The sequence below is a fragment of the Mobula birostris genome, chromosome 2 (assembly GCF_030028105.1).
Source record: "Mobula birostris isolate sMobBir1 chromosome 2, sMobBir1.hap1, whole genome shotgun sequence".
Lineage (NCBI taxonomy): Eukaryota > Metazoa > Chordata > Chondrichthyes > Myliobatiformes > Myliobatidae > Mobula > Mobula birostris.
Window position 1 is genome coordinate 116286824 of NC_092371.1, and position 288358 is coordinate 116575181.

Sequence of the window (288358 nt, forward strand, 5' to 3'; positions counted from 1 at the left end):
GCACGTCCAGAACATCCAACTGTGCACTGCCTGCAGGATGACTGCAATGAAGAAAAGATAACAGCTCAGCTCTTTGAGAGCAGTGGGTTAGTGAAGGGAGTGTGGAGAAAGATACAAGGATTGTGTTGCGGTTCGTCCTGAGCAGTGCTCTGATCTATGGGCTGTTCCCAGGGACACATATGGAGATGAAAAACACATGCTGCTGGCAAATCAACTCAGTAAAAGATGCCTTTTGGACAGTCTGAAACTTGTTAGTCTGCTAGCACATCAAGATGTCCATAGAGGAATGCTATCCACTGGCATGTTTAAAGCTACAGGAATACATACTGAGGAATGGATGTACTGAAGCTTGGAGGAGAATGAGCACAGTGTTGGGTCCTCCTGCTTCTGGAGAGGGAGGAAGCCCCTTAATTATTGTAGTATACCACCCCAAGGAGCTACAAGTGGCACCAGTGCTATGGCTGTGTAAGAATGTAATACAGTACTACTGAAAGTAAAGAATGAAAAGGCATCAGTTTATTCTGTAAATATTTTATTATAAAATTTATTTTGTTCAAAAAAGTTCTTCTGCATACCCCTCTCTGCCCCCACTCCAGCAAAATGGTGCTTTTGAAGGGACGATTTCAACAGTAGATTCAACACAACTACAAATCCAGAGCAGGACACTTACTAAATTTGCTACAGCCACTCTGACAGCCATTGGCAATGAACATGCACAATTTTGGTTGCTAAGCTGAAGCTGGTGATATTTATAATTTTTCCCAGTTCTGTTACTTTAGGTAGGTTTTGAAGAGCCAGCCTCAATGACCTAAGTGCATTTTATTCTTTTGTCAAAGATTTGCAGGTGGAAAGAACATGGGATCTGCTGGCATTGGACTGGTGCAGGACGAGGTGCTCACTGCCCTGAATGCTGCTGATTCCTATACCATTTGTATCCTGTGAACCAGTGTGGGCTGAGTGGGCAGTATGGAATAAATATTCTGAAAGTGCTGGATAAGATAGATACTGAAACAACATTTTCTCCACCGTGTAGAACAAAGGAGCACTGGCTCAGAGCAAGGGCTCAGCCATTTTCAACCAAAACAGGAAAGAAACTAAGTGAATTGCAAAACTGGCTGTTTTCTATCTCCAGAGAGTGTAATCCTCAAGCTTTTATATCGAAGAAATCCAAAATTCTGTTAATCAAATTATTGGAATCAGGCAGCTGAGAAGCCTGATCTCACCAAATGGCAGAACAGGTACAAGCAGATGCATAGCCTTCTGTTCGAATATTCCTATAGCCAGTGTTAATTACAAGGGAATTGGGGCATGTAGGATTATTTTCAACCCTTTCCTGCCTCAATATTTACTTTTTGCCGTGATGCAGTAGCTATATGCTACCTAATTAGAGGGAATATAACCTATTGGAATGTTACATTATTTATCTGGTAGCTGCGAAATGTATTCAAGCCAGGTGAAGCAGATGCATGGTAGCTTATGATTTACAGATTCGTGATGAAGACTGGATTCCTGGCCTATATACTTTTGCTATTTACTTACACCATCTTAGTCCGAGCTGCTTCTTCCTTTCTGCTTCTTCATCAAGGTCTCCTGTGCAGCACACAAAACCCTTTTCAGCTGCTAATTCCACCAGCTGTGCCATTCCTTAATGTTTAATCTATTTACGTTGAGTTAAAGCAATTTTTTAAAGCAGGCTATGTTTAACCCTCAGAAAAACAGTGACCTGCTGATGTATCCCAGCCATCGAGCAGCATGGACATCAATGGCCGGACTTTGTAGTCATTGCTAGTGACCAGGGAACAAAAAGTTGGCCTCCTCTCTACAGTAATACACAGGTCAATGTACAATGCATTCTTTGTTTAATTCAACAGCTATTGAATGAGGACCCATACGACTCAAATTATTGCTTATCAATGTAGGAACATTTCTCTATAATCTGATGCACACCTGAAAAATTTCACAAGTGCAGAGAATTACAAGTGAAGACAAAAACACAAGACTAAACAACTTTAAGAGGTGAACTAGTAACAAATGTCATTTCATTCTTAAAATATCCTTTCCCCACATAGAATGCGTTTTAGTGATAACATTTAGCAGATGCTTGAATGCTCCAAACACGGACAAGGATGGGTATCACATTTAACATGAATAGAAGCCATACTTCATAGCCTGTGTTTCAAATTATGGTAAATACGTGCCTGACATTAAAATTACATTACTGCTTTTGTTAGAATTTTTAAGGATTGTAACTTTAAAAGCTCGATATTTTCACAACCAAATTCAAGTTCAAGATCGAAGGTATTCTATTGTATTGCAGTAGGTTAATAAATTTATTTACATGTGTAAAACAGCTATGATTTAATTACCAATGACAAGCTTGGAATAACAGTGAAATTTACAACACAGTATTGTATGAAATGCCTGTTGGACTTGATATTATTAAGACACGCAGAATGAACGAGAAATTATGGAGAATTTACAAACATCTATATTTAATGTGTTAGGAAATATGGCAAGAGAGGAAACAGCTTATGACATTGATTTATACAAAGCCATTCAGATCGAGCAATGAGAGATACACACCACAGTTTTACAAGATTAGAGGTTCCTTACGAAGTACAGAAATGACAGACAAATCAAGCTGAGTAATATGACATAAAACAGCATAAAGTCCACACATTTGTGATTTTCAGACCAGCTCTGGATAATGTACTAATGAATGTTTGCATAAGGCATTTTAGTCACTGATAATTCTTCTCAAGTCACAACATATGCAACATGCAATCATTTCCTCCGGAACTGCAAAATTTGCAGAAAAATTTCCATTGGCAATGTGTTGTAAAGTTAAAAAAATTAGTTATTATTTTCATATTCTTTACATTTACAAATTATGCAATTTTTAAATTTTAAACTAAAACTTTTTGACAAATACAACACAGAGCGAACTGAAAAGCTACGCAAACAATTTTTGACAGTGGAGTTGTATCAAGTTGTGTGTGTACACCTTTCAATTCAGGCAAGAGCCTTAAATTCTTTTGTCTCTTAATCTTCATTGTTCTATAATTATCAGATGTACGACCAAATTAATTGGCAGAACCACTGTCACAACATAATTAATCCATACTAGCTTCTAATGTTGCTCTGAGTAATACTGTATTGCATATCCAATTCATGCCAATAGAAATATAAATTCACTTCTGTTTACATACCAAGGACATCATGGCTGTACAAAAATGATCACCATGTTATTTCATGCACTATTAAACATCAAACCAAAAGTGGGAGAGACATTGGGGAAGCTTAAACATTGTCCAAGATGCTAGCTCCTTCAAACTTCTAAACATGCTCAGGTCTTTTTTTTTTTAAAAATCACAATGCTTCCTTTCCAAATTACTGTGACATTACCACTAATAAGGTGAGAATGAAATGTTAGTGTGTTTGTATTTAAACGGTGCTCTCAAACTGTAACTCCGAGGCATTAATGATTCAGATCAGGAGGTAGAAAGGTTACTCTTTACCAGCTGTATAGACAGCCTACACAGCCCATTCCAATGGTCTATATTAAATGCTGTAGCTGAAATTATAATGATTGTGCTACCAATTTCAATCCATTTGTTCTCAGTGGTGGTGCTGAGCAAAATCAAGCAGCAAATCGTTATGTTATCAGAAATACATTCTGGCACAATTTTCATATGTGAAGGATGGAGCAAATATTTGCCATCAGGAAATGTTAGCTAATATTAGCTATCTTGGTGGGCCCCTGATATACGTACAAGACCATTTTAACCAACTAAAGGAAATCCTCAGGTAGGGGGATTTAAAGTAGAGTAGGATACCCATACCTTGGGGGAATTCTCTTCCCCAAAGCTCTTTTTCTAGGGACCATTACCAAAGGTCTGGCATTATCTCTTGCTGCTGAATTTTAAATAGGCAGGGAAGCTGTTCACTTCATCATAATGTGGACATAGTGATTATTGGTGAGGTTTAGTTGAGGAGTCTTCCTTTTGCTGCCTACTCTCAACCCCAAAAAACACTGCAACCCATGCCATCCTCATGCACTAGTCTCTTTACTATACTAAGTTTCCCTACAACCAAACTTGGATTCCTGGGCTCCATAATTTGCTTAGAACTTAGAGCTAAGCACAGTGAATCAGTTCAGAAATAATTGTTCACTATATCATAATTATATAAGGTACTTGTGTCCACATGGGGTCATTCTTTATATTTTGAAGGGCTCAACACTTTTGTTAAAATGATAGATGGGGAAAGAGTGCATGGAGATCAGAATGTAAAGTAACATACCATCACTGAATATGTTATGGTGTGCAATGCTTGACGCACTTGTATTAACCGAAGGAAAAAGTATCTGATCCAGTTTCTCTTTTCTCAAAGCCACTATTTCCTTTATCCTCTATTAGCATTTTATTATCAAAGTTCGTACATTTAAAATATGACCTCTATAAATCAAATCAAGGGACTGTATGAAGTATTATATCACAGTTAAGTGGGTAAATGCCAAATACTTCTATCTGCATTTGTATAACTGCAAGAGTGTGGTTTAATTTTCCTAGCTGTTTTAGGCATTTAAAAAAAGAGACAAATCAATTACACTTTGGTTCAAGTAGGAACAATCTAGCACTAAAGTTACATGCATCAAAACACACCCATTCATTATCAAATCTACCTGAAAGGCTGCCACAATTTCTCTTAATTCACATGCTCTGCTACAACAGGCTAATGACCATCTATGAGTAAAGCACTCATTTGGGCACAACAGTTGAATTACAAATTGATATTCTGCATGAGATACTACGCACACAAGGTCACAAACCAACTGCCTTAGGGTGCTTTCATCTTATGTAATACTAATGATTATTTAAACCACTAAACATATTTTGGAAAACCCACACAAATTGATACAGCCACTACTGAAACAGCAGCAAAATGTTCGTTTAAGTGCTAGATGTTAACACTGATCAGAATGGTGGATCGATCTGATATTGTAATTACCACATACTATTAAATTTGGATGTCTGAAAGTACTTATATTATCTTCTTTGAGGTTTTAACTAGAAAAATAGAAAATTAGTTTCTATAAAACAGCAGAGCTGCTCTACTTAGCAGCTGATTTAATTTGATGCCAGATGGATAAGTTGTTGTACGACCTCTACAGTTTTAAAGGACTCCTTTTGTGGGTAAATGCAAGAGGTTATTATATAGTAAGTTGATGGTAATTCTGCCCAAAAGAATTATTTCTAACTTTAATTTAACTGAGATTATATCTAATGATCATTTTCAATCTGGGAGATGAAACCTCATACTGATGTAAAAGTAGTAAGTATTGAGAATGGTGTGAATAGAAGCACCAGAAATGACTTCCTTGAGAAACTAATGGTTAAGCTGCTGAGATGTCAGTACCTCATCTAACCCATCGTCATACGAAGAAATCACATTTGTAGTAGTCTGTCACTGGACCACGGTTCACTCAGGAGTCATTTAATACGCTTATGGTAACACCAATGATTAGATTCTTACTTTACAGTTGGCTGAAAATTCAATACATTCTGGAAAAGTAAATAAAATTAAGACAAATATTAACTGAAATAATTGTGCGCCTCTGGGACTTCATTATGATTTCTGTTTGAAATGTACTTCCATAACTATTTAACATTAGTCTCTCTAAACAGCTGCAGTGGCAGAGTAAAAGTTTTGCTCTACCACTGTGTAGTATGGAGAGCAGGAAAGCAGACTGGCAATTATCTATGAATTCCATGTGGTCAGTGCCTACTTTAAGCTTCATGGTTAAGAGGGATGCTTGCTGAGCACTGGTGGCAATCACTTCCTCACTGAGAATGGGGGAGAGTTGGGAGTGCTTCCTCTCCAGGTCACATCTTCTTGGGCTCCGGTTACACAACCGGAGGGAAGGATCTGGCAGCTTCTGGTGTCTTAGTTAAGGTGCCCATCCTTCATGTTCTGTGTCTGAATGAACAAAAAGCCTCAACAAAAATATCAGCAAATTTAGTTGCAAAGTAAAACAACAATCCATTAACAAACATGTGAGTACTGTTTTCCCCCGAAAATATTAGTATTTGCCCTTAATCAGGCTAATTATTTTACACCACCGGAAGTGACACTTACACCCTCTATTTGATGAAGCTACGAGAAGTTCACTGTCAACATGATGCAGCGAATAACCAAGGAGGTTTAAGACCGGGTAAATGCAAATTTAACAGATTAAAATTACAAGTGTTGTCAGTAATAGTGTCTTTATATTTAAAGAACTGCAGAGCAGAATGCAAAGTAACATACTGTCACTGAAATAAATAGCTCCCCTTTTAAAACTTCATTCTCAAAACAGAACCATTCATTTCCCGTACTAAAAAGAAATAAACATCTTGTACTGCTCATAAAACTAATCAGCTGCAAAATGTTTTAAGCAGATTTGCATTGCTTGCAATTTTCAACAGCCTATTGTGATGCATGTCAGACCCTGGGATGAGAACAGATATCTTGAGTGACATTGCTTTGTGCATTAATACTGGTGATCAAGGCCACTGGTTTACAATTGCACTAAAAAATGGATGGAGGCCTGGAATGTGATCCCCAGAACTTATTCAGCTGTCGTAAGTCAGTGGTTGGTTGTCAAATGAACCTAGTCATCAGATGGCTGAAGTGACTTGTACTTCATACAAGCTTGAATAGTAATAAAACACTATTATTCTTTCTTCATCATCCAAGATGGATTTGACACATTTTGACCGAGCTCTAGACTGAAAATCAACTCCATTGTGGCACCATGGCTTCTTTAATATGCAAAAACTATTAATTTTGTGTGAGTGTGTGTGTGTGTGCGTGTGTGTGGTGGGGGGCATTTGATTTAAAAAAAAGTGGAAAATTGAGTATCGCTGTAACAAAGAGAACAGCATTCTTTCCAAGGGAATTTCTCATTTATGTTCTATAGCTAATCTTAAGGGGGGGATAATTGAGCAGGGGAAGATAGTGAAGTGGTCATTTGAAAAGCAAAACCACAGCACACAGTCTTATAAAGGGTTATGTACCATTTGCATACATATACAATCCATTATAAACGTTATATTGCAGTCTGCCTACTTGTTTCTATGATGAGATTAAACCAATACTGCAAGTTGGGTTTACTTGTAGAGACAAAGTGTTTCCTGGCTCTCAGTGAGTTCAAACTGGAACCAAATGCAAATCTTTGTCTTTCTATTATAATTGTTAGTGTTGATCAAGGAAAACACTTATTGCACTTAACTCTTCATTAATTCAACTACACGAGCTTCTGTTGTGATCACAACTCATGGTTCACAAGAACGATTTTGTTTTTGCTTCAATAGATTCTTTTTCAATTCTACCTTACATATTTTATTGGTTCTAAACACAGCATCTGCAATTTTTCAATCAAGAGCTCCACTGGAGTTTATTTGTAAAACCTAATGCCACATAATGTGACTAAGATCTTGAAACATGCCTTTCTTCTAATAGAGGTTCTAGTACAAGATTGTGAATTGGCATATGAGAGTTCGGACTGTATTTGCAAGAATACACAACATTGAAATGACTCCAAAAGCTGGCAATAATAATGAGCTGTTGATTGCTACAGCAATATCCTCATTGCCTACTTAACGACATTTAACATAAACAATTGTCATCTTTCTGCTTGGGTTAATTTACATGCACCATCCCAATTACACTGTCTTACTGTTTTATTGTGCCACAATGCTGACAGCAACAAAAGCAACCAGACAACAGAAATAACTATACTGACGTTCTAAAACAAAAAAAAATGACCCTGAATAGTTTTAATATATCATTCAACTTCTAAGTTTAACAAAAATTCTGTCTTATTTATAGATCAAGTACGTCTTTGTGAATGTGCTAGTTCCAACAGTACCACTTATTTCTGTAAACGTGGCAAATTTCAGTTAAAAGCTACAGCCTTTCCCCCTCAGCATATCCAATCAAGCAATTCCTGATAATAAACAATGCACGGTAGATCTTGAGATTGGTGACGTATTTATATTACATATAGGACAAATGCCTTAACCATGCACAGCATTACAGTATCACATTTAACATTATTGTACAAAAATAACAATGACACGGTGTATGGGCAAATGTCTAGCAGTTACGCATATTCTGTGCATTTTTACTAAGGAACCCAAATTAAATTAAATCAAAACTCCAAATGTTGACACTGAATTTTTAATTGGGAGTTGTCAGCACGCAGTATGTTAAATGAAGTGTAGGGCACGCAGATCCAAAACAAAACTAATTAACGGGTCGAGTCATTTTTCTGTGTAAGCAACTTGATCTCAGTCAGTCAGTCACATTAGCACAGAGGCATCATTCCATGAATGGATGAGGGCATGCTACTGAGGATACAAGTGCCATAAATATTACTTCAGGCTCTCTTGTCTCAATAAAAAATATTTTACCATTTGGTACAACTGATCTGCACAGCAGCAGACCAAGCCCTACATTCATAGCTTTTATTGTTATGATGCCCCTGCAGAATGAACACTAAGATCCACTTCTACCTAGTAAAAAGAATGCTCTCAGAAGTTAGCATTCCATCATCAGGTGAGTGAAATACTAAATGTCCACTTTGTTCATGTTCTGCTGATTCATTTTTAGAAGCCCGTTATGTAACAATAGGCCTCCAGAGATGAGCAAAAGATGTATAATAACCAAAGCAAAGTGAACACTGCTGTGGTTAGAAGCTTGGCAGTCCGTGGTCCACCCAACTCACCACCAACTTCAGGCTTCCTTCGGTACAGTAGCACACCAAAGTTTATAAAAGCAAATATGGTATAGAGAGTGACCGAAAAGGCCAGGTTTCCTGGGTGCACCTCAAAATCCTTTCCCTGAGCATTCCAATAGACTGCTGCAACTGTCCAGGCTACACCTATTCCTAAGAAAATATTCACAGCATTGCTCCCGGTCACATTACCAATAGAAGCATCAGCATACTGATCTTGAATTGCAGCTACTTTGCTGGCAAAGGTATCTGTAAAAGAAAACAAAATATTCTCTTTAGTTGTATTATCCATGGCTCAAATAAAATCTATTAAAAACAACTGTATACTGAAAGATTTAGATCATACAATGGCGTTACCAATTTCTAGGTTGCTGATCTAACAGGTTTTTATTGTAGAAAATCATAATGGAGAATTAATTACTACATTCCAGAGTGAGAGCAGCTATGATTTTATTGGGTTTATGAACACCAATTAACTGACATTATAAACTTTCCAGGAGAAAGTGTGGCATTTCAATATGCAAATTAAAAAGTTTGGAATTTTTTTCAATTCAAAAATAATCAGGTAAATTGAGGTTGCAGAAACTGGCACAGGAGAGTCAATTTGTGGCCAGATCAACCATGAACATATTGGATGGTGAGGCAGGGTTGAGGGGCTAGAACACTCCAAATTCTGCCACAACTTCTAAAAAAGGTCTTGCTGCTTAAAACAGTGGAGACCAACTTTTATCCCAATCTGTTTAAGCAAAAAAAAGGGAGGACTTGATGAGAAGAAACACCTAACAGGAGGGAGAGATCAAAAGAGACAATTACCAGTGAATTTACAATGCAAAAACTGAGATTCAAGAAGGGAAACTAAAAGGAATTTGAAAAATAAATCCACATTTAAGGTGTATTATTTTGCAATTAGTCACTTCTGTGTAGGACTATAATATTTAATCCTTTGTGTACTTGATCACAGTATCACTGAACTAATTCCATAAAAGATTTTCAATTAAGCACTGAATTTGTCATAAAATTATTTTACACTTCCAATTATTTATGCAGAAACATGAGGAGCCCATTTAGCAAGATTACAGAAAAAAAGATAAATGGTCAACAAGTTCATTTTGTATGTTGACCAAAGAAGAAATGCTAATTTATGGTTCTACAAATAGCATTGTTGGAACACTAATACCCACTTAGAAATCCCCTTAAGCATTAACGTATTCTGATACCAGCATACCATGATTCAATATGCATCAATAAATTGAACTGCATTAAATGAACAAAGCAAATTGGACAGGATTTCCCAAACCTGTCGCACTCATCATTGAGGCACTGAAGACCAGTGGGAACCTGAAAATGCAGAAACCTGCAGACCCTACATCTCATACACTGACCTGATCTTTCTTATTCCTCAGCTCTGCTATTCTGCCTCACTGGATGAGTCCTGCAGGATGTCCTCACTAAGTACCACTGCAACATTCTTTCTGATCAGCAACATGACTTCCTCACCTCTTTCACACCTCCCTCAATCATATCTGAATCCTGCCATTCCACTTCTTCCCTCAACCAAGGCTACGTCCACACTAGGTGTTTTAAAAAATACCTCTGTCCACATTAAAACAGATATTTGGGCGAATCTCCTCCTACTGGGCATGTGCAGGACACACAGAAAACAAGTGAAGAGGAAACGGTGTACTTGCTGCACGTCCGTCCAGTTACAGACTAGAAAAACTTAAAATTGCCAAATGAAAGACTTGGTGCACGTTTGTTCAGAAACATTTCCTAGTCTCTTCACCGATGAAAGGGACGACAGCTACAACTAAATGCAATAAGGCTTGTTACTGGGCAAAAGTGAAATCTGCTGTTACCTCATTTGTTTGCCTTTACTTTTGCCATATCTTTGTGTATTGTTTTGCTGTATTTAACATGTGCAATAAAACGAGTTACTGGGCAAAAGTGACAATTGCATCAATTGAATGTTTGCACAAACAATATATTAATAAAGCACCTTGTTAAATGTATAAAACATGTCTGCATCAGTGTTATCTTGTATTTCCATACAATGTTACATTAGGATATTACACATCTATTGTCAGATATTGTTGTGGTGTTGGAGGTTGCGTTCAAGAAAACAATGAAATGCCGTGCTGCCACCACCATTTGTTCCGGCACGTTATGACAGCGGTTTTATGAATTGCCAGTTACCCCGTACACACTACCACAGATATTAGGCGTTTTCAGATTTATTCACTCTAGAGAGCGTTTCTGAAAATCTCTATTTTCGGGGGAGGAAAACACCGTTTCAGTGTGGACGGAGGGTCAAAACGAAGAGAAATAGCTTCGGTTATGGGTTTATCCAGTCTAGTGTGGACGTAGCCCAAGTCTGTGTAATGGCATCATCATATAGTTTACGTACTAATCCAGGCATTAAGTTCATCTGCATTACATGTAAAACTTCTATTAGGTCACCGCTCAGCCTGACATTCCAAAGAAAACAATTCACATTCATGCAACCTCTCTTTATATGTAATACACTGCAATCCAGGCAACAACCTAGTGGACCTCTTCTGCACTTTTTTCCAAAGTCTTCGCCTCTTTCCTATGGGTATGACTAGAAATGTACAATACTCCAAATGTGGCCTAACTGAAGTTTTACACAACTGCAAGGTAATTTGATACCTCTTGTACTCACTGCCATATATTCAGGCAAACATTCTTTTTGCTTCCTTTACAAACCCATCAATGTTCAGGGAGCTAAGCACTTGCAATGCAAGATCTCTTGGTACATCAATCTCTTAAGGGTCCTGCTATTTATTGTATACTTTGCACTTACATTTAACCTCCCAAACTGCATCACCTCACAATTGTCTTCATTAAACTCCACCTTACATTTCTCCACCCAAATTTTCAACTGATCTATATCCTACTGTATGCGTTGACAATCTTTCTTGCTATTCCTGACTCTAGTTTGCATGTCATCTGCAAATTTACTTATTGGTCCACTTATATTTTCATCCAAATCATTAAAATATATTACAAACAACAGGTCCCATCACTGGTTTTTGAGGAACACCACTTGTCACAGACCAGTCAGGCAAACAGCCCTCTACTAACCCCAAGTCACTCATCTGTGAAGAAGTCAGTTCTGAACCTAACCTACCAATGTACCCTTGCAAGTCAATCTTCTGGACCAGCCTACCGTAAGGAATCTTGTTAAATGTTCAAAATGCAGCATCTATAAATGGGAATAAAGAGCTGACATCTTGGGCTGAAACCTTCACCAGGACTGGAAAGGAAGGGGGAAGAAGTCAGACTAAGAATGTGGGGAAAATCATGGAGAATTTTGGAGGAACTTGGCATTTTCCCCAAACTTACTCTGGCTACTTCCCACTGCCTTTCCAGTCCTTATGAAAAATCTCAGCCCAAAATGTTGACTGTTTACTCCCCTCATAGATGCTGCCTGACCTGAGTTCTTCCAACACTTTGTGTGCTGCTCAAAACTTCCAATATCTGCTGAATCTCATGATTTTTAAAATGCTGTCTATACTTCACTGCCTCTGAAAAGCAGCCAGCATAAGATGACACCTCTTGCCACAGACATTTTCTTTTCTTGATTCAAAAGCTTGATAACACACACAACCAAGTTCAAGGAAAGCTTTTATCCTGCTCTTAAACACTGAAGAACTCTTGACCTCACAATCTATCTAATAATCTAACTACACTGAACTTCCTTGAACTGTAACACTATATTCTGCATTTTGTTACTGCTTTTCCTTGTAGTACCTCAAAATACACAAGTTTTTAAAAATACAATCTGCATGGATATATGGTTCCATAAGGTTGTCATAGCCTATTGAGGATAGAGTGGGGATAAGCTCCCACTATTTATCACATGTTCCCAATGGCATACATCTTAAATAGCATCTAACAACCTGATCTTCACGCGTGGCTTAGCTACTAAGCCCGGTGGAACCGTCCCTACTGACAGGAGAAGAGGCAAAAGCAGTTCACTGGTGCCTTAAAACCAATTGCTTTGGGCAGATAGGGCTCGTCAGCCATGGTTGGCAGCTCATCTACCAGAATCTCTGATCTCAAACCCCCACTGCCTTGCGGCTATACCCACTCATGGGGAAGGCTTCTGGAGCAAGCCCTGAGGAAAAATCCAGAGCTAGGGGTCCCCAAGGCAGTCCTACGTTGAGTTTAACGCTGACTTGCAACTCCAGCAATACCGCTGGTGCCAAACAGTATCGGTCTCTGCCATTCCTTTGGATTCATCAACTGCATGGAGAGAGGAAGCCTGCTACATGGGCAACAGTTTGCTCTCCATATCATACAGCCTTGGCTTGTGTTTCACAGACAGCTATGATGCAAAATCCATAGAGGGCCTCACTATATGGATGACTTTCAAAATTCAATTTTTTCTACTGTATCTCAGAACATGTGACAATAATACATCAATGTCAATAGTAAGTGGACAACATCAACTGACCTATCCTCATCATTTATGTTAATTCAAAAAAATTCAAATCAAATTTATGAGATGGGTCCTCCCCATGCAGAAAACAAAGCTGACTATCCCTAACAATTCCATGCTTTTTCCATTTGTAAGATTAAGACTACACGGGTGCTTGAGCCTACTCCAGCAGTAACCTCCATCCTACTCCTACATTCTGATAAAACTGTCTAATGCTTCCATTTTTCAAATACAAAGCCATATTTATCACTGAACCCCATATTTTAAGTGGAAGTGTGCTCCCATAGAATAGTTTTCTTTCTGTCAACAGTAACGATAGTATTGCGGCTGCTGGCTCATGGCTTATGGCTTTGGAGAGGGGTGTGGTGTAGGAGAAATAAGAGATAGCCTTTTCAGTTTCTAACACAAAAATCTTAAGTATCTAGCAGCTACATTAGGAGATACAAGTTGACTGCAAATGTTGTAGTAAATCCCAAACCTTAGCTATGGCAGATTTTCCTACAGCATCAAACCTTTGTAAAATAGAGTTTTACATTCAGTGAAATTCCTTTGTCTGGTCATTAAGGTTTACAGTTTACACCACATTAGATGGACCTCTGCTGTGCTTCAGAGAACAAGTGGCATCTAGGAAAAGGAGAGACTAAACAACCAAGATCCAACCGCTGACTACATCTACCACTTACTTGTGTCCATACTGCATATGTGGATCCTGGACTGGCCTCTATAGCCACCTTAGAACCCACCAATAGAGAACCCCTTAGGAGAGCAACATACTCAACTTGACGTGATTGCACTACTACAACTTACACTTAAGCTTGCTGACCATTTTACTCGAGGATATCTCAAGGATAATCTGGAAAATGCCGAGCAGTGGTGGAAGAAAAACTGTGAGGCAACAAAACAAGCCCAGTGTGCTAAAAAGGTACATCATCTGTTCAAATGTGAAGACATTAGACAATTTATTTCTTGGGCATTTTGTAATAATCCTGTTAATGTCAATCTCTTCCGACAATTCTGGAAGAGCAAATTTTGTTAATGGATGGCTATAATGTAGGCGTTGCCTAGACTGAAAAGGGGCAGTTCTGAAGAATGAATATATTTGTAATGTCTTCAGATGACCTGTGGATTGGGGGGGGGGCTCAGAATAAAATATGGAGATAATACTCATTCAAAACAAAACAATCACAGCTGTGAGAAAGCACAATGTCAGAAGAATTGTCAGATGAGGCTAGATGACTGAACTAATACAGAGACAATTATACTACAGGAGATTTTACTACAAACTTTCAAACAGTCTGAAGATGAGAACAAATATAGATAAATATACAAGTTGAAAAGCAGTAGAAAAAATAAAAAGGTGCTTCCATTACCCTAATATCTGTTAGCATAGTTGATGTAAAAAGGTACAGAGGAATTCTGAGTCAGTGCAAAAAGCATAGAGGGAGTGCAGGAACTTTGGATTTAGCTTTAGGGAATGAAGCTGGGCATGCAGTTGTGTAGAGGTGATCATAATTTAATTAGATTTAACTGTTACTGAAAAAGAAAAATAGGGTAAAGGTTACAAATTAGGCTAACATCAATTTTATACAGAGCCAGAGCGGATAAGGTGCAGATAACTGAAGGTGACTCAGTCCTACAGATAAGGGAGGTATTGAAAGAAGTTAAAAGCCAATGAGGAATAATTGACGGCTTTCGTCTTTTACTCGGTGGAATTTAAAAGAATGAGAGAGCATCTCATTGAAACTTATCAAATGTAGAAAGACCTTGATAGAGTGAATGTTTCTTATATTGGGGGGAGCATAGCCTCAGAATAGAGGAATATCCACTTAGAACAGATGAGGAATAATTCCTATAGCTAGAGGGTGGTAAATCTGTGGAATTCGTTGCCATAGGTGGCTGTGGAGGCCAGGTCATTGAGTGTATTTAAGGCAGAGGTTGATTGGTTTTTGATTAGTCAGGGCATAAAAGGTGATGGGGAGAAGGCAGGAGAATGGGGTTGAAAGGGAAATAGATCAGCCATGGTGAAACAGCAGAGCAGACTCAATGGACTGAATGGTGTAATTCTGCTCCCTATGTCTTATGGACAAATCATAAGCTCCTAAATGAGCAATTGCACAGAGGGGAAAATAAATAAAAGTCCTGAGAGAACAGAAAAATCTGGGAAAATATACATACAGGAGAACGATTTAGAGAAAAATTAGGACATCGAAAAAGGTATGAAGAAAGTAGCAACTAAAATTAAAGAAAATTCAATAATGCTTTATAAAAACAGTAAGAAAAAGACATAGTAAAATTAAAAACTGCAGATACCAGAAATGAGTAAAATAATAACTGTTGCTGGAAATATGAGGAAGCTTTATATTCATAAAAAGAATTAATGTTGCATTATTAGTAAAGAGAGTGCAACATGTTTGATGGGATAAACAGAAAATAAGAGGATGTACAAAGCAAAAATTGCTAGATAGAATATCAAGCTGCTAGGAAGGACCTTGCAGCATAATTTTTTTATTCAATGTTATTTTTCATTCCTTCCATTCACATCTTCTCTGCACAGTTCATCTGATTAATAAGCTTTCATTACTCTCACAGCCAGCATCACGTCAGTCAGTCTGTCTGTCTCCAGCCAATCACAGACATTCCTTAGTTACAATTTGCAAGCAAGAGGAGAGGTGAAGTGAACAAATTTTATTTCCACCAATTTTCAATTCTGATCAAAGGTCATTGGTTCTAGATGTCAACTTTCTGTAGGTGTTGCCTGACCCAAGTATACCCTGAATTGTGATATTTTAATATTTCCAGCTTTACTGCTTTTCAACTCACCTTTACATAACTGTAGGGTCTGAACAGCAATGACTTAGCACTATTGATTAAAAAGGAATAAACTGAATACTGTAATTACAGGAGAGTTAGCTTAATGTAAGTGGGAAAATTAATGGAATCAATTTTGAGCCACAATACACGCCTTCATTAAAAGACACATTGTAAGTATACTTTTCAGGGGAAACTGTCTAATTTGATAAAATTGAAGTAACAACGGAGAACTGATGAGTTCAGCAGACACAAAGTCATCTGCAAGGGTATTACCAAAGATTTTATTAAGATTCCACATGACAGTGTCATCAAAAAAAAAGCAAAAGCCCATTAGATACAAGGGAAAGTGGAAATCTGGTCCAGTGGCAGGCAACAATGGGTAATGGATTTATGGATGACTATAAGTTTCTTTCCATTAATTTGGACTTAAATATAGGGGCATGATAAAGAAATTTGCAAATAATGCAAATGTCTGTGGCACAACTGACAGTAATAAGGAAAGCTAAGGTTAAAGAGCAGCAAGTATAAAACACTCAACTTGTTTTCCAGAACATTTTCTATGTAGAAAAGCTGTTCTTCATGAATACAGTAAATATGTTTCTTCAGGATGTAGCCCTTATTAGATGCAAATATGAAACCGATATAGACTCCTTTTAACTGATGGCCAATGCTTGCACTGACTATAAGGTGCCCACTTACACCAATCCAGTTTTATTCTCCCCTATTCACTAAGCTCAAGTGACAACCTGCATTTCTCTTTAGGAAGTGGGAGGACAGGCATGTGGTCATAAGGAGAAAGCATAAACTTCACACATACAATCTCAGAAGTCAGGATCAAAATTATATCACCAGAGCTGTGGATTCCACTTAATTGCTACAAACTGTAGAACTACAAAGAATTTGAAGGCATCGACAATCATCTTGAATGTTACAATTGAAATGAAGATTTGGAGAATGCAATCGTTGAAATCACTGCCTGAAGGCAGTCCACTATCTGCACTAGGTGTCGGCATTGATTTTATTCATTTACAGTCAACGAAACGTACATGTCAGCGTACATTGAATGAACTCCAGATAACAATGAGCAACTAGAGTTTTATAGTCAGGTAGTAGTTTTGGTAGTGTTCTAATTTATTCTATATTTCATTTAAATACACAATTTGTTACTCAGTTAAACAGTCTTATTTTATTCCTTATTAATTATTTCATGATGATTCAGTTAATTGGGGCAGTTGCTTAATTGAGCCAAAATGTACTGATTCCAATGTGTCCCAATTGACCAGAATCCACTGTATTTAAAACCCAGTAAGAATGAGACAGATCAAACACTTAGCTATGTTAGAATATTAAAAGCTTAATCACAGCACAGGAACAGAAGTTTCAGCCAGCACCTAAAATAACCATGATACAAATCTAAACAACAGGAATTCTGCAGATGCTGGAAATTCAAGCAACACACATCAAAGTTGCTGGTGAACGCAGCAGGCCAGGCAGCATCTGTAGGAAGAGGTGCAGTCGACATTTCAGGCCGAGACCCTTCGTCAGGACTAACTGAAGGAAGAGTGAGTAAGGGATTTGAAAGTTGGAGGGGGAGGGGGAGATCCAAAATGATAGGAGAAGACAGGAGGGGGAGGGATGGAGCCAAGAGCTGGACAGGTGATTGACAAAAGGGGATACGAGAGGATCATGGGACAGGAGGTCCGGGAAGAAAGACAAGGAGTGGGGGGGGGGGGGAACCCAGAGGATGGGCAAGAGGTATATTCAGAGGGACAGAGGGAGAAAAAGGAGAGTGAGAGAAAGAATCTGTTACTTATTTTTATGCACACATTCTTTCTCTCACTCTCCTTTTTCTCCCTCTGTCCCTCTGAATATACCTCTTGCCCATCCTCTGGGTTCCCCCCCCTTGTCTTTCTTCCCAGACCTCCTGTCCCCTAATCCTCTCGTATCCCCTTTTGCCAATCACCTGTCCAGCTCTTGGCTCCATCCCTCCCCCTCCTGTCTTCTCCTATCATTTTGGATCTTCCCCTCCCCCTCCAACTTTCAAATCCCTTACTCACTCTTCCTTCAGTTAGTCCTGACGAAGGGTCTCGGCCTGAAACGTCGACTGCACCTCTTCCTACAGATGCTGCCTGGCCTGCTGCGTTCACCAGCAATTTTGATGTGTGTTGCATGATACAAATCTAATGAATCTACTCTATTTATTTAATGATAGAGTACAGAGTTGACCCCTTGCATTAGGGTCTCACTGCCCCAACAACTTTGATTTAACCTTAATCTAATCATGGGACAATTTACAAAGACCAATTAAGCTACACAGTATGTCTTTGGACTGTGGAAGGAGAGTGTAGCACTCGGGGAAAACTAGATTCAGTGGAAAGGACATAGAGAAATTTACAGATGATGCCGGAAATGAATTTCAAACTCCAACTCCCCAACCTATAAGAGCGTCTGTTAACCGCTATACTACTGTGGTGCCCAATCTGTTTGCACAGGCCTCATGAATTTATAGTCCTTGCCTACTCACTTGGCTGTCTAAATATCTCTTAAACGTTGTATTGCATTTGCTTCAATTACTTCCCCTGGAAGAATGGTCCAGCCACTTACCACAGTAAAAGCAAAGTTTGCTTTATGCATCTCCTTAAAACTCTCTCTCTTAATTTAAACCCTATACCCTCTGGATTTTCACTGGGAGGAAGGGAAGGTTAGAAAGGGAGACCATCTACACCATGACTCACAATCTTTTAAACATCCTCCTATCAGGTCTTCTTTCAGCTAGCAACAATTCAAAGGAAACAATATAACATTGTCTAACCTGCCCTTCCATCTAATACACTCCATTTCAAGCGATATCCTGCTGAACCTCTTCTGCACCTTCTCCAAAAGCTCCACATCATTCCTATAGCATGGTAAGCAGAAATGCATGCAGTACTCCAAATGTGGCCTAACTGAAGTTTTATACAGCTGCAACATGATTTGTCCAATTTATAATCAACGCACTGGCCAATGAAGGCAGCACATATTATGTATTCTTTACCACCCTTATCCACTTGTATTGCCACTGTCAAAGAGTTGTAAACTTGCACTCCAAGGTCCCTTTGCATATCAGAGCTCTTAACGGTCTGGCCATTTACCATATATTTTCCTCTAGCATTTGACTTCCCAAAATGTCAAATGTCACTTGTCCAGATTAAACTCCATCTGCCATTTCCCCATCAATATCTGCAACTGATCTGTATCCTGCTGTATCTTGTACAATTATGAATTTATTATGAAGTTTCAGTATTGATTTTTGAAGACTACTGGTCAGTTCTCACGTCAGAAAATCACTCCTCTACTGTTACCCTTCTTCATCAATGACCAAGCCAAGTTTGCATCTATAATCAACACACCATGGACCCCACGTGACAACCTTCTGAAGCAACCAACCATGAGGACCCTATCAAATTTATGCAAGCACCAACTTCTCTATCCTCAAGCTCATTCTCACTTCCTCATAAAATTTATCTGAGACAGGACCACTCCCCTAGTGCCATGCTGGCAATCCCTATAAATCCATGTTTTTCCAAATGCACAGAATTTCTACCCCCAAGAAACTTCTCCAGTAATTTTCCTAAGACTGCTGGAAGGGTCACCAGCCTATTATTTCCTAGATTACCTCTGTTACCTTTCCTCCAATCTTCTGGGACCTTGCCTGTAGCTAAGAGGATGCAAAGATCTCCGTCAAGGCCTTGGCAATCTCCTTCCTTGCCTCCCTCAGTATTCTTGAGCACTTGTAAAGAGGCATTTGTTAAGGGCAACTGAAGTGCAAATCAGGGTACAATGCAGTGCAGATGGGTGAAGCTGATACAGAAAGAGCAAGCTGTTGTTAATAGCAGGGTCAGGAGATACACACTTTAGAAGAGCTTTAAAACCCAGATTTTGGGGACACCTGCAGAGTGAAATGTATTTGTAGCTTTCAGAATGAACATGGGCAGGTGCTGCCTCAAGAGGTTGCCTAAAAGTAGGAAATTAATTTTCCATATTTGCTTCTCAAATGGGAAATACAGACAAATTTGGATTGCAGAATGCATCAACTTCTTAGTTTGGGAGTAATAGCAAAAGAAAAACTCCCTAATACCACAGACAAAAATGAAAAATGACCAGTGCTATAACACATGTGAAAATCATTATTTATCTTAAAATTTAAATATAATTTGAATATATGCACCTTTCACTTTGAACTTCTGATAAATGCATCTGAATATAGTCCAAATTATTTTCCTTTGAGTGACAGATGTTGATTAACACGATCTATAATTTGGAGATTATTGATGATACATTTACTGTAATTTCAATAACATACATCTATTGAAATTCCAAGAGAACCAAAACTAGAGAAATTCAACTTGTGTGCTGTTAGACACTACACCATGCTCAGAGCAAACAACTTTTAAATTGCATCAGGTTTGTGCACTTTGTTCAAAAAGCAGTGATTTTTGTTACTGATAGTTGGCGAGAAATAAGCAATAAGATAATTCAGACTGTTTTGCTCACTGTGGTTTCAAGCATTCATGCCTGGAGATGGCAGAAACAACCGGGAGTGAAAATGAAATGATTTCACTACTTCAACAAGCTAGGACCTACTAAGAATTTGAAGCTATCGAAAATCATTTAGAATGTACAATGAAAATAAAGATTTGGAGAATGTAATCAGCAAAAGCATTGTATGAAGACAGTCTATCATCTGCATTAGGTCTCTGCGCTGATTTTGTTCATTTACAGTCAATCAAAAGAACATGGCACTACACTAGATTAATTCCTCTGTATTTCATTTAAATACATAATTTATTTCTCAGTTAAACAGTAATTCATTTTTTAATACCTTTTTAAACTGTTTACATGAAACTTTGGCTAATTGGGGCAGCCAACTAATTGGACCAATCTGTACTGGTCCAATTAACTGGCTGCCCCAATTAACAGGAATTCACTGTACTTGATTTCACAGGAGTGTGGGGCTATAGGAATAATCCGGTGCAAAAGGGAAGAGGTGGAGCATTGTAGAGGATAACTTTGAGGAATGAGTCAATGAATTATAATGATCCAGCACAGAAGACGGCCATTAGATTTATTATTTCAGCTCCGTTAAACATCTAATTAGTCCTGATTCCCTGTTCTTTCTACCCTGTGTATTAATCTTATTCCCGTTTGAAAACTATTATTCAATCTGCTATCACCATCCATTCAGACTATAATTTATGTTATTGTCTTGTCATCTTGCTGCCATTTTTCTGACAGTTACTTAAAACGTATCCTTTGGTAACCAATTTTTGTCACCGATAATGGAGCCCCTTTCTTTACTCTTCCCAAAAATCAGAATTAAATCTCCTGTTATTAACTTCCTGCCCAAAACAAACCCAGTTCATCTCACCTCAACTTGTAAGCAGCACATTCTTAATGCTATTCTTTTAAATGTAGTCTTTAACATCTTCAAAGCTTTGACAATTTTCCTGAAGTATAATCCCCAGATTTAGTTACACCACACAGATTAGGGCCTATCCAGCCATTTACAAAGATTTACCATAATTTACTTGTATTTTTAAACTATGCCATTTAAAAGTATCCGCAACATCTTCTGTGGAAAGTTGGAAAACATAGTGGATTCAACCAATTTTGCGCAATTTCTAGCATCTTACCACCGTATGCTTAATTTTGATTAAGAGGTGTTTGCTAAATCTCTCCCAAATGATATCAACTGTGATGCAGTACCCAGAATTGATCACCAGTAAGATCAACCACAATGGTCTGTAAACCATCACTGTTTATTCAAGAAACACCAGATTTACTAATACAAAAGGCTCAAAATCAATGTTATGTGAAAGGGTTGATCATAAAATCTATTCATACTCAGACTGCTACACAAGACCATACAGTGCAGCCATGGGCACTCGCATGGGTCCCAGCTATGCCTGCCTTTTTGTTGGATACATTGAACAGTATGTTCCAAGCTTACACCAGTGGCTGACCCCACTTCTCCTACATCGACGACTGCTTTGGTGTTGCTTCCTGCACCCATGTGGTGTTCGTCGACTTCATCAACTTTGCCTCCAACTTCGACCCTGCCCTCAAATTTATCTGGTCTATTTCCAACACATCCTTCCCCTTTCTGAATCTCTGTCTCCATTTCAGCTTATCCACTGATGTTTATTATAAACCCACAGACTCTTTCAGGTACCTGGACTATACCTCTTCCCACTGTTACCTGTAAAAACACCATCCCCTTCTTTCAATTCCTCCATCTCCACCACATCTGCTCTCAGCATGAGGCCTTTTATTCCAGAATGAAGGAGATTTCCTCCTTCAAAAATAGCGGCTTTCCTTCTTCCACCATCAACGCTGCCCTCAACCGCAACTCTTCCACTTCATGCACGTCTGCTCTCACCCCATCTTCCCGCCACCCTACCAGGGATAGAGCTCCTCTTGTCCTCACTTACCACCCCACCAGCCCGCACCTCCAGAACATAATTCTCCACAACTTCCGCCATCTCCAACGGGATTCCACCACTATCTTTCCTCCTCCCCCCCCCCCAACTTCCTGCTTTCCACAGGGATCGCTCCCTACGCAACTCCCATGTCCACTCATTCCTTCCCACTGATCTCCCTCCTGGCACTTAACCTTGCAAGCGGAACAAGTGCTACACCTGCCCCTGCACCTCCTACCTTCACCACCATTCAGGGCATAAACAATCCTTCCAGGTGAGGTGACACTACACCTGTGAGTCTGTTGGGGTCAATAACTGTGTCTGGAGCTCCCGATGTGGCCTCCTGTATATCAGTGAGACCCGATGCAAATTGGGAGATCACTTCACCGAGCACTTTGGCTCCTTCCGCCAGAAGCTGGATCTCCCAGTGGCCTGCCATTTTAATTCCACTTCCCATTCATATTCCGATATGTCAATCCATGCCCTCTTCTACTGTTGTATTGAGGCCACACTCAGGTTGGAAGAACAACAACTTATATTCTTGATGGTATGAACATCAATTTCTCAAACTTCCAGTAAAGGCCCCCAGCCCTCCTTCACCATTCCCCATCCCCTTTTCCCTCTGTCACTTTATCTCCTTGCGTGCCCGTCACCTCCCTCTGGTGCTCCTCGCTCCTTTTCTTTCTTCCATGGCCTTCGGTCCTCTCCTATTAGATTCCCCCTTCTCCAGCACTGTACATCTTTCACCAATCAACTTCCCAGCTCTTTATTTCACACCTCCCCTTCCCAGCTTGTTTCTTCTTCCCCCCACCTTTTAACTCTACTACTAATTCTGTGCATTACCATACAGTCACACATTAATTCTTCATAGTACCCACAATGAACCCCAATTCTCTCTTGCAGCTTTGATTATTTTGCTGCAAGCAAAATTGGCCTCAAATGCCTGGAGATAAACATAACAACAGTAGATGCTAGGCATCAAAAGTAAAAAACTTCGAACAAGATTCCTGCACCAGACAAATCCCAATCCCTTCCTTTTGAAAGGGATCCCAGGTCTGCTCTGTGATCTCCATCTACCATTTCTTGACCTATGACATTTTCCCATGCAACTCTCAAACCAAACCAAAATCCTGAGTATGATCAACACACACAAAAAATGCTGGTGAACGCAGCAGGCCAGGCAGCATCTCTAGGAAGAGGTACAGTCGACGTTTCGGGCTGGGACCCTTCGTCAGGACTAACTGAAAGAAGAGATAGTAAGAGATTTGAAAGTGGGAGGGAGAGGGGGAGATCCAAAATGATAGCAGAAGACAGGAGGGGAGGGGTGGATCTAAGCACTGAAAAGTTGATTGGCAAAAGGGATACCACGCTGGGAAGGGAGAGGAACCTTACTATAAAACCCACCGATAAGGGGGGTGCTGTTGTAGTCTGGCGTACTGACCTCTACTTTGTCGAGGCAAAGTGTCAACTTGTGGATACCTCCTCTTATTTACCCCTCGATCATGACCCCACTAAGGAGCACCAAGCCATTGACTCCGACCCCATCACCAATTTTGCTCAGGGGATCTCCCATCCACTGCTACCAACCTTATAGTTCCCACACCTCGCACTTCCTGTTTCTACTTCCTACCCAAGATCCACAAACCTGCCTGCCCAGATAGGCCCATTGTCTCAGCTTGCTCCTGCCCCACCGAACTTATTTCTGCATACCTCGACACTGTTTTATCCCCCCTTGTTCAATCCCTTCCCACCTATGTTCGTGACACTTCTCACGCTCTCAATCTTTTCAATGGTTTTAAGTTCTCTGGCCCCTATTGCTTTATCTTCACCATGGATGTTCAGTCCTTATATACCTCCATCCCCCACCAAGAAGGTCTCAAAGCTCTCCACTTCTTTTTGGATTCCAGACCTAACCAGTTCCCCTCTACCACCACTCTCCTCCGTCTAGCGGAATTAGTCCTTACTCTTAACAATTTCTCCTTTGGCTCCTCCCACTTCCTCCAAACTAAAGGTGTAGCCATGGGCACCCGTATGGGTCCCAGCTATGCCTGCCTTTTTGTTGCCTTTGTGGAACAATCCATGGTCCAAGCCTATACTGGTATCTGTCCCCCTCTTTTCCTTCGCTACATCGACGACTGCATTGACGCTGTTTCCTGCACGCATACTGAGCTCGTTGACTTCATTGAGGCAACTTTCACCCTGCCCTCAAGTTTACCTGGTCCGTTTTCAACACCTTTCTCCCCTTTCTAGATCTTTCTGTCTCTATCTCTGGAGACAGCTTATCTACTGATGTCTACTATAAGCCTACGGACTCTCACAGCTGCCTGGACTACTCCTCTTCCTACCCTGTCTCCTGCAAAAATGCCATCCCCTTCTCGCTATTCCTCCGTCTCCGCCGCATCTGCTCTCAGGATGAGGCTTTTCATTCCAGGATGAAAGAGATGTCTTCCTTTTTTAAAGAAAGAGGCTTCCCTTCCTCCACCATCAACTCTGCTCTCAAACGCATCTCTCCCATTTCACGCACATTGGCTCTCACCCCATCCTCCCACCACCCCACTAGGAATAGGGTTCCCCTTGTCCTCACCTACCACCCCACCAGCCTCCGGGTACAACATATAATTCTCTGTAACTTTCGCCACCTCCAACAGGATCCCACCACCAAGCACATCTTTCCCTTCCCCTCTCTTTCTGCAGGGATCACTCCCTACGCGACTCCCTTGTCCATTCGTTCTCCCCCATCTCTTCCCACCAATCTCCCTCCCAGCACTTATCCTTGTAAGCGGAACAAATGCCACACATGCCCTTACACTTCCTCCCTCACCACCATTCAGGGCCCCAGACAGTCCTTCCAGGTGAGGCGACACTTCACCTGTGGGTCGGTTGGGGTGATATACTGCGTCCGGTGCTCCCAGTGCGGCCTTCTATATATTGGCGAGACCCAACGCAGACTGGGAGACCGTTTCACTGAACACCTACACTCTATCCGCCAGAGAAAGCAAAATCTCCCAGTGGCCACAGATTTTAATTCCACGTCCCATTCCCATTCTGATATGTCCATCCATGGCCTCCTCTACTGTCAAGGTGAAGCCACACTCAGGTTGGAGGAACAACACCTTATATTCCGTCTGGGTAGCCTCCAACCTGATGGTGTGAATATTGACTTCTCTAACTTCTGTTAATGCCCCTCCTCCCCTTCACACCCCATCCCTTATTTATTTATTAAATATATGTTTTATTTTTCCCCCTTTTTTACTCTCTCTGTCCCTTTCATTCTAATTCCTTGCCTGCTCTCCACCCTCCGGGCTCCCCTCCCCCCTTCTCTTTCTCCCCAGGCTTCCCGTCCCATGATCCTCTCCCTTCTCCAGCTCTTAGATCTCCCCCTCCCACTTTCAAATCTCTTACTATCTCTTCTTTCAGTTAGTCCTGACGAAGGGTCCCAGCCTGAAATGTCAACTGTACCTCTTCCTATAGATACTTCCTGGCCTGCTGCATTCACCTGCATTTTTTGTGTGTGTTGCTTGAATTTCCAGCATCTGCAGATTTCCTCGTGTCTGCGTCCTTAGTATGATAATTGTTCTTTAATTTTTCAGCTAATCAATTTGCACTATCCAAGTCTTTTCAGGCAAATTAGCCTTTGACTAGCATTTGTTCCAATCTAGTGCACTACATGTGGTAATTACCATGTTGATCTCCTCTACAACGGTGAAACCAAATGCAAATTGAGTTATTTTGTCACAAAGCACTTGCACTCTGTCCATAGGAACAACCTCAATCTTCTGGTTGCCTACCATTAATTCTTCCTTCCACTCCCACTATCCTGCATGTGGCCTCCTGAGCCATTACAATAAGGCCTAGCGCAAGCTTAAAAAGTAGCATCCTTTCAGTCAGGGGACACTGTGGCCTGCAGAACTTGATATAGGCAAAAAAAAAAATCAATTTCTGCCCATCATTTTAACTGTTCCACAGTCTTACCATTAGACACAATGTTGCACACACAAAAGCTTTTGATCCCAGCCACACCATTAGATCACCTGTCTCACTCTCATATTCTTGTTCCACTCATTTGCCTCTCCCACCTTCTCTGCTTCCTAAAACTATTTTCTTTTCTATTTGTCTTTCTATGGATGTTGCCTGACCTAAGTATTTCCAGCTATTTTTAGACAGACATGACAGGGACCAAAGCCTGAGAATGCTGGAAGTGTACAGCCATCGAAAGAAGCAGAGTCAAATTGTCAGACCAAGGACCCTTCCTCAGAAATAGGAAAAGTAAGTGTGATTCAAGCAGAGGCAAGGGAGGTGAAGAGGATGAAGGGAATGGGTATTAGAGAGTGTAGAGTAAAGCTGTCATGGTAATTTAAAAGTGTCATACCAAACAAATTGATCAAGGCAAATTGAGCCCTTACAAATTGAGATAAAGGCACAGCCATGTGTGAAGAGAATGGAGCTTATCCGCAATTGTTAAGCTTAGTGTTAAGCCATGGGAGCCATTATGCACTAGTCAAACGAGGAGATGCTGTTCCTTAAGTCTGCACTGGGCATTACTAAAGACAGATCCACTGAGGAAAGTGATGTGATCTACCAATTTCTCCAGGCTGGTCTCTGTAAACCTGGGCTTATTCTTAATTATCCTTGAGATTCACTGATATTACAAATTAGTAGCATAGTAGCTAGAAGACTGCTACTGGCGGTGTGCCCATGGGTCCTTAAGGGTTGGCTGATAAGCTTTTTAGATATACATCTAAGTGCTGGCAATTGCAGGAAATTCAACTCTACAGCTTTACTGCAATACTAATTATTTGTTGTCTAATTTGTTAACTTAGCAGCAGCAGTTCAATGCAATACATACAGCAGAAAAAATAAATAATAAATCAATTACAGTATACATATATTGACTAGATTAAAAATTGTGCTAAAAAGATATATATATATATATTTAAAAAGTGAGGTCGTGTTCACGGGTTCAATGTCCATTTAGGAATCAGATGGCAGAGGGGAAGAAGCTGTTCCTGAATCGCTGAGTGTGCGCCTTCAGGCTTCTGTATCTCCTACCTGATGGTAACAGTGAGAAAACGGTATGCCCTGGGGTGCTAGAGGTCCTTAATAATGGACGCTGCCTTTCTGATACACCGCTCCCTAAAGATATCCTGGGTACTTTGTAGGCTAGTACTCAAGATGGAGCCGACTAAATTTACAACCCTCTGCAACTTCTTTCAGTCCTGTGCAGTAGCCCCTCCCCATACCAGACAGTGATGCAGCCTGTCAGAATGCTCTCCATGGTACATCTATAGAAATTTTTGAATGTATTTGTTGACATACCAAATTCCTTCAAACTCCTAATGAAGTACAGCTATCTTGCCTTCCTTATAACTGCATTGAAATGCTGGGACCAAGTTACTCTCTCCACTTCTGATCCCTCTGTGTGGATTGGCACGTGTCCCTTTGTCTTACCCTTCCTGAAGTCCACAATCAACTCTTTTGTCTTATTGACGTTGTTGCTGCGACACCACTCCACTAGTTGACATATCTTGCTCCTGTACGCCCCCTCGTCTCCATCTGAGATTCTACCAACAATGATTGTATCATCAGCAAATTTATAGATGGTATTTGAGCTATGCCTAGCCACACATTCATGGGAACAGAGAGAGTAGAGCAGTGAACTAAGCACACACCCGAGATGCACCAGTGTTGATTCGACAGCGAGGAGATGTTATCACCAATCCGCACAGATTGTGCTCCTTTGGTTAGGAAGTCGAGGATCCAATTGTAGAGCAGGGGGTACAGAGGCCCAGGTTCTGTAACTTCTCAATCAAGATTGTGGAAATGATGGTGTTAAACGCTGAGCTACAGTTGGTGAACAACATCCTGACATAGGTGTTTGTGTTGTCCAGATGGTCTAAGGCTATGTAACGAGCCATTGAGATTGCATCTGCCATTGACCTATTGTGGTAATGGGCAAATTGCAATGGATCCAGCCAGGTCCTTGCTGAGGCAGGAGTTCAGACTAGTCATGACCAACCTTTCAAAGCATTTCATCACTGAAGATGTGAGTGTCACCGGGCGATATTCATTAAGGCAGCTCACATTATTCTTAGGCACTGGCATAATTGTTGCTCTTTTGAAGCAAGTGGAAACTTCCGCCCATAGTAATGAGAGGTTGAGAATGTCCTTGAATACTCCCGCCAGTTGGTTGGCACAAGTTTTCAGAGCCTTACCAGATACTCCATTGGGACCTTCCACCTTGCGAGGGTTCACCCTCTTCAAAGACAGCCCAGCATCAGCCTCTGAGACAGAGATCACATGGTCACCATGTGCAGCTGCGATCTTCACAGCTGTAGTTATATTCTCCTTTTCAAAGTGGGCATAGAAGGCATTGAGTTCATCTGGTAGTGAAGCATCGCTGCCATTCATGCTATTGGGTTTGTAGGAAGTAATGTCATGCAAACCCTGCCAGAATTGTCGTACATCTGCTTGGGCTTGAGACTTCCTCTGTAGTTAGTACAAAATTACCCTAACGTAACATTACCACAACTAGATTCTACCTCCTTAACGTGAACAGTTTTAAGTAGTTTTGGGCATTTACATACTTCAAGAGCAGTTGTCCTAGAATGGCATCGTAGCAATTTCTGTTGTATATCTCTCTAATCTTAAAGTGTTCACCACTCTCATTGCTTTTAACCAATTTTCTTTTAATTAAATCATATTAATATCAATTATGAAGTTGCTCATTAAGTGTCTCAAAATCCATATACAAAAAAATCTGGTGCAGCAACATTCTCATAATTTCATGTGAACCTAATCTAGTCATACTGGCCATCAATTATTGACACAAACACGAGGAATTCTGTAGATGCTGGAAATTCAAGCAACACACATCAAAGTTGCTGGTGAACGCAGCAGGCCAGGCAGCATCTCTGGGAAGAGGTACAGTCGACGTTTCAGGCTGAGACCCTTCGTCAGGACTAACTGAAGAAAGAGCTAGTAAGAGATTTAAAAGTGGGAGGGGGAAGGGATATGATAGGAGAAGACAGGAGGGGGAGGGATGGAGCCAAGAGCTGGACAGGTGATTGGCAAAAGGAGTATGAGAGGATCATGGGACAGGAGGCCCAGGGAGAGGGAAAAGGGGGGAGGGGAGGTTGGAGGAACAACACCTTATATTCCGTCTGGGTAGCCTCCAACCTGATGGCATGAACATCGACTTCTCAAACTTCCACTAATGTCCCACCTCCCCCTTGTACCCCACCCATTATTTATATGCACACATTCTTTCTCTCCCTCTCTCCTTTTTCTCCCTCTGTCCCTCTCACTATACCCCTTGCCCATCCTCTGGGCTTTTCCCCCCCCCTCCCTCTTTTCCTTCTCCCTGGGCCTCCTGTCCCATGATTATATCCCTTTTGCCAAACACTTGACAAGCTCTTGGCTCCATCCCTCCCCCTCCTGTCTTCTTCTATCATTTTGGATCTCCCCCTCCCCCTCTCAAATCTCTTACTAGCTCTTTCTTCAGTTAGTCCTGACGAAGGGTCTCAGCCTGAAACGTCGACTGTACCTCTTCCTAGAGATGCTGCCTGGCCTGCTGCGTTCACCAGCAACTTTGATGTGTGTTGCATCAATTATTGACACTTTTTTCCCCAACTGTATTAAGACTAGATTAACTACCCCAAAAGTTGTCAAGTTTATGATATCTCATCACTTGAGCAATGGTCTACCCCTTCCACCCGATTAATTTTCTGTAGTAGTGGAATATTCTCAAGGACTCAACCATGAAGACTTGAAGGTCCTCCCACAACTCCCACTCTATTTTCCTCAACACTGGGTGACATTGATAGTGGGACTTGTTTATTGCAACCTCATTATTTTTCTATCACCTTTTCTTTTGTAACTAGATCATTGTTTCACCAAGCAACATGTGTGACAAGTCAAATGGTTCTCTCTGAATATTCAACCTACCATATTCTATGTATTCATGTCAATTTCTACAATCATATACATTGGACAGAAACTTAACCACATCACCGACTTTCAAATACAAAGATAGCTTCTATGATTAAAATATTATGACTCTTGATAAAAAGCAACACTTTTGGTACCCAAAAGGCAAATCCATGCACAGCACCATTTACAATAAGTTCTCTTTGAAGGAAGCAAATGTAGTAGTGATGGAAATACAGAATTAAACACATTTCTTTAAAAGAAACCTGCATGGTTCATCAATCAAGCACCTCAAGCAGATTACAATTTATGCCTTCAACTATTTTCTTTCCTGGAGGGTGTCTGCAAAGTTACCCACTTCCTACAATCCTGGTGAGATCCTGTCAATTTCACTCAAGACTGACAATACAGGGAACTCAAAAATAAATCCCATATCTGATTTTTCTTATATACAGCTTATCATAGCCTGTTTGGCTCAGAATTTCTTGAGCTAATATTTGTCTTTCAAAAGTGAATGGATTAACAGACTTATTATTGAGACTGAATTTTTAGCAACCTGTTAAGCCTCATGACTATAGTTTGGAATGAGGATGCACCTGGCTCTGTAACTGATATCTATTCCAGGATATCATGCTTTCACCTATTTAATAAAATGGGCATTGGTTAATCACCATCTTCATGTCTGATTTTGAAACTACTAGAGTTATCTTTTTAACTGTACAGAACAACTCGTTATGGAAAAACAGATCTTGGGTGGTATTCAACCCAACTAATCAAAAGAAAAAAAAATGCCAGGAGTAGTACCGGCTGCTACTGATTATCTTTTTTAAACATTGGAAAGGAAGAACTGGTCAGATTCATCTCCATTACACACTTACTCCATGATGGCTACAAATCATACTAAATGATGGGATTACAACAGAAGCAATGTCAATGAAGAATAGTATTAAACAAGGCTGTATTTGATCCAAACTTCCTTGCTGCAATGTTGCACCTCGCCTCTAGTGACCTTTCTCATGCTAGTGCGGCTAATCTTCAGAACTAATGGGGAGCTAGTCAACCTACAACAACCACAGGCCAGAACTAGGATTACATTAACCTCTGATTACATACTGCAGTTCAGACAAGATTGAGGCTAATCTGTAGATCTCACCCTGGTCTCATTGATAACGGGAATAAATTTATATACATTAGTCTACTGAAAATAAGACAAACACTGGGGAGGAACTTCCTTACAGATTTAGATATGACCACAGGCACACTAGTTTGATATTCAGAATCACAAATCTGAGTGAAAAGGGAACCAAATCCTCACTTCAACTATTCAAAGGGCCAATTCTTTCCTGTCCCTTACTATTTGTCCTCCATTTAGCCAAGTTGCAATGAATTCCTTAATCAATCATGAGAAAATGAAACCTGCATTTCAACCAGCTGCAACTTGTCTGCTAATGTCCATTCTAATATCATTTTCTCTTCCCTGCTTCTTGCCTTTGACCTCAGTAACCCAACTTTTCTTGTTTCCATTAGTTCAAACTTAATATTTCTCATTAGTCCTTCCACTTTGCTCAAATTACTCCCAGATGGGTGTGCCACCTTCACTAGCAACGTCAAGTTACTGCTGCCCTGCAAATCCAATGAAAATACTGACCTGTAACTCTAACTGACCCTGTCCATATATAAAGAGATTACCAATAGCATAAGAAAGTTGTGAGTGGATATCAGATCACTGAAAAATGACAATGGAGAGGTAATAATGGGGGACAAAGAAATGACAAACTGAATAAGTGTTTTGTGTCAGTCTTCACTGTGGCAAACACTAGCAGCATGCCAGAAATTTGAGAGTGTCAAGATGGCATAAGTGAGTCACCATCACTAAGGCAAAAGTGCTTGAGAAGCTGAAAGGTATGAAAGATCTGGGCCAGATGAACTACAACCCTGAGTTCTGAAAGAGAAAGGTAAAGAAATTGTGGAAGAATTGGTAGTGATCAAGAATCTCTATGTTCTGGAAGACTGGAGAATCATGAGCATCCCACCTCTCCCGGAAGTTCCGGGAATCTCCCGCATCTCGGTAGTGGCTCCCTGACGCCCGGAAATTATATACAATATCCTGGAAATAGATTTTTTTGAGGGGGAGAGGGAAAGCGAGCATCCTGATTGGTCTCTCTTCATGCTAAGAGTGGTCCCCAACCACCGGGCTGCGAGGAAACAATATGATTTGGCGATATGAAACAATATGAGTCAGCTGCACCTTTCCTCATTCCCTGTCACGCAGTGTTGAATTTTAACGCACGCGAGGTCATCAGTGACCCAAGATGAGCAAAGGAATGGGTCCGTGACCTATTTGTGAATGTCCCCGGTGAATCATCCATGTCAGTGTGGGAAAAAGATCAACTTCTCGAGCTTGCAAATGATGGTGGACTGAAAAGTATGTTTGACATAACATCTCTGCCGGCATTCTGGATCAAAGACAAGGCTAAATATCCTGAGATAGCCACGAAAGCACTGAAAACGTTGCTTCCATTTCCAACATATCTCTGCAATGAATGCAACGAAAACTAAATTGCGGAATAAACTGGACATAAGGAACCCCCTTCGAGTATTGCTGTCTCCCATCACCCCTCGATAGAACCGTGTTGTTGCAGGAAAACAAGCCCAGGGCTCCCAAGGATTCAGCGATATTGGTGTGTTGCAATGACTTTATATGGTCATACGGGGAAAATATGCGCTATGTGTTTAATATCTAAACGTTACTTAAAACGTTATGATGCGATTGACTTATCACCTATATTCCGGTTGTGATTAACACCCCCGCCCCCCCGTCGGCCGGTCCGCAAGAATATTGTCAATATTAAACCAGTCTGCGGTGCAAAAACGATTGTGGCCCTCTGCTAAGTAGACCTGTAAGTTTTCTCTGTGGGCGGGCTTTACAGTCGACCTCAAAAATAATGACAGTGTTGCTTGCTGCACTATTTGTAACAGTGACTTTTCTATTGCCCATGGTGAGTTAAAATGTAAAAGACATGTTGAGGTGAGTTTAACAGGTGTCATTCGTTCATTAGCATAGCTAACATTATTTAAACTAGCTGGCTGGCTGCTAAGGAGCTATGCTATTGATGTCCTATTTGATGAGGCCAAACTCCCTGCAGACTTGCTTAAAGTTGTAATAAAACAAACATGATAATATAAGTACATATTTTAATGTTACATTTTCTGCATATACCCAACTTGGTTTACATATTAGACAAAATCACTAAACAAAGTATTACATACACCCTTAGAGGTCGACCGTAGGGGGCGGGAGGAGATATGGGGTTGCGGAGGGCGGGGGTGCTACCTCCCTAAAATGAGTTTTTGCAGGGTGGGATGTCTGGTATCATTTCAACCTTTAAGGAGGGAGGCAAAAAGCAGGAAAGTATAGGCCAGTTAGCCCGAGTTAGTGGTTGGCAAGATGTTAGAGTCCATTATTAAGGATTAAGTTTCAGGGTACTTGGAAACACACAACAAAGTAGGCCAAAGTCAGCATAGTTTCCTCAAGGGGAAGTCTTGCTTGACAGATATACTGGAATTATTTAAGGAAGTAACAGGCAGGATTGATAAAGGAGTGTTAATGATGGTTGTTTACTTGGATTTTCAGGAGGTCTTGAACAAGGTGCCACACATGAGGTTGCTAAACAAGGTAAGAGACCATGGTATTACAGAATATATACCAGCATGGACAGAGGACTGGCTGACTGGTAGAAAACAGAGTGGGAATAAAGGGGGCCATTTCTGGTTGACTGCTGGTGTCTAGTGGTGTTCTCCAGGGGTCAGTGTTAGGTCTACTTCTCACATTATACTCTATGTTAATATTCTGGATGACTAAACTGATGGCTTTGTGATACAAAGATAGGTGGAAGAGCAAGTAGTGTTGAGGAAGTAGAGCGCTTGCAGAAAGATCTGGACAGATTTGGAGAATGGGCAATTAAGTGGAAGATGGAATACAGGGCAGGGAAGTGTATGGTCATACACTTCGGTAGAATGAACAAAGGTATGGACTACTTTCTAAATGGATGGAATTCAGAATTTGAAAGTGCAAAGGGACTTGGGATTTCTAGTGCAGGATTCACTAAAGGTTAAATTGCAGGTTGAGTCAGTAGTAAAGAAGGCAAATGCAATGTTAGCATTCATTTAAAGAGTAGAATACAAAAGCAATGATGTAATGCTGAGATTTTATAACGTATTGGTCAGCCCACATTTGGAATATTGTAAAAAACGCAAAAAACAGGAATTCTGCAGATGCTGGAAATTCAAGCAACACACATAAAAGTTGCTGGTGAACGCAGCAGGCCAGGCAGCATCTCTAGGAAGAGGTGTAGTCGACGTTTCAGGCCGAGACCCTTCGTCCTTCCTTCAGTTAGTCCTGACGAAGGGTCTCGGCCTGAAACGTCGACTGCAACTCTTCCTAGAGATGCTGCCTGGCCTGCTGCGTTCACCAGCAACTTTTATGTGTGTTGTTTGGAATATTGTGAGCAGTTTTGAGCTCTTTATCTAAGGAAGGATGTGCTGTCTTTAGAAAGGGTCCAGAGAAAATTTATGAGAATGATCCCAGGAATTAAAGGGTTAATGCATGAAAAATTCTTCTGTACTCACTGGAGTTCAGAAGAATGAGTGGAGATCTCAGAAACATACTGAATACTGAAAGTATTATTGAATTCTAGAAGAGTGGGTTTGGAGAGGATTTTTCAGATAGGACCACAGAGCACCACCTCAAAACAGAAATATGTTCCTTTAGAACAGAGATGAGGAGTAATTTAGTTAGCCAGAGGGTGATGAATCTGTGGAATTCATTGCCACAGAGAACTGTGGAGGCCAAGCCATTGGGTACATTTACAATGGATGTTGATAGGTCCTTGTGTGATATTGATCTAGCGGTTCAAAGTTCAATGTAAATTTCTTATCAAAGTACATATACGTCACCATATGCAACCTTGACATTTGTTTTCTTGTGCGCGTACACAGTTCATCCAAGAAACACAGTAGAATTAATGAAAGACAGCACATAACAGACCACAAACAATAAGCAAAGGATAACAAACTCTGCACACACAAAAGAATAATAATAATAATAAATAAGCAATAAGTATCAAGGACTTCAAATGAAGAGTCCTTGAAAGTGAGTCCATAGGTTGTGGGAGCAGTTCAGTGATGGGGTGTGAAGTTCAGTGAAGTTATACCCTTTGGTTCAACAGCCTGATGGTTGCGGGGTAATATCTGGTCTTGGGTCTGGTTGTTTGGGTCCTGAGGCTGCTGTGCCTTCTTCCTGATAGCAGCAGGAAGAAGAGAGCATGGTCTGGTTGGTGGGGGTCCTTGATGATGGATGCTGTTTTCCAGTAACAATGTTCCATGTAGATGGGCTCAATGGTGGGCTTTACCTGTGAAGGACTGGGCCATATCCACTACCTTCTGTAAGATTTTCTATTCAAGAGCATTGATTTTCCATACCAGGCTGTAAAATCTCCGCTACACATTTATAGATGCTTGTCAGTTTTAAAGGTCACGTTGAACAATTGCAAAATTCTAAGGAAGTAGAGGAGCTGCTGTGCTTTCTTTATAATGGTAGTTGTGTGCTTGGCCGAGGACAGATCCTCTGAAATGATAATACCAAGGAATTTATAGTTGCTGACCCTCCCCGCCTCTATATCCCCAGTGAGGGCTGGCTCATGGACATCCAGTTTTTTTTTCTCCCAAGTCAATAATCAGCTCCTTGCTAACATTGAGTGAGAGGTTGTTTTGGCACCACTCAGCCAGATTTTTAACCTTCCTCCTATATGCTGATTTGTCACCACCTTTGTTTGGGCCAATGACAGCGGTGTCCTTAGCAAAATTAGATATGGCATTGAAGATATGACCGTGAGGCTAAGCACAAGTATAAAGCAAGTGGGGGGGGCTAAGCACATAGCCTTATGGTGCACCTGTGCTGTTGGAGATTTTGGAGGAGATGTTTTTGCCAATCCAAACTGACTGGGGTCTACAAGTGAGGAAATAGAGCATCCAAATGCACAGGTGGTATTCAAGCCAAGGTCTTGAAGCTTATTGATTTGTTTCGAGGGGATAGTATTGAATGCCTATCTGTAATCGATAAAAGCTTCCTGATGTATGCATCTTCACTGAATAGATGTTCCAGGGTCGAGTGAAGAGCCAACGAAATGGCATCTGTTGTGACAGCAGGTAAACTGGAGCAGATCCAAGTCTCTTTTCAGGCAGGAGTTGATATGTTGCATCACCAATCTCTCAAAGCACTTCATCACAGAGGATGAAAATGCTACTGGACAATAATCATTGAGGAAGCTGTATAATTGAAGCCTGCTTGAAGCAGGTGGGTACCTCAGACTAACTCAGCAAGAGGTTAAAGATATCAGTGAACACTTATGCCAGATGATCAGCACAAGTCTTTAGTAATTGGCCAGCCCCCCATCTAGGCCAGATACTTTCTATGGGTTCACCCACCTGAAGGATGCTGTTATGTTGGCCTCAGAGACTTAAATCACGGGGTCATCTGGGACTGCGTGTGTCGTGATGGTTCCTCCATGTTTTTACGGCCAAAGCAAACATAGAAGGCATTGAGTTCATCTGAGTATGAGGCTTTATTGTCACATATGTCGCTTGGTTTCACTTTGTAAGAGGCAATAGCATTTGAGCCCTGCCACAGGTGTCGAGCATCATTCAGTGATTCAAGTTTGGTCCAGAATTGCCAACTCACATGTGAGATGGCTTTCTGGAGATCGCACCCAGACCTCTTGTATTTTACTTGATTGCCACACCTGAATGCCACTGACCTGGCACTCAGTGGATTGTGGATCTCATGGTTTATCCAGGGGTTCTGGTTGGGGAAGACTCTGAATGATTTTGTGTGGACATATTTCTCTACAACTGTTTTTATTAAGTCTGTGACAACCATGATGGATTTATTCAGATCCTCTTATGAGTCCTTGAACACAGACATCCCACCTCTCCCGGAAGTTGTGGGAGTCTCCCACATATTAATAGTGGCTCCCTGATCCCCGCAAATTATATATAATATCCCGGAAATCAACTTTTTTGAGAGTGAGAGAGAGGTTCTTCGGACGTCAAGACTGAGGTATAAATTATGTTGATTATTGCCATTTCATGAGGTGTTACAAGGACTAGAAAAAAAAATAAAGAAAGAAAGACAAAGAAAGAAATCATATTCGTCTCAAGCTCAAGACATTCCAGTGTTAATTAATGTATTAAATAGCCACATTCCAGTGGTGTGACACCAATTAAAAAAAAGCAACTTCTAGATAATACAAAAGCTACAGACCACTAGAAAATTTACTGAACAATTACATGTATATAGGTGATTACATAAAATTATAATCAACCATAGGGAAGTTAAACTACAGGAAAAATAACATGTCAACAACAACCCAACATTAGTAGAGGTGCTAAAGGCGATGGGGAGAAAGCAAATGAATGGGGTTGAGAGGGAAAAGCAATTAGCCATGAACGAATGTTGGAGCAAACTTGATGAGCTGAAAGGCCTAATTCCGCTCCTATGTCTTACTATTGTCCCAAAACAAATCTGCAGTAGGCATACAGTATAATTAAAAACAGAGATAAGCCATTTAGAATTTCAACAGGGATGCATCTCTTACATGGTAACCAGAAGATCTGATGCTTGCTCTTCAACCTTACAAATGCTCAGTCAAGCAACACACATCAAAGTTGCTGGTGAACGCAGCAGGCCAAGCAGCATCTGTAGGAAGAGGTGCAGTCGACGTTTCAGGTCGAGACCCTTCGTCAGGACTGACTGAAGGACGAGTGAGTAAGGGATTTGAAAGTTGGAGGGGGAGGGGAGAGATCTAAAATGATAGGAGAAGACAGGAGGGGGAGGGATAGAGCCAAGAGCTGGACAGGTGATAGGCAAAAGGGGATACGAGAGGATCATGGGACAGGAGGTCCGGGTAGATCCTCTCGTATCCCCTTTTGCCTATCACCTGTCCAGCTCTTGGCTCCATCCCTCCCCCTCCTGTCTTCTCCTATCATTTTGGATCTCCCCCTCCCCCTCCAACTTTCAAATCCCTTACTCACTCTTCCTTCAGTCAGTCCTGACGAAGGGTCTCGGCCTGAAACGTCGACTGCACCTCTTCCTACAGATGCTGCGCTCACCAGCAACTTTGATGTGTGTTGCTTGAATTTCCAGCATCTGCAGAATTCCTGTTAAATGCTCAGTCAAATGCAGTTTTCAGGACTGAAATTGATTATCTTCAAAATAAAAATTGAAGCTGTAAAATATTGAAAAAAGGCAATTGCCTACTCCTACATTCCTTGCCCGTAACTGGAGGTCAAAAACTGATCTGTTGTCAACTGCTCTTTGGTCACAACTTGAAATAGTTTCCAAATTGCTTGTGTCACAAAATATTATCAGAGAATAGACAAAGAACCAAAAATTGGGAGAAACCACAAAGCATAAGCAGGAAATAACAGTGTGAAGCAGCACCGCAAAAACAAAAATCTCTAGTCAGCAGCATTAATTGCTACAGTTTTAACTTCCAAACAGAGAAGGGTCTAGACAAACATTTGTCAACATACTGCAGAAAACATCCCAGAAATCCAGATGCATATTCTGTAGATTCTGTCATAAAGATGCAATAATAGAATAGATAGCATTCATTGAATTTCTACTTGCTGGTGTTAAACAATTAGACCATTTTCTAAAATATTCATCTGTATCAAGTTATTTGAAATCATGCCCAATCAGTACATAATTGCTCCATGCAGCATATTGATCATAGTACAGAAAAACTCACCTGTTGCATACTTCAATGAATTTTTCTCATTTTGAATTGCCACCATTGTAAATTTAAGGTACTAGCATTCTAACACCTTCATTGCAATTTCAGTTTCAATCTCCAACTGTATTTCCTTAATTTTAAATTTATACTTGTGTAGAGAAAGGTCAGGGGCCAAAAGCCACAGATTAGCAGGTATAACTCTTAAATACCACAGTTGCAAGAATGGTAAAGGTATAGAAAGTGCTTAAAAATCCAATATTATTTTTATAAAAATTAGGGTGATCTAATATGTTTTTTTTTACCTGGAACCGAAGTCCCCAGTGCAACAAACACTACTGCAGTAACCGAATCCTTCAGTCCAATGGTACAGCCAAAATGCGAAGCCAAGTCACCAATAATAGCAGTTAGGACGCCAATCATTATAATGGACACCACAAAGCAGGCCCAGCCGTTCCAGTACTCCGTAGGAGGTACAATTGCAAAAAGAACTTTCCAGAAGACAGTCAGAAAGTGCATTACATAATCAAAACATGAAGGAAGTTTTTCCTCAGCACATTCATCGTCATCATCATCTTCCCCTGCAGAAAATGGCAGAATATTATTAAAAATAGACTAATGCTCCTGTTAACACTGTGAATGCTGTATCATTCAGTATGTTAATATTTACATATTAATTCTGGATTTAAATTTAGAGCTTTGCGGGGAAAGGGTAGTGATTATCCCTCCCCCCCCACTGCGCTTTTTTTAATTTCAGTATCATTCTATCAAAATATATAATATTTGTTTTTACAACACATTTACAATTTCTTTGTAAGTATAAATTTTTACGACAGGCGTGATGCATCTGAACATGTAATTTACCTATCACAATTTTCAAAAATCATTGTCCAAAGTACATGTTATTGATAAGGTTTACTGAATGAACAAGGACTTCACTACACCATGTTCAAGTCTTTTTTTTATACAATCAAATAGATATAAATGAGCTAGAGTGTAGGAAATTCAGATTTTCAATGGTTGTCATAAAAGATAGTGGGAATTAAGTACCAAAGAGCAGCATAAACAAAGCACTACAGATTATGTCATTAATTTGATTATGAATAGTCTAATCAGTATTAGCACAAACACAAAGGAATTAGTTAGTCATCATAAAGGAATTAATTCACATTTCCACAGATCAAAACACTACAAATTTAACATACAAGCTGCAACACAAAGAAATAAAAGTAATCTAGGATTTCTCAAAACCAGAAGCTGTAATGATAAACCTGATGATTAGTTTGAATTATACAGGGAACAATTCTGTAAAATTTTACACTAAATACAAGTTAAGAATCTAACCATGAATTAACATGCAAACAAGCTTATGAATTAATATTCAAAGTTAATTCCGTGGCCCTCAGCCCAAACAAACAACAGTAGTTGTTCTAGGATGCCTTAAAAATTTAGCTATGGGTGAAATTGTAATAGTAGAAAGCTTTTCATAATTCACATGATGGAAAACATAGTATTAATGAAATATGAGACAGACTGAATTTCTAATTGAGATTCAGTATTTACAATGGATCAGAGTTGCTAGAAACATTTGACAATTCATGGATGATTTTAAAGGTAAGCCTGATGTAAAAGAAGGAGGACAAATTTAAAGTTAATTTGGTATCAAAGTACATAGATGTCACCATATGCAACCCTAAGATTCATCTTCTTGCAAGCATGCTCAATTAATCCATAATAGGATCAATGAAAGACTACACCAAGTTAAAGTGGGAGTTGGGCAGACAACAATCATATGGATCCTAATGTACTATTTTATGCAGACAAATATTGGGAAGACTACATAAGTACTGAGGATGTATTGATAAAGTTAAATCAGTGAACTAGTAATCAATATCACATGATTGAGCAAATGTTTAGTATTTATACAGCATCTTTCACAAGTATAGATGACCTGAAAAAGACAAAAACCATTGAAGTATCATTGAAATTTAGTCAATATTGTAATTTCACCTGCCAACTTAAACACAGAGATCCAAGAAAGAGCAAAATGGCAATAGTGAAATAATCTGCTTTAATGATGCGGCTCAAGGAATAAATGTTGGCCAGGATACTAGGGGATCTTACTATTCTTTGAAATTGTGATAAGTAGGACCTTTGTTTAGTGATCAGTCTGAAATACAGTATCCATAATCAATGTAGCCAATGGCATATCAGCAAATATTGTGATTAAGTCTGAATGGATTTTTAACTTTGGGGCAAGTGCTTTCAAATGAGCCAGACAAAGGCAAGTATGGAAAAAGAAATTAAGATCTTCTGATGGTGGAATAGTTCACTGGTAGCAATCTGCCATTTTATAGAGAACAGTGGCTAGGTTACACTTTTCAGTAATTAGAAAAGTTCCAAAATATATTTGAACTGTAAAACAAAATTCAATGTAAAGCTACAAAAATGATAGTTAATTCATTTAAATTCAATCATGAGGAAAGACATATGGTTGAGGTTTCCATTTTAATAAACCTCTGCCCTTTTTCCCCAGTAAAACTGGGACCAGATATAAATTGAGAATCCCACTTAAAATAAATATAAAGGTACAAATAATTAATGGCAATGTCAATTTTCTGAATAAATACTTCTGGATTGTTAAGTAATCTGCAAGTCAATGTGTCCAAGGACAGAGATCTAAAAATGATCAATTTTATTATTTATCCTCTTTCAGCCTGTTTCACTTTACAGAGAGTAAATTAAGCCCCAATTCCCAACCACCTTCAGTTTCCTAGTTACAACACATGCCAGGCTAATGATATCCAAGGCATTGTGAACAATAGAACAGACTCCACAGGTTCGGTACACTTAAGTCTTTCCTTCGCTACTTGTGACATTGGGAAAATCAATCTTCAGATGGGTGTGGGGGCGTCAGAATGCGAAAGCATAGTTTTGATACGCCAGCATAATTTCAAATCAACCATCCGTTTGAGAAGGCGTGAGGCAGATGTTGGAGGAAGAGCATCATGTGTGGGATGTTTTTAAAAACTTAGGGTAACCCATCAATAGCCAGATCCCTGGCTGGGAAGCTGGTAAAAAGGACCTTTAATTCATTATCATTACAATAATTTTAACAGCTTCCAGTCTACTTGCTAGGTTGATACCACTAAAAGGCAAGGCAGAAGTTCTTATTAAGTGAAGCAAAGGGAAAAGGAACTTGATAAAAACCTGATAAGCAATACAATAGCACCTCCACATGCCAAAAATAAATTAACTAAATGGATGATATCAGAAAGGTAATTTGTTTTAAAAAAACACAATATTCTGACTTTGCCAATTGCCACATGAGTAAAACACGATAATCTAATCCTCCATCTGCCCATTCACCTTCTTGCCTACCTCCATTCAGGGCCCAAACTGTCCTTCCAGGTGAAGCAACACTTCACCTGCAAACCTGTTGGGGTCATCTATTGTATCCAGTGCTCTCGATGTAGCCTCCTCTACAATGGTGAGGCCCGGCGCAAGTTGGGGTCTGCTTTGTCCAGCAGCTCTACTCCATCTGCCTAAAAGTGGAATTTCCCAAGTGGCTAACCTTTTTAATTCCTACCCCCATTCCTATTCTGACCTGTCAGTTTTAGTCCTCTTTTGCCACAATGAGGCCAGCCTCAGGGTGGAGGAACAACACCTCAAATTTTTTTCCATCCATTCCCCTTCCTTCTTGTTCTATTTTCCACACTGGCCTCTTACCTCTTCTCCTCAACTGTCTATCACCCGCTGTGGTACCCCTCCTCTTCCCTTTCTCCCACGGTCCACTATCTTCTATCAGGTTCCTTCTTCTCCTGTCCTTTCCCTTACCCACCTATGGCTTCACCTATCACCTTCTATCTAGTCCCCCTTCCCCTCCCCCACGTTTTTATTCTGGCACCTTCCTCCTTCATTTCCTCCTTCATTTCCAGTCCTGAAGGGTCTCAGCCTGAAATGTTGATTGTGTATTCATTTTCATAGATGCTGTCTGACCTGCTGAGTTCCTCCAGCATTTTGTGAGTGTTGTTTTGGGTTTCCAGTACCTCTAAAATCCCTCGTGTTTATGATAATCTAATCAATCATGAGGCTCATATTAATTGAAGTATTACATAATTAGAACTATTTCTGGTATTTGCTATGATTTACTTCTGCATGGAAATCATAGATTGTAAAACACATTGAAAAATTAACCTACTATTGGAAAACTTGTCTCAATTTAGCACTGAAAATACTATATCCAAGATGAAGTTCTTTATCTGAATTACTAAGGCATGGATTTAAAATGAATGTCCATTATAGTTACATGAAAGGATTGATGATTTTAATAATATTAACAATGTAGTTTAGGGAAACTGCATTGCATATTATTCATTATATATCAAATGACATACAAATTTATTGGCATCAAAGATAACAAAGTTTGCCTGAAGCCATGATAAATTAAAATCTGGATTTATAAAATTGTACTAACCGTTTTGTGATACACAAAATTACTTTTTATCACTTTGAGCAGAAGTATTTTACAGTTTTGTACAAACTAATTAATAAATCAGCTGATTGCAGTATGACAGTGGTACACTATAATTAGCCATAACACCTCTAGTCTAAGGTTATTCATTGTAATCAAACTGGTCTTAATGTTCTTGAACATCATGTTGTAAATATCATGCAAGTAGACACAAGACGACAAGACTTTTTCAAAAGCTGTGCAAAACTTTGTGATACTATACCTTCAACAAACTTATACAAAATGATTCAAACGACCATTGCACATAAAGACCACCCATTCAAAACAAACTATTTCTGTCCAAAACTTCTGTCTGAACCAAGCCTGAGTAATTTTGTTTTTTGCTGTGGGTAATACAGTGTTCACTTACTGATTTGTTTACAACACTTTTCTCCCAATCTTAGTTTTTATCCACAGGTCCAACTCTGAAGAACTAAATATAAACGTAAAGCATGATACTTCAGTACGATGCTGAATAAAGTGTCTAGTGCCAGAAATGTAACCTTTCAGAGAAACGAATTGCAATTACTCACCCATCCTTCTCTGACAGCACTTCCCAAATGTGTAACTTTACTGAGGATTACAGGTGCATAGAAACATCAACAAGTGCAAGTCCACCGGACTCTCACACCATCCAGATTTGTAAACTTCACTGGTTATTCATTATCACCATACTGAAACTCTGATACTCGCTCCTCAATAGTACCGTGGCTGTACCTTCAGAAGGTATGCAGAGGTTCAAGGCAGGAGCTCACCAACAAATCCTCAAGGGCAATTAGAGATGGGCAATAAAAGCTGGCTTCAGCAAGGCCCAAATATTACAAAAATACAATAAAAACAAAAACGTAAAGGCTAACATGCAGTATCGAACATGTTAATATTTTGTGAAAGCTTTTAAAATTTAGCTACCTATGGTGTCAAAATGAATAACCTTTGTTACACCATCAGTTACATCAAACAAATTTCTCCATTATGCCGTTCTTTCCACACAATGATACAGCGTACAGAATAATATTACATTCTGGTAGTTAACTAGAGTTTCACATTTAACCTAGTATAATGATTCTATTGAATTCCTCAGAAATGGACTGTGATGTCCACTAACACTAGCAAGAGTGCTAAACTGAAAAATTACACAGTAAAACTCCAAGGTATTCCATAGTGACTTAGCACCTACAAGATATATGATTTAGAAATGCAAAGGAACCACAAACTCTTTAATTGTAACATTACTAAAATCTTTCAAAAGATATTGCAACCAATATTCTTTCTATCTTGTGTATAAATTTTCAATCTGACAACAAAATAAATCTGTACCTCTGCCTATGTTCATATAATGGCTGTACTCCTGTTACAAATTTTAACAACAATTCTTGGATCTATATGCTTGATTTTATGTTTCTGATTAAACAGAAATAAGAAGAGTATATCTCCTCGATACTCCATCTCATCATTGTTGTTAATAAGGCAAGCCACTGTTGTGTCACCTCCAAACCTGATGACACGGTTTGAGCAGGATCCTGCAACAGAGTCATGTGTCAGCAGTGTGAACAGCAGCGGGCTGAGCACACAGCTTTGGGGAGTGCCAGTGCTCAGCATAATGGGATGAGAGACATTGCTGCCAACATGGTCTGACTGTGGACTTGGTGGTAACAAGTCCAGTATCTAATTGCAGAGGGAGCAGTTGAGCGTTGAACTGGAAGTCCCTACAAAGTACGGTGAAAAGAGCTGAGAGGATCATTGGGGTCTCCCTACCATCGATTCATCAGGGACATTTATCAGGAGTGCTGCATATGTAGGGCCTTTAGTATTACTAAGGAGCATACCCATCCGTCCAGCATCCTCTTTGACCTTCTACTATCAGGCAGGAGACTACGATGCATAAAATAGGAACGGTCAGGTTGAGAAACAGGCCTTTAGGCTTCTGAACTCCCAGCCACATCATATGCGAACTATTAATCTGTTCAGTAGCTTACAATATTTTAAAATAACGTGCTTTAGTTTGTTATATATGTGTGATTCATCTGTAGATTTTATCCATACCTTCTTAAAGTTATTGTGTGTTATGTGTATTATTGTGCTTTACACCCTGGTTTGGAAAAACATTGTCTCATTTCTATAAACATTATATAGTTATGTATGTTTTATACATGTATATAGTTAAATGACAATAAACTTGACTTGACATCAGTTAGCTAAATCTTGGAAATAACAATATTGAGTTCCTTCACAGATGTTGTCTTCTATGAGAATGCTGATAACTGGAGGAAGGAAGACACAAGAAAGTGTGGATGTTGGAACTAACTCAGCAGGTTAGCATACGTAGAGGGAAATGGGTAGTCGATGTTTCGGATATAGACCCTTCCATAAGACTGGAAACAGGGACACAGCCAGTATAATAATGTGGGATGGGGGGGCAGAGTGGTGGAGTAACAGCTGGTAAGTGATAGATGAATCCAAGTTGGGGGGGGGGGAGAGGAAAAGAGTGGAAATAATGCAAGGTGCTAGAAGGAAGTGATAAGGGGATGAACAAGTTGGAATCTGATAGGACAGGACAGTGGACCATGATATAAAGGGAAGGAGGTGATAGAAGAATATGTGTGGTAATAAGGGACTCAAGAAGGTGGGGAAAGAGAAAGGATGGAGCCAGTAGGGTTAAGGAAAGCAGAGGAGAGTAGTCAACAGAAGTTTAAAAAAAAAAAAAATCGATGTTCATGCAATCTGGTGGAATTTGAGGTGCTATTCTTCTAAACTGTGTCTTGCCTCAATCTGGCAATAGAGAAGGCTGTGGGCAGACATGTCAATGTGAATGGGAAGTGGAATTAAAGTGGCTGTGGCCACTAGGAAATCCTAGCTATTATGGTGAATGGTGACTAGGATTAAGTAGAGCAAACAAATTAAAAAAAAAAATAATTCCCCTAATAGAGTAAAAGAGCCAAAGGATTTCATGAGAAGACAAGCATATACCAATGCCAAATTGCACAAGTTGATAGGCGAGATACATTTTTGGAGCAACATCAAGAAACATTGTCGAGTGTGAATTACACAAATAGGTAGAAGTTATTATTATCCCTCCTCAATCTTTATCTCTTCCTCCATTGCCTTCTGCAGCAAATTAATGGCAATATTTGATAGCATCTTGGTTGCAGGTGTGGTTTAGTAGGCAAAGTTGATAGTGTGAATTATTGTGAAGTTCCCACAGTAGGTTTTGCTTCAAGATAAATTAACTTGATGTTCAAGATCAGAGGCACAGCAACACTGCTTGCCCATTACTGAAAAACCTGAGACATGATTGATTTTGGGTGAGTTTAGGACTCACAATTATTCAGCATGAGATCAGCCAAAGGACATTGTCTGGTCAGGAAAGGAAATGTGAAAAAAGGTGGCAAGATTAACTGATACCAAGGTGCTGAATGTATTTCTTGAAATTATCTTTGTACATTTCACTCCAAACAAAAATCGATTTTCAGTTGCTTTAATGCTAAACAGAAACAGTATTATGCAACTCAATTTGTTGACATATTGAGACATAAGAGACTGCAAATGCTGGAAATCTTGAACAACATACTTAAGGAACTGGAGGAACTCAGCAGGTCAGGTAGCACGTATGGAAGGAAATGTACAGTCTACGGTGCAGGTAAGAACTTTTCATGTTTCCTCTGCAACCTTGTGACTCCACCTCAAACTGCACCCCACCCCCATGCACACTTTTCATTACTTTAGTGAGGTCACTGTGAAATAATAGTCTTTAAACTTAGTAACTTTAATCAATAATTAAGCTTGGAGACAGAATTATCAGTCCTGAAATCATACTAATGACTTTATTCTCCTGTTGCTGTTGGTAATAAGCTTCTGAGAACAAATGAAACATTTTTTCCAGACTTTGTGGCAATGGCTATTGTTTACAGAGGCTCTCTCCAATTACTGTCTACTCGGTGTATGGATAGAAGATCTAGCGCTCCATCTACAATATACAGAACTGACTTGGCAGAACCCTTTGTCTGAATCTGTCAAGTGGAATTAGGAAATTTAATGCAAAAGGTAAAATTATCTACTCTGAAAAAGTTGCCTACAAAGAACCACAAAAACAGTTGCATCATCCCTGTTGAAAGAAAGTTAAATTGCAGTGTACAAAGGGACAAAGATGTCTTTTGCCTAAATCAAGCTGCTTTATTCATACAGAGCCTCCAGCTACAATAGAAAGAATTAGCTTTTGCATCAGAGAAGCCTTTAATTAGCTGAAGTAATTTTTCTAAGTTAGAAGTAGGCATCATGAACAACAAATAACTGAAGTGAATAGGAGGTGAAAAGCAGAGTTTGTGCACATAATTGAAAACACTGCTATGGTCAAGCCATTTAGGTTTGCCAAGATTATTAGCTGGAAAATTATCTTTAAGTTATTAGCGGAGGGCAACATACTTCAATAATTATATATTCATCTTTGAAAAATATGCATTAAGTTATTATAGTACTTTTGTGGTTTAAAACAACTTGATGGCAGTTTACGCAAGTTAAGTACCTATAGTTAGAATGTAGGCAATTAAGGACAGCCCAAATGCGTAACAAGGTGGTTAGATGGTGCAGAAATATTTCGGCTTGGGTGGAAAGACAAATGGGCATTAAAGTTAAAGCGAGATCACAAGATCACAAGACAAAGGAACAGAAGTAGGCCATTCGGCCCATCAAGTCTGCTCCGCAGCTCCCCCATGAGCTAAACTATTCACCCATCTAGTTCTAATTTCCCGCTTTTTCCCCATATCCCTTGATACCCTGACTAATTAGATACCTGTCAATCTCCTCCTTAAACATCCTCAATGATCGGGCCTCCACAGCCATATGTGGCAACGAATTCCACAAATCCACAACCCTCTGGCTAAAAAAATTTCTCCTCATCTCTGTTTTAACTGGGTACCCTCTAATTCTAAGACTATGGCCTCTTGTCCTGGACTCACCCACCAAGGGAAACAGCCTTTCCACATCTACTCTGTCCAACCCTTTCAACATTCGAAATGTTTCTATGAGATCCCCTCTCATTCTTCTATACTCTAATGAATACAATCGCCAACAAATGCTCCTCATATGTTAGCCCCTGCATTCCAGGAATCATCCTCGTAAATCTTCTCTGAACTCTCTCCAACATCAGTATATCCTTTCTAAGATAGGGGGCCCAAAACTGCACACAGTATTCCAAATGAGGTCTCACTAATGCCCCACAGAGCCTCATCAACACCTTCTTACTCTTATACACTATTCCTCTTGAAATGAATGCCAACATAGCATTCGCTTTCCTCACCGCCAATCCAACTGGTGGTTAACCTTTAGGGTATCCTGCACGAGGACCCCCAAGTCCCTTTGCACTTCCGATTTTTGAATTTTCTCCCCATCTAAATAATAATCTGCCCGATTATTTCTTCTTCCGAAATGTACAACCGTACATTTGTCAGCGTTGTATCTCATCTGCCATTTCTTTGCCCACTCTCCTAAACTGACTAAGTCTCTCTGCAACCTTTCCGTTTCTTCAACATTTCCTGCTCCTCCACCTATCTTGGTATCATCCGCAAACTTGGCCACAAACCCATTTAATCCATAATCCAAATCATTGATATACATCGTAAAAAGCGGCCCCAACACCGACCGCTGCGGAACACCACTAGTAACCGGCAACCAATCAGAATAGGATCCCTTTATTCCCACCCTTTGCTTTCTGCCTATCAGCCAATGCTCCACCCATTTCAATAGCTTTCCTATAATTCCATGGGCTCTCATCTTATTAAGCAGCCTCATATGCGGCACCTTATCGAAGGCCTTTTGAAAATCCAAATATACAACATCCACAGCCTCTCCCTTGTCAATCTTATTCGAGATTACCTCAAAAAATTCCAATAAGTTGGTAAGGCAGGATCTTCCCTTCATGAAACCATGCTGGCTTCGGCCTATCTTGTCATGCACCTCGAGGTATTTCATAACCTCGTCCTTGAGGATTGACTCCAATATCTTTCCAACCACCGATGTCAGACTAATAGGTCTGTAATTTTCTTTTTGCTGCCTCCTTCCTTTCTTAAATAGCGGAACTACATTTGCGACCTTCCAGTCCTCCGGAACCATGCCAGAGTCTACTGATTCCTGGAAGATCATTTCCAATGCTTCCACAATCTCCAAAGCCACCTCCTTCAGAACCCTTGGGTGCACCTCATCCGGGCCAGGAGACTTATCTATTCTTAGTCCACTTAGCTTCCCAAGCACTTTCTCTCTAGTTATCTTGACTGTACCTAATTCTATTCCCTGATACCTCTGGCTATCAGGTATATTGCTCATGTCTTCCACTGTGAAGACTGATGCAAAATACTCATTCAGTTCCTCCGCCATCTCTTTGTTATCCATTATAATTACTCCAGCATCATTTCAATCGGTCCCATATCTACCCTTGTCACTCTTTTACTCTTCAAATATTTAAAAAAACTCTTAGTATCCTTTTTTATGTTAATCGCCAACTTCCTTTCATAATTCATCTTTTCTTTCCTAATGACTTTCTTAGTTTCTTTCTGTAAGTTTTTAAAGGTCTTCCAGTCCTCATTTTCCCCACTAATTTTTGCTTCCTTGTATGCTGTTTCTTTTGCTTTTATTTTTGCCTCAACCTCTCTCGTTAGCCACATTTGTGCCATTTTTCCATTCATGATTTTCTTTTTTCTTGGAATATATTTTTCCTGCATTTTCCTTATTTCTTGTAGGAATTTCATCCAATTCTGCTCTGCCGTCCCTCCATTTAGTTTACTTTTCCAATTGACTTGGGCCAGTTCCTCTCTCATACCACCGTAATTTCCCCTGTTCCACTGAAATATCGATACACCTGATACCAGCTTCTCCTTTTCAAATTTGAAACTGAACTCAATCATATTATGATCACTACTTCCAAGAGGTTTCTTTACCTCCAGCTCCCTAATCGCCTCAGGTTCATTACACAGCACCCAATCCAAAACAGCCGGTCCCCTGGTGGGCTTCTGGACAAGTTGCTCCAAAAAGCCATCCTGTAGGCATTCTACAAACTCCCTCTCCTGAGATCCATTACCTTCCCGACTTTCCCAATCCACTTTCATATTAAAATCCCCCATGATTATCTTGACATTGTCCTTCTGACACGCTTTTTCTATTTCCAGCTGCAACTTGTAGTCCACATCCGACTGCTGTTTGGAGGCCTGTATGTAACTGCTATTAGTGTCTTTTTACCCTTGGCCATTTCTTAACTCAACCCATAAGGATTCTACCTCTTCTGATCCTATGTCCCTTCTTTCTATTGATTTGATATCGTTACTTACCATCAGGGCCACGCCACCCCCTTTACCTACCTTCCTATACACTGTGTATCCTTGGATATTCAGCTCCCAATCACATCCATCATTTAGACATGACTCAGTGATGGCCACAATGTCATACCTTTTAACCTGCAGCTGTGCAGCAAGGTCATCCTCTTTATTTCTAATGCTGCGTGCATTTAAGATCACTTGGTATTTGAATTTAACACCAGGAATGCATTCTTGGACCTCAATACCCCTTTGTGCAACTGGATCCTGGATTTCCTCACTTGTACATCCCAGTCAGTTTGGATTGGCAAAAACATCTCCTTCACAATCTCCAACAGCACAGGAGCACCGAATGTGTGCTTGGCCCCCTGCTCTACTCGCTTTACACCCATTGACTGTGTGGTTAAGTATGGCTCCAACACCATGTACAAGTTTGCTGATAACACCGTTCTTGTGGGCTGTAACAAAGGTGGTGATGAATCAGCATATCGGAGGGAGACTGAAAACTTGGCTGAGTGATGTAATAACAACGTCTCACTCAATGTCAATAAGACTAAGGAACTGATAATAAACATCAGGACAGGGAAACCGGAGGTCTATGAGCCAGTAATCATCGGAGGATCAGTAACTTTAGATTCCTGGGTGTCACTACCTCAGAGAACCTGTCCTGGACCCATCATATAAATATAATTGCAAAGGAAGCACAACATCCTCTCTACTTCCTCAGGAGTCTGTGGAGATTCAGCATGACATCAAAAACCTTGACAAACTTCTACAGATATGCAGTGGAAAGCATGCTTACTGCCTGCATTACAGCCTGATATAGAAACATCAATGCCTTTGGGTGGGAGCTCCTACAAAGGGTAGTGGATTCGGCCCAGTATATCATGGATAAAATCCTCCCAACCATGAAACACCACTGTTGACAAGCAGCATCCATTACCAAAGACCCTCACCACCCAGGTCATGCTCTTTCTCACTGCTGCAGGTAGAAGATACAGGTGCTCACAGGACTCACACCACCAAGTTCAAGAATAGTTACTACCCCTCAACCATCAGGCTCCTGAACAAAAGGGGAAAACTATACTAATTTACAGATTCTTAGCTTGTTATTTCATGCTCTTTACTTATTGCTATTTATTATTTGCATTTGCACAGTTTATTTAGTTTACAGCTCCTGATGTTTATAGCTTTCAAATCCTGTTCTATAGATTTGCTAAGTATGGCAGCAGAAAAAGAATCTCAGGGTTGTATTTGGTGACGTGTGTACTCTGATAATAAATTTTACTTTGACCTTTGAACATACAAGAGGATATAAGAACCTAGAGAGAAAAAAAAGATGCTGAAGAAACTTGCCAAGCCATATCTGTGGAGGGAAATAGTTGACATTTTGGGACAAGATCTTTCATCTGGATTCCAACGACACCTTAGGAAAAAGTGGGAAGCTACGAGAAATTTAACATTGATTCCTGAGGATTACAATGTCTTGACAAGGCCAAGTTGTTTTTGTCTGTGTCAAGATCAGACACCACTGGAAGAAAATAGATCAAAAGAGGTGGGAGTGAGAGTGCTGCAGAGATCTGAAGTGACAGACAGAGCTCAAGATTGTTCTTGCAGACTGAATGAAGTACACTGTAAAGAAATCACTTAAATTGTTTGGTTTTTCCTTTGTAGAGGAGATATTCTGAGCAGTACACTAAATTGGAAGTACAGGTGAGTTGCTGGTTCATTTGGACAGACTGAGTTCTTCCAAGTTAAGGGCAAGAAGGAAAGAGGAAAAAGGTGATGGGGTATGTCACGGATGAATGGGCAAGTATTAATCCACTTTTTCATCTCCATTAACGATAGGGTGCCATGGTAACATAGTGGCTAGCATGACACTCGCGTTAGCATCGGAGCTCAGAGTTCAATTTCAGCGCCATCTGTATGTTCTCTAACCACGTGGTTTTGCTGCAGTTTCCTCCCATGGTCCAAACACGTACTGGTTAGTAGGTTAATTGGTCATTGTAAATTGTAATTGTGATTAGGTCAGTGTTAAATAGGTGGGTTGCTGGGCGGTGCGGCTCGTTGGGCCAGAAGGGCCTGTTCTGTGCTGCATCTCAAAAAATTACTGTAGTTGGTTGAAATGAGAATGGTTTGTAATGATACAAGAGACTGCAAATGCTGGAATCTGGAGCAAATAACTGAGTAGATTGTGGTTTTACACAGAAAATGTTTCCTTCCAGATGCTGTGCCACACTGGCCCATTCAACTCCTCCCTCACATTCAATCAGAGCCCCAAAACAATCTTCCAGGTGAGGCAACACATCACCTGCAAGTTTGTTGGATATCCGGTGCTCCCGCTATGACCTCCTCTATCTTAGTGAGACCTGATGTAAAGTGGAGAGACTGCTCCATCCACAGTAAGCAGGGTTTCCCAGTGGCCATCTATTTTAATTCCAATCGCCATTCCAATTCCAAGATTTCGGTCCATGGCTCCTCCACTGTCTCGAGGAAGCCACTCTTAGGTTGGAGGAGCAACTCCTCATCCTCAGTCTGTGTAGCCTCCAACCTGACAGCATGAACATTGATTTCTCTAATTTCTGGTAATTTTTCCCCATCTCCTTTCCACCTTTTTCCATTCTGCACTCTGGCCCACGTCATACCTCCCCTTGGGGTCTCCCCTACTTCCCTTTCTCCCACGTCCACTGTCCTCTATCATATTCCTTCTTCAGCCCTTTATCTTTTGCGGTTAACACCTCCCAGCTTTTCACTTAATTCTCCCACTCCCACCCACTTGTCTTCATCACCTTGTAGTTTATACTCCTTCCCTTCGCCGCCGCCCCCCCCACCCCCCCGTTCTTATTTTGGCTTCTTTAACGTTCCTTTACGATGAACGGTCTCAGCACAAATCATCGACTGTTTATTCTTTTCCATATATTGTTGCTTCACCTGGTGAGTTCCTCCATCCTTTTGTGTGTTGCTATGGCAGGAAAGGCTGCAGCAGAAGAGTTGAACATCACAATTTATTCAGAAAGCAATCAGGGAAATGAAGCTGAGGACTGCTGGTTTAAAATCAGAAGTGGAGGATCAAAAGGGATGGTGAAGATGTGGTAAGTTTGGGATAGGAAGAGATAAGAAAGGAAAAAGGGATCCTGGGTAAAATAATCCAAGAACTGAAATAAACATCATGTCCCAGGTTTTGAAATATTCAATGGAAGCAGACTTGCTTAATTCCACAACTAAATACCAATCAATATTGTTTATGCAGTAGTCAACAAAACATCTTGATTCATTGTAGATGATCTTGCAAGGGTCTCCTTCCTTCAGGAATGCAAATTCTGAATGTTTTGTTAACACTGCAAAACAATCTGATCCCAAAGCCTAGTTACTCCTTCAAACTCTAGAAAGACTTAAGGTACTCTGTCCTTATAGAAAACAGATCCAACCACTTACCATATATAACACATCCATCTGGCCCGTCAGAACTTGTTCTCACCATGAATTTCTCTCTTGATTTTTCATGTGCGCCAGCTATGCCCATTTTTTGGTTAGCCAGATGGAATATTTCTTGTTTCAAACACACTCTGGTACCTCTTCTCAACTCTTTCTCCAATTCGTCAACTACAATCGTTTCCTATACCCAAGTGGAAATGATCAACTGCACCACTAACTTTTAAACCATCAATTTTGCTTGGACTATTTATAACACCTCTCTTTGCTTTCTGAATGTATCCCCATCTCAAGAGACAAACTAATCATTAACATTTACTACAATAAATCCAAGTACCTAGACTACCCAGCTACCTAGACTACACTTCCATCCAATCTCTTGAAGATCTCTCTCCGTTTCAGTCTCCGCTACATTTGTTTGAGGCAAAGCTTTCCATTCCAGGACATCTGCAATTCCTTTTTTCTAGAAGTGTGGCTTTCTCTCTACTGTAGTTGATAGGTTCCACACCTACATTTCCTCTGTTTTTCGCACTTCTGCCCTCAACTACCTCTCCCTAGACAGAACAGAGGTAGCAATTCTTTGGTCCTTGCCTTTCATCCTACCAGCTCTATATTCAGAACATCATTCTTCATTTTCTACCCAATCCCATCACCAGTCACATCTTCCTTGTCTCTTTTAATGACACCCTGGTTCACTCACTCCCCGCCTACTCCTTCCCCAGTAACTGTGAGTGGTACGACATCCTCACCCTTACAGTTATTCAGCAACCTAAGCAGTCCTTCCAAGTGTGGTGGATATTCATATGCACTTTCTCCAACATTATCTATTGCATCACGTCTGCAATTGGCAGTTTGTTCTCCTAGCTGTATGCCATTTCAAATCCCCTTGCCATTTTCATACTGACTTGTCTGTCTCCACTTCTGGGGTGAGGCCCAACACAAAGAACTAGAAGTATATTGTGTTTCAGCTACAACCCAATGGCCTGAATATTTTCAATATCAGATAACCTTCACTCCCCTGTTCCTTTCTTTCTGATCCACCCAGATTCTCTCACCCTTCCTCCTTTCCAACACTTCCCAGTCAGCCTCTTAAGACTGTTTCTTTTCTAACGCTCTGTGCCCACACAGCTCCTTGCCCTCCCCACTGCCACCTCCACCTGCTCATCACCATTACAAAAGTTACTAGGTCTCTTATCCCCTTCTTCCCAGCTCGATCTATCCATTATACCCCTCTGAGCTGGTTCCACAGCCATATTTGAAAATGATCCCTTTGGTGTCACAGCCCTACAGCAAAGACAGGCCCTTTGGCCCTTCATCCATGCCAACATTCAAGTTACTTCCATATGCCCACATTTGGCCAATAGTCTTCTAAACTTATCCTATCCATATACCTATCTGACTGTCTATTAAAAGTTGTTAATGTATCTGCCTTAACTGCTTCTGCTGGGAGCTTATTCCATATCCTGACCTCCCTCTGAGTGAAAAAGTTGCTCTTCAGATTCCTATTAAATATCTCCCTTCTCACCCTGAAGTTGCACACTCTAGTTCTCAATTCCCTACCCCTGGGAAAAGAACTGAGCACATTCACCCTATCTATCTATGCCCCTCATGACTGTATACACTTCTACGTGGTCACCTCTCAGTCCTCTACACTCCAATAAGTCGTAGTTTGTCCAACTTTTTACTAAAACTCAGTCCCTCAACATCCTTGTAAATCTTTTCTACACTCTTTCCAGTTTAATAACATATTTCTTTTGGCAGGGCATTCAAAACTGAACACATTATTCCAAATGTAACTTCACCAGCATCATACTCAATGCCCTGATGAATGAAGGCTAGTGTGCCAAAAGCCTTCTTCACAATCCTTGTTCACCTACAACTCCATGGCTGTACTGTTTATTGTGAAAGCCCTACCTTGATTTGACTTTCCAAAATGTAACCTTTCGTACTTATTTGAACTAAGTCTCATTTGCCATTACCTGGCCCACTTACACTGATCTCACTGAAACTCTTGTTAACAATATTCATTATCTATGACACCACCTATTTTAGCATCTGCAGACTTACTATCCATGCCTTGTACATTCTTATCTAAACTGTTGATGTAGATGACAAACAATGAGTCTAACACTGACCTGAAGCACACCACCAGTCATGAGCCTCCAGTGCAAAAAAAAAAACTTTTTTCATCACTTTGTGCTTCCCATCATCAAACTAATTGTGTACCCAAATAGCAAGCTCTCCCACCTTTCACAGTAACCACCTGCATGGAATCTTAAAAAAGGTTTTATTGAAGTCTATGTAGACCACATCTACTACACTGCCCTCATTGACCTTCTTGGTCACTTCATTAAAAAATTCTTAATCAAGTTCTTAACATGCGAGTTCTCACATGCACAGCCATGCTGACTATCCCTGATCAATCTGGGATTTTCAAATGCAAATGTATCATATCCCTCAAAGTACACTTCAGTAATTTAACTATCATATATGTCAAGTCCACTTGTCTATATTTCCAGAGTTCTTCTTGAAAAATATGATAGAATTAACCTTGCAGTTTGAGGGAAAGAAGATAAAGTCAAGATATATCAGTTTTACAGTGGAGTAAAGGAAATTACAGAAGCATGAGAGAGGAATGGGTGATGACAGAACAGAAATGGCTGGAGTTTCTGAGGGGAATTTGGAAGGCAGAGGATAGATACATTCCAAGGATGAAGTATTTTAAAGAGAAGTTGAGGCACCATGGCTGACAAGGGAAGTTAAAGACAGCATATAGCAAAAAATTATTGGGAAGTTGAGGGATTGGGAAGCTCGTAAACACAAACAGAAGGCAAATAAAAAATCAATAAGGAGAGAAAAGATGAAATATGAAGGTAAGCTAGCCAATAACATCAAAGCACACCAAGAGTATTTTTAGATATCTAAGCATTAAAGAAACAGTGGATATTGGACCATTGGAAAAAAAGACACAAAAGGTAATAACGGGGGACAAAGAAATGGCAGATGAACTTAAAAAGTATTTTGCGTCAGTCTTTACTGTGGAATACACCAGCAGTATGCTAGAAATTCGAAAATATCAGGGGACAGAAGTGAGTGTATTACTAGGGAGAAAGTGACACTCTATTCTTTATAAGGGAGGGAGGCAGGAAAAGGAAATTATTGGCCAGTTGGCCTGTCTTAAAAATGTTGGAGTCCATTGTTAAGAATGAGGCCTTGGAGGCGCAGGATAAAGTAGGCCAAAGTCAGCATGGTTTTGCCCAAGAAACTATTTATTTAGTCATTCATTTATTTATTTCGAGATACAGCACGATTAACTGGCTCTTCCAGCCCAACAAACCCATGCCAACCAATTAAACCCATGCCACCCAATTACACCCATGTGACCAATTAACTTATTAACACATTCATCTTTGAAATGTGGGAGGAAACCAGAGCACCCAGAGGAAACCTACATGGGCACAGGAAGAGCGAACAAACTCGTTACAGACAATGGTAGGAGCTGGACCTAGGTCACTGGCACTCTAATAGTGTTATGCTAACCACTATGCTACCATGCCGCCAATCACAAATTCCACTCGTCTAAACCCTTGAAAGTACGAAACCCCAGTCTAAGCTAAAATCCCCTCCTATGACAAACCTATTATTCTTGTAATTCTCCACAATCTTCTCTGCATATTTGTTCCAAATGCCCGTTGACTATTTGGGGGGCTATTAAACATCACCAAAAAGGTGATCAATTATTTTTCATCTGGATGATCCCTTAATAATTTCATCTATTGTGATAGACATCTTTTCTCCATCTCTGCCTAATGCTGCCAATCCTATCCCTCCATGTTTCTGTAATGACTATAATAGCCTAGTCCCAAGTGACTACTCATGCCCAGAGTTCAATCATTCACCCTATCCATCAGATTTGAAGGCAGATTTCAAAGCAAGGTTGCTAGAGTAATAAGCATTGTAAATGGGGAAGGTACTTGTACAGTTCTTAAAGGGCTGTAGAGCTAGAATAGTTTAGAGTCAAAAGATGAGGAAAGACAGGATTTAAAAGCATGCACTACAAGAAAGGTTTTTTCAATGATTATATTGAAAATACTATACTGAAACATTGGATAGGAAAAAGTAGTATCGGAACTGCTTTCATAAATTATTCAAATTCATGCTATCTGTAAAGGCAATTAACTTTTTTTTAAAACTTCACATGTCCTGACTGGATAGTTAATGAAATTCTCTCAAAGGGGTACAAAGTTTAAAAGGGCTTTTGGGGAATGTTCCAACACTGGAAGCCAAACAAATTTCTTTCAGCAGATGGGAGCAATAACCTGTAGAGATAATTTAAAATTAATCAGCAGTTTATAGGATTAAATGTAAATCCTTCTAATTCCCCATAAGAGCTATCAAAACATGGAAGGTCAACATAAGCCAATCAAGGCAATCAAAAGGACAGACAATCTGAAAGACCATATACTGTCTACTCTGCATTAAAACAGGAATTTAAATACATTATAAGAAACTATTAGGACTTTGACCTTGAATGCATGATAGGAACATTCTAGGTTTAAATAATACTATCTTTGCCAAAAACCAGGGAAATATAGTAGATAGGGAAAGATATTACCCCAGTGTTGTAGTTTTGCTTGATGGTACAGGCAGAAATGATCAACTTCAATCACTACCTGGGTATGTATTTGTTTACTTTTTTTTGGCAATTTATACACCTGGGCTGAATGGCCCCTTCTGTGTGACAAGTTTTCCAGCATCTCATGATTGAAATGATAGGAAGGTAAAACTCCATAAAGATATTACTATTTACCTATTTTCTTTATCAATAAGTCATCAGAAAAAAAACAAAAATGATTTTAATTGCTATTAGGCCATTCAGAAAAATTAAAATTACTGCCATGCTGTTGATCTTATTTAACCTACACCAACAGGAATGGTATATTTGAGAGAGACAAATAATTGTTATCACAAAGTTACATACACTTAAAATTGTGTTCTTCCTCCTGTGAACATTTCTGTACTTCATGTCACATTTGAGGGGAAAGCCAAGACAAATATTACTATTCCAATACTGAACATATTTTCACTCTGAGGATGGGCAGTAGTGAGGAAAGGAATGCAGTGGAGCAGACTGCACTCATCTCTACCGATGCTTTGCAAGTCACTGCCTATATATGTCCGGCAACCACACTAAATCTGTGCTGTCTAATTCTCCAGATGTCCTGTCAACACCATGGCTGCCCCTCAATGGAGGCACAACAGGCTGCAAGCAGCACAGGCTACTGCAGCTGTCTACACACTCTCAGACTGCCTTCTGACTATCACTGTTTTCAAATATCTGATTTTTTTTCAAATGTCTTATGAACTAAAATATTTAGAAAGGTGATGTATATAAAACTGTAAAGAATTAGATGATATATTAAAGATATGAAACCTGTGAACTAACCATTGAAATAATTTAAAAATAAGCCAAAGATCACCCATGGCTGGCTTGAAGCTGAGGGCCTGGATCCTAGCCTTGGACAGAATACAGAGAAGCACATGCCTTGACCTTCAGGTTCCTGACTTTCATGCTGCTGTGGGCAAGGACCACAGAACTGAATACTTAATGCAGCAAGCCAGCTCCAGCTGTTCTCCACAGGTACACCAACTAGCTGTGAAACTAGGAAGTATTTGGTTAAAAGCCACCAGTTCAAGACATAAACTAAATTACTGGGTTTGTTATATTACTGGCAATCTCCTGTAGAAGAGTATGGGAGGGAAGAATTTAGTCTCCACTGTAATTTTTGGCTATTTTATACAATCTGATTCCCCCATTTGTATTACCTCTGGAATGATTTTTTTAAATTTCAGAGTGAGAATGGGTAAACTTGCTGATGGGAAACCAGGAAGTAGGATTTTTCCCAAGATACTAACAAATGGTTACAGACAGTAAAAAGATTAGTTGTCAGGTGGTTAGGCCTTAAGGCATCAGGCTAACCGCTTATTACGCAAGAGATCCAAGAAGGGTGGAGCTTTGAGGGGTATGAAGATTAAAATGCACCCTTTCCCTCAATGGTTTATTCAGTATCACAGATAAAAACTCCCAAGCCATACTCAACTTTTTTTTAAAAACTTACCAGCGCTCACAGTGATAGCTTCAATAAACTGATCCCTCCAACTGTTCGTTCCCACAACCAAGGCTAAGTTAGTCTTTTTGATCAGTTTGTCCACCGTATTCTGTACAACAGAAGAAAAAAAGGAACATTTCAAATGAGGGTAAATGCTGGAAATACTCAGCTCAGGTAGCATTTCAGGAAGTTAACATTTCAGATTGATGTCTTTGCATTACAAATGGGAAAAGGTAAAAAGTAACAGGTTTAAGCATTGAAGAAAAAGAAACAAGAACAAAAATGTGGTGACCATGTAGAAGTCAAAGGGGAATCATTTGACAAAAATGGGAAATCATGCAAGGTGAAATAATGAAAACAATCATTCTGGAGGTGAATACAAATGGGAGAAGCAAATTGTATGAAATAGCCAAAAAAAAAAACACGCAGGAGACTAAAGTTTACAAATTAATTCAGAAAGTGAACAATATCAGAAAATGAGCAACTTAAACTGGAAGTTTGCAATATGCTTCAGAGTTTGAGATGCTGTTTTTAGGATTGTATTGAACTTCTTTGGAGTAGCAGTGTTAAAGGGAAATTAAATAATAAGACAACCAGAAGTATTTTGTCCACAGGTTAACACCAATTATAGTGTTCACCTAAAACACATAAAAGTTGCTGGTGAACGCAGCAGGCCAGGCAGCATCTCTAGGAAGTGGTACAGTCAACGTTTTGGGCCGAGACCCTTCGGCAGGACTAACTGAAAGAAGAGCTAGTAAGAGATTTGAAAGTGGGAGGGGGAGGGGGAGATCCAAAGTGATAGGAGAAGACAGGAGGGGGAGGGATGGAGCCAAGAGCTGGACAGTTGATTGGCAAGAGGGATATGAGAGGATCCTGGGACGGGAGGCCTAGGGAGAAAGAAAAGGGGGGGGGGACCCAGAGGATGGGCAAGGGGTATAGTGAGAGGGACAGAGGGAGAAAAAGGAGAGAGAGAAAAATATATAAAATAATAAATAAATAACGGATGGGGTACGAGGGGGAGAGGTGGGGCATTAACGGAAGTTACAGAAGTCAATGTTCATGCCATCAGGTTGGAGGCTACCCAGACAGAATATAATGTGTTGTTCCTCCAACCTGAGTGTGGCTTCATCTTTACAGTAGAGGAGGCCATGGATAGACATATCAGAATCGGAATGGGACATGGAATTAAAATGTGTGGCCACTGGGAGATCCTGCTTTCTCACTGTTCACCTATTGTGTTTGGTCTCTGTGGTACAGAAATTGACACATTACATTCAGCAAGTAAGCACAGGTTTCCCCCGCTATCCGAAGGTAGAGCATTGCTATGAAACGGTTCGTAAGCTGGAACGTTGTAAAGTGAATAAGCAATTACCATTTACTAATATGGGAAAAATTTTTGAGCGTTCCCAGACCCAAAGTATAACCTACAAAATCATGCCAAATAACACATAAAACATAAAATAACAGTAACATATAGTAAAATCAGGAATGATATGATAAATACACAGCCTATATAAAGTAGAAATACTTTTCTGCAGCACTGAAAAATCTCTGCAGCGCAGTGAAAAATCTCGCGGAAGCGCTCTCGGCAGAAACACTCTCTCCAGTAACCTTTAAGTTATGAAGCTGCCAAATCATAGCAAATAACATAAAAATACGCAGCCTAAATAAAGTAGAAATAATGTATGTACGGTGTAGTTTCACTTACCAGAATCCGGAAGAATCCAATAAATTGCAGTTTCGTCACAGCTAAACACTTGCTTATACGAATAAACACTCACAACACGCTGGAGGAACTCAGCGGGTCGGGCAGCATCCGTGATGCTGCCCAACCTGCTGAGTTCCTCCGGCGTGTTGTGTTGCTTTGACCCCAGCATCTGCAGAGCATTTTGTGCTTATACGAATAACCACCTGACACAATCGGCAATCGCCTCTGATCTGGGCCGACATTTACGTGCCAAGCGGCACCTAATTAATTAGCTTGTTTATTTCGGCCTTTTTCTTAAAGATGTGCTGGGTGTGTTCCGACTACTGCTGCACCACTGCATTCTTCGTGGATCGGTATCGGTTCACAGCCCGGAGGTTGGGGACCACTGCTTAAACTATGAAGCTGCACTTGCCTCAGAAACCAACCAAGCCACCCATGACTACCTTTAAGTTACACTTTCGGAACACTTTCATCACCATCACCCAGTGCTTTCTGTTTCAGCTTATTAAAAAGACTGACTGATTTCTCCTTAAATATAAGAAAACTTAACGGAACACCATGCTTTGTACACCCATCAATCCACTCAAGCAATAGACTTTCTATTTTATCCATTATCAGATGCCGACTAAGAGAGACCACTTTGCACGAGCAGAACCAACAGTAACATCGGCAGCTTTCAAAATTCTTTCTCTCTGCGTATAAATACTGATAATGGTAGACGCAGGCAAGTTCAACGCGCGGACAATGTCCTTACTTCGTTCACCACGATCGAAACGCGTAATTATGTCTAGTTTTGTGCTAAGTGTAATACCCTTACGAGCTCTTTTAGGCTTTTCTGATACCTTCAAACTCATCTTGCTAACGGATGCACAAAATAAATCCAGATAAAACACGTGTTTAAGCAATGCCAGCTAGAATGCAGTCCTGGGGGAGGAGCTTGGCTGTTCCAGCGTGCGCTGCCTTTTTTCTTAACAGTGAAAACACCTTCTGTTAGCGAAAACAGGTAACTAGTGTTGGTCTTTCGTAACAGTGAGGTGTCGTAAAGCAGACGTTCAGAAAACGGGGGCCACCTGTACAGTAAATTAGTAACAGTAAATTAAATCAGTTTTTGTATGGAAAACACCTTTGAGACGTTGGATGAATGGAAGATCAAAGGACAGATATTACATCCTATGTAGAAGTTACTATAATAAATGACATTGGCAAAGAAGAGACCCCCATGTTGATAAAGGATATTGATACTGACCAGATCATCAAGGACCCCACCATCCAGGTTATTGTTTTGGAATCGCAATGTTTGCCTTCTTGCTCTCAATTATTCCTTAGTGCTTTAAAATAATGGATTCCTTTTGAAGAATGGTTATTGTTGTTGATCAATTTGCATTTATCGCGATTAATGATTCAATTGTCAATTTTTCTTTGACAATGAGCAAATTGTATGTATTTCTCTGGGAGAACGAATTTGTTTCCTTAATGGGTGCCACAGTATCATTTGTATCCACTCTGTGCAGACGGATTTGGCATATTTTATCTGAAAGATGATACCTCAGCAAAACTAGCCTTCCCTCAGTACTGGCAGGAATAAGATTTAAAATGACTACCTAGTACTGTAAAGGGTACAAGTAACTGAGCCAAGCTGAGTTCACTCATCTTTTTTTTCACTTTACTAATGGGAGATTATCAAAGGGAGTGCAAAATGACTCAAACAAGGAACTGTAAGAATTCAATGGAGCTCCTCAAATACTGGCTTTCAAAGGAAATAAAAGTTGACGTGAGAAAGAAAATAAGTATCACAAAAATTGAATGATGGCGAATAAGGCATGTTTATACACTCAGTGGCTACTTTATTTATGTACCCCCTCCCCCCCCACCATACCTAATAAAGTGGCTACTAAGTGTTTGTTCGCAGTCTTCTGCTGCTGTAAGGTTCAATGTGTTGTGGATTCAAAGATGCTCTTCGACACCCCACTATTGTAACATGTGGTCACTTGAGTTACTGTCGCCTTCCTGTCAGCTTGAATTAGCCCGACCATTCTTCTGTGACCTCTTATTAACAAGATGTTTTCACCCACAGAACCACTGCTTACTAGATTCTTCTCTGTAAACTCTAGAGGGTGCTGTGCATGAAAGTCCCAGATCAACAATTTCTTAGATACTCAAACCACATGCCTGGTACCAACAATTATTCCATGGGCAAAGTCATTTAGATCACATTTCTTCCCCATTCTTATGTCTGGTCTGAACAACAAATGAACTTATCGACCACGTCTATATGCTTTTATGCATTGAGCAGATGCCAGATGATTCGCTGATTAGATACTTGCAGTAACGAGCAGGTGTTCTTAATAAAGTAGCCACCGAGTGTTTATGTGTAAAGTTTTATAATTCCTTTTCCAGTTGAGAAAGAGGTCACAGGAGACATTTGGAAATATTTTGGAAATCAAGAGCATTCTGCCAGAAGGAGCAACACAGGGATGTGAACAACACAGCTTACATTGATGACTAATTACCTTTACGGTCTTAACAGGCAACAAAACCTGCTAAGTTTTGGATAGCATTTAGAAGCAAAGAATAAATAAACCTGCAGGAGTAACCTGTATGCAGAAGGTTAGTATGTTACAGAAGGAAAAGCTTAGGTAACTAAAACTGACAAATGGAATGCCCATCTTGAAAAGCAACAAATATATTATAGACAGATACATGTAAAGATATAACAAATTTAACCAGGTTTGATTATATCTAAGATTTGACGAAATAGCAACATAGAACAATGGAGAAGAGAAAACTGAAGTGGTAACATACTCTACAATATAATTAAGTTAGCCTGTCAAACACTTCAATTCATTCATCATGTATATACCAATATGCCATTACTACAGGATCTTTACAAGATTAAAACTTCATGCTTACAAATAGCCTCAAGTTTTATTGACTTGCTGCATCTTACTGCATTAAATCAATTTTTAAACAGATTGAATAGAGATGCATCTACCACAATAAATACATTTAAAATGTATTAAGCCAAGTGTTGCAGTTATAGAAAGAACAATGGGGTTTTTATAAAATAAATGAATTATATTTAAGATTATATTTTATAAGTAATGCATCATTCTACATAATCCTTTACATATAAATAGGTTATAGCTGTGAAGCAAATAGTAATGAAATATAGCATAATGGTTGAGTTCAGCTTGTCACACAAGTACTTTTTCATTAGCTGTCAAATTAATGATGCTTAGTGCAAGATTTTCCCCCAAGACTGTTGTATACATACATGGAAACGAATACAAGTTATGAAGCAGCCAAAAAAGTAAAATGAAGCTTCAGTGGATCTCAATTGACAAATGATGTCTGTGAAATGTTATCCATTATCAAGCACATCACTGGTCATTTTAGCACAAAGATAGGAGAGAACAGAAGGTCATGGAAGAAAGAAAAAGGGGCAGCAGCACCGGAGAGAGGCAATGGGCAGGCATGGAGATGAGGGGAACGGGACTCCTTCCCCTTCCTCCATGACCTTCTATCTTCTACTATCAGATTCCCCCTTCTCCAGCCCTGTATCACTTTCACCAATCAACTTCCCAACTCTTTACTTCACCCCTCCCCTCTCTCAGTTACACCTATCACCTTGTGTTTTTTCATCCCCTCCTTTTTAACTCAGACTCATCTTTTTCTCCAGTCCTGCTGAAGGGTCTTGGCCCGAAAATCAACTGTACTCCTTTTCCAAAGATGCTGCCTGACCTGCTGAGTTCCTCCAGCACTTTGTGTGTTGTCAACACCTATGCATTTAATTTCTAGATACCGCAAGAACAGACGATCAAAGTTTAAAGCGTACTGCCCATTCCAGTACTAGCTCTTACTGAGACTGCTCCAATGCACTAATGTCCTGTATTGTATACAGAATGCCACATAATGTTTAAATAAAGACTGATATGATTACTCTGCAAGCTGGTGTGCAAAGAAACCTCTTTATAATGGAAATACAACATGTTAATGCCTCTAGCAATAAATCACATTGCTTTTTGCTGTACCTGCATCCCAAGATGGCATTGGCAACTTTTTGTGTGCAGCTTCCAAGAGAATCATTAAATAATCCTTTTCAGAACTACTGCAGCTACAGACACTGTAGTAAGCAATGCTATTTCAAGTTGTTTAAAGCTGATCTTTAAAATCAGTGCTGCTCAGACTGCAGACCACCCAAAGAGGGAATGTAACAGTTGGAAACTGAGGGAGCCTCATGATTGTCTGAAGAAACAGCTGTTGGTAAGGGCTTCTGGTAAAACTATAATGCAGGATTCTAAGCTCCTCCCAGACTGCCACTCCACCCCCCCACTCCACCCCACCATTCTCCTGGTGAATGTACAGCTTCTGGAAAATAAAACTGAAGACCTTAGAGCAAGTTTGGAGCAGCAGAGGGATATCAGGGTACTCTACTTCACAGGATCATGGCTCAACCCCAGCTTCAGAACTCTAGCCCAAAGGCTTCACTTTCCACTTCATGGAAGTGGCATCACATACAGGCAGAGGCAGTGGCATTTGCTTCATAATTAGCTTATCGTGGTGCACAGACACGGTGGTCTTGTTTTCAAGTGTCAAGCATTCTATCTGCCAAGGGAGTTCTCCACTGTCATCCTGGTTGCAGCCCATTCCACCCCAGTAAAGATCAAGATGGCACTAGAAGAGCATAACACTGTGATCAACAGTCACGAGACAACACACTCTGATGCCTTCCCAATCATTGCAGGGGACCTCATCCAGGCCAGCCTAAAGTTTCTGAAAAGCTACCACCAAAATGCCACCTATGGAACAAGATGAGCCAGTACACTTAACCACTGCTACAGGAGCATCAAGAATGCTTATCGTGCCATCCTATTGCCACACTTTGGCAAGTCTGATCATCTGGCTGTACCTAAACATCCAGTACATAGTCAGAGACTGAGGACTACAGCATCACCGGTGAGGACTATAAAGGTATGATCAAGGGAGGCAGAACAGCATTTACAGCACTGCTTTAAATTGGTGCACTGGACCATATTCACAGATTGTTCTTCAGACCTGAATGAATATGCCATAGTTGTCACTGACTTCATCAAGACCTGTATGGATGTGTATATGCCTTCAAGAGCACTCCGAACATACCCAAACCAGAAGCTGTGGATGAACTGGAAGATTCACTTTCTGCTGGGGGCTGGATCTGTGGCATTCAAGGCTAGCTTAACAAAACCCTACAAGAATTCCAGATACAACCAACAGAGGGCCATCATGAGATCAAAAGGCAATTCCATGTGAAATTAGAGACATAATCACACTGATGTCAGCTGTGGCAGGGCTTGCATGCCATTACTTCCTATAAGAAAGGACCTAACAGCATAAATGGCAGTGATGCTTCATTCTCTGATGAGTTCAACACCTTTTATGCATGCTTTGAAAGGGAAAATAAAACCACACCTGTGTGAATCATCAGAACACCTGGTGACCCTGTGTTCAAATTATCGATATAAGCTATCTTAAGGAATTATATTTATTATGTTTTTTATTATTATTGTGTTATCTTTTTTTTTAATACAGAGTAACAATTATTTTGTTCTCCTTTACACTGGTTTAATATTATTTCCTATACACAGTCTTCAATCTTCAGTCTCAGAACGCAAGATCAGAACATCCTTCAAGGTGAACCCTTGCAAGGTGTCAGGCAGGGTACTGAAAACCTGTCTAACCAAATGGCTGGAATGTTTAAGGATATCTTCAACAACTTCCTGCTGCAGTCAGATGTTCCCACCTGCTTCAAAAAGACATCTTACTGGTGCCCAAGAAGAGCAGGATGAGCTGCCTCAACAACTATTGCTTGGAAGCACTTGCACCCACTGAAATGAAGTGCTTTAAGAAGTGTCATGCCCAGAATTAACTCCTGCCCACTACAATTTCCCTACTGCCTCAACAGGTCTACAGCCGATGCACTCTCACTGGTTCTCTGCTTGGCTTTGGACCACCTGAACAACAATACTTATGCCAGGCTGTTGTTTACTGATTACAGCTCACCATTCAACACAATCATCCCATTAATAATAATCAACAAGCTTCAAAACGTGGGTCTCTGCACCTCCGTCCGCAACCAGGTCATTAACTTCCTCATTGGGAGTCCACAGTTAGTGCAGATCAGTAATAAAATCATCTTCTTGTTGACTCAACACAGATGTAGCTCAAGGGTGTGTGCTTGGTCAACTACTCTACTCTCTCTACTCATAAGTATGCAGCTAGGCACAAGTCAATTGCCATGTTATAAATTTACCGATGACACTACTATTGCTGGCTGAATTACAAATGGCAACAGGGCAGCATACAGGAGTGAGATGGTCAAGTGGTGTCACAACAACAACCTCGCAATCAACATCAGCAGGACCAAGGAACTGACTGTGGACTTCAGGAAGGGGGAAGTTGGGAGAATACACACCAGTCTTCATTGAAAGGGTGAGCAGCTTCAAGCTGCTGGGCATCAATACCTCAGAGGATCTATCCTGAGCCCAGCATATTAATGAAATCATGAAAATGGCATGTTAGCAACTATTTTTATTAAGAGTTTGAAAAGTTTTCTTATGTCACCAAAGACTAGCAAATTTCTACGTAAGTATTCTGGGAACGTTCTGATTGGTTGCATCACCATCTGGTAAGGAGACACCAATGCACGGGATTGAAAGGGGGTTGTAGACTCAGGTCTGTCACAGGCACATCTCTCCCAACCATCAAGGACATCTTCAAAACGTGGTGTCTCAAAGCAGTATCTATCATTAAAAACATTGATTATCCGGGACATGCCCAATTTGTATCACTACTATCAGAAAGTACAAGCGCCTGAAGACACACACTCAATATTTTAAGAACAGCTTCTTTCCCTCAATCAGATTTCTTAATGGTCTACACACCCATGAACAACCTCACTCTTGTAGTTTGCACTACTTATGTCATGTCTTATCACTACTTATTTCATGTCTTGCACTGTACTGCTGACATAAAACAAACTTTACAATACACGTCAATGATAACAAACCTGACCCCAATGTCAATCTTTTATAAATCATACGCTAGCACAATTTGGATAATATCAGTTCTACAATCTCACCATTTAGATAATACAGCAGATTTCAGTTAATTGGGACACATCAGGACCAGTACATTTTGGCTCATTTAAGTGGCTGTCCCAATTAGCCGAAGTTGTCTGGAAATATTTAAAAAAGGTATTTAAAAAAAGACAAACTGAGTAATAAATTATGGATTTAAGTGAAATACAAAACAAATTAGCACACTACTAATACTACTCTAGTACTATAAAAAATGTGTATTAGTTCGTAATTCTTAACTACGGAGGAATTCACCTGCGTTGCGTTCTTTTGACAGTAAATGAACAAAATCAGCACAGACACCTAATGCAGATAGTGGACTGCCTTTGTACAATGCTGTCGATGATTGCATCCTCCAAATCTTCATTTTCGCTGTAACATTCAAGATGATTGTTGATATTTTCAAATTCTTTGTAGTTTCTAACTTGAAGTAGTAAAATCATTTCATTTTCACTCTTGGATGATCCTGGTATCTGCAAGCCCGAATGCTTGAAACCGTGGTGAGCAAAACAGTTCTGAATTATCTCACTGCTTATTTATCACCAATTGTTTGTGACAAAAATCACTGTTTTTTGAACACAAACATATGCAACTGATGCCATTTGAAAAACTGTTCGCCCAAAGCACTGCGTTGAGTCTAACAAGTGTACAGTACAGGCGCAAGTTAGAGACTGTTAGCAATAGTGTCCTAAATAAACAAAGGGAAGCCTATTTTCTCGATTAGTTTTTGTTCTTTAAGAGTTGTCACCAAATAAGTGGCTACCCCGATTAACTGATGGCAATTAACTGGTATCCACTGTACTTAATTTTTCTTGCCTACAATGGCAATTTCATATTTTTCGCACATTGACTCAGTCTATTCCACAGTAACCTCCATATCCTCTCTTCAACTTGCTTTCTGAACTATCGTATTTTCACCAAATTACGCAATACCTTCATTGCGCTTATTCAAGTTGTTGTTTATAGAAATATATATGATTCCAGGACCAATTCCTCTGGCAGACCACCCCATTACATTTCACTGATTTCACTGACCAGAAAATGATTCACTTATTCCACCTTTGGCTGGCTAACAGGAAGCAAGTTTGGCATGGACTAGAAGGGCCGAGATAGCCTGTTTCTGTGCTGTAATAGTTATATGGTTAAATCTTCTACCCCAAACAGTATTTTATTTTCTACACCATAAGCTTCTATTTTCCACAACCAGCAATTCCTCTTCATTAACAATGACATTTAACTTACTGCTCCGATCCTTTTCAAATCTCTTTCAAAATACTGCCATATTTTCAGTGACCTTCAAAAACCTCATTTCATGTGGCCTTGCTTCTCTATAGAACAGATAACGCCACCTCTAACCAGTTCAACTGCCTCATCTAAATTTACTTCCTTCTACTATCATACCTTTGAAATTTAACCAGGTTTCTCTAAAATTGCAAAATCCTCTGTTTAATCGTTGGCTCTTATCCATCATATTAGATTAGGTTATAAGGACATGCAGTCCTCTTTTATTGTCACTTAGTAATGCATGCATTAAGAAATGATACAATGTACCTCCAGAATGATATCACAGAAACACAAGACAAACCAAGACTGAAAAACTGACAAAAACCACATATAGTTACAACAGTGCAAAGCAATACCATAATTTGATAAAGAACAGACCATGGGCACTGTTAAAAAAAAGTCTCAAAGTCTCTCGAAAGTCCCATCATCTCACGCAGACAGTAGAAGGAAGAAAATCTCTCCCTGCCATGAGCTTCCAGTGCCTCAAACTTGCTGATGCAGCACCCTGGAAGCACCCGACCACAGCCGACTCGAGTCTGTCCGAAAACTTTGAGCCTCTGACCAGCCCTCCGACACCGAGCACCATCTCTGCCAAGTGCTTCGACCCCGCCCCCGGCAATAGGCAAAGCCGAGGATTTGAGGCCTTCCCCTCTGGAGATTCTCAATCGCACAGTAGCAGTGGCAGCAAAGCGGGCATTTCAGACGTTTCTCCAGATGTTCTTCCGTGCTTCTCACGTCTGTCTCCATCAAATCAGAATTGTGCACGGTACCTACTTACAAATACGATATCATTTCGGAGCGGCCGCACGCGCTGCATCGCGCCATCATCTTCTCCTCCCTTCATATACCTACACTATTGATCTACCCAATTGCACGCTTGCACCCATCCCTCCTCCCCCACATCCCCATACAAACCATCATCCAAACCACTGCTAATTCACATTATGGCCTACATTGCTATTTGTAATATAGACCTGAACATTATATTGCAACTCTATGTTTCACAATCATCACCAGGATTAGCTAGAACATGAAACACAGAGTTAGTCAGGAGTTGGAATTCAATAGATAGTCTGGAATGCAAAGGATGTTCATCATTACTACAAAGAATGTAAAGTTGATTGGAAAATATGACCATAATCTCCTTGCTCCATTGGTTTTCCTAGTACTGCCTTCTAAACATAACTTAATGAACATAATCTTTTTTAAAACTGACATTTAGTACCTTAAATTCATAAGATTCTTCAATTACGATTTCTAACTTCGTATTTTCTCCAAGAACCGGGCGGCCCATTTCTGCAATCCGCCGCTCTTCCTCATCTTTGCTTGATATGGCCTTTTTATCTTCAGTATTACCTGCAACATAATTATATAACTAGATAGCAGAAACAAAAACTGTAGATATATGTCTTTAAGTTTACACATTGCATGCAATCTTTACTGCACTTACCATAACTTTTTTAAAAAATTGTGCCTTACTTCAATTTTTTGCAGGATGACTTTCAAATTACCAAATCCTTGGAATTTTAAGATTTTTACAAATGGCTTGTGCCACAGTACACAGTTATTATTACATTTCTTTCCAATATATATCTATTAATTCACAAAAGATCCAGATCAAGACAGACAATTTTTATATAAAGAGGAATAATTAGTATAGAAATGTCTTGCACAAAAGATCAACAAAGAATGATAAATAATCTCTGAAATGGACAAGTTGGAACATTATGGAAGATGTTTGTTATGGGTGGTAAAAAGATGACTTGTTAAGTCAATAACAAAAAAAATCCACAAATATATTAGTTATCAAAACATATTTTTCCAAAACCAAATTTCCCTTCTTCAGCTTTACTAATACACTGCAAACCACTATACAACTTTGAGTGATTCTATGTGATCTCATAAATAGTAAACAGTAAAACAATGTAATAATTTATAACTATTTCGTAAATTCAGCTTATAGAATCCTTTCTAATACCATCTCATTTAACAGCTAGCCTTGGTACACAGTGTGCTTTGATCTATTTCTGAACACAAGGATTAGGCAAGCTCTTCTAACCTGCTATAACAGGGAAAAAAAAAATCAGTAAAATAGCAATGCACACAAGACTTTTACATCTAACTTTAATAAGGAAACTAAAGGCACAATTATTTCAAAACTTTCAATTATTCAGTTTAAGCCCAGCCACCCAGGTCACTTAAATAGCAGAGGATCCAATTTTAAGTTCTACTAGTTGAAATTTATAGGCTAGAGTTGGCCAACTTTGTAGCAAGCTACTGCAGTAATTATGAGAATAATAGTTAGCATCAAGAATAAAATGCAGAACACAAACTGATTTAATATTGTGTACAAATAGAAAAGAGGTAAAATAAAAACAAATTGTTAATTTGAATTCTAATTGCATAAAATATTGTAATACTGATTTTAAACTTTAGACCAATATCTTAGAGAAAAAATTATAACCTTGCAGTCCTGGTTTGATGATACCTTCAGGGGATGAAGTCACTTATACTATAACAATTATACCACAGTTTTTTGAGTGAGAATTATCCAAAATGTAGATATTGATTTCTCAGTGACATGCTGTCAGATGTATAAAATTTCAATTTTCAAAACCAGCTGGGTTTAATTTTTGCTGCATATGGTGCAGTGATGGACACTTCATCAGATGCAGGACATCTTTGAATCTGCATACTCACTTGGTGGGTCCAATCTGTTCGGGCAGACAGTTTCAATGTAATAAAACCAAAGGGAAAGTACAAGGCAAGTACTGGGAGAGCTGCCACATGGGTATTTGTTTGCATCGCTGTTCAAAATGCAACCATAGGACAGCATGAGCATTGATGGCTCTCATTTGTTGAAGCACTGGAAGAGCAAGCTCACATTTTGCATTTGGAACTAAGTTATTCCTCTTTGTGTCTCCTGTTGTCAAGCATCGACTATCATTGAGATTCTTAATCTGGCGTTCTGCCTTCACTTGAAGATGTAGAAACACAGAAAAACTACAGCATAATACAGGCCCTTCGGCCCACAATGCCATGCTGAACATGTACTTACTTAGAAATTACTTAAGGTTACCCATAGCCCTCTATTTTTCTAAGCTCCATGTACCCATCCCGGAGTCTCCTAAAAGACCCTATTGTATCCGCCTCCACCACTGTCACTGACAACCCATTCCATGCACTCACCATTCTGCGTAAAAAAAAACTTACCCCTGACATCTCCTCTGTACCTACCTCCAAGCACCTTAAAGCTGTGCCCTCTCGTGCTAACCATTTCAGCCCTGGGAAAAAGTCTGACTATCCACAAGATCAATGCCTCTCATCATCTTATACATCTCCATAAAGTCACCTCTCAACTTCTGTCGCTCCAAGGAGAAAAGGCTGAGTACACTCAACCTATTCTCATAAGGTATGCTCCCCAATCCAGGCAACATCCTTGTAAATCTCCTCTACACCCTTTCTATAGTTTCCACATCCTTCCTGTAGTGAGGTGACCAGAACTGAGCACAGCACTCCAAGTAGGGTCTGACCAGGGTCCTGATCACCAGGTGGTGATCGTTGGCTTCAAGAAATAGGTCAAAGCCCAAGTTAAAATAACATTCAAGTATATGAGCATCAAAATTAATTTTGATTACTTTGTATGGAAATCAGAAGTGAACGTTTTGCTTCAGATTTAACACACAATTGTAAACAAATGTGGTTGAAGATACGATCCAGTGTTGGTTGGTTAATCCAATTTGGGATTAAAGTGGGGTTTGGGAAAAGAGTTGATGCTAGCAAAGAGTGAATGGAATATTTCAGAAAGTACTGGATCCTTCTCCTTGTGCATTAAGGCAAGTACAGGGACCTTAATCTTGAAAGGAGCAAGTTCTCATGGTACAGAAGCATCCAACTTTTTCACCAGGTAGGTAATGCTGGAGGTGATTCAGGATTCTACTTACTTCAAATTTTCCTATCAATATCTTATAGAATTTCTGTGGAATGGCTGGAGAGGATGAACCCACCATAAGAACCAGGATAGTAGCCAAAGGGATATAATGGCCACGACATCAGTGGAATTAAAGTTTGAAATAACTAATTTCCATGGAAATATGTATGAAGTGCTTTATTACCTTATATTACAGGAATTATAGGATAACAGGGCATCTATGAGTTTAAATAAAAGCTCAAATGAGGCTATTCATCATGCAAAAGCTACCACAACGTCCTGTGATCTAAATGCTACTGCACAAAGTTACAAGAGTTGCAACACACTTGCATAACCCCTTAGTTTCTAAATTCAAGAAATAATCCAATTCTAGATTTTCCCATTGTGTACAGGCCACTTTCTGAAGAGAGCCATATAATCCTTATGGCATGTCTATCCAGAATAGAGACTTCTTATAAGTTTATTTTATACAAACAATGCCTCATATATAACTGTTGCCCTCATTTCCATCCTGGCTGTTTACACTAGCAACTTCATTTACACATTATTGCCACACGTAAAGTCATGCAGCTAACTAGCAAATCCTAGGTAGCCAAACCCGTATAAAAATGCTATATCTTACTGACCTTTAAAGCATTCTAATTTATCTCATTTTATGAACTCAGCAGGATTTAAGTTAATTGAAAAATGCATTAAAGTACCTGAGAACTTCAGGGTTACAAGGAGGGTAGGGGAATAGGACTAGCTGCATAATTCTTGCTGAGAGGTAAGACAGACAAGGCCAAGTGGGCTTTCTGTGCTGTCACCATTCTGAGATTATTAGAATTATATTAGACTCAAAAAGACTTCTTTTCCTTATTCAAACTAAACTGAAAGTATAAAAAGGTGTAATACACTTTTCAAGAGCAGCACATCATAAGGAATAGAAAGTTTGTGCCAACGAAGTATATGTAATCTGAAATCTGGGTGCACTGAATTTTTCCAGTGCTACTCAAGTGATTGGAATATTGGAGGTGGTGGTCGTGGCGATGCAGCTGCTATAGACTGTTTTAAGTACACAATGATTTGAAGTCAGTGAGACCTAAAAAAAGGTCTCAACAATGAATTGAAGGATTACATAGGACAGAAACTGAATACTAACCTAATTAGTACAAGCTAACATATGTACAGCACAGAAGTTTGCTTCCAAATCTCTTCATCTAACACTATGAAATATATTACTTTGTATGGGTAAAGGTAAACTTCTTCTTTAAATGCACTACTGTAAACAATGACACAGCTTTTCAAAAACTTATTTTTCCTGGTATTGGCTGAACTGAAAATAAATGAAGAGAAAGTGATTTGGCTCAAGGAAAGATTATACAGTTTGTAGTTATATATTGCAAATAAACTTATTATACAATTTCATTTCAGAATTTGGCATCAAAATGCCATAACAGCAAAACAAATTAAAGTTCAACCAGAAACCAGTCTGTTGGACAAACAGTGCATGTAATGAAGTGAATTGTGAAGTTCATGCTAAATCTTAATGTGGATTTTAAAAAAATACTCTGGTGGCATTAGTAGATCTGACTAATAGCTACCTACGTAACAGGATGACAATTATAAAGTGCAAAGCAGCATTTTATATTCACCACAGAATATTATAGTGTAATTATGGTGCTTCATTCTCTTTTGATGGAATATTGTTTCTAATGAGTGAAGTACAGATTGCTGAACGAGTCAAAAATGCCTTAAGTGCAATTCCACTGTGGTAACTGAAGTGCAGTCAGTAATTTACAAAGTGCTAATACCTGCAATGCAGATGACAGTCGATGGAATTGGTTTGTCCCTAAATTGAACCTTCCTGTAGAGAGCATGACCTATAAACATGGGAATGATCCATAGGAAGAAATAATTTACTTGTTCAGATCCTTGCCACAATAAAAAAAATCATTCTGTTAGTTTCAAATAGTGGGTTAATTAAATAGATTGATTGTTTAATTCCTTGATTGCCTTTATTGTTTGAAAGTTAGACACTAATGTGCAAAAAGCTTTGAGCTATTAAAATAACCCAATTCCTGGTGCAATGTTATAAAGTGCTGTGATGTTTATCAAATACTGCCAGTGCAATGGATATTAATTTTAGAAAACCTTACCATTGAAGTACTTTGCTTCAAAAATTGAGCAAAAATGGAAGTAAAGTGCAGTTGAATAATTTGTAAATACATAAGCATTAAGTATTTGAAATTGTAGTTAAGTAAAATCTAATAAACAGCATACCTGTCTTTGTGAAGGGTCCTAATAATGACAAAAAAAAGTTATTGTTCAAAATGTGTGTGTATTGGAAGAACATTCACATTGAAACTGTGGCAAGAAAGTTAAAAAATGATTCCAACAGAATCTCCCTCTTAGTGGACATTACTCATGCAGTTTACTATCTTCCCCACATTCATAGCAGAAATGGGTATTCACAAAGAATGCAGGTGCCACCAGTTTTTCCTTAAACTTAAGTCATGATGGAAATGTTTCGTCAAGTATAAATGAGTGCTTTAGATTTTTTAAATAAAATCACAAGCCTCATTATATTAAGTGTAGATATTCAGCTGGGAGGTCTCAATGAGAAACTAGATAAAGTACAGCAAAGGACGATTTATAATTGGATTTATTTCTGCCACTAAGAAAAGAAAATAAGTGTTTCACTAACAATTCAAGATAACCTGTTAATATCTATTATGGATTCAATGAAGTCATCATTATCCTTTCAAAAGATTAATACATGCCTCTTTGAAACTTGTAGCAAATTACATCATATATTTGACTTCATATTTGAGTCAAGCAGATATCCTGGGGGTGTGAGGGTGGTACACTGAGCAAGGAGAAAAATACGATTACAAGCCAGAAGGAGCTGTTTGGAAAATTCATTCTACATACCATAGAATTTTTGAAAATTCAATGAGGGGTAAAAAAAAGGTCTGAAGGAAGGGGTTCCAGAAGTCAACTCAAGGCACAGAGGATTGGAGGCGCAGGTCCACAAGTACTCAAAGACCAAATGACATTGCAGAGATTATAAAACTAGAAAACGGGTGGGCAGGAGCATATTCTGTAGGAGGCTGATCAGAACGAATTAGGGAAACAGCAGTCAGATGGTCAAGGTTGACAGTTGAATGGGACATAGCTATCTGCATTTCACTATGCACTTTGGGCACTTCATAAAGAGTGAAAGACAGTTGTTGACAAGGATATCAAAAAAAAAGTTCAGAAGAAACTACACAGCAAGGGTCTGGGCTAGCCAGATGATAAACATTACATTAAAGCAAGGTTACCTGGATATGAAAAAATGGGTTTTAAGCTTAGAGGACCTGCATTGAAATTTGGTCTCAGTTAACATTCAGGAATGAAGATGGAGTCAAATGCTTGGCAGGAGAGTCTGTCGCAGGAGTTAAATATATCACAGCCTAGTCATTTTCATTTATGGCATCCAGTATTTTCAAAAGTTCAACCTGCCTGATTTTTTCCTTACCTAATCCTGAATATACATACATAACTCAGCTGTGTTTCCTTTTTGCAAGTGGCACACCAACTGCAGGCTTATTTTTATTGTGCCCCAGTATCAAACATCTTCCAAAAGGTTATTTTGTTCATTCATCATATGTAACATTGGGGACAGCAGAGGGATATAAAATGTAATCGAAGCATCTTCCTCCAAATCTCAACACTCCTATAATCACACAATTCCATTCCCAGCATGTTACAGCTAAAGTGCATAGCTAAAAGAAACAGAAGACGAGGAAGCTTACCTAGCTCATTCAACAACAAGGCTGTAAAGAGAACAAAATGTATAAAGAAAAGTAAGACAAATAACTTAAAGATGGAACAGTAGAGGGTTACAAAATGAGACTCATTACCATTTCAATCTCAGCGCATTGGCATTAGGTATGAATTGACCACTTCAATCATTAGGGTAATGTGGTGAATTCTAGTAATGTTAGTACAAGGAACTGTGTAGATAATTCTCTAATGAAAACCCAAAGCAAAATGTTGAGAGCAAGCACTTGTGAACTAGATTGAATGACAGCACCATATTAATCCTTCCTTTGCATTTTTTAGTGGAACATTAATTTAATTGAAATCTAAATTTGAAGTTTTCCTGTAATCTTAGAATTCTTGGGCTTGAAAGCAAAAACTAATCTCAATTGAAATAACGCACTATGCATAAAGATAGTAAATGACTTCAGATCAGTTAAAGACAGTTCAACATTCATCATGTGAAAAACACGGGAAAATAAAACACCCAACAGTCAGATATGACAAAGGCTTTAGATAGTAAAGCAAGAGGAGAAAGTCAGTGTGAGAGTAGGACACAAACAGAGAAGAAAAGAATTCTCAAAATGTCTTTTGTTACTCTCACACCTTTCATTCCTCTTCTGATCCACACAGGTTCACCAAGTGCAATGAAGAAACTGTCTTGCTTTTCATACTCCTCACGGTCAATTACATTAATGGTAATGGTTTTCCTGCAAGAACATAAGACAAAGGCAAACAATGGATTGGAGTTGTCCATCACTATCACACATGCTTAAGTAAACCAAGTGATGGTTAGCAGATGTTATGAAAGAAGGGAGCCTGCACCACATTCAGATAATATTATCATGTAATAGGGTAGAAACTTACTGTTTTGATTCATTGAGTTAATCTGATGCTCAAGTTTTATCTACCTTACCAGCAATAAGGTAGATCATGAGACATTTTTTTCCCCAACTGAGCATCCATAAAACTTCTCTGGTAATTATTTTCAGCTTTTGATTTTGAAATGCACAGTGATCCATTTGAAAAGTTGCATGTGCTTATTTGAAACTATAAAAGTGTCAATTCTGCAAGACATATCCAATTTACTTTTGGTAAATCAGTTTTACTCTATTACACCTATCTAAATGTGTGCATCATATCCTGGGCATCTGATAGTGCCAAGCATCCTGAGTGACATTCAGGTATGGCATTAAGGCCTTAGCTCTCAGCTGGTACCCCACCTTTCTTCTCACTCATCTCCACCAAGCGTGGCTCCCCAATCTCAATGAAGAAGTTCTTGTTTTTTTCATACTCCTCATCATCAATTACTCTGATTTCTATTGTCTTGCTGAAATAGAGAAGAGAGAGGTGGAAAAAAAGCAAGAATTAAGAACAAAGAACAGGAGACAAAGGATGACTGTATCTTAATCCAAAAAAAGCGCTTTTGGTTCTCATGCTTTAAGAATTCAAAAATGCATTTAGAGAATAGAACCTATTTTCTGACCTACAAAAATGAGTGAATAGAAGATTTTTCATAATAAATATGGAAATTACCCTAAAATATTATACCAGATACATATTATAAAACATGAGCTGTAATAAACTTGATCTTTGAAGTTTAGATGCTTTTAGAATGACAAAGGGGAATTGGAATAACATATTCATGGCAGAAGAACAAAAGTTCAGGAAATGGAAGTCACTTCCAGAAAACTATTCAGTCTAACAAACAGGAACCGGCAGAACAGAAAGGGAGGTTAAGTCACCCAGTTAGTAGAAAGTGGTAATCAGCTACAGAAAATAGGTCAAAGATTTGGAAATGTCCAAGACAATAGTACTTGTCGAGTTCCCAAGTTTCAGAATATGAGATTTATAACTACTAGCCCACATTAACCAAGGCTTGGCTCAATCTGATGCAACATTAAAGGAAAATACAGTGGATTACAAAGTAATTTATGACCCTCTCACAATACTGTCAATTTTGTCTTTTTCTCTTTAGCGTCATTCCTTATTCCAGTTTCACATGCATAGGATTGCTTAAGAACTCATCTTTAAGTGTGACTTGACAACTTGTTATAAACCAATTATTTAATTTAAAATTAACACGTTATATCTGATAACATTTAAGTCTGATCAATAAGTTAACAGAGTAATGCAAATGAGACAGCTTTGGCAATAGTTCCAACCCCTCAAAAACTAGAGATCTTGGCATCACCCTTCTCAACTGCATGCAGTATAAAGTGTGATAATGGATTTAAGAACCATAATACACTTATTCCAAAAAGGAAATTACATTAAATACTATGACAAGTAAATAATTATACAAATAAGGTGCTATACAATGGAAAAAATCTTTGATTAAGCCAAACAATATGTAAACATTGCTCTAATCTGAAAATCTAGTATCTAAATAATTTACCATTTATAAACTTCAAAATTGGCTATAAAATGCTTAATAAATTTTAAGCATTGTAATATGTCAACAGTAACCTGTTGGAACAAACTTGCACTATAGTTTCAGTCATGTGATGCCATATACTTCTGATCTCACCTCAATTATCTTTATATAGGGAAGGAGATGATTTGGTGGCTTGCAAAAATAGTTATTATTGCATGTTATACCCACTTACAAAATTCTGCATGTGAAGCATTACACAGAGCTGTTTCTGCGTAACGTTTGTGCAAATGGCAGGACAAAATTATTCACTATTCTCTGAAGACGATACAATTTCAGGTCTGGTTTTACTGGATCTTAGTGCTTCTTTTGACACAGTTGAGCCTGGCATATTACTGGACAGACTGGAAAACTGGGTGGGACTTTCTGGTACAGTTCTAAAATGGCTTAAATCGTATTTACAGGGCAGGGACTAATTTGAATCGATTGGTTGCTACATATTTGACCAAACAAAAATGACACGCAGAGTGCCTTAAGGGTCCATACTAGGGCCTCTTCTGTTTAACATACACATGCTCCCTCTAGCTCAAATCATGGTAAGCAACAAAATATCTTACCTTAATTATGCGGATGACACTCCAATTTATATAACAGTGTCATCAAGTGACTATAGTGATTGTATGGGACCAAATAACTGCATTGAATAAATCACTGATTGAATGAGCTGAAATTTCCTCCAGTTAAACAACAGAAAACTGAAATAATTGTTTTTGGTGCCAAAAAAAACAAGTCAGTGCTCACTTAGAATCCCTGTTGTTACAGACCACAAACAAAACCAGAAACCTTGGCGATGCAATGGACTCCGACTTAGTTTCAGCAAGATCTAGAAAAGCTCATCCATGCATTTACTTTTAGTAGGCTTGACTATTGTATTGGTGTTTCCAAAGTTATCTGCACAAAAAAAATCCTTCAGATAGCTGCAGCTCATTCAGAACACTGCTGCTAGGGTCCTCACCAATGTTCCCTCTAATTTTTAGTAGTCAGTGTGCGCAAAAATATTATGTTGTGCAAATTTTTTTTCTGTGACAAAAGTATGTGTGCACTGAATGCACACCTGGCACAGTTTATGTAGGTTTACAAAATATTTGACATAAAACTGCACAGAATAACAACAAAATAACATACGTATTTAAGTCACTCAGTTATTTTTTCTCTCTCCTGTCTTTGGCATTTACCCATTCTTTGTAAAATCTATCTAGACTAATGGAACTTCCATCCAATTGATAGCTTTTGATTCTGATTAACATATCTAAATGACATTCACCTAAACGGTTTCTCAGCTTGTTTTTGAGTTGATTCATTAGGCTAAAACCTCACTCACAGTCCGCACTAGACACAAGAAAGGTTCCCCCAATGTCCATCAACTGTGCAAGGTTGCAAAACTGGTCATTTTGAAGTACAAATGCCACCATTTGAGCAAAGTTTGAAATCAGTTTGGATTTAATTTTTTCTCGCACAGAAAATTTGAAATAATTAAACTGTCGAACTATCACAATATTTTCAGCTAGAAAATCATGATATTTTAGACACAAGGCATTAACTTGTTCATTGCCAAAAGTGAGGTCACAATCTGCAATTGTGGAGAAATCAAAAGCTGACCATTCTTGTACCTCAACTTTGATCTCCTCTGGGTTTGATCGTTTTCGCTCTCGCTGATCTGCACTCAACCGTAACATGCGTAGCACTCCTGTAACGGGTAATGACAGGTTCTGTTCCCTGAGCTTTTGTACACCGTCAAAATGCGATTTACTTGCCAAATGATGCTTCAAAAAGTCAAGTTTCCAAATATCATCCCACTTCTTTCCACTAGCAAATTCTCCAGCAACTTTCGCATCACAACAATACAAACAGATAACTCCAGTTTCCCAATCATACATAAATATTTCTCGTAGCTGAACATTCATAACCTCATGAGCTTTTGGTGTAGCAGTTTCTACTGTTTTGTTAAGCCATTCAACTTTAAACAAATTTGCAGTTCTTTTGCACTTCACACCCTTTGCTTCTTTTGAATTCAACATAATGAATCAATATTTTTTTCCAAATAAAAACTTAGTAAGCTATCTACAGGAGTTGAAACAGATCTTTGTAAACTTTACGATATGAACACTGTCCGCCAAACAGGGCTGCCGCCATGATGCAGCTTTGCAAACCGGAACAGGATAGGTGAGGTGACGTAAATTAGTAACGTGCATTGTGGTATTTGAAAAACTAAATAGTTAACAGAAACAGTTAGCTAAAAGATTATTTTCAATAAGTATAATTATTAACTACTACATTATTTTAGGTAACTAACCTTTTGTGTGTGCATTAATTTCCTTTGTGCGCTGGTTGAAAAACATGTGTGCGCCCGCACATGTGCACAGCTTAGAGGGAACTATGGTCCTCACTAAGACCAAGAAAGTATCACTCCAGTTCTCAGACTGCTACACTGGCTTCCTATCAATCAGAGAATTGACTTTGAAATATTACTACAGTTTTATAAAGTACTGAGTTGTCTAGGGCCAAAATAAATCACTGATCTCTTGCTGCATTATGAACCTTCCTGAGCTCTCAGTTCTTCTGGGGCAGGTCTGCTTACTGTCTCCAGGGTCAAAACTAAACATGGTGAAGCAGCTTTTAGTTACTATGCTCCATATATCTGGAATAACCATCCAGACGATCTGAAGTCTGCCCAAACTTCAAGCTCTTCTAAATCGAGGCTTTTTCTTTTGTTGTAGCTTTGAATTAGAATCTCCTGCATGGTAACTTCTATTTATCATATCTATTTTTGTGTGATTTTCTTCTTTTATGTATTGTCTGAAATTTGATATTCAATTTTTATATCTTGTTCTATGCAAAGCACTTTGAAATGCCTTGTGTTTGAAAAGTGCTATACAAATAAACTTGCTTCTCTTGTAATTAAGTAGCTTGTGGAAGTTGCAGCTTTAATATTTGCCCATGAAAGATGTATAAATTTATAAAATCTTATGTTTCTTAGTGAAATATCTGTGCGACTCCACTCTCCCAGACAGATACTCAGATAGATCAAATCGTTGTTACCTTCCCAGATACTGCATAGAAAAGATAAATTTGAATTCTTAAGAACAGCACTGAAAACACAAGCAACTGGATGGACTGGGTTTGTTTTCCTGTGAGCAGAGGGGAGTATGAGGGCACAGATATGGCAGATACTTGGAAACTTTGTTTTATAATATAGATATCTAACAGCATAGGTTTATGGTAAAGGTCAAGAGATTGAGAAGATTAGGGGAGGAACTTCTTCATCCAAATGGTAGCTGGAATTGGAAACACCCTGCCTCAAGATGAAGGCAGGTACTCAATATTTAAGCATCTCCACAGACACTCAAATAGCCATGGCGTTCAAGGCTACTAGCTACTGGTGAATGGGATGATTATAGCAAAGCAGGTCAGAGTAAGCCTGTAGCCCATTTTGAACCCCATCTCACTTTCAAAAAAATATTGAGGGAGCATCCAGGGGAAATAAAAAGGAATGAATTGGGGAAAAGCCACATCAGATACATTTCTATAAATATAAATTTGGTTACATATGACAAATCAATTCAGCCACAATTGTAATATTAATGGTGCATCTTCTGGGTTAATTTTCTAAAGTAATACACTGAGACCCAATTATTTCTTCCGTCTATCACCGAAATGAAAAGAGACAAACGTGCTTTTAAACAGGTAAAACATATAGTGCAAATAAATGCTGGAAAACCCCAGTAGAATATGCAGATGAACTAACATCAAACTGCTAAATCTGACAAGAGGATCATTAGCCTGAAAACAAGTTTCTCTTCACAAATACTCAGCAGGTTAAGTATCTTTTTGTTCCTATTTAAGAAAGGCCATATCCTCAATGGGAAAATAGTAGTGTTGGCCATAATGTACTGCAACTGTTTTGCTGTGCAGATTACATACAGAACGAAGAACCGTTGGACCCAGACTAAAGATCCAAAAGTCAGAATTAAAAGTACAAAACAACTGAATTTAAAGAGCTTCAATCCGTAATAGTGACAGTGAAACTGTTGCTAAAAACCTAAGTGGTTAACCAAAATCCTTCAAAAGATTAAAATTTGCTTTACTGGCTTGGTTTAGCCTGTAGGCCATATCAAACCCACAGTACAGTGGAAAATTCTTAACAACCTTCTCAATCCAGTTTATGAAAATCACACCAAAGCCAAAAGTAGTCAACCACACAAAGCCTTGCTCATTAACCTCTTGTACCCTAAATTGAGATTTACCCTACAGGTTAATGAAGGAACAGCCCCGTCACTCAGAATTAGATCACCTAGCCAATGTCACACAGCATTTTTACCAACACTCCACCAGCAGCACATATACAGCAGAGGTAGTAGTAGTAAATGGTTTATAGGTGTTATCCGTCGCCTCATTGCCCTCATCAGTTAAGATACCACATCCTCAACTGATTCATCAGTATTTCATGGTGTTAAATATCGACTGCAAGGAACACTTCATCACACTTTCAATCAGTAAAACATGATTGAAAGCATGATACTGTATTCTTTACAGTATCAAGGATACAGAATTTTCTCTGGCTTTGGAACTTCCATTGCACCTTTATCAGACTGCCTGAATGCAAAAAGTTTAGCTAGGGCTGAAATTGAGGCAAGTGATTAATGGTATCAAGAGGGAAACTACCTGATCCTCTCCCTTACCAATCTACATGTTGCAGATATTATTGCTCTCAAAAAGAAGGAAGTCTTGCTGAGATTGCACATTTGGTGTATTGTGTGCAGTTTCAGACTCTATACAAGCCTTAAAGGAAGATTGATTCCTGGCAAGAATCTATTGTACACTGAGAAGAGATCAAATAACACTAGGCTATGTTGGAGTTTAGAAGTGCAAGAGGAAAGCTCATTGAAAGATATTGATTTTTTGGGGGAATGACAAATAGATGCCAAGAGAGTGGGTTAAAAAGAAAACAGATTCCCTTTTTGAAATATCTACCAAACAAACAAAACACTGGAAACATTCAACAGATCAAGGCAGTTCTAATAACAAAGTGTTAACTTCTCTGCCATTAAAACCTTTTAAGAGAACTTCATTTTGTTCAAATAAAAGTCAGAATTTTTTTTAAATGACTAATACAGAGGGATAAAAATTGAATTTAGAGATGCACTTTTATTGAACAGTCTTGTTTTGGATCCAAATAATGCCTTAAAAATTTTAAGTTTGGTTTTCCAAGGAAATCTGTAGCAAAAATAATGTTTGAAATATGGAGCTCATTAGATAGGGTTATCAACAGACTTTTTTGACTAACACACTTAATTTGTTGAACAACAATAAACAGAAGCAGATACATTTCAAATATACATATACTGGGTAATTATAAAATAGAAAATGCAGGTGTTCAACAAGGAAAAAGCTACAGAGGGGAAATGGATAAATTCAGCATAAGCAGGAAGCATCGATCTGAAATGTAAACTCCATACATGTTACCAGACACGCTAGGTATTTAAAAGTATCTTGTATTTCTTTCAAATTTCCAGCAACATTGGATAGATCATGTACAGGAAGTGGCTTGGATTATACATAGCAAACACGAGGAAATCTGCAGATGCTGGAATTTCAAGCAACACACATCAAAGTTGCTGGTGAACGCAGCAGGCCAGGCAGCATCTCTAGGAAGAGGTACAGTCGAAGTTTCGGGCTGAGACCCTTCGTCAGGACTAACTGAAAGAAGAGCCAGTAAGAGATTTGAAAGTGGGAGGGGCAGGGGAGATCCAAAATGATAGGAGAAGACAGGAGGGGGAGGGATGGAGCCAAGAGCTGGACAGGTGATAGGCAAAAGGGATATGAGAGGATCATGGGACAGGAGGCCCAGGGAGAAAGAAAAGAGTGGGGGAGGAACCCAGAGGATGGGCAAGGGGTAAAGTGAGAGGGATAGAGGGAGAAAAAGGAGAGAGAGAGAGAAGAAGAATGTGTGTATATAAATAAATAACGGCTGGGGTACGAGGGGGAGGTGGGGCATTAGAGGAAGTTTGAGAAGTCAATGTTCATGCCATCAGGTGGAGGCTACCCAGGCGGAATATAAGGTGTTGTTCCTCCAACCTGAGCGTGGCTTCACCTTTACAGTAGGGGAGGCCATGGATAGCCATATCAGAATGGGAATGGGATGTAAAATTAAAATGTGTGGCCACTGGGAGATCCTGCTTTCTCTGGCGGACAGAGCGTAGGTGTTCAGCAAAATGATCTACCAGTCTGCATCGGGTCTCGCTAATGTATAGAAGGCCACATCGGGAGCACCGGACGCAGTATATCACCCCAGCCGACTCACAGGTGAAGTGTCGCCTCACCTGGGAGGACTGTCTGGGGCCCTGAATGGTGGTGAGGGAGGAAGTGTAAGGGCATATGTAGCACTTGTTCCGCTTACAAGGATAAGTGCCAGGAGGGAGATCAGTGGGGAGGGATGGGGGGGGGGGGGGGAAACGAATGGACAAGGGAGTCACATAGGGAGTGATCCCTGCGGAAAGCAGAGGGGGTGGAGGGAAAGATGTGCTTAGTGGTGGGATCCCATTGGAGGTGGTGGAAGTTACGGAGAATATGCTGGACCCGGAGGCTGGTGGGGTGGTAGGTGAGGACAAGGGGAACCCTATTCCTAGTGGGGTGGCAGGAGGATGGGGTGAGAGCAGATGTGCGTGAAATGGGAGAGATGCGTTTGAGAGCAGAGTTGATGGTGGAGGAAGGGAAGCCCCTTTCTTTAAAAAAAAGGACATCTCCCTCATCCTGGAATGAACAGCCTCATCCGTACCCCATCTGTTATTTATATATGCACATTCTTTTTCTCTCTCTCTCTTTTTTCTCCCTCTGTCCCTCTCACTATACCCCTTGCCCATCCTCTGGGCTTTTTACCCCCCTTCCCCTTTTCTTTCTCCCTAGGCCTCCTGTCCCATGATCCTCTCATATCCCTTTTGCCAATCAACTGTCCAGCTCTTGGCTCCATCCCTCCCCCTCCTGTCTTCTCCTATCATTTTGGATCTCCCCCTCCCACTTTCAAATCTCTTACTAGCTCTTCCTTCAGTTAGTCCTGACAAAGGGTCTCGGCCCGAAACGTCCACTGCACCTCTTCCTAGAGATGCTGCCTGGCCTGCTGCAGCAACCAGCAACTTTTGTGTGTGTTGCTGGATTATACATAGGAGGAGTATGAATATTTCTTCTGAGATTTTATATATAATTTGAAGTTGATGTGGAAAAAGTATTTGATGCTCAGGAACTTTATTTAAATGCTAACATTTAATGCCAGAATTTTGTTCAGCCAGATTGTTGAAATCTTCAAATTTTCCAACCTTCTGAATAGCTTTACATGCATGACCAGTGTTGTCTTCTGTGGTCCCAAATACATCAAGTGGGATTAGTGGAGCAGGATGCAAGGTGTGCCAGCATTCCACTAGTCTTTCCAGACCACACTCCCATCACTCACTTCACCCCTTAGAGGAACTGCTGCTGTTAGCTCTGTCCAAGCCAATTCCTGCCTACTTCTTGCATGCAATTCTTGGTTTCAAAAATTCCCATGTAGTTTTCACCCATCAACCATTTAATTAATGGCTGTAATGGACATTAAGTGTCTGTATTCAAGGGTGGGAGGAATGGTATGCTAACTTCCCCTCTGAAACAGTTCTCAGCATCTTGAATCAGTCAGAGATACAGCACAGAACAGGCACTTTGTCACACACTGACCACCAACCACCCATTTATTATAAATATACCTAATGCTTGCTAACTCATTTATTCCACCTATATTCTTTAAAGTAGGGGCAATTTATAGTGGCCATTTTACTTGCCAACTTGTGCATTTTGGGAATGTGGGAGGAAACACATTATGGGAGGATCATGGTGAAATGCATATACCGCACATACAAGCACCGCATATCAAGACTGACCACAGGTCACTAGAGCTCACAGGCAGCAGCTTTACTCACCATTATTCTGCTGTTCCATCCACAGCGGGGGATAGGGTCAACATGACTGCTTGGTGTCAGAAATCTTGCTATTAATCAAATGTGCACTGAAACCATCACAAGCAGCTGAGATTCAATCAAAGCCATTGCTGAACAACTTCAAAGTCAATGAAGCTGGACAATTATAGCCCGTCAGCTGAAGCAATCTATTCTGTTATTAGATTTATACCTACAGCAAGACAAAATTGACTCAATGAAGAAGAAATTCAATTACCACCAAGGAATGTAAACTAAACTTTTATATTACTCAAAACAAATGGACTTCTGTTCCTTTATTATTCAGTAATTCTCTGATAACTTAATACAAAAAGAAACCAGCTACAGCTGTGCTATAAAGATCATTTCAGGGTAGTCTTTCTAGTGACTCCCCCCCCCCCTCACCCCTGAACACAAAAAACTAATTTCTCAAGCATATTGCCAACTGATTATTGGAATGACTGCATCCTGATGGTGAGTAAAGTTCAAAGTAAATTTACCATTAAAGTACATACACAGTACCTATAAAGAATATTCAGCCCCCTCCCCCAGAAGTTTTCATGTTTTATTCTTTTATAACATTGACTCACATTGGATTTAACTTGGCTTTTATTGACACTGGATCAATAGAAAAAGACCTGAGTAAAATTTTTTATTTGGCGTGTGCCTGCGTGATGATGTCTCTTTCATGGCTTTTTACAAGGCGCGGTGAGAGAGTGAGAGTGAGAGTGAGAGTGAGAGTGAGTGAGAGAGAGAGAGAGAGAGAGAGAGAGACAGAGACAGACACACACACACACAGACTGTGTGGCGCGCCACTCCTCACACAGACATTTTCGCAGTATTTTCCCTTTATTTTACGAGGTCGAGTGGCAATCTCGGCACTCAATCCAGCATAGATGGAAAGTGTACTCGGGAGCGGACCTGACTGGTTTCGAACCCGGGAACCTCCGCTCCCGGGTCCGGCGCCGATGTCATTGCACCACCAGCTGGCCCGTTCGAGTAAAATTGAAAACACATCACTACAAAGTAATCAAAATTAATTGCAAATAAATAACACAGAATAATTGATTTCATAAGTATTCACCCCCTTTAATATGACACACCCAATCAACTTCCACCCTAAATGTATGCACGGACTTAGTCTGCACCGCAGTCTGTGGCAGAGCATTTCACAGATTTACTACTCTCTGGCTAAAAAAAATTCCTTCTTACCTCTGTCCTAAAGGTTCACCCTCTAGATCTGGATACCTGGCACATAGGAAACATGCTTTCCACATCCACCCTATTTAGTCCTTTCTACATTCAGTAGATTTCAATGAGATTCTCTTGCATGCTTCTAAATTCCAGTGAGTAACAGGCCCAAAGCTGCCAAATGCTCCTCATATATTAACCCTTTCATTCTTGGAATCATCCTCACGAACCTCCTCTGGACTCTCTCCAACGACAACACATCCTTTCTGAGATATGGGGCCCAAAACTGCTCACAATACTCTAAGCGCAGCCTGACTAGTGTCTTATAAAGGCTCAACATTATCTCCTTGCTTTTATATTCTATTCCCCATAAAATAAATACCAATATTGCATTTACCTTCTTAACCACACACTCAACCTGTAAATTAACCTTCTGGGAGTCTTACATGAGGACTCCTAAGTCTATCTGCACCTCTGATGTTTGAACGTTCTCCCCACTTAGGTAATAGTCCACACTATTGTTCCTTTACCAAAATTCATTTCATACATCTCCCAACATGGTATTCCATCTGCCACTTCTTTTTGCTCATTCTTCCAATTTGTCTAAGTCCTGCTGCAATTGCATTGCTTCCTCAGCATTACCTACCCCTTCACCCACCACAAAGCCATCAATTCTACTATCTAAATCATTGACAAACAATGCAAAACGTAGCGGTCCCAATACTGACCCCTGATGAATACCAAGAGTCACTGGCAGTCAGCCAGAAAAAGCCCCTTTTATTCCCACTCACTGCCTCCCTGCCTGTCAGCCATTTCGCTATCCATGCCAGTATCTTTCCTGTAATGCCATAGGATTTTATCTTGTTAAGAAACCTCTTGTGTGGCCCCTCATCAAACACCTTCTGCAAATCCAAGTAAACAATATTCACTGCCTCTCCCTTGTCCATCCTGCTTGTTACTTCCTTGAGGACCTCTAATAGATTTGTCAGGCAAGATTTCCCTTCACAGAAACCATGTGACTGACTTATTTTATCACCAGTCTCCAAATACTTCGAAACTTCATCCTTAATAATAGACTCCAACACTTTCCCAATCACTGAGGTCAGGCTATCTGGCCTATAATTTCCTTTCTTTGCCTTCCTCCCTTAAAGAGTGGAGTGACATTTGCAATCTTCCAGTCCTCCAGGACCATGCCAGAATCAAGTGATCCTTGAAAGATCATGACCAATTCATTTGTTATCTCTTCAGCAATCTCTCTCGGGACTCTGAGATGTAGTCCATCTGGTCCAGGTGATTTATCCACATCAAGACCTTTGAATTTGCCTAGCACTTGTTCCTTTGTAATAGCAATCACACTCACTCCTGCTCCCTGATACTCAAGGACCTCTGGCACATTGATAATGTCTTCCACAGTGAAGACTGATACAAAATACTCATTAAGTTCTTCTGCTATTTCTTTGTCCCTTATTACTACCTCACCAGTATAATCTTTCAGCAGTCCAATATCAACTCTCACCCTCCCTTTACTCTTTATATAACTGAAAAAACATTTAGTATCCTGCTTTATATTACTGGCTAATTTGCCCTCATATCTCATTCTGTCCCTTCTTATAGCATTTTTAGTTTCCTTTTGTTAGATTTTAAGTTATCCAATCGTCCAGCTTCCCATTTATTTTTGCTACCTTATAGGCCCTTTCCTTGGCTTTTATGCAGTCCTTAACTTCCCTTCTCAGCCACAGTTGCCTACTCCTGCCATTTGAGAACTTCTTCCTCTATGGGATATATCTATTCTGCGCTTTGTATATTATTTCCAGAAACTTCAGCCACCTCTGCTCTGCCGTCATCCCCGCAAGTATCCTCCTCAAATCCACCTGGGCAAACTCCTTTCTCAGGTCTCTGTAATTCCCTTTATTCCAATGCGATACTGATACATGTGACTTATGCTTCTCCCTCTCAAATTTCAGTATGAATTCAATCATATTATGATCTCTGCCTCCTAAATGTTCCTTTATGTTAAGTTTCCTAATAAGATCTGGGTAAGACAGACTTTCCCTGAGTAGGCTCAAGCACAAGCTGCTCTAAAAAGCCACCTCGTAGGCATTCAATAAATTCCTCTCTTGCGATCTGACAGCAACCCGATTTTCCCAATGCCATTGCAAATCGAAGTCCCCCCATTACAATTGTGTCATTACCCTAATTACATACCTTTTCCAGCTCCCTTTGCAATCTCAATCCCACACCTCAGCTACTATTTGGAGGCCTATATATGATTTCCATAATTACACCACTGCCTATGTTTTCCTGCCTGTCCTTTTGATAGAAAGCATATCTTTTGATGTTCAGCTCCCAACAATGGCCTTCTTTCAGCCATGACTCAGTGATGCCCACAACATCATACTGACCAATCTTCAAATGTGCCAAGATTTTGTCCACGTTATTACAAATATTACGCGCATTTAAATACAGCACCTTCAGTCCTGCATTCTTCACCCTTTTGAATTTTGCATGTGGTACTATTTAACTCATTGTTCTTTCTACATTTAGATTTAGATTACGAAGACACACAGTCCTCTTTTATTGTCATTTAGTAATGCATGTATTAAGAAATGATACAATATTTCCTCCGGTATGCTATCACATAACACAGGACAGACCAAGACTGAAAAAAACTAAATAGTTAGAACAGTGCAACAATACCATAACTTGACGAAGAAGTCCATGAGCACAGTAAAAAGTTCAAAGTCTCTCAAATGTCCCACATCTCACGCAGACAGAAGGAAGAAAAACTCTCCCTGTCATACCCGACCACGGTCCGACTCTGAGTCATCCGAAAACTTCGAGCTCTGATCAGCTCTCTGACACAGAGTACTGAGCGCCATCTTTATCCGAACGATTCCACCTCCATCTCGGTTGCCAACAGCAGGCAAAGCTGGGGATTTTGAGGCCTTCCCTCCGAAAGATTCCCGATCATGCAGTAACAATAGCAGTGAACTGGCATTTCAGAAATTTTTCCAGATGTTCCTCTGTGCTTTCACGTCCATCTCCATCGAATCAGAATTGTCCATTGCTCCGATTTAACGGATAAGATATCATTTTTCACCGCAGGGCTGCGCACGCGCAGCGCGCTGTTCTCTCTCCTCCCGCCGATTTGTACCCAATCATTGGTTTGTCCTTCTTTATATTCATATTAAAACTATTACTTGTAAACCTGCTGGCTCATCCTCAGCTCTATCATACTGGTTCCCATCCCCCTGCCATATTAGTTTAAACCACTCCCAACAGCTCTAGTAATTGCCCACAAGAATATTGGTCTCCCTTAGATTCAAGTGCAACCCGTCCCTTTTATACAGGTTCCATTTGCCCCAGAAGAGGTCCCAAATATCCAGAAATCTGATTGCCTGTCCCCTACTCCAATTCTTCAGCCACACATTTTTCTGCCACCTTATTCTATTCCTATCCTCACTGTTGTGTGGGCATCAAAGGATATGGCGAGAAGACAGGTGTATGGGGTTGAGTGGGATCCTGGATCAGCCATGATAGAATGGCGGAGCAGACTCGATGGGCTGAATGGCATAATTCTGCTTCTATGTCTTTATAGTCTTATCACTGGTGCAGCCAATTGGTTTAAGAAGTCACATAATTAGTTAAGTGGAGATCACCATGTGCAGGCAAGGTGTTTCAATTGATTGTAGTAAAAATATACCTGTAACTGGGAGGTCCAACTGTGAGTCACTATCCTGTAAAAATTACACCATGAAGACAAAAGAACAACCCAAACAACTCCACAAAAAAGTTACTGAAAAATATAGGTCAGGAGGCAGACACAAGAAAATTTCCGAGTCACTGAATATCCCTTAGAAGACAGTTAAGTTAATCATCAAGAAATGGAAAGAGTATGGCACAGTTGTAAATCTGCCCGGAGCAGGCTGTCCTCAGAAAGTGAGTGACCGTGCAAGAAGAGGACTAGTGAGAGAGGCCACCAAGAGACCTACGACAATTCTGGAGGAGTTACAAGCTTCAGTGGCTGAGATGGGAGAGACTGTACATACAACTTACCTAGCTGCTTCGCCAGTCACTGCTTTATGGGAGAGTGGCAAAGAGAAAGCCACTGTTGAAATAAAACTCCCATGAAATCTCGGCTAGAGTTTGCCAGAAGGCATGTGGGAGGGAGACTCTGAAGTCAGCTGGAAGATTCTAGGGTCTGATGAAACCAAAATTGAGCTTTTTTGCCATCAGACTAAACGCCATGTTTGGTGTAAGCCAAACACCACACATCATCAAAAACACACCATCCTACCATGAAGCTTGGTGGTGGCTGCATCATACTGTGGGGTTGCTTCACTGCAGCAGGCCCTGGAAAGCTTGTGAAGGTAGAGGGTAAAATAAATGCAGCAAAATACAGGGAAATCCTGAAGGAAAACCTGATGCAGTCTGCAAGACAACTGTGATTTAGGAGAAGCTTTGTTTTCCAACAAGACAATGACCCCAAGCATAAAGCCAAAGTTACACAGGAATGCCTTAAAAACAACAAAGTTAATGTCTTGGAATGGCCAAGTCAGAGTGCAGACCTCAATCCAATTGAGAATTTATGGCTGGACTTGAAAAGGGCTGTTCACTCATGATCCCCATACAACCTGACAGAGTTTGAGCAGTTTTGTAAAGAAGAATGGGGAAAAAATTGTACGGTCCAGAAGTGCAAAGCTGATAGAGACCTATCCACACAGATTCATGGCTGTAATTGTAGCCAAAAGGTACATCTATTAAATACTGACTTGAGGGGGGTGAATACTTATGCAATCAATTATTTTGTGTTTTATATTTGTAATTAATTTAGATCACTTTGTACAGAATCTGTTTCCACTTTGATACGAAAGTGTCTTTTTCTGTTGATCAGTGTCAAAAAACAGCCAAATTAAATCCACTGGGATTCAATGTGTACAACAATAAAACATGAAAGCTTCCGGGGGGGGGGGGGGGGGGGAGAGGAGGAATACTTTTTTATAGGCACTGTATGTTATATACAACTCTCAGATTTGTTTTCTTGCAGGCATACACAGTACATCCAAGAAACACAATAGAATCAATGAAAGACTGCATCCAACAGGATGAAAAACCAACCGTGCAAAAGACAATGTGCAAATGCAAAATTAATAATAGCAATAATAATAAATAAATAAGCAATAAATATCAAGAACATGAGATGAAGAGTCCTTGAAAGTGAGTCAACCGGTTATGGAACAGTTTCATGATGGGGTGAGTGAAGGAGTGAAGTTATCACCACTGGTTCAAGAGTCTGACAGTTGAAAGTTACTAACTGTTATTGAACCTGATAGTGTGGGTCCTGAGGCTCCAGTACCTTCTTCGTGATGCCAGTAGTGAGAAAAGAGTATTGGCTGGGTGGTGGGTATCCTTGATGATGGATGCTGCCTTCCTGTGATAATGCTCTGTGTATGTAGATGTGCTCAATGGTGGGGAGCACTTTACCCTTAATGGGCTGGGCCATATCCATTACTTTTGGTAGGATTTTCCATTCAAAGGCATTGATGTTTCCATACCAGGTCATGATGCAACTAGTCAGTATACCTCACATCTATAGAAGTTTGTCAAAGTTTTAGATGTCATGCTGAATCTTCACAAACTTAAGTAGAGGCACTGCCATGTTTTCCTGGTAATTGCATTTACCTGCTGGGCCCAGGACAGATCTTGTGAATTAATTATACCGAGGAATTTAAAGTTGCTGGACCTCTCCAGCTCTGACCCTCCAATGAGGAATGGTTCATGGACCTCTGGTTTCCTTTTCCTGAAGGCAATAGTCAGTTCCTTGGAGCTGATGACATTGAGTGTGAATTTGTCGTTATGGTACCAGACAACCAGATTTTCAATTTCCCTCCTATATGTTGATTTGTCACCACCTTTGATTCAGTCAATGGCAATGAGTCATCAGCAAACTTAAATATGGCATTGGAGCTGTGCTTAGCATCAGAATCATAAGTGTAAAGCAAGAAGCGCAGGGGGCTAAGAACACTGCCTCATGGTGCACCCGTGCAGTTCAAGATTGTGGTGATGTTGCCAATCTGAACTGACTGAGTCTGTCAGTGAGGAAATTGCACAAGTAATAAGGCCATGGTCATGAAGCTTATTGATTAGTTTTGAAAGGATGATAGTATTAAATGCTGAGCTGTAGTCAATAAAGAACATCCTGACGTATGCATCTTCACTATCCAGATGTTCCAGGGTTGAGTGAAGAGCCAATGAAATTGCATCTACTATGGACCTGTTGTACTGATATGCATATTACATTGGATCCAAGTCACTCTCTGACAGAAGTTGATGTGCTTCAACACCATCCTCTCAAAGCACTTTATTATAGTGGAAGAAAGGTCTATTGGACAATAGTTATGGAGACAGTTTACCGATAAAATTGAAGCCTGCTTAAACCAGGTGGGTACCTCACACTGCTGAAACAAGAGGTTAAAGATATCTGTGAATATTCCAGTGAGTTGATCAGCACAAGTCTTTAGTACTTGGCCAGGTACCCAATGTGGGCCGAATGCTTTCCGTGGGTTAACCCTCCTGAAGGATACTCTCATATCAGCCTCAGAAACTGAAATCACAGGATCATCAGGAGCTGTGGGAGTTTGTGAAGGCTCCTCCATGTTTTGATGATCAAAGCAAGCATAGAAAGCATTGAGCTTATCTAGGAGTGAAGCCTATTGTCACCTATGTCATTTGGTTTCCCTTTGTAAGAGGTAATAGCATTCAACCCCTGCCACAGCTGTCAAGTATCCTTCAGGGATTCAAAGTTCGGTCTGAAATTGCAACTTTGCACACGAGATGGCTTTCAAGATACCGTATCTGGACCTCTTGTATCTTACATGGTCGCCAGACCTGAATGCCCAAGATCTGGCCCTTAGCAGATTGTGAATCTCATGGTTCATCTGGAGCTTCTGGTTGGGAAAGACTGAATGATTTTGTGGAGACACATTTATCTGTGACAGATACATTGCAAGGTACACTGCATGCCTATAAAGAGGAATATTATTCATATTAAACTATGACAAAAAGCGAAAGGAAAGACAATGAAATGGCAGACCGCATATAATGGAAACTGTCTTTTGTCTGAATTCTTACTCCCTCCCCTCATTTGTGAAGCACAATCCATTGTATGCAGGAATATTTTTTCAATGTAAACCATGGGTGGCATTGACAAATTCAGATCAAAATACTTTGCCATCTGCAAGTCTCAAAAGGACCCAATAGCAATGGCTAAAATGGAACTATCAGATTGCAGTCAGGAGGGGAAAGAATTCCAGCATGATTATAGGATTATGCTTGGATCAAAAGCTCACTGATGTCAAAATGATTTTGATAAAACCCTAACAGAGGCAATAGGTAGCTAATGTCTATATTAGCCATAGCCCTGAACATTCTTGATTTTCATCAGTATGGCATGCAGTTTAGGTGAAGCAAGGAAGTTATGTGGAGTCCACACACTGCACACTTAAGCAACCGCAGAACAAACCCTGTCACAACCCATTTGCTATAAGGGATGCAGACTCAGTCGTCACTTTTAAATGCCAGCTCAAAGCCTATTTATTTAATCTTGCCTTTAACTAACATCTTTATCTTTTATTTTCATGTTTCAATGGTTCTCTCTCCCAGATGAGCTCAATTGCTTTTATGCTCGGTTCGATGTCGCTAACTCTGAGCCTCCGAGGAAAGCAACCGCTACAACCTGCAACCTGGTCATCTCTGAGGCTGAGGTACGCAGATGTTTCCAACGAGTGGACAGTCGCAAGGCTGCGGGACCGGACGGCATCCCAGAGCGAGTACTCAGGATGTGTGCAGCACAACTGGCACGTGTTCACTGACATTTTTAATCTCTCCTTCTCTCGGTGTAGAGTGCCCTCCTGCTTCAAATTATCCACCATTGTCCCTGTACCAAAAAAAGACCAAGGTAACATGTTTGAACGAATGGTGTCCTGTCGCACTCACCTCAATAATAAACACAAACAACAGGAATTCTGCAGATGCTGGAAGTTCAAGCAACACACATCAAAGTTGCTGGTGAACGCAGCAGGCCAGGCAGCATCTGTAGGAAGAGGTGCAGTCGACGTTTCGGGCCGAGACCCTTCGTCAGGACTAACGAAGGGTCTCAGCCTGAAACGTCGACTGCACCTCTTTCTACAGGTGCTGCCTGGCCTGCTGCGTTCACCAGCAACTTTGATGTGTGTTGCTTCAATAATAAACAAATGCTTTGAGCTGCTGATTACATCTGCAGCTTGCTACCACCCAAAATGGCCCCCTACAATTCACCTACCGACACAACCGATCGACAGACGACGCAATTGCCAATGTTCTACATATCCTCCTTACACATCTGGAAAAGGAGGATGCTTATGTGAAAATGTTGTTCTTGGACTACAGTTCAGCATTCAACACCATAGTACCATCCAGGCTCGACAAGAAACTCAGGGACCTCGGCCTTGAGTCTGCCTTGTGCAGCTGGATCCTGGACTTCCTGTCAGATCGCTGGCAGGTGGTAAGACAGGGCTCCCTCACCTCCACCCCTCTGAGTCTCAATACAGGAGCCCCTTAGGTCTGTGTACTAAGTCCCCTCCTTTACTCCCCGTATACCCATGACTGTGTTGCCACCCACAGCTCTAATCTGCTAACTAAATTTGCAGATGACACTACATTGATTGGCCTTATCTCAAACAATAAAGAGGTGGCCTACAGGGAAGAAGTCATCTCTCTGACACAGTGGTCTCAAGAAACCAACCTCCCCCTCAATGTCGCAAAAACAAAGGAGCTGGTTGTGGATTACAGAAGGATTGAAGGTAGGCTAACCCCTATCGATATCAATGGATCTGGGGTTGAGAGGCACAACAGTACTTATTTCACCTCAGACGGTTGAGGAAGTTTGGTATGTGCTCCCAAATCCCAAGAACTTTCTACAGGGCGCAATTGAGAGCATCCTGACTGGCTGCATCACTGCCTGGTATGGGAACTGTACCTCCCTCAATCGCAGGATTCCAGAGAGAGTAGTGTGGACAGTCCAGTGCATCTGTAGTTGTGAACTTCCTATGATTCAGGACATTTACAGAGACAGGTGTGTAAAAAGGGCCCATAGGCTCATTGGGGACCCGAGTCACCCCAACCACAATCTATTCCCGCTGCTACCATCTGGGAAACAATATCGCAGCATAAAAGCCAGGACCAACAGGCTCTGGGACAGCTTCTTCCACCAGGCCACCAGACTGATTAACTCATGCTGATTTGAGTGTATTTCTATGTTACATTGACTGTTCTATTTATTATAAATTGAGTGTATTTCTATGTTACATTGACTGTTCTATTTATTATAAATGTGCAATGATCGCACATTGCACATTTAGACGGAGACATAACATCAAGATTTTTACTCCTGTGTGAAGGATGCAAGAAATAAAGTCAATTCAATTGTACTTCTATCCCATTGTAAAGCACTTTAAAATGCAGCTGTATGAAAAGTACTCTATAAATAAAGTTACTATTATTGTACTAGTAGCACAGGCACACCAATTTCAATTTTAGTGCCACTTAGGAGGATGGCAGTAAAAGTGGGGAACAGATGGGCATCCTTCTGGTATCATTTTAAAGCAAACACCATAGCTTTCAGCACCCTTTGGTATCCTTGTGATTCAACACAATGCAGGTAGATTCCTTGAAAGAACATCTCCCATATAATATAATCATAGTTTTTAAAAATCAATGCTGTTACAGCTAGTCAGGACAGCAAAAATGCTTGGGTGCTTTTAAATCAGGGTTTCCCAACCTGGGGTCCACAGACCTCTCAGTTAATAGTAGGGGTCCATGGCATAAAAAGTTTGGGAACCGTTGTTTTAAATGAAGTGTGAAATATAACAATGAATGCTTTCAAATAATTCTCCACATAAGCTCATCCTGCAGTCCGAATTACCAGGTGTTTCTGTACATTATGACAAACTGTTACATTACAGGTTAAACAAAATAACCAAAAGTTTCGGCTATAGGATCTTGACCGAAAATGATCAACACTGTATGGCTCCACAGATGCTGCCTAACCAGAGTGCCACTAGCAGCTTCTGCACTCTGGACTCCAGTATCTGCAGTCTCATCAACTGAACTTTCTTGTTCAACTGATCATTATTTACCAGAAGGCCACTGCACCCTTCCCCCTTAAACCTGAAACTGGAGCTGAAGTACAGTTTAAGCCATTCAGTAGCAGAATGTTAAGGTAAAGAGTGCATGTTGTGACATCAGAAGAAATTTCGGTAATGACAATGAGGACAAACAACAAGAATGATAGGATTGTGAGGCAAAGTGAGATTTCGGTAGGGAAGGCCAGGGAAACTGGCGGGAATATGCCAGAAAGTGCAAGACAGTAAATCTGTTTAGAAATCTGGCTCCATGTGGCCCAAGTACTACTGACACTGTGACTTCGGGAACACTTCATCAGGCATCCTGTTCGTACATGAAAGCACTTGAAATCTGTTCTAGAAGTGTGCACTTCATGTCTAACAGAGGCCTCTCAGTACAAAAAAAAAATTGTATGCCAAATTTCAATTTTTGGGCTTTTAACTAAAAATGTTTTAGTACTCACTACAATATTTACAATATGCACATAGTCAACATTCCTTCTGAAACACTGCCAAGCACATGAAGACTAGCCCTAGTCCACAACAAAAGCATAGCAAGGAGTGGCAAATTTAGTGATCTTGCTTCATTCCTAATTGACTGCCATCTGTGTGGCACTCATGTTTTTCTGGTGACATGCGCTTCACAAGTGCTTGTTTCCTTCCTTATTATATGGACTAATTTTCAGTCCTTCATAGATTACGCAAGTAGTACATTGTCAAACCTACAACTTTATTGGAATACATTAGCTGGTTGACCAAACATAACTTCCCCAATTATACAATTCCTGCCACAGGAAATGCATGCCAGCTTGTAACAGTTTGGGTGGTGAAAGGTTTAAGTGTTTGTTGACAACTTATCTTTTAATAATTGAACAAATAACAAACCTTGCTACTCAAATGAAAACTGCAAAAAGTCACCCATTATCTTTGTTTCCAGAGTACACTACTACATTAAATTACAAAAAAATCAGTAACTTAGGAAAAAATTGCAAGATCAAGAGCAGGTACTGTTTTGCAACTTTTGCTTCCACTGTGCCAAAATCAAAAGTATATGAATTGAGGATCAAGGTTGGAAGTACAGCAGACGGGTAAAAAAGTAGTAGATATTTAAGTTAAAAGACAGACCAATTCCATAGGTTAAAAGTTTGAAGATTAAAAATGAGCAAAGCAGCATAAAAATATATTTTGTCAGAGGCACAACTTTGGGCACTGTACATCAAGGATACCAGCTAATGGATCAATTCAGATAGTAAAAGGCCTATTGGCTCTGAATTGTACATCACAAGGCTTTTTGGACCAAATAACATATCTCCATAACTAGGAAACTTTCACCTTTCCACTCTTTATCCTCCCTTATCTTGCTAATTACCAAAAAGAGAAACTAAATACTTCTATTTCAAATACTTGATACTGAATATACCTTCACCTCCATTTTAGGCTCTGCATCTCAGATCATAACTCACTTCATTAAAAATCCTAATTTATTTCCTGGATTTGTTTGGGTTATTCATTTTAAATGTATTACTATTTGTTGCTAGCTCTCCTCCTATAGAAATAAATCCACTCTGCATTATCAGAAACTTAAAACCCCAGGAATCACTTCCAACATTCCACTAATTTAAAATGAAATCAGATATTGTTTAATTATCTTCAACATTCAAATGCAGTTCGACTTCAGTTGGACAAGATGGTCTAGAGGAAGAAGTTGGACTGATTTTAATTGCCTTTGTCTTTTCTCATAAATTCTTAATGGTAGCTATTCTCTGCTAAAAAATGGCTTGGGTCTTTGAATATTTACAGCATGTTATTTTTCATAAGCTTAGCATTTAATAAAATCAAAAAGTTTTAAACTACATTGGAGAGCAGAAAAAGTTACACCTACCCAATAAATAAATTTTTGACACTGAAGCCACCTGAAATGCATGAATTTTTTGATGTGCTGTAAATTATACAAGTATGAATCTCAATTTTACATCAACCCATCTGGCATGGCAGTATTACCAGAATCCATCAGCTGTTAACCAATTAGTTCATTCATTACTCTTTCTAAATGCCCTTTGAATGGAACAGGCTGTTAAGCCATTTGAGAAGATATTTTAGAGTCAACTAGCTGATGGGTCACTGGAAAAAAAATGGCAGATTTCCCTCAAAGGACAGTTCTGAACTAGAGGTTTTATTTTGATGCAAACCTAATTACCAATTCCAACTTTAACTTTTTTACTCATTAAATCCAATATTCAAGCAATCTAACTCATCTTACTCCAACAATTTTGGCCTCTTGATTTTAAATCCAAATTTTAAAATTACTACAAATACAGATGGCTAAACCAACTATCACAGTTTCAAGCTCTATAATTCCTTCAAAACTTTCCACCCCTTTACTTCTCTCCAAAGCAGTATTCTTTAAAGTCTACCTTAAATTCTTATTCGCTCATTTTACCTTTGTGATTTTAAGCCTAGTCACTAAATGTTTATCTTAAGAGAAGAATTATTTAGCACCTTACCACATTTTCGTAGAACACTTCACATGTGATATACTTCATTGGAAAACAGTGACGCATCTGCAAATCTAGCATTTTGTGCAAAAGGGGGTCAGCCTAGATTACAGCCTCAGCCTGATTGGATAAATAGTAGCTCTGCACCCCAGGCAGAATAACTAAACCGACTGTGATGCAAATATTTATTATTAGATAATTTTATTGGAACATGTCTCCCATTGTCCTGAAGATTACTGTCAACCTGACCAGGAGACATGTTCTTTGTTCCAGCATGACCTCTGTAATCTTCCACTGCGAGCCCAGCCCAGAACTTGGGCGTGATTAAGCATGTCACAGGCAGACCTCTGAATCTGCACGATCACTTCAGCTGAAGTGTCTCACCAATACGATCAGGAGCTGTCAGTGTGACTGGGATCTTTGAATGCTCAGATGTCTGACATTTGGTAACCAACAGGGACAAAGTGATAAAAACAAACTTATCATTTCAAAGTTGGAAATAATTTTATCTGAAATAAAAACTCAACCGAACTTTCATTAATTTCAATGGGGCTGGTTTTCCTTGCCTGCAGATCACAGTCCTATTAGATAGTAGACAGGCACAGGGCACTGCAGAAGACCAGGACTTCTAGAGGGAAACACATGAAATAAAATTCCGACATTAGAATGGAAGATTTCCCAACATATTTCTGTTATTCAGCACATATTTTTGAGAGCTGTGTAATTTCTCCTCCTTAGCAATTCTTCCTTTTTACATGCCTCAAAATGAACTTGTGAAAAATTTAACAATGAAACTACTAATGAACCCTGGCCCAGGCAGTTGACCCACAAGCTTCAAGATCGCCACCATTGTGCCAGTGCCAAAGCATTCCACTGCCATGGGCCTGAATGGCTTCCGCCCAGTTGCTCTCACCCCCATCATTACAAAGTGCTTTGAGAGACTGGTTCTATCACATCTGAAATCCTGTCTGCCCACTACCCTGGACCCCCATCAATTTGCCTATAGCACCAACAGGTCAATTCTGCCCTGACCCACCTGGACAGCCCCAACTCTTACGTCAGAATGCTGTTCATTGACTTTAGTTCAGCATTCAATACTGTGATCCCCTCCAAGCAGATCGCCAAACTTCGCCAGCTTGGTATCAGCTCATCCCTCTACAATTGGACCTTGGACTTAACAGACCCCAATCAGTTAAGTTAGACAACCTCTCCTCCTCCACTCTCACCCTGAACACCGGCGTGCCTCAAGGCTGTGTGCTGAGCCCTCTTCTGTACTCCCTTTTCACCTATGATTACGTTCCTGTACATGGTTCTATCGCCATAAATCAATTTCACAGACGGCCTACAGGGACGAGGTCCAACACCTGGCTGCGTGGTGTGCCGACAACAATCTGGCCCTTAACACCCAGAAGATCAAGGAGATCATTGTGGACTTCAGGCATGCTAGGAGCCACTCTCATGTCCCCATCTACATCAACGGAGCTATAGTGGAGCGTGTATCAAGATTCAAATTCCTTGGTGTTCACATTTGAGGATCTCAGCTGGTCCCTGAACTCCTCCATCCTGATCAAAAAGGCACAATAGCACCTTTATTTCCTGTGGAGCATCAAGAAAGCTCACCTCTGTCCCTGGATACTGACTGACTTTTACCACTGTACCACTGAGAACATACTCACCAACTGCATCTCAGTGTGGCATGGCAATTGTCCCGTAACGGACCGCAAAGCACTCCAGCGTGTGGTGAAAACTGCCCAGCGGATTATCGGCACCCAATTGCCCACCATTGAGAACATCTACCATAAACATTGCCTAGGCAGGGCGAAAAGCATTATCAAGGATGCATCTCACCCTAACCATGGACTTTTTACTCTCCTCCCATCCAGTAGGCGCTACAGGAGCCTATGCTCCAGCACCAGCAGGCACAGGAAGAGCTTCTTCCCTGAGGCTGTGACCCTGCTGAACCTCACATCACAGCAGTAAACAGTATTGCACCCATATTGTACTGTCTCAGTACTTTTAAATTTGTGTGCTGTAGCACTTACTTTTTATTCACAGTTATTTTGTAAAGAACACTATTCTTTGCATTTCTGGTCAGATGCTAACTGCATTTCATTGGCTTTGTATCTGTACTTAGCACAATGACAATAAAGTTGAATCTAATCATATTTTAAGAACAAGTGCCCAACAGTGGACAAAACAAAATACATTTGGTGTTGATAATACTTCCAACTTACTTAATCTTGGGTCAGAAGGATAATGAAAACACTCAGTTGTATCCATTAAATTACACACACACAGACACACACACACACACACACACACACATCCCCCCCTACCGATTACCCAAAAAACACCTTCCAAAAGTGCTGGGATGGGACCAAAAGTGACTTCCTTTACTGGCTTCCTGATTTAAGTACTTTTGCAAGTGCCCATATGCTTAATGGATGCATAAAATCTATAAGTATTACTGCTTATCAAGGCCTTTTAGCTGGCAGTGTTATATTGTTTTTAAAACTACTATCTTACTTTCTGATTAAAAGGAATCACTATCAACTTCCTTACAATAACAGCATGATGAGAATAATATCAAAAGAATCAAGTCTAGGGGAGGAAAAAAGTTCACGTCCAGTGGGAAATGCAATTTTCTATTTACCCCTTGGCTTTGATTGTTGATTTTAATTTAAATTCATTAATTCCAATGGAGACACAAGGTTACTTTTAAACATTAGGAGAATGAAAAAATTCAAACCTACTACCAAGGACAAGACAGCAAGACACTTGGTAAGTATCAACAGCTTTAGACAAAATCAGAATGGATTCCTGGAAGGGAAATCATGCATGGCAAACCCAGGAGATTTTTTTTCTATTATTAATGATGCAAATGTAGAATATTTTAAATAAATCTGGTGATGCAGTGTACTTGAGTTTTTCTATAGGCCTTTGATCAAGTCCCACATAGAAGGCTGGTATGTAAAGCTATGCATAGGATTGCAGGCAATGTTTGATGAGAGATGAAAATTGGTCAGACTATAAGAGGAATAAATGTGTCGTTTTCAGGATGCCAGAAGGAAACTTATGGAGTACTGCAGGGATCAGTGGTTGGGTCTCGGTTACATTATCGATGACTTAGATGGGTAAAATGTAATTTTTCAAATGCTTTCTCATTACACTAAACTCGATAAGGTTGTGGGGAGGGTAGAAATAGGCTTTATGACAATTGAGTGAGTGAGCAAGGTCAGGCAGGTTCAGCATTAAGTGAATATGCATAGATTTAGCCACTTCAGTCGTGGGGGGGGGGGTGGAGAACAAAAAGGTATTGTATTATTTAAATTGAGAGAGACTGGGAAAAGGAGATATGTAAAGGTTGGGGTGTTTTTATACACAAGTCACAAACACTCACATCGAAGCAAACAATTATGGCAGCAAATTGTATGGTGGCTCTATAGCAAAATGATTTTAGAAAATGGGCTTTAGTTGGACTAGACTTGTTTTATTTTGTAGTTGTGGCTTCCTTATCTGCAGAGGTCTGTGAAAGCCCAAAATCATAAAGGTATATTTGAAGAGCAATTCCTAAGGATCAAAGGGTATGGGGAGAACACATGCGTACAGTATGGAGTGAGCTTATTCTGCCATTCTTTGCAATTATGGTTGGTACTCTAAAGAGGTGAAAGACCTACTCCTATTTCTATGTTTTAAATATTTAGATACAATTTTATTAATGTTTAAAATAAAAATATTGGGAAGAGAAAGAGAGACAATCTTACATTATTGTCTATAATAAATAATTGTCTTCCAAGAATTCAAAGATTTTGTTGCTTAATGACCTAAAATGTGATCAGATCTTCATGCAAGTCCTAAACCTAGATAAAGAGAATCCAATTAAGTACATAAACACACAAAAACATTATACTTGCTTATTTTTTTTTTGAGAAAATGATCCAGAATTACATGTCTTTGATGAAAAAAATGTGAACATTTGCTTTCAGTAACTAGTGTGACGCCCTTGTACAGCAGTAACTTCAACCAAACATTTCCAGTAACACACATCAAAGTTGCTGGTGAATGCAGCAGGCCAGGCAGCATCTCTAGGAAGAGGTACAGTCGACGTTTTGGGCCGAGACCCTTCGTTAGGACTAACTGAAAGAAGAGCTAGTAAGAGATTTGAAAGTGGGAAGGGGAGGAGGAGATCTAATATGATAGGAGAAGGCAGGAGGGGGAGGGATGGAGCCAAGAGCTGGACAGGTGATTGGCAAAAGGGATATGAGAGGATCATGGGACAGGAGGCTGAGGGAGAAAGAAAAGGGTGGGGGGGGGACCCAGAGGATGGGCAAGGGGTAAAGTGAGAGGGATAGAGGGAGAAAAAGGAGAGAGAGAGAAGAAGAATGTGTGTATATAAATAAATAACGGCTGGGGTATGAGGGGGAGGTGGGGCATTAGCAGAAGTTTGAGAAGTCAATGTTCATGCCATCAGGTTGCAGGCTACCCAGACGGCATATAAGGTGTTGTTCCTCCAACCTGAGTGTGTCTTCATCTTGACAGTAGAGGAGGCCGTGGATAGACATATCAGAATGGGAATAGGATGTGGAATTAAAATGTGCGGCCACTGGGAGATCCTGCTTTCTCTGGCAGACAGAGCATAGGTGGTCAGCGAAACGATCTCTCAGTCTGCGTCGGGTCTTGCCAATGTATAGAAGACCACATCTGGAGCACCGGACACAGTATATCACCCCAGCCGACTCACAGGTGAAGTGTCGCCTCACCTGGAAGGACTGTCTGGGGCCCTGAATGGCGGTAAGGGAGGAAGTGTAAGGGCATGTGTAGCACTTGTTCCGCTTACAAGGATAAGTGCCAGGAGGGAGATCGGTGGGGAGGGATGGGGCCGGACGGGATGGGGCCAGGAGGGAGATCGGTGGGGAGGTAATTGTTTTAGGCCATTCCTCCTTACAAAGCTGCTTCAACTCTGGGACGTTAGTGGGCTTCTTTACATGAACTGCTTGCTTCAGGTCTTTCCATAACATTTCTACAGGATTAAGGTCAGAACTTTTGACTCAGCCATTCCAAAACGCAATTTTCTTTTTAAACCATTCTACTGTTGATTTACTCATCTTTCAGATCATTATCTTGTTGCATTATTCAACTTCTATTAAGCTTCAGGTGATGGACCGTTAACTGATATTCTCCTGTAAAATGTCTTGACATAAGTTTGAATCCATTGTTCCCTCAACAACTGCAAGCTGTCCAGGCCCTAAGGCAGCAAAATAGCCCCAAACCATGATGCTCCTTCTACAATGCTTCACTGCTGGGTTGAGGTTTTGGTGTTTGTGTGCAGTGTCCTTTTTCCTCCAAACATAGCAGTGTGCATTTCTGCCAAAAAGTTCAACTTTTGTCTCATCTGTACCCAGAACATTGCCCCAGAAGTGTTGGAGAACATCCAGGTGGTCTTTTGCAAACTTGAGATGTGCAGCCAATTTTTGGAGGGCAGTGGTTTCCTCCATGGTGTCCTTCCATGAACATCATTCTTATTCAATGTTTTTCTTATAGTGGACACATGAACAGAGACTTTAGCAAGTTCTAGATATTTCTTCAGGTCTTCTGCTATTACCCTTGGGTTCTTTTTCCACTTCCTTCAGCATTGCAGATTGTGTTCTTGGTGTGATCTTTGCAGGATACCCACTAAGGAGAATGCTGAGTTTCCTCCATTTGTAGTTGATTTCTCTTACTGTGGACTGACGAACACTCAGGTCTTTAGAAATGCTTTTGTAGCCTTTTCCAGCTTCATGCATCTCTACAATTCTTCTAAGATCCTCTGAAAGTTGTTTTGATTGAGATACAGTGTGCATAAACAGACGTTCCTTGAGAAGAGCAGGCTGTCAGTAACCTTTGTGTGCCTTTTTTTTAAATATAAGGCAGGGCACCTCTACAACCCACATCTCCAGTCTCATCTCATTGATTGGAACACCTGACCCCAAATAGCTTTTGTAGAAGGCATTAATCCAGAGGATCATATACTTTTTCCAAAAAATACATGTAATATTAGATCATTTTTCTCAATAAATAAATGAACATGTTTTTGTGTTATTTATTTAATTGGGTTCTCTTTATCTAGTTTTAGGACTTGCATGAAGATCTGATCATATTTTAGGAGATATTTATGCAGAAATACAGAAAATTCTACTGGGTTTCACAAACTTTCTAGCACTATAGCCTTGTGGTTTGCTTGCTTAAGAGACATGACATTTGTTTGCAATTCCTAATTGCTCCTAATCTGAGGATACATTAAGTTTGTTACTGTTGCCTTCATTTACAGTATTTCCAGAACAATAATATATTATAGGACAATGACAAGCCCATTAATTTATTCCTGATTGAAGGCGCCATAAACAATTCCTTTTCAATCCCAGTTAAATTGCAAGATGATTGTAATTTACTGCCTTTTTAATAGGATGAGAAATCTGGATTTTGTTTCTAATTTGCATTAATTTTCCCTAGATTCAAAAGGAAAATAAAATACACACGTTACAGGCAAACATCAAATATCATGATATGGTAGATTTATTAAGTCCTTATGTAAGACCATAAGACGTAGGAGCAGAATTAGGCCATCTGGCCCATCAAGTCTGATCTGCCATTCGATCATGGCTGATCCTTTTTTTTTCTCCTCCTCAATCCCAGTTCCTGGCCTCCTCCCCGTCACCTTTGATGCCATGTCCCACCAAGAACATATCAATCTCTGCCTTAAATACACCCAATGACCTGGCCTCCACTGCTGCATGTGGCACTAATTTTCACAAATTCACCACCCTTTGGCTAAAGAAATTTCTCCGCATCTCTGTTTTGAAAGGGCGCCCCTCTATCCTGAGGCTTTGCCCTCTTGTCCTAGACTCTCCCACCATGGGAGACATCCTTTCCACATCTACTCTGTCTAGGCCTTTCAACATTCAAAAGGTTTCAATGAGATCCCCCCCTTATTCTTCCGAGTACAGACCCAGAGCCATCAAACGTTTCTCGTATGATAACCCTTTCATTCCTGGAATCATCCTTATGAACTTCCTCTGCACCCTCTCCAATGTCAGCACATCTTTTCTGAGATGAGGGGCCCAAATCTGTTCACAATACTCAAGGTGAGGCCTCAACAGTGCTTTCTAAAGCCTCAGCTTCACATCCTTGCTCTTGTATTCTAGATCTCTAGAAATGAACGTGAACATGGCATTTCCCTTGCTCACCACTGCCTCAACCTGCAAGTTAACCTTCAGGGTGTTCTACACAAGGACTCCCAAGTCCCTCTGCATCTCAGATTCCTGGATTTTCTTCCCATTTAGAAAGTAATCCGCACATTTATTTCTACTACCAAAGTGCATGACCATGCATTTCCCAACATTGTATTCCATTTGCCACTTTCTTGCACGTTCTCCTAATCTAAGTCATTTTGCATCTTACTTGTTCCCTCAACAATACCTATCCCCTCCACCAATCTTCGTATCATATGCAAACTTGGCAACAAAGCTATCTATTTCATCATCTAAATCATTTATATACAGCATAAAAAGTGGTCCCAACACCAACCCCTGCAGAATACCACTAGTCACTGGTAGCCAACCAGAAAGGGATCCTTTTATTCCCACTCACTGCCTCCTACCAATCAGCCAATTCTCTAACCATGTTAGGAGCTTTCCTGTAATACCATGGACTCTTAACTTGGTAAGCAGCCTCATATGTGGCACCTTATTAAAGGCCTTCTGAAAGTCCAAATACACAACATCCACTACATCACCTTTATCTATCCTACTTGTAATCTCCTCAAAGAATTCCAACAGGTTCATCAGGCAGGATTTTTCCTGAAGGAAACCATGCTGACTTTGTTCTATCTTGTCCTGTGTCACTAAGTACTCCATCACCTCATCCTTAACAATTGACTCCAACATCTTTCCAACCACTGAGGTAAGGATAACTGATCTATAATTTCTTTTCTGCTGCCTTCCTCCTTTCTTAAAAGTGGAGTGACATTTGCAATTTTCCAGTCCTCTGGCACTATGCCAGAGTCCAATGATTTCTGAAAGATCATTTCTAATGCCACCAACAATCTCTAATGCTACCTCTTTCAGAACCCTAGGATACAGTTCATCTTGTCTGGATGACTTATGTACCTTTAGGTCTTTCAGCTTTTTGAGCAATTTCTCTCTTGTAATAGTAACTGCACCCACTTCTCTTCCTTCACACACTACAACATCAGGCATACTGCTAGTGTCCTCCACAGTGAAGACTGATGCAAAATACTCATTTAAGTCATCAGCCATCTCCTTGTCCCCTGTTACTTCTCCTGCCTCATTTCCTAGCGGTCCTATATCTACTCTCATTTCTCTTTTATTTTTAACATACTTGAAAAAACTTTTACTATCCACTTTGATATTATTTGCTAGGTTTCTTTTATATTTCATTTTTCCCCTTCTAATGATTTTTTTTGGTTGCTCTCTGTAGGTTTTTAAAAACTTCCCAATCCTCTATCTTCCCACTAATTTTTGTTTTGTTGTATGCCCTTTCTTTTGCTTTTACAATGGCTTTGACTTCCCTTGTGAGCCATGGTTGTACTCATTTACCATTTAAGTATTTCTTCATTTTTGGAACTCGTGTCCAGCACCTTCCTCATTTTTTCCCAGAAAAGCACACCATTGCTGCTCTGCTGACATTCCTGCCAGCAGCTCCTTCCAATTTACTTTGGCCAACTCCTCTCTCATACCACTGTAATTTCCCTTACTCCACTGAAACACTGCTACAACAAGCTTTAGTTTCTCCCCATCAAATTTCAAGTTGAACACAATCATATTGGGATCACTGGTTTCTAAGGGTTCTTTTACCTTAAGCTCCTTAATCGCCTCCGGTACATTACATAACACCCAATCGAGTGTAGCTGATTCCCTAGCAGGCTTAACGACAAGCTGCTCTAAAAAGCCATCTCTTACGCATTCAACAAACTCAGTCTCTTCAGACCCATTACCAACCTGATTTTCCCAATCAACCTGCATGTTAAAATTTCCTATGACTACCGTAACATTGCACTTTTGGCTCACCTTTTCTATTTCCTGTTGTAACCTGCGGTCCACCTCCCAGCCACTATTGGGTGGCCTGTATATAACTGACATCAACGTCCTTTTACCAGACATCCCACCTCTCCCAGAAGTTCCAGGAGTCTCCCGTGTATTGATAGCGGCTCCCTGATGCCCAGAAATTATATACAATATCCCCGAAATCGATTTTTTTGGGAGGCGAGGGAGAGCAAGGGAGAGCGAGGGCAAGGGCAAGCATCCTGATTGGTCTCTCTTCGTACTAAGTAGATCTATCGATTTTCTCTGTGGGCGGGCTTTACAGTCGACCTCAAAAATAATGACAGCATTGCTCACTGCACTGTTTGCAACAGTGACTTTTCTATTGCCCATGGTGGGTTAAAATGTAAAAGACATGTTGAGGTGAATTTAACAGGTGTCATTCATTCATTAGCATAGCTAATGTTATTTAAACTAGCTGGCTAGCTGCTAAGGAGCTACTCTATTGATGTCCCACGTGATGAAGCCAAACTCCCTGTAGACTTGCTTAAAGTTGTACATATTTTAATGTCACATTTTCTGCATATACCCAACTTGGCTTACAGATTAGACAAAATCACTAAACAAAGTATTACATACACCCTTGGAGGTTGACCGAGGGGGAGGGGCGGAATATGGGGTTGCGGGGGCAGGGGTGCTACCTCCCTGAAATGAGTTTTTGCAGGGTGGGATGTCCGTTTTACCTTTGCAGTTTCTTAACTCAACCCACAAGGATTCAACATCTTCCAATCCTATGTCACATCTCTCTACTGATTTGATGCCATTCTTTACTAGTACAGCCACACCACCCCCTCTGCCCATCTTCCTATCCCTCCAATACAATGTGCAACCTTGGATATTCTGCTCCCAACTACAAACATCCTTCAGCCGTGATTCAGTAATGGCCACAACATCATACCTGGCAATCTGTAATATTGCAACAAGATCATCCACCTTATTTCTTTTACTACACTCATTTAGATACAATACCTTGAGTACCGTATTTGATATCCTTTTGGATTCTGCATCCCTATTGATTGGCCTGTTGGCTGCAACTAAGCCCCATCACCTGCCTGCCCTTCCTGACAGTCTGACTGCACGCTATCTTTTCTTTATAACCATCTGTTCTATCCCAAGTCTCTTCTCTCCAGTTCCCAACCCCTTGCCAAATTAGTTTAAACTCTCCCCAACAGCTCTAACCAACCTGCCCACGAGAATATGGTGTTCATGAGCAACCCGTCACTTTTGAACAGGTCATACCTCTCCCAGAAGAGGTCCCAATGATCCAAGAATCTGAGGCCCTGCCCCCTGCACCAGCTTCTCAGCCACGCATTTATCTGCCAAATCATCCTGTTTTTACCCTCACTGGTGCGTAGCACAGGCAGCAATCCAGAAATTACTACCTTGGAGGTCCTGCTTCTCAGCTTTCTACCTAGCTCTCTAAATTCTTTTTTCAAGACCTCATTGCTTTTCCTTCATATGCCATTGGTACCAATATGTACTAAGTCATCTGGCTGCTCCCCCTCCCTCTCCAAAATGTCGTGGATGTGATCTGAGACGTCCCTGACCCTGGCACCTGGGGGTCAACATACCATCCGGTGTCCCATTCATGTCCACAGAATCTCCTATCGGTTCCCCTCACTATTGAGTCCCCTATCACTACCGCTCCCTTCTTCTCCCTCTTTCCCTTCTGCACCACGGACCCATGGTCAGTGCCTTCAACCCAGTCGCTGTAGCATTCTCCCCGGAGGTCATCTCCCACAAAAGTATTCAAAGCAGTATACTTGTTTTTGAGGGGAAATGGCCACAGAGGTGCTGTGCTCTAACTGCCTATTTCTATTTCTCCTGTCACCCAACTACTCCCCTCCTGCAACTTGGGGTGACTACTTCCTTGCAACTTTGATTAATTATGTCCTCGCTCTCCTGTACAAGCCGAAGGTCATGCAGTTGCTGCTCCAGATCCCTACCACAATCTTCAAGGAGCTGCAGCCGGATACACTTCATGCAGATGTAGTTCCTCGGGAGACTCTGGGTCTCCCCGTTCTCCAATAACCGCCATGAAGAGCACACCACAGCCATTTAAATGGTACAGTAAAAGGAATAAAAGCCAAAAAGGAAATCATAAGACAATCGGAGCTGAATTAGGCCATTCAGCCCATCAAGTCTGCTTTCCATCATGGCATATCGGATCCCACCAACCTCATACACCTGCCTTCTCGCCAAATCCTTTGAAGCCCTGACCAATCAGGAAACTTGTCAACTTCTGCTTTCAATACATCCACGGACTTGGCCTCCACTGCAGTCTGCAGCAGAGCATCCCACAGATTCACTACTCTCTAGAGGGAAAAAATCCTCCTTACCTCTGTTGCAAAAGGTCACCCCTTAACTTTGAGGCTGTGCCCTCTAGTTCTGAACAGCCCAACCACAGGAAACATCCTCTCCACATCAACCTTATCTAGTCCTTTCAACATTCAGTAGGCTTCAATGAGATCCTCCCACATTCATCTAAATTCTAGTGAATACAGGCCCAAAGTTGCCAAACCTTCCTCATATGTTAACCCCTTCATTCTGAAATCATCCTCGTGAACCTCTCCGGACTCTCTCCAATGACAATAGAACCTTTCTGAGATATGGGGCCCAAAACTGTTCACAATACTCCAAGTGTGTGCTGGCTAGTGTCTTGTAAAGCCTCAGCATCATCTTCTTGCTCTTATATTCCATTTGCCCTGAAATAAATACCAACATTGCATTTGCCTTCTTTACCACAGGCTCAACCTGTAAATTAACCTTCTGGGAGTCTTGCACGAGGACATTCAAGTCCCTTTGCATCTCTGATATTTGAATTTTCTCCCCATTTAGATAAAAATCTGCACTATTGTTCCTTTTATCAAAATGTATTATCATACATTTTCCAACACTGTATTCCATCTGCCACTTTTTTGTCCAGTCTTCCAATTTGTCTAAGTCCTGCTGCAATCACATTGCTATCTCTGCATTACCTACCCCTCCAACTATCTTCATATCAAATTTTGCCACAATGCCTTCAATTCCATTGTCTAAATCATTGATAACCAATCTGAAAAGTAGCGGTCCCAATACAGACCCCTGAAGAACACCACTGGCAGCCAAGCAGAAAAAGCCTCTCCCCGCCTCCACTCAGACATTCCTCTACCCATGTCAGTATATTTCCTGTAACACCATGGGATTTTACCTTGTTAAGCAGCCTCATGTGTGGCACTTTATCAAATGCTTTTTGAATAGGTAAGTAAATAACATCCACTGCCTCTTCTTTGTCCACCCTGCTGGTTACTTCCTCAAAGAATTCTAACACATTTGTCAGACAAGATTTCACTTTACAGAAACCATGTTGACTTTGACTTATTTTATCATTAGTCTCAAAGTACCCTGAAAACTCATATTTAATAATAGACTCCAAACATTTTGCCAACCACTGGGGTTCAACTAACTGGCCTATAATTTCCTTTCTATTGCCTTCCTCCCTTCTTCAAGAGTGGAGTGATACTTGCAATTTTCCAGTCCTCCAGGACCATGCCAGAATCAAGTGATTCTTGAAAGATCATGGCTAATGCATCCATTATCTCTTCAGTAACCTGTCTCAGGACTCTGGAATGTAGTTCATCTGGTCCAGGTGACTTATCCACCTCAAGACCTTTGAGTTTACCTTGCACTTTCACTCCTGCTCCCTGATACTCACAGACCTCTGGCACAATGGTAGTATCTTCCACAGTGAAGAGTGATGAAAAATACCCATTGAGTTCATCTGCCATTTCTTTGTTCCCCCATTACTACCTCACTAAAATCATTTTCTAGTGATCCAATATCAACTTTCACTTCTCTTTTCCTCTTTATATGACTGAAAAATCTTTTAGTATCTTGCTTTATATTATTGGCTAGTTTGCCCTCATATTTCATGTTTTCCTTTCTTATAGCTTTTTTAGTTGCCTTTTGGATTTTAAAAGCTTCCCAATCATCCAACTTCCCGCTCACTTTTGCCACCTTATATGGCTTTTCGTTGACTTTTATGCAGTCCTTAACTTCCCTTGTCAGCCATGGTTGCCTACCCCTGCCATGTGAGAACTTCTTCCTCATTAGGACATATCCATTCTGCATCTTGTGGATTATTCCTAGAAACTGCAGCCACCTCTGCTTTGCTGTCATTCCCACAAGTATCCTCCTCCAATCCACCTGGACAAGTACCTCTCTCATACCTCTATAATTCCCTTTATTCCACTGTGATACTGATACATGTGACTTGTGCTTCTCCCTCTCAAATTGTAGTACGAATTCAATCACATTATGATCACTGCCTCCTAAGGGTTCCTTTAACATTAAGCTCCCTAATAAGATTTGGGTTATTACACAAGATAGCCTTTCCCCTAGTAGGCTCAAGCACAAGCTACTCTAAAAAGCCATCTTACAGGCATTCAACAAATTCCCTCTCTTGCAATTTGTCACCAACCTAATTTTCCCAATCCCCTTGCATATTGAAGTCTCCCATTCAACTGTGTCATTACCCTTATTTCACGCCTTTTCCAGCTCCTTTTGCAATCTCAACCCCACAGTATGGCTACTATATGGAAGCCTATGTCTGATTTCCATAATTTTTTAAACCTTTGTAATTCCTCAACTCCACTGACAAAGATTCAGCATTCTCTGACCCTATGTCACCTCTTTCTAAAGATGCAACTCCATCTCTTACCAACAGAGCCACACCATTACTTATGATTTTCTGCCTGTCCTTTCGATACGAAGTATATCCTTTGATGTTAAGCTCCCAACTATGGCCTTCTTTCAGCCACAATTTAATGATGCCCACAATGTCATACCAACCATTTTTAATTGCTTCATGAACTTGTTCACCTTATTCCAAATGCTCTGCATATTTAAATGCAGCATCTTCAGTCCTGCATTCTTCAATTTTGTCTCTGTGGTACAATGTAACTCTTTGCTCTGTCTGTACCATATTTGTACCCAATCATTGGCTTGTCCTTCCTTACGTTCATGTTACATCCATCATCTATTTGTAAACCTGCTGGCTCATCCTCAGCTCCATTATACCGGCTCCCATCCCCCTGCCATAGTAGTTTAAACCACTCCCAACAGCTCTAGTAAACCTGCCTGCAAGAATTTTGGCCCCCTTGGATTCAAGTGCAACCCGTCCCTTTTGTTCAGGTCACATCTGCCCCGGAAGAGAACAGTAACTCAAACAACCATGAATTACAACAGTGGTGTGCAGAAGAGCATCTCTGAATGACCAACATGTCAAACCTTGAAGTGGATGGGCAGAAAGTCTGTGACCACTATCAAGTACAACACAATCCTAATAAAGTGGCTACTGAGTGTATTACTTCGCTTTCCTGCAAATGTCTGCATGAAAATAAACTTCAGGTTATTATGTGGGAACATGTACTGTACATATTTTAATTTACTTTGACTTTAAGAATAAAAGTCTCTTGTCTACAGGAACCAATATTTAGACTATTCAAAAGAGTACTGATATTGCATTAAGCTCATACCTGTGAAATTCAGCTGGTCATCCAGCACTCTGGTGACCTATTTGTGGCTGGCAATGTGCATCACTTATGCATCACAACTATTTAAATAATGGATAGTGTGGCTGCCACAGAGGAAAATACAGGTACTTTAAATGAACACTTTCAAGGTATCAGCTGCAAATGGTAAAGCACCTTTTTCCATATTATATGTTCATTGTGACTTGTTTTTTTAGAACTTGTATTGGACCAACAAACAGAATGACCTGAAGAGCAGAACAAGCTGTCTGGGGATAAAAGAGAAGCCTTAAATTTTAATGAGTTTGACTTTTGAACTCATTAATAGATGCACTGCTGCTTCACCAGAATCATTACACTGGAACTGAAAATTAATACACGATAATGTTAATATGACAATGAACAGACCATTTTCCATTCCTTGCAATAAATACATTGATATGACATTCTGCAAGATGATCCTCTGCTTCATCTTCAGTTCACTATTTGTTAGCTTGCTCTCTTCAAAGTGTACAGCCTTAATCCTTTACAACATTGACTGAACTACCACAGATGCAAGACAGTTCAAAAAAAAATGTAAGTATGTTCGACTCCATAGGAAATGTTCATGAAAGACAAAAGAAATTTTAACATATACAGCAGGCTATCAGAGTATCAGGCCATTCCACCTTGGCAAACAGTACAAACAAGGAAGTTGAGCCTGTGCATTATTACCTACAGACTTAATACTACGTAAAGCATTGAAACACCAAACTTTCACCCATTACATCCATTAAATCATCTAATTATACAGGAATTACAGTAATGTGTAAAAGTCTTGGATAAATCGATTATCTCAAGCTGGGTGCGTCACTTTTGCACAGTACTGTAGTAATTTTGTGTATTGCACTGTACTAGTACTACAAAAAAAACATGAATTTTATGATAAACCTGATTCTGTTAGGTGCCTCTATTGTAGACTGAGAGCGAGAAGGGGGCAGGGAAGGACAATCATGGTTAGGAAAAGGGGAACGGGGAGGAGAGGGAGCAGGAAGCACCAGAAAGATTCTGTAATCGACAACCAATTTGTTTGTTTACCAAATAACCTTGCCTGGTATCTCATACCCATACCCCTGGTACTCCTCTGCCACCTATCCCACACGCCTCGCCCATCCCACACCCATCCTCACCATTTCCTACGTCCTTTGCTCCCACTCCACCTTGACAAATACAGTACTATGCAAAAGTCTGAAGCACCCTCTAGATATATCTCTATCTATCTAGTGCTTAAGACACACACTCATATATAGTGCATACCAACCTATTATTCTGCCTAATCCCATCGATTTGCACCCAGCCTACAGTCCTCCATACCCCTCCCATCCATGTACCTTTCCAATTTTCCCTTAAATGTTGAAACTGAACCTGCATCCAGCACTTCGCCTGGCAGTTTGTTCCACACTCTCACAACCCTCTCAGTGAAATTCCCCTTCACATTCCCTTTAAACATTTCACATTTCATCCTTAATCCAATAATTCTAGTTCTGGTCTCACACCCAACCTCAGTGGGAAAAGCCTGCTTAGATTTATCTGAACTGTACCCCTCATAACTTTGTGTACCTCTATCAAATCACCCTCATTCGCATACACTCCAGGGAATAAAGTCCTAATTTATTCAACCTTTCCCTGTACCTCAGGTCCTCAAGTCCTGGTAACATCCTTATAAGTTTTCTCTTCACTCTTATTGATATATTTTCTGTAGGTAGGTGATCAGGACTACACATTACTCCCTACACTTCTCATCCTTATGTCCCCTTTCAATAAAATCATGGCTGACCTTCAACCTCAGCATCACTTTCCCTGTATTAACTTCCTAACCCTCAACGCCCCTAATACCCAAACATTAATAGGTATTCAGCGATTGAGCCCCAGAGTATTCTTGAGCAGACAATACCACAAATCCTTAGTGTGAAGTTTCTTATCACCCTTGGATCTGAATGAGTGACCGTTTTCTGAGATTGTGACCTTTAGTTTTTGACATCTAAGTCAGGGAAACAAGAATATGCCATCCATCCTGCCAATAAGAATTAATTTCAATGACATCCCTCATTCCACATTCAAGAGCATAGCCCACAGTTATTCCCTTATTTGACAATCTCATCCCAGCCAGATTCCAGAAACCATTCTGGTGAGCCTACATTGCATTCCCTCAGTGGCATGTATGTCCCTCCTTACCTAGGGACACCAGACATGCACCCAATGTTCCAAGTGCAGTTTCATTAAGATCCTACATAATTGAAGCAAGGTCTTGACTAGTGGGATCATTGCTAGAGGACTTGAGTACAGCAACATTTCCATTCCTAATTGTTTTCTGTACTCAGAAGCTTAGGAGTCATAAAAATAAAAGGAGACAAGAACAACTACCTAATCTGATTCATTTAAGTCTTTCAGGGATAAGGATCTGCCAACCCTTATTTTATCTGCCCTATGCCACATGATTTGCCATCAATACCTTCTAAAATGACATTGGAAGCTACTCAATTGCTATATACAAGGACCAGTATCTTTTCAGAATAATCTGTGATAGAAAAAATAAATGCTATTGCCAAAACCATTTTCATTCGGACAATAACAAAAAAAAACTAGGTCTTTAAAATGTTTATCAGGTATATTTAGGTTGGTACAAGCTATTGTAACACTGTGTCCGGGGTGCCTTGGGGCGACTCGCGTAGCAGCAGAACTCTCCATAGATGTGATTAAATATTCTCATTTCAGCCTGATACAGCTAAAAAGCACAACTGCTTCCAAGGTCAGTACAGTCAAAGATGTCTTAATGCTTTTAAACAAACTATCGCTGCTTAAAATGGACGGAAACAACACCAATTTGGGATGGATTCATCCTCTTAGGATTCCATGGAGGAAGTGTGGCTATAGATCAGGGGTACAAGTGCATTAAAAGGAAATGGGGTTTTAAACTTCATGTAATGACCATCTTGCTGGCAAAGAAGCAGTCTCTAGTGAATAAAATCGATGATCTCAGAGCTAGGGTGCTGAATCAGAGGGATATTAGGACCTCATGTCTCCTTTGTTTCACGGAATCCTAGTTAACACTTTCCATATAGGATGCAGCGATTCAGATCGACAGGTTTACTATACACTGTCAGGATAGATCTACAGAGTCTCTTAGAAGCACAGATGGAGAAGTATGCTTCATGATCAACTCTTCTTGGTACACAAATATATCAGTACGGTCCCAATTTTGCTCACCAGACCTGGAATATCTGGCAGTTAAGTGCTGTCTTTTTTACCTACCGTGGGAGATTTCCAGGATCATTTTGGTAGAGGTATACATTCCACCTCAGGCCATTGTCAATCAGGCCTTAGATGAACTAAGCAATGGGATCAACATGTATGAAACAGCGCACCCTAATGCCTTCAGCATTGTTTTAGGGGATTTTAATCAGGCCAGTCTGTAAAAAAAAAAATCACTAAGCAATTACCATCAACAGATTACTTGCAACACTGGAGGAAACAACACACTGGACCATAGTTACAACACCATCAAGAATGCTATTCCACGCCCTCACTTCGGGAAGTCTGATCACCTGGCTGTACTTCTACTCCCTGAGTATAGGCAGAGTCTGAAGACTGCAGCACCAGTATTGAGGACCAAGAAGGTATGGACAAGGGAAACACAGGAGTGCTTACAGGACTGCTTTGAAGCAGTGGACTGGACTGTATTCAGGGATTCATCTTTGAATCTGGATGAGCTTGCTGCAGTTGTTACTGATTTCATTAAAACCTATGTGGAAGAGTGTGTGCCTACAAAGACTTGCTGTACATTCCCAAACCAAAAGCCATGGATGAACCAGGAGGTACGTCGAAAGCTAGATCTGTAGCATTCAACTCTGGCAACCCAGACCTGTACCAGAAAAGCAGGTATGACACGTAGAGGGCTATTTCAAAGGCAAAGTGACAATTTCGAATGAGGCTGGAGGCAACATCGGAAGTACGACAACTCTAGCAGGGTTTGCACAAGACATTACTTCCTACGAAGTGAAACCCAGTAGCATGAATGGCAGCGATGCTTCACTACCAGATTAACTCAACGCATTCTATGCCCACTCTGAAAGGGAGAATATAATTACAGCTGTGAAGATCCCTGCTGCACCAAATGACCCTGTGATCTCTGTCTCAGAGGCCAATGTCAGGCTGTGTTTAAAGAGGGTAAACCCTCGCAAGGTGGAAGGTCCCAATGAAATACCTGGTAAGGCTCTGAAAACCTCTGTGAACCAACTGGTGAGAGTATTCAAGGACATTTTCAACCTCTCACTACTATGGGTGCAAGTTTCCACTTGCTTCAAAAAGCAGCAATTATACCAGTGCCCAAGAAGAATAATGTGAACTGCCTTAATGACTGTCGCCTGGTAGCACTCACATCTACAGTGATGAAATGCTTTGAGAGATTGGTCATGACTAGACTGAACTCCTGCCTCAGCAAAGACATGGACCCATTGCAATTTGCCTATCACCACAATAGGTCAGCAGCAGATACAATCTCAATGGCCCTTCACACTGCTTTAGACCACCTGGACAATACAAACACCTATGTCAGGATGCTGTTCATCGACTATAGCTCAGCATTTAACACCATCATTCCCACAATCCTGATTGAGAAGTTATAGAACTGGGCCTCTAACTCATTCTGCAATTGAATCCTCAATTTCCTAACCGCAAGACCAAAACCTGTGTGGATCAGTGATAACAAATCCTCCTCGCTGACAATCAACATGTGCACCTCAAGGCTGAGTGCTTAGCCCACTGCTCCACTCTCTCTATACCCATGACTGTGTGGCTAGGCATAGCTCAAGTACCATCTATAAATTTGCTGATGATACAACCATTATTGGTAGAATCTCAGATGGTGACGAGAGGGCGTACAGGAGCGAGATATGCCAACTAGTGGAGTGGTGTCGCAGCAACAACCTAGCACTCAAGGTCAGTAAGACAAAAGAGCTGATTATGGACTGCAGGAAGGGCAAGATGAAGGAACACATAACAATCCTCATAGAAGTATCAGAAGTGGAGAGAGTGAGGAGTTTCAGGTTCCTGAGTGAAAAAATCTCTGAGGATCTAACCTGGTCCCAACATATCAATGCACTTATACAGAAGGCAAGACAGCATCTACACTTGATTAAGAGTTTGAAGAGATTTGGTATGTCAACAAATACACTCAAAAGTTTGTACAGAGGTACCGTGGAGCGCATTCTGACAGGTTGCATCACTGTCTGGTATTGGGGGGGGGGGGAAGAGAGGGTGCTACTGCACAGGTCTGAAAGCAGCTGCAGAGGTTTGTAAATTTAGTCAGCTCCATCTTGGGTACTAGCCTACAAAGTACCCAGGACATCTTTAGGGAGTGGTGTCTCAGAAAGACAGCGTCCATTATTAAGGATCTCCAGCACCCAGGGCATGCCCTTTTCTCACTGTTACCATCAGGTAGGAGATACAGAAGCCTGAAGGCACACACTCAGCGATTCAGGAACAGCTTCTTCCCCTCTGTATTTCTGACTCTTAAATGGACATTGAAACCTTGAACACTACCTCTCTTCTTTAATATATTTTTTCCTGTTTTTTTGCACAATTTTAATCTATTCAATATACATATACTGTAATTGACTTACTTATTTATTATTTTTTAGTTTTTCTTCTATTTTATGTGCTATATTGAACTGCTGCTGCTAAGTTAACAAATTTCATGACATATGCCAGTGATAATAAACCTAATTCTGAATCTGATGTCAAAGTATGGAGAGTAAGAAAACCCAAACATCAAACAAATTATGTCTTTTTAATCCATGTTTATTTCTTAGTTGCTTTTATTTAACTTTTAGTGAGAGGTTTTCAACCATTAAAGGTTAGATTGCAGGACCTAGAAGCAAAGGATGGAGAAAAGATTTGACAGAAGTGACTGGCTTGTGTAAATAAGGAGAAAAGCTGCTCCCTTAGCAAATGGATCAAGGGAACTTAAATTTAAGTTTTGGTTAAAGGATAAAGAGGAGCTATAGGGGAAAGGAAAGTAAAAAAAAATGCAGAATCGCCATAGTCTGGTATTTGTTTCTTGTAAGTATAATAGAAAAAGTTAATCAAGGTTTTCAAAAGATAAATATAGAAAACCTACAGCACAATACAGGCCCTTCGGCCCACAGAGTTGTGCCGAACATGTCCCTACCTTGGAAATTACTAGGCTTACTTATAGCCTCTATTTTACTAAGCTCCATGTACCTATCTAAAAGTCTCTTAAAAGACCCTATTGTATCAGCCTCCACCACCACTGACGGCAGTCCATTCCATGTACTCACCACTCTCTGAGTAAAAACTTACCCCTGACATCTTCTGTGGAGAAGTGGACAGGGAAAGGAGGGAAAAAAAATTGCAGGACAAAAATAGGGTACATGACCGACTGCTTCACTGTGTAACGAGCTGGTAAGATATCATGGGGCTTTACAGATAGTATACATTAAAATCAGACTAAACCTCAAATTTGGGGCCAACTTGAACTCACTTTCCCTATCAATATGGTTAACTAGATTAAACACAGATAATTAGCCAGGATATTCAGCCAGCAAGCCAAGCTTCAGTTACAACGAAAATTTAAAAGTTGGACTCTGAAATAACAGCTGAATTCATTATTAGTCATTTTATGAGTACTTTTGTCTATCAAGTAGTCTCTAAAATTAAATACCAATGAGGACTTGTTCTCTCATCCATGAAGAGTCTACTGCAGGAACTAACTTCCGCTAGTGATAAGAACCATTGAAATGATCAGTAAACAGACAATGATGGAAAGAACCAATATCAGTTTTTTAAAAAAAATTTATGTCTTGCCACAGAGTAGCTTTTGAATAAGCAAATAAAAGCTCAGTGGTCTGAAACTTGGCTGTTCTCTCCACAGAAGCCCCAAGAATTTCCAGCATTATCTGCTTTTATTTCAGATTTCCAACATCTGCAGGTTTCCTTTCCATTACCAGTTAATGGGAACAACTCCAGTGTGGCTATTATTGCTTTTAATTGGCCAGCTGAGGGCTTTAAAAACAAAACCAAACCAAGCCAGTTACATCATAGTGCATGTACTACATGACAGACTTACTTTCAAAATGAATCGTTCTAGGTTAAATTTCAATACGGATTGATTCAGCTGCTGTGTTAATTCTAACTGTGCATGACCTATTAACATGAATTACAACAGCAGAGCTGGGTGTACAAACTAGAAATTTTGCATTTTGCAGATGATCAGATTCATTCAGGGCCCCAAACAGTCCTTCCAGGTGAGGCGACACTTCACCTGTGAGTCGGCTGGGGTGATATACTGCGTCCAGTGCTCCCGATGTGGCCTTTTATATATTGGCGAGACCCGATGCAGACTGGCAGACCGCTTTGCTGAACACCTACGCTCTGTCCGCCAGAGAAAGCAGGATCTCCCAGTGGCCACATATTTTAATTCCACATCCCATTCCCATTCTGACATATCTATCCACGGCCTCCTCTACTGTAAAGATGAAGCCACACTCAGGTTGGAGGAACAACACCTTATATTCCGTCCGGGTAGCCTCCAACCTGATGGCATGAACATCGACTTTTCTAACTTCCGCTAATGCCCCACCTCCCCCTCGTACCCCATCTGTTACTTATTTTTATACACACATTCTTTCTCTCACTCTCCTTTTTCTCCCTCTGTCCCTCTGAATATACCCCTTGCCCATCCTCTGGGTTCCCCCCACCTTGTCTTTCTTCCCAGACCTCCTGTCCCATGATCCTCTCGTATCCCTTTTGCCAATCACCTGTCCAGCTCTTGGCTCCATCCCTCCCCCTCTTGTCTTCTCCTATGATTTTGGATCTCCCCCTCCAACTTTCAAATCTCTTACTCACTCTTCCTTCAGTTAGTCCTGACAAAGGGTCTCGGCCTGAAACGTCGACTGCACCGCTTCCTAGAGATGCTGCCTGGCCTGCTGCGTTCACCAGCAACTTTGATGTGTGTTGCTTGAATTTCCAGCATCTGCAGAATTCCTGTTGTTGGCAGATCAGCTGTAGTTTTTAAGCAAACTACACAGCATAAACATGACAATATTAACAATTCTGAACATTGGCCATAAGCACTTTATCTGCCTAGTATATTTACTATTAAAATTGCTGAGGTCATTGCAAAAGGAATTTACAAGTCTTTATTGCAATGCCCCCGGGCCTGGCCTGAGAAGAAAACATTGTAAACTTGTATTTGGCTCACATTTTGTGGAGCAGCCCAAGAAATTTTAACAAACCCGCTACACAAGGAGGTATGGTATTGCTTTTGGATCAAGTCATTGTTCCAAAAACTTGGTCAAAGGAGTCTTAGAGGAAAGTGATGAAGGATGTTTAGGAACGGATTTCATTAACTTAGGGGCTCGAAGCCAATGCGCCCAGTTAAGTGGGAGAAATATGAAAACAAATGAAAAATAAACATTTTATGCAAGATATTAATGGAAGAATTGGAGGAATACTGTGATGACAAGGTTTGGAGATCTGGAATAGACTACAGTCTTAAGAAAAGCAGAGGCTAAAGATGGAGAATTTTAAGAGCCAATATTGAGAGTAAACATAGAACTTAAGAATGAAGTGGACAGTGCAAGGTAGGGTACCAGCCCATTTTTCCACTTATTTAAGATATTGGCCATTGAGTATGCATGAGTCAAGCCAAGACAGGAGCTTGGAGATGAAAACAGAAATAGTCTAATCATGATGCATGGGATAATGAGATAAAGAGTCAATTGATAAGACCATTGGTTGTGGGAACATTTCAATGTTGGAGTAAGTGAGTGTAGTTATCACCTTTTATTCAAAAGCCTGATGGTTGAAGGGCAGAAACTGTTCTTGAACCTGGTGGTGTGAGTGCTGAGGCTCTTGTACCTCCTACCTGATGGCAAAAAGGTAAAGGAGAACATGACCTGGGTGGTGGGGATCCCTGATGATAGATGCCACTTTCTTAAGAAAGTGTTTCATGTGGATGTGCTCAATGGTTGGAAGGTCTTTATCCATAATGTATTACACTGAATCGACTACTTTTTGTTGGATTTTCCATTCAAAGGCATTGATGTTTCCATGCCAGGCTGTGATGCAGCTAGTCAATACACTCTCCACTACACATTGATTGTCAAAAAGTTTGAGATGTCATGCTGAATCTCTGCAGACTCAGCTCCAGATGGATTCCTGCTCTCTAGTGGCTCTTCACATACTTCCCACAAAAATGTAACACTTATTTCTTAGCATTAAATTTTACTTACCATTTATCTGACAATTCCATTAGCCTATATCATCTTCAGGTCTATTACAATCAGTCTCAGTTCAGTAGGTCTGTGACACCTACAAATGCAGAAATTCTGTTCTGAACTCAGTGTTTAAATACCATTTCACTAGCTCTGTTTTTAGCTAAGGTTCTATGCACAGTGCCACAACCCTCTTATTCTACGGGTTCAATTCTCAATGACAAGCCCATTATGTGGCACCTTTATCAAATGGCTTTTGAACCCCACAGATACAGGTTGAGTACTCTTCATCTGAAATGCTTGGGGCTGGAAGTGTTTTGGATTTCAGAATTTTTTGGATTTTGGAATATATAGTGAGATAGCTTGGGAGAGCCATCATTTCAGGCTTTAAACTTATGTGCTATCGATGAGCAGTCTTTTTCTTATATTTGTTCATCATATATATCCTAATGCAGCCATTCAGCGTGTAAGATTTTCATCAGTGACGATCTTGGAAAACTCAATGAATTCCTCTGCTGCTTTGTGATCAGCAGCTTTATCACAATTCACAATTTTAAAAAAATACTGCCATGCCTTTTCTTAAATTTCTGCAACCAGCCTGCTGAATATTTACAATTACCTTCAATTTTCAGTTTGTGATCTTTGTTCGTTTCGTGATCCACATACAGTTAAGTGGCATATGTTCACTCCGATGCTGATAAATCCATACTTTCAATACACAATTAAGATTTTCATTCTTTGCTTTGTGCAGTGTTTTTCTTTTTTCATTAACTCCTGTTCATTATATATGTGTGGTCACTTCTAAGAACTGTCTGTGATGCAGAGACCTGCGCATTACCTGGGAAACTTCCCAGTGCTTTGTGAAATTTTCTATTTGTGATGTCATGTCAGACCTGGACAACGTACTCTATTCTTCTTCTTTTCAAAGTTCAATGTAAATTTATGTGATATACACATATATGTCACAATATAATGCTCTGAGATTCATTTTAGGGCATTCACAGTAAATACAAAGAAAAACAATAAAACCAATGAAAAACCCATGGACAATAAAGGCAAACAAAAAAAACCAATGTGAAAAAGACAATCTGTGCAAATACAAAAATTTAAAATAAATAATAATACATAAACAAATATCAAGAACATGAGTTGTAGAGTCCATAAAGTAAATCCATAGGCTGTGGAATCAGTTCAGTATTAGGATGAGTGAAGTTACCCCCTCTGGTTCAAGAGCCTGATGGTTGAAGGGTAACAACTGCTCCTAGACCTTGTGGTACGGGACTTGAGGTTCCTGTACCTCCTTCCAGATGGCAGCGTCAAGAAGAAAGCATGGTCTAGATGGTGGACCTCCTTAATGATGGATGTTGCTTTCCTGCGCGAGCACATCTTATAAATGTGCTCAATGGTGGGAAGGGCTTTACCTGCACTGGACTGGGCTGTATCCATTATCTTTTGTAGGTTTCTGAGTTCAAGAGCATTGGTGATCCCATACTAAGCCATGATGCAACCAGTCAGTATACTCTCTACCACGCATCTATGGAAGTTTGTCAAAGTTTTACAGGATATGCTACATCTGCATTAAATTCTAAGAAAGCAGAGGTGCTGTTGTGCCTTCTTTGTAATGGCACTTATATGCTGGACCCAGGATAGATACTCTGAAATGATACCATCAAGGAATTTAAAGTTACTGAGTTTCTCCACCTCTGACTCCCTGATGACGACTGGCTCATGGACCTCCTGTTTCCTCCACCTGTAGTCAATAATCAAGCCCTTTGGTTTTGCTGACATTGAGTGAGAGATTGTTGTTGTGGCACAATTCAACCAATATTTCAATATTCCTCCTAAATGTTGATTTGTCACCACCTTTGAATCAACCCACAACAAAGGTGTGGTCAGCAAACTTAAATATGCATTGGAGCTATAATTAGTCCGACAAATCGTAAGTATAAAGAAAGTAGAGCAAGGGACTAAATACCTAGGCTTGTGATGCATCTGTGCTGTTGGTGATTGTGGAGAGGACGTTGTTGCTAATCCAAAATGACTGGGGTTTGCAGGTGAGGACAACAAGGATCCAACTGTTCAAGGTAATGAGGCCTAGCTCTTGGAACTCATTAGTTAGTTTTGATGGGATGATAGTGTTGAATAGGGAGCTGTCGTCAATGAAGAGCATCCTGATGTATGCACTTTCACTTTCCAGATGTTGCAGGGTAGAGTGAAGAGCCAATGAAATGGCACCTGCTGTTGACTTGTTCTGACAGTACGCATTGGAGCAGATCCAAGCCATTCCTCATGCAGCAGTTGATATGTTTCAGCACCAACATCTCAAAGCACTTCATCACTGTGGATGTAAGTGCTACTGGAGAATAGTCACTGAGGCAGGTTACCATGTTCTTTGTGGGCACTGGTATAATGAAAGCCTGCTTGAAGCAGGTAGGTATATCATACTGCAAAAATGAAAGGTTTAAAATATCAGCGAGCACTCCAGCCAGTTGGAGAGCCCAAGTACTCAGTATTCAGTCAGATACTCCATCTGGGCCCAGATGCTTTTTGTGGGTTCTCATTGTCAAATGAGAACAGGTTTTTGATGTATAAAGAAATAGCTAACTAAAACGTTGTTATTCCTTTGCTTTATTTAAGTAGAATGATCGCAAATGAAAATGAAAGTCTAAATTGAAAGTTTCCACTGTAGGACTTCTGAAATATCCGTCTGGAAATATCACCCATCACCTCCCCTCCCCTAATAACTGGAGCTGTCACATGGATTTCTATTTCTTGTTTGCCTGCTCTCACCCTCCTTCTTCCAAGATGGAACAGAGGTGAATTCAGCACTCCTCTCCTTATACTCCAGTGACCTCTGCAATCGACATATCCTTTGCAACATCTACCAGGTCCAATGGATCCCATAAACAGCTGCATCTTCCCTTTCCTTCACTCTCTCTCCCTGCCCACAACGACAGTGATCTGCTGGAGGCTCTTGGAACAGTCCTGCAGAGAAACTGAAAGTCAATGAGATTTTGGTCTCTGCAGTAAGATAGTCTAGGTATGGGTGCAGCTAAAGGCCTTCCTACAGAATATAATAAACCTCGCAAATGCAACATGGTAAAGCCAATGTCTACGTATACATTAATTAAGAAGGTATTAGTGGTTCATGGCAATCTGAAGACGGAGTAGGCTTTTTATTGTAGGTCATTCTTTGCTTCCTGACAAAGAGTGTCTGCCACACATGCCTGTATCAACAAATCCATCGAGTACCACCAATAGCATCATGGTAAGTACACATGCAATGAATATCAGCAGTTAAGTGTTGGGGAGTTTAAATAGACCAAAATCTCTGGGCAGTTTCACAAACAATTCTGCTGGCATAGGGAGAGCTGACTGTAACGTTACTTTACATTACGCATAATCCTTTTAAATGAGTAACAGGATTATAGTGCACTGTTCCACAGGAGATGTAGTTTGAAGACTTGAGCATTGTGAATATGAGGAGAAATAGGCTGCAAATAATGACACTGGATGTGTTCTCAATACTGAAAAGATCTGGTCTGTCACAGAGATCACAGAGTGGTGCTCTGTCCTCACCTCTGGAAATATACTTTCTCTCCCTGCACTGCACTTTCCTTGTAAGTGCAACATTATATTCTACATTGTTTTCATGCATTGCATGATCTGTCTGGATGGCATTCGAAACAAAAGCTGATCACTGTATCTCAGTATATGCGACAATAATAAAACAGTAGTATGATTGATCATAGGTAAAACACAATTTTAAACAATGCCATAAACCATTGTTCAACTGGTAAGCACATCCTTCCTTCTTTTTAATATAGAAGCTTATTTAGCAAAGAACTTTCACCCAAATTATTATTTCTTTAGAAATTGCAAAGTTAATTTGACAAGTTTGAAATTTCCTTGTCATTTTCCAGATGAACAAATTTAATAGCGATGCCTGTGAATTTTAATTATACCTAAAAGAACCCAGTTCTTTTATTAGATTTGACATAATTGCACAAATCAGTATGGAAACAACTGTTCAAAATGCAAAGAGTTTTATCGTTACAAATCATCCCAATTCCTCAAGGAAAAACACATTAGCTTACTGGCTAAATTTACCATTCAAACATGAACCTACTGCATAATGAAGCTTACAAAAATTCTGTATCAGATGGGAATAAGCTCCATTGATAACATTAATTATAATTTACATTTCTGAAAAATCAAGTAAAATTTAACATTAGTTTTGAACTATAATTTAACTTCACATGAAGTTTTGACTATAAAGATTAAAAAGCAAAATATGGATTAAATTTTATTATATAGTGGATTCTGATTAATTTAATACATTGGGACCAGTATATTTTGGCCCAATTAAGTGGCTGCCACAATCAGATGAGGTTTCATGGAAATAGTTAAAAAGGTATAAAAAAGACACAGTAACAAATTATGCATTTAAGTTAATACAGAACAAATTAGAACACTATCAATGCTACTATAGTACTATAAAACTGTATTAGCTCCTAATAGTTTTCGGAGGAATTCGTCCAGTATATGCTGCCGTTCTTTTGATTGACTCTAATTAAACAAAATCAGCAACTGCCACCTAGTATAGATAATGGACTGCCTTCATACAATACTTTTGACTACTGCATCCCCTAAATCTTCACTTTCATTGTAACATTTAAGATGATTGTCAATACCTTCATATTCTTCGTAGTTCCTAACTCGTTTCACTTTCACTCCAGTCCGTTTCTAGCATCTCCAAGCCTGAATGCTTGAAACCACAGTGAGCAAAGCAGGTCTTAAGTGCCTTAATGCTTATTTCTCGCCAACTATTAGTGACAAAAATCACTGCTTTTTAAACACAAACACACACAACTAATGCTATTAAAAAACTGTTAGCTCCAAGCACTGTGTATTGTCTAACGGCCACACAAGTGCACATGACAGACGCTAGTTAGAAACTGCTCAGCAACAGTCTCCTGCCCCAATTAACTGGCACACTGTCCCAAATAAATGAAGGGTACCATGACAATATCGTTTTTGCTCTATGAGCTGTTTGCTGCTCCAATTAACCAATGGCTCAATTAACCAGTATCCACTGTATTATAAATACAACTTTCATTTAAACAGCATCTGCAGCAGTGTTAAGGAAAGCTTAGGCCATATGATATACTAAAAACTTTGATTAAAAAAACAAATATTAAATATTCAAAGTTAGAGTTTAAAAGAAAATAGAGAAGGAACAATAGCAAAAATTAATGTCCTGTCACCAATGGCAATAAATTCAAAACAGTATAATTAAACACATATTTCCACAGTTAGTCTTATAACTCTAAGGCAATTGATTAAATTGACAACAGTTCCAATGTGGTAAATCTTAGTGTATGTGCATTGTGACTAGTTCATTCATTTTTAAAAAAATAAAACGTCCATTTAGTCATGAAATTTCCAAGTTATTCCAAGAAATAGCAATTTCTAAGTTAGAACAGGATAGGATGGATTTAGAACATACATTTTGTGAAAGCTGATTGCATTATTTGAATTTTGGCAGTAATAGCCAATGCTAGAATAAATGTTTTAGAATAAATATTCGTAACTTTCAGTATCCAAATGTATGTAAATTGGGTTAAATGGGTTAATATGCAAAATTATTAAGCCTTCTGCTTTTACAATGGGAATACATGTTGAAATGTAAGATATTTCAATTTTGAAATAACACCAATACTCTTCATGCAAAGATCTTACTTAGTTTACATGCTGAACGAATTAAAATTTGTCCCGATCTCCAATAAAGCTCTGAACCATTGATACAAGATTTACAACGGGGAAACATGCCCATTGACTCAAGTCTTACTTTTTAACCATGCACAAAGGTTCTAGTATCATTTATCTGCTCTCTTGGCATATACTTTGTCATCATTCTATTTAATTAACTAATCTAATCCTACTTCAACCATTAACCATATAAATGAATTCCTAGTTTCCAAAATGTCATTTCCTCATCTAAATCTTAGTCATCCATATACCCAAGTGCTCCCCAGTATTGGAAATCTCTTTCCATTAATCATTTTAAGTGTTATCATGCCCCATTATCTACAATATGTAAAAATACTTCTTTGTGTTTTCCCTTGTATCTGTATTCCCTTTTGAAAGAGAGCATCACAGTTAGACTTTGTTTATATAATGAAGCTTCAGAAAAGCAAAGTTCTCATGTAGGGTCAATGTTTCCTCAAAGGTTTCACATACTACAGACCTTGTAATACACCTTTGAATTGTTTATAAACCCCACAGGAATGAATGGTTTAACTGAGATTATGAAGATTTTTATTTTGAACCTTTCACACAGCAGCATAATATTCTCAGGACTATTATCCTGGTTTTACATGCTTCCAGTATATATTAAGAAGGTGAAAGCTTGAGGAAAAGCTGTTGTGCTGATTCTTCAAATCGTGCTGATTCTTCAAATCATGCTGATTCTTCAAATCATGCTCCTTTCAAGTTGGCTCCCCACAGGCAACATTAAACGACTCAATTTAGGTCACTTGTATTATGTATATTAATACAATGGCACCTAAATTAGAGTAATTATTCCTCTAAGACTTTATATAGCATAAACAAATTTAAAACACACCTGTCACCTATTGATGTAACTTGGGGTAAAAAAAAAGGATAGTTATTTCAGCTGCAAATAATGCATTAAGTACACAGAAAAGTGGCTATATGCACACAGATGACCCCTCAAATAGTTAATGAAATAAATTAATCCTTTCAGGAGGATGTCAAGATCACGGTGAGTTGGAAAAGAGTCTCAGTACAATTTCAAAAGGAAAACTGCATTTTTACATACAAGGAGAAATCTACTTTTTTTTAAATTATGAGAGATCTTGCCAACAAAGAATAGTATAGCACAGAAACAAAACTGAGTCTACCATGCCTCTGCCAACCATGATGCCACACCAAGCGATTCCCATCTTCTTGCAGTAGTCCTGATTAGTCTACTTGCTGCCTGTCAACACACATGTCTATATGCCTCTTAAAGTCATTATTGTTTCTGCTTTTATGACCATCTCTGGCAGTGTATCCCAGGTCTACAACTATATTAAAAAAATTAGCTCAAATCACTTCTAAGCTTTCCCCTTTTCATGTTAAGCCTGTATCTTCTATGGAACCATTCCACCATGGGGAAAAGATTTTTACATTCAGCATTATCTATGCCTCTCAGTTTTATGTACTTCTCTATCAGCTTGCACCTTGGCCTGATGCTCCAAAAAAAGTGATCCAAAACAAAAACAATCCAAGTTTGTCCAACCTCTCCTTAAGAGCAAATACACTGCAATTCAGCACTTCTTCAACTTTTTCTAATGTCTCCATTTCCATCCCATTTTGCAGTTACAAAAAATGGTGCACAATACTCCAAATATGTAACTTTTATACCCAATGCCCCAATCAATGAAGGTAAGCGTGCTGTGTCCTTTACATAATCTTGTCAATGCTTTAGTAAACAAAAGTGCCCACAATCCACTGCCCTATTTCCAAACATGCTCATCACCGCCTCAAAAACTATAACCAAATTTCAGAGCCAGGACCTTCCTTGCATGAAGCCAAATTGACTGTACCAAAAAAGCCCATGTTTTACCACAAGTCCTGTTCCTATTCTGGCAACAACCTCTTTTATCCCCTAATGTCAGGCAGGAGATACCGTAGCATTAGGATAAGAACTATTAGGACACGAAATAGCTTCTTTCCCAAAACCATGAGAATACTAACTCCTTGCCACCATGCAGGTCTCACCATACATGAAGCACCAGTAGCATTATACTGGGGGAACTCAGCAGGCCAGGTAACATCTACAGAAAAGAGTAAAAAGTCGAAGTTTCAGACCGAGACCCTTCATTAGGATTTGGCCCAAAACACCGACTGTTCATTCTTTTCCACAGATGATGCCTGGCCTGCTGAGCTCCTCCAGCATTTTGAGCGTGTTGCTTTAGATTTCCAGCATCTGCAGAAGTTCTTGTGTTTGTGAATAGTATTATAAGATTTATTTCTTAGCTTGTGACATAAAATACCTTATTTGTTAATTTATCTATAGTATTTAATTGAAGCTTAATTGTCATTCAACCATACATGAATACCCATAAATACAACCAAACAAAGCAGCATTACTCTGGGGCCAAGGTACAAAATGCAGTACCAACAGTCATAAACAACACAAGGCACATACAGCACATACAAGATAGCAAGCACGTATCAGTAAAATACATTCACACAAAAATACAGTCCAAGACCCTGAGGTCAATGAATCTTACAGCAGTCTGCAGTCAAACACAATGTATTACTTTATGTGTTGTGTACGAGTTACATGTCCTGTGTTGGGCACTTTGGCCCAGAAGAACATCGTTTTGTTCGGTGGTTTACATGTCTAAGGTTGAAAGGACAACAAATCTGAACTTGAACTAAGATACCTCCAATAATTTTACTACCACTGATACAAAGATCGCTCTCAAAGATCCTTATTTTCCTTACTGTCCTAATCTGAGGATCCAGGCCCTGAGTACTTACCCACCTTAAATGAACAGCAAGGCACCCAAATCTTCCTTCTTAATTATGACATGTCCTAGAATATCAATGTACTACACCCCAATCTCACTATTGTTCATGTATTTCTCTTCAGAAATTATCTCCATTGGTTCCAACTCAATTTACAGAAGGATCTAATTTAAGAGTAACTTGTACATGCACACATGTATTTTATACACAAATCCTTGTAACAAAAATGGTATGTCCTACCTGAAAAATTGCAGAAAGAATGCATAATGGCCTCAAGACTCGAAAATTTTTTTCAAAGAAACAAATGCCCTTGATCAAGTAAGGAATGCTGACTTCATTCACTTACAGTATATTCACTTTAAGATGAACCTCACTGGCAAAATTAGCATTTAGTGCCCTTTCCCATTTGCTCTTGAACTGAAAACAGACTATACAAGGTCTGCAGAATTTTTTTCCTAAAGAATGTTGGTGAACCACCACCAGTTCATCTCTAGACCTCTAGACAGCTTGTTCAACAACTTAATTACCATATTTTACAATTATAATTCCAAGTCCCTCACACTACAAATCAGCATTTTTGAAGACGACAGATTTGATTTTCTTCTGATGAAGATTAGCACTGCCAAGCCCAAGTAGGTTTGCATGTTTGTAAGTTTTGATAATGAACAACTGATCTTCAAATCAATGCCTGACTATACTTTTAAAAAAAGAGAAAAAATGCATCAAAAGATTTCTTATACAGTTATATCCACTCCAAGGGTGCCTCACCCCATTCCACATATTCAGCCTTGATTTTCTGTAGTCACAGCTGCTTGCTGGCAGAGCAAGGAAATAACCATAGCAGCCTCTAGTGACCAACATTAAACACAACATCATCAAATAGCATCACCCTTCAGTTGGAACAGTCCTATGATCCCTAAACAAACCTGACAAGTTGATGGCCTGGGTGCTATTCTTTGATATAATTCTAATGTTATCTTTTATATTATTACAGAAAGGCATACATGGCTTACTGCTAAGTTTCACCATCAGTGAAAATTCCTAGAGCAACACACACAAAATGCTAGAGGAACTCAGCAGGACAAGCAGCATCTATACAAATATAGTAAAAATTCCTTCCAGATTTTGTTCTGCACTTAGTCAAACATTAGTGCATGATGATGGGAAATATTAGCATTTGAACTAATGTCCATGAACCACAAGAGGAAAAGTTACAGCAATTACTGTGACCTTGCCACAAAGGAAATGCAGATACTAGAAATTGTCTAGAACAAAACAGATCACTGGAAGTACTCAGCGGATCACCTGTGGAGGCAAAAAATGCAGATTAACATTTTGGATCTAGACCCTACAATGTCATTGGTCATTTTTGACATTAGAAAAACTTCCTAATTTTCTACCTGTGAGTGACACCTGGGCTGATATTTGAGAATTGAACAAAATCTCATGTGTACCCCTGTTCCATTCCAAACTTTCTCTGCAAGACCTCCATTAAATACCTGATCAAACATCTGCTCATCCGGATAATCTGATAGGCTTATTCTCTCACTATATCTTGCTTTCTTCATTGTCTTCTCTGAAGAATGTTTGTCCCAGCTCAACACATTTAACATAATCTTCAATAAAGTTTCCACAACCTCTCCCTTACCTCTATTTCCAAAAGTATTAGAGTCAGAATAGATGCCAACCACTGTCTACCCAGCTAGTCCCAATTTTTTGCTTTTGGCTCATACTCTTCCAAGCCAAATCCCTCCATGCTATCCAAATGCTTCTTAAAGGATATCACTGTACTTGTCTCAATCATTTCCTCTGGCAGCTCATTCAATTTATTTACCACACTCTGTGTGAGAACACTGCCCCTCAAGTCCCTTTTAAATCTTTCCCCTCTCATCCTAAAATCTATGACCCCAGTTTTGGACTCCCCTGCCATAATGAAAGATGTACCACTGTGAAAGACGTACCATCAACCTTATGCTTCTTAATTTTAAGTATTTCTCTAATGTCATGCCTCATTTTCCTATCCTCCAAGGAACAAAGAACTAGCCTGGCCAACCACTCCCCGGCAACATCTTCAAATCTTTTCTATACTCCTTCCATTAACAGGTTGATCAAAACTATTCTAGTATCCAAATGCAGGCCCACCAATAATCTGTACCACAGCAACATAAATGTTCCAGCTCCCATGCTCAATGCTCATACTGATGAAGATCAGCATTCTATATACATTTTATATCATCCTGTCTACCTGTGATAGTGCTTTCAACAAATTATGCACTTTTCTATTAGTACCTCTATGCCATTACCTTACCATTCATCTGAGCCTTTGGTGAAGCTTTTTGCATTCTCACTGGCCACTGTAGTAGTACCAGACGACTGAAGGATGACAAATGTTACTCCTTTGTTTAAGCAATAGAGAAGATCCTGGGAATTATAGATCAGTGATTCTTACATCAGTGGTGACTGAACTACTGAACTGGATTCTTAGAAACAGGATTTATGTGCACTTGCAGAAGTATAATCTGATTAGGGATAGTCAGCCTGGCTTGAAGGCCAGGTCATGCCTCACAGGCCTGTTTAATTTAGAGGAAGCTACAAAAATTGATGAAGAAAGAGTGGTGGATATGAAATATATGGATTTTATTAAGACATTCAACAACATTCCCTGTGGTAGACTCATTCAGAAAGACAGGAGGGATAGATCCAGGGAAACTTAGCTGTGTGGATCCAGAATTGGCTTGCCCAGAGAAGGAAGAGGGTGGTAGTGGATGGAGAATATTCTGTCTGGAGGTCCATGACTAGTGGTGTTCCAATTTTTTTAAAAAATCGCAAAGAGCAGGGGTAACAGAACAGATCTGTTACACTGCTCCTTGCGATTTTTATAACTAACTTGGATGAGTAAGTGGAAGGGTGGGTTAGTAAGTTTGCAGATGACAAGATTAGTGGTGTTTTGGATAGTGCAGAAGATTGTTGTAGGCTACAACAGGACATTGACAGGATGTACAGCTGGGCTGATTAGTGGCAGATGGAGTTCAATCTGGAGAAGTGTGAAGTTGTATACTTTGGAATGTTGAACTTGAAGGCAGAGTAAAAGGTTAATGGCAGGATTCTTAGCAGTGTTGAATAACAGTGGGATCTTTGGGTTCACATCCACAGATCCTCCAAAGTTACAGTACAAGCTGATAGGGTGGTTAAGATGTATGGTACGTAGGCCTTCATTAGTTAGGGATTAAGCTCAAAAGTCACAAGGTAATATCACAGCTCTATAAAATTCTAGTTGGACCATACTTGGAATATTGTGTTCAGCTGTGGTCACCTCTTTATAGGAAGATTGTGGATGCTTTAGAGGGTGCAGAGGAGATTTACCACGAGGCTGCCATGATTAGAAAGCATCTCCTATGAGGAAAGGTTGAGTGAACTAGGGTTTTTCCCCCTTTGGAGAAAAGGAGGACGAGAGGTGACTTGATAGAGGTGTATAAGATATGAGGCATAGTAGTCAGCCAATGTCTCCCCCCACCCCCTGGGCAGCAATGACTAATATGAGAGGGCATAATTTTAAGGTGATTGGAAAAAAACATGGTGGTGGGGATCTCAGGTGTAGCTTTATAATTAAACACAGCGTGGTAAGCGTATGGAACACACTGCCAAGGGTGGTGGTAGAGGCCAATGCATTAGGTATATTTAAGATGCTCAATATGCAAAGGAATAGAAGAAAAATGGAAGGCTATGTGGGAAAGAAGGGTTAAATTGTCCTTTGAGTAGGTTAAAAAGCTTGGCACAACACTGCAGGCTGAAGGGCCTGTACTGTGCTGTCCTATACTGCTTTTAGCTTTACAAAATGCCTCACATCTCACATGTACTCAAATGCATTTACTACTCCTCACTTTTAACACAACCTCCTATATTCAAAAACTTAACTTATTCACATCCAAATCATTTATACAAATAATTAATCAACAAAGGTCCGAACGCCTCTAGTCACCAGACTCCATACTGAGAAATAACATTCAACCACCAACCCCTGCTTATTAAGTCTGAGCCAATTTTAAATGTACCTAACCAGCTCTTCCTGGATTTCATGCGATCTCAACTTCCAGATCAGCCTGCTATGCGAGACCTTGAAATCCAAATAGAAGATATTCGCTGCCCTACCCTTATATCTACGTTTTTTGTTACCTCTTCATAGAAATCTGAACGGTTCATTAAGTATGACTTTCCACACACAAAGCCATGCTGACTCCTCTGTCTTCCCAAATGCTCATAAATCACATCCTTTAGAATTCCCTCTTTACTGACATCAGGATGATTGGTCCATAGTTCCTGGCATATCCTTGCCACCCTTTTTAAAAATGGAACAACATTAGCCACTTTCCAGTCTTCAGGAACTTGACCAGTGGCTAACAATGAAGCAAATATCTACACAAGACCTCCACAATTTCTTCTCTAGCCTCCCGCAAGATCCGAGGATGCACTGTCATGTCCTGGGGATCTATCCATCTTAATGCATGCAAGGTTATAAATATCTCCTCCCTGGTAATATGAATGCCCTCCAAATCATCTCTACCTGTTTCTTATCTCTTAGGCAACCATGACTTTCTTCTCAGGAAGAACCAAAGAGAAGCATTTGTTAAAAATCCCACCTATCTTCAGTGGCTTAAGACACAAGCAGTCCTGTTCATCTCTAAAGGGACCTACTCTGTACCTAGCTGCCCTTTAACACTTAATATGACTATAGAATTTATTGGAATTTTCCTTAAACCTACCTGCCAGATCCATCTCATACCCTCTTGGCTTCTGTCTTAATCCTTTTATAGTCATTAGCATCAAATTTTCTAACCTATAATTTTTTCTGCACCTTTTCCATTAACAGTGTGACCAAAACTACATGGAGCTCTCTAATGCAGCCTCACTAATAACTTGTACAACTGTAATATAATGTACTCAATGGCCTGCCTGATAAAGACCATTGTCCTAAGCATAATTTTCACCATTCTTTCTGCCTGTGATGCTGCTTGCAACAAATGATGCAGTTGTACTGCCAGGTCCCACTGTTCCATTACACCCTCTCATTCATAGTATAAAAGATACAAATATCTAAAGATAGTTAACATTATAGCAGCACCTAAGGATCTACATATTCCCGATCTGAAAAAGCCTCATCTTTTATGTCCACTATATGTCAATCGATGGCATCCAAGTTGAACATGCTTTCTTTACTATCAGCAAATGTATCTAGAATCAAACCCTGGGAAACTCCAGTGTAGCTTCCTCCAAACCAAAGACTTCTTACTTCAATTTGATCCATCTTACTAGCCATTTTTATTCTACTGCCTTCAGTCTTGATGTACCACCTTATCAAGTGCCATTCCACATCAACCACATTTACCCAACTGAAGCTCAAAAAGCTCTAGCTAGACACCATCATCCACAAAGACTGGGCCAATAATAGATGAGATGCAAATAGCAACTTTATGAATAAGTGGTAAAGTCGAGGGGCGGGGAGAAAGAAGAGGAAGAAAACTCAGCATGTATATGGCATCTTCTAGAACAGAGGCTCCCAACCCGGGGTCCAGAAATCCCTCAGTTTACAGTAAAGATCCAGGGTATTAAAAAAGTTGGCTACCCCGGCAGCAAAACAATCTAAATAAACCCCAGGTACAAAGCACAATTTCTGGTGTCAGATCCAACCAATTCCAACAACCATTTGTCTGCATGTTACACAAAAATTGCCAAATCCTTAAAGCCAAAAGTACCCTCCAGCTCTGAGACTGGACAACAGATTTGTTACTCTGATCATAATTTGAAAAACTGCATCCAAAATAGTCCTTTAACAATTTAGATAAGACTTTTATCACTTGAGGAATCAAGTTAATATTGCTGATATTTACAGCAAAAGGCAAAATGAAAGCGACTAATTCTATTTTAATATATTATGCCCTTTTTATTGCAAATCTAAATGCCAACATCTATAACTGGGCACCAGGTCACTGTATTGTAGAAAAGAATTTTCACAAAGTGACTGCCAACAACACTGCATCAGCCAAGGAGCTGGTGAGGCATTGTATACAAAGGCAATTAACTGAAAACTATGAAGATACAGAAAATGCACAATATACAAAAAAAACTTCCAGGAAGAGCAAGTCAATTTCTCCAGGGAAATGGAATGAAGGATAGATACATTTAATAAGATCATAAATAAGGGGCTATGTCATCCTTTGAGCCTCTTCCCCCTCTTTATCAAGGTCACAGCTGATCCAATTTCTGTGCACAAAATCATGGGTCACTTACGTGGTCTGCGTGTTTGATTGGCAGGTTATTTGCCCAATTTCCATTCTGGCTGACTTAAAGAAATCTACGCAGCGAATAAAGAAACTAAGATTCTGCAAATATACTTTTCTTATCCTGTTTCAATTCTTCCCTCCCAACAATAAGCAACTTTTGGCTCCAAATAGTTTTAAACGATTCAATGTTCACTTTTACAACCTTTATGTTAAGCAGTTTATTGGCAAGTGTCAGAGCAACTGGAAGCTTCTTTCAGAAGATGCTTGGATTTTTTTTAAAGCAGAAGAAAAAGGAAAATTAAAGATGGCTCCATAAGCATGTGATGCTTTATGCCTGCTTATTGAGGAAATATTTTCCATGCTTTAATGAAGTTCAACAAAAAGAGATTGCTATATTTGATAAAAGATTGTATGTGTTGATCTATAGAATTAAAATAAATGCAGGAGTAAACTCTTCAGTCTCACATTCTATTCCATAATTCAACACATCATAAGTATTTTAAAGTGTCATCTTCCTGTACCTTTCCATGTACATCTACTGTTCAGTAGAGATCAAAGTGTTTTAAATATTGTAATGACTGAGCCTCTAACTTCTCTTGGTAGTGATTTCTTAAGGTTCACTACTTGGGGGGAAAAAATTCCTCATCTGCACTGAACAGCAAGTTTCCTTAGTTTGAGATTAACCCTAGCATTGGATAACCTAGTCAGAGGAAAAACCTCTGCACCCACCTTGTCAAACCTCACATTTTTCCACAGTTCAATAAGATCAACTAATTCCTCTAAAATCTTGCATGGAGCTCTATTCGGCTGAGGATGCCCCGAGGAGACAAGCACACCACTCAAAGAATCATTCTGGTGAACTTGATTGCATCACCTCTATTACAAGTGTATCATTTCTTATATTGGGAGACCAGACCTGTAGAGTATTCAAGATTACAGTCTCAGAGTTCTTTATAATTGAAGTAACAGGTCTCAACACTTATTCCTTGCAAAAGAGCCCAAGATATCCATATTCGTAACTACTTACCGACTCTACATATTGGTAATTATTCATGTACAAGGAAATGCAAGTCCCTTTAACATCAACCCAAATTTCCCACATCTCCCCCACTCAGACAGGATGATCTCACACCTTTCCACATTATTCCACCCATCATGCCTCTTCTTTAGAGTCTTTGCATCTTCTCCCCAGCCCACACTGCCAACCAGCTATGCATCTGGACAAATTATTTGATCCTCTCAAAAATAACACCACAGAATAATTAGAGGCCTTGCACAGGCCTCTGATACCCCTTAGTCACTGCCTCCTAGTGTGAAAACAGGCAATTTATTCTATTGGTCTGACTATTAACCAATCTTTAATCCATTTTGTGTATCAGTATCATTAATAAATGTGTGTATTTTCTCATATGTTTGAGCTTTAATATTAGAATTATATTACAAGAAATAGCAGATCAATATTCTGCAACATTCTCTTTAAATAATGAACACAAATTAGTTTCTAAAAGTCATGTCAGATTAGGATGTCAACTAATACAAATTATGCTTCATAATAAAAATCAATCTTCCAATGAGAAAGCAACAGTTAACCTAGACTAGGATATTAAATGATTAACCCAACTTGAAGAGAACAGAAACAATTTTTTCAAAACATCTTCTGAGGCCATCAGATGTTCCAAACATTCCTATAGAAACCTGTAACACAAAATGTGGTAGGAAAGCTACGGAAGCTGCAGTGTGGTAATGATGAGGCACCTCACGTTCATAACATAAATAGCACCAGGACTCTTTCAAATAGTACCCTGGGATCATTTACATCCAGAAATTATAGGCAAAGCCTCTGTTCAAGAAGTCATCCAAAAGATTGCATTTCTAATGTTACTGTACTAAAGCATTAGCCTGGATTTTCCTTTAGAGAAAAGTTCAGCTATGGCTATCACTAGCAAGCCATCATTTATCGTTAACAGAGAGTATCAATGTCTAAAATAGTAATGTCTCCTTTCAGGAATTTCAGATTAAGTGAATCAAAGTTCTGTAGTTGCCATGGGAAGATTTCAACACCTTTTCAGATAATTAGTGTTTTAGTAATTTATACCAGATCTTTTACTATCATGCTTATTCCACAAGGCAAACCCATAACTACCAAAATACTTATGCTGCCATTTACCTTGGTGTTGGCAGCTCTGGCCCAATTTATTTTGGTTACTTGGTGAAGGAAACATCAGGAATCCATTTACACTAAGCCCCACTGGAAATAGAAGATCAATACTTAGCTAGGCAGTAATGCTTTTGTCCTGACCAATAATCATTCACTTTGAAAGCTGTACAGTTAAATGATACATAGCCAAAGTATTAAAGTGTAAATCACAAATAGAGCCTTTTAACAGCAATAGGAGAAAAAAAGTTGTGGGAAGAAATTATCATCCACCTGGTTGGATTGAAAATAGTTGACTTCTGCAGCTGGGCAGACATGATTCAAGTAAACAAATGTCCTAACATTAAACAATTCTAATATTATCTCCAAAGAACCTGTTAGCCAGTTATCAATATGATATGGTCCTTTATGTAGTGAAATAGAGCCACTTCATAGATTAGTAGATTGAGTAAGTTATAAACATTTAACATCCCAGCATTTTGTAAAAAGTCACTTCTCTTGTACCAGCCAAAGTATTCTAAGTCATTACAATAGTCTATTGGAATGTCAGTCTAGCTTACATTCTGGTTGGCAGCACAAATCACAAATGAAGTTACTGAAAAGTCTGATCTTATTTGGTGATAGGTGAACCAAAAAAAAACTCTATGAACATTCTCCTTCCAGGGAATTACAGCCGTGCTCAAAATATTGACAATGAAATTTACTGTTAACATTTTTTAGGTCACAGCCATTGGCTATGATTGCTAAATCACCCCCAAGAGTATTTATTTCCATAGCAATTAAATAATCCATACACAAAGTCTTCCTAAGGAAGAAAGAACGGAGCATAAAAGCTGTGAAGTCATATTCAAGGATATCCAAAGAGAGATGAATATTTTATTAGATTATAAACGATCTGAAACAAACATACAAAATGCATAGCAACACACACTCAATGCTGGAGGAACTCAACAAGCCAGGAAGCATGTTGCGTGGAAAAGAGTAAATACAGGTCGACCTTCACTAATCCAGAACCATGGGGACCGGAGGAGTGCCAGATTAGTGAAAATGCCGAATTACAGAAGGATCACATTAAGCATAATCAGTGCCGGATTATTAAAGGAACCAGATTACAGGTAGTCGGATTAGTGAAGGTTGACCTGTAATTGATGTTTCGGGCTGAGGCCCTTCATCAGGACTGGGGGAAAAAAGATGAGAAGTTGGGAATAAGAAAGTGAGGTGGGGGAAGAAGTAGTACAAGGTGGTAGGTGATAGGTGAGACCAGAAAAAAGAGGGGGAGAAGTAAAGAGCTGGGAAGTTGATTGGTGAAATAGACAAAGGCTGGAGTAGAGGGTATCTGATAAGAGAGCGTAGAAAACCACGGAAGAAAGGAAAAGGGGAGGAATACCTGAGGGAGGTGATGGTAGGTAAACAGGTAAGGCAGGTACAGAGTGCATAGATCACTTACTCCAATCAACCTATGCCAATGTTTTTCTTGCTCAAATCCAGAATTTCTTCTTCAATTTCTCAAGTGTATCAATGCCCTTTTCCTCAATCATTCCATGTTATCAGCACCACATTCTCCCTCTCTGGTCAGAAACATTTCCTCAAATTCCATATTGCAACTCTTTAACCTCAACTTATGTGTTCAACCGAAGGGGAAATACCTCTGAATCCATTATCAAAATCTATTTATATTGGACCTCAATTTTCTTTAAAGATGAGACCTGACCTGCTCATTTACTGATAAGTTAGACATATATTGGTTATCCTTATCAACATTCTCTGCACTTCTCCAATACCTTCATTTTTTTTTACTGTAGTAAATGTATGCAGTACTCCAAGTGTGATGTAACTAAGGTTACATACATATAACATATAATTCTCCTTAACTTACGCCACCTCCAACGGGATCCCACCACTAAGCACATCTTTCCCTCCCCCTCCCCCCCCCCGCTTTCCGCAGGGATCGCTCCCTAAGCAACTCCCTTGTCCATTCGTCTCCCCCATCCCTCCCCACCGATCTCCCTCCTGGCACTTAGCAGAACAAGTGCTACACATGTCCTTACACTTCCTCCCCCACTACCATTCAGAGCCTCAGACAGTCCTTCCAGGTGAGGCGACACTTCACCATGAGTTGGCTGGGGTGATATACTGCGTCCGGTGCTCCCGATGTGACCTTCTATATATTGCCGAGACCCAACGCAAAGTGGGAGATCATTTCACTGAACACCTACGCTCTGTCTGCCAGAGAAAGCAGGATCTTCCAGTGGCCACACATTTCACTTCCACGTCCCATTCCGATACGTCTATCCACGGCCTCCTCTACTGTAAAGATGAAGTCACACTCAGGTTGGAGGAACAACACCTTATATTCCGTCTGAGTAGTCTCCAAACTGATGGCATGAACATTGACTTCTCTAACTTCCACTAATGCTCCACCTCCCCCTCGTACCCCAGCAGTTATTTATTTATATACACACATACTTTTTCTCTCTCTCCTTTTTCTCCCTCTGTTCCTCTCACTATACCCTTTGTCCATCCTCTGGGCTTTTTCCCCCCTCCCCCTTTTCCTTCTCCCTGGGCCTCCTGTCCCATGATCCTCTCCTATCCCTTTTGCCAATCAACTGTCCCGCTCTTGGCTCCATCCCTCCCCTTCCTGTCTTCTCCTATCATTTTGGATCTTCCTCTCCCCCTCTCAAATCTCTTACTAGCTCTTCTTTCAGTTAGTCGTGACGAAGGGTCTCGGCCCAAAACGTTGACTGTACCTCTTCCTAGAGATGCTGCCTGGCCTGCTATGTTCACCAGCAACTTATATGTGTGTAACTAAGGTTTAATACAGGTTTAGAATAGTTTCTTAAGATTTAATTCTACAAAAGTAGAATTAAGTGCTTGGTTTGTTTTATGGCCTTGCTAACTTGTGGCATTTTTAATGACTGACATACATACTCATATTCCTTTGCTCTTCTGCCGAGACAAGTCTACCCACGTAATCAATAATCTCCCTATTTTTCCCACCAAAATATACTACTCACATGCAATTGTTAAACTCTGCCAATTATTTCCCTCTTGCACAAATTTTCTGTGTGCCTACAAAGTGATGCTATCCTGCATAATGACTATGCGCAGTGTTCAGAGAGGACATACTGGAGGCAATATGGGTGGAACTGAAAAATAAGTAAGGGATGACCACGTTAATGCGTGTATATTATAGACCTCCCAAATGTTAACAGAATTTAGGGGATGAGACTGGATGACACAGATATCAATGAAAATTATTGTATGGAAAAAGATAGATCCCAAGATATGGTGCACAACAACAAATACATTAATTAATAGAGAATTGGGGGAAATTTTGTTATCTTTCAAAATTCTTTTCAGTTCTGGAAACACATGCCCAAGAAACCTCTTCACTTAATTTTTCAGAAACATTTGTATAAAGGAATTATTTTGAAATGAATGCAACTCAAGTTTTAAATTTAGTTCTTTATAGGGAGGAGGACTGCATGGAAAAATAAAATCAGGATGGAACAGCAAGAAAACTACAACAGAAACAGCTCTCCATTAGGGATGCAGCAAACTCTGGGATATTTGCATTTAACCAAGCCTGTCACTTCAGGTCTTAATTACTGCTAATCTTTCAACTTCTTACAATGTTGCCCATTTACAGGTGTCCCCCACTTTACAGACATTCGCTTTATGCCACTTCGCTTTTATGAAAGACCTACATTAGTATCTGTTTTCGCTAACCAAAAGAGGATTTTCGCTTTTACAAAAAAGACGCCCACTTTAAACGTGTGTTTACCCCAAGAAAGACCACCATGACCGCGAAACCTTGCGCAGGCAGGTGTGTGCGCATATGTGTACGTGCCGATTGTTTTCTACAAATCGGACAAGTGGGTTACAGTCAGGAGGGGTAAGGAGAAGAGTCAGGTACTAGAGTACCCCTGTGGCTGTACCCCTTGACAATAAGTATTCCTGTTTGAGTACTGCTGGGGGAGAAGGGGGGAACAGCCTACCTGGGGAAAACAACAGTGGCCGTGCCTCTGGCACAGAGTCTGGCCCTGTGGCTCAGAAGGGTAGGGAAAGGAAGAGGAAGGCAGTAGTGATAGTGGACTCTGTAGTTAGGGGGTCAGACAGGCGATTCTGTGGACGCAGGAAAGAAACTCGGATGGTAGTTTGCCTCCCAGGTGCCAGGGTCTGAGATGTTTCAGATCGTGTCCAAGATACCCTGCAGTGGGAGGAAGAACAGCCAGAGGTCGTGGTACATATTGGTACCAATGACATAGGTAGGAAAAGGGAAGAGGTCCTGAAAAAAGAGTACAGGGAGTTAGGAAGGAAGTTGAGAAGCAGGACCGCAAAAGTAGTAATCTTGGGATTACTGTCTATGCCACGCAACAGTGAGAACAGAATAGAATGAGGTGGAGGATAAATGCGTGGCTGAGGGATTGGAGCAGGAGACAGGGATTCAGATTTCTGGATCATTGGGACCTCTTTTGGGGCAGGTGTGACCTGTACAAAAAGGACAGGTTGCACTTGAATCCCAGGGGGACCAATATCCTGGTGGGGAGGTTTGCTAAGGCTACTGGGGAGAATTTAAACCAGAATTGTTGGGGGGTGGGAACCAAAGAGACTGGGGAAGAGGAGGTTGGCTCACAAATACAGAAAGCTTGTAGACAGCGCGAGAGGGAGGATAGGCAGGTGATAGAGAAGGGACGCGCTCAGACTGAAGGTTTGAGATGCGTCTGTTTTAACACAAGGAGTGTCATGAACAAAGCAGACGAGCTTAGAGCGTGGATCAATACTTAGAGATATGATGTGGTGGCCATTACAGAGATTTGGATGGCTCAAGGACAGGAATGGCTACTTCATGTGCCGGGTTTTAAATGTTTCAGAAAGGACAGGGAGGGAGGCAAAAGAGGTGAGGGTGTGGCACTGTTGATCAGAGATAGTGTCTCGGCTGCAGAAAAAGTGGACGCCATGGAGGGATTGTCTACGGAGTCTCTATGGGTGGAGGTTAGGAACAGGAAGAGGTCAATAACTTTACTGGGTGTTTTTCTTTTTTAAATAGGCTGTCCAATAGTAAGAGGGATATCGAGGAACAGATAGGAAAACAGATCCTGGAAAGGTGTAATAATAACAACAGAGTTGTCGTGATGGGAGATTTTAATTTCCCAAATATCGACTGGCACCTCCCTAGAGCAAGGGGTTTAGATGGGGTGGAGTTTGTTAGGTGTGTTCAGGAAGGTTTCTTGACACAATATGCAGATAAGCCTACAAGAGGAGAGGCTGTACTTGATTTGGTATTCGGAAATGAACCTGGTCAGGTGGCAGATCTCTCAGTGGGAGAGCATTTTGGAGATAGTGATCATAATTCTATCTCCTTTGCAATAGCATTGGAGAGAGATAGGAACAGACAAGTTAGAAAAGCATTTAAGGGGAATTATGAGGCTATCAGGCAGGAAATTGGAGGCTTAAATTGGAAACAGATGCTTTCTCAGGGAAAAGTACAGAAGAATGTCCAGGGGATATTTGTGTGGAGTTCATAGGTACGTTCCAATGAGACACCGAGTTATGGTAGGGTACAGGAACCGTGGTGTACAAAGGCTGTAATAAATCTAGACAAGAAGAAAAGCTTACAAAAGGTTCAGAGAGCTAGGTAATGTTAGAGATCTAGAAGATTATAAGGCTAATAGGAAGGAGCTTAAGGAGGAAATTAGGAGAGCCAGAAGGGGCCATGAGAAGGCCTTGGCGGGCAGGATAAAGGAAAACCCCAAGGCATTCTACAAGGATGTGAAGAGTAACAGGATAAGACATGAAAGAATAGGACCTATCAAGTGTGACAGTGGGAAAGTATGTATGGAACTGGAGGAAACAGCAGAGATATTTAATGAATACGTTACTTCAGTATTCACTATGGAAAAGGATCTTGGTGATTGCAGTGATGACTTGCAGCAGACTGAAAAGCTCGAGCATGTAGATATTTAGAAAAAGGATGTGCTGGAGCTTTTGGAAAGCATCAAGTTGGATAAGTCGCCGGGACCGGATGAGATGTACTCCAGGCTACTGTGGGAGGCAAGGGAGGAGATTACTGAGCCTCTGGCAATGATCTCTGCATCATCAATGGGGACTGGAGAGGTTCTGGAGGATTGGAGGGTTGCGGATGTTGTTCCTTTATTCAAGAAAGGGAGTAGAGATAGCCCAGAAAATTATAGATCCGTGAGTCTTACTTCAATTGTTGGTAAGTTGATGGAGAAGATCCTGAGAGGCAGGATTTATGAACATTTGGAGAGGTATAATATGATTAGGAATAGTCAGCATGGCTTTGTCAAGGGCAGGTCATGCCTTATGAGCCTGACTGAATTTTTTGAGGATGTGACTAAACACATTGATGGAGGAAGTGCAGTAGATATAGTGTATATGGATTTCAGCAAGGCATTTGCAAGGCTTATTAAGAAAGTAAGGAGGCAAGGGATCCAGAACTGGCTTGCCCACAGGAAGAAAAGAGTGGTTGTAGATGGGTCATATTCTACATGGAAGTCGGTAATCAGTGGAGTGCCTCGGGGATCTGTTCTGGGACCCTTACTCTTCGTGATTTTTATAAATGACCTGGATGAGGAAGTGGAGGGATGGGTTAGTCAGTTTGCTGATGACACAAAGGTTGGAGGTGTTGTGGATAATGTGGAGGGCTGTCAGAGGTTACAGCGGGACACTGATAGGATGCAAAACTGGGTTGAGAAGTGGCAGATGGAGCTCAACCCAGATAAGTGTGAAGTGGTTCATTTTGGTAGGTCAAATATGATGGCAGAGGAATCTTGGGGTCTGAGTCCATAGGACACTCAAAGCAGCTGCACAGGTTGACTCTGTGGTTGAGAAGGCATACGGTGTATTGGTCTTCATCAATCGTGGAACTGAATTTAGGAGCTGAGAGGTAATGTTGCAGCTATATGGGACCCTGGTCAGACCCCACTTGGAGTACTGTGCTCAGTTCCGGTCGCCTCACTACAGGAAGGATGTGGAAGCCATAGAAAAGGTGCAGAGGAAATTTATAAGGATGTTGCCAGGATTGGGGAGCATGCCTTATGAGAAGAGGTTGAGTGAACTCGGCCTTTTCTCCTTGGAGCAACGGAGGATGAGAGGTGACCTGATAGAGGTGTATGAGATGATGAGAGGCATTGATCGTGTGGATAGTCAGAGGCTTTTTCCCAGGGCTGAAATGGTTTCCACAAGAGGACACAGGTTTAAGGTGCCGGACAGTATCATTCTCATGTACGGATGCGAGACATGGATACTCACCAAGATGATGAGAAAGTCTCTAGATGGTTGCTATAGACGAATGCTCCAGATGGCTCTTGACAGCACATGACCAACATCAATCTCTATAGCAACCTATTGATGTTCACCACTAAAATCGAGGCGAGAAGACTGCAACTGGGGGGGCACTGTCCACGCCACCCCGAGCTACCTGCCAGCCTAGTCATCATATGGGAGCCCAAGCCTGGGCGCCCTCCCAAGACTGTGGTCAACACGCTCCTAGAAGACAGCGGTGCAGCTAATGTAGATGAACTGAACACACCGATAAGGGAGAGGGAGAAGTGGAGAGTCCGTCATCGTGCCGGACGCCGGCCCCCTACGCCTGAGTCGACGTAGTAGTAGTGGAGTAGGTACAGAGGAGATGTCAGGGGTAAGTTGTTTTTTTTAAAAAACACGGAGTGCTGAGTCTGTGGAATGGGGTGCCAGCAATGGTGATGGAGGCGGATACGATAGAGTCTTTTAAGAGACCTTTGGATAGGTACATGGAGTTTAGAAAAATAGAGGGCTATAGGTAAACCTAGTAATTTCTAAGGTAGGGACATGTTCAGCAAAACTTTGTGGGCTGAAGGGCCTGTATTGTGCTGTAGGTTTTCTACATTTCTATGTTAGATTGGTTTTGGCTAAATCTTCCCGATTCTGTTAAGTGAAACTACACTGTACATACATTATTTCTACTTTATAAAGGCTGTGTATTTATTATATCATTTCTGCTTTTACTATATGTTAGTGCTATTTTAGGTTTTGTGCTATTTGGTATGATTTGGTACATTTTTTTTGGGTCTGGGAACACTCAAAAATTTTTTGCCATATAAATTAATGGTAACTGCTTCTTCACTTTACGCCATTTCAGCTTACGAACATTTTCATAGGAACGCTCTACCTTCGGATAGCGGGGGGAAACCTGTATCTGTCTTCACAGACGAGCAAATGTGGAAATTTCCTGCAAGCTTATTGTTAATGCCACCTAAACATTGGTACTCAATAAACCTAATGGACACAATGTGGGCCATACTTTCAATGCATAAAGTAAAAACTCCTCACTACCTACTGTCTAATGAGGTTTGAGAAATTACCAGAGATGTTTTTGGTTGGCCAGGAAAAGTAGATGGTTTCAGCCATAAAAGGCCACGTGGAGCTTGGACAATAACCTCAATGACATCTTCAGCAAAGGGGCAGGATAAGCACTTAACAGTTGTTTATTGTTGAAGCAGCAGAAGGGGCTTGAACATAAAGTGGAGGAGAGACAGGCCTTTCCTATTGCTAAATGCTTGAAAATACCAACCACTGAATGGGATTTACTGCTCTTCTTCTAATCGAAGCAACACTTCATTTAATTGTTCTTAATATATTTTCAGAATTATGCAGTGGTCTAAAAACAGGTCTTAACATTTTGTGGTGATGAACATTTAACATTTTTGAATGGTTTAAAAATATGACAGTACTTTCATAGTGCTTGTTCTTCATTGAAGAAACTGAAACAGCAGTTGAGATGAACTGGACTCAAATGAAGAACAAATTATCATTAGGTTGGATATGTAAATCAGACAGCACACAGAAAATGCAATCATTTTGTATACAGAAGCTGGAAGACAAGCAAAGAGGAAATCACTAGATCACTTCAAATATAATGGAAAAAACCTGATGGGAGTGACAGCTTGTGGTGGAATTGACACACCACATGCACAACCTTTAATCTTTGGTATGTGCAGTACTATTTTAATAGTTTTTATAACAGAACCATATTAACCTTACAACGTTTTGAACATATTTATTGTTGACTTCAAATACATTCATTCAAGCAAACTAAACTCAAAGTGATTTGCTTCTGAATTTTCTGCCTTTTAAAACCTCATTTTACAATGTGTAACATGCTATCAGAATCAATCTTCAGAAAAACCAGAAGAAAAGTAATCAGATTGGTCTCTGCATAAAACTGTAATCCACTGTATTTGACGGTTATAGCATTTTCATTTAAAAGAGATCTTTTTCAAATTTTCAGTCACAATTTAATGATCAATTCAGAATTATCAATTCATAGATTATTCAAGAGAATAAGGAAAATGTCCATGGCTTTAATCTATATACTACTAAAACTCTCATGCTCTGTCTGTCTGTGACCTCCAATTAGCGCAAACGGTGCATTATAGTGGCACTTTTTTTGGCTAAATCAAATTAAAAAACGTTAACTTACAGAATGCAGGCAAAGTTCAGATATATTCGTAAAACTTGTTCATTTGCCAAAAACCAACAGACTGGCTCTCACCCGAGACTGAATCGGCCATCAAGGAAATCGGGACGCAACAGCCCAATGCATGCGCACGGCCAGCCTCAGCAGTGACACCTACCAGAGCAAAAGGGGAGGGCAGCTCTATTTCGAGGGGTCACATTCTGCTAATCACCATCAGCATGTGCAGGATTGGGACAGATCTAACTGCCACCCATCAATAAGAGATAATTACATCTTATTGTAATGATGTACTTCGAGACATCCATAAAACCCTTTACTGCAGTCAAAGGACAGCGGTGACTATATTACGTCCATTTAGGAGAGCGCCAACCACATCATCAAGAATAATCAGCACCTTTTGGTGTTAGTGCTTCGTATCTTCTATCCAGCATTAGGGTAAAAAAACGAATGGTCAGCCTAATTATGCCGCATGGAAAGGGAAGGGGGACATTATGGTCAAGAGATGACGCCAAATGTTGTCAGGAAGCGGCAAGGAGAGGGACAGAACAAGAATCAGATGAGGCCAGGGCCGCATGACATCAGGATCAAAGAGTCAGGACAAAAAAAAAAAATGAGAGAAGAGGAGACAGAGGAGGAGAGACATGCACGTCCCCAGGATCAGAGACAAACAACAAACAGCAGACCAGAAGAGAAGGGGGATGAAAGGACTGCACGTCTCCAGACTGACAATGAGAGGCACAAGGGTGGCAGATAAACCAGAAATGATGCCATCAAAAATGTCCTTCGTTAAATGAGGAGCTACATTTGCCTTGCTGCGCATCGTTCATCTTTAATAAACTGAGGTTTTCTTCAATTTCCAAATCAAAGCGATACCAATAGCATTCAGGAAAATTTAATGTTCATTCTGGTCACATCAGCCTGCAACACCATTCTCTCAAAGGGTGCCCCAACGGGTCACACTGTTGTCTAGTTCAGTTATGAATTTATCAAATCTTCAGTAAAGCATTTTTATTTAAATGAAATTGGATTCACCAGCATAGCTGACAGTTGATGCAATAACATTTATTGCACATATTGTATATTAACTTTATTAAGATTGTATAGTAATTTTCAAACCAAATACTTATTTTGATTCATTGTAAACTAGGATATACTGAATAATTTTTGAACTGGGATTCATTTGGTGCAGCAACAGTGTGCAACAGAGCATGTTAAACTGGATATTTAACAACTGCAACTGAATTTATTTGGTTATAGAAATAACATGAAACATAATGCAACTTTTATTAGTTACATGTGTGTCATACAATTGTTTCATGCCCCCCGTTACATCTTGAACTCTGGTGTTACTAACTAGTCTTTTCCTAAGAATTACAAGAAATTTAGGACCAGCTCAGCAGTTCAACTTTAAGGTTCAACATCCCTCAGTTTAGCACACTTGCACTCATTTATTGCTCTGTATCTCTTTCTGCATTCAAGCTACCACCTCTATCCAAAGTCCTAATTTGCTCCATAACTTATCCCTTAACGCCTAATTCTTCATTTAAACCATTTAGAGTATTGTGTTACAGGGGTTATAATACATGTTCAATGAAAACATGCTCATGTAAGTGGTTGGAAATATGAACTTTGTCAAATAATTTTCCTTCTATACTAATACATGACCAGCTACTTCAGTTCTTCTGCCGCAGTAAAGACAGGATTTAAATGTAGAAACTTGTCAGGGGAACTGGTAACTAAATATTTGCACCCAAAATGTTAACCCATCAATTATTTCTAAAGACTTATCATTTGCAATATTTTCTGTTTTGTGTTGAACCCAAAATCCTCTACCACACACTAGATCAAAATTAGTCCGCTATGTAGAATGGAAACAGGCTTTTCAAACCAAATTGTCTATGCTGACCAAAATGCTGTCCTGAGACAGTCTCACTTGGCCCATTTTCCTCTAAACCGTTCCTATTCATGTACTTGTGCAAACTTTTAAACACAAATCGCATCTGCCTGTCAGCACATGTATTCGCCATCCTCTGAAAACAAATCTTTCCCAGAGGCCCTTTTAAATCTTTCCCTTTTCACTTTAACCCTATGCCTCTAATCTGGGACGCCACTACCCTGGGAGAAATACTGACCATCCACCATACCCATGCCCCTCATGATTTTATGTTCCACTATATGGTCACCACTTGAGCTTCTGGGCTCCAAGGAAAACAGTCCCAGCTTATCAAGTCTTTTGCAACTCAAGCCTTCCAGTCATATCAGCACCCACATAATTTTTTGCACCCTATCTAACTTAATGACATCCTTCCCATAGTATGGCAACTAGAAATGCACACGATATACCAGGTGATGCCTCACTGACAACTTGCAGAATTGATGTTCCAACTCTTGCACTCAATACCCCGACTAATGAATGCAAGCATGTAAATGCCTTCTTTGTACCTTGTCTACCTTTTGTTTTCAGGGAACTTTATTCTTATACTCAGAGATCCCTCTACTACAATATTCCCCAGACCATGTCATTCACAGTGCAAGTCCTGTTGGAAATTAGTTCCAAAACTGTATTACTTTGCACTTGTTTAAGTTAAATTCCATTTGCCATTCCTTTGCCCACCTTCTCGGTGAATTTAGATCCTGTTATGACCTTACATAACATTCGCCATTGTGCACAATATACCAATTTTGGTGTCATCTGCGAACTTACTAATCACACTCACGTTAACTGCACATCAGCAACTACTTTCTGCAAAGGTTAAGGAAGTTCCATATGTTACTGAACATTGATAAACCTCTACACATGTATCGTTGTAAGGATCCTGACTGGTAGCATCATGGCCTGGTGCTGCAATTCAAATGTGCAAGAATGTAAAAAAAAAGAGCTGCAGACAGTGCTCTCAGCCCAATAACCAACTTCCGCAAAGCTATGCTGACTATAATGCTTTGCAGTTTCAAATACAGAAACACTCTCAGAATCCCCTCCAATAACTTTCCCACTGATATTAGGATCACTAGCCTGCAGCTCCCTTTCTCGACCTTGCAGAGCCTCTTAAGTAAAAGCATTATCAAGTAAACAACCTCTCTTGGTTGAGAAATTCCAAGATCATGTAATTACTGATGCTACAAATTTTATGAGTTTCAGAAATTAATGTCTATAACATTCAAACTATTTGTGGCACTCAACAGCATAACAATCTTTGACAAGACAGAATCTAATCACTTTATTTTGAAACCTCGCAGCATTATTATTACATCTTACCTTCGATATTTGGGACAGGAATCCTAGAAAATGGTCCAGTCCCATAAATGTGATAAATACTGTTCAAATCTGCAGCCAGTAACTCAGTTGCTTTTGACCCAATTATACAAGGAGTGTGATGCAGTATCTGCCTGAATGAGTGCAGCTCCATCACTGTTCGAACAGCTCAAAAGCACCCAGCATAAAGCAGTACATTTGATTAACACCCCATCTGTTTGCCTGCCTATGATTTCACTCCTTCCACCACTATAGCACTGTTACCTGCAAAAACAAAAAAGCAATTCAGCAGCTTACCAAGAATATTGCAACACTTCTCAAACGTGTATCCTCTAATCACCCAAAAGGCAGCTGGTGTATGGAAACAGTCACCTGAAAGAGCCCTCTAGTTAGACACAATGCCAACTTGGAAATGTATTCCCATTTTATTTTTAACAAAACAACTGGAATTCCTTGCCAGGAGGGATTACTTAAGACAGGGCTGGAGTTTCTCAATGTAGCAGCTTGCCTTAAGATGAGCAAAAAATAATTTGGCCGTACAAGCAGCCCCTAGATTCCATGGGAATTAAAAACAAAATCTACACAAGACACTTTCACTCAATAATATAGTTAAGTACTTCATCATATTTTGTTATATTTCACTACCCTTATACAGAAAAACATCCTTAAAGCTAGATGGGGTTGGTGCCAACTCCATATAAAATAACGTTTTATGGATCGCTTGCACCATCCGTTCTAGTTTTCTACATAGAAAACTTAAACCTCTGTAGCAAATTTTATCTCAATGTTCTGATGGCAGAGAGGAAGAAGCTGTTGCTGAAAAATTGAGTGTGTGTATTCAGGCTCCTGTAACTCCTCCTCCTTGATGGTCCTTAATGACGGCTGCCACCTTTTTGAGGTATTGCCTTTTGAAGGTGTCATGGATGTTGGGGAGACTAATGCCCATGATGAAGCTGGCTGAGTATACAATTTTCTGTAACTTTTTCTGATCCTGTGCAGTGGCCCCTCCATACCAGACAATGATGTAACCCAGTTCAAATGTTCTCCAAGGTACATCTGTAGAAATTTGAGAGCGTCTTTGGTGACATATCAATTCTACTCAAACTCTTGATGAAATATAGCTCCTATTATGTCTTCTTTATAATTGCCAGGTACTGTAGATTCCTAGGGAAAGAGAATCAAGGAACAAGATGGCACAGGTTTAAGCTGAGAAGAAAGGTTTAAAATAAACCTAACGGGCAACTTCTTCACACAGATGTTGGTGCATACGTGGAATAAATTGCCACAGAAAGTAGAGAGAGAGAGAGGTACAATAACAACATTTAAAGAGACAATCGGAGATGTATATGGATAGGAAATGTTCAGATGGATATGGGTTAAACATAGGCAAATGGGCCCAGTTTAGGTGACTGGCTTGGTTGGCAAGAACCAACTGGGCTTAAAGGCCTGTTTCTGCACAGTATTTCTCTGTGGCATTCAACACAATTATTCCTTCTTTTCTAATCAACAAGCTCTAAAACTTGGACCTTAGTATGCCCCTCTGCAACTGGATCCCTGACTTCATCATTGGGAGACCAGTCAGTGCAGATCAGAAATAACATCTCCTCCTCACTGACAGTCAATACTGCCACACATCAACAATGCACAATTACACATTGCTCTACTCTCTCTACATCCATGATTGTGCAGCTAGGTACAGCTCAAACACTATCTATAAATTTGCTTATGATACAACTATTGTTAACAATATTTCAGATGGTGACAAGGAGACATACAGCAGAGAGATAGACCAGCTGTTTGAGTGGTGTCGAAACAACCTTGCACTCAACATCAGTAAAACCAAGGAAATGACTGTGTGTTTCAGGAAGGGGAAGTTGAGGTAACGCACAGTAGTCCTCATCGAGGGTAATCAGTTTCAAGTTCTTGGGTGTCAATATCTCTGAAGATCAATCCTGGGCCCAACATATTAATGCAATTTCAAAGAAGGCAGCTGTATTTTACGAGGAGTTTGGGACTTGGTATGTCACCAAATATGCGAGCAAATTTCTACAGGTATACCATGGAGAGCATTCTAACTGGCTGCATCACCATCTGGCATAGAGGGGCTACTGCACAGGACTGGAAGCAGCTGCAGAAAGTTGTAAACTCAGTCAGCTCCATAATAGGCACCAGCCTTCCCTGTATCAAGGACATCAAGTCTGCTCTGCCATTCCATCATGGAATGGCTGATTTATTATGCTGCTCAACTCCATTCTCCAGCCTTCTCCCCACAATCTTTGATGCCCAGGTTAACCAAGAACCCATCTATCTCCACTTTAAATATATTCACAGCTATCCGTGGCAATGAATTCCACAGATTCACTACTCTCTGGCTAAAGAAATTCCTCCTCATCTGTTCTAAATGGATGTCCCTCTATTCTGAGACTGTGCCCTCTGGTCCTAGACTCCCCCACTATGAAAACATTCTCTCCACATCCACTCTAATTAGGCCTTTCAACATTCGATAGGTTTCAATGAAATCTCAGATACTTCTAAACTCCAGAGAGTACAGGCCCAAGCCACCAAATGCTCCTCATACATTAACCCTTTCACTCAGAATCACTTTTGTGAACTTCCTTTGGGCCCTTACCAATGCTAGCACATTATCTTTTCTGAGATAAACAGCCCAAAACCACTCTCAATACTCAAAATGCAGTCTGAAGAATGCCTTCTAAAGCCTCAGCATTAAATCCTTACTTTTATATTCTAGCCCTCATGAAACGGATGCTAACTTTGCATTTGCGTTCCTTACCACAAACTCAACTTGCAAGTTAATCTTTAGGGAATCCCGCACAGGGATTCCCAAGTCCCTTTGCATTTCTGATTTCAGAATTTTCTCACTGTTTAAAAAAATATTGCTCCTACTACAGTACATGACCATACACCTCCTTACACGATATTCCATCTGCTCTTTGTCCCAATCTATCCAAGTCCTTCCACAGACTCCCAGCTTGCTCAACACTACGTGACCCCTCCATCTATCTTCATATATTGCGCAAACTTAAACCCAAAACCATCAATTCCATCATCCAGATTGATGATACTTAGCAAAAAATGGGCTCAATACCAGCCCCTGTGGAAGCAACAGAATATGCTCCCTTTATTCCCCCTCCTCGCCTCTTGCCAGTCAGCCAATCTCCTGTCCATTCTAGCATTTTTCCTGTAATACCATGGGCTCTTATTTTGTTAAGCAGCTGCATGTGCAGTACCTTGTCAAAGGCTTTCTGAAAATCCAAGTAAACAGTCACTGACTCTTTTTTTCTATTCTGCCTATTCTACTTCCAACAGATTTGTCAGGTAAAGTTTTCCCCTTGAGGAAACCACTTTTGGCCACAAAAGTCAATATTTTTCATTTTCTGTAGTTTACAACTAAATATTATTTGTACCCATTATAAACATGTACTATCAAAAGAAGAAGCAGCCCTTAACTTCGAGTGGGGTCATTGGGATGCTGTCATGACGGCAGTTTTTTAGCAGGCTTTCTTATTTTTACGAGGCCAAGTTGCTAGCTCGACGCTCAACCCAGCACAGATGGAAAGCATGCAAGGGAGCCAGCTGGATTTGAACTCAGGAGCCTTTGCTCCAAAGTCCAGTGCTGATGCCACTATGCCATCAGCCGGCACTATCAAAATATGTTTTCAGATAAATGGGACCTGGTGAGCATAAGAAAATCTGAAAGATGAGAAACGGACTAGCTGAATTGCTCTTAGAGTCAGTATCAACTAAATGGAGTAAATGACTTCATTGCACACTAACCATTTTTTGCTAAAATTCTGTAGACACACAAAAACACAATGAAGTGGAGTTCAAGAAAAGCTATGAAGGCATTTAACAGCCAAAACAACTATGTGCATCAAGTTCTTAAATGGAAAAATTGAGTTAATATCCTGCCAATACGAATCTGACAGCATTAATTGCTAGAGTTATTACACTATGGAATAATATACTCTAACCACAAGTTCTGTAACAGAGCTCAAACATATGCAGAATCATTCTCCATACTGTCTGCCTTTAAGCAAATTCTCAATGTGCTGTTCCTTGCAGAAATTGCATTTAGATCCTCCACTCATCGGCTATTTGATTTAGACTTAACAAAATAGATCATTGAATATATTGCCATATTAGCATACTGTATCATTCCAGTCCCTCACATTAAGCGAAGAAAAACCATTGATTCATTTAGTTCTTAACAACTCTTTTCAACTAGCAAAGATAGAAACAGCTAAATGAAGTACATACAAGGAAGTGCACATTGTTCTGCTTTATGTTACTACCTTCAAAATGCCATTCACTCTTAGTGCACAATTTTATAAACATTCTTTTGAAATAAGTGAATATCAAGTTCACAGTAAAGTAAACAAAATAAACGCCTTGTACTTTTACAGTTCTCGCTCTAAAGTGATTCCCACATCAGGGAAATAACTCTGGATCCAACTTTGATAACACAGTTGGATCAAGCAGCAACTCGCAAACTGCAAACAACATTCCAGAAACCTTATATGAAAATAAAAAGGAACAACCACAAGATCACATAGCCACAAATGGTATTGGCTTCAGAAAGTGCTTTCCCAGAAAATATTAGTCTAAAATAGTATGCTTTAAGAAAAGAATATCCTATTAAAAACCTAGTTGATAAAATAAGCTTCATTCTTCAAAGATCAATAAAACGTCCTTCTCAGCATTTTTTAAAATTTCAACTTCTGCAACGTTTTGCTTTTGTGATGAAGAGGGTTGATCTTTATAGTATAACAATACATCAATCTAACCTGGAATTTCTAAGTTTTTAATCCATATCTCACTGGAGTAGCTCTGGTGGTTTACTTACAATAGACTAAGACAATAGACAATAGACAATAGACTAAGCAAGTTGCAAGGTAGTTATGGAGGGATGTAGGGTTCATCTTTGAACTAAATCTTAGATTAGAGAAGGCAGATTTCAATGGCTTCATGACCAGATCCAAAAGTAGAACTTTGGGAGCAGATGCTTGCTGGTAAATGGTAAAATAGATGGTGTGTGGGGGCAGAAAGGGAGAATCTGAAATGATTTGGTAAGAGTTCTGGGCCAGCATGCACCAGTAAGACTGCCTTGGATAAAAAACTAGGCAAAAGAGGAAATATATGGCAGATGGCCATATGGCAAATGGCTTTTGGTGAGTCTCCTAAGTATGTAGTTGAGAAATAAAAACTCATAGGAAAGAAGGGCCAGGAAATATTCTTGGCCATCATGAAGATACACAAGACATTCTACACATTTTGTAAAAACGGAGTAATCAGAAGTAGACCAATTCCCTTTTGGAACTAAATATGCAATCTACATGTGCAGACAATGTGGGAGAGGTACAAAATGAATATTTATCAATCTATATTCAGCAAGCAGAAAAACTTGAAATATAGTTTACCAAGGGTTAATCCGATCACCCTGCCCTCACCAATACTGTTGGTTACTTCATAAAACACTTAAATTCACAAGATGATTTCCCACACAAAGCCATGTTGACTACCCCTATTCAATCTTTACCTTTCGTAATGCAGACAGATCCTATCAATGAGAAACAAGAGAAAATCTGCAGATGCTGGAAAGTTAAGCAACACACACACAAAATGCTGGAGGAACTCAGCAGGCCAGGCAGCATCCATGGAAAAGAGTACAGTCAACTTTTCAGGCTGGGACCCTTCGGCAGGATGAAGGGTATTAGCCCGAAATGTTGACTGTACCCTTTTCCACTGATGCTGTCTGGCCTGTTGAGTTCCTCCAGCATTTTGTATGTCCTATCAATGAACGTCACTTCCAGCAACTTTTCAACCAGTAAAGTTAGGCTTACTGGCCTGGCTTGCACTTGTAGCCTTTCTTAAATCAAGGGACAAAGTCAAATCAAGTTTAATTATTATTCAATCATATCCGAATACAGCCAAACAATACAGCATCAGTAAAAAAAAAGTCATTGAAAAAGAAACACATTTAGTCCAAGTCCTGTAAATTAATGGTACAATCTCAGCAGTGGGCAGACACACGCAATCCAGCCTGTCATTCCACCAATCAAACACCAATGGGAGAGGCCAGTCCCCGACCGAGCACATACGCCATGCTACATCGCCTCCAGCATCTCCTCTCCTGGACTGCCACAACAGGCAAGCCCACAGCTTGAGGCTTAGTCCTTGCTACAACCAAGGCCACACAGCTCCCCTGTCATCTGTAGCACCACCAAACAAGGGAAACAGGCCGAAAGCATTTTACATTATCAACGTCCAATGTACAAAAGGGTCTTGCAATCACAAAAGAAACATCCACAACAATAACCCACAGTCACATTGCATGTCACTTTCACGTACCAACTCTTCCTGCAGCAGACAGCGATACGTCTGCACCCAGTCCAGCACCTCCACCAACGAGCAGCTGATGGGATAGACCTGCAGTATTGGAAAATCTTGGAGTCCAGCATTGTCTTGCTATTGTAAAAAAAAGATATTTAACAAAGAAAAAAAAACCTTTGGTTGTTCCGAGAGGCCACTGCATCCGAACGCACCACCACCTTACTGGAAAGGGCAATATTGGCCACTCTCAAGTTCTCCACTATTTCAATCATAGCAAAGATTCAAAACTACCTGCCAGGGCCACAGCAGTTCCATCCCTTGCTCTCCACAATATCCTAGGATGCATTTAGTCAGGCTGCAGAAATTTATCTACCTTTATGCACTTCAAGACCACCAACATCTCTCCTTTCATGTCAGCACATTTCAGTGCATCACTAATTTGTTCCCTGAATTCCCCAAATTCCTAAAATGTATATATCATATACTATCCTGAGATTAATTTTCTTGCATTCACAGAAATACAGAACCAATGGAAAAACTAAAAACAGTTACAAACAATTAATGTGCAAAAGGCAAACTATGCAAATACAAAAACAGACAGACAAACAATAACTAAATAAACAGATAGACAGATAGATAAAATTCCCTGTAACATGCATTAGAGTCCTTAAAAGTCAGTTCATAGGTTACGGAATCAGTTGTATGTTGAGTAAAATTATCCACACTGTTTCAGGAGCCTCACTGAAAGGCAATAACTGTTCCTGAACCTGGTGGTATGGGTTCTGAGGCTCCTGTACCTTCTTCCTGATGGCAGCAGTGAGAAGAGAGAACCTGAATTCTGCAGTTTCTTAATGACAGATGCTGGTTTTTTGTGGCAGTGCTCTTTGTAGATGTGCTCAAAGGTGGGAAGGGATTTGTCTGTGATGAACTGGGCTATATCCACTATTTTATTAGGCTTTTCCATTGATGGGCAGTGGTGTTTCCATACCAGGCCATCGTACAACCAGTCAAGATACTTTTCACAGTGCATCTATACAAGTTGGTAAGGCTTAAGATGACCTTTCAAATCTACGCAACCTTCTAAGATATTAGAGATGCTGCCATGCCTTCTTTGTAATGCCACTTACCTGCTGATCCCAGGACAGATACTCTCAAGTGATCATACCAAGTTATTTAAAGTTACCGACACTATCCAGATCCAATTCCTAATGAGGACTGGCTCATGGACTTCAGTTTCTTCCTCAAAGTCAATAATCAAAACTTTGGTTTACTGACTTTGAGTGAGAGATTGGTGTTGTGACACCATTTGAGGAGATTTTCAATCTCCCCTTCTATACGCCAATTTGTCACCACCTTTGATTCATCCAACAACAGTGGTGTCATCAACAAACTTCAATACGGCATTGGAGCTTACAGTCATAAAGCACATCATGTTATGGTACAACTGTGCTGATAGTGTTTGTAGAAAAGATGTCGTTGCCAACATGAACTGACTGGTGTCTGCAAGTGAAGAAATCAAAGATCCAGTTAAACAAGGAGGTATCACAGCAACACACAAAATGCGAGAGGAACTCAGCAGGCTAGACAGCATTGAACTGTGCCCAGCCTGCTGAGTTCCTCCAACATTCTGTGTGCGTTGCTTGGATTTCCAGCATCTACAGATTTTCTCTTGTTATGTATCGCGGCCTAGGTATTGGAACTTAATGATTGGATCCACTTGGCTTGGTGAAAGGAGTCAGTGGGTTGTGATACAAGGATGCTTTCCTGATTGCAAATTTGGGACCAGTGGTATAACACAGAGGCTCATTGTGATATATATTAACAACTTAATTGTAAACTTGGAAGTATGATTAGAAATTTTGCAGATGACAAGAAAAATGGTCATGCTGTAGATAATGAGGAAAGTTTTCTAAGAATAAAGCACAATATAGATTAGTTGGAAAGTTGGGCAGTGTGTCGATAGAAGGAATTTCATCCTAATATGTCCACAGTTATATATTTGGCAAGTTAAAAAAGGGGCAGGACTTTTATGAATGCCGATGAACAGAGTCACCTTGGTGTTCAAGTCCACAATTCCGTAAAGGTGGCAACACAGTGGGAAGGCATGCCCCAACTTTGCTTAGGTTAGACTGCAATAGAGCATGTCATACAGTTCCAGCCACCATAGTACAGGCAGATAGCATTCAAGTCAGGATGTTACATCGAACATGGAACTTCAGTTACAAGCAGCAATTGGACAAGCTGGGTTTATTCTCACTGGAGAGTAGGACACTGAGAAGTTTAAGGGGCAAAGATTGAGTAGATCGTCACAGGCCATTTTTTTCCGCCATCACCTTCTCTAACTGCAACCAGCATGAAGTCTGAAACCTAGCAGCATAGGTACAAGGCAAGTGTGAAAAAAAATTCAAAGCGAGATCTGTGAGGCAAGTTTTTCCACAAAGTGCGTGGTGTTTATATGGAACAAGCTGCCAAGTAAAGGCAGGTAAAATTACAACGTTCATCAGACATTTAAACAGGTATTTGGAGGGGAAAGGCAAAGAGAAATACAAGCAAATGGGGTTAATGCAAATGGCTCATAGTCAGTATGGATGAATTTGACCAAAACACTGTTTCTGTGTTGTGCAGCTCTGACTATTTTACAATTATGAAATGCAATAGTATTAAAATTTATTTCCCATTCCACCCCAAAACCTTCTGAAATATTTTTCATGTTTTTCCTTAATCACCAATTAAAAAATAGTAATAAAGCTGCAAGTCTGACATAATGTGAACCATCGGTTTCAATGGACCACAAAAGTAAACACTGAAGCAACAATCTATTCTATTCTCTATGTCAAAAATGCATTGTTTTTTTTCCCCTCTCTTCCACCACCCCTTTTCCAAATTCCAAGAAATATACAGTTCAAGATATTTTGCAACTAGTGTTTTACTTGAAGTGGAATCAGGTACATGGTAGAACCATGAAATAGGTCAAGGTAACTGAAGTACAAGCCTATCACTGGCTTTAGTATCACGAAACCACTGTACCAAAGCTAACATGTTGTGGCTACTGGAACTCATAAAAACTTCCACCATGTTTCCTATGGTGGGAGAGTCTAAAACAAGAGGACACAACCTTAAAATTTGTTCTTTTAGAACAAAGATGAGGAGAAATTTCTTAAGCCAAAGAATGGTGAATCTGTGGAATCCGTTGCCATGGCAGATGAGGAGGCCAAGACTTTATGTACATTTTTAAGGCAGAGGTTGATAGATTCTTGATTTGTCAGGGCATGAAGGGATATAGGGGGTAAGGTAGGGGATTGGGGCTGAGAGGAAAAATGGATCAGCCATGATGAAATGGTGGAGCACACTTGATGGCTCAAATGGCCTAATTCTGCTCCTGTATCTTATGGTCAACTTATGGTCTTATGGGAAAAAAAGGAGAGAAAGATTGGGAATAATTGTGTAACCCAGCCTCTAGCAGAATTGAAGTGTTTCAGGTAATTGATTTCATTTAAAAACGCAACTTCTCACTTCTTTCCACTGATGTTTTGCCCGGTTGAAATTTTTAAGCATTTCCTCAAACATTACCATATCTGCTTAGTACATTCTCTGCTTCATTCTAGGTAACAATTTTCAGGGCTTCTACTGCACTGACTACCACTTTCTTAAGATGTCAAACAATGGATTAAAAGCATTATAAAATACTCTTTCACTTTAAGCAAGAAGTGGTACTATTGTTACTAACATTGTTGAAAAATACAAACGTATACTTCAGATAACATTTTCAAAACTTCTCCCTGTAGTCTCAAAGAGAAATAACTTGAGTCTGAAATTTCTTATATCTGCATCCAGATAGTGCAAGCACTGTTTGAAGACAATTCAACACTGATACAACTATTTATTCTTCACATGGTGCAGAATTTGCTAACATTTTCCAAGATCAAAAGGTTTTAAAGAGAAGGCAGGAGAATGGGATTGAGAGGGAAAATAAATCAGCAATGATTGAATGGTAGAGAAGACTCAATGAGTAGTAAATGGCATAAATCTGCTCCTATGTCTTATAATCTTAACTCAATTATATCAACAATTGCCTTAAAACTGAGAAGGTGCTCAGAGTCAACCATGTGTAATTGGAAAACAACCAGGCATGAATAGCACAGTTCCTTCACAAGAAATATTACACTCTGACAAAATACCAGTGTTGCAATGCAAAAATTTTCCAGATGAACTCTGAAAACTTAGAATACTTTTACCATTAAATAGTTTTAATTCTAAATATACAAAACAATGCATAATAATGGGCATGGTATTATGTTAAATGGTGGAGAACTGGAATTATTTTGTAAAGCTTCAATACAATCTGAGGTTTCTTATGGCATCTTAAAACAAATTTAAGCTAAACTGCAGTATGACATTGTTTATTATTCAAATTCAGCCCAAATGCATATCTGAGAAAAAGGCTGTAATAGAAGATGCTCAATCGAGAGTAATGACTCTAACAGGTAAGGTACTGAAAGATCATAATAGCTAATATACTGAAAGGGACAAAGACATTGTTCTTGCTTGTAAATCATTAATCAGTCATTAATTTATAATTGTGTGTATGCCTTATGTAATCATTAATTAGAATATTTCTGTTGTGACATAATGAGTTTGACAATGTTGATATAATTATTTAAATTGAATACATTGATATTCTAGCTAATAGGTGGTTATTCGCACAATGCTAATGGATTATCTAATTTTGGTAATATGGGTTACAAACATCCAAAATACAATATGAAACCATAATACAATTCAAGTGCATGTGTGTGCAATTACAGTAACATATCAATTAAATTACTAAATTTAAAATTCACAGTCCGGAAACAAATTAAACCCCAACACTTGCAAGGAAACTTCGATTAAATAAACGTGCACCCTGTTCTCAATCGCCATTCCTATAGATTATCACAGAATTCACTCTAATCTCTCAGTCTTTGACCTCCAGACATATCAATACCGATCTACCCCCACAACGCTTCCAACCCTACATCTCCCAAATATCCCCGGGAAGCCTGTGATGTCATGACTACATTACAACTCAATAAAATACTCAAACAAGGCAATGAACTTAATAAGATAAAAGCATACTACTATACCACTCAAGGCTGCAAAACATATCATCACAATGGCATCTGAAAATGGTGCCAACAATGTAGGGCTATCCCACAAACTAAAATGCCTGATGAGACTCTCAGAATTATATACCAGGTCCTCTCATCCACACTTCTATTCTGTTGTCCTCTTATACTTGATGGGTCTGCCCTGATAGTGAAACAAAGTCAGAAGTGCACGATCATAGAGGATCTCATCATCAACCCCAGAAGTTTGTGCTTAACCTCAAGATTAGTGGCATGAAGATAAACTAGGTAAATCTGTTGATCTCCCTTCAGCTGATGGATCAGTAAACCTGCAGGCAGCCCTGGAGGATCAAGTGCATGAAACATTACCTGAGTGGCTTAGTAGCACAAATGCATGAGGGAAGAACAACACAACAAAGCTGAAGATCACAATCAAATCAAGGTCAAGAGCTGCACAAGAGCAGGACAAATAAACCCAAGCACCAGCAAAAAATCTGGATACAGAACACTGATTTTCCTTCCAACTAAGATGTTGCAAGGTCAACTGTAATTACATCAGCTGATTCAAACAAACTACAGAACAAACAAATACTCTGCCATGTTGGGTAGACTTGATGGTTATGTTCAAAGCAGAAAAGCACTTTCACTTTTGATTCAGTAGTGTCAAATTCTCCAAATCCATGGCTTCTGAAATTATATTTCTAACCCCTTCCACAGTCACAGTATTCTGCATATTTTAAATACTATCAAAGTAAGTTTTCAGATTAAGAATTAATTAGAGAAAATAAATTTTCTAAAAACCCTTTGAGGCACTAATAAAAATAATGAGATTGTGAGTTTTGATACTTTTATTAGTTAATTAATTGAACTAGTGGCTTTATTGGACCACGAAAACTTAAAAGCTAGTTCTGGTTTCTTGTTCCCACCCCATACCAGAAATCAAATCTCTATGTTGATCATTTCAGTCTATCTTCATGATGCAGTTGGCTATTGAATTTATTAATAAATAACTTCACAGTCAAAAGAAATGCAGCTTTCATTTAATGTAACTTGGGCTAATTAAGTTACAATCAAGGCTGGGAATATCAATAACTGTGGCGCTTCGCTTCCTGACGAACTTAACATATTCTACACAAGATTCAAACAGAAGAGGAGTGTCCTGCTCCCTCCCGATGAACCGGACCTGGTGGCATTGAGATTCATCGTCACCGAGGACATTAGAAGGGCCTTCCCGAAGATAAATCCACGGAAGGCGACGGGCCCAGATGGCGTCCCAGGACGGGTTCTCAGGGCCTGTGCAAGCGAGCTAGCTGGAGTGTTTGCTGACATCTTCAACTGCTCCTTGCTTCAGTCTAAGATCCCCTCGTGTTTTAAGAAGGCAATGATAATCCCAGTGCCGAAGAAGAGCAAGGTGGTATGCCTGAATGACTATCGACCTGTGGCTCTGACATCAATTGCTATGAAGTGCTTCGAGAGATTGGTTATGGCACACATCAACCACAGCCTACTGGTCAACTTCGATGCTCTGGTAGGCGAAATGCAAAGCCGTCTCTCTGGCCCTACATTCCTCCTTAGAACACCTGGAGAATAAAGACACATACGTAAGGCTCCTTTTCATTGACTACAGCTCTGCCTTTAATACCATCATTCCAAATAAACTGATTCCTAAGCTCTGGAACCTGGGCCTTAGCACTCAGGTCTGCAGCTGGATCTTCAGCTTCCTCACAGACAGGACCCAGGCTGTAAAAATAGGGAACAAGCTCTCCTCTACAATCACTCTGAGCACCGGTGCCCCACAAGGCTGTGTACTCAGCCCCCTGCTGTACTCACTGTACACCCATGATTGTGTAGCCAAGTTTCCATCAAACTCAATATACAAGTTTGCTGATGACACAACAATTGTAGGCTGTATCCGGGTAATGATGAGTTTGAGTAGAGAGGAAATTAAGAACCTGGTGGCATGGTGCGAAGACAATAACCTATCCCTCAACATCAGCAAGACGAAGGGATTGGTTGTTGACTTCAGAAGGAGTAGCGGACCACACTACCCAATTTACATCAGTGGTGCACAAGTGGAACAGGTCAAAGGCTTTAAGTTCCTCGGGGTCAATATCACAAATGACCTGCCTTGGTCCAACCAAGCAGAGTTCACTGCCAAGAAGGCCCACCAGCGCCTTTACTTCCTGAGAAAACTAAAGAAATTTGGCCTGTCCCCTAAAACCCTCGCTAATTTTTATAGATGCACCATAGAAAGCATTCTTCTGGGGTGCATCACAACCTGGTATGGAAGTTGTCCTGTCTAAGACCAAAAGAAGCTGCAGAAGATCGTGAACATGGCGCAGCACATCACATCACACAAACCAATCTTCCGTCCTTGGACTCACTTTATACGGCACGCTGTCGGAGCAGTGCTGCCAGGATAATCAAGGACACAACCCACCCAGCCAACACACTTTTCGTCCCTCTTCCTTCCGGGAGAAGGCTCAGGAGCTTGAAGACTCGTACGGCCAGATTTGGGAACAGCTTCTTTCCAACTGTGATAAGACTGCTGAACAGATCCTGACTCGGATCTGGGCCGTACCCTCCAAACATCCGGACCGGCCTCTCGGTTTTTTTGCACTACCTCACTTTCCATTTTTCTATTTTCGATTTATGATTTATAATTTAAATTTTAATACTTACTAATTTTTATTATTTTTAACATTTAATATTTGTAATCCAGGGAGCAGGAACTGCAGAATCAAATATCACTGTGATGATTGTACATTCTAGTATCAATTGTTTGGTGACAATAAAGTAATCACTAAGTATTTATTCAGATAGGGAAGGATCACATAATAGTTACAACATGGAAGGGAACCATTTGGCCCATTGATCCTGTATTGACTCTTTGTAAGAATAATCATGCCAGTTCTATTTCCCCCCATTCTTACCCACCCCCCAGAGCCCTGCAAACCCTTTCCTTTTAATAAGGAAATAAGCTTATTTTGAGTATAACAAAGGAATCTGTCTCCACTGGCGTATATTCCAAATCTTAACTTTTGTGCAAGATTTTCAGTTCATTGTTCTTTTGCCAATCAAGTTTATTCATCTAAATGACTACAAACAAGCCTATTCAAAACCAAATGAGCAAATTCAGCTTGTGGCAACAAAAACCAAATTGAATTTTATTTAATAATCCAATTCCATTCAATTAATGAGACATTCATCTCATGGATGTAAATTTTAAATTCTGGAATATGCAAGCTGAACAACAAAACAACGAGATGGTTTGTCAGCACCTCGAGCCTGCTCCACCATTCATCAAGATCAGGGTGGGCCTACTTTGGCCTCATCATTTCACCAGCCACACACTTCCCATAACCTGCAACCCCACAATCTCACTACAGTTTAAATTCCTGTCAATTTCTGCCTTAAACATAATCAATATCTCTACCTCAGAACTGCTGAAGGAAATAATTCCTCTTATTTAGAAAACATCCATGGGGTGGGAGAGAACAGCAGCATCTACTCCACATCCATTTGCCAGACCCTCTCAGAAGCAACACAGTAGTGTAAACATTAGCACTTCACCTTATAGCAGGGTTTGCCAACCTGGGGTTCCTGGACCCTTCAGTAGGGGTCCATGGCATAAAAAAAAAGGTTGGGAACTCCTGCTTTACAGTAATCACAGATCGAGGTTCAATTCCTGCAGCTGTCTGTAAGGAGTTTGCATGCTCACCTATGATTGTATGGGCTTCCACTAGGTTCTCCAGTTTCTTCCTACATTCCAGAGATGTACAGATTAAGATTTGAGTGGTTTGGGCATGTTATGTTGGTACGGGAAACTTTTGAGATACAGGCTGCCTAGCATAATCCTTGCTGTTATGATTTGATGCAAACACTTTTTACTGCATGTTTCAATGTACATGTGACAAATAAAAACTAATCTAATATTGCCTTATTGTCAACTCCAATGAGTAGATCAGCCTGTTTACATGTCAACTCTTTTTATCTAAGAAATTAACCCAATGAACGTTCTCTATACTGCCTCCATATGCAAGCTCATGCTTAAATATTTGTCTGTCTGTCTAGGTACCATATCCGTCGCGGACTTTGGTGACCATGGTTTTCCATATAGATCTATCCTTCATTTTTTGGATGACTTCCATTTCCTCAATGTGTAGCCTCCTGGCTATGCTTTTGATGTACATGAGCCGAGGTCTTCCTCTAGGTTTACTCCCCTCAATCTTTCCAGAGAGTATGAGTTGTTCTAGTTCATCTTTCCGCATGATGTGTCCTAGGAATCTGAGTTGTCTTTCTCTTATTGTTGGTATGAGTGATCGAACTGCTTGGGCTCTTCTGAGAACTTCTTCATTTGATGTGTGTGTGTGGGGTCCATGATAATTTTAACATTCTCCTGTAGAACCATTAATTCAGCTGCTTCTAGTCTCTTTTCCATTGTTGGAGAAATGGTCCAGCATTCACTTCCATAAGTCAGAATAGAATAAATGTAGTACTGCAGTATTCTGTTCTTAGTGTACGTGCTCATCTTTCTGTCTGTTAATATGGTCTTCATTTTTTGGAAAGCTTCTTTCGCCATTGCTATTCTGTATTTGATATCTGTGTTGCACCTGCCATTACTTGTTATTAGGCTGCCAAGATATTTGAATTTGTTGACTTGTTTGATGTTTGTATTTCCGATCTTGATCACACATTGTGGGATGTTTGTCTTTCTGGAGATGATCATGCTTTCTGTCTTCTTGGTGTTGATTGACAGGCCTCTGCGATTACTTTCTGCTGCCACTATAGTGAGCAGTTCTTGAAGTTTTGTTTCTGAGTCAGCTATTAGTACGATGTCATCAGCATATCTGATGTTATTTATATTATGGCCTCCAATTGTGAATCCTTTGATGTCTTTGATACTTCTCAAGATATTTTCACTATACAGGTTGAATATGTCTGGCAAAAAGACACAACCTTGCCTGACTCCTCTCATGATATTCACATACTCACTCACTTCTCCTTCTATTCTGACGGATGCTGTCTGGTCCCAGTACAAGTTTCTTAAGAAACGTACATCTTTCCCATCTATGTCAAGATCTTGAAGCATTTCCAGAAGATCCTGCTGTCTTGCTTAAACATAGAGACCAGAATTGCATGCAGTATTCCAGCACACTCTAAAGTAGCACTAAAATTTCATCAACTTTTATACATCAATCTTCAATTAAGGCCAGCATTCCATTGCCCTTCCCAAAATTATCCGATGTATCCAAGGACCAACTGTTAAAACATCTTGTAGACAGACAATTTAAATTGCTTTCCCACTCTTTCCAAAGTAGATAATTTTATATTGCACTCCATCTTTTAAATGATTACACATCTATGAGATCTTTGCAGGCTCCTTGTCCTCAATTCACTAGCTTGTACTCTCTGTATCACTTTTAAAGTTGTCCACAGTACAATATTCAGTCATCCAAGTCACTAATATAGACTACAAATAGTTAAGCTCTAACACACATAGGACACCTCACTAGGTACAATCTGAAAATGGCCCATTTACCTAGATGGTTTTGTTAGCCACTCTATGACAATATCAGTGAAGTCAACCAAACGGTGTTTATGCATGGGTTTACAACATTACTTGCTCTCCCAATATAATAACTGAAGAATCATTTCCAAAAATACTGTAAGAAAGCACCAAGTATAAAAATCTATTTGCTGATGGCTATAATTCTGATTAAGCTTCAATATTACATATTTGCAATATAAATGAAAATGAAGCAGCTAAAGGTTTGACAGATGATTTTATGCTCACGGGTGCAGCACATGCCCGGCACAAGAGCATGAAGTTTGTGTACCAGATCAGAACTTTAATCTCTCACTTAACACCTGAAAAAACAGTTGCTCCTAGTCTACTGAATTCATGTCACAACTCTACAATGCTGACAATATCTATGAATCTCCTTTGGCTCTTTATCTTCACCATTTTGCAGTTTGGAACAAAGTTGGTCAGGGCCTGTATTATCAGAATCAGGTTTAATATCACCAGCATGTGTCATGAAATTTGTTAACTTTGCAGCAGCAGTACAATGCATTACATAATAATAGGAAGAAAAAAAAAATGAGTATGTATATGTGTGTGTGCGTGGCATGTCCTGGGTGACGAGGGTCCATAATGATGGACGCCTCCTTTTTAAGGCACTGCTCCTTGATGATGACCTGGATGCTACACTGGCTAGTACTCATGATGGAACTGACTAATTTTACAACTCTCTGAAGTGTACTCCGATCCTATGTAGTAGCCCCCCACCCCCATACCAGTGATGCAGCCAGTTAGAATGCTCTCCAGGGTACATCTGTAGAAATTTCCAAGTGTTTTTGTGACACACCAACTCTCCTCAAACTCCTAATGAAATATAGCTGCTGTCTTGCCTTCTTTATGGCTGCATCGATGTGTTGGGTCCAGGTTAAGTCCTCAGAGATATTGAAACCGAGGAACTTGAAATTGCTCACTCTCTCCACTTCTGACCCCTCTACGAGGACTGGTGAGAGTTCCTTCGTCTTACTTTCTTATACAAAAGGTTTGCATTTCTGTAGCCTTAATCACAGCTAATTGAATGTTTTATGCAGTGCTATAGTGTCAGAAACAAAACAGCCAAATTGCATACATCCACAAATAGAAATGAGAAAAACTTTGCTAGAAATTGAATCAATGTTTATAACAATTCTACACAATTAATGATACACTTACAAAGGTGTCAAATGTTAAAATGACTATCACTTTAAAAATCTGACTACATACACAATTACACATCTCATACACACACCAGGTTAGATAGCAGAATGAACAATTTAAGCTTTGAGTAAGAGTTATTCTGGGAGTTATTATCGATGAGAACTTCCGGGGCAAGTAGCTCTTCAGTGTAGCACAGAGACCATGTTTTGACCCTTTGCTCCCTTCCTTTTCCTTTCATCCATGCCTTAAAGAATACTGTACCAATAATTCATCTATCCAATGATAAATGCACCCCAGATCCACTTAACCAAGACAGACAGCCATCTTTGCCACATGAACAGCAAATTTCAGAGAACAAAATGTGAAGCACTTTTACAGTCTCAGGCCTCAGATGCTAGTGCAAAACCCTAAGGTGTGCTTAGGGCTGTGTGCACTTTGAACCCACAACCATCTAAGTTAGGTTGAGCTCCACGCCCAAGTTGAAATTTAAATCAAACCCTAGTTCAGTTTCACAGCCTGCAATTCAGGTGTTGCTTACTCTAGCAACCACATTTTCAAAGTTACCATTGAAAAGACATTAATTTTTTTTATTGTGTATGTGCTGGTATATTTTTCTTCTCACTGTTGAACAAGTGATTTCTTTCGTGTAAGTATTTATACCTTAAACTTTTAGGTAATGGAAAAACCTAATGTACCGTTTGTAGTTTACATAATTTTTCTAAACAAGGACTTGTGCCAAGGTACAAGGAAAAAGCCAAAGAAAGATTGCGCCAGAACACTGACTGAATGGGTATTTCCTGGGATCAAAAATAAAGCAGAGATAAGAGTTATGAAGATCTCAGTTTCTGTCTAGGAACATCAACCAAATATACTTAAATACTATTATTCAAGTCTATTTAAGAAAACTGGTATCTCAATCACTTAATATTGGCCATAAATCATGAAGTAAAATTTCCTTGGAAAGAAATTTATTGCAACAAATGCATTTTGCAGGTGTTGTTTGATGTTTTGGATAGCTAAGGACAGGAATCTATAGATAGCATTTTTGTGGAAAAATAACGTTTATATTGGAGAAGTTCGCAAGCAAGCTCTTGGGAAAATTCAGAATTATATATAGAGACATTGAGACATGCCAAAAGCTTTAGAGTCTGCATGTTATCTGAATTTTAAAAAATAGATCAAAATTAGGTCCAAAATAAGTTCAGAAATTAAGCTGTGCAAGCTTATTACCTGCAATTACATCCTCCTACCAATGGTAGGACTGTAGCCCACTGCTTCAGCACCTTCAAACACAATATATAATGCAAAACAACAACCATGCTTCAAATAGTAAAAAAAACATCAGTTAACAAAAAAAAACCCATCAAATACTTTGGGCCCACCCCACAGATACTGATATATACTCCATCAGGTATCAATATTTAGTAATAACTTTAATAGTACATTATAAAGACATATGTAATAATTCAAATAGTGAACTCCAGTGTCAAACAAGTCTCATGATATCTTGGGAGTTTTGACAGAAGAGATCTGCAGATTGACAAGAAAAATCACAAGGGAGTAGAGCTAACTTTCAAAGTTCATGGGAAATTATTCAGTCCACAGCAACAACACTAATATCCTGACCTTCAACAGTCAGGATACAGTAATACAGACAACACCTGCATTTGCACCTGCTGAATTTCTCCTGAGGCATGGTCAACTCACCACTTAAGACAAATCTTACACAACATCCACAAGGCGAAGATCCTTTACCAACCTACCCTCTACTATAAACCTGTCCCATTGACTGTGATTCAAGAATCTGGAAAACATGAACCACATCTTACATGTCAAGAAACAAGTCTCAGTGAAGGCAGATACTGAACATTAAACTAACCATCTTTGGATTGGAGACCAACTCCTTAAACCTGGCACAAGTCACCTGGACCACTAACTAGCTGCAAACACTGATGTTCAGAGAACTGAACTCAATATCAGTTGTAGAGATGTTGCCTGGATTGGATGTAATTACCTCTGGAGAAAGTTTGCGTAGGTTGGACTCAATTTCTCTGGAGAAAAACAGCTGAGGGATGACAGATAGAAGAGGCATAGCTGGCCAAAATATTTCCCATGGTAGGGTATTAACAATAAAACTTAAACAATAAGTTTAAGGTGAGAAAGAGTTTTAAGAGGGAATTCACAGGGCAATTTTTAAAAATTTGTATATACTACACACACTGGGTGGTGAATATCAGTAAAGACAAAGGAAACAAATACAATCACTACATTTGAGACATTTAAAGAGACACATCAACAGGCAGGGCACACAATGACACAGTCCCAATTTGAGCTGATGGGATGAGTGTAGATGGATAAAAAGTTCAGCAAGGATAAAGACTGTTCCTCTAGTCCTCTCATCCTACTACGTTCCATATCCAATGGACACAGACCTTTTGTCATTTATGCCAGATGCAGCGTTCTCACTATCAGCCATATCAGCTTCCCACCTTTTTCCACTATCTACACTTTGGGAGGACAAGCCACGCTAGGTCTTACTAGTGCACTGAAGAATGCAATTTAAGAGGGATCTGGGAATACAGATCCATAATTTCTTGAAACCAATGTCACATATACAGTGGCATGCAAATATTTGGGTACCCCGTTCAAAATTTCTGTTACTGTGAATAGTTAAGTGAGTAGAAGATGAACTGATCTCCAAAAGTCAAAGTTAAAGATGAAACATTCTTTTCAACATTTTAAGCAAGATTAGTGTATTATTTTTATTTTGTACAATTTTAAGAGTGGAAAAAAAGGAAAGGAGCACCGTGCAAAAGTTTGGGCACCCCAAGAGACTTGAGCTCTCAGATAACTTTTACCAAGTTCTCAGACCTTAATTAGCTTGTTAGGGCTAAGGCTTGTTCAGTCATCATTAGGAAAGGCCAGGTAATGCAAATTTCAAAGCTTTATAAATACCCTGACTCCTCAAACCTTGTCTCAACAAACAGCAGCCATGGGCTCCTCTAAGCAGCTACCTAGCACTCTGAAAATTAAAATAAATGATGCCCACAAAGTAGGAGAAGGCTATAAGAAGATAGCAAAGCGTTTTCAGGTAACCATTTCCTCAGTTCATAATGTAATTAAGAAATGGCAGTTAACAGGAACGGTGGAAGTCAAGTTGAGGTGTGGAAGATCAAGAAAAGTTTCCAAAAGAACTAGGATTGCTCGAAAGACAAATCAAAACCCCCGTTTGACTGCAAAAGACCTTCAGGAAGATTTAGCAGACTCTGGAGTGGTGGTGCACTGTTCTACCGTGCAGCGACACCTGCACAAATATGACCTCCATGGAAGAGTCATCAGAAGAAAACCTTTCCTGCATCCTCACCACAAAATTCAGCGTCAGAAGTTTGCAAAGGAACATCTAAACAAGCCTGATACATTTTGGAAACAAGTCCTGTGGAATGACGAAGTTAAAGTAGAACTTTTTGGCTGCAATGAGCAAAGGTATGTTTGGAGAAAAAAGGATGCAGAATTTCATGAAAAGAACACCTCTCCAACTGTTAAGCACGGGAGTGGATCGATCATGCTTTGAGCTTGTGTTGCAGTCAGAGGAACGGGGAACATTTCACTGGTAGAGGGAAGAATGAATTCAATTAAATACCAGCAAATTCTGGAAGCAAACATCACACCGTCTGTAAAAAAGCTGAAAAGAGGATGGCTCCTACAGCAGGATAATGATCCTTAACACACCTCAAAATCCATAATAGACTACCTCAAGAGGCACAAGCTGAAGGTTTTGCCATGATCCTCACAGTCCCCCGACCTAAACATCATTGAAAATCTGTGGATAGACCTCAAAAGAGCACTGCATGCAAGACGGCTCAAAAATCTCACAAAACTAGAAGCCTTTTGCAAAGAAGAATGGGCGAAAATCCCCCAAACAAGAATTGAAAGACTCTTAGCTGGCTACAGAAAGCATTTACAAGTTGTGATACAAGTAACAACTAAGTACTGACCATGCAGGGTGCCCAAACTTTTGCTTCGAGCCCTTTTCCTTTTATGTTATTTTGAAACTGTAAAAGATGGAAATAAAAAAAGTAATCTTGCTTAAAATATTAAAGAAATGTGTCATCTTTAACTTTGCCTTTTGGAAATCAGGTCATCTTTTACTTGCTTAGCTATTCACAGTAACAGAAATTTTGACCGGGGTGCCCAAACTTTTGCATGCCACTGTATATATAGTATCATAAAGAAAACCCCTCATAAACGATACTATTACTACTAAATCGACTCAGGCCTAGGGGGCTGGCGTCGGGCACGATGACGGACCCTCCACTTCTCCCTCATCAGTGTGTTCAGTTCATCTACATTAGCTGCGCCGCTGACTTCTAGGAGCCTGTTGACCATAGTCTTGGGAGGGCGCCCAGGGTTCATCCTCCCGTGCATGGCCTCCCATATGATGACTAGGCTGGCAGGTAGCTCGGGGTGGCGTAGACAGTGCCCCACTAGTTGCAGTCTTCTCACCTCGATTTTAGTGGTGAGCATCGGTAGGTTGCTACAGAGCTCGACGTTCGTCGTGTGCTACTGCCAACTCGCATCAAGAGCCATCCTGAGCATTTGTGTATAGCAACCATTTAGAGTCTTGGTGAGTGTCCACATCTCACATCCGTACGTGAGAATGGACTCTATGACTGCTATGAAAATCCTCTTTAAGCCCTCTGGTCAGGTTTGACTTCCAGATTTCCTTCATGTCATTCATAGCCCTCCACATCAGCGCCTTCCATATCTTTATGTCCTTCTCCGAACTCATCATTCTTGACCCAAGGTACTTGCAGTCAAAGACTTTCTTAATGGTATCATTCTCTACGATCTTGAGAGTACCTTTGTCGCAGTTAAACGCCATGTACTCTGTCTTTTTAGCATTAAGCTGAAGTCGAACTTTATTGCACTCAATTTCCAATTTTGTCAGAAGCTGCTGTGCTTCCTCTATCTGGTCAGAGAGCAGGACTATGTCATCTGCAAAACAGAGATCTGTGAGCGTAACTGGTCTGACCCTTTTGGTTCGCCATAGCTTTATAGTAAAACCAAGCTTGTCATGATCTTTGGTAGCTTGACGCAGAGCGTAATCAAGGACAATTATAAAGATGTAGGGTGCCAGAGTGTCTCCTTGCAGCATACCAGCTAGGAGCTCGAACACTGCTGTTTCGCCATCTGGTGATACAACTTTCGCCATGGTTTTGGTATAGCTAGACTCTACTGCTCTCAGTAGATGGTCTGGCACTCCATAAGCTTTCAGAATCTTCAGCATTTTACCTCAACGAGTGGAGTCAAAATCGATGCAGGTAAGCACGGCTGGTAGGTTGTTCTTCTTGACTTCCTCGATGATCCTACGGAGAGCAAGTATTTGCATTACTGTCGTGCGCTTCTGCCGAAAACCATTCTGATTGAATCTTAGCTTAGGGTCAATGGCGGTACGAATCCTGTTCAAGATCATCCGATTGTACAACTTTGCTAAGTTGCAGGTCAAGCTGATACCGTGGTAGAGGGATCCAGACTTGGGGACGAAAGTAAACAGAAGTACTGAGTACAGGAGTTGAGATGTTACGTTGCAGTTAATAAGGCATTGGTGAGGACGGATTTAGAGTACTGTGTGCAGTTCAGGTCACTCTTCCTGTAGGAAAGATATCAATAAGACAGAAAGAATACAGAAAAGTTACAAAGATGTTGCCAGGACTTGACGATCTGAGTTATAGGGAAAGGCTGAGTAGACCGACTTTTTCCCTGGAGCATATGAGATTGAGTTCAGGAGCAGAGAGTTAATGTTGCAGCTATATAGGACTCTGGTCAGACCCCTCTTGGAGTACTGTGTTCAGTTTTGGTCGCCTCACTACAGGAAGCATGTGGAAGCCATAGAAAGGGTGCAGAGGAGATTTTCAAGGATGTTGCCTGGAATGGGGAGCATGCCTTATGAGAATAGGTTGATTGAACTTGGCCTTTTCTCCTTGCAGAAACAGAGGATGAGAGGTGACCTGATAGATCTGTATAAGATGAGAGGCATTGTTCACGTGAATAGTCAAAGGTATTTTCTTCGGGCTGAAATGACCAACATGAGAGGGCACAGTTTTAGGGTATTTGGAAGTAGGTACAGAGAGATGTCAGGGGTAAGCTGTTGTTTGTTTTTTTTAAATGCAGAGAGTGGTGAGTGCGTGGAATGGGCTGCCGGTGACAGTGGCAGAGGCGGATACAATGGGGTCTCTTAAGAGGCTCCTGGATAGGTACATGGAACTTAAAAATACAGGAATATGGGTAACCCTAGGTAATTTCTAAGGCAAGGACATGTTTGACACAGCTTTGTGGGCCGAAGGGCCTGTATTGAGCTGTAGGTTTTCTATGTAGGGAGATTTGATAGAGGTATACAAAATTTTGAGGGTATAAGTAGGGTTGACGCAAGCAGAATTTTTCCACTAAGGTTGGATGAGATTAGAACTAGAAGTCATAGGATAAGGACGAAAGATGAAATGTTTAAGGGAAACATAAGGGAGAACCTCTCCACTCAGAGTGTAGTGTGAGAGTGGAACAAGCTGCCAGCAGAAGTGGTGGATGTAGGTTTGATTTCAACATTTAAGAGAAATTGGGATGGGGGGGTGGTATAGAAGGCTATGATCCACACACAGTCCAATGAGACAAGGCAGAATAATAGTTTGACACACACTAGATGGGACAAAGTGCTTTATGAATTTACCTCCTGCTTTTGCCTTCAGTTAACTCAAACCCTGCAAAACTGAGGGAAAAGTAACTCATTACTGAGGGACCTCCTAAGAGGAATTTTACTTAGTGCTCCCAGTATTGATTGTAGTATGATGCAAATAATGCAACTCAAATGACCTCTGCCATTTTGTTCCAGCATTTTCCCAAATTAGGAACATTTACATTGTCAATGTGCTCATTTCCTTTGAATGTTTTTTGTCTTCTTCACCAATTTTAATTTGCATCTTCACCTCACTACAAATCAAGTACTGGTTTAAGTCTAAGAGCCTCAGGAAGCCATATCAAAGCAATGCCCATTTCATAGTCATGTTATTGTTAAACCAAAAACAAAACACACTAAAGTATTACTTTTGTTAAAGAAAAGCCTTAAGTTTCACTCTATCCACAAAACTTGCGACAATTAACATCTACGTAGTATCTGTCATGCAGCCCTTCCCTAATCTGATTACTTGCACCCTTTATCATTCATCCAGCATCCCTTAGAGCACTGGGGTGTATGGGGTGTCAGGGAGGGGTAGCACCTCTGGTGAGGGAACATGTTACGTCCTTTTCAAGGCAGTTAGTCCACCTGTCCACCTTTGGTCCCCACCTGGCACTCAGCATCATAATGGTGTCGAGGTCCTTATCAACACTGACGATGGACGAACACTCAGAGCATTAATACCCCTAAAGAAAATTCTTCCCCAATCACACACGCAGAATTGATTATACATTTTAAATTCCAACGTTACTTACCATAAGCAAAGCTGTCGGATTAAAAGCACTAAACAAACTTTTGAACTATAGAAGTATATGGCCCAAAACTTCAATAGAGCAGTGTTTTAGAATGAAAAGTCTGAAGTAGCTAGTGTGTACACAAGACGGACGGGTATCAATGTTACTAATCAGTCGTGCTATCCATGAGTAACTTCTTACCACTGGCTGCCTTCTAGCAAACACTGGGGCAACATTATAGAAAAGCAGTGCTGGCTAAGTTGCTGCCTCCACCCATGCTCATATTTTTAAAATTTATTTAAGAAAATATATTATCTTATGGTAGGATTACTGGAGAGTAGCTGTTAAAAGACCTTAAGCCTCAATGGCCCTGAAAGTTGTTCTTAGCCTATCAAGGGTGTCAGAACTAACAGACACTCAGGTCAGACAGCTTCAATTGAAAGAAAAGCAGTTACTACTTCACACCTTTTGTAAGAAAATAGGAGAATTAATGTAAAGTTGCAAAGATAGCAGCAGGGGTGGCTAGAAAAAGAATGTCTATGATAGGGAGACATCAGGTCAAATGGGTTAATGGGGCTACTAAAGGGTGATCACACTGCTTTGTCCACATTCTACATTTTAACAGTCAACTTGTGTGACGTGTCCAGCAGGTCAGGCTGTACTAATGTAGGTAAAAATAAAGAAAATCACAGATGACAACTTGTAGCAGAAATGGCTAGTTCTGATACAGAGAATGTTATGCTAATCAAACTTAAGTCATATTCAGTGCAAAAAAAGGTTGCAACTTTCCCAGATGGTAGATGCTAAAGCTTCTATTAGATCTTGCAACAGTGCAGAGACGGCAGACAGCTTAGATTCGGAGTGAGATGGTGGAATAAAGTAGCAATTCAAGGGAAAAGAGGGAATAAAATAAAACGAACAAATTGGATCATTACTACATTGTCTGCCAATTTCCTCTATAACATTTACATTTTCTGCAGTCTTATTCTGGACCAATAGAGCATAATGGGTGATCCATAACACACAGGAAGAGCTACTTGTACACTTTTATCTTCCAAAAACCCACAATAAACTAGCAGTTCTTGCTCAGTGAATCAGAAATGGTGTTATTCTAAGGCATAGTTCCTGGGGTGAATACACAATTGACACAGCTGTATAAACACATCTTTATGGAACACATGATTCTATTTGAATTTTCAATATAAACAAATGAGCAGATGTTACACTATCTCTGAATAAAGTATTTTTTTAATTTTTGCTCTGAGATATCACTCTCATTTTCTTGCGCCTATATTCAAATTATTGGAAGTGTTACCATACCCTGTAGAAAGACTGTACCAACTTCCTCTCTTAGCCACCCGCACCACCCCAGAAACAATCAGGACATTAGCCATGCCAGGAAACAAGTATTTTTGAATTACTGATATAGAGAAAAAAGGTAATCCAACCAACCTGACTCAGTGAGTTCCTCTTTCAAATGAGTGAATGAAAACATGCAATGGACAATTAATGCACATTTATTAATAATTCTGATAAAAAAACTTAGATGTGCAGATGCCCAGTTAAACAGTAAAGCCCAGGGTGGTAAGATACTTGATAGTGTCAATATCTAGTTCTCTATTGAAGTACATTGAATGTATTACATTCTCTATTTAAATGTTGGTTATACTCAGTTTAGACCAAAGTGGCAAGCTCTAACTTTACTATGATCAGAAGGCTCAGCAGCTTCAAGGGCAATGAATAAATAACAACCTTTGCTAGCAACCCAAACCCCATAAAACATCTTAATTGCTGTGGTGCAGTGCCTCCTCTTTAAAAAAAACACCAGGCTAGAATTTCAGGATGCACAAAGATACAGAGGATCAGACTACATAAAAAGCTAAAATTGGCAGATGTATGATACTTAATACAGAGAAACATAAATTGATGCATCTTGAAAAGAGACATTACAATGTTTACAAAGAATACTCTAGCAACTTGCTGACTTTCCTTCTGAAATATTTGAAAGCTTCAAGGCAAATTGCCGAGGATACTACAACTTGGAATGGTGTCCTCAGCATATATATTAAAAAAATGAATGAAGTTAAATTATCTTTGGCATTCTGCCATGGAAGACAATCTTTCTATCTCACTTGTTGGGCTCAAGCAAGACAAGTCCACCCAAATTAGGATGCCAAACATTAGGCAAATGTCAAGACCTTAGGCATGCGTAAAATTACTAGAGTGACAGCATTATGCTGAGAGTCACCAAACTAAAGAAAATTGAATTTTTGGGGGAAAGATTTTTCATGGTGTAACACTGTAGAAAACAAATCAACATACAGAAAAAAAAGTGATAACAATTTTTAACATTTAAGAATAAATTAGACAGATACATGGATGGGAAGTGTATGGAGGGATATGGTCCGTGTGCAGGTCAGTGGGACTAGGCAGAAAATAGTTCGGCACAGCCAAGAAGGGCCAAAAGGCCTGCTTCTGTGCTGTAGTTTTTCTATGGTTTCTAATTAGGAAAATATATATAATTGCATAAAAGATAATTGTCAAGAGTACAAAAGGAGTGTCTTGTTAGTGCAATGGGATATTTTACATGCACATGAAAACGAGAATGGTCTTAGCTTATTCTGTCATTTGAAAGTTAGTGTACATCATCCATCAGTTCCCCAGTACCACATCAAGATTTCAGCTCTTTTCCTCGCACACAAAAATCTATCAAGCTCAGTTGTGCGGTTCATTCAAAACTAAAGTTAGTTTTCAATGATGTGTACAAGGATCTTTGAGATGTCTTTAAACCAAGATACGTCAGTTTTAAACATTTTTTGTGAATAACTTCTGTATATTCTGTCATGCTCTTTACAATCATTGGTCATTATTCCTTTGAATCTTTCTCACATTTTCTTGTACAATTCAAACACTTGGAAATTACATTTGTTTCCTTCAGTCAACTTATTGATACAAACTCTGAATTGCTGAGGTCCCTGTAGCATCCTAGTTTGGCCTTCATAAATTCTCCCCCTTTGGAACCCAGATTTACCCGTACTATTTTTTTTAAAACAAAAAAAGTGTAGTCTGTTTTCTTAGAATATTTATCTATCTTCTTTCTGTCAATTTCCTGATCCTCCCTTGCTAATCTATTCTGCCATTTCCAGCAGTTTTAGTATTTAATCAAAGGAGAAGATTTTTCTTTACTTTCTTCCGTCAGCCATGGACAGATTACTTGTTTCCTGGTAGATTTTTGTTTAGGTCCTCAAGGAATAAACTTTATTTGCAAACACTTAACTGTCATGAGAGCCATTAACAGTGGACTAATATTTTTTAAATGTAGTTTCCTGCTCAACCATAACCAAATCACCTTTACAGTTTACTTTCAGATACAAGTCCCTAATGACAGACTGAACAACATAAAAGTTATATCCAACTGATCTCAATCAAAACTTGTCATTCTCCAAACAGGACGCACAAAGTCATAAGAGAAATAAAGCTCATATTTACTGTATTTATTTAAATTGTGTACCGTATTTACTTGAGTCCCTGATTTTCTTTTTTGCAACAATGCAAAATTTATCCCCAGGCCAATAAGACTTCAATACATACTGAACAGCACTTTGAACTCTTGGAAACCTAGAAAATCTCAATGGCCAAACTATTTTTAACCAGAATAAGAATTCAGATTTTGCAGCTTGCAAAAAGACATCTCTTGTTGTAGGGGCTGATACCTCAAACATCAATTCCAGCTAATAAAATTGAGGGGCCCCAGATATACTATTCAGTGCAACAGTTTGGCCCAAGGCACCAACACAAGCAACTGTAGATCCAAATCAGGACAAGAGATCAGGTCTGTGTTAAGGAAAACAGTTGGGTATATGGAAAAGTTAACAGTTAAAACTAACTTCAACCAAGACCCAGCTATCCCAACATTTCCCAATTGTGGCTGTTCCCCAGACATTTTTCCTTCTACCCCACTACTCTCATCATTCTTCAAAAAGATCAATGCAAGGAATGACATTACTGGATGCACATCTGATGTGGAAAATTCTTTTCATCACATAAATAGGACTTGCGCAAGGAAGTGGCAATTTCAATGCTACAGACCTAAAACAATCATTCCACCAGGATGCTGTGTATTTTTGACATTGTGTAACTTTAAGAAAAAATAATGCAACACAATTTCTAAGGTAACTTTTCAAAGCTGGAAAATAAGAGGCTGCCATCTGTTGAAATGTTGATGAAAGTTGAAACAAAACTTGACACTTCAAAGAAAGATTCAAGTCTTAAAACGGATCCTTTTCTCTTATCCAGTCATGTAGTGCAAATGTACCTTTTCTGTTAGGAATAGCAACTTAGAAAGTTTCTTTAGCTCAAGTATGGACTGACTGCACTTCTGCATTTTTGAGCCCGTGAAATATTGAACTTCAAATCAGGCACATGAACTCATATGTTCCACTCTAAATTGAACATTATACTTATAGTTAAGCTTTTTGTTCTTTATCACTGGAAGCATGGAACGGTATCAGTTTTGGAAGGAAAATAAACTTAATGGCATCAGTGGAACACTACATTTCATACCATAACAGCATCTGGAAGGTTCTCCGGTGACAGTTTCAGAACCCTTGATTTTAACTACACTCTTCAGCAGCCATGGCCTCCCACCATCCTCCTTGACAACTAAGAAGGAAGAACCCCTTGGTCAGGAGAGACTTAAATAGAAGTCTATGTTCTAAGTCAATGAGTAACACTATCTGTTACTTGTGGTTGCACTGGAACATTTTGTTCTAGTACAAACCTAACCAGAGGCACATTGATGTCAAAGTTCAAAGTGAATTTATCAAAGTACATATATGTCACCATATACAATCCTGAGGCATTCTTGCAGGCATTCACAGCAAATCCAAAAAACAATAGAATCAATTGAAAGACTGCACCGAACAGGAGGGACAAACAATGATATTGCAAAATTAAAACTCTGCAAAAAAAAAAGGGAAAAAAATCAAGTAGTAATAATAAATGAGCAATAAATAACGAGAAAATGAGATGAGTCCTTAAAAGTGAGTCCATAGGCTGTGGGAACACTTCAATGATGGGGCAAGTAAAGTTGAGTGAAGTTATCCCCTCTGGTTCAAGAGCTTGATGGTTGAGGGACAATGACTATTCCTGAACCTGGTGGAGTGGGCCCTGAGGCTCTTATACCTCCTTCTTGATGGCAGTAGCAAGAAATAAGCATGGCCTGATTGGTAGGGGTCCTTGATGTGGATGATGTTTTCCTGTGACAGCACTCCATATAGATGTGCTCAATGATGGGGAGAGCTTTATCTGTGACATACTTGGCCACAACTTTTCGTAGATTTTTCTGTTCAAGGGCACTTATGTTTCCATACCAGGCTATGATGTAGTCAATAAACTTTCCACCACACATTTAAACAAGTTTGTCAAAAGTTTTAGATGCATGCTGAACTTCGCAAACTTCTAAGAAAATAGAGGCATTCAGAGACAGAACCTCTGAAATGATAACCCTGGAGAATTTAAAGTGGCTGACCCTCTCCACCTCTGATTTCCCCCACCCCCCAATGACTGACTCACGGACCTCTGGTTTTCTCTTCTTGAAGTTAATAATCAGCTCCTTGGTTTTGCTGACATTGTGTGAGTTGTTGTTATGGCACCACTCATCCAGGTTTTCAATCTCCCTCCTATATGCTGATTCGTTACCACCTAACATCCTGCTTGCCAGTTTCTACTTAATCCTCTTAATTTCCTGAAGGATAGTAAAAAAAAAATCCTTTTGAACCATCTGTCTCATATTTTTCTAACACTACTCAATAGGACACTGCTATTTCTCCCTCACTGTCATAAAATGCTGTTGTCAAGTGTATACTCTTTTTTATCCAACACTGATTGGAGATTCATTTTGTGTCCTTGTTGCTACTTCACCTTTTTTATTTGATGTTTCATCTCCCCTCAATGATGTTTTGTTTGCCCGAGATCTTGCTACAATCCCTCAACTACAGCCACAAAGAAAATGTACAAAACAGGATGCATTGCCATGTGCGGGTGTAACATCCCCTCCCTTGCTGTTCTCATGCCATGTTCTTTAACCATTATCTACACTCGGTTTGTCATAGCAGCAAATTTAACATGAAATAGAAGTTGGTAAAATCAATTAAGTGTGAAGTGTTGCACTTCGGTAGGACCAACCATGGTAGGCCCTACACTATGACAACTAGGGCACTGAGAAGAGCGGTGGAACAAAGGAATCTGAGAATACATTATTCATTGAAAGTGATGTCACAAGTGAATAGGGTCACAAAGAAAGCTTTTGGCACATTGGTCTTCATAAACCGAAGTATTGAGTACAAGAGCTGGGATGTTATGTTGAAGTTGCACAAGACATTGGTGAGGCCTAATTTGGAGTACCGTGTGCTGCTTTGGTCACCTACCTACAGTAAAGATGTAAACAAGATTAATAGAGGACAGAGAAAATCTTCAAGGATGCTGCCAGGTCTGGAGCACCTGAGTTATAAGTAAAGATTGAATAGGTTAGGATTTTATTCCTTGGAATGTAGAACATTGAGGGGATGGAAATATACAAAATTATGGGGGTATATATTGGATAAATGCAAGCAGGCTTTTTCCACTGACGTTGGATGGGACTACAACTTGAGGTCATGGGCTAAGGGTGAAAGATGAGAAGTTTAAGGGGAACATGAGGGGAAACTTCTTCACTTCGGGTGTCATGAAAGTGTAAAATGAGCCGCCAGCACAAGTGGTGCACAGGAGCTCGATTTCAACATTTAACAGAAATTTAGATAGGTACATGGATGGTAGGGGTATGGAGGGCTATCGTCTTGATGAGAGTAGACAGTTTAAATAGTTCAGCATGGATTAGATGGGCTGAAGGGCTGGTTTCTGTGTTGTACTTTTGCATGACTAGGACTCCAGGGGTTACAAAACACAATAAGTATCATTGTTCCTACAGCATTCTGACCTTAAGATTTGGAAAGAACTGGCAAGTTTTTTCACCAGCTCCTATACCTGGGACTCAAACAACTCCTTTTGCAACTGGATCCTTGACTTCCAGTCCAACAGATCCCAATCAGCAAGGAAAGGCAGCAATATCTCTGCCTAATTATCCTCAGCACTGGTGCCTCACAAGGCCTCGCACTCAGCCCCACACTCTACTTTCTATAAACCTACAAATGCACTGCCAGATTCAGCTCCGACTCAATCTAATAGTTTGCAAATGGCATTGCTGCAGTGAGCCATATTTCAAATAATAATAAGTCTGAGTATGGGAAGGAAATGAAGAGCCCAGAAGCATGGTGTCTTGACAACAACTTTTCCCTCAACATCAGCAAAACAAAAGCTTACCATTGACTTACCAGGAGCGATGCACATGCTCCTGTTTACATCAATGGCACTGAGTTTGAGGGTTCAGAGCTTCAAATTCTTAGGGGTGAACAACACCAGCAACCTCTTCTGGTCAAATCCTGACACCACAGCCAAGAACTCACATCAGCATCTCTACTTCTTCAAGAGGCTAAAGAAATTTGGCATGTACCCTTTGACTTTCAATTTTTAAATCAATACACCACAGAAAGCACCCTACCAGGATGCATCACCAGTTGGTAAAGCAATTGCTCTGGTTAAGAGTGTGAGAAGCTGCAGACAGTGGCAGACACAGCTCAGCACATCACAGAAATAAGCCTCCCTTCCATGGACCATCTACACCTTTTGCTGCCTCAGTAAAGCAGACAACATAATCAAAGTCCTCACCCACCCCAGACCTCCCCTCCTGTTAGGCAGAAGATGCAAAACCCTGGAAGCACATACCTTCAGACTCAAGACAGCTTCTATCCATTCAGACTACTGAATGGTCTCCTACTATGATATGATGGACTCTTCAACTCACAATCTACCTCATTATGACCTACTTGTCTGCCTGCACTCTCTGTAACTTCAACACTATTCTGCATTGTTAATGCTTTTCCCTTATACTAATTCAATACTGATCTGAATAATAGATCTGTATTAATAGCATGCCAAAAGGTTTTTCACTGTACCTCAGTACATAATAAACCAATTTACATGCACTTGCCATCAATATTCGTGTTGTTTTGGGAAAGTTGTGTAGGCAAGTTGGACTGAATCTACTTTAGCGCACTAAAACACTTGCACACAACATCAGAACTGATGCCTGTTCATTCTTTCCTCCCCTCGTTTGCCCTCACAACCAGCAAAGTAAAATATTACTTAATTGTTTGCAAGGGTCTTTGAAAGTGTGTTACTGGATTTCCTATCAAGGAGCTGTAGATCAAGCAACACGTTTTCTGATGAGAGCTTCATAAAAACCTTGCAACTACTGTCTTGTTACCATAATCACAGAGGGTCATCAGACCTCAAGAACTCAACAGCCAAAAACAGACAAGTTGCATAGAATACTGTCAGGGGGAAGTGGAGGAAATTTCCATCTGTGAGTGGTATCCTGTCCCCATTTGATTATCTGCCTTTTGGAAATAGACACTAGCCACAAAAGTAAAAGCAATTTTGCAAATATATTGAATATTGTAAAATGAAGATAGCTGATGCCATGAAAAATACATTGAAAATACAGACTCGAGTTGTCTTCTTGAAAGTCTGGGTTGTGTCATTTAAAAAAAAATTAAACAAGGAGCAAACAGGACACATTTGTGGAATTCCAATTAAATGGCAAGGGCAGAAGGTACAGTGCTGAATTTATTAGATAACTGTGATTGTATCTGATGCTGCAAAAGGTCAGATGTGCTAGCAGGACTCCAATCCTACAAGTCACAACTTTACACAGGTAATTTCTAAAGTTATTCACTCCAAGCTTGAAAATATATAGTATAACACTATTTCAACCTTGCACAGTGTAATCCAACTTACAAGCAAGCATATGTAGCTACAGTTTTACTCATTTAATCTAGCAACATTCTACAACTATCTGCTGTCATCTACATCGTTCTACCTAAAAATCTTAAATGGAAAAATTCAATATTTGGTTGCAGTAATGTTTTCAAGTTATGAAATATATATTTAAGAGCAAAGATGTAAATAACAGATCTCTTGGGCAAACTGTGATCAAATTATACCAATCAAATTACATGTGCAACATCCCTACAGTTATCTCAATGTTCCTGATGAAATAAAGTGCCTGCAGTTCTACACTTTTTATTATTGCTAAGTGTCCTATAGATGCCTTTTCGAAGTTGATACACCAATCCAAAGACACTACCTACCTATACAAAGCTCAATTGAATTAGAGGGTATTAGCTGTAAGGAGACTGGGACAAACTAGGATTCTCCCCCCCCCCCCAAACTGGAGTAGAAGTTTAAAAAGTTTGAGGATAGATAGGGTATACAAGCGGAACGTTTATCCCATAATAGAAATGCCGAATACTAGAGGGCATTGTTTTAAGTGGGGGGGGGGTTTAAGAGTTTAAAGGGATGGGCAGGCATTTTTAAGTTAAATGTATGCACAAAGTGCCTGGAATGTGATGCCAAAGGTGGTAGTAGAAACAGATAGTAGCATTCATGATGTGAATTTTATAAATTATGAGACTTAGATATTTACATGTGAATATGCAGAAAATGGAGGGATATGCAGGAAAAGGCATGTTTCATTTGACATCATGCTTAGCACAAAAAACTTGGACTGAGCTGCCTGGTCCAGCACTGTGCTGTTCTACATTGAATAAGGTTCATCAGACAAGGTTAACTTTCCATATGTAAAGTATCAGAAAGTGCTGGAAATCCCAAACAGAACACCTGTAGTGAAGAAAATTGCTGGCTGATCAACTTTCAACAAAAGCTGTATGCAAGTTAGGTGTCAGACAGCACAAAGAAAGGGAGAGCAGAGGGAACGGAAATGAAAGTGTCATATGCTGACGATGACTGGGTGACATCAAATGACAGTGCTGGGTGTCAACAGGCATGCTCAAGAGGATAAATCTGTTTGTAAGAATGGAGAGGTCATACTCAAAGACAACAGGCGTTGCAGTTTCTCTGGCATCTTCCATACACTGGGAGATACACCTCATGGTTGCAGAACAATTACAAGTTGGAAGAATGAAAGCCTTCTTGGTTGATGCAATGTCCAATGATATGGAATTCCTGGATGGCCACAGCTACAGTCAATCACACTTCACACTGTGGGAGACTATAAACCCAAGGCCTCCTTGATGTTCAGTTGCCTTACACGTGTGAAAAGATGCATGTCCTGTAGTAGCAGTGTTCAATATGCACTGGTCACCAGGCTATGGGATGTTACAGCATGTTGCAATATCTACAAAACATTAATATAATTTTCAAAAGAACACCATCTCTGCTTACACATCCAATGCAGTCTTCAAACTAGAACTGCGTCAGTTCCTACTTCTGGAAACTATAGGGATGAATAGCCGAAGTGTTCAGAGACACTTTTCACCCGTTCTTTGCCTGATCACGTACCAAAACAGTAACAAGCAGCACACACTGTGCTGTAGCCATGCAGGCGTGCAACAAATAAATAGCTCTAAAGTTTGGAAAATTGAATAGCAAAGATAGCGCAGGTTCTTTTTATCAAAACTTAATAAATAATCTCAGCTTCTGTGCAGGAAGTATTTCAATGAGTCACTGAAGACATTGGGATGGTCTGCCAGTATCTGGAAGATGCATGAGAAGCTGTAAAGCCTATTCCTTGTGAGCAATCTGCTCACACCTCAGTTTCATCAACGAACTGTGTTTTGGGAAATTCGGGAAAACTGTACATAGTTAAAACCTTTATCTTATTTTAATATGTGGGTACTAAATTAAGTTTCCCCTTAGGAAGGTCTGTATGAACCTCACTGATAGTTTAAAATGTAGATTAAACATAGAACATGTTTTAAAACAAGCTATTACATTTAACCTCTCCACCAGCTCATCAGTGATGAGCTGAATAACAGAGGTAACATGGATAATGTTAAGAACTTGATATACAGATTAGTGTACATACAACTCTTAGAAGATAGAACAGTATAACACTGGAAAGGCCTTTTGAACCATATCTGTGATCACCATGATGCCAAATTAAACCAATACCATCTGCTTACACTCCATTCCCCGCCTAATCTTGGTTTCTCCATTGTGCAAGTGCATTGAAAAATAATCACAAAATTTTAATGCACAAAGGATTCACAGATTCAAAGCAGAATTACGTATTATCAAAGTATGTATGCAGTACACAGCTCTGAGGTTCATCTTCCCACAGCCAGCCACGAAAGAAAGAACCTATGGAACTTGTTCAAAGAAGAACACCAAACCTCCTCCCCCCACATGCAAAAAGAAAAAATCGTGCAAAAAGCAACAAAATTTTAAATGTACAAAAATTCAATTAAGTTGGCTCTAATCAAACTTAGTGAACATGCAGTAACATTGCTCCATCCTGAAGACTACCACATATTTAGACAAATTATAACTAGAATTGTGCAATGTCATGGTTTAAGTTTTATGCAATACATCAACCATTGTTCAAAACACCAACATTAGTTCAAAACTCAAAACAAGCCAGATAACTTTTTATTTAAGCAAACCCATATTGGTTTTCATTTATTAGTCCTTTATTTTCCACGTTCATCTTTTGGGGACTATAGAGTAATTTTGAATGTTTAACAAAATACCATCTGAAACAAAGCAACATCCTTAATTGTCATCATAAAGGAGGTAAATTGATTATTAACTTTTACTAGAAAAGATAACTGCTATTTGTTCATGTTATTACTGCATTGGGAGCCATTTACATTTTGATTAAGCACTCACTTATTGGTATAACATTACTTCAAAACAATACAAACATTCAAACCATTATTTAAACGGTGTAGCCCAATAAGAAGCCTTTAAATAAAGGTGAGAAACAGATTGCTTTGATTACTGGAAACCCCAAGGAAATGTACCAAAAAGAAAAACAAAAATATTTAAGCAAACAGAGACCACAAGGCTCCTCAGTCCTCTCTGCTATTCAAATGAGATCATGGCCTCCCCTCAATCACTGCCCACATTCTACTTTCACAGTTTGCTTAGTTCTTCAAAGATCTATAGAGTTGCATCCTGAACAAATGGAACTGCTCAGTAACCAAACATGTCTGGGTTAGGGGATTCCATAAAACCAACAATTAGAATTAGACCATTCAGCCCCTCGAGTCTGCTCCATCATAGCTGATTTATTATCCCTATCAACTCCATTTATCCTGCCTTCTCCCCATAACCTTTGAAGTCCTGATTAATCATCAACCGCCAAAGCAGACTCGATAGGCCAAATGGCCAAATTCTGGTCCCACGTCTTATGGTCATAAATATACCTAGTAACTTGGCCTGAACAGCCATCTGTAGGAAAGAAATCCACAGGTTTACCACCCTCGTACAAAAGAAACTCCTCATCTCTGTTCTAAATTCTCTCCATTTTTAGGCAGTCCCTCTGGTCTGAGTCTCCCCCACTACAGGAAACATCCTCTCCATATCCACTCTATCCAGACCTTTCAATATTCAATATGCTTCAATGAGATTCCCCCTCATTCTTCTAAACTCCAATAAGTACGGGCCCAGAGACAACACATGAGAAGTATTTGATAACCCTTTCATTACTTTGATTGTTCTCCTGAACCATCACTGGACTCTCAAATACCAGCACATTCTTTCTTAGATGTGCAGGGGCCCAAAACAGCTCACAATAACCCAAGTGCAGTCTGACCAATGCCTTATAAAGCCTCAGCATTACAGCCTTACTATTGTATAGTAGTCCTCTTGAAATAAATGCTAACATTGAATTTGCTTTCATCAACTTAAAGCAGCTTTGGACACTACATCACCTTTTTAAAATATATATTTCTGTTTTTGTACATTTTTAATAATCTATTCAATGTACGTAATTGATTTACTTGCTTGTTTTATTTATTTCCCTCTCTGCTAGATTATGTATTGCATTGAACTGCTGCTGCTAAGTTAACAAATTTCATGCACATGCCAGTGATAATAAACCTGATTCTGAACAGCAAGCTAACCTTTAGGAAATACAGTATGAGGACTCCCATGTCCCCCTGCACCCCTGATTTTTGAATTTTCTTTCCATTTACATAATAGTCCAGTTCTTTATTCACTTTGCCAAAGTGTGTGACTTTCTTACATTTCACTCCATCTGCTACCTCTTTGCCCATTCCCTCAACCCAAGTCTTTCTGCAGACTCCCTGCTTCCTCAACACTAGCTGTCCTTCTAGTTATCTTCATATTGTCTGCAACCTTGGTCACAAAGCCATCAAGTCCTTCACCTCAATCACTGACACAATGTGAAAAGAAGCAGCCCCAACACCAACTCCAGTGGCACACCACTAGTCACCAGCAGCCAACCAGTAAAGGCCCCCTTTATTCCCACTTTGCCTCCTGCCCGGCAGACAATCTTCTATTCTTCTGTACATCTCCTGTAAATTTGCCATTTTATCTGCCCATCCTTCCTCACACCCTCACTACACACTGCATCCACTTGCACACCAACTACCCCATCCTTAGCCCTATTGCTCTGGTTCCCAGTCCCCTGTCTAATTAGTTTAAACCCTCAACAGCTCTAGCAAACTTTCCCAGAATGATATTGGTCCCCCTGGGTTCAGCTGTAACCTACCCTTTTTGTATATGTCCTATCTTCTCCAGAAGAGATCCCAATAATCCAGAAACCTGAAACCCTGCTGCCTGCACCAATTCCTCAGCCACACATTCATCTGCCAAATCATCTTATTTTTACCCTCACTGACACATGGCACAGGCAGCAATCCAGAGATTACTACCCTGGAGGTCCTGCTTTTCAGCTTTCTGCCCAACTCCCTATACTATCTCTTCAGGACCTCCTCCCTTTTCCTATCTATATCATTAGTACTAATAAGAAACATGACTTTCAGCTGCTCATCCTCCCCTTTTCAAATGCTGTGGACCCAATCCAATCAAAGACATCCCTGACCCTGGCACCTGGGAGGCAACATAACATCCGGTGTCTCTTTTATGTCCACAGAACCTACTTTCTGTTCCTCTACTTTTGGAATTCCCTATCTCTACTGCACTCCTCTTCTTCCCCCCGCCCCTTCCCTTCTGAGCCACAGAGCCAGAAACCTGGTCGCTGCAGCTTACCCTGGCAGTCTGCTCCCCACACTCCCCCACCAGTATCCAAAGTGGTATTCTGAAGATTCATACTCAACATTCTAATAACATTAGGGCTATGCTTCACATTTCTAATCAAAAGCAGAAGCCACAACCATTGTATCTCAATTCAATCACTTTACATTCCTCACAGTTGAACATTCTCTAGTGAAAATTCAATCTAGTGAACTTTCCCTGCACATTCTTAGGTCTCAGGTACATTTATAACAGACGCTGCCAGAGCTAAAGACAAAGAACTGGTTAAAATAGTAAATTAAACAAGCTGCCAGGGTGGCAGTGGTAACACTATGATTTGGCAATTAGAGCTTCTGTCTCATTTTTCAGAGTCCTTATCTTCAGTGGTGCAAGGAGTTTACACATTCCAACCCCCACTCCCCCCCCCCCCCCACCCCGTGTGTTATCATGCAGTTTTCATTGTACTCTGACTTTCTCCCACATGTAAAAGACACATGGATAGCTTAATTGACTACGAAATAGTAGGTAAGCAACAAAAAGAATCAAGAAGAAACTGGCAAGTGAGTGAATAATTGCACTTGGATAAGGGGGAAAACGGGACTGAGAGGAGATAGCAGAAACACAAATTGACAAAATAGACTCCACACTATACACACACACACAATGCTGGATGACCTGAGCAGGTCAGGCTGCATCTATGGGAAGTAGTAACAGTCACTGTTTTGGGCTACAACCCTTCATCAGGACTGGAAAGGAAGGGGAAAGAGGCCAGAATAAGGTGGTGGTGGGAGAGGAAGGAGTACAAGCTGGCAAGTGATAGGTGAGAGCAGATGGGGGGGGGGAGGAGGATGGGTGGAGGGGGCATTGAAGTAAGAAGCTGGGAGGTGATAGAAGGAAAAGATAAAGGGTTGAAGGAGAAGGAATCTGATAGGTGAGGAGAATGGTTCATGAGTGAAAGGGAAAAAGGAGGGATACCAGAATGAGGTGAAGGGTGAAGAGAAGGGAAGAGGGGAGTCAGAATAGGGAATGGGAGAAAGGGGAGGGGGCAGGGTGGAAATTACCAGAAGTTAGAGAAGTCAATGTTCATGTTGTCAGGTTGGAGGCTACCCAGATGGAATACGAGGTATTGCTCCTCCAACTTGAGAGTGGCCTCATTGTGGCAGTAAAGGAAGCCATCAATTGACATGTCAGAAGAGGAATAGGAAGTAGAAATAAAATGAGCTGCCACCAGAAAATCCCATCTATAATAGCAGATGGGGCAAAGGTGCTTGATGAGAAGGTCCTCCAATGTACATCAGGCTTCACCAATGTACTGCAGGCTCACACCAGAGTACTGGAAACAGCAAATTATGTCGACAAACTTGCAGGTAAAGTGTTGCCACACATGGATGGACTGTTTGGGGCCCTGAATGGTGTTGAGGGAGGAGGTATAGGGGCAGGTGTAGCACTTGTCCTGCTTGCCTGAATAATTGCCAGAAGAAAGGTCAGTTGGGGGGGGGGGGGGGGAGGAGGAGGAAAAAAAACACATGGACAAGGGAATCACGGAGAAAACAATCTCTATGGAAAACAGTGAGTAGGAATGAGGGAAGGATGTGTTTAGTGGTAGGATCCTATTGAAGAGGGCAGAAGTTGCACAAAATGATGTCTAGATTGGTGGCTTATGGGGTGGTAGGTAAGGACTTGGAGAACTATCTATGGCAGATCTCCATTCATTCTGGACCCCCTAAAGTTGCTGATGAGACCCACAACTATTAATATGCTCACAGCAGCTAATGTTGATAAACTCTTTGAAACTAGAGCTGCCAGCTGCAGCCCTATCTATATTGAGCTGCTTCTGCATGTCAAAATTCATTAACACTGGGTTGGGGATTGAATTCGACATTTTAAACCAATGGGGAAAAAGGGAACAATTTAGAGTTTAAACAGCCAATTTAACACTTTGTCCTATAACAGAACTCAATTGTCTGCCACTTCCATTCCACCTCCACCAGTCTGTGGCCTCATGGACTGTCATAAAGAAGTCCAACACAAACTTAAGCAAAACCTCATTTTATTTAGGCACACTGCAGCCTTCCAGATGGTACAGTATTCTATAACTTCAGGAAACATAAGAAACTGCCTTTTCTGATAGAAATCATCCACTTTTGTTATTGACTCAGCTTTCTCTCCATTAGCACAACCCAACTAACTGGGGACATCTAACAGCTCTGCCTTACTACTAGTTATTTCCTTGTATTCCCACCTTTTAACTGCTCTCATCTCAATCTGTTCACTTCCTCTCCAACTGATATTAATTCATAGGCACTATGATCTCTACCATATACTCCCATGGCAATACAGCATATAAACAGCACAGGTACAGGCCCTTCAGCCCATTACATTATAATGAACTAATGACATTCATGTATTTAAGGGCTTCTCACTTCGATTGTACTTGCCTCATTACCACCTCTAGCAATATATTCAAGACACTTAATCTTTTAAAAAAACTTGTCCTGGGAATCTCCTTTGAACTTGCTCCCTCTCATCTTAAATGCATGTCCTTAGGTATTTTGACCATAGTATAAAGATACTGGCTGTCAACTGTTTGCCTCTCAATCTTAAAAACTTCTGATATAAACTTCTATCATCTCCCCCCTCAGTCTCCACTACTCAAGTTTGCTAATTTCCTCATAGCACATGCCCTATAGTACAGGCACCGTCCTAGTAAACTGCTTATTCACCCTCTGCATACTTCCTAAACTTTCTAAAATGGGGAAACCAGAATGTGATCTCATACACTTTTCTGATCCGTCCCTCACCTACCTTCTCTGCAACTGAAAACTAAGCTGTTTTCTCTTACTCAGTTCTGACCAATTGTTAACTCTTTCCCATTCCACAGATTTGACCTCACTTACTGAATGCTTTCTTATCAAATAATGTTCTAGGAAAAGTCTGATAGAAGCACATAAAATAACAAGAGGCCAGAGCAAACCATGTATTAGGAGACTATCCCATGACCGTTCGCAGAGGTGTTAAATAACTGGAGATCATGAATGAAAAGGAGAAGAAACCAAATGATCAAGGATTTCTTTTTAAATGCAGCATGTAATTGGAACCTGGAATGTCCTATTTCAAATATGAAGGCAGATTCCATCATGAACTTCAAGAAAAAGTTGTATAAGTACATCCCATGGAATAATTTGTAAAGCTACAGGAAAGGGCTTGGAGGCAGGGTAAAGGCTGATTTATACTTGTGCGTACGGGCTACGCCATAGGCCTGATTTATACTTTTGCGTAGCCCTACGCCGTAGCGAGCATGTGTACTTGTGTCTGCGCTGCTCTGCAATTCACCGCCAAAACGCTAGTTGGTGGTGGGGTTTCTATGCCACTGTGTTGAGTTTCTTCGAGAGAGACATGGATGAGGAAATGCATTTCAAATATTTTCGGATGTCGGCAGGTAGATTTGACAATTTGGTTCATCGTCTCCAACCATTTATTTCGCATCAGTGTACAGACATGACGGAGAAAAGCAACCGGAAATGCGTGGGAAGAAATACGATGCTACCAAGCGGACCAATCACAGTTGTTGCGGTCTGCATTGCCACAACGCGCGATTTACATTTTTGGGAAGGTGCACGTCACCCTACAGCATAGGGTACGCAGTACCTATGGCATACATTTGACACAGAAGTATAAATTGGGTTTAACGTGGAACTTGTTAGTTGCTCTGGTTGAGAGCTGACAAATCCCTTAACATGTAGCCATGATTGTTTATCTCTAAATAAACAGATTTAATGATTGTCTCAGAGATTGGTGTCAAGAGTAATAGAGATTTGTACCTAGTATTTCCAAAGGTGATAACCCAAATCCAGTGGCTTAATAGCCAAGTTTCACTACACAGATTATACTTCAATCACACTGAGGCAGTGTACCCAAGTGTTTAGTGTCAGCTACAGTTAAAGCATTTGGCAAAACCTGAAGTAATTAAATTCTATGCAAATGGTTACTGTAAAATGAGTTGGACAGAATCAGTAAAAAATAATTTTTGTCCATTATTAACAGTGCATTCAATTATAAGCCTTGTAATGAAAATAATTCTAGTAAAAAAAAATTAGAATACCATATATGAAAAATGACACAGAGATTTTCAACTCTACCCCACTAATATCAGCTTTTTGCTAACAGTTCCTCTCTATTCCAATGAATAGAGATACTGTTTCTGTGCCAGGTTTAAGCTTGTGCTAGCTTTTAGAGCAAAATCCCCAGTGCAAGTGCTGGGAAAATGCCACACTTTTGTATTCTACTACTGAACACCAGAACAGTTTGTGAAACTGCTGGAGAAATGCAGCTAGCACACTTCCACAGTCACACATTTACATGAGAATCTCAAAATTGGTCACACTTACTGGGAAACACCAGTAGTTCCATGTGTAACTGCTGGCAAAATAGAGTCCCATATGTTGTGTTTTCAGCGCCAATCTTGTTTAATAATACTGCCACTAAAGAAGAATGAGGCATTCACACTTTGACAAAGCTATACAAATACAGATTGCTTTTACCTGTTTTTGTAAAATTTTCCTCAAGCGAGGTACAGCACACATTATAGGTGCGCACACACACTGCTTCCAGAACCACAATCTGAGAAACTCATATTTAGTGTCACATCATGAGCAACAGACTCTAATGCTTTCAACTTACAGCTATGTTAACATTTCTTAAGGTATCAAAGATGTCCAGCAGTGTTTTGGAATAACTAATTACATATGGAGCAAAATTAGACATGTTACCAAGTAGAGGAAAGACAGTGTCATACAGAAATCACAATTTGACAATTAATATTAGTGAGTGAGTGAATCACAAGTTTGAAAATGATATTTTTATTTGCATTCAATGTTACCAGACTGAATATCATTTGCAACTTTAGGAGACCATTTCAGCATCTCTCAATGAACAGACACAGAACAGGACTGAAAGAAGCTGCAAAGGGTCTTAATTTTAGTCAGCTCCATCTTGGGTATTAGCCTACAAAGTACCCAGGACATCTTCAAGGAGCGGTGTCTCAGAAAGGCAGCATCCATTACTAAGGATTGTCAGCACCCAGGGCATGCCCTTTTCTCACTGTTACCATCAGGTAGGAGGTAGAGAAGCCTGAAGGCACACACTCAGCGATTCAGGAATCGCTTCTTCCCCTCTGCCATCCAGTTCCTAAATGGACATTGAACCCATCAACACCACCTCAATTTCTTAATATATATTATTTCTGTTTTTGCACAATTTTCAATCTATTCAATATACATATACTGTAATTGATTTACTTATTTATTTTTCTTTTTTTCCCTTCTATATTATGTATTGCATTGAACTGGAGCTGCTAAGTTAGCGAAGTCCACGACACATGCCGGTGATAATAAATCTGATTCTGATTCAATTAAGTGCAGAAATGTAGAAGATGCAGCCATTACTCTAGTTGTTGTCACACAGTCCATGAAAAAGGTCATCTTCCTTAATATCTGAGACTTATCCACGTACTTCAAAAAAAATTTCAGGAAGTTCTTCAGTCCATCTAAACCAGGGTCCCAACCTGGGGTTCAGTGACCCCCTTGCTTAACGGTATTAGTCTATGGCATGAATAAGATTGGGAACCCCTGATCGAAACCATGATACTTCAAATTTCTTTTCAGCCCACATCACAAGAAGTTCTTGAAATTAAAAATGAATTTTAATGTGTCAAAGTGCAAGTTTCCATTGGTGCTACAAAACAGAAACAAAGTTAACAATTAACCTTTCAGAGCCCCAGACAGTCCTTCCAGGTGAGGCGACACTTCATCTGTGAGTCAGCTGGGGTGATATACTGCATCCAGTGCTCCCGATGTGGCCTTCTATATATTGGCGAGACCCAACGCAGACTGGGAGATCGTTTTGCTGAACACCTACGCTCTGTCCGCCAGAGAAAGCAGAATCTCCCAGTGGCCACACATTTTAATTCCACGTCCCCTTCCCATTCTGATATGTCTATCCACGGCCTCCTCTACTGTAAAGATGAAGCCACACACAGGTTGGAGGAACAACACCTTATATTCCGTCTGGGTAGCCTCCAACCTGATGGCATGAATATCGACTTCTCTAACTTCCACTAAGGCCCCCCCTCCCCCTCGTACCCCATCTGTTACTTATTTTTATGCACACATTCTTTCTCTCACTCTCCTTTTTCTCCCTCTGTCCCTCTGAATATACCTCTTGCCCATCCTCTGGGTCCACCCCCCCTTGTCTTTCTTCCCAGACCTCCTGTCCCATGATCCTCTCGTATCCCCTTTTGCCAATCACCTGTCCAGCTCTTGGCTCTATCCCTCCCCCTCCTGTCTTCTCCTATCATTTTGGATCTCCCCCTCCAACTTTCAAATCCCTTACTCACTCTTCCTTCAGTTAGTCCTGACGAAGGGTCTCGGCCTGAAACGTCGACTGCACCTCTTCCTAGAGATGCTGCCTGGCCTGCTGTGTTCACCAGCAACTTTTATGTGTGTTGCAGTTAACCTTTCAAAGTCTTTTTAAAGTTCCCCATATCAGTAATGTTTTTACATAAAGTCTAACTTTATGAAAATTTAAAATTGAGCTTCAAGCTAAACCAAACTATCATCTTGAAAATAATGAATTTTTAAAATTCAGTATGTACCCACAGATTAAAATGTTACTGTCAAAAAGCAAGTCTACACAAGTCTCAATCTTTTGAGCAGTTAGAGTTAATGTTTCATCTGACCTGAAACACTGTGCAGAGCATTTCTGGAATAAAATAAGTACCAATCAATAGTTCAGCTGGTTAGTTCACAAGTATTGTTGTCTCAATATACCTTAAAAGCCTCTTGTGACATTTAAGAGTTCATTTTGATCAGTAGCGCATACATTTTGCTCTATCAGAAATAGTGACACATACAGTAAATTTTTTGCTTCATTATGATCAGCCCCAGCTGGGTCACCTGGAGGAGGCTGTATGATGTTGAAAGACCCGAAACACCCAATGATTCCAGGAACATCACTAAAGATGTGTCCCGAAGCATCAACAGATGTATGTACACAGTTTATACCCCGAGTTAATCAGTGACAACCAGGAAAGACTGGGTGACAACCACGAAAAGAGTGGTGACGACTGGAGAGTCAGTGACAGCCCGGAGAGACGGCAACCAGGGCAGAACGGGCTGGCAACCCAATCTGCATCCTCTGAGAGGAGGACCCCCACAAAAGCTACAAAGAATCTAAGGAAAAGATACCCCCAGGGGTGCCCAGGGGAGCTCCCCAGTCGGATGGACACAACATCAGACCCAGGCCATGAACAAACGACGATGAGGAAGCAGTGTGCATGTGGCAAAATCTGCAAGAACGATCGCGGCTTGAAGATCCACCAAACGAGGATGAAGTGTTTGGCGGGAGCAGGAGCAGCACAAAGCACAGGTGTCCAACCTGGTGAGACGAAGGAGGGGCCAGGCCCGGAGTCACTTCATAGTGCCTGGAACCTCCAAGTGTTGCAAACTAATCCCTCTAACATGAACTCTAACAAGAGGCGGATCAAATGGCCTGCAGCTAACATGACTTCACTGTGGAAACAGTTTGACGAAGATGTTAACCAAATTCTGGAGGCAACGGCGAAGGGAGGGGTTGACAGGAAGCTGCAAGCCATGACAGCAATTATTGTTAGTATCGTAGAGGGGATTCGTAGCCCGTTCTTCAGTTAGAGCCTTCAGCATTTTGGGCATCGAGGGAGAGAGGAAGAGGAGAGCCATCTGCAGTACCACTGATTCAGCAGAGAGGGCCTCAAGATGGCTGTGGCTCAAAAGAGGGGAGCCATGGAATCATAAGTAGCTAGCCATCTGGACACAAGCTGGGGTCTGATCAGCCCTGGCTGGGTCACCTAGAGGAGATTGTATGATGATGAAAGATCCGAAACACCCCATGATTCCAGGAACGTTACCGAAGATGTGTCCAGAAGCATCAATAGATGTATGTACACAGTGGGTGGTGATAATCAAGTGAACAATTTTTCTGGTTAGTTATTTTGACAACGTCTTAAGCAGTAAGCATTAACACTTTTTTTACTCTCTAATAGTTAAATTGCAGAATCTAAAGCTGGAGAAATGCTTGTTAAAGCAAAGTGACATATCGTTCCCTATTAGACTACCACAAGAATAGATTTAAAACATAGAACATATTAGAGTACAGCACAGGAACAGGCCATTTTGCACACAGTGTTGTGCTGAACCAGCTAAAAGCAAATTTAAAACACCCAAACACTAATCCCTCCGACCTACACCAGGTCCATATCGGTCCATCTTCCTTACACCCATGTGCCTATCCAAATGTCTCTTAAGAGCCACTAATGCACTTGTCTCTTCCACCATACCAGACAGCACATTGCCGGCACCCACCACTGAGTAGAAATCTTACCCTTCACATCCCCTTTGAACCTACCCCCTTTCAGCTTCAATGCATGCTCTCCGGATGAACCTCTTCCGCACCCTCCTCAAAGCCTCAACATCCTTCCTATAGTGGGGTGACCAGAACTGTACGCAATACTCCAGATGTGGCCTATCCAGAGTTTAAAGTTGCAACATAACCTCCTGACTTTTGAATTCAATGCCTTGACTAATAAAAGCATTCCATAAGCCCCCTTAACCACCTTATTGACCTATATAGCCACTTTCAATTTGGATTCCAAGACAACTCTGCTCAGCAACACTGCCCTGAATAGTCTACCATCTCCTTGCAGTTGCCTTGCTGAGGTGCAGCACCTCAAACCCTATCTGCCATTTCTCACCTAATCTCACAAACTGGTCTATATCATGCTGTATTCTTTACCAGTCTTCTACACTATCCACAACACCACCAATCTTGACATCATTCTCAAATTTACTAACCTACCCATCAATATTTTCATCCAGGTCATTTACATACATTAGAAACAGCAGAGGTCCCAGCACAGATCCCTGCGGAACTCCACTAATTACAGACCAGCCAATTTGCCTCAGATCTTAATCTTCCGGATTAGCCTCCCATGAGGGACTTTGTCAAACGCCTTACTAAAATCCATGGAGACAGCTTCCACTGTCCTCCCCTCATCAATCTCTCTCGACACCTTGTCAAAAAAAGTCAATGAAGGTGGTAAGGAATGACCTGCCATGCACAAAGCCATGTTGGCTCTCTCTAATTAGACCATGTGTTTCCAAATGCACATACATCCTATAACTGAGAATTTTCTCAAGCAATTTCCATACAACTGATGTGAGACTGACAGTCTACAGTTCCCAGGATTTTTCCTTGTTCCCTTCTTAAAGGTACAATATCAGCCACTCGCCAGTCTTCCGTGACCTCGCCTGTGGCTAGAGATACTGGTCAAAGGCCCAGAAATCTCATCTCTTTCCTCCTTCAATAACCTGGGATGAATCCCATCAGGCCCTAGGTATTTATCCACCTTAATATTCCTTAGGAGGCCCAACAGTTCCTCCTCCTTGTTCCCTTAAAGTATATTTCCGCATAGAACTTCTCGGTAGTGTCATTTCAATGGAATATCTTGCTGAAGCGCACAACTCTTTAAATACTTACTTTGAATTACCTACTGTTATTGACATTTAACAGTTTAAAACTAATGGCCCAAAATTTATAACAGGTACATACTCATAACGCTCGCCTTATCTCAAATTATAACTCAGTGATCTTTGGCAAAATGAGGCAACATTTCAAACAATTATAATTGTGATCATGTTAAAGTTAATGTTAAAAAGCTTCATGTTGCAATGTGGAGTACTGAATCTCTTACTTCATGTTTTATAGGCTGATGAAATGAATTTATGGGAAAACAGTGTTAACAGATTTGCAAAATCCCTTAATCACAAGTGGAAAGAAGTTTGGTTACCTCAATGTCTAAAGTGTTACAGTCCTAAAGCTTATTGTTACATTTTTTTTATAATACACAAGGTCTTAGAAAAAGGTGGTTCTTTGAACTTCTTTTTCAAGGAAATGAGTGTATACCATGCTAATGATGAATGAAGATGGTTGACCAATTTTTTTTTCATACAAATACATATCGTAGCATGTGTGTAGTAACTTCACATTATCACAACATTGCTTTCCAGATAGCATTTTTCATTGCCCATAAATAATAAATACAATTTGAAACCATCACTGCACATAGTCCACTATCAGCAAGGTTATTGGGGATCCCTGTACCTTTGTAGCTAATATTACCAATTAATGTAAACAAGGCAGCAAGTCATAACAGATGAAGTGATTAATCATTTTCCAGGGCAGAAGTGATGAGGGGAACATTATGGCACAGACATTTTTACCTCAGGCAATGCTATGTGCTGCCTTCGATAACACTGCAAAAACATCCAGCTGATTTTCCCAGACCCGATCCAGAGCCCAATGATAAAATTCAAAATGGCAAATGGGTACCATTTGCCCCCAAAGTCTTTCCTTTGCTACAGGAGGAGTCCGGATAATGACTTTCTTGTATTTGGGAATCTTAAAACATTTTATCACTATGGAAATAAGCAAAACTATAATCTAATCAAAAGATTTTAGGAATTAAAACTGTGACAGAAAAAGTCAAGATATGCCTCAGTTTTATTTCTTTCTTCCCACCCCCACCTGAAAAATTTAACATCACTCTGAAATAAATGCACTGCGATGCTGTGATGATTTGACATATGGCTACAAGGCAGTTTGCTTCGAGTACCAATCTGCTGCACAATTTCTTCAGCTAAGCATTAGATTGGCAGATTTTTAAATTTAACAGATGATTATTCTTCTGACTCCTGTTACTGTTTTGAAAGGGATTTATCAACCCATCTTTTTCAAGATCAATATCTACAGCTGGGAACAGAAGGTTTGTCATCTCAAAGTGGTGGTGTTATCAAGCCAAATATTTCCATGGTTGGCTAAAATAATAAACAAAAAACTAGTTAAATTTGCCCTAGTATGGCAGTATTTTCTTACAAGCAGCTGCTTTAAGATCAACAAATTAGTAGCTTTATTTTCACTGCTTTCTTAATTCCTACATCTGGAAAAGCACTGGCTCATTAAGGAATGCCAGCAATGTTTTGTACAGCACAGGCCCTACCTCTCAAATGTGAGAGTTTGAGGAAATGAAGATGAGTGACAATGGTAGGGTAGTAAATTTAGAAAGAAAAGAACAGGAAGGCATTAGATGGATACAGGCTATATGCCGGTAAATACGATAAGTTAGATTGGAATAAGGGTCAGTGAAGATATGGTGGGCTCAAGAGCCCATTACTCTGCTGTACTGTACTATATTAATTTAACTACATAGAAAACCTACAGCACAATACAGGCCCTTCAGCCCACAAAGCTGTGCCGAACATGTTCTTATCTGAGAAATTACCTAGGGTTACCCATAGCCCTCTATTTTTCTAAGCTCCATGTACCTCTCCAGGAATCTCTTAGAAGGCCCTATCGTTTCCACCTCCACCGCTGCCGCCGGCAGCCCATTCCACGCACTCACCACTCTGCGTAAAAAATCTTACCCTGACATCTCCTTTGTACCTACCTCCAAGTACCTTAAAACTGTGCCCTCTCATGCTAGCCATTTCAGCCCTGGAGAAAAAAGCTTCCGACTATCAACATGATCAATGCCTCTCATCATCTCGTACACCACTATCAGGTCACCTCTCATCCTCTGTTGCTCCAAGGAGAAAAGGCCGAGTTCACTCAACCTATTCTCATAAGGCATGCTCCCCAATCCAGGCAACATCCTTTTAAATCTCCTCTGCACCCTTTCTATGGTTTCCACATCCTTCCTGTAGTGAGGCAACCAGAACTGAGCACAGTACTCCAAGTGGGGTCTGACCAGGGCCCGATATAGGTGCAACATTACCTCTCGGCTCTTATACTCAATCCCACGGTTGACGAAGGCCAATGCACCGTATGCCTTCTTACCCACACAGTCAACCTGCGCAGCAGCTTTGAGTGTCCGATGGACTTGGACCCCAAGATCCCTCTGATCCTCCATACTGCCATGAGTACTACATTCTGCCATCATATTTGACCACCAAAAAAAAAATTGGCAATGCTTAGATATGGTACTTGAAAAATTTCTGGAAAACAATTATGTAATGTTGCTAGAAACATATGCCATGCAGGTCCTGCTGAAGGAGCTAATAGTTCAGATCGAAAACCTTTTGAAGGGACTTCAATCCTAACAGTTAACTCTACTCTGCTTTTACAAGTGCCACCTCCTCTGTCCAGCTTCTAGGACTTTGTTTTTTTTCCCCCCCCCTTTGATTTTCAAAGCTAATCCCTGTGCAAATCTGTTTATTATCAAAGGTACAAAGTGGAACTGGCTCAAAATGCAAAACCAAGGAGATACTCAAAAGACAAGTGTTTTGTTTATTAAGGATAATTTGAATAATTGAAACTGAAGTCAACCAAAGAACCATCTAATAGTAACCTTTAATAAAACTATTAGAGTCGACTGAACATGTACTTTTGCAAAAGTTATTGCCAATATTAAGCCCCTGAAATGCAATTGCAAGCATTTCTATGCCTAGCTTCTATTTAGATTTTATTTTATTTAGCGATACAGCATGCAATAGGCCTGTCTGGCACTTTGAGTTATGCTGTACCAGCAATCCCTGACAAACCTGATTAATCTTAACATAACCACAGAACAATTTACAATGGCCATTTTACCTACCCGGTATGTCTATGGACTGCTGAAGGAAATCAAAGGAACCGGAGAAAACCCCTGCATTCATGCAGAGGATGTACACAGACTTCTTATAGAACAGCAACAGAATTGAACTCCAAATTCCAGAATGCCTTGAGCTGTAATAGCATGCTTCGTGCTAACTACAATGCTACCGTGGCGCCAGATGTTCTACTTATTTGCAAATGTAAAAGACCTGTACAAATTAGTTCCATTTGTCACTGTAATAAGCACAGCACAGTACAATGATGGAAAATTACAACTGCCAAGGAAAACTGTCACTAATGCAAAAGGTTTCTACAATCACAACAATTAGTCAGCACGGATCTTAGATATAAAGTAGCACTTCATGGTTTAGTCTAATTGTCTACTCTAACATTTAGTCCCTTGAGCGAGTTCCTGTATTCATTTAGATTTTGGATACTTATTTCTCCAATACTATACTAAATCTGTCACTTTTAGTTTCGAGATTTTCAGTTGATTAAGTCACTAAAGATTTTTAGGAGAGAAAAAGCACACTTTGCTCCCATCTGAAATCGTGCTTCCTGATGAATGAATTGGCTCTAAATTTATGACCCCTTGCTTCGGATATTCGACAAGAAAAATTCTCTTTTCTATTTCTGTCAAATTCCTTTTGCATTTCTATCTAACTAACTCAGTTTGTTTTTTCAACAGTTCATCCTCAAGGTAAAAAAGTTTATGCAATCTTTCCTTAATTAGCATCTGCCTCATGATCTTAGAACGTTAAGATATTGGAGCAAAATGAAACCATTTGGCCCATAAAGTCTGCTCCGCTATTTCATCATGGCCGATATAATTTTGCTCTCAGCCCCAATCTTCCACCTTCTCCCCGTATCCTTCATGCCCTAACCAAACAAGAATCTATCAACCTCTGCCTTAAATATACATAAAGACTTAGCCTCCACACTTGCCTGTGGCAAAGAATTCCACAGATTCACCACACTCTGGCTAAAGAAATTCCTCATGTCTGTTTTAAAAGAACACCCCTCTATTCTGAGGCCGTGTCCTCTGATCTTAGACTTTCCCACCATAGCAAACAGCCTCACCTTATCCACTCTATCAAGGCCTTTCACTATTCCTTAGGTTTCAATGAAATCATCCTTCATTCTTCTGAATTCCAGTGAGTACAAGCCAGAGCCATCAAACACTCTTCATACAACAAGGCATTCAATCCTGGTGAGGCCTCACCAGTGCTTTATAAAGTCTCAACATTACATCCTTGCTTTTATATTCTAGTCCTCTTGAAGTAAATGCTAACATTGCGTTTGCCTTCCTCCCCACAGACTCAACCTGCAAATTAACCTTTAGAGAATCATGCACAAGAACTCCCAACACCCTTTGCAACTCAGATTTTTTGTATTCTCTCTCCATTTAGAAAATAGTCAACCCTTTCCTTTCTTCTACCAAAATACATGACCATACACTTCCCAAAACTGTATCTCATCTGCCATTTCTTTGCCAATTATCCTAATTTGTCTATGACCTTCTGTAGCCTCTTTACTTCTTCAAAACTACCTGCCCCTCGACTTATCTTCATATCGTCTGCAATAAAGTCATCAATTCCATCATCCAAATCATCGATATATAAACAAAAAGACTCAGTCCCAACACAGACCCGTGTGGAACATTACTAGCCACCACCAGCCAACCAGAAAAGGCTCCCTGTATTCCCATTCTTTGCCTCCTGCTAATCAGCCACTGCTTTATCCATGCTCGAATTTTTCCTGTAATACCATAGGCTCATAGCTTAAGCAGCCTTGTGTGTGGTACCTTGTCTAAAGCCCTTTGAAAATCCAAGTACACAACACTAACCAATTCTCTTTGTCTACCCTGCTTGTTATTTTTTCCAAAGAATTCCTACAGATTTGTCCAGCAAGATTTTTCCTTGAGGAAACCATGCCAACTACCACCTATTTTATCAAATGCCTCCAATGCCCTGACACCCCATCCTTGAATACTGAATCCAACATCTTCCCAACCACTGAAATCAAACTAACTGGCCTATAGTTTCCTTTCCTTTCCCCTACTTCTCTCTCTCTCTGCTTGAAGAGTAGAGTGACATTTGCAATTTTCCAGTCTTCTGGAACTATTCCAGAATCCAGTGATTCTTGAAAGATCATGGCTAATGCCTCCAAGATCTCTTCAGTTACCTCTCTCAGAGCCCTGGGGCATACACCATCTGGTCTAGATGACTCATCTACCTTCAGATCTTCCAGTTTCCCAAGAACCTTGTCTCTAGTTATGATAATTTTACACACTTCATGCCCTGACACCTGGAACTTCCACAGTGAAGACTGATGCAAAAGACTTATTCAGTTCATCCGCCATTTCGTTGTCCCCCCCATTACTACCTCTCCAGCATAGTTTTCCAGTGGTTCAATATCCACTCTCACCTCTCTTTTATACTTTATGTATCTGAAGCAGCTTTTGGTATCCTCCAATATTATTAGCTAGCTTAGTTTAGTATTCCATCTTCACTTTTTGGTTGTCTTCTGTTGGTTTTTAAAAGCTTCCAAATCCTCTAACTTTCCACTAATTTTTGCTCTATTATACAACCTATCTTTGGCTTCTCTTGTTAGCCACGGTTGTGTTATCTTTCCTTTAGAATACTTCCTCCTCTTTGGGATATATACAACCCCTTAACCCTTTCCCATTCCTGACTGTCACCTAATTTCTTGTACCTTGGGTATAACTACCTCTCTGTGTCATATCACGTCTTCAGCCTCCCGAATGACCTGGAGTTCATTCGGTTCCAGCTCCAACTCCTTAATGCAATTTATTAGAAGCTGCAGCTGGATGTACTTCTCACAGTTGTATTGGTTAAGGATACTGGAGGTCCCCCTGCTTTCCTGCCTTCTCTCATCCCGTAAGAGGAGCACTGCACTATCCTGCCTGGCATCTCTACATCCTATCTGAGCAGATACAAAAAGAAGGAAAAAAACTTGAGCTTTTCTTTCCTTTGCTTTCTCTGAGTGAAGCCTTGAAGAACTAAAGCCTTTTTATCACCACCCTGACTCTGTCCACTCAGACGACGGCTGCTGCAACAATGGCTACTGTGCTTGCCCCTGCCTACCTTTCATTTGCTCTTACTGGTCACTGGTCAATGCTCTATCATGCTGCCTAGAACCACTCCTGCCTTTTGTACTCGGGCAGTGGATCTGATTGAAGTCCGCTCCTCTCCAAACTTCTAACACACCTGAATCCTTCAGTAACATCATCTCCTGCTAAAGATACGGTGCCCACAAGTAAATTTTTGCAACAAGAGATCTGACCAAAGCTCTGTAGAACTATGCACATTATTTTTAAAGGAGACCTTCCATTAACTTTTCTGACAATTTAAGTTATTTTGATGGAGCAAGCTATTTAAACTCTTGTGCCTTGTGATGCTTCAGTTAAGTACTCTGAAATGGAAAGGATATTACATAGTCAAGCTGTTCAGTTGTACCCATCAAGATTCAATCAGTAATGTCAAGTCAATGCAATAGATGTCCTTACCATGAAGGACTATTCCACAAAGGCATAAAAATCACTCAATTTAAGAAAACCTTACAAGCACTTGAAGGACAAAACCAGACAAACCTGTAGCACTGAAGTCAGATTCAGGCAATGGCACATACAGTCCAATCAATGTTGCAAAGTCTTTGTCAATATTTGCGGATGTGCCAATTATGCCTCCCTCCCCCACTCCCCCGAGCAATTTGCAGAGCTGGGACCAAGAGAATGGAAGCAGGACTAAACAGACCAAACATGGTTTGATAACCCCATATAGTTAAGCTGCTAACTTAACAGTTTAAGACTTCAAATTATATGCATTCAATCGAAGAACCAGGCACTTCCACCATCTAAGATATATTTGGCCTATGGGCAGGATGGACCTACAAGAGGTATCAATACAGAGATAAAGGGAGGAGTCGCAGCCTTGTGAATCTAGACAAGCTCAAAAACCCCATGGAATCTCATGGCATTGAGAAACCTGTGCAATGATATTTGATTACTATTAGTATCTTCCTTCAGCTGTGAATCAGTACTCAGTTTAAACACTATTTGGAAACGCAAAGTTAAAAGAAATCATTCTTTGTGGGGGGGGGGGGGAAGAATTTTAAAATCCAAGAGTATCTCACTGGCATCACTTCTCGTACAAGAACAGGATGCATCAGATATTGAGGGAAGCAATATGTTCTCGCCATTATGGCAGATTAATCTGTGATGAGAGTACTAGTTGGTATAATCACTACACACTCCTTACGGGAACAATCCCTACTTCCAAATAAATGACACTTCTGATCTGGCATTCCCAGAAGCTGTACTTCACCACAATAACATATCACACTCGACTTTACCAGCATGACACGTGATCAATCCCACTTCAGGAAAGTTCTAGAAGCGTGTAAAAACATCTCCAGCCATTACTTAAAAGTGCTAATTCAGCAAATCTACACTCTAGAAATACATGCACGCTAAGTAATAGAAAACAATTGCAACATTTGAAAAGGCATTTGGACGTGTATTTGAATGGGAGAATAGAGGGACATGGGCAAAAATGGGACGAACATTGATAGCATCACATTTGCCATGGATGAGTTGGGCCAAAGTGCCTGCTTCTGTGCTGACTATGACATCCAATTAATCAAAGCTCTGAATACATGATGCATCAAGAAGCAAATGGTCACAAACAATTAAACAGAGATATTTGCATTCTTTCTAATGGTTAGCAGAAGCACCATGAATGCAAAAGACAAAGCTGAGAACTAAACCACCTTCAACCAAAAATGCCAAATAAATCCTGGATTGAAGGAATCACATTAGGTGTGAGATTTCATTCTATATTATGAGTAGCAGCAGCACTGGATACAGCAAAAAAATTAAAATCCCAATGACACTGCAGCTAATAACATTCAGATACCATGCAGTTCCAGCACAGATGGAACAGATCTGCCTAGAGTAGAAAACTACCCCCAGCAAGATACATTAATGACGCTAGTGCTGACCTAGTCTACACTATCAAGTCCCATATAGGAAACTATTTTTAAGGAGATTAGAGCCTATAACTAAGGACAAACTGGGGCCAAAATGCCAATGGAGATAGGAGCTAGAGTGACGGCAGAGAGATGCTTTTGTGATTGGAAACTTAGGACGAATAGAATATCATTGGATTGGTGCTGGAAGATACACCAATTGTGCATTTTAGAAAGGTAACGAAATCAATCAACCATGATCCTGTTCCTACTTTCATTATGTTATGATTAGCATTTACTAAACACTGCTTCCTTCAAAACTGTAGCAGTTCTAGGATCCATGTTTTAGGAAGATACACAGGGCTTAGAGGGATTTAACATCCAATTCCAAGGAAGCAAGCATTTGAATTCATGGGAAAATTTGAGTCAAGAGTGCTTCCGGCACCGAAAAGGTTGAGGTTCTTAAAGAGGTACTTAAAATAATGAAGGGTGTAGATCTAGGAAACTTTTCCCATTAGCAGAGGAATCTCATGGAAAGAGATGTTGAATGAAAGTAATGTCAAAGAAACTGGACAAAAATGACACCAGCAAATATTTCACCTTTAAGTGATCAGGGTCAGGAATACATAGCCAGGGGTAATAGGGGTATAGGCAGATTTAATTCAAGAAAACTGGATAAATGCCTGAAAGCAAAGAATTTACTAAACTGATAGAGTCTAGCTGTGGCAAAAACAGAAATAACAGCCCATTAGTCAAACCTTTCATGCAGAAAAGGCATAAATTTCTTCCAACACCAATATTTCAAAATTATTTTAAATTGTCCAAAAAAGGTGATACACTAGAAATGTTAGTGCACATGATAAGTGAGTAATTTATAAACCAGTCATGAGCTAAAATTAGAAAATAGTATAATCAAGCTAAAAAATCTAGCAATAAAGAAGTTCTATATTGAGGAATAAATTTTAAAATTCAAAAATAATGCAAATAAAAATGCAAACTAGACAAATAAAAGACAAAAGAGAATGTTCCCTGAAAAATACAGAAAACAAGGAAACAAAAGCAGTGGTAGCTTCAATACCCAAGATGATCATGGGAGAAAATGGATGATATCAGGACTGACAATATGTCAGTTGAGCATTCCCTTTCCAAACACTTGGAAACATCTGCCCATAATTAGCTTGGTGGTAGGAGTCAGAGGGTGATAGCAGGGAGTATTGTTCTTCCAGACCGGAAGCCAGTAATCAGCATGCTGCAGAAATCTGTGACAAGTTCATTGCTGTTTATCATTCCTGTTAATGATTGGATGGGAACGTAGATGATATAGTTAGCAAGTTTGTAGACGACTCCAAAATTGGTGCTAAAGTAGATCTAGGATCTAGATGAACTGGAAAAGTGGGCTGAGAAATGGCAGATGGAACTTAACTCGTGCAAACTGTTACATTTCTGTCAGCTAAGCTCGTGCAGGATGTAAATGTGGTCCTGAAATGTGTTACAGGACATTTATGGGTACAAGTACATAGAACAAAGTGGCAACAGGTAGATGGTAGGGGCCAGAAGAGAAGCATTTGCCACACCTGATTTCCTTACTCTAAGCACTAAGAACAGAAGATGGGATGTTCTGTTAGATCACACTTACAGGATTGTATGTTATTCTGGTCATCCACTTTTAGGAAAGACATCAAGATGGGATGCCACTACTGTAGCAGGGATACCACCATAGCGCAGCAGTTAGTGCGACACCATTACAACCCAAGGCGTCAGAGAGTTCGGAGTTCAATTCTGTGTGCTCTATAAGCAAGTTGGTACATTCCTTCCCACGTGCAAGTGGATTTCCTCCAAGTGCTCCAGTTTCCTCCACAGTCCAAAGACATACCCAGTTAGCATGTTAATTAGTCATTGTAAATTGTTGTGATTAGGACAGGGTTAAATAGGTAGGTTGCTGGGCAGCACGGCTCTGTGGGCTGGAATGGCCTGTTCCATACTATATCTCTGTTAAAATATGGAAAGAGTGAAGATTTATGAGGATGCTACTGGCACGGTAGGGACTGAGGTACAAGAAGAGATTGAATAGGCAGTTTCCCCTCACCCCAAGAGCATAGGAGACTGAAGGGTAATAACACGACTGAAGTGATCTAGAAGTTAAAAGTCAATGAGGACTGGACAGTGTTTATGCACAAGCTGATACAGGGGAAAATAACCTCAAAAATAATGGAGGGGAAGTGAATATTGACCTCATCATAAATGCATGTCTTCTATAAATAAATGACCTGGTGTCAACTCAATATCTGTTTGCCACTTACAAGTTGTAGCCACAACATCCACGATTGCTTACTTCAACAAGCATCAGAACATCCAGCCAAGTTCAGTAAACCAAATCATGTGCATGCAGAAAACACAACTTACAGAGAAGGTCATATAACTAGCCCATGTACTGATGGCATCCCTCCCTTCATTCTGAAGGCAATTAACCAACAATGTCAGTTGCAAAGGAAGTGACAGTGCTGTGGTCAGCAGTCATTAATATGACATTAGAGATGTGTTTAACCACACAGTCATAAATATAAAGTGAGTAGAGCACGAAGCTAAGCACACAGCTTTGTGGTGCATGTGTGCCGATGGAGGCTGTAAAGATATTTTTGTTAATCTACACTGAGATCCGTAAGTGGGGAAATCAAGGATTCATCTGCAAAATTAGGTATTGAGGCCAAGTCTTGAAGCTTATCGATTAGTTTTGAGGGCACAGTGGTATTGAATGCCATGCTTAGTCAATAAAGAGCACCCTGATGTACGTGGAGTGATTGATAAGGTGAAGGAGTCAATTTTAGAAAACCTAGCACATTTATTTTTCAGCACAGTCCTCTCCTACATTTACACTTAGTCCAGCGGTTGTGGAGCATACAGATCTTGGACCTCCAGAAAGTGTCCACAGCAGGGGTATTGAGTTTGTGGCCTAAGGTAGAAGATGAATTTTACGGCTCTCGTTACGTGCACATACAATTCAACTGTGAGTGATTAAGCAGAAAGTTTGAAGTTGATAACTCATCCTCTTCCACCTTAGGCCACGAACTAGGCCACGAACTTATCAATCACCCCTGATGAATTATTAACTTCAAATTTTCTGCATAATCACTTGGAGTTGAACTGCATGTGCATGTAACTAGAGCTATATAACTCATCTCCTTCCACCTTAGGCCACGAACTTATTAATCACTCCTCGTATGCACCTTTGCTGTGCAGATATTCCAGAGCTATGTGGATAGCCAATGAAATGGGATCAGATCTAAGTCATTTCTTAGACAGGACTTGATATGCTTCAACACCAACCTCTCAAAGCACTTCACAGTTATTGAGGCAGGTTACCACATTCTTTTTAGGCACTAGTATAATTGAAGCCCCAAGACCATAAGAAATAGGAGCAGAATTAGGCTATTCAGCCCACTGAGTCCACTCTGCCATTTCATCAAGGCTCATCTCAGATCCCATTCAACCCCATATACCTGCCCTGTCACCATATCCCTTGATGCCCCAACCAATCAGGAATCTATCAACTTCCATTTTAAATATACCACAGACTTGGCCTCCACCACAGTCTGTGGCAGAGTTTTCCACAGGTTCACCACTCATTGGCTATAAAATTCCTCCTTACTTCATTAATACAAGGTCACCCCTCAATTCTGAAGCCCTGCTCTCTAGTTCTGGATACCCTAACCAGAGGAAACATCCTCTCCACATCAACCTTATCCATTTCTTTCAACATTCGGTAGATAACAGTGAGATCCCCACACATTCTTCTAAATTCCAATGAGTATAGGCCAAAAGCTGCCAAACTCTCCTCATATGTTTACTCTTCCATTCTCAGAATCATCCTCGTGAACCTTCTGGACACTCTCCAGTGACAATACATCTTTTCAGAGACATGGGGCCCAAAACAGTTGACAATACACTAAACAGGCCTGACTAGTGTCTTATAATCTTCAGTATATATTCTATTCCCCTTGAAATAAAGGCCAATATTGCATTTGCCCTCTTTACCAGAGACTCAACCTGCAAATTAACCTACTGGGAGTCTTGTACAAGGACTCCTAAGCCCCTATGCAACTCTGATGTTTGAATTTTCTCCCCATTTAGATAATAGTCTGCACTACTGCTCCTTTTACCAAAATGCATAGTCATAGTCATACATTATTGATCCCGGGGGAAATCGGTTTTCGTTACAGTTGCACCATAAATAATAAATAATAATAAAACCATAAATAGTAATATGTAAATTATGCCAGTAAATTATGAAATAAGTCCAGGACCAGCCTATTGGCTCAGGGTGTCTGACCTCCAAGGGAGTTGTAAAGTTTGATGGCCACAGGCAGGAATGACTTCCTATGATGCTCTGTGTTGCATCTCGGTGGAATGAGTCCCTGGCTGAATGTACTCCTGTGCCCACCCAGTACATTATGTAGTGGATGGGAGACATTGTCCAAGATGGCATGCAACTTAGACAGCATCCTCTTTTCCACCGTGAGAGAGTCCAGTTCCATCCCCACAACATCACTGGTCTTACGAATGAGCTTGTTGATTCTGTTGGTGTCTGCTACCCTCAGCCTGCAGCCCCAGCACACAACATACATCTGCTACCCTCAGCCTGCTGCACCAGCACACAACATCATACATTTCCCAATACTGTATTCCATCTGCCACTTTTTTCCCATTCTTCCAATCTGTTTATGTCTTGCTGCTGGAATTGCATTGCTTCCTGAGTGCTACCTACACCTCCACAAACTTTGTCACAAAGCCATTAATTCCACTATCTAAATCATTGACAAACAATGTGAAAGGAAGCGGTCCCAATACTGACCCCTGAGGAACACCACTATTCACTGGCAGCCAACCAGAAAAGGCCCCCTTTATTCCCACACACTGCCTCCTGCCCGTCAGTCATTCCTCTATCCATGCCAGTACACTTCCTGTAACACCATAGGATTTTATCTTGTTAAGCAGTCTCGTATGTGGCACCTTATCAAATGCTTTCTGAAAACCTAAGTAAATGACATTCACTGCCTCTCCTTTGTCCACCCTACTTACTTCTTCAAAGAACTCATAACAGATTTGTCAGGCAAGATTTCCCTTTACAGAAACCATGCTGAAGCATGTGGGATACCACAGACTGCCAAAGCGAGAGCATAAAGATATTGGTGAACTCTCCAGCCAGTTGGTCAGCACAGGTCTTTCTGCTCGGCCAAGTATCCAATCTGGGCTGGATGCTTTATGTAGGTTCACTGTCCTGAAAGGTGCTCATGTCAGCCTCAGAAACTGAAATCACAGGGTCATTAGGGGTTGTGAGAGTTTCCTCCAAAGCAAGCATAGAAGGCATTGAGCTGATCTGGGAGTGAAGCTTTGTCACTTGGTTTCACTTTCTAAGAGGTAATAGCATTCAAGGCACTTGCTAAGGATTGTAATGAACTTTGGCAAATTCTGTTCCCATGTCATTATTTACTTAAAGACTCCTAATGCATGGCTGTTGTAGCTCTCCAGAATTTCTCCCAATCTTCCACAATTATGGTTTAAAAAGATCAAGAAAAATCTAATTTTCTCAATTTACTTGACTTGAAACATTGTTTAAGCTTTGGCTAAAAGAAACCCTATAAAAGATTGACAGCAAATATTGTCATGTCCTTCAACTTAATTTACTCTTTAACCAAGTCAGTACGATAATCAGAAACTTGCAGCAAAGCAAGCCACTTGGCACATCATATCCATTCTGGGTGTGTGTAACCATATTTTGTTCTACCTCCAAGCCTTGCAACTTACAGTTCTTCCAGTGTTCATTCAGGTATCTTTTAGAACAGGGGTTCCCAGCCTGGGGTCCACTGATCCCTTGGTTATTGCTAGGGTTTCATGGCATAAAGGAGGATGGGAATCCCCATTTTAGAAGACATTTCTGCCTAAACAAACCTTTCTGATAGTTCATCCCCAAAATTTGCCCAGAGTTGTTTCTAATCCTTCACTATCCTGCTCGTTGGGGGTGGAGGTGGGGAATCTTTCTAGACTTCAATCAACTAAATCCATGTTGCTACTTTTCTACTTTTTTTAGTCATGTGAACCCTTGATTTCTTCATTTGTACCTTTAAGTCAGGGCTAAAATATTTTGTTACATATATTGATAACCCTAGTCCAGACAATCTAATCTCAAACAAAATACTCAAGCTCAAAACGTCCTTGTAAATGCTCCCTACCCACTCTTACGTCATTTATGTAAACATTCACTGTGTAAATAACAGAAAGAAACAAAAATCAAAACAATTCAAGATGATTGATAGTATGCATAGAATAAACTTATCTTACTGGCAGAATAGGAATGCTAGCACAGAAAATTAATGCCAAATTTAATATGCTTTTTTAAATCTTGCAAATGGTTTAACTGAATTAATAGTACTGTATATGAACACCATATTCATGTACTCTGAAGTACATAAATTATGCCTCAGTGACCACTTCCTTCTACGACCAAGTGTACTGGCCCAACCAGGCAATAAAATGTTCATCACTCAGCTGACACTTCCATGGATAACTGATTGACTGATACTGGTTTAGACAATTGTCTGCCACATTCATTACAATAGTGACCTTAGCATCCACTAAACAGGCTACATGTTATCTGCAGGACAACTTGCAGCAGATGGTATGGTTGAGTAGCTGTCTAGTCTTTTGTAGAGATGCCAAAGTTAATTCTGATACCCAAGGGGCTGTCCAAGTCAGCAAATTGCAACTCTGGTCCAAGGAAAGACCACATTTAAACACATGGACAGTCACATCTGTTCTCCATTTCTGCCAAGATCTGTCTGTGTTCTTTCAAATTGGAGGGCACCATTGGAACTTCCCATTCTGCCCTTTCTGGCTGATGCAAACAACCTAGCAGCTGGAAAATGGATACTGCAGACTTAAAAACAGCAAAAAATGATAATACTGGTGTACCACATAAAAAAACAGTTGAACTCATTTAATACAGCAAGAAAGGAATACTACAAATGCAAGTCATTTAGAGGGGCCAACTCATGGGGAGGACGTGCTTTCTGTAGTATAAGTAGTACTGATGATTAACAGGGCACTAAGCTGATGTCCTTCTCTGCCATAAAATGTACATGCTGCGATTCAGATTCACGGGGTGTGGGCCCGATTCCAATTAATGCACTTACCAGTAGTGCAGCTTCACAAGAGGGGTCATACTATATTAACATCACTATTTGCTGTGGCTATTATGAACAGGGAAATGCAAACAATTAGGCAGTGGGAAGGGAAGAGTTCACAATAAAGTAATCCTTCTGCACAAAAGCCTTGCCTTTTCCTTTTTAAAAAGATTGTCAGTAACCTCTATTTTCTTTTATTGTTCCTGAAAACCTAGTAGATGGTAGGCATTTTTTTCTGCAATACTAATATGCTAAAATTACATCTTCTAATCATCTGTAAGGTCTTTTAAATTACATACTACAATGTATTTCTTTATTCTCTTCCTCTCTGCAACCCTCCAAAGTTCATTTGACCTCTATCAGAAGCTCTTGGTTTAACTCACGTTTGCTCATTAGCCTTTTAGAAGCATCATAGCAAATGGGTCCAAAATAGTACTGCTTTTTTTTTTGTGACAGATAGTCAGCTGCATTTTAGTAACCAGCAAATATCTAGATTGTTGATCCAGTTACTTGTTTAAATTGTCTAGCTTCCCTAGTGGGATGCAAACATGTCTGCAAGAAATAAATTGCAAAATCAATTTAGAATAATTAGTATTGACCACAAAACCAGTAGATCATCTGAAAGCCCAACCAGCTTACTAATGCTCTTCATGGAAGAAACTTCAAGCTAAAATGTGATCACTTAGTTTCAATTTTCCTTCCATAAACAGCATTTAGTCACTCATAGCCCAACAGGTTTTTACTCAAGGGTTTTCAGGGATTGATGATAAACACTGGCTTTGCCACTGGCTTCCACAACCTGTCAACAATTAAAATCCAATGCAACAGACAATTTAACAATAAATTTGACCCATGAACACCTCAAGTGTGTCAGTTGTAACTGGGAGATACCCATTTTACAATTTTATAATATTCTTTTTCTGCAGCCAAGTGACACAAAAATAACCTAACCCCAGGTGTCCATTAATGCTGGGTGTAAAAGAGCCAATTGTAAAAATGACAGAAGCTCGCGGCCCAATTATTTTTCTTGAACTGGTGAGAAATTACAAAGCACAGAGGTCTTCTTGGACATGTAACTCTGAGATGGAAGGCCAAGTGTCATTGTGCTTTAAAAATTACTTAAATACATCAAAAATTGCATTAAAATTCTGACAGTGTTAATAAGCTATGTAACTTAAGCACAACACTCAAGCACTACATGTTGATTTGGCTAAACTACAAGGTCAAAGCAATATGCACAACCAGCTGTATTACTTATTCTGCGAATAAATCTGGCACCTCAATTTAAAAAAAAGATTTTAAATACATTAAATGATTGACTTATCAAACATTCAAATGCAAAATAACCATTTTGAATGTCAAATAACTGTCTTTTAATTATACGAAATTTGCCTTTAAACAAATTAGATCGTGATGTACATACCAAGTAATGAAAAGTTGAAAGATGTATAAATGTATTTTAAAATAGTGGTAAATTTTCATCTGTATTGCATATATTGGACAAGTAGTAAATAAAATGCCTGCTTGATTTCAGTACAGACCCAAATCTTTGGCCCTTTTTTAAAATCTATTAAGCAATTAACATGCATTAGTGCCATCAATTAGCAACCTTATTGCTTATTTTGTCTTGAAAATACGCAAAATTTTATTCAAACTTTATGACAGACAACTCTTGCGAGGTTGGTTCATTGATAACACAGTGGAGATCTAAAAGGAGCAGTGCTGGTGGTCATATTTAGGAATGAAGTCTATTTAGCGTAGAGTATTTCCATGTGCTCCAGCTTGGGTCCCCGACAATGTCAGAGCATAAATGGAAACCCATTTCCAGTGTGCAATACTAAAACACAAAGTAGTCGAGAACATCAATCATAGCTCAAAATGATGCAATCTATTCCCAGGCTTCCATATTTCCTGGCTTTGAAAAAAAGCTTGGGTTCATAATACTGAAACTCAACTGAATGTTAAAAAACCTAGCATCTCCTTTCCTGCAGATGGGCTACAACTAAAAGACATCACTGACAAGTGTTTCAATAAAGAGAACATTAACCCCTCTTGGGACATTCTCAATTAATGCACATAGAAAAAGTTAAAGACAACTACCAAGAAGTGCAAAACCATCTGAACTGCAGACCTGGGTCCCAAGCTTAGCCATCAGACATAGTATCAGCACACCAGTATGCAAGAATTACTCAACTATCTAGGTGCTGTAGTTTATAGCTGGGCCCCATAAAGCCCAGAATCTGCCACCTTAAGCATCCTACTCCCATCTTAGAATTGAAAAAAAGTAAAATTGTAACAGTTGGAATATAAACTACACAAAATGACATATGCAAGTAGCTTCACAAACATGAGCAGATCTGCAGATATGCTGGAAATCCAAAGTAGTACACACAAAATGCTGGAGGAACTCAGCAGGTCAGGCAGCATTTATGTAAAAGAGTAAACCGTCGATTTCTGGACCAAGACCCTTCATCTGACTTTTTTTCAATCCTGTTGAAGAGTCTTGGGCCAAAATATTGACTCTTTACCCTTTTCCATAGCTGCTGCCTGACTTGCTGAGTTCCTCCAGCATCTTGTGTGTGCTACTATGCAAGTAGCTAGGCTATTTGTTAACTTGGTTGAACAGGACACTAATCACTTGATGAGTTACATGCTGTCATCCGTAGTAATACCCCCTTGCAAAAGGTGGTCTATGATTGACAAATTATAGGGTGGAGGTTGTTTTATGTTAGAAGGATTAAATAGGATAATGCAGTAGATCGAAAATTAGGTTGTGTTGGGAAGGAGCAGTGTCACAGATATACACTTGATCTGTAGATAGATATAATCAACCTCATGATACTACTTTATCTATTGATCCTCAGCCTTCTTCACTCACTCACCAAGAGTTCTCCCTCACTGCAGGACAAAGCAGAACATCACGACTGTCTTGACATGTCTGCACACGTTAGAAAATACAAGATTGATCCAAATACCAGGTTTGTTATTTCAGTGCCATGCAATTCCCATCGTGGTTGAACTGCTATATCTGATCTTTCATGCCTTTAGGTTTCAGAGCAGACTAATCTACCAAGTCTGCAGAGAATATCGCTCATTCCCTGTCAACCAGCTAGGGCTGTCCCATTCCTCAGCGAACAAAATACTGTATTCTTGAAGGATGAGTGCTCACAAATACAGCCTGGCCAATGAACACAAACAAATGAATCACTATCAATAGTTGAAGACCAAGTGGGATGTTAGGCAAAAGTGCAAGGCTGACCAGGAGAGGTTACAACAGCCATACTTCCAAGAGGATTCCCCACACTGGCTGAAATTCTACATGCCTTTCTACCATGCACATCAGCGGTGAAATCAGAATATGCTTTCCCCACAGTGGAAATCTGCAACATGTGAGGTCAGTCAGCCTTTTGAACTTGAAGATCAAAATCCGACCCAGGTTTTTATTTAAGTATATCATATGATGCAGAGCAATCAAGAACAGTGAGATAAAGGTCAGCCATTATGTAAATGAATGGAGGGACAGCCTCAAGGTTCAATGTGCTTTCAGGTTCTCACTCTCAAGGCTCTAAAAACACATGGGGAATGTAATGGACATCATAAATCCCAACAACCCATACCTTATTACCCACTTTATCTTCCTGCATAAAGTGAGTAATGTCATGGGCATTTCCAGTTCCAGCATAAATACTTATTGTGCATGTCCATTCATAGCTGCAATAAAGTACAGGCAGTGCAAATTGTGGTTTTACACCAAACCAGATTGCAACACTACAAGTGCATTAACCTCCACCACACCAAACTCAGTTCCAGCCACCCCAATCCTGGAAAAAACAGCTGATCACAACAGGCTGCAGAGCTGTTGTGACAAGTGACAACAACAAAACCAGGTGGGGTTTTTCCCCCCCCAAACAAACAGCTGACCCAGACTGCCTATGGCAGCTATACCCATTCAGCTTTTCTGAAACCAAAAGTTGACTGCTATGAAAATGAATGAAACTGAATAAAATCCACCAGTTCTCCTTTAGCTTTCCAAATATTATCTAAAGGATTTTTTTCTTAAATACCATTAGTAACAAATATTCTAGTCCTTAATGAAGCCTTATCCTACACTTATCCCATAGAGTAAGTGCTAAGAACATGGGTCGACAGGATTCCACCAGGTAGACTTGTAGCTACACTCCCATATCCAAGACACAAATCTGATCCCTAGTAGGGTCAGATGGGCAAAATCCACTCCCAATGATAAAAGCAATACCCCTGTCAGCATTCCCTACATTCCACTCTTAGAAAGCTGTGAAGTGTAAGATAAGGCTTCTTTGGACATTTTCACACCTTGATAATAAAATGCTGTAAAAAGCACCAACCACATGGGAAAAAAAACTACACAAAATTTAGGGACCGTGCAAAAACTATGGTTTCCTTTTTTCAAAAGCTCATGGCACAAAACCTGACAAAAAAAAACATTCAGCCTACCTTCCTTTTAAACTAATGCACTAGTTAAAAATTTACCTCCCTTGGTCATATAGAACAAAAACTTACAAAACAATGATTTATTTTTAATGCCTTGCAAGGAGCCCAAGTGAATCATTTCCCAATTTGTCTCTCAGCTGCCGCCTCAACAGCCATGCCCGGATATTTTCTCCCCAAATTCATTCTTAAATCAGACCTCTTGTTCCGAAATATTGCGGGTATCTACGGTGTGATATAGAAGCATCATCACATAGGTTAAGGCATTCCTTTGGGAGTAAAAGGGTGAAGGGAAGGGCAACTTTTAGGAGGGCATGGGGAAAGCAGAACTGAAGGTCCCAATCATTACCAACCAAAATCCACTGCGCTATCGCCCCTCCCCAGACCACCACTGCCCTCAGTTGAAGAGAATCATATGGCATCACTGACAAACTGCAGGCACCAGCATGTTTCACAGTAGCAGAGAGGGGTAGGGGTAGGCGGGTACCCTTCCCACCCACGCCACACCCTGGCAACCACTTACACGATCTCGTCGTTCTCGAACTGTAGCTCGCCGGTCGTGTCTTCAAAGTCCTCGCCGCCGCCGCGCGCGCTGCCCTCCATGGTGCGGTAAGGCACGAGCACGGTGCCACGCGCCCCCGAGGCGCGCACCACCTTCACCTCCATCACGCCCACGCTCTCGCTCACGTGCATCACCTTTTCCTCGAAGCTGAAGATACCAGCGTGGTCGTCGTCGAAGATGGTGACGTTAGCCGTGCTGGGCGCCACCAGGCACGCGATCTCCGAGACGGCGCAGGCGCCGGACGTCGTTACGTGATTGGCGGCGGCGGTGCTGCTGGTGGTTGTGACGGCAGCGCTGGTAACGGACGCTGCGTCGTTGTTGGTCTCGCCCGTCACTCCGGCCGCCGGCGGCTGCGCTGCCGACCCGGCTTTGGGCGACGGCGCGTGCGCAGCTGCCACGCCGCCCACGCGCAGGTTACTGAGGTGTACACAGAAGTTCTCGTCCTCCTCGAAAATGTCGTCGTCGATAATCCCCACCAGGATCTCCTTCTGGGTCTCGCCCGGCTTGAAGACCAAGCTGCCTTCGGTGAACTCGTAGTCGGAGCCGGCGTTGGCAGTGCCGTCCTCAGTGCGGTAGTCGACCGTCACCGTGTTGGTCAGGTCGCCGCCCCGGCGCACGACAGTCAGAGCCACCGAACCGCAGTTCTCCAGGCACTGGTAACTGCCGGGGTCGAAGTAGATGCGGCTGACCGGCCCTTCATCCACCTCAGGCCGCACCTCGTGCATGGACACGGCCTTGCGCGCCTGGTCCGCGGCGTGCCGCTTCAGGATATTGCCGGCGCCGATCATGAGGCGGGTGGCCTGGATGCGGTAGAAGGCGCGGCTCTTGGCCTGCTGGCTCAGCACCTGGTAGTTAGCGAGCTCGATCAGCTGCTCCATCTCCTTGTCCGGGTGCTTCTGCTTCAGCTCCTTCAGGATGCGCGCCATTTCCCTGCGGGACTCCTCTTCTTGGTCCTTGGTGCCCCCCGCCACCGTCACCACCGCCTCGGGCATTTCGGCCTCGCCGACGGCAGCGGCGGCGGCTGCTGTTGCTGCTTCGTGCGAGTTGAGCATCTTGCCATCCATCTCGATGTCGGCCTTGCTGGGCGGGTCGGCTTCGGTCTCCACGATGACCCCGCGGTGGCGGCCCGCCCGGTACTTCTTGTAGACGTACTTGTAGAAGAGTAGGCGGCGGTCGGCCACCCAGGCGAAGATAACACAGACCGGGAAGAAAACGAGGGTGAGCAGACCCTCCCACAGCTCCACCACGGCGGGAGAGATGACGGCCAGGATGAGGTAGAGCCAGGCGTAGGCGAAGATGCTCCATGCGGCCGTGACGAAGAAGACACGCAGGTGTTTGATGCGCCGCACCTCGCCGTCGGGCACCACGTACACGCAGATGGCAATGATCACGAAGGTATTGAAGGCGGCGCTACCCACGATGGTGCTGGGCCCCAGTTCGCCGGCGTGGAAGCCGTGACCGCACACTTCGATGACGGAGAGCAGGATCTCGGGCGCTGACGAACCGAGCGCCATCAGCGTGAGGTTGGACACCGTCTCGTTCCACAGGCGCACGGTGGTGGTGCTGGTCTCGCCATTGGCTCTCTTTACCGTGATTTCCCTCTCTTGCGAGGTGATCACCTCGATCGAGGACATGAAACGATCCGCTACGATGGACACACCCAGGAACATGTAGATCAGCGCCACGAAGTAGACGATGGCCCGGGCTACCTTGTCGCCGACGGCAGGGTCCTGCGGGTACCACACGGGCAAGATCACGCCCGCTTTGCACTTGTAGGAACCGTCGCAGTTGGACGAGTTGCTCTCGGCTCCGGGCACTTTCTCCGTTTTTACTTCTTGAAGGCAAGTGAACAGGATCGCCAGCGTAAACCCAGCATTCATTACAGGCGAACAAGGCGCCGCTTTCCACGACCTTAGCATGGTGGTTCTCGAAAGGAATCCAGCTTCAATCTAAACACAACCAAACAAAAAAAAAAATTAGAGAATTTCTGCTATTTGCAGTACAAGGCTATACGGGAATAACTCGCCATCTAATGAATGGTGTTCCGGATTTTACAAAAACACAGATGGGTGAATAACAGGGTTAATCCTTACCCGATGATTGTATTATCACACTAATGTATTTCAACGCAAATCATAACATTTCCCTTTATATTTTCAACAAGCCTGACTAATAAAGCAAGACCCAAGACCCTAGACCCTGTCCCTCCGTATCATGAGGAATGAAAGTCCGACTCCATTCATTAACCTAACTATGGTGTCATCAAACATTTGCTAAAATATTACTGTACCGTACAATCAAAAATGAGTAAAGCCACATATGTCAGTTACAATGTTACAGCAATAACCACAAAATGCACTGGGTTCCCTTGTCAAAGCTATTCGGTCAATTTAATTTCCCGGGTCACTTTTGTTACACACGCTCTCTTTCCACCCCCTACATTTAAAATAAACGCCACGGCATGATGATATTTCCGTTCATGCAATCGTTTTCCCCTTTTATAAGAAATACCTGAAAATTGAGTGGTCGAATTCCAGCCGGGGAACTGGATTTTCAATCTGGCCTGTGATAAAAATCAAAATGATTTGCAAAAGAAAATAAATTCCATAAAAAAATCTACATCCTGTAAAACAAGCCGAACATACCACAGCGTTCAATCGGTGGTTCCTGGATCTGACGTCCACTTGCCTTCGCCTTGCTTGCAAATCAGTAGAACGATTTTACCATTATAGCTTTCGAGAAAAATAAACGAGCTAAATGAAACCCGCTAGATCTCGCGTTTAGTCACAGCTACAGAGGGTACCAATCAGTCTCATACTGGAGAAAATATTAATCGTTATTGAAGAAAGTACGAAGCTGAGATCAAGCCTAGCAGATGTGGAATGGTCAAAGTTTCTCCGCATTATGTTTTCATTATTATGCGTAGAGCATTTCTGCGTAATATAACTGTGTTCACCGAGCACCCGAGTACTGTGCAACCCGAGCACTACGGCTGTCTAAGGCAATTACTATTTTCCGATTTCTGATCGTGAGAAAGCCCAGGCTTGCAGTGCATCATGGGCGCCTTGCCAGTATTCTTATCTCCGACCGACCCACCTACTTCATTGATCATTCTGCTGGCCGTCTTAAAGAGGAACCATCTCCAGCGAGCTCGGGAAGTAGAAGTGAGGGGGGGGGGGAGAAGAACTGCTTTAGTAATAAAGCTGATGTATTTTTTAAAAAATCTGCCCTTCGGAAAGCCCAGATTAATGCAAACAAATTAGCATATCGCGTTTTCTATTCGTAATTTTACGGAAACACCTTTAGTGTTCGAATCTGCTGTTATTACCTTATTTGGTACTAGGAAGATTCGTCAGGCTATGATATACTGAAATATAGAGCAACCATCCACTGATCGGCTAGTATAAAACTACCTCCATCTCCAAATGTGTGTCTCAACAGTTGTAACACAAGATTGAACCATCAATCGAACTGCTTCATTGAGCCTATTTTTTCATCTGCAGATTTTCAGTGCATTTACACCTAATATACTTTTAAAAAAATTGTAAATATTGAGTGCATCACACAAATGGCATGCTTGCTATTCTTTGTAACTTTACATGCATCTGGAGGACTTTATTAGGAAGACATGGTTACATTAATGAACAGCAAGTTATAGGAAATGTAGTTGTCAATCAATAACTTGTTGCTATTGCATCTTGATCTGCATTATTTTAATTCCTAAAGTCAAGAATTGTGGAAACTAAATTGCACTTTAACTGGCTAACATACTGAAACACTGCATTTGTTTGTCCTTGGAGCAAGTTTCCAAATAATGGTAGGCATAGTTAGATTTTATTAATATCATACATCTTAGATTTGTCTTTATAAATTGAAGATATACTAAAATGGCCGGCACAATTGATAATTATGCATTGTGGAAAGGCAAGGCAAAATATAGGAACTGCCATGAAAGTACACAGTTTGTTTTTGATATATGGTACCCAAGGAATAACAGCCAGCAAGTTGCATTTTAATAAAAGCTAACTTGAAATGGTATTGCTTTTGATTATCAGATTCTTTTGAGCAAAAGCAAAAACCCAGTGATTTAACAATGATTTAGAGATTATTTCATTGGTGCATATGTAGTTAATCTATGCAGCTGATGCATTTTTTGGGTGATAGGAAGCAAATGATTGATTGTTTTCTCATTGCTAGTGAAAATCTTTGTTCCATTTTCTATGCATTATGCGATTGTATATAAATACATACATTTAGAGGGTAAACAATGAACAGCAATCACCAGGTCTTGCCCTACTAGATGCCTGTGGAATCAAGCCCCATTCTAGAAATTATAACCACAATCCCTGTATTGGTCAAGCCACATTATTATATCTTGTTGTACTCCTTTTAAGAAAGCAATTTGTAGATCAACCAATATGACTAAATTATCTAGTCAGTACCCCTGTGCTTTGCATATGCTGGCTGCAATGTTTTCCTAAAAACACACTGACACACTTCTGCATTATTTTACCAGTCTTATGTTTAGCATTTTCCACTAACAACTGACCAGAAAAAAGATGATCCATTTTTATTTTGAAGAAATTTTTACAAACTCCTGGTAGAAGTTTAACAAATTAGTTTTCTTTTCTTCGAGGATTGCCTTCACATCACTGTGCCATTATAGTCATCTTACTGAAACTATGATATTCCATGCTGCATCCTCGAAAAATTGACAGTCGGACAATGTGGTCTAGCCAATGTCATCAAATAAAGTTAACATTAATTCTTTGACTCTACCTTTAAATATGTCATGTATGCAGCACTCTCTTACTGCCACCTTTGAAGATTGTGTCATAGTTTCTCTGATAGCTCACTTACAAGTACAGATTACTCAGTATACCTCACCCATTCAGCACGGAAGAATTCCTACTAACGCTTTAATTTCACACTTCTGGAATTCTATTTGCCAGATTGTTTTTTTTTTCTTATATACTCCTGTCATGCCAAAATCTTTCTCAATGAATCATGTTTACTTCTTTTGATTTTGGTAAACTTTGAGGTTATGCCTTATATCTCTGTCCATGTCATTCATGCATATCAACATGCAACACCTTCATCTAATTAGTTTGGTGTGGAATACAAACACTGAACTTGGCCATAAGTCATTGCTATTTTTACATTCTATCCCTTAAAGAGTTTTTTTTTCATATTCAATATCAGTGCAAGCATCTTCAGTGATGTTTCTTTTGCAGGCCAGAGTTGGGGGTGTACACTAATGATTGCACAATATGCAATTGCATTTGGAAATCCTCAAAAAAGTATCCCATGCACCTAGATCTTAAGACTTCAATTTGAGGTGACAAGTAGCACTTAACTTTTAGACACGTGCAAAGCAATGGCCAACATCTCTACACAAGATTTGAAACCATGACTATCATAATATCTCAAGGTCAAATATAGTTCAGGCAACCTGGAAAAGGGAATTCTCCCAACTTCTCAAAATGGTCACACCATCCAAAAGGCACATTAAAAAAATACCCTGCATAATATTAGCTCCAAAAATAAGCCAAAAAGAATGGTATCCAATAAATGTTCCAATCATTAAAATATATTGCATTTGCTTGCAAAGATTTTTTTAAAATAACAGAACCTACCATATCTTCAATTTAACATTAAAAATAAGACAAAGAAACCAAGTATATTTAAAGCATTACCATCTGCAAGTCATATACTATTGGAATTGGAAATATTTGATTCCTTCATTGTGAATGGAGCTATCTTGCTGGAATTCTGCATCTAACCATCCTTCAACTCAATCACCACCTTCTCAAATGGCATGAGGGAAGACTATTAATCCTAATCTTGTAGTAATATTGACATACAGAAAATTAATAAAAAACGGTCCCTTTGATTTCATGAGCCAACATCTAGATTCAGTGACTTCAAGTGTATTTCACAAGTACATATACAAATTATATGATTCCTAAGGTTGTCATAGCCGGGAGTAGTAGTGGGGACAAGCTCCTACTACCTATAAAGAACTCAAAATAGCGTGCGACTCTAACAGCCTCTGACAACCATGTCCAACTCTTGGCCTTCACGTGTAGCTTAGTTACTAGACCCAGCGGAACTGTTTCTGCTGACAAGAGAAGGAGCAAAGGTGGACCACTGATGCCTCAAAACCAGTTGCTTCGGTCAGGTGGGGCTTGTCAGACTTGGACGGCAGCCCACTGGAGAAGGAAAACTCTGATTTTAAACCTCCACTGCCTTGCGGCCATGCCCACACATGGGAGAGGCTTCGGGAGTAAACCCAAGGAAGAAATCCGGAGCCGGGGTCCCGAAGGCAGTTTGATGTTATTTACAACTTCACCCTGACAACCTCTATGATGACATGGGTGTCAAGCTGCATCAGCACTTGTCCTTCCCTTGGACTACATCAGTGATGTAGAGAGGGAGAACTTGCCGCATGGGTAACAGCCAGTTCTTCAAATCTTCCCGCCCAGGCTTGCACCCTGGGGAGGAGATAGTCCACCAAAGGCACAAACCCATGCTCCCCTGGGATCGACAGCTGCCTATACAAATCAACTATACAAATTGGTAATTCTCCTGATGAAGGCTCTTGGCCTGAAATGTTGACTGTTTATTCCTCTTTATAGCTGCTGCCTGACCTGCTGAGTTTCTCCATCATTTTGTGTGTGTTGCTTGAATTTCCAACATCTGCAGATTTTCTCGTATTTGTATTAATTCTCCTATCCCATTTGGATTCTTCATCACTAGGATTAGTGTGAAGACTAGTACCAAACAAAACTTCTGTTTGTTTTTCAGTTCCTTGTAAAGTCACATTGTAGAGCTGTTTGCCTAAACAGCAAGCTACTTATTAAAAAATATGGATGCATGCTGGGAAATTGTGTTTTAATCCCTTAAAGCTGCACCCTAACCCATAAAGCACTGTGTGGTTAATTTGCTCCGTCACTAACCAACACTTAATGGTTCATAGATAACATACATCAGTATACAAATACTGGTTTCCATTGCAATAGATCAGTTGTCTGTTCTATTTCTATCTGATATCCCTTTGTTCAAAATGATATGCCTTTCTATTGAGTCAGTAGACAATAGTGAGAAGCAAGTCAAGCAGCTGCAGTCTCTTTAAAAATTTAGTAAAATGATGTAATAGCAATATTTTAGAACATACTTCCGGCACTGTCATCTGAGAAGCTCAGAATTTAAGAGTATTATTTTTATTTACATAAACAAGGACCATGAAGCCTCTCAAACCAATCATACTCATTGAAGCTTCAAGCCCAACAATTAAAGTAATTCACTTGTTTTAAGATTTAGTCATTGATTAATGAAGTTCAGTTTTTTTGCTCGTCTAGAATTGATAAATAACCCCAGTGCACGCCCTCAATTTGGCCATATTGGAATGTTATTTCACATTTCGGTGACCAAATTTTTCAAAGAAGAAAGCTCGTTTAATGATCAACAATTCCAGTCAAAGAGGCCAAAAAAAATCAGTTGGCTGGCATATTTTGGAAATGTATACTGTAGGTTAAAATATGCAACCGTTGTAATGAATCTTTAGTCTGGAAAATATTTGCAAGCTGTATTATTACAAAGTAATCATGGCCATCTACAAGTCCACAAGCTGTTGTATAGTAAATGCTCTGCCTGACCCAATGGCAAAAGCAAGTTTATACCATTTACTACGACACTGACATTCTCAAAGTTCATTTAAGGAAAGATTAGAAGAGGCAGCTTTGAAGTAATCAACTAAATTAATAGATTTGCTAAATTCTTATTGATAATTATGGTTTTTAGTTCATTTGAATGCCATCTCACTCCTTCCTTGGCAACTAGTGTCATCATCAGTAGAACAATGTTCTGGGCATCACACATGAAATGCTGGAGGAACTAAAGTTAGGGGGCACCTTGAGGGTCAGAGGTCAACTATTAATGTTGCACCCCAGCTAGCTACGTGATATGCTAGACCGTACGCAAGCCAGGGCAGTATGATATGGAGCGCAAGCTGTTGCCCATGTAGCGGCCTCCCCCTCTCTACACAGCTGATGATTCCAAAGGAATGGCAGAGACCAATACAGTTTGGCACCAGCAGCATTGCAGGAGTTGCCAGTCAGTGTTGAATTCAACATAGTACTGGCTTAGAGACTCCAGTTCCAGATTCTTCATTGTGGTTTACACCCAAAGCTTTCCCTAAGAATGGGTATAGCCACAAAGCAGTGGAGGTTTGTCGTCAGAATTTTCTTTCTCTAAGATCAGCTGCCTACCACAGCTGATGAGCCCATTTACCAAAAGTGACTGGTTTTAAGGCTCCAGTAACCTACATTTACCCCATTTCCTGTCAGTAGAAATGGTTCCACTGGGCTTAGTAGTGAAGCCACATGTGAAAGCCAGGAGCTGGACAGAGGCTATTTGAGATGTACATCATTGGGAGCATTTAATAGGTAGTGGAAGCTTATCCCCACTACTACTCCCAGCTATAACAACCTTAAGAAACCAACCTATGGAGTGAGAAAAAAAACAGTTAATGTTTCAGACTGGAAAGGAAGGTGGCATTAACCAGAAAAAAAAAGTGCAGGAAAGGGGGAGGGGAAGGAGTACAATTTAGTAGGTGAGAGGTGAGGCAGAAGTGGGGATGAAGTAATATGTTGGGAAGGGCTAGATGGAAGAGGTAAAGTGCTGCAGAAGAAATCTAGTTGGAGAGGTTAACAGAGCATGGAAGAATGGGAGGGAGGAGGGTAACCAGAGGGAGATAATGGGTAGTTGAGAAGAGGTGACCACTTTATTATTCTTGTTCCTGCTAGCTTGTACTCCCCCTCCTCCATTCCCCCCCCCACCCATTTTCTGGTTTCTACCCCTTTGCTTTCCAAGTCCTGATGAAGGGTCTTGGTCCAAAATATTGACTGTTTATTCCAGTCCTAAATATACAACAAGATGGAGACAAGAGCATCTGAATCTGAAGCAACAAGCTATCTGTTGGAGGAACTCAGCAGGTCAAGCAGCATCAGGAGTGGGGAGGGAATTGTTGATATTTCAAATTGAAACCCTACAACAGCACAAAGTGTCTATTCTTTCCTGTTCAACCCGCTCCCTTTGCAGTAAAGACTCTGCCAGGCATCTAGCTCCAAGAACAATTACTGGATATGTCACAAAGACTCAACTTGCATGAAATCTGGTAGTTCAACAAAGGCTTTCAGTGAGTTTACACACATTCATTGCATATAGAATCATAGGTTACTTTAAGGGATTTTATATTCAGACTCAGACACGTATTTTTGCAATAACAAATTTAAACGTTGCTCTCAATATGATAGTCATATAGTATATACATAACACTTCAGTTCACCTCATCTACAATTTCCATGACGCTTATAGGCTGCCCCAGCAAATCTTTTAAACTGTGTTAGTTGTTGATGCAAACGATGCCGTTCACGCTATGTTTTGATGTACGTGTGACAAATATAGCTAGTCTAATCTCTGTCTATCACTGTGAAATTTATATACCTCTATCAGGTTACTTCCTGCTTCTTTCAGGCCAAAGAAAACAAACCCAGCCCTTCCAGTCTCTCTCCATAACTAAAGATTTCCTCTGCACTTTCTCCAGTGAAACCGCATCTTTCATAATGCATAGAGCCAGGATTGCACAGAATACTCTCAAGTTGAGTCTTAACTAATGCTTTGTAAAGTTGCAACTTAACTTCAACTTTTATATATTAGGCCCTTACCTACAAAGACAAGCCCGTCATATCAGTATTCCACCAATGTTGTGTGGGATTACAACCAGAGGTCATGGGTTAAGGGTGAAAGGTACTAAATTTAAGGGGAACATGGGGGGGGTGGGAGCTTCTTCACTTAGAGGGTTGTGAAAGTGTGGAATAAGCTCCTAGCACAAGTGGTGCATGCGAGTTCAACTTCAACGTTTAAGTTTAGATAGGGACATGGAGGGCTACGGTCCGGTGTATGTCGATGGGTGTAGGCCGTTTAAATAGTTTCGGCATGGACTAGATGGGCCGAATGGCCCGTTTCTGTGCTATACTTCTCTATGACTATGTGCCTTTTATTTTTAAACCACCCTACCTACCTATCGTTTGATTATTCCTGGATACTTTTGCGAAAAAAAATAGAAACGTTAATTGTACTCAACTTAAGCGACACAAGCGAAACTCGATTGATAAATTTGCGCTAGACTCCTATCCAAGCATGATATTGTTGAACATGACCCGAGGTCAAGGCTTCTTGCTTAAATGGGTATGAATTTCACTCTCCAACAGCAGCAAATAGCTGTAATATAATTACCTGATAAAAAATAATATTTTGCCAAGGGATTGTTGCACGGTGCTTCGAGGGAATGGCTTAATGCTATGCCCCCTGGCAAACCAGCGAATTACTGCAGTGTCGAACTCCTAAATAAATGAACGCACATTAATTATATCAATGCCTATGTGGATGGAAGCAATTAAATTACCGAAACGGAGCACTTTATGTACAGATAGAACATACATCAGTTTTCAACGCTGGACAGCTAAAGCAGAACATCTGCACGGCTGTGTAAAATCTATCGTGTTAGATTGTATATTATTGACGAAACGTTTCCTGCTGAAACTGAAAAGCATTGCTCAAGGTGAATTACTGTACTGAAAGCGAGGAATCTATACAGTATTGTGACAGTCATCACACACTTTGAAGTTTCATTAAGCGGCTCAAGATGATTTTTTTTCAAAATATAGGAATTCAAGCTCCTGTAATGGAGGTTGTGTTATTGCACTGTTCATAATTATTCCGTACCAATGCCTGGATTCAAATCATTCGTCTTCGCTTCTTTTCTCCGAATCTGCACGGCGGCTGGTTATTTCAATTATCACTTGTTTTGAATATTCTAGCTTCGGACAGTTATACTTTTAATTTCTTACGGTGCATACAAGAACGGGATTTTTGTCTAGTTAACCGTGACCCCTTGTATAGCCTAACAATACAGTCTAAGGCACACGAATGCCGATACTTTCTCAAATCAAACGAATAACCCTACAAGACCTATTATCATAATATATCATCTCGATGGATTGGCTATTACATTTTCCCCTTTGCATTTAATTTCTTTTTGATAATATTTTATGTTTTGTTAATGTCAATCATTTGAGCTAGATATCAGATTTTCCTGGCACTCTTGGGTTAGGGGAAAATAAGATTGTTCACGTTGTTTGATCGTTAGAGCTTCCCGCTAGCGGTATACGTCGACGGACTTGTGAATGTCACTCGAGGTTGTAATCCTACCCCTTTCTTCCACATTCAAATTTAAATGTTTATATAACCTTTGACAATTGTCTCATTTAGGCAACTTCACTAACCGGGGAATATCCGGGGAATTGGATCACCTGCAAATAAACACCAAAGCTTTCCGAATGAAGAAGAATCACGTGTTCGTCGAGCTGCACGTTAGGAAAACACAGTTTGCATCTGTACGGCTCACCACATCGCCCACAATCTCTGCAAGTAGCCGTTCAAGAAATACCCTCAAGTGTAGCAGTAGTATTTTGAAGATAAGCTGGACAAACCTGATCACTGCAAGATCCTAACAACAGAAACGACCATCTAACCCGTTTATAGTATCGTAAACTAAAGGACGTGGGCCAGGATCCTCTGCTTTTAGATAAAATTGAAGAGTCTATATTCAAAGAATGGTTGAGAAGACAGAGACTTCTGCTTAATGTCTCTTTGGACAATGCAACATTCCTTCAGTACTCCACCAGGGATGAGAGGATAGCAATTTAAGCATATTAATTTCCATGATTAAAAATGTTGAAAGAATGCCAAGACTCTGGAAGCATCAACTTCCTCAATATGTACTTAATTCTCAGTCCAAAAGAATAAAAGCCACTGCTTTAGTCAGATTTGTTTTCTTCAGAGGGTTTATTACTTGATCTACTTTGGTGAATGGCCACTGAACAACTGCAAAAGTTTATAGAAAAGGATCTTTTACATCAAGTATCCTCAAGCACTCTAGATTTTATACACTTAAGTCATTATGGGATGCCATGTTCATTAAAACCATTAGGTTTGAGTAACTTGGGGAGCAGCATTTGTGTGGCTACTGCCATTGCAGTTACACAACTTCCTACAACTACTTGACATGACTGCAGCTAACAGAGTAAGGAACGCACGTTTTGAAAATTGCAGTTAAAGAAATACAGTTGTGAAGCCTACCTCAGAAAAGTCTCTGCAGCTGTTTGGAGCTTTATGGAAAAAGGCAGCATACAATAGCTTCTCTAAATTTAACAGTAAGGCATCAGGGAAAAGTCTTGTCCTTTAAGTGTCTCTAAACATGGTTTGCATAACTCTGTCTGAGCTTATCTGTAGTTTTGTGCTTTTGCTTCCATACATGGATCGGTTCCCAACAGTAACTTAGTGCTGCTGAACTACGTTGTCTGGCAGTCTTTAGTTGGATCCAGCACGTGAACGATAACATTGGATTCAGCAGTAACAGTTACATATGGTTAAACAATAAGGGATCTGTCTATCTGTTAGAATCTGGTCACAGCTACATTTAAATTAAACATATAGAAAAGCCTTATGTCAAAATCTTTTCCATGAGTTATTTATTCATCTGATTGTGCCTACGTAAAGCACTCTAGGTAGCAGAGGCATTTTCAGGCAGAACAACTCTCTATGCAACCATACACATTGTGTATAATAAATATGGTGCTACATGTTCAGAAACAGACCAAGTGTCTGTCATTTGTTCAGCAGATTTTAAAACAAAACAAAATAAACCAAACAGGAGAGTGTTAAACATTTTTCAAGAATGTCAGATCTGATCTGGCTGCAAGATTGTTATTACAGCTCCTGGACTGTGTTACAGTACAGAATATTTCAAAGTGCAGTACATATTATAATAAAGTGACCAATTATTTTTTGGACCCAGATAGTTAAATAATAGTATCAAATTGTACATTAATTTGCTTAATAGGAAATATGATTCATGTGTGTTTGCTTAAATGTAGATTCTGCAAGTAGCATTTAGCAGGAAATCCTACATATGTTTAAATACAGAAACATGCGATGAAGGAAGAAAAGGCTACAAAAAAATCATTAGGTTTATTGATAATTACAATGGGAAAGGAGGAACAGAATGTTGATGGTGGGAAGCTGGTAATGGTGGGAAAATGGAAAACTTCAACACAAAACTAAATTAACCAGAAAGAAAATAACAAGATAAATAACACAAATATACCTAAAGTCAGAAGAAATTAAACATTTGCAAACAAAATTTTTACCTACCAATTTCCAAAACTCCTAGCCTGCAATATGAAGTGGCTATCAGTTAGCTTCAGGATATATCTAACTGCAATTAACTGGTAGTTGACATCAGGGTGTGCTCATTTACAAAAATAAGCTTGCAATAAACCTTAAAGGGATAGAACAATTTTGGAGACTGCCCTGATATGCAGCAGAATATTGAAAAAAGCTCCTGTACTCGCTTTTAATTTAGCATGTGCAATCTGCTGACACACTGAAAGATAAGCTTTGTTGTTAGAAAATAAACTGAGAACTGGACAGACACTTGATTGTTACAATTTTACTGAAAGTACTATTAAATCTCGCCTGGACATGAACATTGATTTATGAGGGGTGTACTCCATCATCAGGTCAGTGGCAGGGACATTCAGTTATGATTCCACAGCATTCAGCTCCTCTCACAATGCTTTGTAATTATTGTTGCAGCCAAAATCCATGTGCATCAAAGCCAGAACAATAATTTGGTGTGGGCTACTAAGAAAAGAATCAAAATCAGTTCAGGCAAACATCAAGCAATGAAAACCTGAACAGAAAGCCTTAACCGCTTCCCCTCATCATGGCTTTGTGGCTGACAAATTCTTCATCACCGAGGATACAAGAAACTAAATTGGTACCGCCTCAGAGATTCTTCGGCTGGGAATTAGATGACAGGTGCTTTGCTTCCTGGCTCCCCAAATCTTTTTTTTCTATCTATCATATACAAACAATATCAGACACGAGATGGAGTGTTTTGCATTTGCCTGGATTAAGCAGGTGCAACGACAGTCTTCATCTTCTAGGATAAGGCTGTCATGCACCTAAGTCACTCTCTCCCCATCATTGCTGCACCATAGCTTTATTATAGACAAAGGCATTATCATGAGTTTGGGCCCCATGGCTTATTTTCAAGTCAGAGCAATAAACAATGGGCAAAACTACAGCTGGAACTGACGTCAACCACTCAGGATCTGGACCAACTGCAGTTTGCCTTCCGCCACAACAAGTCTACAGTGGACACAGTCTCACTTGGTAATAATATCTCCTCCTCACTGACAATCAACGTTCACATCTGAAGGGTGTTTGCTTAGCCCACTACTCTACTCTGTCTACACTGATGACTGTGTGGCTAGGCACTGCTCACGTGCCTTCTATCAATTTGCCAGTGGCACCATTGTTGATGGCAGACTTTCAGGAGACGTTAAGGAGGTGTACAGGAACGAGGTAGATCAGCTGGTTGAGTGGTGTTGCAACAACAACCTTACACTAAATGTCAGTAAGATTGAGGAATTAATTGTGTACATCAGAAAGGCAAAGTCAGGAAAGCATACACCAGTCCTCATGGAGGGATCAGTAGTGGAAAAAGTGAGCAGCTTCAAGTTTCTGGATGTCCACATATTAGAAAATCCGTTCTGCACCCAAAACATTGATGTAATTATGAAAGCAGACCAGTGTTTATACTTCATTAGGAGTTTGAGGAGATTTGGCATGTCAAGAAAGATTGTAGCAAACTTCTACAGATGTATAGCAGAGAACATTGTGATTGGTTGCATCACCTGGTATTGGGACTCCAGTGTGCAGGATTGAAAGAGGATACACAGGGTTGTAGACTGAGCAAGCTCCAGCATAGACACAGCCCACCATTAAGGATACCTTCCAAAGGTTGTGCCTCAAGAAGGTGGCATCATCATTAAATGCAGTTACCATCTGGGACAGCCATCAGGGGGGAAATACAGGAGCCTGAAGACCCACACTCATAGTTTTAAGAACAACCTCTTCCCCTCTGCATTCATATTTCTGAGCAGTCCATGAACATATGAATACTACCTTGCTCTTCCTTTTTTACAGCATCTATATACACACTTGTGTGTTATCTACTTATGCAAGTATTTATGTACTTGTTTCTTTGTTTGTTGCTTGTAACTTGTAGTAATTTTTGTGAGTTCCACTCTACTGTTACTGCAAAGCAACAAGTTTCAAGACATATGTTATTGATACTAAACCGGATTCTGATTCTCATTCCGACCCTGAGGTTATAACAATGCTCGTGAAGTACATCAAAAGAACTGGGCAGAGCCAATATGGATTTATGAAGGGGATATCCAGTTTAACAAACCTTTTGGAATCTTTTGAGATTATAACTAGCAAAGCAGAGAAGGATAAACCAGTTGCTATAGTGTATTTGGACTTCCAGAAGGCCTTTTGATAAGGTGTTCTATAGGACATATGACATACCAAGTCAGAGTATGGATATGTATGAAGTCACCCATACAGTATAAAAAAGTAATTTCTTATATGGTGAAGCTTAGAAAGTGTTGGTGCCAAGTTAACTCGTTATCCTCAAGTTCCCTCCAAGTAGCATATCCTGGTGAATTAGAAACAACTAATTGACAATTTACTGTCAATGGGCTAAAAGCCTTGAACTCCATAGTTGGCGCATTATGGGAAAAAATTGCCACCTTATATACAGTACATCAGTTAAAGCGGATGCCCTACAATCATCTTTGCAAGGGCAATTAGAAATGTTAATCAGAGGATAAAAGCTTATGACTGCTGGTATTGCTGTGCCAGTCTTTTTCTGATGGGCTGAATTTATTGGTGTAATTTTAAGAAAGAACACTCCCAAAAGATTAGCAACACACGCAAGCTGCTGGAGGAACTCAGCAGGCCAGGTAGCATCTATGGAAAAGAGTACAGTTGACATTTCAGGCCGAGACCCTTCAGCAAGACTGGAGGAAAAAAGATGAGGATAAAGTTAAAAGGTGGGGAAGGGGAGGGAGTAACACAAGGTGATGGGTGAAACCAGGAGGGGGAGGGGTGAAGTAAAGAGCTGGGAAGTTGATTGGTGAAAGAGATAAAGGGTTGGACAAAGGGGCGTCTGATAGGAGAGGACAGAAGGCAAAGAAGGAAAAGTTGGGGGGGGAGGAGCACCAGAGGGAGGAAATGGGCAGGTAAGGAGACAAGGTGAGAGAGGGAAAAGGGGATGGGGACCGGTGAAGTAGAGCGGGGCCATTACCGGAAGTTCCAGAAATCAATGTTCATGCCATCAGGTTGGAGGCTACCCAGATTGAATATAAGGTGTTGTTCCTCCAACCTGAGTGTGGTGAAGCAGTCTCCCAATCTATGTCGGGTCTCACTGATATACAGGAGGCCACGCCGGGAGCACCAGAGACAGTAGATGACCCCAACAGACTTACAGGTGAAGTGTCGCCTCAGCTGGAAGGAATGTTTGGGCCCTGAATGGTAGTGAGAGAGCACCTACGCTCCGTCCACTAGAAAAAGTTGGATCTTCCAGTGGCCACCCATCTTAATTCCACTTCCCATTCCCATTCCAATATGTCTATCCATGGCCTCCTCCACTGTCATGATAAGGCCACACTTATATTCCATCTGGGTAGCTTCCAACCTGATGGCATGAACATCAATTTCTGGAACTTCCAGTAATGATCCCCCCCCCTACCATTCCCCATCCCCATTTCCCTTTCTCACCTTATCTCCTTGCCTGCCCATCACTTCTCTCTGGTGCTCCTCCCCCCTTTTCTTTCTTCCATGGCCTTCTGTCCTCTCCTCTCAGACCCCCTCCCTCCCAGTTTCACCTATCCCATTGTGTTTCTTCCTCCCCTCCCACCCCCCCACCTTTTAACTCTACCCCTCATCTTTCTTCTCCAGTCCTGCTGAAAGGTCTCAGCCCGAAATGTCAACAGTGCTTTTTTCCACAGATGCTGTCTGACCTGCTGAGTTCCTCCAGCATTTTGTGTGTGTTGATTTGGATTTCCAGCATCTGCAGATTTTCTCCTGTTTGTGACTGGCTGCCAAATTATCAGTCTGTAATCGTTGAGTGCACTATATATATCAAAAGTAAGGAAGGCCATTCAGTACCTTTTATGGAATAGCTGAGTGTAGCTTTTGCTGTTGTGTGTGGAAATGCTGTTTAGCTCATTCTGCACAGCAAGCACCACCAAACACCAGTTAATATATTTCGTCTGATGAAATGAAGTTCAAGACATTGGGGATACCACTTGTTCCTCTTCAAATAACAACTGAGAATCTTAAATATCAACATGATTGGGGAAACAAAGTCCTTGATTAATTATCTATTTTAACCCCTCTGTTTTAAATCACCCCTCAGCACGGTACTCAAGTATCAACCTAGGTTTTTATGCTCAGATTTCTGCAGTGGAACTGAACTCAACTGCCAAGTCAGAGATGTGAGTGGAACCAGCTAGCAATGATGGGCTCCACATGGTTATATTTTGGACTGTGCATTTGTGTACAGTAATCAGCAGCAATTCATTTGTCTTCTAAGGGCATTCATTAGGTGTACAATCATCCACTAATATCAGCATAAAAATAAAACTAAGATAATTATAAATAAGCATACAAACAGAGTTTGAAATAATGTTAGCTTCCAGATCATCCTGTTAACGACAGTAAAACTGAAATGATTACTTTTCAGAAAACACATATACATATTGTCCAAGACTCTAAGAATTCCAGAGGGGGAAGGTGAACAACTAGAGTTATGGTCTATGCTGTTTCCAGTAATAATGAGAGAACTATGGATGGCAGTGAACCCAAGTTCAGACTCCAGACTCCAAGATCCAAGATCCAAGATCCAAGATCCAAAGGCAAAACCACAAACAGTAAAACTAGAAATGAAACTCCTACAGTTGAGCACTGAGTGCTCAGCACAGGGCCTTTAAGTACAGACTTTCCAGTGAAGGAATGCGGCAGGCAGTAATTGGCAGTCTGAGTCTTAAAGGGACAGCAGCAGCTGTCATGGAATCGGAGTGCTGAAACTTCGATGCCAGCTGCTGTTCAGTCAGAACCATGTCACTCATGACATGGCCAGAAGAAATGAGGACCTACAGGCAAAGAAGATAAATTCACAGATAGTTAGGGTAGTAAAGAAGCAATGAGATTTTTTGCCTTCATCATCATCATCAGGTGCCATGCCTGGTTTGAGCTTTGACTGCCATGGTCCACATACTCCTGTTTCGGGTCAAGTGGATCAATTCATTGCTATTCGTTTCCAGTTCTCTGGCTGCTGTCTCCGTCATCATTTGTCTTTGCTTTCCTTTTGCTTTCTTCCCTTCAATATTTCCCATAATTACCATGCATTCTAACTCCTCTTTCCTAATCACATGTCCAATGAAGTTCATAGGCAGGAGTATTGATTGTAGCAGCTGAAACATCATATTGCAGCTGCACAAGACATTGGTTAGGCAACACCTGGATTACTGTATACAGTTCTTGTCATCAGAATATAGAAAGAATGTGATAGAGACAGCAAAAATACTGAAGAGATTCACAAGGATGTTGCCTGGAATAGAAATTTGATAGCCTGGGTTTGTTCACACTGGGTCATAGGAGGTTGAGAGGTGAACTTACAGAGATTTATACAATCTAGATAGGCACAGTCTTTTTCCAAGGGTAGGGAAGCCATGGGTTTAAGGTGAAAGAGGGAGTATTTAAAAGAGATCTGAGGGCAAGTGTTTCACATGGAGAGTGGTGGCTAAATGGAACAAGCTGCCAGAGGAGGTGATAGAGTTGGGTAAATCATCACATTTAAGAAACATTTGGACACTATGTAGATGGGGAGGGAATAGAGGGGTATTCACCAAATGAAGGCAAATGGGATTGGTGTAGATAGGCATCTCACTTGGCATGAACAAGTCAGGCTAAAGGGCCTGTTTACATGTTGCATGACTCTATGACTCCAGGAATGAGATGACATATTGGGACCTCTAATCTTCACTTTACTCCCTACACCTGTGTCAAATGCCCATAAGTACTGAGATAGGAGGATTGCACAGACATATGCTTAGTTGGACAGATGGTGCAGGAAGAAGGGTGTTAGATTCCTTAGGCTCTGGGATTCAGCTTGCGGAGGTGAGATCTGTATAGCACACTCATTAACAGAGCTGGGTCCAATAACCTAGCAGGAAAGTTTTGTAGTGCTCTGGGGGGAGCTCTAAATTAATTTGCCGCTCTGCCAGGGAGGGCGTTGGGTTTAGAACAGATGGGAATGTTGAAAATGAGATTAAGGTTTGAGAAAGATTGTGAAATAAATAGAAAGTTCTTAGAAAGGACCAGCTTGAGAGACACTGAAAGTCTATGGTACTGTTACAATGTATGTACATACAATTCATCATCATTATCATCATCATCATCATCATCATTATGTGCCATGTTGTAAGACGTGGGCGATCATGGTCTTGATCATGATTGTTCTTGGCAAATTTTTCCACAGAAGTGGTTTGCCATTGCCTTCTCCTGGGCAGTGTCTTTACAAGACAGGTGACCCCAGCCATTATCAATACTCTTCAAAGATTGTCTGCCTGGAATCAGTGGTCACATAACCAGGACTTGTGATGTGCACCAGCTGCTCATGCAACCATCCACCAGCTGCTCCCGTGGCTTCACGTGACCCTGATCGGGGGCTAAACAGATGCTACACTTTGCCCAAGGGTGACCTGCAGGCTAGCGGAGGGAAGGAGCACCATACACCTCCTTTGGTGGAGATGTATCTCCACCCCAGCACCCTATGTACACAAAAGCAGCATGTTGTAACAAGCTGGTGAACTGTGGACACAATTAATCACATGGGATCATGACGCTGTGGCAATGACAGCAGAGACAAGAAGAACACCATAAAGAGGAAGATAGGAATAGATACTATACAGGAACTATATGGAAAACAAGAGCAGGTCTTGATTATAGAGAGTATTGCAGTGCTGGAGAGAAAGGATACGCTGGATTCATCAAGGATATAATCCAAAAGGAACAAGCAATCGAGGTAAAATTTCATGACTGGGACAGCCCTTTCTGCTTTAATCCTGCAGAAAGGACATTGAGGGCCAGCTCCGTATGGAAAGTGGAAAAGTTATATGGAAATGAATACAGGGGGCTGTAGGTATCTAGATACAGACCAAGGTAGCAGTAACGTAAGAGAAAAGCTTCTGAAATCTACTTCAGAGTCAAAGGGAAAGGGAACATTTCTGGATGGCCAAATGGAGCACGTATCTGTAGGGAAACAGCAGTCACAATATCACGGTGATTATTATGGCTATGGAAAACAATACAGAGCACTCTAAGGAGAAACTAGACAGTTTGTCTAAGGTATGAGAGCAGGTCTGGGCCAGGTAAAACGGAATGGAAGCTTGGTAGGCAAAACTGCAAGCTTCAGCTGTTCAGAGTGGAAATGTTTCAGCTGTAGTGGGAGTTCCATGTAGGAGGAAGGCCAGGAAATTAAAGCCAAGGCTTCGTGGAAGATCAAAAAGGAACATGGGTAAAGTAAAGAGAAGGAGCACGTGGCAGACACCCAGCTGTTAATCAAAATGAGAATCAGCTGATTACAGGAAGTTCACAGGGGCAATGAAAAGGTATGAAAGGAAAGTAAATGAGAAAAGCCTGGCAGCAAAAAATGAAAGGGAATCCAAAAATATTTTCTAGGCATGTGACCAGGAAAATGGTCGAAACTAGAGGTGGGTCCAATCAAGGATCAAAAAAAAAATTACTCCTAGCGGTGGAGGGCATGGTTGAGGAAATGAATGAGTATTTTGCTTTAGTCGTTCCTATTTCCTTAAGATATAGATGGAGGCCATTTGGCCCATTGACTCTATGATAGAGCAATCCAATTCCTCCATTTATTTTCCTTTTTCCTTCACATGCCTGTCAACTTCACCCTGACACTCCTACCACCTCCTTACATTCGTTCAGTCGCTATGTGTCATGTTGTGTGATGTGGGTGATCATGGTCTTTCCATGACCATGATTGTTCTTGGTAAATTTCTCTACAGAAGTAGTTTGCCATTGCCTGCTCCTGGGCAGTGTCTTAACAGGATGGATGACCCCAAGCCATTGTCAATACTATTCAAAGATTGTCTGTCTAGTGTCAGTGGTCACATAACCAAGACTTGTGATATGCACCAATTGCTCATCTGACCATCTGCCACCTGCTCCTATGGCTTCATGTGACCCTGATATGGTGGTGGGGGGGGGGGGGGGTTGCTAAGCAGGTGCTACACCTCGTCCGAGGTTGACTTGCAGGCTAGTGGAGGGAAGGAGCGTCTTGCACCTCTTTTGGTAGAGATAAATCTCTAAACTGCCTCCCACTCCTTATACTATTGTCAGGATACAGCAATCAGTGAACCGAACTTTGGAATGTGTGGGAAACTGACACAGCCAATGGTAGAACACGTATGCTGTACACAGACAGCACCACCGGAGTTCAAGATGGAACCTAGATCACTGGGACTATGAGGTAGCTGCACTTCTTGCAGTCAAACTGTGCTACTCTAATCACCGAGGAAGAAAATGCTGCTGAAGTCTCAGCAAAGGTTCAAAGGTTCGTTTATTATCAAGGCATACAACTCTGAAATTCTTTTTCTCCAGATAGCCACGAAACCAAGAGAGAAAAGAAAGACAATCATCAACCCCCAAATCCCCCTCCCCGGCACAAAAAACTGAGAAAGGTCGGGTGAAAAACACAGAATATAAAAAACTTTAAGATTGGAAGAAAAAGTCCATGGTCTGTAATAATCATAGTCACAAAGGTTGGGGGTGTTATGAATAGTGTGGAGGGCTGTCAGAGGTTACAGCAGGACATTGATAGAATGCAAAATTAGGCTGAGAAGTGGCAGATGGAGTTCAACCCAGATAAGTTTGAGGTGGTTCATTTTGGTAGGTCAAATATAATGACAGAATATAGTATTAATGGTAAAACTCTTGGCAGTGTGGAGGATTAGAGGGATTTTGGGGTCCGAGTCCATAGGATACTCACGGCTGCTGCGCAGGTTGACTCTGTGGTTAAGAAAGCATACGGTGCATTGGCCTTCATCAACCGTGGGATTGAGTTTAAGAGCCGAGAGGTAATGTTGCTGCTATATAGGGCCCTGGTCAGACCCCACTTGGAGTACTGTGCTCAGTTCTGGTCGCCTCACTACAGGAAGGATGTGGAAACCATAGAAAGGGTGCAGAGGAGACTTAAAAGGATGTTGCCTGGATTGGGGAGCATGCCTTATGAGAATAGGTTGAGTGAACTCGGCCTTTTCTCCTTGGAGCGACGGAGGATGAGAGGTGACCTGATAGAGGTGTACAGTATAAGATGATGAGAGGCATTGATGGTGTGGATAGTCAGAGGCTTTTTCCCAGGGCTGAAATGGCTAGCACGAGAGGACACAGGTTTAAGGTGCTTGGAAGCAGGTACAGAGGAGATGTCAGGGGTAAGTTTTTTTACACAGAGAGTGGCGAGTGCGTGGAATGGGCTGCCAGTGACGGTGATGGAGGCGGATACCATAGGGTCTTTTAAGAGACTCCTGGAGAGATACATGGAGCTTAGAAAAATAGAGGGCTATGGGTAACCCTAGGTAATTTCTAAGGTAAGGACACGTTTGGCACAGCTTTGTGGGCCGAAGGGCCTGTATTGTGCTGTAGGGTTTTCTATGTTTTTATGTTTCTATGTTTCTATGTAAGTGCACATCCATATCCAAAATGCAGAAAACCTCGGTAACTTACTCCGGCACAGCAGCAGGCCACACAGGCTCTGTTTCCGGCAGCAGAGTGATCCCACCAGTGATCAAAACGCAGGCAGCCTCTGCTCGCCTTCCGCATTTGCCTCGATGTTTCAATTTTCCTTGTCGCTTTAATCGGTGAAATAGAGCCGAACATCGGTTCATCCCCCCCCCCCCCCACAGCCTCCTCACCACGAGGCTCACGCTCGCAGCCTCTGTCTCCCAGAATCCTCATGGAGACAGCAAAGGACTGAATCCTCCAAGCAATCTCCAAGTTGAAAATCACAGGCTCCAACAGTTCCAGATGTAACTGAGATTCAGAATCAGAATCACTGACGTATGTCACTAAATTTGTTGTTTTGCTGCAGCAGTGCCCTTCGAGGTATAAAAGATATAAGATACAAAAAAAAACTACTGCAAAAGATGAATAAGAAGGCAGTGTTCATGAGTTCCATATGAAGGTGGAGGGGAAGAGTCTGTTGGGTGTGGATCTTCAGGGTTTTGTACCTCCTCCTCAATGGTAGTGACACTAAAATGCATATCCCTGATGGCAAGGGTTTTTAATGATGGATGCTGCCTTCTTGAATTTTGTTTTAGTGAAGAAACTTGAAGGGTTAATGATAGAAATGTAGTTGATGTGCTCTTCCCAGATTTCCAAAGGTGAGAATACAGAAGGTGTTTATGAAAATGCTTCCAGAAATGAGGGCTACGGAGAGACTGGATAAGCTGGGGTCGTTCTGCTTGGAAATGAGAAGGCTGCCAGGGCTCTGATAGAGGTAGTCAACATCAAAAGCACGGCACAGAAGTGCAATGCTTTCCAGTGCCAATGATCTGTGATCGGGGTTCAATTCCTGCCACTGTGTGAAAGGAATTTGTACATCCTCCCCGTGACTGCATGGGTTTCCTCCAGGTGCTCTGGTTTCCTCCCACGTTCCAAAGGGTTAGGGCTGTGCTTAGTAAGTTGTGGGGATGCTACGTTGGCACTGGAAATGTGGCAACACTTGCAGGCTGCCCCCAGGACACCTTCGGACTGTGTTGGTTGTTGGTCAAATGATGCATTCCACTGTATGTTCTGAAGTTTTGACGTAGGTGTGACAAATGAAGCAAAATAATTGCTAAGTGTAGAGCCAGAGTAGACAGGAAAAAAACATTTGCACTGGCACTTTGTCAAAAATGAGGTGACTTAGAAAGAAAGTTATTGGCAAAAGAACCAAAATGACATGAGGTAAATTACTTTGCACAATGAATGCTTGGGGTCAGAGCTGCAGCATCAGCCATAATGGTAGAGGTAGGTACAATTGTTACTAGATGGATACGTGGCTGAAAAGAAATAGAAAACATGCAGGTTTATCAAGGGAGATCAGGGGAATGAGCTGAGCTGGATTTATCTTGCCTGGAACATTAATAGACTTGACAGGCCAAATGCTCCCCTTCTGCGTTGCAATCGTCCTGTGATTTCCGTTACTGTATTCCCTTGTGGGAATATTTCCAATAAAGGTAAGATAGTGAAAAGTGCAGGCAAAGAAATGACAGCATGCTGCAGCACATCCAGACTATAGTCGGCAAGTGTTTTAATTGTGATTCCCATATCTGTTCCGACATATCGGTCCATAGCCTCCTCTTGCGCCAAGATGAGGCCACCCTCAGGGTGAAGGAGCAACACCTTATATTCTGGCTGGGTAGCCTCCAACCTGATGGCATCTCCTTCCAGTTAAAAAAATCTGCCCCCCCCCCATATTCTCCCCTCTGGCCTCTTTCCTCTTCTCACCTGCCTATCTATCAGCTCTTCCTGGATCCCCTCCTCCTTCCTTTTCTCGTATGGATCACTCTCCTCTCCTATCAGTTTCCTTCCTCTCCTGCCCAGCTGGCTTCTAGCTATCCTCCTTCACCTTCCCCCACCTTTTTTAATTCTGGCATCCTCCCCCTTCCTTCCCAGCCCCTGAGAAAGGGTCTCGGTCTGAATTGACGACTGTTTATTCATTTTCATCGATGCTGCCTGACCTGCTGAGTTCCTCCACCATTTTGTGTGTGTCTATAGTTGGCAGTGCTCATGTGATGACACCATCAAGGTTGTATCATAATGTGAGCCATTGTTGCCAGAGCTCAGCATTATGGCGTGTTTGGAAGGCTAATGTACATCAGCTGAAGCAGCACTGTCCCCAAGTAGACAAGGTCACTTTGTCCACTGGTGACACAGTTCTGCATCTGGCTCCATGTACTGCTGGGCCCTGTAAAGTCTATTTCTCTTGATCACTGCTGGGTGAAAGTGTAAATTATTAACATCCCTGATTCCTCTTAAATCATTCTCATATGCTCTTTGCTCGAAGTAGGACCATCAGAAATTCTGCTTCTGGTTTGATTCATTTGAATAACCCAGCTTTTTTTGACTTAGGTCTTTATGAAACAGCACCTACTCTGTCCACCAGTGCAAAAGCAAGGAGTATACGTATCTGCCCAAGGAGGTACTAACATTTGCCTGCAGATTGGCTTGACAATTATCTCACAGCCTTTCCATCCTCCTCTATAGGATTCTTAATGGAAAATGCAAACAAAGGATTGTCGGACAGCCTGCTGAAAACTCAGGTTCAAATGGCCAAAAACTGAGTGAGGACACACTTTTAATTTCATTTCTACAAACCTCAGAATTCTGAAAGTCTGAAGGATCCTTGACTTGTAATATTAACTCTATCTCTTTTGCCACCAATGCTGCCTGACCTCCTGAGTGTCTCTTGCACTTTCTGTTTTGCTTCAAAACCCAATAGCCCTGAGCCCCCGCTCTACAAGTAGCAAGGGAACTGCTGTCCAATGAAACATATTAGTGCTTACATTAATATTACACCAAATAGTCAATTTAAATGGTACAACACTTTGCATTTTAGTTCTTTTTTTCTCAGTGTGAAGATCTGCAGTGACCCGGTTTGATGCAACAGATACCTGACAAGTTTTCTGTTGCTCCTCTCTCCTGCTACATGAGTCATCATAGGGCAGTCTGTGGCACCGGAGCTGGTTCAGCTTTGAAATGTGGCTGCTCTCTTAGTCTCCATGAAATGATACCACAGAGCGAAAAGCAGGAAACCACCAGTTTCGCCCCCCACACCCACTGGGTATGCAGACAGGATATAACCTCTCATATCTACTCTCATGAAATTTAGCGGTAACAATTACCCTTTGAAATACGGTTAGGGAATGGGGAAACGACATACACAACATCTTTCAGAGCCTTAGGCCATTCTAAAACCTCTTAAGTACAGACAAGGTGCATCTCTCCCTAACTGTGGACCTTTTATTCTCCTCCCATCCAGTAGGCGCTACAGGAGCCTCCGCTCCCGCACCAGCAGGCACAGGAAGAGCTTCTTCCCTGAGGCTGTGACCCTGCTGAACCTCAGATCACAGCGTTAAGCAGTATTGCACCCATATTGTACTGTCTCAGTACTTTGATTCGCAGTTATTTTGTAAATAACACTATTCTTTGCATTTCTGGTCAGATTCTAACTGCATTTCATTGGCTTTGTATCTGTACTCGGCACAATGACAAAAAAGTTGAATCTAATCTAATCTAATCTAATCTTCGTATTTTGATGAGGGAAAAGGTTTTGGACAGGATTTTTCTTTAGGACTGAACCTCGTGTAACAAGTTGGCTCACCTGTATGAGATGATGAAAATAAGAATTCTTAATATTAATGAGGCATTGGTATTGATAAATGAGTGGAGCAGAAAAATGTTAAATTGGTTTTGGCAGATAAACAGTTGCAAAGAAAAAAAACAAAAGAATTTTAATGGTGGTTAGGACAAGAGAGACAAAATATAATTAAAGGAAGTATATCTCTTCTGAGAGCTTGTGAAGAGTTGTGGAAATAATGAGAACAACTAAAGTGTGCAGTGAGTACAAGTATTAATTTGTGGTCATTCGAGTATCTGACAAGCACAGCCACAGTTAAAAAGGAGAGAGAGTTAACAAGGTTGTTGACCTTTCTTCAGATAGGCACAGCTATTCTCCAAATGCCGAGTATTTCTAGCATTTTCTCTTTTATGATAATAAGCAGAAGAGAAACAATCTACTGGAGGAAGTCAGTGGGAAGAAAGAAAGAAAGGTATTGCTGAGGTTTCAGGTCGAAACCTTGTATCAGGACAGAGAGTGGGGAAGTGAGATGGGTGGAGATGCTGGGGTGCAGAACACAGAGGGAAAACCATAGAGGGAAAGAGGGAAATGGATGCCTCCTTCTTCTCCACCCACCTTTTTATTCTAGTGTCTTCCCCTTTCCTTTTCAGTCCTGAAGAAGGGCCTTGGCCCAAAATGTCGACTGTTTATTTATTTCCATTGCTGCTGCCTGACCTGCTGAGATCCTCTAGCATTTTGTATGTGCTACCTAAAATTTTGGCTAGGGCCGAACTGGGAGGCCTGCAAATGGAGCTAGAAACTATGTGATTCTTACCAAGAGACATAGGAGTCTAGTTTGTACATTCCCTTCCGATTTGAACTCACCCCACTTACTTAACAGCTCAGGCTAAGAAAGTAGTGACTTCATAATGTACATCCAGAAGTACGTTCAGTGACAAAAACCAGACAACATTGATTTACTGCACGTGGGGCCTACTTGCTTGGTCAGTCAGTGAAACCAAGTGGAAGGATCCTATCCACCAATGACAGCTTCCTTCCTTTTGGTTCCGTGAATGAGTGTGTTAGCTGGTCCAACAGGGCCCTGGAGAATACCTGACCTGCCAGCTCAGCTTTAATTGCTGTTGTTGACAAGTGGATTTTGGCTACACCCACCCCTTACTAAACGGCAGATTTCCCGACCTGCAGGAGAAGAAAATGATAGAGACTGAACTGGGGAAAACGAATTAGTTTCAAAGAAAAGGAGTGGGAACCTGAGTACAGTAATAATCAATCGATAATATGAAATTAGCATAAATTGAGAAATTAGAATCAGATTATTATTTCATCTATCATTCACAAGGTAATCTATCCCTCCTAAGCTGAATACACCTTACTTACTTATTTCTTAGGCATAGTTTAAGGCTAGATACTTCCTTGGGTGTTTGAAAAGATTTAGCTTTTCCACAAGGGTTCTCCTGAACTTCTACAGATGGGCTTTGAATTTTTTTTTTGATTTAATCCGAATATTTTATGATTTAATCTGAATATTTCTTGTGCTTCCAGAGGTTTGTTCTGCGTCCTCTGCGTATCCACTGCTGGGTTTGGGTACGCTGATGGGCTGCGCTTCGGTCTGGTACGGCTCTGCTCTCCTCTTGACTGCTGCAGACAGTGATAACTCTGCTCCAGTCCATTCCAGGGTCATCCCTTCCTCACATCCAGTCCACTTTCATGGTGAGCTGCATCAGGGAGGCTAATACTGTCTCCAAAGACGCCTGCCACCTTGGCCATTCCCTTCTCTCTGACGAATTCCCGGTCCTGACGAAGGCTCTTTGCCTGAAACGTCGACTGCACCTCTTCCTAGAGATGCTGCCTGGCCTGCTGCGTTCACCAGCAACTTTGATGTGTGTTGCTTGAATTTCCAGCATCTGCAGAATTCCTGTTGTTTGCCCTTCTCTCTCTTCTACCTTCTGTTAGAAGATACTGGAGATTGAAAGCCCAGATGCTGAGACTCAAGAACAGCTTCTTCCTCATTTTCACAGCCCCTTCCCAATGATTCTCAAGCCATTATTGTCACTTCAGTATTTCTTCTTTCACTGCTTCAGACTGCACACCTGCCTTTGCACCATTCTATTGTTTTGGGCTCTTCGCTGTACTTATTGTTGAATTTATTATTCCTATGTACACTGCTTAATTTGTGAGCTTCATGTCAGCAAGTAATGTCAAAGCACCCTGGTGTATATGACAACAATCTAATCTAATTTAATCGAACTTAATACAACTGCCTGCTTCCACTCCTTCTAATATCATCACCCTTGCTTACATATTCCCTCATGTTTCACTCAACAGTTCTTCCAACTTGAATTGCAATCAGTCCTCTGGTGTTTTGTAAGCACTTACTCTCTCCTGTTCCTGCAGGGGTGTGAGGAGGTCTCTCCCCTAAGAAATTCCCTCATTTATTAATCTCAAAAGTCTAAAAAACATATTTCTCACCAAGTTTTGTTACTGTTGTGCTACCTCTTTGAAGAGTCTTGCTATGTTTTAATGGCATAAAAACTATAAAATTGCAAGCTATTATTATTACTATAGATAAATTAGTAAAAAGAAATTAGAAAGAAAACACTATGCATCAGGTTATGGCCTGAATGGCGGTGTATAACCTCTAAAGAGCTTATGGTGAGATGTTACGCTGGACAAGTTAGGCAGTGTTTGGAACACTGTGTACAATTCTAATCAGCACTCTGCAGCAGGGATATATATTCAGGATGCAGAGACAATCAACAAAAAATGATGCTAAGTGTAAAGGAGATAAGCCATGAGGGAAGATTAAGGAAGCTTAAATTTTGCAGTCTGGAGCGAGGAATCTCAGTGAGAGTTTCATTATTCATAGGCGGGATGTGGACATCAAGAGCAAGCATTTACTATCCAAACTCAAGGTCCCTAAATTAGCAGTCGCATACAACAATGTTCTTAGGCCAGTCACAGGGAGGTTAGGAATGAACTCACATTGGCTTGGGTCTGCATTCACGACTAGGCCTGAGAAGGTGAGGATTGCAGATTTTCTTCCAGAGTGAATGCAAGTGAACTGGCAAGGATTTTTGTCAATCTGCTAAGCTTTGTGTTCACTTTTAATTTCCATATTCATTCAAATTAAATTTAATATTTTATGAATGTTGAGACTTAAATTTATCCTCTAGGTTTTTAGGCCAAAGTTCTAAACCACTGCATCTTCCCTGTACTTTTGTAACCATCACAGAAAATAGCAAATAGGTGCAGGAGTAGGCCTTTCGGCCATAATCATGCCTATTACGAGGCCACCATCCTACTGAAGAGTAAATAAAAGTGACATTAGAGAAGTTTATACTGGAACATAAAAAAACCTTTTATATGTAAATGATCAATTCAGTACAATAATGGGTTTGAAAATGAGGTGAAGTGACCATGGACAAATCCAATAAAGCAAGTGACGATTTCATCCTCTGGAAAAGCTGTCGCTGCATCTTAAAGCCTGGTTAAATTAGACAACTGATGTCCAGGGGCGGCAGTGGGTGGGGGGGGGGGGGTGGTTGTGGAATAAAGTAACCAGATAGTAATTTGTCTGTCAGCTCATTTGGAATTAATTCATTGATAGAACTGTTTGCAAATGCTGTTGTGTTAACTAGTTGGGAATTGTCTTTTGGGGGGGAAGTTTGCTTGAGTGCAGGTGGTCCATTGGACAAGTAAAAACTGATTAGGTTCAAGTTTCAAAACTACAATTTTTCTATTATATTTAACAATAAAGGGACAGATTACCTTATAAATAGTGCACATCTAGTATTCTGGTCCAACTGTGAATTTAGAGCAGTGGAAAATAGAGCGGCTGCTTCTTGTCATTAATTATTCTAATTATTTATGTAAACTAGAGGCTATTTTTAAATACTTCCATAGTGCTTTGATGCTCAATGGAAGATGACAAGTTTAAAAAAGTTTCCAACATGCTAAAAAGTAGATAAAAATATAAAACATGGCACAACAGCTCATGTAATTAGACTGCAGTATGTGAGAGCTTGTGGACTGTGAGATTGTCCTAAGGGAATACGTCATACAAATATCCCTGCTGTACACTCTGTAGGTTGGATTCATTCTATCACAATAAAACAGGTCTGAGAATATCTGGTGACACCTTGCAGAGAGGCCCAGAAGCAGGACTGGTTGGCGTGGGACCAATAATATACAGTTTAAGTGGAACTGAGGTGTAAGACTCAAAGTTAAAAGTGCATTTATTATCGAATGTCACCATATACAACCCTGAGATTCATTTTCTTGCTGGCATTCACAGTAAATACAAAGAAACGCAATAGAATCAATGAAAAACCATAAACAACAAGGCAGACAAGCAGCCAATGTGCAGAAGACAGCAAACTGTGCAAATACAAAAAAGATAATAATAAAAATATAAGCAATAAATATTGAGAACATGAGATGAAGAGTCCTTGAAAGAGAGTCCATTGGTTGTAGGAACAGTTCTGTTTTGGGGTGAGGGTAACTGAGTGAAGTTATCCCCTTGGTTCAAGAGCTGATGGCTGAGGGATAATAACTGTTCCTGAACCTGGTGCTGTGCGTCCTGAGGCTCCTGTATTCCCTTCTCAATGGGAGCAGCAAGAAGAGAGCATGGCCTAGATGGTGAGGGTCCTTGATGATGGATGCTCCCTCCCTGTGACAGCACTCCATATGGATGTACTCAATGTACAGAGGGGCTTACCCATGGTGGAATGAGTTGTATCAGCTACTCCTTGTAGTCTTTTCTGTTCAACGGACATTGACACCAGGCTGTGATGCAACTAGTCAATGTACTCGCCATCGTACAGCTATAGAAGTTTGTGAATGTTTTAGACGACATGCTGAATCTTCGCAAACTTTTAATAAAGTAGAGGGGCTGCCATGCTTTCTTTGTTATGGGGCTTACCGCTGGACCCAGGACAGATCCTCTGAAATGACAATGCCAAGGAACTTAAAGTTGCTGAGCCTCCCCATCACTGATCCCCTGATGAAGAATGGCTGATGGACCTCCGGTTTCCTTCTCATAAAGTCAATAATCAGCCCCTTGGTCTTGCTGACGTTGAGTGAGATGTTGTCGTTGTGGCACCACTCCGCCAGATTTTCGACATCCCTCTTATGTGCTGATTTGTCACCACCATTTTTGACTCAGCCAATGACAGTGGTGTCTCAGCAAACTTAAATACGGCATTGGAGCTGTGCTTAGCCTCACAGTCATAAGTGTAAAGTGAGTGGAGCAAGGGGGCTAAGCACACAGCCTTTTGGTGTGCCTTTGCTGATGGTGATTGTGGAGGAGATCTTGTTGCCAATCTGAATGAGCTAATATCATCAATCTCATCTATTACACTTGCTGGCAGATGCTGAGCTATGACATATTAATATGACAGGCTGTCCAGTATGGACAGAGGAGTCATTGAATTATACAGCATGTAAAAGGGCCATCAAGCCCAAACCATCCACACCGATCAATGGAACCCTCTCATATTGATCCCATCTCCCAGCATTTGATTCGTAGCCTTCTATATCAATATACCTTAAGTACACGTTGAGACACTTCTTAAATAGTGTCAGTGAACCAACTTCAACTCTCCAGCTGTGCATTCCAGTTACTCACCAATCTCGCGGAAAATGAGATCCCTATCATATCCCCTCTAAACCTCTTCCCCCATTATAAGAACATAAGAAATAGGAGCAGGAGTAGACCATCCGGCCCATCGAGCCTGCCCCGCCATTCAATAAGATCATGGCTGATCTGTCCATAAATTCAGCTCCATCTACCTGCCTTATCCCCATAACCCTTAATTCCCCTGCTACGTAAAAACCTATCTAACTGTATCTTAAATATATTTAGTGAAGAAGCCTCAACTGCTTCCCTGGGCAGAGAATTCCACAGATTCACCACTCTCTGGGAAAAACAGTTTCTCCTCATCTCCATTCTAAATCTTCTCCCTTGAATTTTGAGGCAATGTCCCCTAGTTCTAGTCTCACCTACCAATGGAAACTACTTTCCTACTTCTATCTTATCTATCCCTTTCAAAATTTTGTGTGCTTCTATAAGATCCCCTCTCATTTTCTGAATTCCAGAGAGTATAGTCCCAGGTGACTCAATCTCTCCCCATAGGTTAACCCCTTCATCCCTGGAATCAACCTGGAGAACCTCCTCTGCACTGCCTTCAGAGCCAGTATATCCTTCCTCAAGTATGGAGACCAGAACTGCACACAGTACTCCAGGTGCAGTCTCACCAGTAACATGTATATTCAAAATCTATCCTCTAGTTTGATTTACCTCAGAAATGGGGATAAATAGGATCCAAAGTTGCATATGCTGTGATGTCAGGGTGACAGACATCTCAATACAAATTAAAAAGGTTTTGCTAAAAGAGGGGAAACAATTATTGTAGTCAACAACCAAGGAAAAATTGGGTGGAGGGTTGTATGTGGAGGCAAGTTTAAGAACAAAATTTCATGAGTTATAGGCAGATGTGTATTATTGAGTTGCATGTAAATTGACAGAGATAGGTAAAGAGATGGAGTGGAAAGCAGGATTCTATTCAGCTCATGCACTGACGCAGGAATAAGTAGGGATGGGTTTCAGCTGGCCGGGAGTAGGACCAGGATGTCCCAGCACATATTCCCTCAAAAACTGTGAATGTGTTGAAAGGGAAACAATTGAAGAGAAACAGAATAGTCAGTTTTCAATGCCATAGGAAAAGGGAGAACTAAAAACCTTAAATGACTTGATAATGATACATAACATCATGGCTGGTTTATAGAGAGTAAATGGAAGGATGCTGTTCTCTGTTCCTTGATGGAGAGGCAGATATTCACAATGTTAGGTACAAGATATAGGGTGATGAAAGATACACAGGGTGTCCCAGCACATATTGGCTGTCATAGTCCCTCAAAAACTGAGAATGTGTTGACAAAGTAGCAAGTCACATTGCAGCTGTAGAAACCCTTGGCTGGGCCATATTTGGAGTATTGGGTGTTGTTCTGGTTGCTTCATTACAGGAAGGATGTGCAATGCAGATGACACCTGGATTGGTGTGTATCAGCTATTAGGAGAGGGTGGACCATATTGGACTGTCTTCACTGGAGTGCTGGAGGCCGAGAGCTGATCAGATAGAAATATATAAAATTATGAGAGGCACAGATAGGCTAGGCAGATGGAGTCTTTTACCCAGGGTGAAAAGACTAGAGAGCACAGATTTAAGGTTGGGGGGTGGGGAAGGGTTACGTAACAGGCTTTTACACAGAGAGTGGCAGCCTGGAATGTGCTGCCAGGGGTAAGATGGTGAAGTGAATGCAATCACAATATTTTAAGAACATTAGGACAGATATATTAATTAGCATTGGTTAGAGGGATATGGACTTTATTGAGGCAATGGGCTCAGTGTCGATTGGCATTATGGTCAGCACAGGTATTGTGAGCTGAAGGGACAGTTTCTCTCCTGCACTGTCCTATGATCTTGTTAACTTAAGCTCCAGGAGTTGTATCTCATCTTCTTACTAGACACATTACAACTTTCCAGACTCAACAATATCAGCTAATGAGCTTGCAAATCCTGTTTCTAGTCCGATCTGTCCATGACTTGTTTCTTTACTCACTCCCTTCTATTTTGTACTACTATCCTTCTGTAATTTGATCTCTTCTGCTTATCCAAGGCTTCAGTCCAATAATCTTCAGTCAGATATTTTATTAGTATTAAGAATGTTACAAGTGCTCAGTGGTGTAAGCCTTGACCTAGTGAAATCACCTCTTGGTCAGAATCTTGTATGTTTAAATCCAACTATAGAGTTTAAGTACATAATCTCGACCAGCACTTCAACTCCAAGGCTGAGTGACTGCTACTACATGTTTAGAACTGGAGAAGCTGAGGTTGCTTACAAGAGAAAAATAAATACAGGAGATGTGATAAAAATTGCACAATATTATGGCTGGTTTACACAGCATAACTTGATGGAAGCTGCTCCCATTTATAGTCGGATTAAAATGGGTTGCTTCTGTTTTGAATTTCACAGTTTCAATATGAGGGGTAAAAGAAATTGTTAGTTTTTTTATGATCTGGACTCACTCCCTGTACAGGTTGTGGGAATGGAGGCAAGTGAGATCTAAAAAAGGAATTGAAGGTGACATTTGAGGAATAGTTTAATTGGCTCTGGGAGAATATGAATGACTGGATTGATCCGAAAGGAGCTGATACAGACTTGTCGACTGAGTGACTTCCTTTGAGGATTTCATATTTTCACAATACGGAGGGAGCACAGAGTTCTAGAGCCACTGGCATGTTTGACAAGACATAAAGCCATTTTTCTCCTCAGGCAAGTGTTTCCTTGGCACAGAGGAATTTTCCAGATATGTCCGTCCATATTTACTTTTTAACTCAGTGCGATCATTGGGTCATTTGCAATATTTCTTTAAGTAGCTTGGCTCTTGTGCTTACTGCTGAACTGAAGAGCCACCAGTGTGACTTGTGACCACAGTGATTTCCTCTAGGTGCCGTGGTTTCCTCCCACGTTCCAAAGACGTGTGGGTTGGCAGGTTAGCTTGCCCCACTGTGGATATAGAACAGAGAACAGTACAGCACAGGTGCATGCTCTTCAGCTCGCAATTTCTGCGCCAAACGCAAACTTTTCTGCTCTGTTCCTCCTCCCGGCTTGAAACACACCAGCCCACCCTACGAGTGGCTGGGGGGAGTTCATAGGAATGTGGGAAGAGTAGGATTAGTATAAATGGGCGCTTTATGGCAGGAATGAACAGTAGGCCGAAGAGCCTGATACCATGCTTTTTGACTCTATGATCTTATGGCTGTCTATTATAATAATTAAATATCATAACCATCGTACATAATATTCATACTCAGGGAGGTAAAAGTAAGAGCTTCTTTCCTTCTTTGGATTTTCAAGGAAGAAATCAGTCTATTCATTGGATTTAAAGGATTTGATAGAAATAAAGAAGAAAGATAATAACCTAACCTGTAGGGGAAGCATTTAGAGCCGAACCAACAATTGTCACTGAGCTGGAAGCCACACCAATTCCATGGCTCCCCCAGCAAAAATAATCCATTGTGCTCAAAACTCAGGGCATGGTAAATGACCAAACAGGTCTCGTGTAGCTGACATGAGAGTATCTTTTGTCTGTGAGCTCTTGCCATTATGAAGCTCCGGGGGAATTTATTTAATTAGTGGACTGAGTGGGGTTGGGGTTTGCGATAGATAGTTCCTTGGAAGAATGTGCGGGCAGGAGCTGTCATTGGAAAGGACTGGCAATGGGGGGTGGTGGTGTGGTTGAGGGGATAGAGATGGTCAGAGACTCCTAGGACACCAGCAGTGAGGACCCAAGTTGGGGATATGGGAGGAATGGCTAAGAATAAACCTTTAAAGAAGAATCCAATGGACATCTGGGGCTGATCGGACAAGATAATGCATCCCCCCCCCCCCACTTCTATCCTGCCCAAGGCAGGCACAAATCTCTCAGTTAAGTCTGCTTCACCAAGTGAGGAACATGTTGTTCACGAGCCTCATGTATAATTTTGTGCATTTTACATCAAACAAGCATTGCAATCCTGTTCTCTATTTGATATTACTGGGTTGTAATGACTGGAGAAAAAATCAGAAATGTGCACAAGGTAAACATAGTTGTGTTTTTGATAAAGTCTCATTGAACAGATCTAGAAGGGGTTGCACTAGACCAGGGGTGGCCAACCTTCTACATTCCAGACGTCAATTTTTTCACTCACGAGTTCAGATGTGCCATACAACTCTTGTACCCCCATTCAATTCTTGTAATAATATGTTAATATAGAACTCGTGCGTGAAAATCTCGCATCTGAACTTGTGCGTGAAAAAATTGATGCATGGAATGTAAAAGGTTGGCCACCTCTGCACTAGACAATGGATTTTTAAAATTCTTCATATTTGGCATCACTGATGTCAACATCTAATGATGACACACACACACCCTATCAAAACTGGCCCATATTTGCCCTTCTGATGCTTATTAGGTGCTGATATGACAGGTTAATATTTCTGAATGGCTTGCTAAGACATTACATTTAAGAATTCTTCTGGATCTGAAGACAAGCACAGGCCTAATGGTAAAGGATAACAGATTTTATTCCCTGAAATGATCAATTAACCAGGTAGGCTTTATAACAATCTGGTAATCCCATGGATAACATTATTAATATCATATCTCTGAAAAAAATCCAGATTTGCTTACTATGGTGGATTTAAATTCCCTAACTCCTTAGTGTGATTTTATCACACTTTGGTTCCAATTATTAATCTGGAAATATAACTAATATGTTACAATTTAAACTCTGAAAGCAAGTTTTGGTTTTAGACTTGAACTTTATGAGAATAATCAGTGCTAAGTGACCTGAGTTTATACAACAATGTCTCATCACACTATTAAATTATTAATACTGTTTTTATTTGGCTGCCTATTTCAGAGAGCTGGTTGATTCAGTTACATGAACACTTCCTGATGCGAGACACGGGATTGTCACATGACAACTAGCACTTCTGACTTCCTCAGCTATGTCACAGAATGAATGATTTAAGGTCTATCAGAGTAAATAAGTAATGAATGAGTATAATGAGGGTAAGCAGTGTTAAATATCAGAGAATGTCAATGCAGCTGATAGCTAAAGTACAAGCCATTACTAAAGTGAGAGGGAGGAAATAGGAGGCGAGGAAACCAAGGAACTGAGAAGGAAAAAGGACTATTACAAAAGCACTGAATAATATAATCAGATGGTGAGGAAGATTATTGCTCTGGGACAGAAATGACAATGAGGGAGAACTGTATTATCCTGATGAAAGGTTTATAGTGATCAGAAATAAAGTGCATTTGAAATTTCATTGGAGTGCTACGGGGTAGCTATACATTGAACCAATGGGTACAATACAAAGATCTGCCAGTGTATTGAGAGGTAGCATTTAAAGATCAAATTTATTTATCCAGGGAATTTTTTTACTCTCATTACACGCCAAAGCTGTGTGCAGCGAAACGGCACTTGGAAGCATGTTTGCTGTTGTAAAATGCATTGTCAACTTGCACATTCCAGATTTCCCCAGGTGGCAGTGAAAGCTTAAGCTGCTTTGCTGAAGGTGATTGAAGGATTGTGTTGACATGTCTGGTGGTAGTTATACCCTCCTCTGTACCAAAGCCTGACATTGGATCTGCTTCATCTACCTGGGTGGATGGGCCATCGATCTGGAAAAGAAGGGGACAGAGGTAGGGTATGGGAAAAGAGCAGTGGGCAGGTCAGGAGAACATTGGTTAATGGGAGAAGGGAGACTGATCAACGGAGAGAAGATCCAACATCACTAGGCCTCAAGTGAGTGCAGCAACAGCACTTCCCTGGGGCTGGAAAGACTGTTTCAAATATTGAGGTTCTCAAGTAAGCAGTGTTTTATAGTTTAGCTGCTCAGCGGGGCATCCAGTGGTTCCTTTGATTGGGTGAGCTTGCTTGAAGGGTGATACAGAATTGTGCAAATGTCTTAGGCACATATAAATATATTCTCTCTCTCTCTCTCTCTCTCTCTCTCTCTCTCCCCCCCCCCCCTTCTCTCTTTCTCTCTCTACATCTGATGTGCGTGCAGACACACCCAGCCCTGAGACACCTGGAAAGCTCACTTGATTCTAACCAATTGATTTATTGATCATTGCAGAATGTCCCTCTGGTGTTTCCTGCTCCCTCCCCTCTCCCTTACCCTTCTCCCAGCCATGATTTCCCCCCTCCCTGCCTCCTTCCTACTCACAGTCCACACTAGAGACCCATATCAGAATCAGGTTTATCATCACTCACATATGTCATGAAATGTGTTCTGTTTTTTTGCAGCAGCAGCTCAGTGCAATCCATAAAATTACTGCAGTACTGTGAAGAAGTTTCAGGCACCCTAGTTATATGTATATATGCCTAAGACTTTTGCACCACACTGTAAATGAATGGCAAATGAGAGGCGTTTAAGACTGTGATCAGAAATGTCGGGAGCAGCATGTTCCTGTCAGGGTGAAGGGTAAACATGGCAAGTTTAGCAAGCTTCGGCTGATGAGAGATATTGAGGCTCTGAAAGGAAGCAAACAATGGATCTTGGAGGTTGGGATCGAATGAATTCCTTGGTGACTTTAAAAAGCTTAAAAATACTCTTAGGAGGGAAACCAAGAGAGTGAAGTGGGGGTATGAGATGGATCTAGTAGATAAGGTTAAGGAAAAATCTCAGGAAGTACTACAACTACAGTATATTAAGAGTAAAGATGTGGCTAGGGAGAGAGTAGGTCCCTTTGGAGATGAACAGGATGACCTGTGTTGAGCTGCAGGAAATGGGTGAGGTTTTCAATGAATATTCCTCCTTGGTATTCACTGAGGAGAAGATCGCGATAGCTCAACAGCTAAGGGGAACAAGTGGAGATGATTTGGAGGACACTCAAATTACAAGAGAGGAGGTATTTGCAGCTTACAGCACATCAATGTGGATAAATACCTGGGGCCTGACCAAGGTGCATCATCTGACCTTGTGGGAGGCCAGAGAGGAAATTGTGGAGGCCCTTTGTCGAGACACTCTCTTCACTGCTAGCCACTGGGTGAAGTTCCTGAAGACTGGAAGGTGTCCAATGTTGCTCTTTCTCTTAAGAAGTGTGGAAGGACAAGCCAGGGAACTATGGGCTAGTCGGCCTGACATCGATAGTAGGGACAGGATCTACCAACCTTTGGATAGACACAATCTGAGAAGGCCATAGACCATCAGAACATAAGACAGGAGCAGAATTAGGCCATTAGCCCATCGAGTCTGCTCTGCCATTCCATCATGGCCGATCCCAGATCCCACTCAAACCTACACACCTGCCTTCTCGCTATCTCCTTTGATGCCCTGACCAATCAGGAAACTATCAGCTTCTGCCTTAAATATACCCATGGACTTGGCCTCCACTGTAGCCTGTAGCAGAGCATTGCACAGATTTACTACTCTTTGGCTAAAAAAATCCTCTTTACCTCTGTTTTAAAAGGTCACCCCTTAATTTTGAGGCTGTGCCCTCTAGTTCTGGATACCCCCACCATAGGAAACATCCTCTCCACATCCACCCTATCTGGTCCTTTCAACATTCAGTAGATTTCAATGAGATCCCACTGCATTCTTCTAAATTCCAGTGAGTACTGGCCCAAAGCTTCATATGTTAACCCTTTCATTCCCGGAATCATCCTTGTGAACCTCCTCTGGATTCTCTCCCATGACAACACATCCTTTCTGAGACATAGGGCCCAAAACTGTTGACAATACTCCAAGTGAAGCCTGACTAGTGTCTTATAAAGCCTCAGCATTATCTCCTCGCTTTTATATTCTATTCCCCTTGAAATAAATGCCAGCATTGCATTTGCCTTCTTTACCACAGACTCAACCTGTAAATTAAATTTCTGGGAGTCTTGCACGAGGACTCCCAAGTCCCTCTGCACCTCCGACGTTTGAATTTAGATAATAGTCTGCATTATTATTCCTTTTCCAAAATACATTATCATACATTTCCTATGACTGGATTCCATCTGCCACTTTTTTGTCCATTCTTTCAATTTGTCTAAGTCCTGCTGCAATTGCATTGCTTCCTCAGCACCTCTCCATCTACCGTTGTATCATCCGCAAACTTTGCCACAAAGCTATCAATTCCATTATCCAAGTCACCGACAAACAATGTGAAATGTAGCAGTCTTAATACCGACCCCTGAGGAACACCACTAGTCGCTGGCAGCTAACCGGAAAAGGCCCCTTCATTCCCGCTCTCTGCCTCCTGTTTGTCAGCCATTCCCCTATCCATGCCAGTATCTTTCCTGTAATGCCATGGGATTTTATCTTGTTAAGCAGCCTGTGTGTGGCACATTATCAAATGCCTTCCGAAAATCCAATAAATGACATTCACTGCCTCTCCTTTGTCCACCCTACTTGTTACTTCCTCAAAGAACTCTTAACAGATTCGTCAGGCAGATTTACGTTTGGCCTTTACCATGCAGACTGACATATTTTTTCATTAGTCCCCAAGTGCCCCAAAGCCTCATCCTTAGTAATAGATTACAACACTTTCCCTACCACTGAGGTTAGGCTAACTGGCCTATAATTTCCTTTCTTTTGCCTTCCTCCTTTCTCAAAGAGTGGAGTGACATTTTCAACCTTCCAGTCTTCTGGGACCATGTCAGAATCAAGTGATTTTTGGAAGATCATGAACAATGCATCTGTTATCTCTTCAGCAGCCTGTCTCTGGACTCTGGGATGCCGTCCATCTGGTCTAGATGACTTATCCACTTTAAGGCTTTTGAGTTTGCCTAGCACTTTTGCCTTTGTTATAACTAAGTGATTCAGGTGCAGCTTCTTCCCCTCTGCCATCTGATCCCTAATTGAACATTGAACCTGTGAACACTACCTCACTTTTTAATATACTTGTTACATACACCTGTTAGGGTGCATTCTCCAGTTACCTTATAAGGTAACCGTAGCCTTCAGCCAGGAGCAGATGTCATCAGGTGGTTCCCAACCTTCAACAAGTGTTTCGGCCCTTAACCACGACACTCTCATGACATATGCCGATGATAATAAACCTGATTGTGATTCTGATTCTGATTCTGACAATGTCACTCACTCCTGCTCCCTGACACTAACGGACCTCTGGCACACTGCTAGTGTCTTCCACAGTGAAGACTGATGCAAAGTACCCATTAAGTTCATCTGCCCTTTCTTTGTCCCCTGTTACTACCTCAGCAGCATCATTTTCTGGTGGTCCAATATCAACTCTCACCTCCCTTTTACTCTTTATATAACTGAAAAAACTTTTAGTATTCTGCTTTATATTATTGGTTAGTTTGCCTTCATATTTCATCTTTTCCCTTCTTATAGCTTTTTTAGTTGCCTTTTGTTGGATTTTAAAAGCTTCCCAATCATCCAACTTGCCACTCACTTTTGCTACCCTCTAGGCCCTTTCCTTGGTTTTTATGCAGTCCTTAACTTCTCTTGTCAGCCACGGTTGCCTACCCCTACCATTTGAGAACTTCTTCTGTGGGAGATATCTATTCTGCACCTTGTGAACTATTCCCAGAAACTTCAGTCATCACGGATCTGCCATCGTCCCCTCCAGTATCCCTCTCCAATCCACTTGGGCAAGCTCCTCTCTCATGCCTCTGTAATTCTCTTTGCTCCATTGCAATACTGATATGCGTGACTTATGCTTCTCCCATAAGAAGACAGAGTCTGCCTGGTTTTGAGCATGGGAAACTGTGCAGGATGAACTTTTGAAGTTTTTTGAAGGGGTAACCAAAAAGATAGATGAAGGTAGGGTGTCTATTTAGACTTTAGCAAGGCATTTGACAAGATCCCGCATGGTAGGCTGGCCTGGGAGATTAGATCCGATGGTATCCAGAAAGAGCTAGTTTGGTGCTTTCACTATTGGCTCAGAGTTAATAAACAGAGAGTGATGTTAAAGGTTGTCTTTTGGAATGGAGACTGGTGACTAGTCATCTGCAGCAGGGTTGGTGTTGGAATCCATGTTATTTGCTATTTCTATAAATAATTTAGATGCCTCTGCACAAGGCTTGATCAGTACGTTTGTAGATTACATGAAATTGGGGGTGTTGTTCCTAGTGAAGAAGGCAATTGTAGATTGGAGGTGGATCTTGACCCATTAGGGAGTGAGCCAGGGACTGGCAAATGAACTTCAATACAACTACATATTAGGTAATACGTTTTGGACAGTCAAACTGGCATTGGATTTGTACTGAGAATGGTAGGGCATTTGAAAGTGTAATGGGACAGGAGATCTAACAGTACAAGCACATAGTTTACTGCAAGTGCCATTACAGGCTGTTGAAGAAGGCATTAGGCATGCTGGCCTTCATCAGTGAGGACACTGAATATAGGAGTTGGGACATTATATTGCAGTTGTATAAGTTGTTGGTGAAGCCACACTTGGAGTTCTGTGTGCAGTTTTGGTTACCCTGTTATTGGAAAGATGTTGTTGAAATGGAAAGATTTATGTGGATGTTGCCAGGGCTAGAGGGCTTGAGTTATAGGGAGAGGTTGTCCAGGCCAGGTCTTCATTTCTTCCTTAGAATTTAGGAGAATGAGGAGTGATCTTACAGAAATGTGTAAAATTATGGCAGGCTTAGAAAAGTTGGATGGTAACTCTCTTTTCCCCAGGGTAGGGGAGAGCAAAAGTCATGGGTATAGATTTAAGGTGAGGAGGTGTTGAGTATATGGAATGAGCTGCCAGCGGAAGTGGTTGAGGCATGAACAATAGTATCGTTTATGAAGCACTTATTGTAGGTACCTGGAGAGGAGGGGCTTAGAGGAATATTTATTTATTTATTGATTGATTAATTGAGATACAGCATGGAATAAGCCCTTCTGGCCCTTTGAGCCATGCCGGCCAGCAATTCCCCATTTAACCCTAGCCTAATCACAGGACAATTTACAATGGCCAATTAACCTACCAACTGGTACATCTTTGGACTGTGGGAGGAAACCGGAGCACCCGGAGGAAACCTATGTGGTCATGGGGAGAACGTACGACCTCCTTACAGGTAGAGGCGGAAATTGAACCCCGGGTCGCATGTACTGTAAAGTGTTGTGCTATCCGCTACACTACTGTGTAGCTGGGCCTACCTGGGTGAGTACACTAGGCTGAAAGGCCCATATCTATGCTGTATTGCTCTGTGACGTAGTGACACTAAGACCCATTTCGCTCTTCTAATCTTCAACAGATAACAGGCCGTCCTGTACAGACTCACCTCATAAGACAATCCACCCCATGATGAAATCTGTCTCTATGCTGAAGAGCTATAGCAACCGTGATAATTAACTACACATGTTAGAACATTTCACTCTATAAAGATATCAATTGTTCCTCTTTGTCCTCACATTCCAGGCTCCCACCTTGGCTCCAACGAGCAAGTCCTCCTTTAATTCAGCTAATAACTGGCTTTCACTCCACAGCTCAGCATCTCTGTCTGCAAGGCCCGATAATACCTAAAACTATTCAAGTACCAGGCTAAAGAAACCATGAAAGTAATATAAATCCTATCAGTGAAGCATAATGTGCATTTAATTTTAATAGTTTTAATTAAGCACTTTGATGCACTTAATAAATTAACACTAAATATAATCAGAATGATAGAAGAATCACAGGGTTGGATCCTGTGGATGAAGTGAAAATGGCAATATTTGATGGGGATGGATGTACTCCTGCATCTTTACACAGAAGTACTCCTATGGGGAAAACTGAGGTCTCTCACTGGAGTCAGTGGACTGTATGACTAATAATGGAAACATCGCTTGGGGAGGAGTTCTGTGAGTAGCCTGCTCTAAGGAAAGCCGCAGAAATCTCAGGAAGCAAATGTACCTGTCAAGTGGCTGATTTTTAATTTTTGCACCTTGCTTTGTTCCTTCAAGTGGAGCATGTCCAAAATGTGGTCTACTACAAAGAAGTGTCCTGGATGTAATTGAGGAAAGCTGTGAGATAAACCTTGTATAGTAGAACTAGAGTTTGTTGCAGTAATGAATGAATCCAAATTGTAGAGTAAGAGAAGGCACATGCTGATTTATTTCAAGTGCCTTCCCTAAGCATCCTTTGGCAGTGATGGCATTAATGAAGGTTTACAGAGACCAAATCATGTGATAGAAATAATGTAGTAAATAGATTTGTCAGGTCTGATGAAAGATGTTAACTTTGTTTCTATTCCTACAACTGCCTGCTGAGTATTAGCAGCTTTTTTCTGTTTATACTAAATAGAAACAAATAGTTTTCAACAATAAAGGTCATTTTATTTATTTTAACCCCACAAAGGGTTTCTAAGGCAGACTAAAGTCACGAAAAGTCCATATGAGTGTGAAGCTTTCTTTTTCATCTGTTTGGCAATATTTGGATTTGCAATGAGCCTTTGAAGAAGAAAGTGGAACCACGTAAGACATTTGGATTTCTTCCCATTTTCCGTGGTATCAGAATAGACCTGTATTCCAGGCTAGAATGGAGTTAGAATTTAACATTACCTAACTTGTTTCATTGGAAACTTCATCTGATGGTCCCTTCTAATCTCTCCTTACACACATATGCAAGATCAACAACAGAGCTGCAAGTCACACACAAAAGAAAATCAATACTAACATTTTTGTTTAGTAAGAAATCAAAAGCAAATCAGAGGATGAAAATTGGATATAGATTCTGTCTTTGTAGCAGCCTCCAGTTGCTGTAGCTTTGTTTTACTTGCATGGCAAGAAACCAAAATGCTGCATAAATTAATATTAAATAGAGCTTACATCAGCAGACTGTAAATTCATGTGGCCTGCTAAACATTTTTCATTGTTACATTATGGAAGATATTTACAAAGAACATTGTTTTTGCATATCATGTTGCTAGGAATATAATGGCGGAGACCCAAAAAAATAAAGCAGAACAAATATCGCTTACTGTGGATGCACTGGAAACATGCTCCGTGCATCAACAAAATTTGCATAGCATACCACATTCAAACAATGCTTTTAATATTCAAATTTTCATGGCTTACCTTTCCTATTATACAAACAAAATACACAAGAGGATGAGATCCGATCTACTTCTAACTACTTGGAACTTCATTGCTTGCAACCAAGGCCGTTGACTTCCAGTTTCCATGGAAAAATGAATGCAATATAACTGACAGAGCAGTGGCAAAATGCCTGAAAAATACTGGCGGCAAGTGTCATGAAAATGGAATTTTACTTATTCAGTAACCATAAACATGTAGACCTTTATTAAATGGATGGAATCCCAGAACACAGCCTCCAAACCTCTAAGCACCTCACAATCATGAACAATGCAAATGGAATATGACTATTTCAGTCCTTACGAACTTGCTCACAGCCTATCAGAGGAACATTGCGCATGGTTTTAATTAGCTGTAACACGACATTTCCCCTGAAGTCTTTAGAGTCTTTTTAAAATAATTTTCTGAGAAGCTGATTAGAAATCTCTCCCTTTGTTCGAAGCACACTGGAGGAGCAAGACCAAAAAAACATGTGTGAAATTTTCCGCCTCTGATTCCGGAGATAATGGAGAACTATGGGGTTGTGAATCATTTAGAACGAATCCCCTGTTAATTTGCAGTCCGTTGGAATTTTCCTTCACTTTGGCCATTATTGACACCCCACAGGCGCTTCTCCAAATTCAACCCAATCTGCCTAACATGATTATAATCTTCAAAATATGAAATCCTTCCTTTATAGTTTGGAAAGCATACTTCCAATGTGTTTTGTGCATGGGCACTTTTGTCTCCTCTTACCTTGTCAATCTGATGTCATTGAGATACCTTTTGTTTTATGGGGGTGAAACAAAATTATCAGTTTTATCCTTGACGTGAACCCAAGAATCTCCTTTTATCTGGCACAGTTATTTTTCCCCTTTGTGTGACTTTATCAAGGAAATCTGTATGATACATCATTAAATATATTCCAGGTTGAGGCAGGTAGAATTTTGGACCAAAGGCTCTTGGGTAGTTATGGAGAACAGACTGAGAAGTACACTTGAGGCCTGTGCTATTTCCCTTTTTCCGTCTGTGTCTTCTTCAGCACTGAAATATTTTACAGCTTTCTGAGCAGGCTAAAGACCTGTATTTCTGTATTGATCAACAGTAGGCAATTATAGTTTACAGTTCAAAGTTTAAAGTTCAAAGTACATTTATTATCAAAGTATATATTATACAACCTTGAGATTTGTCTCCTAACAGGCAGCCACAAAACAAGAAACCCAAAAGAACCCATTAAAAAAACACGACAAGCACCCAGTGTGAAGAGAGAGGATTAAAAAAAAATTGTGCGAACAATTAAAAGAAAGCAAATAACGTTTAAAATGAAAGTGAGTTCTCGGACATGAAACCCAGAGCAGCTGGAGCAGGCCCTCAGCCTCAAACCTTAGTGCAGCGAACAGTAGTGGAAACATCACAGAGCTGTGAGCAGAACCAGCCTGATCCTTGTCTCTGGTTCTGACACCCAGTCCTTTCAATCCATCTCTCCCAGTATTTAAGCCATCCAAACATCGGGTCGTTCCTTGCTCTCGGACCTGGGTCCTTTTGCTTTCCCGCTCACCATCCTAGACTAATGAGTAAATGGTGCCGATAGTTTTGGCAGACAATCTCTCATGCCCCTAGCTGGAGAAGCAGCCCCATTCTTATAATTATCGTGACCCAGAAATAAAGCTAGTCGAATCTATTATGATGCATAAAGTGGAAATGTGTCAATATTCTCAAGATGCACCAACACTGACTTGACCTGAACTCGTGCCCAGTCCCGAGATGCTGCTTGGAGATCTACCCCCATACTCATTAATGAGCAATGGGCAGAAGGATGTAAACAGAGCTCCCCTGCAGCTGTGTACGTACATCTATTGATGCTTCTGGACACATCTTCAGTGATGTTCCTGGAATCATCGGGGTGTTTCGGGTCTTTCAACATCATACAACCTCCTCCAGGTGACCCAGCCGGGGCTGATCAGACCCCAGCTTGTGTCCAGATGGCTAGCTACTTATGACTCCATGGCTCCCCTCTTTTGAGCCACAGCCATCTTGAGGCCCTCTCTGCTGAATCAGTGGTACTGCGGATGGCTCTCCTCTTCCTCTCTCCCTCGATGCCCAAAATGCTGAAGGCTCTAACTAAGGAATGGGCTATGAATCCCCTACAACTAGCCTCCACTGGGAGACACCTCGCTCTCCATCCAACCATAGACCTCCACCAGAATGCAAAAAAACTGAGCAACTGCTGATGTAAGAATGATCAGCTTTTCCAAAGCAAAACACCGCAGCTGCTAAAAATGTGAAATGAAGACAGAAACTTTTGAAAATGCTTGACAGGTCAAGCAGGATCTGTAGAGAGGAGAAAAACAGAGTTAATGTTTTGGGTCAAGGTCTACCCACAATGCTGAAGAAAAATTGTCCACCTGATTCACAGATGAATATTTCCAGAATTTTCTGTTTTATCTCACTTGCCAGAATTTTATTGCTATGGAATGCATGTACAAACGTCTGAATACAGAAAGTAAGTTAATCACTGAAACCGATCCCCTCAGTATCCCTTGGCTTTTCGCATCAAACCAGAAACTCATCTTTATCTGGCACAACGAATGCTAAGGCTCCTAGATCCAGTCAGAGGCAAGGTATTGTGCAGAGAGTGACTCACTTCCTGACACCCCCCAAGGTCTGTCCATCAGCTCCAAAGTATGTCAGGAGTGTGATTGAATCATCAGTACAAGACAAGGAAGCCTATTTGATTAGAATTGCATTCACTAACCTAACCGATAACTCCTTCTACCACTGGCACACAATGGTTGTACCATCTCTGAAAAGCACAGCAGGCTTCCCTGGGGACACAACCCAAACCTGCGACCTCTACCACCAAGGACAGGGCTGTGGGTACGTGGGAACATCACCCTCTTTTGGTATCCTTCCAAGCAGCACGCATTCCAGACTTGGAAAAGTATTGCTGGTCCTTCATCTAAGCTGGTTTCAAATCCTGGAACTCCCTACCCAACAGCATTGCAGGGACACCTTCACAAAAAGGACTGCAGTGACTGAGGAAGGTGATTCCCATCACCTTCTCAAGGGTAATACGAGCTGGAGATGAGGAATAAGTGTTGTTCCGGTGATTCTCACGTCCCAACAATTAATCTATGAAGTTCCCTGAAAGCTTTTTTAATTTTTAATATCCCGCTGAGCACATCATACATATATTTATCACTCTTTGAATACAAGGACAATAAAAATTTGACTTTAACTCTCAACTATGGACAAAAATAGTTGTTAAAGGTCTGAACACAACTTGCATAATGCCTCCCAGGTTCCGTCAGGGTTGTTGTCAGTGGAAGGGGAAAGGGAGTAGGATATATAACAAGTGGGTGAACTGCTTGTTCTCATTTTCCACGACAGCCAGAAGATCTATTGAGGTCAAAAATGTGTTTGATGCATGTAACATTCAATTGGGGCTTGACAAGGTAGGTGACAAAGTTTTCCCAAGAGGAGAAATCAAGGATCAGGGAGATCTAATGGAAGGTACAGTGGTGCAGTCCTCGTGCACAATTCCAGTGACCTGGGGTTTGATCCTGATTTCAGCTGCAGACTCGGTGGAGTTCGTATGTTCTCTCGGTGATCACATGGATTTCTTCTAGATGCTCTGGCTACCTCCTATGTTCTTAAGATAAGACATAGGAGCAGGATGTAGCCATTCGGCCCATCGAGTCTGCTCCACCATTTCATCATGGCTGTTCCATTTCCCTCTAACCCCATAACCTTTTAGATGTACTATTTGCTGGGTTAGTTAGCTGCTGTATCTTATCACTAGTGCAGAGGGATAGTAGCAGAATTGAGAATGGTGCAGTTATGGATGTGATACATGTGAAAGAGAATAGGTCCCAGGGAAATGTGGGGAATTTCCTTTCATTTAATATCAGCTTGACCAACGAACTGATTGTGGACTTCAGGAAGGGAAAGTTGGGAGAGCACACACTCAGCATTATTGATGGGTCAGTGGTGGAAAGAGTAAGAAGTTTTAAGTTCCTGGGTGTCAACGTATCAAAGGAGATATCCTGGCCCCACCATATTGATGCAATCATGATAAAGGCAAGCCAATGGTTATACTCCACTCGGAGTTGAAGGAGGTTATATGTGTCACCGAAAACTTGCAGAGATGCACTGTGGAGGACATTCTGATTGGTTGTATCACCATGTGGTATGGAGGTTCCAATCCACAGGATACAAAGAAATTGCTCGGAGGGTTGTAGGCACAGCCAGCTCCATCACAGGCACAAACATCCCCACTATCAAGTGCATCTTCAAAGGTGATGGCACAAGGGGTAACACAGTTCATTAAGGACCCTCATTAACTGGGACATGCCCTCTTCTCATTACTATCATCAGGGAGGAGGTACAGAAGCCTGATGACCCACCCTCACTGTTTTAGGATCAGCTTCTTCTCCTCTGCAATCAGATTTCTGAATGGCCCCTGAGACCATAAACACTACTTCACTACCTCCTTCACAATATGTATATGTATTTTTTTATTTGTTCAATCTATTCATTAATTTATGTAAGGGGTTTCTTCTTTTACTGCGTAGACTAATTAAAATGGCTTCTCTGTGATGTTAACTGCTGAGACAGTGGTTCTCTTTCTAGCAGCTTGTTTGGGTTATATTACTGATAAGGAGGATTGTATCCATTTGTTAATCAATTGGGATAGATATTATTCTTTTTTGTGTGTCTGTAAACTATTGCGATGTGCGGGTTTTTGGGCAGGAGGCACGATGGGGAGAGAGAGAGTGGATAGGGTGCAGTGAGCTGGCTGACGGGACGGACCCTGAGCCCGAGTCCGAGGTCCGGGGTCTTCGGCGAGGAGAGGGGATGAAGACAGACTCGAGTGGAGTGTCTGGTCGACCACCGTGGCTGGTCCCAGGCGGCAGGACGAGGTGGTCAGAGGGGATCGAATAGTGAACAGAGGACTGATACCAGAGCTCCAACTGTGTGCACGAAGAGCTTGAACTTTGATAAGTTTGGCGCCTTTTATTTTCCTTTTATATTTTATCTCTATTAATTACATAGTTCCAGTAATATCTATAACTTGTAATTCATTTAATTGTATCTGGTGTATTGTCTGTTATTTGGTGGGTGGAGTACATCACACAGCATCCACACAAACTTAATTACCCAGTTTGGTGGGGCCGAGGGCTGTTTCCCTAGACGACAGCGAGCCGAGCGACCCTGAGGGTGGCCGGGGGCTACATTTATTATACTTCTAGCCCTTTAGTTATTATTGAAACTTATTGTAATAGTTAAGCTTGCACTGTACCGCTGTCAAAAGGAACAATTTCACAACGTAAGTCAGTGGTTTAAACAATGTTGAGTCTGGTGGTCTAATGGGATTACTCTGAAAGTTGCATGAACTCAATGGGTCATTGAAAATTGAGGAAATAGTCTCAAAATAAGCTGTCCCCATTTAAGGTGGATATGAGGAAATTCTTCCCTCAGAATTCTGCAAGTCTTTGGAATTCTGTACTTCATACAGCTGTGAATGCTGGTTAGTATATTCAAGATTTGGATAGACAGGTTTTTCTATGTGACTGCAGGATTCCAATGATTGTTTTAGATGATTTTTTTTATTTGTTGCCAACTCAGCAATATTCAATCGAATTTGTTAAGTATTTAGCTAACCTGTCTATGAGGATCTTAGTAGTGTCAGTCTAGCTGCAGATATAGCAGAAAATTATTCCATGATATTTACCAGTCTGTTACACTAACCAGACATCGAGAAAGATGCCTACTTCTGATTCTTGTAGCAAGTCTAATTCACACTGGTGTACCATTCTGTCTAAGGGGGCTTTCTGGGACATGGGAGTTGATTAACCTTGATTGAGAGACTTAATTTGCCATAACAGTTTATTACAAAGTGCTGGTCTACATTAAACAAGATGATGGTATTATCTCCGTGCATGTAGTACCTTTAACGGCACAAGATGCCCCCAGGCACTTCAAAAGTGCAATATCAAATAAACACATTCGGCACAGAGTCTTACATTGTCTGAAAGAGCAAGAGAGAAGCAAAACAAAACTCCGTAGGTATTGGATTTCTAAACTAAAGTACGTTGGACAATGCTTTAATTGCTCAGCAGATTGGGTAGAGTCTGTGGAGAAGGAGCTCTGGGATTTCTGAAGGGAATACAATTCGAACTCAGATCTTTCTGGATATGGAGGTGATCAAAGATAGGGAGGGTGGGGTAAATTAAAAGCAAACCTTTACTTATTTTGGAGACAACTACGGCAGTTTTTTTCATGTTGTATTGGAGGAACAGCAACATTTTGGGAAATAGGAGAGACTTCTTCGGGAAACCAGATGAAATATCTGGGGAGCAGTAAGAGAAGTCAAAGCCTGAATCACTGGCTCTAATTAGGTCAAAAAAGAAAAGAAACAATCTTTAGGTTAAGTACGTATGTTTTTAAAGGATCAGCATGAAACAAGTGATTCTAAAATCCTCTCAACCTGGTGAAGAATTTTGAAGGGTCATCCATGTTTTTAAGCTGATGGACTGTTTCGTGGCGTAGTAAACTTGACACACTTGACAGCTGTGAGTTGCTCTGCTACTTTGGAGATCTCTTTGGGGAGATAGAATCATTCGGATTAACGAATGCTCCCTGTTCCTAACCTCCAATGCCAATTTATACATGATTTTTCACTGTGACCTCTACTTTATAGTTTCCATAAACAAAATGAAGTTCGTTAAAGATATACACTTTTATCAATCATAACTGTTATGTTTTACAATTCCAAAACATTAAACAAAATCAAAAGGAAAATATGGAACACACACAAAATGCTGGAGGAACTCAGCAAGCCAGGCAGCATCTATGGAAAAGATCACAGTCAATGTTTTTTTGGCCGAGACCCTTTGACAGGACTGGAGAAAAATGCTGATGAGTAGATTTAAAAGTTGGCGGGAGGAGAGAGAGAAACACAAGGTGAGAAGTGAAACGATGGGGGAGGGTTGAAGTAAAGAGCTGGGAAGTTGACTGGTGAAAGAGATAGAAGGCCATGGAAGAAAGAAAAGGGGGGAGGAGCACCAGAGGGAGGTGATGGGCAGGCAAGGAGATAAGGTGAGAGAGGGAAAATGGGATGGGAAATGGTGAAGGAGAGAGGGCTGGGGGGCATTACCAGAAGTTCAAGAAATCAATGTTCATGCCATCGGTTGGTGTCTACCCAGACAGAATGTAAGGTGCTGTTCCTCCAACCTGAGTGTGGCCTCATCACAACAGTGGAGGAGGCCATGGCTAGACATATAGGAATGGGAATGGGAAGCGGAATTAAAGGGTGTGGCCACTGGGAGATCCCACTTTTTCTGGCGGATGGAGTATAGGTGCTTGGCAAAGCGGTCTCTCAATCTATGTTGGGTCTCACTGATATACAGGAGGCCACACCAGGAGCACCGGACACAGTTTATGATCCCAACAGACTCTCAAGTGAAGTGTCACATCACTTGGAAGGACTGTTTAGGGGCCTGAATGGTAGTGAGGGTGGGGATGTAGCACTTGTTCTGCTTGCAAGGGTAAGCGTCAGGATGGAGATCAGTGGGGAGGGAGAAATGGACAAGGGAAACTTGTAGGGAGCGATCCCTGTGGAAAGCAGAAAGTGGGGGAGAGGGAGGGAAAGATGTGCTTGGTGGCGGGATCCTGTCGGAGATGGCGGAAGTTTTGGAGAATTATATGTTGGACTCAGAGGCTGGTGGGGTGATAGATGACCATGGCCTCCTCCACTGTTATGATGAGGCCACACTTAGTTTCAAGGAACAAAACCTTATACTGTGTCTGAGTAGCTTCCAACCTGATGGCATGAACATCGATTTCTCAAACTTATGATAATACCCCCCACCCCCTCTTTCCTTCACCATTTCCCCACCATTGCCCATCTTGATTTCTGTCCCTCACCTTATCTCCTTTCCCACCCATCGTCTCCCTCTGGTGCTCCTCCCTCCTTTTCTTTCTTCCATGGGCTTCTGTCTCTTTCACTTATCAACTTCCCAGCTCTTTACTTCACCCCTCCCCCTTCAGGTTTCACCTATCACCTGGTGCTTCTCTCTCCCCTTTCCCCACCTTTTAAATCTACTCCTCAGCTTTTTTTCTCCAGTCCTGCTGAAGGGTCTCAGTCCAAAACGTCGACGGTACTCTTTTCCATAGATGCTGCCTGGCCTGCTGAGTTCCTCCAGCATTTTGTGTGTGTTGCTCGGGTTTCCAGCATCTGCAGATCTGTGACAGAAAAACATGGAGTCAGGAATAACATATGTACTCTAGTAATGTATTATGTAAACAACAAAGAATGGTTAATCAAAGATTCAACACACATTTATTATCAAACCATATATAAATTGTACACCGTGAGATTTGTCTGCTTACAGGCAGCCACAAAACAAGAAACCTGAATAACCTAATTAAAGAAAAGACCAAAAACCACTGCACAGGAAAGAGAGAAAAAATATATTTACAATGTTAGTCATATATTACTGAAATATTAAATACACAACACTCCTTCCGACTATAAACTCCAACTCAATACAAAATGTACCTCAACTTATATACTGTACACACACACACACACACACACACACACACACACACACCTGTATACTATATAATACAGCTACTAGAGAATATAGGTGTCCACAGCTTATTAAGTTTTAAGTTATCCCACTAAGGCCTAAATATTTAATTGCTGTGAAAGATTTTTTACTCTTGTGAGATAACATCTATCCTGACACACAACCTGACATTTCGTATTATTCCAAAACTTTGTTGCTATAGATTTATTATAGCAAGTTGCACTCATATTTATTATCTTTTCTGACAAATATTGTCATATTTTTTTCTGTCCTGAACAACAGGGGAAGAAGCAGCTGTGGTTGGCTTTAGAATTCACTATGACTGTCAAGAAAAATGAGTCTTCTTGTCATATCCATTCAATGGGAATCCTCAAGGAACCATACTGTAACTAGTTTTCATCAGTGGATGGTGACTACCCCCAGATTTAATCTATGTGGACACCAGGTCAAACTGGGATGTCCCTGTAATTATCCCTGTCAGTGTGCAAAAGCAATTAACTGCCTGATGCCATTCCTCTGACGCTGTGTAATATTGCTGAGCACTCACATCTTCCTTACACAACCCTTGCTGGTGACAAGAGGACAGCCAGGGTTCCCTGTGGTGAGCTGCTGGCTTTAACTGGTTCAACTCCACCTTTGGTCACCAGGATCACCCGTGAGATTAGGCGTTGTTCCAAGTTGTCAGGGCCCCTGGCCTTGGGTGAGTAAGGAGTGTTATGTTACACAGCAAAAAGTCCTTCATCGTCACAGGGTCTACTTTCTGGATCTCCCTACCCAATAACAATGTGGGAGTCAACGTTCCCTCTAATTTTTAGTAGTCAGTGTGCGCAAAAATATTATGTTGTGCAAATTTTTTTTCTGTGACAAAAGTATGTGTGCACTGAATGCACGCCTGGCACAGTTTATGTAGCTTTACAAAATATTTGACATAAAACTGCACAGAATAACAACAAAATAACATACATATTTAAGCCACTCGGTTATTTTTTCTCTCTTCTGTCTTTGGCATTTACCCATTCTTTGTAAACTCTATCTAGACTAAAAGAACTTCCATCCAATTGATAGCTTTTGATTCTCATTAACATATCTAAATGACATTCACCTAAACGGTTTCTCAGCTTGTTTTTGAGGTTGATTCATTAGGCTAAAACCTCACTCACAGTCTGCACTAGACGCAAGAAAGGTTCCCCCAATGTCCATCAACTGTGCAAGGTCGCAAAACTGGTCATTTTGAAGTACAAATGCCACCATTTGAGCAAAGTTTGAAATCAGTTTGGATTTAATTTTTTTCTTGCACAGAAAATTTGAAATCATTAAACTGTCTAACTATTACAGTATTTTCAGCTAGAAAATCATGCTATTTTAGACATAAGGCATTAACTTGTTCATCGCCGATTGTGAAGTCACAATCTGCAATTGCAGAGAAATCAAAAGCTGACCATTCTTGTACCTAATCTTCAGGAAACCTTTCTTCTAAATGAACACAAAGACTATTTATAAAAGTCAACAGCAAACTTGCATCTACTGTGACGTATTCTTCACGTTGTTGGCTTGGCAAAACTTTAACTTCGTCACTCCACGAAACATTGTCTCCCAGATACTGCTTTCTTATCTTGTTAATTTTGCCTCGCGCAAAATGAAGTGGATCAATTGGTGTCAGGCCACTCTTTGCAGAATCTTGCACAGTGCAGCTATCTACAGGATTTGAAACAGATCTTTGTAAGCTTTACAGTATGAACACTGTCCGCCAAAGATGGCTGCCACCATGATGCAGCTGTACAAACCGGAACAGGAAAGGTGAGGTGACGTAAGTTAGTGACGTGCATTGTGGTATTTGAAAAACCGATTAACTAGTTAACAGTGCAAACAACAGGAATTCTGCAGATGCTGGAAATTCAAGCAACACACATCAAAGTTGCTGGTGAACACAGCAGGCCAGGCAGCATCTCTAGGAAGAGGTACAATCGACGTTTCAGGCTGAGACCCTCCGTCAGGACTAACTGAAGGAAGAGTGAGTAAGAGATTTGAAAGTTGGAGGGGGAGAGGGAGATCCAAAATGATAGGAGAAAACAGGAGGGGGAGGGATGGAGCCAAGAGCTGGACAGGTGATTGGCAAAAGGGATACGAGAGGATCATGGGACAGGAGGTCCGGGAAGAAAGACAAGGGGGGGGGGACCCAGAGGATGGGCAAGGGGTATATTCAGAGGGACAGAGGGAGAAAAAGGAGAGTGAGAGAAAGAATGTGTGCATAAAAATAAATAACAGATGGGGTACGAGGGGGAGGTGGAGCCTTAGCGGAAGTTAGAGAAATCGATGTTCATGCCATCAGGTTGGAGGCTACCCAGACGGAATATAAGGTTATATATTTCTCCATTTTCTCCCTCTGTTCCTCTGAATTACCCCTTGCCAATCCTCTGAGCTCCCCCCCACCGCTCCTTGTCTTTCTTCCCGGACCTCCTGTCCCATGATCCTCTCGTATCCCTTTTGCCAATCACCTGTCCAGCTCTTGGCTCCATCCCTCCCCCTCCTGTCTTCTATCATTTTGGATCTCCCCCTCCCCCTCCAACTTTCAAATCCCTTACTCACTCTTCCTTCAGTTAGTCCTGACGAAGGGTCTCGGCCTGAAACGTCGACTGCACCTCTTCCTACAGATGCTGCCTGGCCTGCTGCGTTCACCAGCAACATTGATGTGTGTAACTAGTTAACAGAAACATTTAGCTAAAAGGTTATTTTCAATAAGTATAATTATTAATTACTACATTATTTTAGGTAACTAACCTTTTGTGCGCACATTAATTTCCTTTGTGCGCTGGTTGAAAAACGTGTGTGCGCCCGCACACGCGCACAGCTTAGAGGGAACATAGGTGGGAGTACTTTCACCAGAAGGACAACTCAGTCTAAGAAGACAGCTTATCATCAATTTCTCAAGGGCAGTAAATAGTGGCCTTGCCAGCAATGTTCATATCCCAGAAACAATCCCTCCTCTTTCTTCACCACCTGTCTGTGGTCTTCCTTCTAACCAGACCATGCTTCGCCAATAGTTCTCCACCGTCAGCCCACATGGGATGGTCTGACCTACACTGCCATGCAGCGGGGTCCCTTCAGGCCTCTCTTTCCACTGGTGCCCCCAAAGATCCATCACCGACTTCCCAGCCACATTGTGCCCCTCACCTGAAACACAGAGCCAGTTCCCACGATGGTCTGTGGCTCTGACACATCATTCCACTCAACCACTCCACTGACTCGGAATTATCAGTCAACATGGCAGACATTTGTTGGAGCTGCAGAATTGTTCTCCAGCTGATCATTTAGTCCCTAGCACTCACTCTGTTTCCTGGTCACCTAGCCCATCCCAGAAACTGGCATTGACTTGAAACTGACCCAGATGGTCTTACCTTGACACACCTTGACACGAGCTTTAGTGTCGTCCATGGCCACACGATAAGACCACCTATTCAATCTCTGCGATGGCCCGAGATCACCCCTGCCTCAGCCCATCTGCATTAGTTTTACCATTTGACCTGGATAAGGAAGTGGAGGGTTGAGTTAGTAAATTTGTTGATGACACAAAGGTTGGGGGTGTTGTGGATAGTGTGGAGGGCTGTCAGAGTTTACAACGGGACATCAATAGGATGCAAAACTGGGCTGAGAAGTGGCAGATGGAGTTCAACTGAGGTAAGCGTGAGGTGGTTCATTTTGGTTGGTCAAATATGATGGCAGAATATAGTATTAATGGTAAGACTCTTGGCCGTGTTTCAGGATCAGAGGGATCTTGGGGTCCGAGTCCGTAGGACATTCAAAGCTGCTATGCAGGTTGACTGTGGTTAAGGAGGCATACGGTGCATCAATCATGGGATTGAGTTTGAGAGCCGAGAGGTAATGTTGCAGCTATATGGGACCCTGGTCAGACCCTACTTGGAGTACTGTGCTCATTTCTGGTCGCCTCACCATAGGAAGGATGTGGAATCCACAGAAAGGGTGTAAAGGAGATTTACAGGGATGTTGCCTGGATTGGGGAGCATGCCTTATGAGAATAGGTTGAGTGAACCTGGCCTTTTCTGTTTGGAGCGACGGAGATGAGAAGTGACCTGATAGAGGTGTACAAGATAATGAGAGTCATTGATCGTGTGGATGGTCAGAGGCTTTTCCCCAGGGCTGAATTGGCTAGCACGAGAGAACATAGTTTTAAGGTGCTTGGAAGTAGGTACAGAGGAGATGTCAGGAGTATGTTTTTTTACACAGAGAGTGGTGAGTGCGTAGAATGGGCTACTGACGGTGGTGGAGGCAGAAACGATAGGGTCTTTTAAGAGACTCCTGGATGGCTACATGGAGCTTAGAAAAATAGAGGGTTACGGGTAAAGCCTAGGTAGTTCTAAGGTAGGGACATGTTCGGCACAGCTTTGTGGGCCGAAGGGCCTGTATTGTGCTGTATTTTTTCTATGTTTCTATGTTTGACCATGTCACTTACACCATTTCCAAGCTCAAGCTCATCAGAGATATCACCTTTATCCTCTCTATCCCTCCCTTACTCTCTCTGCACCTTGTTTTCTCTCTTTGTTTCGTCCCAATTCTGATAAAGGATCTTCAATCTGAAATGCTAACTCTGCTTCTCTTTGCACAGATGCTATCTGATCTGCTCAGTGACTACAGCAATCTCTGCTTTTTGTTTCAGGTTTCCAACAAATGTATTTTTCCCCTCCATTTTCATCCTGAGCTCTGCTGTTTGTGTCTGAATCAAGCCAGGTCACCCACATTCTTTGCGGCTGACAGTGACTCCTCATCGCATTGTGGTGCCCAGGGTCTCCTCCTCTTCATTCGCCTTGAACACATTTGTAAACCCCGAGTCCCTCTCTAACAACCTACCTCTATTAGCCCCGCCATTTGTGACTAAGCTTCCAGCCTCCAAGTTGCAATTTTGTCCCCAAATGTCCCTTCTCGCCATCTCTCTTTCTTATTTTAAGGCTTTCCATTGAACCTTCATAGAATATAGAACAGTACAGGATAGGAACAGACCCTTTGTCTCATGACGTCTATGCCAACCATGATGCCAATTTAAACTGCACATTGTCAATATCCCTTAATCCCTGCTTGTTTATCCATCCGTTTAAATGCCTCTTAAATATTGTTACTGTAACTGCTTCCACCATCACTCTGATAGCTCATTCCAGATACCTACCACTTTCTGTGGAAAATCCTTGCCTCACAAATCTCCTTTAAGCTTTCCCACTCGCCTGTTAAAGCTGTGCTCTCTAGTATTTGGAATTCTACCCAATCTACATGTCTCATAATTTTATATTCTTAGATCAGGTCATAACTCAGCATTCGAAGCTCCAGAGAAAACAGTCCAAATTTGTCCATTCTCTCCTTTTAGCCAATGTTCCCTACTCCAGGCAACATCTGATGAGCTTCTCTCTGCACCTTCTCTAAAGCCTCCATACCTTCCTACACACAATGCTCCAAATGCATCCTAAACAAAGTTCTATACAGCTGCAACATGATTTCCTGACTGTTCTATACCCAGTGCCCCAATGGAAGGTGACAAGCCCTACATCTTCCTTCCCACCTTTTCTACTGTATGGATACTTTCAGGGGATTGTGGGTTTACATCCCTTAATCCCCCTGTACATTAATGCTCTGCTGATAACTGTATACATTCCTCTTATAATTGACCTTCCTAAATGCATCACTTCACACTTGTGTACATTAAACTTTATCTGCAATTTCCCTCCTCACATTTCCAGCTGGTTTATATTCTGCTGTATCCTTTGGAGAGCATCCTCACAGTGCAGAACTCTGCCAACTTCTCTGTTGTGTGCAACTTAAGATTCAGTCCATGTATACTTTTATCCAAAGCGTATATTTCTATTACATTCAACAGAGGTCCCAGCACTGATCCCTGAAGGGCACCACTGGTCACAGACCTCCAATCAGAATAATACCCTTCCAGCACTGCCCTCTGTGCTTTTTGGCCAAACCAATTTCGAATCCAATCTACCAAGTCACCATATATCACACATGCTTTAATCTCTGGGTCAGATTATTATTTTGACCAGCTCCCAAAATATATCATTATGTGGTTTATAGTCGAATTTTGATTGTTAGTGCTTCCATGGAGTATCTTGTGACGTCTTACTGCATTAAAGGCAGCTAGAAATATAAATTGATCTTGAAGTGAGCTCTGTATTTTAACCACTCAGTGGGCGTTGTTTCCCCGGAGTTTTTTTCCAGTGGTTTAGTTGTAACTATCGTATACTTACATCTATAAGAAGACGAAACATCTGCCTGCTTAGACTTTCCATAATTTCATTAGTCATTGAACAACCTCAAACCGAAGTCTATGCATGCTTTCCTTATAAACAGCATTTCTCAGATCCCTAAGAATTTGTTGGACCACTCTAGTGTTTGTGTCCCTTTTCTGAAATATGGGGATGAGCACTGTGCTGGGACACCAAGAAAAGTCTAACCAAGATGCTAAAGGTGTTGGAAGTCCCTTTCCTGCTCCTCTATTTGTCACAGTGAATTATTTTTCAGGCCCTTATCCTAATCTACATCATTGCTTTGGAGGATCCTGATGAAGAGTCTTGGCCTGAAACATTGAATGTTTACTCCTCTCCATAGATTCTGCCTGACCTACTGAGTTCCTCCAGCATTTTGTATGTGTTCCTCTGGATTTCCAGCATCTACTCAATCTCTTGTGTTTATCATTGTTTTGGAGCTTGGCTTATCTGAGCCTTGGATCCCTTGGCTCATTTACTGCATTCTTCAGTGATGAATATCCAATATTGTTCTTCCTGCTAAAATCCAGCACCTGTGCTTTTCTTTACTGAAATTAATTTCCCAGCTATACTTATGTTCTGCATGCTTTCTTAGCTAAACTGCTGGATGTGGAGTCCTGCATATCTTTTTAAAAGCAGGGTTCCAGTTTCTCTTGGGTGCCGGGGTGGAGATACATTGTGTCTCCTCCAAAGGGGGTGTCAGGCGCTCAGTCCCTCTGCTAGCACGCAGGTCGCCTTCGGACAAGGTGTAGCACCTGCTTCACGTGAAACCTTGGGAGCTGGCAGTGGACAATCGTGTGAGCAGCTGATGCATATCACAAGTCCTGGTTATGTGACCAAAGATACCAGGCAGACAGTCTCAGAAGAGAATTGATGATTGGGGTCACCTGTCTCATAAAGACACTGCCCAGAAGAAGGCAGTGGCAAACCACTTCTGTAGAAAAGTTTGCCAAGAGCAATGGAAAGACCATTCCATTCAACACAGCACATTCAACTATGTCATTCAACACAGCACATAACTAACGAATGATGCAATTCCTCGATTCATGTGCTTGTGTGACTGAATAGAGGTCCCAGCATCAATTTATCCTCAAGGAGAGCTGATTCACTCTTATTTAGGCAAGGAAAAAGGCTGCTTGGAAGGTGAATTCTCAGTTGAAATATTAGCAGGATTTAGAACGGGTTTATTATCACTGGCGTACAGTGAATTGTGAAATTTGTTGTACAGTGCAGAGCATAACATATTAAAGTAGTACAAAAAGAGTGTAAAATAATAAATTGGTGTCCGTGAGATCATGGACTGTTCAGAAATCTTGATGGCGGAGGGGAAGCAGCTGTTCCTAAAACATCGCGTGTGCATCCTTGGGCTCCTGCAGCTCCTCCCTGATGGTGGAGGACATGTCCTGTATGGCGAGGGTCCTTAATGGTGGATGCTGCCTTTTGGAGATGTCCTGGGTGGTGAGGAAGCCGGTGCTCATCATGGAGCTGCCTGAGTCTACAACACTGAGTGTTTTCTTGATCCTCTGCATTGGAGGCTTGATATCAGATGATGATACAACCAGTCAGAGCGCTCAGCATGTAGAAATTTGATCGAGTCTTTAGTGACATACCAGTTCTCCTTCAGCTCATAATGAAGTATAGCTATCTGAGTGCCTTCTTCATGGTTGTATCAATATGTCGGGCCCAGAATAATTCCTCTGAGACGTTGATGCCCAGGAACTTGATGCTGCCTACTCTTCCCACAGGTAGCCCCTCAGTGAGGACGCTGCGTGCTCTCCAGCCCTCCACTTCCTGAAGTCCACAACCAGTTCCTTGGCCTTACTGATGTTGAGTGCAAGGTTGTTGTGGCAACATCACTCAATCAGCTGATCTATCTCACTCCTGTACACCCTCTCGTCACCATCTGAAATTCTGCCAACAGCACTTGTGTCATCGGCAAGTTTAATAGATGGCATTTGAGCTGTGCCCAGCCACACAGTCATGAGAGCAGTGGGTGAAGCACGCAGCTTTGAGAAGTGCCTAAGTTGATTGTCAGCGAGGAAGACATGCTATTTCTTATCTGCACTGACTGTGGTCTCTCGATGAGGACGCCAAAGGTCCAGTTGTAGAACAAAGTACAGAGGCCCAGGTATTGAAGCTTGATGATTTGTACTGAGGGGATGATGGCATTGAACTCTGACTGTAATCAATGAACAGCAACACGCACAAAATTGCTGGAAGAACTCAGCAGGCCAGGCAGCATCTATGGAGAACAGTACAGTCGATGTTTCAGGCCGAGACCCTTACATTAATTAATTAGAAGAGTACAGTAAGGGTCGTGGCCCAAAACGTCAACTGTACTCTTTTCCGTAGATGCAGCTTGGCCTGCTGAGTTCCTCCAGCATTTAGTGTGTGTGTTGCTCAGATTTCCAGCGTCTGCAAATTTTCTCTCTTGTTTGGCAATGAACAGCAGCCTGGCATAGGTATCACTGTTGTCCAAGTGGTCAAGCCCACGAGGAGAACCAGTGAGACTGCATCTGCTATAGACTTTTTTGTAGCTGTAGGCAAACTGTAGTAGGTCGAGGTCCTTGGTTAATTTTAGCCACAATCAACTCAAAGTACTCCATCACAGTCGTGAGACAGCTGACCCTGCTCTTCTTGGGCACCGGTATTAT

At 40.7% G+C, this 288358-nt stretch overlaps 1 protein-coding gene across 9 annotated transcripts; it reads right to left on the reverse strand.

The window, feature by feature from the left end:
- Positions 1-554: 554 nt before the first annotated feature.
- Positions 555-238141, reverse strand: LOC140190211 (sodium/calcium exchanger 1-like). 9 transcript variants are annotated; one of them, XM_072246818.1, is made up of 12 exons: positions 228516-228922; positions 228382-228433; positions 225832-227819; positions 79012-79115; positions 78399-78419; positions 76882-76899; positions 76758-76772; positions 76413-76481; positions 71914-72044; positions 60591-60690; positions 39534-39809; positions 555-9028 (listed from the first exon to the last, which is right to left on the reverse strand). In XM_072246818.1, the coding sequence occupies exons 3-12, from the start codon at positions 227787-227789 to the stop codon at positions 8652-8654; spliced, it is 3069 nt and encodes a 1022-aa protein (XP_072102919.1). In that variant the 5' UTR covers positions 227790-227819; positions 228382-228433; positions 228516-228922; the 3' UTR covers positions 555-8651. The 9 variants fall into 9 exon arrangements, with proteins under 9 accessions (XP_072102919.1, XP_072102885.1, XP_072102877.1 ...); XM_072246784.1 differs by lacking the exons at positions 76758-76772; positions 79012-79115; positions 228516-228922 and adding exons at positions 79629-79735; positions 238075-238089 and having other exon boundaries at positions 556-9028; XM_072246776.1 differs by lacking the exons at positions 76758-76772; positions 79012-79115; positions 228516-228922 and adding exons at positions 79629-79735; positions 236170-236259 and having other exon boundaries at positions 556-9028.
- Between the last annotated feature and the right edge of the window lie 50217 nt (positions 238142-288358).

Bases quoted from the DNA above. Each gene is read 5' to 3' on its own strand.
- LOC140190211 (XM_072246818.1), bottom strand. From the start codon at position 227,789: ATGCTAAGGTCGTGGAAAGCGGCGCCTTGTTCGCCTGTAATGAATGCT. The intron at 79,116-225,831 runs GTAAGTGGTTGC...ATGTTCTTGCAG, and splicing joins TTCGAGAACGACGAGATCGT to GAAAACCATTACCATTAATG. The intron at 78,420-79,011 runs GTGTGAGAGTAA...TTCTCTTTACAG, and splicing joins GATCAGAAGAGGAATGAAAG to CCTTGTTGTTGAATGAGCTA.